The sequence below is a fragment of the Schistocerca cancellata genome, chromosome 7 (genome assembly GCF_023864275.1).
Source record: "Schistocerca cancellata isolate TAMUIC-IGC-003103 chromosome 7, iqSchCanc2.1, whole genome shotgun sequence".
Lineage (NCBI taxonomy): Eukaryota > Metazoa > Arthropoda > Insecta > Orthoptera > Acrididae > Schistocerca > Schistocerca cancellata.
The window spans coordinates 174,068,860-174,357,217 of NC_064632.1; the positions used below are offsets into that span (position 1 = coordinate 174,068,860).

The 288,358-nt window shown below is 40.9% G+C and overlaps 2 protein-coding genes and 2 pseudogenes across 4 annotated transcripts in view; 1 reads left to right on the forward strand and 3 right to left on the reverse strand.

Moving 5' to 3' along the window:
• The window catches only part of LOC126091907 (focal adhesion kinase 1), a 752,716-nt gene extending 713,560 nt beyond the window's left edge, over positions 1-39,156 (reverse strand). Inside the window, exons 1-2 of the mRNA XM_049907213.1 lie at positions 38,893-39,156; positions 37,524-37,571 (exon numbers count right to left, since the gene is read on the reverse strand). The gene's annotated coding sequence lies outside the window, so the exon portion shown is untranslated. The remainder of the gene's footprint in view (positions 1-37,523; positions 37,572-38,892) is intronic.
• Positions 12,333-12,451, reverse strand: LOC126093653 (5S ribosomal RNA; annotated as a pseudogene).
• Positions 39,157-87,744: 48,588 nt separating the features above from the next.
• LOC126092014 (DDB1- and CUL4-associated factor 8-like) lies at positions 87,745-226,077 on the forward strand. 3 transcript variants are annotated; one of them, XM_049907396.1, is made up of 12 exons: positions 87,770-87,855; positions 87,956-87,994; positions 88,078-88,273; positions 88,556-89,338; positions 119,525-119,783; positions 149,324-149,559; positions 152,943-153,120; positions 163,219-163,393; positions 184,317-184,447; positions 186,865-186,984; positions 212,524-212,640; positions 224,895-226,077. In XM_049907396.1, the coding sequence occupies exons 4-12, from the start codon at positions 88,602-88,604 to the stop codon at positions 225,015-225,017; spliced, it is 2,076 nt and encodes a 691-aa protein (XP_049763353.1). In that variant the 5' UTR covers positions 87,770-87,855; positions 87,956-87,994; positions 88,078-88,273; positions 88,556-88,601; the 3' UTR covers positions 225,018-226,077. The 3 variants fall into 3 exon arrangements, with proteins under 3 accessions (XP_049763351.1, XP_049763352.1, XP_049763353.1); XM_049907394.1 differs by lacking the exon at positions 87,956-87,994 and having other exon boundaries at positions 87,745-87,855; XM_049907395.1 differs by having other exon boundaries at positions 87,753-87,998.
• A 43,611-nt stretch (positions 226,078-269,688) lies between these two features.
• Positions 269,689-269,807, reverse strand: LOC126092992 (5S ribosomal RNA; annotated as a pseudogene).
• Positions 269,808-288,358: the final 18,551 nt, after the last annotated feature.

Genomic DNA, 288,358 nt, shown 5'->3' on the forward strand with positions numbered 1-288,358 from the left:
CAAACCTGTGACCCTGGCTCTGCCATTCTTTGCACAGAAGAGGAGGACGAGTAGTAGTAGTAGTAGTAGTAGTAGTAGTAGTAGTAGGAGGAGGAGGAGGAGGAGGAGGTGTTAAACATCCCGTCGACGAAGTCATTAGAGATGAAGCACAAGTTCGGATTGGGGAATTATAGAGAAGCAAATCGGCCGTGCCCGTTTGAAGCAACCATCTTGGCATTTGCCTTAAGCGATTTAGGGAAATCGAGGGAAAACTTAATCAGGATTGCCGGACGCGGGTTTGAACCGTCGTCCTCCCGAATGCGAGTCCATAATGTACGCTGCCTCTCTCGCTACCAGCGTCACGGAAACATGTGCTGCCTACATTTCATTAGGGTCCACCCTTGGTCCGCTGCCTTCCTGTTTATTAATGATATTTCATCTGTGTTGTATTCTTGTAATTATTATTTGGTGATGGCATTCAGCTGTATCCAAGAGTCAGCTCAAATAAAATTGCTTCTACATCATGGGGTGATAATAATAATGACCTTCAATCAGTGTAGCGATGGATACAAAGCTTTTTTTTCTTAAAACCTAACAAGACATGCGTGATACGCACAACGCACCGAAAGTTGGTCAGTGAATATTTTCGTCAAACTGTTTCTTGATGCTATCCAGTTACCCTACGAAAAATCTTGGGCAAATCTCTGCAGTGGCAAGAATAAATTGCCACTACATGCTCTCTCTCGCTGTTCTGCTACTTTGTCTGATAATGACTTTATTGTAAAACCGTCGCATTTATGTGATACAGAACTGTAGTAGCATGTACGTCAGCAACCGACACATTTTGGTTTTGATTTAATTGATTGGAAAAAGCGACTATCCCGGTTTCTAATTTATACGTTCATATTCAGACGGCTTTTATAAAAATAAATCGACGATTGTTTACAAGTGGGTTGTCCTATAAGATACAGAAATTCGTATCTTCAAAATTTGACTCTGATGACTGCATTGCAATCTCATGTTGGAATATTATAGTTTTTATCCAATGAACTGCACATACGTTACTCCTCGTGTTTTCGCACACACTGACCGTGGTCTACAGCATTATTCAAGTTCGCTGGGCAACGGCACAAATTATCTACATGTCCCATGTGTTTTCACTCATTATATCAGATTAAAACAAATACGGAGTATTCAGAATGAATTTTCACTGTTCCTACTGAAAAGCTCAGTTGGCAGCGCACTCGCCGCGAAAGGCAAAGGTCCTACGTCCGAAACCCGGTCCGGCACACAGTTTTAATCTACCGGGAAGTTTCACATAAGTTCACTCTGCTGGAGACTGAAAATCCATTTCTCTAGAATGTGACCAAGCCGTACCTCGTCAGTACCCTATCTCTCGCAAGTTCTAGTCCCGCACGGTACGCAGCGGAACTTGTGTGAAGTGTGGACGCTAGGAGTGAGGTGCTGCCGGACCTGAAGCTATGACGGGGTGGCCGTCACTCGTGCTTGAATGGCTCAAGTCCGCCGCTCGTGGTCTCGCGGTAGCGTTCTCGCTTCCCGAGCACGGGGTCCCGGCTTCGATTCCCGGCGGGGTCAGGGATTTTCACCTGCCTCGAGATGACTGGGTGTTTGTGTTGTCCTCATCATTTCATCATCATCCAGGAAAGTGGCAAAATTGGACTGAGCAAAGATTGGGTAATTGTACGGGCGCTGATAACCACGCAGTTGAGCGCCCCACAAACCAAACATCATCATCATCATTGAATGGCTCAAGCACTAGAGAATCTGCATCTGCCTGCAAAAGGCCAATATTCCGGGTTCGAATCCCGTTCTAGCATACAGTTTTAATCCCCCAGGGAGTTTGAAATACGAATCCGAAGGTAGAAGCCAAAGTTGCAATACAAGGATGCAGCGACAAGATATAGCACTCCAGCAAAAGAAAGCTATATTACACAAACTCCGTCCGAACAGGCATCGGAAGGCCTAGCGGTTCCGACGACAGCCGTATCATCCTCAGCCGATAGGCGTCACTGGATGCGGAGAGTGAGGGACATGTGGTCAGCACACCGCTCTTCCGGCCGCTGTCACCTGTCGTACTTCTCAATCAATTAGTTCCCCAATTGGCCTCACAAGGGCTAAGTGCACCCCGCTTGCCAACAGCTCACGGCAGACCAGGACGTCACCCATCCAAGCCTTAGCAAAGCGCGACAACGCTTAAATTCTATGAAGATGGTATCTGTTCTTTCGGCCATTCGTAGTGCCCCTGCCCATTAGTCCCGTAACAGTTCGGGCAAAGCGTGTGCATCCAGCACAGAAGAAGAAGGTCAATGTCCGCTTAGCTTTAACTATATGAAGATGTTATCTGTTCTTTCTGACATGTGCTGGATGCACACGCATTGCCCGAACTCTTACGGGACTCGGTAAGATTGTCTGCCGCGAGTAATGAGAGTAATGGGCAGGGTCACTACGAATGTAGTGTGTGGACATTAAGTTGGGAATGTGGGTCTCACGGGGAGCGTGCAAGGGATGAATCCCTGCAGTCGCACTATCCTCTGTGCCTTCGGTGGCTCTGATGAATAGAGCGTCTGCCATGAATGCAGGAGATCCCGGGTCGGGGCGCACATTTTCAACTGTCCCCGTTGATGTATATCAACGCCTGTCGACGGCTTAGGGTCTTGATTTAATTGTCATTTCACGCTTAAATTCTGTGACCGGACGAGAACTGGCGCCACCGCTGCGGCAAGAGTGGGGGCAGATTATATTACTGTTAACTTAAATTCTAACAAGTATTTTAAATTAAACACTAGGTACTGGTCGGAGAGAATAAAACAGCAACTAGGGGTTTCCAATATTACTAACTTATTTTACAAAATAGCGTAGAAATAAATGTAATTAACGAATAACGTAAAACCACATTTGTTATCTAGCAATGCCGTGTGAATTAGAAATTTATTATATATTTAGCACCAAACGCTTGCTGACTACCAAAAAGATAAACAATATCGCAATGTTAGTAACTTGTTTTGCAGACAAGTGAATAAACTTTGGTTGGTTGGTTGGTTGGTTGGTTGGTGGTTGGTTGATTGGTTGGTTGGTTTGGGTGAGGGGACCAAATACCGAGGTCACCGGCCCCATCGGATTCGGTAAGGAAACCGCCAATGCCCTTCCAAAGGAACCATTCCGGCATTTGCCTGAAGTGATTTAGGGAAACCACGGAAAACCTAAATAGGACGCCCGGACGCGGGCTTGAACCGACGTCCAACGTCCTCCCGAATGCGAGTCCAACGTGCTAACCACTGTGCTGTGGATAAACTTTATTTATAATTGAGCGTGCAAAGTATGTTCGATTTATTTTATTTTATTACTTTTTTTAAGGAAAAGAGTACTAACCAACTTTGTCTGCGCGCGAGAATATGGTGACGGAAAACTGTGGTTGTCGTTTTTACTCTCATAGATTTTTTCAATTATTGGAGGCTCATAGAGATCGTGGCGTATATCAGAGTCATGTTGTACATTATGCAATAAATTCCTATGAGTCTCACAGATCAGCAGAATGAAATCAATACAACTAAAACAGTTTCTTACAATAATAGTCATGATTGTGCAATAATTGAGGAACTCTGTTACAGAATGAAACAAAACAAAAAATCACAAATTCACAGCACAACAACCCTCACACCATTCACTTTTACACAGTTCAACCCCCACAGAAGTCAAACCTGCATACACTGTGATCCCATAACAGGCTTCCAATTACTCCTGCAGAGAATTTATTTAAGGACAAAAATATTAAAATCAAGCATTCACGATCCCCGTGTCGAAAAAAGTTGTGACTTCCCAAGTTTTGATACAAACAGATGCGACATTTTGTGGGACCACAGTCGGTTGTATTAGGGAGGCATGGTGAGATTTTTACTGACTTTCACGAGCATGGAACGACCATTAGCAAATAGTGATACTGATCTTCCTTGGACATGGTGCAAAGTATATCACAGACAAAGAGGGCAAAGTTACACGAAGGTGTTGTCACTTTTGAATTATGAGGTCGTCGCTATGAAGATGTAAAATATTAATTCTGTTCTTGTTTCTCTTCCCCTTCTTAAGTGTTGCTCTACCAATCATTTCTCTTCTTGGCTTCCGTGGTCAATTTTCTCAGGCCTGTCGCCTCTGTATCCCTGTTGATATCAACATTCGATTGTCCGTGGCCTCCCCCGCCCTCCTCTGCCTTCAACAGATCCTGATAATGCCACTCGTGGTAGTCTTTTCTTTTCGATCCTAATAAGGTGTCCAGCCCGCATCATCTTTTTTTCATCACCCTTCGCATAGTATCAGCTTTTCAATATAGGTTTGCTAGTTTCTGACTTTTTAATATCATCCATTCCTGTGATTGGGTGTCCCTTTTGGGATCAAATTCTGCTTAATATCTTTCTTTCCAAAACTAGTAGTTTCAGTTCATCCGTTTTGCTTAATGTTTGAGAGCCATATAGATCTACCAGGAGAATTACACCATGGCATGGTCGACTTTAAAACTTCTGGAAACTGCTCTACTGCACAGCACGTCATGTAATCCAAAATACGCTCCTTGTGCCGCTGCGATCCTTCCCTTAATCTCAGTTTCCATTCTACGCTGCTCGCTAAAAATGCTTCACAAATATTTAAATGTATCTATTCCTTCAAAAGCTACTTCATTAGCTGTCAACGGGGTACCATCACTGGGTGTTTTCTCACGTCTATTTACTCAATTTTCTGCTCATTAATTTGTAAACTTGCTTTCCTTGCAGTGTTGCTGTAGTAACTCGTCATGAGCTGCAAGTCCTTTTTGCCACCACTCATTCGAACATCATCATCCGTATACACAAGTCGATTTATTGTTTTGCTACCTAATTTTATTCCAGCTTGGTTTCATTTTTGGCGTCTACTTCTATCACTTAAAAATTAAATTAAAAAGTACTGGCGATAATGTGTCTCCTTGCCTAAGACTATCTCTTGACTTCAAAATGCTCTGATAATCCTGTAGCTATTTCTACTCTGCAATAACTTTCCTGTAAAAACATCAGTACAAGAGTTATTAACTTTTGCGGAAACAAACTCTTTCAAGACATTGGTGATTGTGCACCGGTGTAGGCTGTCACAAGCCTTTTTTTAAGTCAACAAAAGCCGTGTAAAGGTCAACGTTATGTTCCCAACTATTCTGTACCACATAATATTTTTTATTTCTTTGAAAATAAGGTTAACAAAATGGTTCAAATGGCTCTGAGCACTATGGGACTCAACTGCTGTGGTCATAAGTCCCCTAGAACTTAGAACTACTTAAACCTAACTAACCTAAGGACATCACACACATCCATGCCCGAGGCAGGATTCGAACCTGCGACCGTAGCGGTCGTGCGGTTCCAGACTGTAGCGCCTTTAACCGCTCGGCCACTCCGGCCGGCTAAGGTTAACATCTACTTTATTTGTGAGAAGGGGATGGCGATCGTCTGTGCCTGGGACCCCGGCCGAACTAAATCTGGCACTCCTTATTCTGACCCGGCGCCTTGAGACCAAGTGATGATATAGCCGCCTATCAATAGCAACTCCAGGCTGATAATTGAGGCTGAATGACAGCAAGGATCGACAAGGCCACCACATCGACCAACGCGATAGGTCATCTGGAGCACAAGTGGTCGAAAATACATCAGGGGTTCTTGTTGTTCTGCATACCTTTACAACAGAATTGAGGACGAGTTGCATAAGAAGTTTTTGAGGAGTCCTATTGCGGATCAAAGGCCTCCGACTTACACCACATTCAACAGCGCAGCCGTTTCATACTTCCTGTGAATCAGGTAAATTTTCAGTTGACGTAAGCAGAGTATTTCTAGACCCCGCCAGATGGTGCAAGAGTATCGAAATGCACGCTGCGCCCTCTTTACTCGGGCGTACAAAGGGGAGACTGGGTGTGGGGTAGAAAACATTGGCTCCCTCGGACAGTGCCGCCACTTCGGGCGAACGTTTGTCGTTGTTCCCAAATCAAGCCGTGAAGATCAGCAGACGATGCGTTCTGCGACCTTAGAGTGATGACGCAATCAACATCAACGAGATACGACCCTCGAGAAACGGCAGTAACCGCACGAAAAGATTACCAAAACAAAGACCGAATAAGTGACGGGACTTCCACGGAGGGTTTTGTGCAGAGATGGACTTGTTATTAAAACCTTCAAACGTGTCTCTAATTTGAAAACATCAAAGCGTTATGTAGATATATATGTTGGCACGAGGACGTACGGGGATTGGAAAAAAATTGGAAACACCGCGAGAAATGCATGCTTGACCATAAATTCAGGTGCTAGCCAAGCCTGCAGGTTGCGCTGTTGTGTTTGACCACGAATGGCACCTGCGCAGTGTCCTCAATACGTAGCAAGTATCAGCCGTGATCACAACAGAGTTCTGTGTAGCTGTGAGCGCATTATGTCGGAGCTAAGTACACTACTGGCCATTAAAATTGCTACGCCAAGAAGAAATGCAGATGATAAACGGATATTCAGCGGAAAAATATATTATACTAGAACTGAAATGTGATTACATTTTCAAGCAATTTGGGTGCATAGATCTTGAGAAATCAGTACCCAGAACAACCACCTCTGGCCGTAATAACGGCCTTGATACGCCTGGGCAATGAGTCAAACAGAGCTTGGATGGCGTGTACAGGTCCAGCTGCCCATGCAACTTCAACACGATACCACAGTTCATCAAGAGTAGTGACTGGCGTATTGTGACGAGCCAGTTGCTCGGCCACCATTGACCAGACGTTTCCAATTGGTGAGAGATCTGGAGAATGTGCTGGCCAGGGCAGCAGTCTAACATTTTCTGTACCCAGAAAGGCCCGTACAGGACCTACAACATGCGGTCGTGCGTTATCCGGCTGAAATGTAGGGTTTCGCAGGGATCGAATGAAGGGTAGAGCCACGGGTCGTAACACATCTGAAATGTAATGTCTACTGTTCAAAGTGCCGTCAATGCGAACAAGAGGTGACCGAGACATATAACCAACACCACCCCATACCATCACGCCGGGTGATACGCCAGTATGGCGATGACGAATACACGCTTCCAATGTGTGTTCACCGTGGTGTTGCCAAACACGGATGCGACCATCATGACGCTGTAAACAGAAACTGAAGTCATGCGAAAAAATGACGTTTTGCCATTCGTGCACCCAGGTTCGTCGTTGAGTACACCATCCCAGGCGCTCCTGTCTGTGATGCAGCGTCAAGGGTAACCGCAGCCATGGTCTCCGAGCTGGATCGAGACGTGGCTGCGCGATCCGTTACAGCCATGCGGATAAGATGCCTGTCATCTCGACTGCTACTGATACGAGGCCGCTGGGATCCAGCACGGCGTTCCGTATTACCCTCCTGAACCCACCGATTCCATATTCTGCCAACAGTCATTGCATCTCGACCAACGCGAGCAGCAATGTCGCCATACGTAAAACTGCCATCGCGATTGGCTACAATCCGACCTTTATCAAAGTCCGAAACGTGATGGTACGCATTTCTCTGCCTTACACGAGGCATCACAACAACGTTTCACCAGTCAACTCCGGTCAACTGCTGTTTGTGTATGAGAAGTCGGTTGGAAACTTTCCTCATGTCAGCACGTTGTAGGTGCCGCCACCGGCGCTAGCTAGCCTTGTATGAATGCTCTGAAAAGCTGATCATTTGCATATCACAGCATCTTCTTCCTGTCGGTTAAATTACACGTCTGTAGCACGTCATCTTCGTGGTGTAGTAGTTTTAATGGCCAGTAGTGTAAATTCCGCTTGTGCAAACAGTTAGTGCCTGTATGGTGGGTGCTTCCGTAGTCAAGGTAGCCGTGGTGTTTGGTGTTTCAAGAGGCACCGTAGCGAAGATTTATCTGATACAGGGGCAAAAGCGTGAGTTGGGGACCCGAATCTATGTGAAACAGTTACCGCAGAACAGGGAATCAGCGATCATAAAGCGGTTACAGCATCGATAATTTCAGCCGTAAATATAAATATTAAAAAAGGTAGGAAGATTTTTCTGGTTATCAAAAGTGACCAAAAGCAGATTTCAGAGTACTTGACGGCTCAACACAAAAGTTTTATCTCAAGTACAGGTAGTGTTGAGGATCAGTGGATAAAGTTCAAAATCATCGTACAATATGCATTAGATGAGTATGTGCCAAGAAAGATTGTAAGAGATGGGAAAGAGACACCGTGGTACAGCAACTGAGTTAGAAAACTGCTACGGAGACAAAGGGAACTTCACAGCAAACATAAACATAGCCAAAACCTTGCAGACAAACAAAAATTACACGAAGCGTAATGTAGTGTGAGGAGGGCTATGCGAGAGGCGTTCAACGAATTCGAATACAAAGTTCTATGTACTGACTTGGCAGAAAATCCTAAGAAATTTTGGTCTTATGTCAAAGCGGTAGGTGGATCAAAGCAAAATGTCCAGACACTCTGTGACCACAATGGTACTGAAACAGAGGATGACAGACTAAAGGCCGAAATACTAAATGTCTTTTTCCAAAGCTGTTCCACAGAGGAAGACTGCACTGTAGTTCCTTCTCTAGATTTTCGCACAAATGACAAAATGGTAGATATCGAAATAGATGACATAGGGATATAAAAACAATTAAAGTCGCTCAAAAGAGGAAAGGTCGCTGGACGTGATGGGATACCAGTTCGATTTTACACAGAGTACGCGAAGGAACTTTCTCCCCTTCTTGCAGGCGTGTACCGTAGGTCTCTGGAAGAGCATAGCGTTCCAAAAGATTGGAAAAGAGCACCGGTTATCCACGTTATCAAGAAAGGACGTCGAACAGACGTGCAGAACTATAGACCTATATCTCTAACGTCGATCAGTTGTAGAATTTTGGAACACGTATTATGTTCGAGTATAATGACTTTTCTGGAGACTAGAAATCTACTCTGTAGGAATCAGCATGGGCTTCGAAAAAGACGATCATGTGAAACCCAGCTCGCGCTATTCGTCCGAGAGGGCCATAGACACCGGTTCACAGGTAGATGCCGTGTTTCTTGACTTCCGCAAGGCGTTCGATACAGTTCCCCACAGTCGTTTAATGAACAAAGTAAGAGCATATGGACTATCAGACCAATTGTGCGATTGGATTGAAGAGTTCCTAGATAACAGTACGCAGCATGTTATTCTCAATGGAGGGATGTCTTCTGAAGTAAGAGTGATTTCAGGGGTGCCGCACGGGAGTGTCATATGACCGTCGCTATTCACAATATACATAAATGACCTTGTGGATAACATCGGAAGTTCACTGAGGCTTTTTGCGGATGATGCTGTAGTATATCGAGAGGTCGTAACAATAGAAAATTGTACTGAAATGCAGGAGGATCTGCAACGAATTGACGCATGGTGCAGGGAATGGCAACTGAATCTCAATGTAGACAAGTGTAATGTGCTTCAGATACATAGAAAGAAATATCCTTTATCATTTAGCTACAATATAGCAGGTCAGCAACTGGAAGCAGTTAATTCAAAAAATTATCTGGGAGTGGGCGTTAGGGGTGATTTAAAATGAAATGATCATGTAAAGTTGATCCTCGGTAAAGCAGATGCGAGACTGAGATTCATTGGAAGAATCCTAAGGAAATGCAATCCGAAAACAAAGGAAGTAGGTTACAGTACACTTTTTCGCCCACTGCCTGAATACTGCTTACCAGTGTGGGATCCGTACCAGATAGGGTTGATACAAAAGAGAGAGAAGATCCCACGGAGAGCAGCGCGCTTCGTTACAGGATCATTTAGTAAGCGTTACGGAGATGATAGATAAATGGTTCAAATGGCTCTGAGCACTATGCGACTTAACTTCTGAGGTCATCAGTCGCCTAGAACTTAGAACTAATTAAACCTAACTAACCTAAGGACATCACACACATCCATGCTGTAACGTTCCCTGGCAAACTCACGTTATTAAGGAACGTTAGTTTGTTTCTGCCGTATACGCCGCTCTGGGCAAGTTGTATATATCGTAATTATTGAACAAAAATATTACTGAATGTGGTGTAAAAGACATTTATTATTCTCCTTATATTTTTTGTTGTAATATTTCTCTGTATTTAGGATAGGAATTTTTCTGTATTTATTATGTGATTGTAAAATGTGTCAGAATTTGCGATAGCAGAGATATAAAATGTTGCCAGAAGAGAATAATATCGTCATTTGCAAAGAAATGTTAATAGTCAGCAATACTATTTAAGCACAATGCATTATGTATTCTTTGGTCTTCTCTGTTCAGAAGTCATTGCGGTAGGACACTGTGAAAGAGTTTTTTACGAATGTAGTAGACTTCTTTTGTCTCTGTCTGGACTTAGCCGCCATTAGACGATGCGTTACGAATTAATGTGAGTTGTACTACTGTTTGATCTAAATATATCAGAATTTATCAAATGTGTGAATTATTTATGTAAATTAGCTTGCCCACGTCATCTATAAAATTTCTTTAAGAATTTTTCAGCATTTTTTTAGCGGTGTTGCTGGGCTGTGCCGCGACCAACGGCGGCACATTTAAAAAAAATTATCAAACCCGTAAATCGGGAACAGATGCATAAAAATCAATAGTGAATTAAGAAATTGTTCTTCTTTTTCAGTGATCCTGTGGCTGATAAAATTTGAATTAATTATACGTTTGTGCATTCGTAGGCGGATAGATAATGTTTGTTAACATTGAAATTTAAACAGTTTGGTTCTTTAAAATTAACTCAAATGCATAGTGAAGTTGGTTTGATCAGTGATAAATGTCGGCTTGGCAATAATTAAAACATTTTCTGCTAATAGAGGTAATCTTGTGTTCTATGGCTAGTGCCGGGATAAAATTCAGTAAAAATATTTAAAAAAAAAAAAAAAACCACTGCATCTGGAAAGTGTATGCCAAGGCCGAAAGATTTAAAGGACTCAATTCTCAACCTAATATTCTTAACCAGTTCATATGAGTTCACGTAAATATTATTTTTTCTTTAAATGTACGTAATTAGTAAGAAAGTAAAAATTTTTATTACCACACGAAAATAAGAGAGTGGTTCTACAACAAAGTTCGCACGAAAGAAAATTAACTTAAAAGCAAAAAGATAAAATTTATTATTCTTCTTTAACGAAATTTCCAACCATTCATATTCAGATTTCGTTAAAATGCCCGAGGCAGGATTCGAACCTGCGACCGTAGGGGTCGCTCGGTTCCAGACTGTAGCGCCTAGAACCGCACGGCCACTCCGGTCGGCGATGATAGATAAACTCCAGTGGAAGACGCTGCAGGAGAGACGCTCAGAAGCTCGGTACGGGCTTTTGTTGACGTTTCGAGAACATACCTTCACCGAGGAGTCAAGCAGTATATTGCTCCCTCCTACGTATATCTCGCGAAGAGACAAAATAAAATCAGAGAGATTAGAGCTCACACAGAGGCATACCGACAATCTTGCTGTGGACCTGGTCACCCTAAATGGTCACGTAATCCGTGGCAGTAATACGAACGTGTAGAGTAACCATGAGATCCAAAGAATACCATGATATGCCTGCCCATATCATCACAGAACCCATTCATGTTTCACTCTTGGGAAACAGACTCGGCTAGAAGTTGGAAACTGTATGAAATAATACTCATCTGACCAAACGACTTTCTTCCATTGCTCCATAGTCCAAGCTTTATGGCTTCGAGAACACCTTTTCTTGTTACGGGCATTTAGATGAGTTGTCTTAGAAATCCAGCCCATCTTGCTATTTCCAGATTAAGGAGCCCCCTACGTGTTGTTTTGGCGCTGACAGGGTTCGCGAGTGCGATATTCATTTCTGCACCCGTCGTCCATTTATTGACTAATCGGACTAATAAACAACTGACGGTTAAAATGCAGTTTATAAAATACTTTACAGATGTTGAACCTCACCTTATGGATACATGCTGTGTCCCAAGGCGACAGGACCGCTGTTCATCCAACTCGCATCGCCGAGGACTGGATCTGTGAGCGCTCGCCTGGCCAGCAGCCACCACATATCACTGTTATTTAGTCTATGTGGTCTACTTTAGAGACAAGGGTGCGTGATTGCTACCTCCATCATCGTTACGTGAACCTGCCACTACTTTTCAGGAAGAATAGTATATACTCTCCTCCCGCACAGGCCGTGAAGGCCCAAAGGTACCGACAGGTCGCCGTGTCATCCTCAGCCCACAGGCGTCACTGGATGCGAATATTGGGGGGGGGGGGGGGGCACGTGGTCAGCACACCGCTCGCCAGGCCTTAGGTCAGTTTGCGAGACCGGAGCCGCTACTTCTCCTTCAAGTAGCTCCTTAGTTTGCCTCACAAGGGCTGAGTGCACCCCGCTTGCCAACAGCGCTCGGCAGACCGGATGGTCACCCATCCAAGTGCTTAGCCCAGCCCGTCAGCGCTTAACTTCGGTGATCTGAAGGGAACCGATGTTACCACTGCGGCAAGGCCGTTGGCAAGAATAGTATATGATTTACTTGAAAACCATACAAGTCGTGTATGTATCCATTCCGAAACGGTTGGAAGCTGTTTTCAATGCGAACAGTTTCCCTACAACGTATTGGGCGTAGTAACACGTTGTGTTTTTCGTGTTCCCCTATTTTTGTCCACACACTGTAAACGTAACTAACAGACCTCAAGTTACAGTATAGATTAGCTGTGACCACAATTTCAATAAGAAACATTTTAAAAAAATAAATAAAAAAGCGATGGTGACATCGCTGGTCGAAGCAGAAAGGCAGTATTGCGATCTTCAAAAGACCAGCCATCTCTACTAGATCTGTATAGGTCAAATATATACAACACAACCAAAACCATCGTCCCATCAATTGCTCGCCGTCTGCACTTGATCCATAAAGGAGGCGTAATCTGTACGATTCCAGTCCTTCCCCAAAAGAACTACACGACTTATTGTAAACAATACAAACATCTTTATTGAAACACAGATACACGGACGAAATGTCACACATAATGTCGTGATATACACTACTGGCCATTAAAATTGCTACACCACGCAGATGACGTGCTACAGACGCGAAATTTAACCGACAGGAAGAAGATGCTGTGATATGCAAATGATTAGCTTCTCAGAGCATTCACATAAGGTTGCCGCCGGTGGCGACACCTACAACGTGCTGACATGAGGAAAGTTTCCAACGGATTTCTCATACACAAACAGCAGTTGACTGGCGTCGTCTGGTGAAACGTTGTAGTGATGCCTCGTGTATGGAGGAGAAATGCGTACCATCACGTTTCAGACTTTGATAAAGGTCGGATTGTAGCCTATCGCGATTGCAGTTTTTCGTATGGCGACATTGCTGCTCGCGTTAGTCGAAATGCAATGACTGTTGGCAGAATATGGAATCGGTAGGGTCAGGAGGGTAATACGGAACGCCGTGCTGGATCCCAACGGCCTTGTATCAGTAGCAGTCGAGATGACAGGCATCTTATCCGCATGGCTGTAACGGATCGTGCATCCACGTCTCGATCCCTGAGTCAACAGATGGGGACATTTGCAAGACAACAACCATCTGCACGAACAGTTCGACGACGTTTGCAGCAGCATGGACTATCAGCTCGGAGACCATGGCTGCGGTTACCCTTGACGCTGCATCACAGACTGGAGCGCCTACGGTGGTGTACTCAACGACGAGCCTGGGTGCACGAATGGCAAAACGTCATTTTTTCGGATGAATTCAGGTTCTGTTTACAGCATCATGATGGTCGCATCCGTGTTTGGCGACATCGCCGGGAACGCACATTGGAAGCGTGTATTCGTCATCGCCATACTGGCGTATCACCCGGCGTTATGGTATGAGGTGCCATTGGTTACACGTCTCGGTCACCTCTTGTCGCATTGACGGCACTTTGAACAGTAGACATTACATTTCAGATGTGTTACGACCCGTGGTTCTACCCTTCATTAGATCCCTGCGAAACCCTACATTTCAGCAGGATAATGCACGACCGCATGTTGGAGGTCCTGTACGGGCCTTTTTGGATACAGAAAATGTTAGACTGCTGCCCTGGCCAGCACATTCTCCAGATCTCTCTCCAATTGAAAACGTCTGGTCAATGGTGGCGGAGAACCTGGCTCGTTACAATACGCCAGTCACTACTCTTGATGAACTGTGGTATCGTGTTGAAGCTGCATGGGCAGCTGGACCTGTACATGCCATCCAAGCTCTGTTTGACTCAATGCCCAGGCGTATCAAGGCCGTTATTACGGCCAGAGGTGGTTGTTCTGGGTACTGATTTCTCAGGATCTATGCACCCAAATTGCGTGAAAATGTAGTCACATGTCAGTTCTAGTATAATATATTTGTCCAATGAATACCCGTTTACCATATGCATTTCTTCTTGGTGTGGCAATTTTAATGGCCAGTAGTGTATGACGCCACACTTCTAAGAAGACACAGATGGCTTGTGTTGTTCACTAGACCCGAATTCTATTGTAACGCGCAAGACCGAAACATAGAATAGGTGTATGAAACACAGTATTCGCCAATGACATCTTCAAATGTCTGCCGATTTAGATCTGAGTTGCTGAGACGCGTACTACTGCAGTACTGCCACAGAAATAACAACATAGCTTTCTGACTTTTTGCAGTAAATGGACAGCGTCATCTCAGTTGGTATTATCTCTGAAACTGATTCTCCTACACACTCACAAGGCGACGATCAGACTTGTTAATCACAGATTTTGACGAGACTGTGGTATGTCGTAGACGGACCTGTCCTGAGTATCTGGCTAGCGGCTTTTCATGCGACCGTCCCTAGTTTCAGAGAAAATCTATGTTGGCATGTTATGTTTACCTCCTGCCCTTGTAACTTTAGCTCCGTTTCGACCACGGTGGCTTAACGCAGCGGTTAAATTTTACTCCCAGCGTGCTGTCGGTATAGGTTCAAATCCCGCCCGTGAACTTTTCGATTTCATCGTACACAATATCATAAAGTAGGATACATCATGCAAAATTATTCAAAAATATCCATTTTCGTCGTAGTAGTTTGATTAGTAAACCAATCATTATAGCAAACTTTCTTCGACTGTGTATGCCGTTTGTTACGGAATAGATCACTGAATTGTCCTACTCGCTATCGCCTGCTGTGCTAGAAGTCGCCGCAGCAACCGAAAAACGAATTCCTTAGAGCACGTCGCACATTTAGTGAAGGCTACTGCCTTGCGGGCACGCGGCCTTTCCAGCAGCGATACCGGAAAGCACAGTTCGTTTAAATTCAAAAATTCTTCGATCAAATTCGACGTGTACCACGCGTATCTCACCATTTCTCTGAAAGCAGGTGCACTGGACTGATGTGGAATTAGAGAATGTATTTATATGGAATCTTCCCTCGAAGCAATTTCCCTATTAGTCTTTAGCAAGCAGTGAAAATTTTAACCTGCGTGTACAAATAAACACCACAGGTTTCGCAAAGTGGGAGTGCATTTACGTGGGATAATTTTTACGAAGTATGTCCATGCTTGTCTTTCATCAACAAAGATTTGATTGTAAGTGAATAATATCAAGAATTTGTTCTTGTCCTGCGTACGGAAAAATGACAGGTTTTAAAAACTCTTCGTGCAGCACTTTTGTGAGCTTCCCAGATTTCGCGCAGGTCACAATTACATTTCATAATTTATAAGTCAATTTGACAACTCTTTTTCGAACATTCCAACCCAGTTTCCTGGGTGGTTCCCACACACACAAGAAAACGCAAGGGAATATTTTTTTTCTGGTGCAACTATGCACCCTATGCTGTGCAGGCGTGAATAGTCTTGTTCAAATGGATTTTCGTTCTTTGTTTCGAAAGGGATCTATTGTACATCCATTGATACTAGCAGCCAGTTTGATCGATATTATTTATATAATCAAGGTCAAACTTAGGGATGAGCAATTTTGTCTGTGTTCGGAATCCTTCCGCAGCTGCTAATGCTTCGTCCATCGTTGAGTACGCTTTGAAGCTGTGCAAATATTTGTAATTTTAATTACGAATCATAAGCGGAATACGCATTTAAAGAAAGTGTGCTGTAATGACTGATTTATTAATGAAATTACTACAGCGAAAATGACTACTTTTGAATAATTTTTTCATAACATATAGTATTTAATGATATTCTGTACGATGAAAAATGAAAAGTTGTCGGGCAGGGTTTAAAGCCGCACCTCCAGCGTGGTAGCGTCAATCCTAGCCCCTGCGCTCAACCCGAGCTACGCTCATTTGCTGGGAACATAATAAACGTTACAGATGTAGAAGGTACACACACAATTTCAACAACCGTTTTCCCGGAAACGGGACTGTCGCACGAAAAGCCGCTAACCAGGTACTCCGAAGAGGTCCCTCTACAACAGGGCCGGCCGAGATTTCCGCTCGGAGGCCATGCCCTCGCACGAGTGCCATAGCACTTAGGCTGGAGGGGGGAAGAGGAAACTGCGAACACGCCGTATTTACATGGCTCCTGCAGTCGTACTGCATACGACTTCGTTTTCTATTTCACATTTCTCGACAATAACGATCACGGCCAAAACAAATTTTCAGTATTGTATATTTTTGGCGCGCTGAAGACATGGTAAATTTTTATTTGGTACAAACTATCGGCGTACAGACAGAAGCAGACAATTTCACAGATTTTCGCACTCAAGTTGCCACGTAATCGTGACTTATTTACTGTCATCATTGAAATATGGCTTTCACATAAATATGTCGATCGAAACATTGTAGTTCTTTCGGAACCTCGTTACAGAGGCATGGAAACTCTACCTGAGGAAAACAATGTAGACGTCCTGGTCAGTTCTGAAGTAAAAAGATTTGTCATTAGAACTGGAATTACCTTGTACGTCAGTCAGCTACATCTGCACATGCACAGAGACTCTTTCAACCGAAACGGCAAGCGGTCGCGAAAACAACTGGAAAAAGAAAGATGTACGATTGACAGTGTTCTCAAACTTTTTAGGAACTATTCTTGCAATTCTTTCAAGGCCAGAACGAATTCTTCAAATTTCGGGTTTTCTTTAACGGCAGTAAGCTTGCGAACTGGACTGTGTTTCTCAGAATGTGTTCCTTCTATAAAGCAATCTTCTTTTTAAATGTGTCCCCATCAAATCAGAAATAAATTGTTCCTCACCTTGCAGTGTCTTACTGTGAGCGGTGTGCAGTCATGTTCACCTGCAACGCGAGGCCTGCAATTCATTTTGGATGTTCTAATTTTTGTTCGTGTGCTCATCTCTCCTTCATAAAATCAACAGTGGCGAGTTTTCAACCGAAAAATCGTTCCAGGCATGTTCCTTAACCAATATACTTTCCAGTAATATATAAAGTCTCCACACTCTTTGTTCAGTTCCATCGAAAACTATTGCAACTGGCAGTGGAATAATATGTGCGACTTCCGGAACTTTACTATTCGTACCACCAATTTCTTTACATGCTGCATGCCTGCAAATCTATCACAAAGTGTTTCTTGATGTACAGTACAATGAATCCCGTTTGTCGATCGTTGCAATTTTTTGCTCTTTCATTGTTAATCAAATCCTTTAAATTCTTTCTGCATGGTATTGCAATATCGTTTCATGGTAAATTTGTAGTTGGTTGGTTGGTTTGGGGGGGATTAAAGGGACCAGACTGCGACGGTCATCGGTCCCTTTTTCCAAAAAAAGTAAAACCACCCAAAGAGAATAAAAAAAACGAACAACAGGAAAGACGTCAGACGACACAGGACAAGAAATACTCCTACAGAGATCAGACGAAACAAATTAAAATCACACAGAGTGTGACAGTGGTTGGCCGACCATAGAGATAAAAAGGAAAAGCCAACCACCGAGAACACATTAAAAACTCAGCGTAGAATCGTAGGCCAATGGCCAGAATCAACACAAAAGAACAGAACAAACACTCAGAGTAAATAATAAAAACCCCCTGCCCGAATAAAACGGAAAACGAAGTCAGCCATACCAGGGTCATCACATAAGAGGGCAGGGAGCGTATCAGGCAGCGCAAATGTCTGCCTGACCACAGCTAAAAGGGGGCAGGCCAACAAAATGTGGGCCACTGTCAAAGCCGCCCCGCAGCGACATACAGGAGGGTCCTCCCGGCGCAGTAAATAACTGTGTGTCAGGTGGGAGTGGCCAATGCGGAGCCGACAAAGGACGACAGAGTCCCTGCGGTTGGCTCGCAGGGATGACCGCCACACAGTCGTCGTCTCCTTGATGGCACGGAGTTTATTGGGCATGATCCGATTGCGCCATTCAGCGTCCCAAAGCGCAAAAACTTTTCGGCGGAGGACTGCCCGCAAATCAGTCTCTGGGAGGCCAACGTCCAGAGACTGTTTACTCGTGGCCTCTTTCGCCAGGCGGTCAACATGTTCATTGCCCGGGATACCGACATGACCGGGGGTCCACACAAAGACCACAGAGCGGCCGCAACGCGCAAGAGTATGCAGGGACTCATGGATAGCCATCACCAGACGAGAACGAGGAAAACACTGGTCGAGAGCTCGTAAACCGCTCAGGGAATCGCTACAGATAACGAAGGACTCACCTGAGCAGGAGCGGATATACTCTAGGGCACGAAAGATGGCGACTAGCTCAGCAGTGTAAACGCTGCAGCCAGCCGCCAAGGACCGTTGTTCGGAATGGTCCCCTAGAGTTAGCGCATACCCGACACGACCAGCAACCATCGAACCGTCGGTGTAAACAATTCCAGAGCCCTGATACGTGGCCAGGATGGAATAAAAGCGGCGGCGGAAGGCCTCTGGAGGGACCGAGTCCTTCGAGCCCTGTGCCAAGTCGAGCCGAAGGCAAGGGCGAGGAACACACCACGGGGGTGTACGCAGAGGCGCGCGGAAAGGAGGTGGAACTGGGAAAAACCCAAGCCCGCAGAGAAGCTCCTTGATGCGTACGGCGATCGGACAACCCGACCGGGGCCGACGATCTGGCAGATGGACGACTGACTGCGGGAACAGGAGACGATAATTTGGATGCCCGGGCAAGCTAAAAACATGGGCAGCATAAGCGGCCAGCAAACGTTGGCGTCGGAACCGCAGTGGAGGTACACCTGCCTCCACTAGGACGCTGTCCACAGGGCTGGTGCGGAAAGCACCAGTGGCAAGGCGTATCCCGCTGTGGAGAATTGGGTCCAGCACCCGCAACGCAGATGGGGATGCTGAGCCATAAGCTAGGCACCCATAATCCAGGCGAGACTGGATTAACGCCTGGTAGAGCCGCAACAGGGTAGATCGGTCGGCGCCCCAGCGGGTGTGGCTCAAACAACGCAGGGCGTTGAGATGCCGCCAACACGCTTGTTTAAGCTGCCGGATATGAGGCAGCCAAGTCAACCGGGCATCAAAAAGGACACCCAAAAACCTGTGGGACTCCACCACAGCAAGAAGTTCGTCGCCAAGATAAAGCCGCGGCTCAGGATGGACCGTTCGGCGCCGGCAGAAATGCATAACGCGGGTCTTGGCAGCCGAAAACTGAAAACCACGCGCTACAGCCCAAGACTGCGCCTTGCGGATTGCGCCCTGTAGCTGACGTTCAGCTGCTGCAATGTTAATAGAACTATAGTAAAGACAGAAGTCGTCAGCATACAGGGAAGCGGAGACAGAATTTCCTACTGCCGCAGCGAGACCGTTTATTGCAATTAAAAACAGGCAGACACTGAGGACAGAGCCCTGGGGTACCCCGTTCTCCTGGACGAGGGAGGAACTATACGAGGCCGCGACTTGCTCGCGGAAGGTACGATACGACAGAAAATTTCTGATAAAGATCGGCAGAGGGCCCCGAAGACCCCATCCATGAAGCGTAGAAAGGATGTGATGACGCCATGTCGTATCGTACGCCTTCCGCATGTCGAAAAAGACAGCGACCAGGTGCTGACGGCGGGCAAAGGCAGTACGGATGGCCGACTCAAGGCTCACCAGATTGTCGGTGGCGGAGCGGCCTTTACGGAACCCACCCTAGGACGGAGCAAGAAGGCCCCGAGACTCCAGCACCCAATTTAAGCGCCGGCTCACCATCCGTTCAAGCAACTTGCAAAGAACGTTGGTGAGACTAATGGGACGGTAGCTGTCCACCTCCAGAGGGTTCTTTCCAGGTTTCAAAATGGGGATGACAATACTTTCCCGCCATTGCGACGGAAACTCACCCTCGACCCAGAGACGGTTGTAAAGGTCGAGGAGGCGTCGCTTGCAGTCCACTGAAAGGTGTTTCAGCATCTGACAGTGGATGCGATCTGGCCCGGGAGCGGTATCAGGGCAAGCGGCAAGGGCACTGTGAAATTCCCACTCACTGAATGGAGCGTTGTAGGGTTCAGAAGCGTTGGTGCGAAAAGAAAGGCTCCGACGTTCCATCCGCTCTTTAATGGAGCGGAAGGCCTGGGGGTAATTCGCAGAAGCGGAACTCATAGCAAAATGCTCTGCTAAGCGGTTTGCAATGACGTCGGAGTCAGTACAAACTGCTCCATTCAGTGAGAGCGCAGGGACGCTGGCAGGGGTCCGATAGCCGAAGACCCGTCGAATCTTGGCCCAGACCTGCGATGGAGTGACATGGAGTCCAATGGTGGACACATACCGCTCCCAGCACTCCTTCTTGCCTTGGCGGATAAGGAGGCGGGCCCGCGCACGCAGCCGTTTGAAGGCGATAAGGTGGTCCATGGAGGGATGTCGCTTGTGACGCTGGAGCGCCCGCCGGCGATCTTTAATCGCTTCAGCGATCTCAGGCGACCACCAAGGCACAGCCCTCCGCCGAGGGGACCCAGAAGAACGGGGAATGGCAGACTCGGCGGCAGTGACGATGCCGGCGGTGACCGATGTAACCACCGCATCAATGGCATCAGTTGAGAGAGGCTCAATAGCGGCAGTGGAGGAGAACAAGTCCCAGTCAGCCTTATTCATAGCCCATCTGCTAGGGCGCCCAGAAGAGTGACGCTGTGGTAGTGACAGAAAAATCGGAAAGTGGTCACTACCACACAGGTCGTCATGCACACTCCAGTGGACAGATGGTAAGAGGCTAGGGCTACAGATTGAAAGGTCAATGGCGGAGTAGGTGCCATGCGCCACACTGAAGTGTGTGGAGGCACCATCATTCAAAATCGAGAGATCGAGCTGCGACAATAAATGCTCAACGGTGGCGCCTCGACCTGTTGCCACTGACCCACCCCACAAAGGGTTATGGGCGTTAAAGTCGCCCAGTAATAAGAAAGGTGGCGGCAATTGGGCTATCAGCGCAGCCAGGACATGCTGCGCGACATCACCCTCCGGTGGAAGGTAAAGACTGCAGACGGTAAGAGCCTGCGGCGTCCACACCCTAACAGCGACAGCCTCTAAAGCTGTTTGTAGAGGGACAGACGCGCTGTGAAGAGAGTTAAGGACATAGATGCAGACGCCACCAGACGCCCTTTCATAAGCTGCTCGGTTCTTATAATAACCCCGATAGCCACGGAGGGCGGGGGTGCGCATTGCTGGAAACCAAGTTTCCTGCAGAGCAATGCAGAGGAAAGGGTGAAGGCTGATAAGTTGGCGGAGCTCAGCTAGATGGTGGAAGAAACCGCTGCAGTTCCACTGGAGGATGGTTTTGTCCATGGCTGAGAAAGGCGTGCCGGGACTGGGACGGCAGATTACACCGCTGGGTCACCTGCTGCCTCCGATTGAGCACCCGTGCTAGTGCTATTGCTATTCACGGCGTCTGAGGGACCGGCGAGATCGAGGTCCTCAGCGGACGCCAGAATCTCCACCTCGTCCCCAGACGCAGAGCTAGAAGGTTGCGATGGGGTGGCTACCACCGCGCGTTCCTTGGGCTTAGAGCTGCTCTTCTTTGATTTCTCACGCTGCTCCTTGGGTTTAACTGGCTGGGAGGGCTTCACCGATTCAGTCTCCGGGACTGAGCAGGATCGGGAAGCCCTTCGACCTGCAGATTGTGGGCACTTATGCCACTGTCGATCGTCAACCTTCCCGCTGGTGGAAACCTGGGAAGGGAGGGACCCAAGGGACCCCTTGCGAGCGTGAGAAGCCGAAGAAGTTGGACACTTCTCCGGCTTAGAAGCGGGGACCGACGTCCCCGATGGGGGGGATGGTGTTGCTCCTGAGGTAGGTGGCACAGGAGCAACCCGGTGGGTAGAGCCCCCCACTGGCAAGGGGGCAGGAGGAGTTGTACCACTCGTCGATCCGGCCGGAAGGCGCGAAACTGATGGGGCTAGCACAGGTGTTGTAGCAGCGGCGTAGGAAGTTGTCATTCGCACTGGATGTAATCGGTCGTATTTCCGTTTGGCCTCAGTATAAGTCAGTCGGTCCAGGGTCTTATATTCCATGATTTTGCGCTCTTTCTGGAATATTCTGCAGTCTGGCGAGCAAGGTGAATGGTGCTCCCCGCAGTTGACGCAGATGGGAGGCGGGGCACATGGAGTATCGGGATGAGATGGGCGTCCGCAATCTCGACATGTGAGGCTGGAAGTGCAGCGGGAAGACATATGGCCGAACTTCCAGCACTTGAAGCACCGCATCGGGGGAGGGATATAGGGCTTGACGTCACATCGGTAGACCATCACCTTGACCTTTTCCGGTAACGTATCACCCTCGAAGGCCAAGATGAAGGCACCGGTAGCAACCTGATTGTCCCTCGGACCCCGATGAACGCGCCGGACGAAATGAACACCTCTACGTTCTAAGTTGGCGCGCAGCTCGTCATCAGACTGCAAAAGGAGGTCCCTATGGAAAATAACACCCTGGACCATATTTAAACTCTTATGTGGAGTAATAGTAACGTTAACATCCCCCAACTTGTCACAAGCAAGTAACCTGCGTGACTGGGCGGAGGATGCCGTTTGTATCAGCACTGAGCCAGAGCGCATTTTAGACAAGCCCTCCACCTCCCCAAACTTGTCCTCTAAATGCTCGACGAAGAACTGAGGCTTTGTGGAGAGAAAAGACTCCCCATCAGCTCTCGTGCAAACTAAGAATCGGGGCGAATAACTGTTACCTCCATCCTGGGACTTACGCTCTTCCCACGGCGTGGCCAGGGAGGGGAACGTTTTCGGATCATACTTCTGAGCATTAAATTGAGCCCGAGAACGCTTAGAGACTGTTGGCGGCTGGCCGCCAGCGAGAGATGATGTACCACGCTTCATTGCGGGTCATCCGCCCTGATGCCACCTACTCCGACCAAGGGCCCTCCCCACGGGCGCCACCCAGCCGCAGCAATGGCCACCTGGCAGGATGGCCATTGACGGGAGTCCCGATGCCCCAGGAGACGGGCATCTACTCCTTGGCATACGTGGGGAGTTAACGGCGCAGCCATCAGTAGAGCGATCTCTGTGTTGTCAGGGGGCTACAACCAACAGGGTACATGTCGGTCCCGCCACAACGGACTGGCTACCGTGCTGGATGTTAGGTGAAATGTGGTCCATAGTCGTCGTCAGTGCAGAAAGTGGCACTGCATAGCGCAAGGTCGAAAGTGCACGCAGGAACGTATCCCTGCCCAAAAGATGGAGAACGGGGAGCACTGCAATGCAACGACAAATAAGCTGGCGAAAGGTTTGATCGCAAGTTGTACACAATGCACCAGGTAAGGCGCCCTTCCCCAGTAGGCTCGCTCTTCGGAAGAATTTTGAGATATGGAGGTCAAACCCAACAGGGGGCCGGCCGCGGTGGTCTAGTGGTTCTAGGCGCGCAGTCCGGAAATGCAGGACTGCTACGGTCGCAGGTTCGAATCCTGCCTCGAGCATGGATGCGTGTGATGTCCTTAGGTTAGTTAGGTTTAAGTAGTTTTAAGTTCTAGGGGACTGATGACCACAGAAGTTAAGTCCCATAGTGCTCAGAGCCATTTTTGAACCCAACAGGGGACCATCACATAAGGCCGAAACGTTTGAGACTCCTTCTGGTCGCCTCTTACGACAGGCAGGAATACCGCGGGCCTATTCTTACCCCCGAACCCGCAGAGGGGGACTACTCAGGAGGAAGTCGTTATCACGAGAAAGAACACGCGTTCTACGGATCGGAGCGTGGAATGTCAGATCCCTTAATCGGGCAGGTAGGTTGGAAAATTTAAAAAGGGAAATGGATAGGTTAAAGTTAGATATTGTGGGAGTTAGTGAAGTTCTGTGTCAGGAGGAACAAGACTTCTGGTCAGGTGAATACCGGGTTATAAACACAAAATCAAATAGGGGTAATGCAGGAGTGGGTTTAATAATGAATAGCAAAATAGGAATGCTGGTAAGCTACTACAAACAGCATAGTGAACGCATTATTGTGGCCAAGATAGACACGAAGCCCACGCCTACTACAGTAGTACAAGTTTATATGCCAACTAGCTCTGCAGATGAAGAAGAAATTGAAGAAATGTATGATGAAATCAAAGAAATTATTCAGATAGTGAAGGGAGACGAAAATTTAATAGTCATGGGTGACTGGCATTCGGTATTAGGAAAGGGGAGAGAAGGAAAAGTAGTAGGTGAATATCGATTGGGGCTAACAAATGAAAGAGGAAGTCGCCTGGTAGAATTTAGCACAGAACACAACTTAATCGTAGCTAACACTTGGTTCAAGAATCATGAAAGAAGGCTGAATACATGGAAGAAGCCTGGAGATACTGACAGGTTTCAGATAGATTATATAATGGTAAGAGAGAGATTTAGGAACCAGGTTCTAAATTGTAAGACATTTCCAGGGGCAGATGTGGACTCTGACCACAATCTATAGGTTATGAACTGTCGATTAAAACTGAAGAAACTGCAAAAAGGTGGGAATTTAAGGAGATGGGACCTGGATAAACTGACTAAACCAGAGGTTGTACAGAGTTTCAGGGAGAGCATAAGGGAACAATTGACAGGAATGGTTGAAAAAAATGCAGTAGAAGAAGAATGAGTAGCTTTGACGGATGAAGTAGTGAAGGCAGCAGAGGATCAAGTAGGTAAAAAGATGAGGGCTAGTAGAACCCCATGGGTAACAGAAGAAATATTGAAGTTAATTGATGAAAGGAGAAAATCTAAAAATGCAGTAAATGAAGCAGGCAAAAAGGAATACAAACGTCTCAAAAATGATATCGACAGAAAGTGCAAAATGGCTAAGCAGGGATGGCTAGAGGACAAATGTAAGGACGTGGAGGCTTATTTCACTAGGGATAAGATGGATACAGCCTACAGGAAAATTAAAGAGACCTTTGGAGAAAAGAGAACCACTTGTATGAATATCAAGAGCTCAGATGGAAACCCAGTTCTAAGCAAAGAAGGGATAGCAGAAAGGTGGAGTGAGTATATAGAGGATCTATACAAGGGCAATGTACTTGAGGACAATATTATGGAAATGGAAGAGGATGTAGATGAAGAAGGAATGGGAGATACGATAATGCGTGAAGAGTTTGACAGAGCACTGAAAGACCTGAGTCGAAACAAGGCCCCCGGAGTAGACAAGATTCCATTAGAACAACTGACAGCCTTGGGAGAGCCAGTCCTGACAAAACTCTACCATCTGGTGAGCAAGAGGTATGAGACAGGCGAAATACCCACAGACTTCAAGAAGAATATAATAATTCCAATCCCAAAGAAAGCAGGTGTTGACAGATGTTAAAATTACCGAACTATCAGTTTAATAAGTCACGACTGCAAAATACTAACGCGAATTCTTTACAGACGAATGGAAAAACTAGCAGAAGCTGACCTCATGGAAGATCAGTTTGGATTCCGTAGAAATACTGGAACACGTGAAGCAAATCTGACCTTACGACTTATCTTAGAAGCTAGATTAAGGTAAGGCAAACCTACGTTTGTAGCATTTGTAGGCTTAGAGAAAGCTTTTGACAATGTTGACTGGAATACTCTCTTTCAAATTCTGAAGGTGGCAGGGGTAAAATATAGGGAGCGATAGGCTAATTTCAATTTGTGCAGAAACCAGATGGCAGTTATAAGAGTCGAGGGGCAGGAAAGGGAAGCAGTGGTTGGGAAGGGAGCAAGACAGGGTTGTAGCCTCTCCCCGATGTTATTCAATCTGTATATTGAGCAAGCAGTAAAGGAAACAAAAGAAAAATTTGGAGTAGGCATTAAAATCCATGGAGAAGAAATAAAAATTTTGAGGTTCGCCGATGACATTGTAATTCTGTCAGAGACAGCAAAGGGCTTGGAAGAGCAGTTGAACGGAATGGACAGTGTCTTGAAAGAAGGATATAAGATGAACATCAGCAAAAGCAAAACGAGGATAATGGAATGTAGTCGAATTAAGTCTGGTGATGCTGAGGGAATTAGATTAGGAAATGAGACACTTAAAGTAGTAAAGGAGTTTTGCTATTTGGGGAGCGAAATAACTGATGATGGTCGAAGTAGAGAGGATATAAAATGTAGACTGGCAATGGCAAGGAAAGCGTTTCTGAAGAAGAGAAATTTGTTAACATCGAGTATAGATTTAAGTGTCAGGAAGACGTTTCTGAAAGTATTTGTATGGAGTGTAGCCATGTATGGAAGTGAAACATGGACGATAAATAGTTTGGACAAGAAGAGAATAGAAGCTTTCGAAATGTGGTGCTACAGAAGAATGCTGAAGATTAGATGGGTAGATCACATAACTAATGAGGAGGTATTGAATAGGATTGGGGAGAAGAGTTTGTGGCACAACTTGACTAGAAGAAGGGATCGGTTGGTAGGACATGTTCTGAGGCATCAAGGGATCACCAATTTAGTATTGGAGGGCAGCGTGGAGGGTAAAAATGGTAGAGGGAGACCAAGAGATGAATACACTAAGCAGATTCAAAAGGATGTAGGTTGCAGCAGGTATTGGGAGATGATGAAGCTTGCACAGGATAGAGTAGCATGGAGAGCTGCATCAAACCAGTTTCAGGACTGAAGACCACAACAAACAACATATATGACACACAGAATTTTTAATTCATAAAAATGTAAACAAATTTGACAGTAATGCACTTCGAAAAATTGTAACATAGGGAGTTGTGTTATAGCATACAGAAAGTCAATTGCTAATTTCACCTTTTTGTCTGCAATGCTTCAACAGAAAATGTTCCTTGTACACTGATAAACGAAAGTTGTGGAAACCTGGAAAAGGGATGTTATTAGTATTTATGCAGAAACAAGCACCTTAATACTGGTCAGAACCATACATTTGGTCATCATGTAGCTCTTTCCTTCTAATCTGATCCTTCCAGCGTGCCTTTCTAGCAATATCCTTCACTGATATTTCAAAACTAGTAATACGCACATCAGTCTTTCTCAACAGGTTTTCATTGAAGCAACCTGCATCAAATACTAGGCCTGAAGCGTCACGATTCTTATCGTGTTACCATCATCGAACACCAGACAGTGGGTGAGCAAAATGTAGTCTTTGGGCGTCTCTTCTAAATGAGGTTATTAAAGCTTTCGTTCGTGTTTTGTGCTCCACCATTTCTTTAATAAATCGTAAATGGGCTCACAGCCTTCCGACTTTACAGATATCTTCTCTGATGGCAGGAAGTAGTAAAATATCGCATAACAAGAACAGAGTCGCGTGGAAAAGAAAATATGGCACCGCGCAAGGGTACCAACAAGACGGCTTTTACATTATTTATAGCACGAATTAACTTCTGAAACCTGGCGATAACATTTCTAACATGCTACAGAACTATCTCGTAGAAAAAAGGACCAATTTTATATTTCCTCAAAGCCCTTCTCACCTTGAGTTAGGCAAGCTTTCTTTTGTTTTGAAACAGTTTATTTTTTCCGTTTATGATATATCCTACCTATAGTTTATACTTATTTCACATCAGTTTCTTCTTATTTAGCCTACCAATACTTTGTGCCTGGTGGAATTCCACATCCCTATATTTACCTCACAACTGATTGTAGCTACAAACGAAAACCTCAGGAGATGGATGTCTGTTGGCTATTTATTTCCATGGTAATTTATTTTCCTGAGCAGCTACTAAGTAAGATGTTGAAATAACTAACAAGGATCTTTGTTGTACTACCCTATGCATCCTCTGTTACGAAGATACATTATTATGCTAGATACAAGGGGCTGTTGAAGACGTGTGAGAACGGGTGGGAGCTAGATTTAATTAACTATAATAATTAATACTCACTGTCGACGCACTCCATTTCACTATCCAAACTCATGCCTATTCTATCATATTATTACGTGAAAATGGGTGGGAGGGGCGGGGGGAAGAGGATGTTGATAAACTTTAGGACTTGCACTTCACTTGCGGTTTCTGGTCTAGGATTTCTTGGTTCGGGGAGGATTCTTTTTTTAAAAAAAAGAAAGGTAAAAGGAATGAAATCTGGGAGTGTAGGTATTTAAATTTCGTGATATTAAATTGCACCTGTGTAGGCTTCCCCGGCGGATACGTTCCACGTACGGTTCTCGGGCATGCCACCGGATCACGTTTTGTTTATCCCACAATACTTCAGCGAGGCAGCTGCTTGCGTGGTGCTGTAGATTTTAGGAAACAGAATCGTCCTTAGCTTCCGCTTGAGCAACATCACGTGTGTAAGAAAAGTGTAGTATTGAATTATGTATTTGGTATATGGTGTGTGTACTACAATGGTTTTTTTTTTTATTCGTACGGGACAGATGCTGGCAAAGTGATCCAACGGTGTTCTACCGACGCAATAATCTGCAATGCGAATCGCTAAAAAAAACAACGGCGCCGGCGGTTCGAGGGAGTGCCATCATTGTTAAATCTTCTCTGCGCATTCTTATTAAATGAATGTCAGAAACTAGTTTATGTATGATGTATTTGTACACATGAGGTCTTGAACGTGAACGTGAATGACCACTCACTGTATATCGACGTGTTATAAAAAAAAGTGTGTTAATTCAAATATGTGTTGACTACGTATGCTGAATAGCATAGTGATTATTCTTCCAAGCCAGAAAGAGATTTTTTTCAGTTTTAATGATTTTTGAATAACAATGAAAAGCCTATGAGTGATACATCAATTTTGACTTTTTTCGAGACGCTCCTTTGAAAGTTATTAGTGAGAAGTCTATGTTGGAAAATATTAAGCACGTCAGAACATATACCGAAAATTTCATGTATCTTAGAAAAATTGTTTGAATTATAATTCTGGAAAATTTGAAAGAGGGAAAGCTTAATTTCTTTAGTGGCTAATCTTGAACAATCTCTTGAAATAGTTTCACTTAATTCCTTGAGTTGAAATTTGACTTTGGTGGTAGCTCAAGCGTTAATATCAGTTACGTGAAGAATAACGGAGCCTGCATTCCAACCGAAAGTATTAAATGATTTTTTTGTAGAAAAACATTTTGAAGTGATATGTATTATGTGGCTGCAAACTCAAAATGTGCGGCTGATCGAATTCTGCAGCACGACGTGTCATTTTTTTGTGGAACATCTAAAGAATTCTCTCTCACTACGGCAATGATTTACATCAAGTTTGAGAAGCAGTCCCCTCTTGGCTGGACAGACTAAGCGATCCTGCTGTATATAAGAAGAGAAAGAAAACTATTTTCAGTTAATAATAATATAAAGTACATACGAAGAAATATTTGTATGGGGTGTAATGCCGCCGATTAACACGGACACTTATCTCTACGAAATAAGCTAGCTGGATGATATTAACTGTTTTCTAACGCGTCCGAAGGGAGAATACAGCGCTTATTTACGGCCAAGGGAAACTGGCTCACCTCATCGGCACGTATGCAATGACGGGTACTCAACTGCGTGGGGGCAATGAAGACAAGATAGCATTTAAGTATCCACATTACGTCAAGTAAGAGAGCACGCATCCGATGGAGTGCATCAGCGCGATCAATGTCGGAACTGGACATCTCACTTGACGTCAGGTTTCGGCTGTTTGTTACCAACTGGTAGTTGCTACTAACCAGTAGTAATAAAAGCCGCCAACTGACAGCTGCCTCGATGAATTATTTTAGCGTGTGGATACATCACACAAAAATAATATTACAATTATCTCAAACTACAGACTAATGTACTGGCCACGAAGATAGTCTACTGATCCCTCCGTCATCACCAGTAAGTCGATGATGACGATTAGGGTTGAGGGGGCGCACGACATCATGGTCATTAGCGCCCTGACGAAAAGTCAAATCTCATGGGTGGGGGCGAAGGCTGTCCCCACATGTGGAGCAGTTTATAACGTATTAACGTCTGCCGCCCTTAACCACCAGTTTAGGGATGAGGTCTGACAGTTCACAAAATTTCACCACTCTGTTAACACTGGTATCGGTATCTACGAGGATGGTAGGCAGATCTCAAGCGAGACCGAGGGCTGCCCTAATATCAGTAGCCACAATACGCTGAACTGAAAGCGGCAAGCCACAAACTTCACAGAATGCTGGATCCTCCCGCCGAAGGAGGAAGCCATGTGTGAAAGGGCTATACCGGTAAGCAAAACCTCCTTCCAGCGACGAGGCTAACACGAAGTCCGCCAAGCCTTTGTGGTCGCGTTGAGCGACCGCAGTTTGTTGTCTGTCAGCTGCAAACATTCAGTCTCCCACTGACGCATGATGCACGTGTTACAAAATGAGATAATGGCGTGCAACGGGATGGGACATTGACGGACAGCACCATCCCAACATGCTTCCTTGGTAATTTTATCAGCCGCGTCGTTACCCTGTATCCCAATATGGCCAGGTAGCAAGAGGACATTCTTCAATTACAGGCGAACAGTCTGCTTTTCAGCGCCACAGTCAAAACTTTGTGACTGAAGATATTTTCTTCCATTTGTGCAAAGACTCGACAGACCTTCAATTTTGGTTCTTATTCGGTTAAGAAAGGACCAGATGTTGCACGTCAATTCAAAGCCAGTTGGCTTGGTCGGTATGCATAGCATCTTAAGTTATTCAGTCGTAACATTAATCTGCCATGTGTGTCTCGAGCATTAAAGCAGTTTCCAACTTTTTTGTGGTATCCAGGGGTAGGAGACGAGAATGAAACCTACCTGTGCTGATGCTCAGAATGTTTGCACGAACATTTGTATTAGGGCAGTTTCTCGCTGCAGAGATGGAGGTGGTGTGTGGCTAAGTACTGGTAGTCAGAAAGTAAGTATGGTTCTCACGCTGCAAGTTATCAGACTAATTGCCCGATAGTTGCAAAAACATTCGATAGAAAACATAACGTCAAAACACAGTTTAACAGTCCTAGTGCTGTAAAGTGTGAAAATGAAATTTCAAATGGCCGTTATCATACGGAGAATAGCTGTAACACAGGAACAAGAACGCAATATGTAGATCAACATCAACGAAATCTGTCACTGAAGACACCCTTGAAAAGAATAGGGGCGAAACGCGTTATGGCACAAAAACTGTTTTATTCATTTGTGATTAGACGATCACAAAGTAATAATTTTTAACATATCGTAACATTATACGTAACTGAGGACGACAGGAGTGCAACAGTTGAAGTTATTTCATCTACACTCCTGGAAATTGAAATAAGAACACCGTGAATTCATTGTCCCAGGAAGGGGAAACTTTATTGACACATTCCTGGGGTCAGATACATCACATGATCACACTGACAGAACCACAGGCACATAGACACAGGCAACAGAGCATGCACAATGTCGGCACTAGTACAGTGTATATCCACCTTTCGCAGCAATGCAGGCTGCTATTCTCCCATGGAGACGATCGTAGAGATGCTGGATGTAGTCCTGTGGAACGGCTTGCCATGCCATTTCCACCTGGCGCCTCAGTTGGACCAGCGTTCGTGCTGGACGTGCAGACCGCGTGAGACGACGCTTCATCCAGTCCCAAACATGCTCAATGGGGGACAGGAGATCTTGCTGGCCAGGGTAGTTGACTTACACCTTCTAGAGCACGTTGGGTGGCACGGGATACATGCGGACGTGCATTGTCCTGTTGGAACAGCAAGTTCCTTTGCCGGTCTAGGAATGGTAGAACGATGGGTTCGGTGACGGTTTGGATGTACCGTGCACTATTCAGTGTCCCCTCGACGATCACCAGTGGTGTACGGCCAGTGTAGGAGATCGCTCCCCACACCATGATGCCGGGTGTTGGCCCTGTGTGCCTCGGTCGTATGCAGTCCTGATTGTGGCGCTCACCTGCACGGCGCCAAACACGCATACGACCATCATTGGCACCAAGGCAGAAGCGACTCTCATCGCTGAAGACGACACGTCTCCATTCGTCCCTCCATTCACGCCTGTCGCGACACCACTGGAGGCGGGCTGCACGATGTTGGGGCGTGAGCGGAAGACGGCCTAACGGTGTGCGGGACCGTAGCCCAGCTTCATGGAGACGGTTGCGAATGGTCCTCGCCGATACCCCAGGAGCAACAGTGTCCCTAATTTGCTGGGAAGTGGCGGTGCGGTCCCCTACGGCACTGCGTAGGATCCTACGGTCTTGGCGTGCATCCGTGCGTCGCTGCGGTCCGGTCCCAGGTCGACGGGCACGTGCACCTTCCGCCGACCACTGGCGACAACATCGATATACTGTGGAGACCTCACGCCCCACGTGTTGAGCACTTCGGCGGTACGTCCACCCGGCCTCCCGCATGCCCACTATACGCCCTCGCTCAAAGTCCGTCAACTGCACATACGGTTCACGTCCACGCTGTCGCGGCATGCTACCAGTGTTAAAGACTGCGATGGAGCTCCGTATGCCACGGCAAACTGGCTGACACTGACGGCGGCGGTGCACAAATGCTGCGCAGCTAGCGCCATTCGACGGCCAACACCGCGGTTCCTGGTGTGTCCGCTGTGCCGTGCGTGTGATCATTGCTTGTACAGCCCTCTCGCAGTGTCCGGAGCAAGTATGGTGGGTCTGACACACCGGTGTCAATGTGTTCTTTTTTCCATTTCCATGAGTGTATTTACTTGTATTCCATTACAATCGTCGATGGGCAGGCTATACCTTAACGCCAATCCGTGCACCAAGCTTTCGTAATCTGCAAATCGTCCCGCAGTTCGAAATATTTTTCTAACGATTCTTCCTCCCATTATGAACAATCACCCCTTAAATTAAGACAATTCCTTGGGTATGCTTGACGCTACTTAAGTTTCAACATTAAAAACTATGTGCTCTTTGCTGGGAAGTATTTAATTCACGCAATACTCGCTATGGTCATATTTATTTCGCAGACATTATTGTAAGCTGTGTTGAAGATTTTCAGCAAGTTAAGAAACAAGCATCGACTGCGCTGTTTAATCCTTCGGGACCTCGCGAAGGTGCCTAATCTGAAATGACAAAATCCATGGGACAGCAATATGCACATATGCAGATGGCGGTAGCATCGTACGTACACGATATAAAAGGACAGTGCATTGGCGGAGCTGTCATCTGCACTCAGCTGATTCATGTGAAAAGGTTTCCGACGTGATTATGGCTGCACGACGGAAATTAAGAGACTTTTGAACGCGGAATGGTAGTTGGAGTTAGACATATGGTACATTCCATTTCGGTAATCGTCAGGGAAATCAATAAATCAATTTTCCGAGATCAAAAGTGTCCAAAGTGTGCCGAAAATACCAAATTTCAGACATTATCTCACACCACGGACAATGCAGTGGCCGATGGCCTTCACTTAACGACCGAGAACAGCAGCATTTGCGTAGAGAGGTCATTGCTACCAGACAAGCACCACCACCTGTAAGCACCGCAGAAATCGATGTGTGACGTACGACGAACGTATCCGTTAGCACAGTGCAGCGAAATCCGGCGTTCATCGGCGATGGGAGCAGACGACTGACGTAAGTACCTTTGCTAGCACCTGGGCTCGCGATCATATCAGATGAACCCTAGACGAATGGAAAACCGTGGCCTGGTCAGATGAGTCCCAATTTGAGTTGGTAAGAGCTGATGGTAGGGTTCGAGTGCGATGCAGACCCCACGAAGCCATGGACCCAAGTTGTCAACCAAGCTCCGTGCAAGCTGGCGGTAGCTCCATAATGATGTGGGCTGTGTTTACACGGAATGGACTGGTTCCTATGGTCCAACTGAACGGATCATTGACTGAAAATGGTTATGTTCCGCTACTTGGAGACCATTTGTAGCCACTCATGGACTTCATGTTCCAAAACAACAACGGAGTTTTTATGGACGACAATGCGCCGTGTCATCGGTTTGAAGAACATTCTGGAGAATTCGAGCTAATGATTTGGGCACCCAGATCTTCCGACATGAATCCCATCGAAAATTTATGGGACAGGTCATTTTGTGCACAAAATCCTAAACCGTCAACACTTTCACAATTATGGACATCTATAGAGGTATGTCGCTCAATATTTCTGCAGGAGACTTTCATTGACTTCTCGAGTTGTTGCCATCTCGAGTTGCTGCACTACGACGGGCAAAAGGAGGCCCGGCACGATATTACGAGATATCCCACGACTTTTGTCACAGCGTATTAGAGTTCCACTCTATCAAAACTACGGTTTGATAGTTTTAGATACAGTGCATAAATGCCGTAGTAAATGGCAGGATTAACAGTATTACTGGTAGCATTCGCAAGGAAAGAAACATAAATGTGTAAGAGAGAAACTGGGAACCTCTGTTTGCGTCTTTGTTTGCTTTACACATAATTAGAGCCCACACATCATATACTTTTAGCTTACAGTGTATTTATATCCTTACAGAATATACATTGCATTTGGTAAGTAACAAAAATTAGTTGATCGCATAACTTCTGCACTTTGGTATTTTGTACTCAACAGAACGTTCTTCATCATGATGAAGTGCAGGTGTTTCCTGTTACTACCGATAAATGGGAAAGTTGTTTATGGCTAACAGAAGCACGTTTTATGCAAGATCGTTGAAGTACTGAAGCGATGGCTCAAATGGCTCTGAGCACTATGGGACTCAACTGCTGTGGTCATAAGTCCCCTAGAACTTAGAACTACTTAAACCTAACTAACCTAAGGACAGCACACAACACCCAGCCATCACGAGGCAGAGAAAATCCCTGACCCCGCCGGGAATCCTGAAGCGATGTTAATATACTTTTTATTTCGCTTTTTTTTATTTATTTTTTTTTTTTTTTTGTAAAGCGCCATATGATAAATAGGTATTGTTTTCTTTATTTTTACTAGAATATCCCTCCGTTTCACGCTACAAATCAACGATTTTCAAATAAAACCCCAATTAAATATTGACAATTTCAGTGTTGTTATAAATACTGTTTATTTTTAAGTAGTAACCAGTAGAATAAGACGTAGAACAAAAATGTTCCGCAGGCTATCGGAAACTTTATGTAGCCCTCAATCAGTTTCCTATTTTTAGGGGAATCTAGTAAGACACTGAGTGCGATCGTTATGAGGTACGCCCAATAGGTATGCAACACTCCTAACGTACTGATAATGCGGGTACGATCTTAACTGACCAAAACTACTAGGAAAACTATCGTAATCTATGCTTATTTGTGGTGGTCTGTGGTAGCCAATGTTAGTTTTGCAACTCTAGTGCTTATGAAACTCGTGTAGAAGCTAAGTAGCTCAACATTCTGAAAACGAAACCATGTTAACAACTTTGCAACACACTGACGTCAGCTACTTGGGTCTGCAGGTCTGCTCATCTGTCCTGTAAGCATTCTATGAACTCTTCTAGAGGGGCAATTCTCCCATACAATCGACATTCGTTCTAATAGGCACTACGTAAGAGCTGCTGCCCTTCTCCCTATCAAACTGATAGAGTTACTTTTCGATTTCTCAATATTATTTCTCTAAATCCGTCATTTTTGTATGCATGGGAGGATCATACGTCATATTACTAAAAATGACTGTAACTATTGCAGGAGCCTTCTGAATCCTTAGAAACGAGAACTCAAAACTGTTCAGTATTACTTGTAGAGAAATTCTACATTTCAATAGCTACCTCACACAGGTCTTTTTATGTTTCAACATGACTAATACTTGTATTTAATACCCCTCTCATGTAAAAATCTAAGGATGCACGTAGCAGTCAATGTATAGTGTTACATGTTATTTTTTCTGATGCATCTTACATTCATATTGGAATTGAAATATGTGACAACAACAAACAGAAACATCGTCAATAATAATTTCATTTCTGCTGACACCTCTGATCGGTGTAACTTTATACTAAATTTCACACTTTTTCTCCCTGCTGCAATGAAACACATAGCAGTTACTACCATCATTCTGGTATGCAAAATAAAAAAAATTACAACGTATTCTTGTTTTGTGTTTTGTAACATTTCTACCATAGTCTGACTATTATTCAATATCCACAAATCCCTAGTATAATTTCAAAGTAACTCAACAACTTTGATTAGCATAATTTGTCATGTGACACTCATTGTTTTTCTAGTAATCCCTTACAAGGACATAACAAAATCATAAAAAAAGATAGAAAATTTTTTGCTAGCAATTTCTAACAGCAGTAATATATTGTTTGGAATGAATGGGATGTAACTGTATTAATGGTCTTTTATTATTACTGGCTTTGGTATTTTTTTCTGACATGTTCTACATCCTGGAGGATCTCCTCACTGTGGAGCTATTGGATTGAAAATTACATCTGGGCTAATTTAATCTACTATCATATCAGCATAAAAAGATCAATTACTGATCATATCAAATCATTTATCAATATGGAAATCAATGTAATATGAGTCCTATCTACACTGCGACACTTATACAGAAAACCAAACCAACAGCTGTCTTAGGACAAAATATGGCATTATCTATTAGAAGTCATGGTTAAAACTGCACTTGCAATAAGACATCAGATGGTTTTCTGTACATGTGCAACAGTGCAGATAAGAAATGTATCATATGGACTTCCATACTGATAATTGATATGGCATGAGATTAATAATCTTTTCATACAGATATGACGGCACACTACCGAAATGGGTAGTAAAATAAAGAGCCGTGCAGTCTAAGAGGCTGCAGTCATGGACTGTGCGGCTGGTCCCGGCGGAAGTTCGAGTTCTCCCTCGAGCATGGGTGTGTGTGTTTGTCCTTAGGATAACTTAGGTTAAGTAGTGTGTAAGCTTATGGATTGATGACCTTAGCAGTTAAGTCCCACAAGATTTCACACACATTTGAATATGAGTCCAAGTAAATTTGTGTATCATTCATAAAATAGCACTAGTTTCACCTAATTTCATATTCAGTAGTGTGTAGATCATGAGATAATTTGACTAATTTGAAATAAATTCCATTTACTGCGCTTTTATTTTGTACCGTCTGGTTAATTCAATTTCTCTAGTTCATTTCCTTTAAACCAAAGCACTTTAATGTAGCAGAAAGAGTACTTCAGTATTGCTAACTTGTTACAACATCCTAATAAATGGCTTCAACTATTAGTGGCGAAACAATACTTCAGCAGAATATTTCAGGTTAAATTATAACTTAATATTCTGAACATGATGACAAAAGAAAAAGTCAGCTGAAATGTGGTATACCTCGAGAAATATCACAACTAGAACCCCTCAAGTTGTTGTTGGTACACTTCATGGAAGGAACCAGCAATGGCTGTCACTGCCTGTTAATGTAAAACTTGACTCACTCAGCATCCTCGAAGGCCCTCCTTCAATATGGGACTGACAGAACATGATGTGTGAATGGGTTGATGTTACGTCATGATCTACACGACACTCACCTCACAATGTAGCAGCAGTGCCAAAGAGCTGGTTGAGCTTGAGTGAACCTGTAAATATTACATCGTCCATCAGACCATAACATGTTTTCAGTTTTTCATGTCACTCAATAACAGATCATATCCCGTATTTTTATTACATTGGAAATTGTTTATTTGGCAACAAGTTGCTGTAAAATTTCCCACAAACCTACTCAAGTATAAAAATAACCATAAATGATTACAGGATATTTTCAAGATAAGAGAAGACTTCGTAAAACATGTCATATAGACAATGGGCAGTAAAATGTATAAATTCTGATGCTGCATATGATTTTGAACACTGATACTTGAGAATTAAGTGTACTGGTATTGGAGATCAGATTATTAGGGCTGCTTTTCTCAATTAATATTGGATGAAAACGCTATAGCCTACATAGCCGAAAGGCAACAAAAATATTTTATGGGGAGTCATTCTTAACAGATATTGTAAAAGGTGGATTCTTTTTTGCAAATTTGGTATAATTCTTATAAGTCATTGTTGACTTGTAATACTGTAGGAGTTTATAGTTATTGGAGTTCTAGGCTATATTAAGTTCGTCAGTAGCTTAAAGTATTAAAAAGATAATTAGCAATGTTTCGGCAATAAACAGTTTCAGTTTACTTCAGCACCGACTAGTAGTTATGCTATCAGGTCTCTAAGGCAGAATCGCTTGCACTGTTAACAGGGGACAATGTGAAGATACAAAAGTGAAATTACATATACAAGCGTACAGACACCGAGAAAATGCATATCATTGTCTTCTGATCCAGAGTCGTTTATCTAGTAAAAATAAACAGAAACTGTGAGCTGTCACCAAATCGGCTATTCAAAAAGAATAGAAAAGCAGGCATTTGAACATAATGCAGAAGTAGGGACAGGGCTGTGAGCATACATGTATAGCTTTGTTTTAGATATTAGCTCTTTGACATCCAGTATACCGTGCTCACAAAAGGATTGTTGTATATTCGTGGATTTCTGCTACCTGACAATCAGGCTTGAATCTATAATATCAATTACAAGCTCACTGGAGAAAAACTATTAAGTTGTAATAACCCTTTTCTAACAGTCAACCTCATCAAAAAAATTCGATTCTTTTCACAGTGCACATGGTTTTGTTACAAAGCTCATTAAAACTCACTTTACCTAAGATGTCGGGAAGTATCAAATTCGTCCCTATAAATCAAAGTGTTTGTGAAAACAATCTGCCGGACTTCAAAATCTGCATGCAGCGGATTCTGATATTATAAAGTTTAATCAGCAATTACTTCGTGAAAGCTAAAGCGCCTGGGGTGAGGCGAAATTTTAATATTATGTCCGTGTTGGGTATCATGCATCAGGTAGGTAACGCACCTGCAGGCAACCTCGGCGAGCACTGGGGATTCCAACCTAAAACATTAATGTCATAAACAGATAGCCCGGGGGTACGCTCTTGAGCACCAAGCAGAAACACACACGTAATTAGTCTTGCACAGCAATGTTAGTACAGTAACCACGATCGGACGTGTAAACAAAACAAGAGCCGTCGATATCCGCAATGCAGCTATTGTAACAACCAACTAACAGTAACGAATAGCGGAACAATCACACAAAATGTCGAACGCAGGTGTAAACATTCACCGCCATTGACTTTTAATTCAAAACACAGAGCATATCGCCATCTACCGCTACTGGTGCGTACTAGAGCCAATCCTTAATGTCTCGATCCTTCCTCCATCTAGCGATTACATTTGAAAGCATTTGTGAGTACTATGATGTCGGATTATATGCGAAAACCACACACATACAATATTAAGACAACAATAATAATAGTAATGCATCGCCTGTGCGTATTTAGCTGCGAAAACAGCGGTTCCGTAGATATTAACATACACGTCTCTGCAAAGTCTCGTAGCCTCCCATTGTTATAACTGGGTCCTTTCGATTATGTAAATGCATTTCTCCTATTAACTAAATGCGTTTTGTAGCCCTAAAAACAGTAGTGTACTTTTGCAAGAGCATTGTCAGATGGGCCTACATCAGCTGTGTGAACCGCCGATGCGCTGTTGATCTGAAATAGGAATATACGCAAAAACACACTAGTAAATTGATTATAAATGGAAGATACTCTTGCAGTAGCTCAGAGAATCACAATACTGAATACTGCTGTGACAATATATTACATTTGCCCGTTATTATGACTTGCTCATAGTCCTTAGTTATGAAGTCATTTGTTAGTATGACATTTATTTATTTGTTCGTCCGTAGACCATTTAGTACAGTAGTATTGGACATCACAGATGATATACACGCATAAAACGCTAACATCGTACGCGTGGATAATGTGAGGATAGGGGCAGGAAATCGGCCATGGCCCGATCGAAGGAACCATCGCAGCATTCACGTTAGCAACAAGAAGAAACTCTTGGAAAAACCAAGTCAGGATGGCCAAACGGGGAATAGACCCCAGGTCTTCCAAATGCGACTCCAGTACGTTTATTAAGAATGGGTCAGCCCATTGTCTGCATTGTGTGTGCATCATGCACAATAGAGAGATTACTGAACAAGATATTTTGAAAATAAAACACTACAAAAAGTGAAAACACACGAACACATTACATAACACTGCAGAAAAGAAGCCTACAAGCAAATCAAAGATGTAGGTAAATCAAGAAATTTTCATATAAAATACTAATCAAAACACATGATCCCATTAGCAGAATAGCTCAATATGTAGCACTGCTAAAAAGTATGAAACATGAACACACGAAATCCTACTGGCACTGTAACCATTACAAATAGACCAGCATCAGATGTCTTCTCGGCTGTGGTGTATTATACTGTATCTGAAACAGAGGAAACGGAAAACCAACAGCACTAGACATGAGCACACTTTTCAAGCTATACAAAAGGACTAAAATATTACTGTTATAACGAAAACAGAAACTGAACTAATATAATTTCCTTGGGTTTTCCGTGTTTAATTTCTTTGAAACGTCTTGCCATTTCAGCAAATTCAGTCGGATGGAAAGCCAAAAGTATAGTTGTTCAATGCACTACAGACCAATTTCTATCATTCCTATTCTAGCTAAAGTTATGGTGTCTGTTATGAAATTCCAGTTACAGAATTATTTTGAAGTAAATAAGCTCTTCCAGGACACACAGCATGGTTTTCGCAAGTGAAAGTCAATGTTTACAGCAGCACTGGACTTAATCAAAAAAATAAGGCAAGGATTCGAAGACAGAGAAAGGGTGGCACTGACACTCTGTGATCTTAGCAAGTCATTTGACTGCATTTCCCACAAGATACTGCACAATAAATTGAAGTGTTGCAGTGTCCGAGGTGTTGTTCTGGCAACTTTTCAGTCTTATCTGGAAAACTGGAGACAAGTGGTATCAATTCATGGAACAACATCATAAGAACAAAAGCTGGAATATGGAGTACCCCAAGGGCCTCTCCTGTTCCTTATTTATGTCAATGATACGGGTTATAACAACAATATGTTACAGTTTGCTAATGACACCACCCTTTTTGCGAAAGAAAGAACTGCTACAGAATCACTCCAAGAAAAAGATGTACTCTTCCAAAACATTAAAGAATGGTTCATCAAAAATAAAATGAAAATGAATGAAGAAAAAACACAACATCTGACATGCACCCTTAACAACATCGGATGCCATGATAATATGGAGGCTGTCAAACTGCTGGGCTTCATGATAGACAGGAAACTAACAATGAATGATCACACAGTGTACGTGTGCTCCAAGCTCTCCCATGTAATATACCTTCTGAGGAGGTTAAAAGGTGTATTGAATGACCAATATCTCATAACAGTATATTATGCCCAATTCTGTAGCCATATCAATTATGGCCTACTGTTATGGGGACATTCTACAGGTTGTAAGGATGTGCTAATTCTACAGAAAAAAGCTCTCAGAATAATCACATCAAGCAAAAGACAGGAGCACTGCAGGCCTTTATTCAAGCAGTTAGGAATTATGACAGTCTTCAGCCAGTATGTGTTTTTATGTCTCATCAGCATGAAAGAAAACCTAGGAGTCTTCAGCATGAGACAAGATATACACAATCACAATACCCGTAACAAGAGGAGCATCAAAATACCCAGGTGTCGACTGACGGGAATGCAAGACAGCTTTCCAGTGGTTGCCCTAAAGATGTTCAATTCATTGCCTCAAGAAGTGCAATCCCTGCTGCTAGGAACATTCAGAATTAGAGTAGCACAGGACCTGAAAGAACACCCATTGTACTCCATTGGTGAATTCTTTAATAGTGACCAAAGTTAATGGACAAACAAATATTGTTTCTATTAAGTATAAATGTCTTAATTTTGTGAATATTTTTTTAAATGTATATATGTAATTAATCTTGACATAGTCTGTCCAGTCATGACTGGTAAATGACACAGATATAGTAATATAGAATAGGGAATGAAGGCATGGTTATTGGGGTAATTGATAAAGTCCGTGTGAACATTAGTAACTGTTACAGCAATAACAGCAACCACACTTAATTTTTTCATGAAAACAATAAACTAAAATGTCATTTTTAACCATGAAATGAAATAGCTGAGTAATATGCCCAAAGGCAATAAATAGATGACTTAATCAAAAATGCATAGGCGGATATTAGAAGTTACCCAAACTTGGAAGAACTAAGGAGAAGCCAGAGACTAGAGTGCTTACATAAATATGTTACACACCAAAATACCAGTGGGCAAAGTATCTTTTTATAAGTAAAGTGGCGAGGAAGTGACACAGATGACCAAAAGAGCTCTGAAACCTCTCACTTGTGGCACCACATTCTTTCACAGTGATACTAAAGCCTTATGTGTAGTGATAACTGGACAGAACTGTAATTAGATGTAACTGGTTAATCATACAGATAGTGTATGAAGTAAAATGTGTAGTAATAGACTAACAAAACTGTAGTAGTCGTAAGAAAATATTATAGAATATTTCCATACAAGCACAAATGCTTTGTAACAATTAAAAATAAACTACAGTAAAGCAGTGAAAAGCATCTCCCAAAATGTGCATAGATTCTACTGTATTATCAACAGCTTGGTAATAACTGTCATTCTGTCTGCAGCCTGAAGCTGGCAGGAGGAGATTTTTGAAGTATATTTAAAGAGTATACCACAAGGATATGCCAACGTGGCAATGAAGGTGGAGTCTCTGTCAGAGTAGACAAGAGCTCAACTGCACTATAACAGAAACTGAAGCTGTATGTGAGATTGTTCTGTCCCCTCATGAACCATGGACATTTCTGAGATTGGGTGGTTTTCATGCCTCAGTGTTACTGTTTGTCATATCATAGATGCAACCACACCAGAAGGGCATATGCGAAGGACCAGACAAATATATGGTTCCTGAAGAAGAGCAATAGTCTCTTCAGTAGTTTTAAAGGCAACAGTATGGTTGTTGACTGATCTGGCCTTCTAACATCAACCAACATGGCCAGGCTATGATGGTACTGTGAATGACTGAAAGCAAAGAGAAACTACAGCTGTAATTTTTCCCGAGGGCAAGCAGCTGCACTATGTGGCATCCTTGTGGGTAAAATATTTCAAAGATAGAACAGTCTCCCTTTTAGATTTCCAGGTGGGGATTACCCAGGAAAAACAAAACTGGCATTCTATAGGTAGGGGCATGGTATGTTAGATCCCTGAATTGGGTAGACAGGTTAGAGAACTTAAAAAAAGAAATGGATAGACTGAAGATAGATATAGAGGGAGTTATTGAAATTTTGTGGCAGGATGTACAAGACTTGTGGTTGGCTGAGTACAAGTTTATATCTAAATACAAAATCAAGTGGGGATGTTGGAGGGATATGACTAATGATGATTAAGAAATTGGATTGCAGGTAATCTACTGAACAGCATAGTGAACACATTATTCTGCCACAATAGTTACAAAGCCAACATTCACCACAGTAGTACAAATTTATATGCCAATTAGGTCTGCACAACCAAATGTACAAAGTGTAAACAGTACGACTGTAACTAGATATATGAACGAACTGAGCACTCAAAAAGGCACAAGTGAATCAAACGCAAGAAAAGAAAGTGTTAATAGTGCATCTATGGATAAAAATATGAACAAACTATCCACACAAAAATATACAAGTGGATTAAATGGAGAAAAACACAAGGTAAATATTCGTAAAGAAAAAAAAGTAAACAACCGCGTTATGCATAAGCAAGGACACAAGCAACAGACATATATTTTTGCAGATAGTCATGGGAGAGGAATTACGGAAATTATGAGAAGAAATCACCCAGACCTTAATCTAACAGGCATCATCAAACCAGGCGCGCCATTACGCGAAATTCTGAAAAACAGTGACAATATATTAACGACCGGTAACACCTGCATCATAATAGGAGGCGAAAATGATGTTTACTGTAATGAAACTTTGCGTGCAACGAGAATCCTAAAGGAAACAGTCAGAAGGATGCCTCGAGTGCATTTCTACATTGTTAGTATCCCCAGGAGACACGATCTGATGGAAAACTCATGCGTAAACATCAAGATTGTTACAGCAAACAGGCTATTTGAGAAAATATGTAGAGGTTTCCAGAATACGACTTTCGTAGAGATAAACAGTGTTCACAGAGAGCACTTCACAAGACATGGTCTCCCCATGAACGTAAAAGGGAAAAAGATTATTAGTGCCGAAATACTTAAATTTGTTAATGAGTCATCTGTAATGGAAGTGTCTCCAATCCCAATTCCGCCAAAACAAGAGTTGTCTGTAACAGTGGAACCACCATTATCTGCAGTAGAGCTACAAGAAACACCAGTAGCAGCAGCAAAGGCTCAGATATTCTCAGCAGCAATGTCAGATAAACCAATAGCAGCAGAATCACCACAATCATCAGCAGAGCTGTCGTCATCAGCAACAGCATCCAGAACAGCAGACTCCATAATACTACCTCAAGGCAATGAAAATGCATGTGAGAAAAACATACAACGTTCATTAGCCGCAGCAGCTAACAAAGAAGGGCAGTCACCAAGTCGGGGAGCGCAGGAGCCACCAGCAACAGCAAACACACAGAAGAGGTACCTGAGGCCTGGGAGATCAACAGCAGAAGCAGCTTCCAATCAAGACAGATGCCTGAGAACTAGGAGAACTGCTACACTAAGTGAGGATTTTTTATGGTACCGAGTAAGCAGAAAGAGAACATGGAAAAAGATGTAAGTAAAACTGTCCATCTTAAATACCAGTGTGACAATAGTGAGAGGGACATAAACACCGGACAAAGATACGATCCAGGTTTAATGACACAAACTGAAAAAAAACATTGCATAGTACCAGAAGCAAAGGGAGCAAGTGAAGTGCTTAGTATATTACAGGAAGAGGAACTATTACATTTAAAGCCAACTGTTAGAATACTTCACCAAAATGTTCAATACATAAACAATAAAACAGAGGAACTAGAGGTAATATTACAGGAGTATAGGCCAAACATTCTAGTAGTTACAGAACATGGGCTAAAAGAAAATCACATAGGAATGTACAACTTGAAGAATTATGTGAAAGTAGCCAATTTTTGCAGAACTTCTTATAAAGGTGGTGGGGTTGCCATTTTTTCTAACTATAAATCAACTAAAGCCATAAATATAACAAAATATGCTATAGAATTGAGCTTTGAAGCTACAGCACTGGAAACTAAAATTGCTGGGAATTTATGTTGTGTATTAGGTTTGTATCGATCACCAAATGGTATAATCAAAATCTTCTTTGAACAGCTGGAAGATATAATCCAACACCTCTCAAAAACATATGCTTATTTGATAATTATAGGAGATCTGAACATAGACACAAGTAAAAATGCAGACAATACTAAGACCCTATTGGACATATTGTGCATATACAACCTAAAAATAAAAATAGATAAACCAACCAGAGTAACAAAGCATAGTGAAACTATAATTGATCATGTAATAACAAATATTCCTACATGCTATTGTGACACACAGGTAATAAACTCCACATTAGCAGACCATTTTGCAATCATGATAGACATAAATATAAAGACTAGTGATTCAATGTAGAAGATATGGGAGATGAGAAGACAGAACTACCCACATAACATAAAGCTGCTAAAAAAGATGTTAGAGGCAGAAAACTGGGAAACAATATATGCAGCTAAAGATGCAAACACCAAATGGAACCAGTTTTTTTCTTTATTCAGTTATTATTATGATGTTACATGTGCTGTTAGTAAAAGGCTTGTCAGACAGCAACAAAAAAAGAAAAGCTGGGTGACTGGAGAAGTAATCCATGCCAGAAATAATCTGAGAGTGTATTATGACCTCTCCAAACAAAAAAATACTGAGGCCTACAACACACTGTATAAAATAAAAAAGAAAGAGTACTGTAGTTTTATCAGAAAAACTAAAGCATCATTCATCAGGATGTCTATAGATAAGGGAAAGAACCACTCAATAGGTTTATGGTCATTCATTAAGAGAGAGGAAAAGTAACAAATCGGGTGGAGGACATCTGCCCACTGATGAGTGGGAAAAGCAACGCAAACCCTCTAGAAGTAGCCAATACTTTTAACAGATATTATATTACTGTAGCAGACGAATTAATAAGTCAAAATAAAACAAATGCAGCAAGTAAATTGTTAAACCCCCCACATATAAATCATACTATGGTTTTCATACCTACAACAGATGCAGAAGTGTCAAACCTAATAAAACAACTTAAAATTAAACATTCATCTGGCTTGGATGGTGTCACATCACATCTCATAAAAGAATGCAGAGAATGTATATTAAAACCATTGACACACATGCTGAATGCTGCGATAGAAGAAGGTATATTCCCAGATTCACTGAAAGTAAGTAAAGTGAAGCCAATATTTAAGAAAGGGAACAGGGATGAATTAGGAAATTACAGGCCAATATCATTGATCTCAACATTTGCTAAAATCTATGAAATGATAATAAAGAATAGAATTGTAAGTTTTATAACAAAGTACAGTATACTGCATTCATCACAACATGGTTTCAGAGAAGGGAAGTCAACAAAAACAGCATCAACAGATATAATTGAGCACATTCTTAATTTACTTGACAGGCAACAAAAGACTTGTGGGATTTTTATGGACTTATCTAAGGCATTTGATTGTGTGAACCACTCAAAATTAATGATGGAATTATATCAGTATGGAATTAGAGGAAAATGCTATGACATACTTAAATCATACATTACAAATAGGAAACAATGTACAGAAATCAGACATACTAGTGGGGGAAATATAACAAACTACAGATCAGAATTACAAACAGTTAAACACGGTGTGCCGCAAGGGTCTGTGCTTGGGCCAATACTATTTATACTCTACGTAAATGACTTCCCTAGCTATATAAATCAGAAACTTATAATGTATGCTGATGACACAACAATCATTTGCACAGCTGACACAAAGGAGGAGCTTGAGAAGGAAGCACTCCTGACTATCGAAAATGCAAATAAATATTTAACACAAAACAACCTGTTTATGAATCAGTCTAAAACAATGAATGTAGTATTTCAGACCAAGCATAGTGAAAATTATAATATAAATGTTAATATAAATGGAAAGACTATTAAAGAAGTAACCAGCACAAATTTTCTAGGAACCATAATAGACAAACATTTGGCATGGGGGGAGCACATCGATGCACTGTGTAAAAAGATAAACAAACAGATCTTCATCATGCATAAAACAGCTAAGACTGTGGATGATAAAGTCCTCAGATCAATGTAGTATGGACTTGTCTTCCCACATTTGTCTTACTCAGTTCATATATGGGGAAGTACACAAGCTGGCTACCTAAAAAGAATATTCACAATTCAGAAAAGGGCAGTGAGATGCATTGCAAAAATACCACCAAGACAGACCTGTAGGCAAGCTTTTGTATACTATAATATTATGACAGTATATTCACTGTACATATACCAAAGCATAATGGCGGTAAGGTCAAGTGATAAACACCTCCTAAATAAAGATGTGCACAAACACGGTACAAGAGGAAATGAAAATTACTACATGATAAACAGAAATCTAAAACTGTCTATGACTGCCCCAGAAGAAGCAGGCAAAAGGTTTTTTTAATAAACTCCCCAAAATCATTAAAAAAGAAACAGACCTAAAATGTTTTAAAAATCATTTGAAACTATATCTCACAGAGAAATGTATATACAGTTTGAGTGAATACTAAGATGGTGTTTAATACGTTATATCATTACTGAAATGTATCTTTTAAAATTATCATGTATGTTGTTTGGATTTGTGTGTACATATAATGTGAAACATGTAATACCTTTGTATGATTATGGACTATTTCTGTTTAATCATTTGTTTCATTTATATACAATGAAATCAAGTTTGATGTTAATAGCCTATTGTATGACACACCCAATACTCTAAGCTGGATTTTCAGCTGGAGTCCATGGGCAAAGAATAAATAAATAAATAAATAAATAAATTTGCATATGAAGAGACTGAATGAATGTATGTTGAGATAGAAGAAATTATTGTGATAGTTAGAGAAATGAATATTTTACTGTTGTGGGATACTGGAATTCCATATTATGAAGAGAAGGAAATATAAAATAATAGAACAATGGGGAGGTAGCCATGTGGTAGAATTCTGCACAGAGCATATTTAATAATCACTAAAACTTGGTTTAAGAATTATGAAAGAAGGCTGCACACATGGAAAAGACCTGGAGATACTGGTATGTTTCAGATTAATGTATGGTAGTGAGAAAGAGATTCCAGAACCAAGTTTTAAACTGTAAGACATTTTTAGAGGCAGATGTGGATCCTGATCATAATTTATTGATCTATTGATTATGAACTGTAGATTAATATAAAAGAAATTGCAAAAAGGTAGAAAATTACAGAGATGAGACCTGGGTAAGTTGAATGAAGGTAACATGGTTGAGAGTTTCAAAGGGAACATTAGGCAATTATTATCTGAAACAGAGAAAGGGAATACATTAGAAGATGAATGGGTAACTTCGGGAGATGAAAGGCTTGGATATCACAGTAGGTGTTGAATTTAACTGATGGAAGGAGAAAATAAAAAAAGTGAAGCAAATGAAAGGCAAAAAGATGTCTAAGAAATGAGAGCGACAGAAAGTGTAAAATGAGTAAGCAGGAATGGCTAGATGAAAAATTTAAGGCTATATAAGCATGTATAACTATGGGAAAGACATATTGCATGCAGAAAAATTATAGAGACCCTCTGAGAAAAGATAAGTAGTCCTATGAATATTTAGAACTCAGATGGAAAACCAGTACTAAGCAAAGAAGGTAAAGCTGAAAGGTGGATTGAATATATAGAGGAGCTGTACAAGAGAAATAAACCTGAAGGCAATATTACAGAAAAGGAAGAGCAAATATATAAATAAGAGATGGGAGATACGATACAGTGAGAAGAATTTGACGGAATATTGAAATCTGAAACAAGGCCACTATAGTAGATGACATTCCCTCAGAACTGTTGACATCGTTCATTGAGCTGTGACAAAACTATTCCACCTGGTGTACAAGATGTGTGAAACAGGCAAAATATCATTAGATTTGAAGAATAATGTAATAATTGCAATTAAAAACAAAGAAGGTGATGTGAACTTTATTGAACTATCAATCTGATTAGCCATGGTTGCAAAATACTGACATGAATTATTTACATAAGAAGGGAAAAATTGTTAGACACCAACTTCAGGGAAGATTAGTTTGAATTCTGGAGAAATGCTGGAACATGTGAGGTAGTACCGAAAGTATGATTATAGATTTTGTAGACCTAGAGAAAGTTTTTGACAATGTTGTCTGGAGTTCACTCTTTAAATTTCTGAAGGTAGTAGGGATAAAATACAGGGGTGGAAAAGTTATTTACAGCTTGTACAGAAACCAATGAGATTTATAGGGCATGAAAGGAAAGTAGTGGTAGAGAAGGGGGAGAGACAGGTTGTAGCTTATTCCTGATGTTAAATCTGTGCACTGAGCAAACATTAAAGGAAGCAAAATAAAAATTTGAAGAAGGAATTAAAGTTTAGGGAGAAGAAATAACAATTTCGAGGTTTTCCAGTGATGTATTTCTGTCAGAGGCAGCAAAAGATTTGGAAGAACAGTTGAACAAATGTACAGTGTCTTAGTCTTCAGACTGTTCTTTTTTGTGACCCACCACAAATTTCTCTCTGATGCCAACCTTTAGAATGTAGCCAAATTAAATCAGGTGACGCAGAGGAAATCAGATTAGGAAATGAGACACTAAAAGTAGTGGATGACTTTGCTTCATGGGGAGCATGATGGCTGAAGCAAAGAGAATATAAAATGCACACTGGCTATAGGAAGAAAAGAATTTCTGAAAAAGAGGAATTTGTTAACATCTAATATAAATTTAAATATCACACACACACACACACACACACACACACACACACACACACACACACACACACACACACACAAAAGAGAAGAAAAAGTTACTAACTTCTGGAATAAATCCTTTTTTGAGTTAGAGAACAAATATATACACCTTTGGGTCCCTACATGGTGCTGGTTGGATGCACAATGCATGTATTGCAGTTCATCAGGTGGACTGATGGGTTGGCTGTTAGGTTTATTTATTTATTATTGGTCCTGTAGATCATACAATTTGTACAGGAAAACACATCATGATATAGGACAAGTCAGTTTAAAAATTATGTTAAGATGGTGTATGATGAGAGATGATGGTAGCGGTACATAACTCACATCGCAGAATACATATAGGATATATAGACAAAATATAAAAAAGTGGTGTGTGATGAGAGATGACAGTGTTGGTACATAATACACATAGCAGAATACATATATGAGATACAGACAGAATATAAATAAGGTACAATAATTAAATTATCTTACCAAGTAGAAATATCTACAAGTGAATAAACAGCTAATAACAAGTAATTAAAATTTTGTTTCAGGAAATTCATGTACAGAATAGAAATGGTGATTTAGTAGTAATTCCTTTAATTTAATTCTCATTATGTTTGGGGTTTTGCTTGCTTTTATGTCTATTGGGAGGTGGCTGTATATTTTAATGCCCAAACACTTAATCCCATTCGTATATCATTTTGTGTTGTGAACTATAATTTGTAATTGGGTTTTGTTTCTAGTGTCATGTGCATGGCAGTCTGCATTTCTATGGAGGGATTGCGAGTGCTGTATGGTAAAACAGGCTAGTTCCACTATATAGAGGCATGGCAGTGACAGGAGTTTTAACTGTTGAAACAGTGGTTTACAGTGTTCAGCTCTTTTCTACATTTCATTATTCTTACCACTCATTTTTGTAACTTGAAAACTGTGAGAGAATCAGAGCTATTTCCCCTGAAGATTAGGCCGTAGAGCAAGACAGACTCAAAGAGCTTCAAGGAATCTACACTGGTTGTGTCTTTTAATGATCTTAATAGATAACAGATTTTATTAAGCTTTTGTGACAGTGCCTCAATATGTGGTTTCCAATTTAGAGTGTTACTGATGGTGCCTGTCTATAATGTCATCTTTGCCTATAACTATAACTGCATTGAAGGGGGTAAGATTTTGACTAGTGTGGAAGTTCATACTTACAGTTTTTTGAGTGTTTATGAGTAGTCTATTTGCTTCAAACCAAGATTGTAACTGACAAGTAGTTTCATTGACTGCATTTTGCAGTGTGTCACCTCTACTGGTTACCAGGATGTTTGTGTCATTGGCATACAGAACGGAGCTGGCATTTGGTATGTGTTCTGGGAGATCATTTATGAACAATATGAAAAGTACAGGGCCAAGGACACATCCCTGAGGGACACCATTTGTTGTATGTAGTGTATCTGACCTGCAGTGCCTGGATGTCTTTGCTTTTCTTATTTCTACGTATTGCTTTCTTTCACTAAGGTAGCTACAGAACCAATTGTGGGCTACACCTCTAATCCCATACTTTTGGAGTTTCATAAGAAGCAGCTTGTGCTCGATCATGTCAAATGCCTTGGACTGATCAAAAAATATACCAACAGCAGGTTGTTTATGGTCAATGAAACTTGAGCACTTTTCTAGAAATGCATACAAAGCACGTGTGGTGGACCTATTTTTCCAAAATCCATATTGGGTAAATGCGATTATGTTGTTAGAATTTAAAAATGTTTCTAATCTAATTGACATACAGTATTCAAATATTTTTGAGAAGGCAGATAGTATAGCAATTGGCCTATAGTTTGCCATATCTGTTTTCTCTCCCTTCTTGTAGAGAGGTATAATTTTAGCAAGTTTTAGCTGGTCTGGAAATGTTCCCTCTGGAAATGAGGTATTTATGATATTGGACAGGGGTCTACTGATGTAATTTGAACGCTTATGAAGTAAGAACCAGGGTATCATGCCCTGCAGAATAAATCACTTTAGTTCTTTTTAAAATAATATATTCAATTTGATACAGTGTTATAGGAGATAGGAAAAAGGAGTTCAGAAGAGTCTTATTTTTGAGAAGAGAGTGTGCAGTGTTTGGAGAGTTAGTCAGAAGATTTGTAGGAAGAGAGTGTACAGTATTTGAAGAGTTGGTTAGGAGGTTTTTGGAAATTACTGAAAAATAGCTGTTGCATTTGTTGGAAATTTTATGTGCATTTTCAGTCTTTTGTCCTTCTATATTTAGTGTGATTTTATCCTCTATCCTTAACTTTCTACCAGTCTGTTCATTTACTATTCCTCGACTGTCTTACATTTGATGGAAGAGCACCTAATTGTTTTATCATTATGAGCTTTTTTAACCCATTTGATAATTCTCCTGTATGTGGTTTTGTAATTTTTATAGTATACCTTGAACTCTTTGGATTTGCCACTGTCCAATTTGCTAAGTCTGTGCAGCATTCTTATCTTTTCTGATGAAGTTTTAATACCTCTTGTGACCCAAGCATTCTGTTTTTTGTTCATGATAGTCTTTGTTTTCTCTCGGAAATGGCAATTAAAGTAATATTGAAATATCTTCAGAAAATTGTCATATACTTAATAACTGTTTTTCCTGTTGGGAGTACATTGAGTGGTGGATTAAAATGTATTGTTAGTGCACTGTGACCTGAAAAACCAACATATATAATTTTTACAGTGCAATCTGTGTTAGTAGTATCCTGATCAAGACAGCTATTTAATCTCGTTAGACATATAACTTTCATATTTAAGTTGAATGACACCATTAAATTTATTAATTGTGACGTTCGAGCAGATTCTTCAAGGAAATCAATGTTGAGATCACCACATATTATCATAGTTTTTGAGTTATTGTGACATGCTTTTTCTAGCAATTGTGCAAAGTTTCTGAGGAAGATCTAGGTGATCTCACACATTAAATACATATTTATGTTGGCAAGTACTACCCCAGCTATTTCAGTGTCTTTGTCTAAGGAATATACTTCACAGGGATGGAAAGGTTCACAGCTAATGCTATTTCTTATGTAGATACAAGTTCCACCACCTTTGCAATTTTTCCTAGAATAGTGGTGAACTAATCTGAAGTTTTGAATATACTGATAAGGTAATTCTGACTCTTTTAGCCAGTGTTCACCAATACACAGTAAGTGCATGCCTGACAAAATGTTAGTATCACTCGTAAGAATTTCAAGTTCACTTATGTTTTTTCTCAATCCTTGCACATTGTGACAGTATATGTTAAGGTTGTCACATTCTTCTATGTGAGGAAGATTTCTGTTGGGTAGAATGAGTAGAGGGAAGAGAGGCAGGAGGCTGGAAGAGGAGTTGGGGATGAGTATCTAGTGGCTCAGAGGTAGGCAGCCAGTTTGCTGGCTACAAATCCAGGAGGGAGGGGTAGTAGGTCCACAGACTAGACATGTCATGGCTGGGTGCTGGAGCTTATGAGGAACAGCACGTAATGAACATGACATGCAGGCAGGAATTGGGAGGGGGTGATAGGACAGAGAAAAGGGAGTCTGTTGGGTGGAGGGTGCAAGAACAGTAGGTTGATAGAGATTGAGGCCAGGAGGAATGTGAAAGTGAAGGATGTGTTGCAATGATAACTCTGATCTGCATATTTCAGTAAAGCTGGTGGTAGGGGGAAGGATCCAGATGGTCTGGGTTGTGAAACAGCTATTGAAATTGAGAATTTTTGCTCAGCTACATATTGTCACAGATGGTGGACAAATTTGATCATGTCCACAGTGTGAAAGTGAACATTCATTCTGGTGGACAGCTGGTTGGTTGACATACCAATATGAGAAGCTGTGCACTGATTGCAGCAGAATTGGTGTATGACATAGGTGCTTTCACACATGGTCCTCCTGCTGATGGGATAACATAAACCATTGACAGGACTGGAGTAGGAAGTGCTAGGTGGGTGGACTGGGCAGGTCTTGCATCTGGGTCTTTCACATGGATATGATGCCTGCAGCAAGAGAATGGGAGAGAGAGTGGTGTAGGGATGGATTAGGATGACAATGGAAGACCACTTTAGGAGGTGTGGAAGGAGCTTGAGTAGGATGTCCCTCATTTCAGGGCACGATGATAGATAATCAAAGCCCAGGCAAAGGGTGTGGTTCGGTTGTTCCAGTGCAGTGTGGTGCTGGGTGATGATGATGCTCATTTGTAACTCATTTTTAGTGCTTTTGGGATGATTAGGTTCTGTGAGAATATGGCACAAGAAATCTGTTGGTTGACTATGTTTGAGGCCTAGTGCCTGTCTGTGAAGGTCCTCATGAGATCTTCAGCAGACTGGACAAGGGAGTTTTCATCGCTACAGATGTGCATTCCACAGATGACCAGGCTGCATTGGAGCAAATTTTTGGTGTGGAGGGATGACTCCTAATGAATTCCAGGTATTGTTGGTGGTTAGTGGGTTTTAAATGGACAGTGCCATCAGAGAAGTGATGATAAATGTCCAGAAAGGTAGCACATTGATTCGAGCAAAACAGAGTGAAGTTGATTGGAGTGGAGATGTTGAGGCAGTGGAGGAACAAGGATAGGGTGTCTTGGCCCTGAGTCCAGCTCATGAAGATATCATCAATGGACTTGAATCAGATGAGAGGTTTGGCATTTTGGGTGGTTAGGAAGGTTTCCTCTAGATGGCCCACAAAAAGGTTGGCAAAGGGGTGTCCTTAGCTGTGTATTTAGGTTTCTTTGTATACCTTCTCCCCAAAGGAGAAGTAGTTAATTGTTGGTAAAGGGTATGCTGAATGAGGTTCTGGGTTTGGAGTCTGAAGGACATTGGGAGAGTTTGTGTTCAGCAGTAAAAAGGCGATGGGCATGAGGGATGTTGGTGTGTAGGTAGGTGGCATCAAGAGTGATGACTAGGCAGATGATGGAGAGTCTATGAAGGAAGTGGTTACCATCTTTGATGTGAGAGACAAAGTTTTGTCATTTGGTTGGAGATGTTAGTGAACAAGAGTGGAAATTCTTTCAATAGGAGCACAAGAACCAGCTACAATGGGGTGGACAGGATTGTTGGATTTATGAATTTTGGGGAGCATGTAGAATGTGACTGTGTGGGGCTTTGTTGGTATGAGAAGGATAATGCACTCTGGAGAGAGTTTGTGGGATGGGTCTTTGAATTCAGTAGGAACTGATGGTTATGTTGGACTTCTGGGATGGGATCCCCCACAGCAGAGCTTAGAGGTAGGTACATCAGACAGTTTGCACAGTGATGGAGCATTTATCTCCAGGGAAGACAATTGAGTCAGGATTTGTTTTGAGGCTGCCATGGAGAGGAAACTCTCTGGCTAATGACAGATGTGCATAACCACCTATAGTGTGGCTGACTGCTAATGCAGAGACACATGTGAACCATTTCTCATCATGATGGGCAGAGAGAGCATGTGTGATTGGCAGAAGCTAAACAGATGGTAATCCACAAAGTGAGGTGGTAGATGATGAGGTTGTCCAAAATAAGAGTGAAGTCTGGGGTTGGCTAGTTGTGGTGGTTGAAGTAAGAGAGGTAATGGTGTCAAAGCAGAGTCTGGGTCTTGCTCCAGTGGTGGAAGCTGGGGGGTGAGCTTGCTTTTCAGCAGCTTCAATCAAGGGAAATCCATCTGCTGAAAATGTGGTAGTGATTGACTCCAGACCAACATCCAACAACCGTCTATATTGATTGGAGAACACTTCTGGGGGTGTGTCATAGTGGATGCATTGCTCATCTTGTAGTCCTTCCATGAGGAGAAATTCAGCAATTAGTTTCATTTAGATCTTCCAGGTTGGAACTTTTGCAATTTCATTTGCAATATAATTTCATTGTCATCCGAGATATAATGAATCTGTACCAAACGGACCTCTGTTCAGTAATAGAGTATGATACATATTCTGATTGACAAAATTTCATATTCCATTCATTTTTCAACTACGTTTTTTCTAAAACTGCAAATCTAGCATTCCAAAAGGAAGCCTGTAGGATAGATATTTTGTTTGTAAAAATTTATTTGAAATTTCTTTCCCTTTCATATTAGCTGTAATATGACTTTTAAGAACATTAATTGTCCAATAAATTTCATTTCTTTCTTTTGATTGTAAATGGTTTGTATTCCACATTTTGAAATATTTGACTATGGAAATTCATCATAGCATTCACTATCCATAAAAATAAAACCTGCTTCAATTTTTCATAAATACCAGAAAAGATCATGATGTTAATATCATGAAAATGTATCTTTAATGCTTCGTGCCAACAAGTTTTGATATTTTTGTTCAGCTTTTCTTAGTACGTGTCACTGAATAATGGAGAGAGACAGTGGTGTAAATTCAACTGTTTGACTCACTTCCATATGACATGGAATGGAGTTTTACCTGTTTAACTGGTGACTGTGAACACAATGTTTAGTAAGAATGTTATTTTTTTTATAATTCTACAACTATGAAAAGCAATGCAATCTTATAATTTGTGGAATCATTATCTGTCTTTACCCAGTAACCAAAGGTTTAAATACAAGAAATTAATCATTGGAGAGGTAGACTTGGCAATAATCTACAATGCTTTTGCATCTGCAAATGAAGATTTTCACTGGAACTCTAAAAACCTGGGCCTCCTAAGAAATCATATCCCAAAATACATTTGAATAATGAGGTGAGCCACAAATTACTCCAAATGGATGAATACTGTATTATTATTGTTTTCTAGTTTATGCTACAAGCATCACCGGAACTGTTGTTCTACACTGCTATTTTCTGTCACATAGTGGTATAGCCTTGATGAAGAAAAGTTAATAATTAAATTACACCATTTCAATAATTTCTTGTTGTCAGAATTTCAAATTGTTTATTAGCTATTCAATAAACAATATGGCTAAGACAATTTGAAGTTTTGTGTGCAATATGGTTGCTATGTCTCAAACTGCATTTTTACAGATTGTTAGTACTATCTTGCTGATTGCACTGTGGGAATGGGACTGTTAGATTTGAGGTCTCATGCTAGCATCCTGTATTGTTGAGAAGACATTAATTTTGCTTATTAGTATTCCAGATAATGAAGAATAACTTATTCTGAAATATTGTTTAAAATAGGTATTCTGCAACAAAAAGATATAAAAATTTTGGACCTGGACATTATTAAATTTGTGGACCATGTTTGTTTCAAGAATAACCAAAACAATGAATGAAAGTTAAAAAGGACAACAGTGAACTTGAAAACAATGTACAGGAGCTGAAACTGAGATATGTGACTCTTTAGTTCAAAACTTATTATTTTTAGGCAAAATAGTTTTTCAATATGACAGTAAAAATGATGAAAATTGAAGAAAATGTATTTTTGAAGGAAGTTTTAGCTAGATTAGATGACTTGAGATACACATTAAAATCAGAATATGATTGCTTAATATCTGTTCTATACTAAAATCCAAATGTAATTATTTACAACTGGAAGTACAAGGTAAGTTAGAATTAACAATTAAACTAACAGTGACCTTCTGAAATTTGAACTTGTATCTAACATAAGTGTCCAATTAAAATGTTTTAAGGATGAATTTAATCAGAAAAAATTAAACAATTTACAGAAGCTAATATCTCGTTGGATAACACAATAAAAGAAATCAATTCTAAAATCAGTCCTGTTGTTGAAGAGAAACATTTAATTGGGACAGACAATAGTATTCTTGCTGTGCAGGAAACCTGTGATGACACAAATCTATCATCCATGACCTTATCTGTAGCTGATGGTACTGAAATTTCAAACTATATTTTCAGGGCAGATAGAAATGTTCTTGTTGTGCAGGAAACTTGTGTAGACACAACTTCACCATCTATAAACTTACCTGTAGTTGTATGTAATGACATTTTGAACCGTACTTACTATAGAATAGAATAAAATACAATCTTTATTGTCAATGACATGTTATATACAATCATTTGATTGAAACATTGGTGACTCATCAATGAATAATTCTATGCCTACCTTAGTATACCTAAAACAAGATACCTTAAAATAATGCCTGTGGATGCTCCTGGAAGCACATTACAACATAAAAAGATAATTACATGTTAGATTTCTTCCTTTTTCTTAAAATTTTCACAGTGGTTTGAAATCATTCTTTTGAAGTATTTTTGTTTCTGTAGTTTATAAATATAGACATACTTCAAAGACCACATACTTTAATAAAAGTAGTATATATGTTTAGATCCAGATATTTAGATACATAGTTCACATAATACATAGTTTATAAGTATGAACACATATAAAAACAACATATACCTCCATTAAAAGGAAACATAAGCATATGCATAAAACGTAATGTCAGAAAAAGAGGAAAACAAAACAAATGTAATATCTCCTACTTGTCTTCCTCATTTATAAAATAATCCACACTGTAGAAGCATTTCCTTTTTAAATATTTTTCAAAGTTTGCACAGGTGGCTTCTAGCTTGCAGTCCTTCAACTTTCAATGGATTTTATTGCTAAGCTTCAAAGCCATGTAATATGGAGTATTTTCAAGTAATGTTAGTCTGTGAAAAGGTAACATGTAATCTTGTTTGTGCCTCGTTTCCTAAGTATGTGTAAATGAATTTCCCTCAAAAAGATGTGGGTTTTTTAATTCAAAGAGAAGTGTTTCATATATAAACATGGAAGGAATTGCCAGTAAGTCAAGGCTTGCAAATAAAGGTTTGCATGATTGCCTATTATTTGTTCCAGTCATAGCTCTGATAACTTTTTTCTGTAGCTTGAACACTCTGAGGAGGCTTCTTTTTTCAACTCCACAAAAATTTATACCATATCTTACTACTGATATAAAATATGTATGATACACAATTTTCGTAACAGCTAAGTCAGTTACTTTATTCATAATCCTAATTGCGTAAACAAAACTATTTAACTGCAACAGTAATCAATCCACATGATCAGTTCATGACAAGTTTTTGTTTATGGTCACTCCGAGAAATTTGACAGAATATGCAGTTATCAGTTCTCTGCCTTCATAACTTAACTGTGTTACATATTCAACAGTTTTATTTATTTATTTATTTATCCATCTTTAAGCATTTACATGCATTCGATGTCGTCATGAGTGTACAATTTGTGTTTTGTTAAGTTTAGTTTCATAGAACTATTATCTATCCAATTTTCTAGTTCTTGAAGAGACTGTTTTGTTTTCTGTGCTAATACTTCAGTGTTTTTACAGCAGACTACTGCTGTTGAGACATCTGCATACAGAATCGTATCTGAAGTTACCGTACCTGGCATGTCATTTATATAATATAGAAATAGTAATGGGCCTAGTATGGACCCCTGGCATACACCTGCTTGTATTTCCTTCCAACTAGAGCAAGCTTTCTCGCCCTTATGTGTATAACTACCCTGTGCTTTCTATTTTTGAGATACGACTTGAACCAATTTAAACATTTTTCATGGAAGCCATAAGAAGCTAATTTGAGGAGCAGCTGCTTATGGTTTACCATATCAAAAGCCTTACTGAGGTCACAGAAGATACCGGATACACTCTCCTTGTTATCAGGGCATTTGCTTCTCTTAGTGATTAGTTCATTAACAGCATGCACAGTGCTTTGGCTCCTCCTAAATCCATACTGATTATTAAGAATAATGTTATGTTTTTTGTTATATTTTTCTAGTTGGTTACACACTACATGCTCAAATATTTTAGAAGTAATTGTTAGTAGTGATACTGCATGAAAATTTCCTATCCCCTCTTGTCTGCCCTTTTTGTGGATAGGTCGAACTTCTGCATACTTCAGCCTATCCGGAAATCAGCCCTCATCAAACGATTGATTTATTATGTGACAGAGTTGGGGTGCAATACTATCGCATCCTGCCTTTATTATTTTTGTTGGGACTCCATCTCAGCCCACCATTTGAGATTTTTTTAGGGATTTTATAATGTTAGCCACCTCATAGCAGGATACATGAGTGGATTTGAATTCTACTGATCTGCACTGCATTATATTGGAACTTACGTGTGGAGGAGGGAGTTTGTCAATTTTGTTAGAAATTATGAAATACCTGTTGAATTCTTCGCAAATATGTCTGGATTTTGTAATCATTCCCCATCTGTTTCTAATTTATGACTAAAACTTTTTGTTTTTTCTGCACCTCTTTCACTCCTGACAATTTGCCATACAGCTTTTGATTTATTTGTGGCATCTGATATGTATTTACTGTTTGCCATTTGTTTTGCTTGTTTAACTACTCTACCAAATATTCTTTTGTATTTGTTTACATATGTGGCAAACTCTACATCATGGTTGTTCTTTGCTTGCATGTGCAGTTTCATCTTTTTCATACTAGAGATCCTGATGCCTTCAGTTATCCATGAGTTCTTTTTACAGTTTTTGCCACATGATTCTATGAAGGGGAAGCATTCATTGAAAACACTCATGAATTCTGGTATGAAAGCATTGTAGTTTGTGTTTACGGAGTCCTGCTTGCTGAAAGACCAGTATGTTTTATTTATTCTCGAGACTTGTTTCACTGTTACAGTTTTATCTAAATTTGGCAATGAGATAAAAAGGGCTGAGTGGTCAGATATACATAATTCTAAGATGAACTTTTCTGTAGCATCATAGTCGATGCTGCTCACAATATTATCTATACATGTTGCAGAAGATGCTGTTATTCTAGTGTACTCACTAAAGTTTAATGTTAAGCCATTTGTAGGTAACATATCCTTCACAGAAACGGAAAACCTGTCATCATCTCTTACATTTATGTTGAAGTCAGCACAAATTATGACCTTTGTACATAACTTTTCTACCTGTAATCTATATAATGAGGTTTCACTTTTGTCTAAAAATGCACATGTAGCAGAATAGTCAGGGATATTATATATACTAATAATTAATATGCCATATTCAAAAAGTTCAATGCAGCAGCTTTCAAATAATAGTTCCTTGTTCAAGCAATTAAAAGTCCACCTGACTTCAAAGCTTGGTGATTCTTCTAGTAGAATGCACGATCCTCCAAAACCATTTTTTCTACAAAAACTCGCTGCTAAATTGTAACCTGAAAGTGAGTTTATCAAGTTTATATGTTCACTTTTAAGCCAGTGCTCATTTAAGCATATACATTTTACAGAACTTGTGCTCTCCACAAAAACTTCTAGCTCATACAATTTGTTTCATCATTTCTACTGATAGACTGCCAATGTTGAGATCTATTACGAAATTATTATGTTTTAAATCAAACAGAGAATCATTTAATTGGTCATCAAATGTGGCACCTGAGTGGGTCTTTAATTCTTTATTCCATTCTATTATTTTGTACTAATTTATCAAAAGGTGAGTAATTAGAAGTAAATGTAAATTACAGGCAGCACTGTATATGGAGAATGTTTAGAGGACAATTGATGACTGTACCTTTATGTTGTTGAACTAACTAACTAACTTAGTTGGGATGTGGGTAAATGTGTGTGTTACTAGTGCTGCTAGTAATGTGACTTGGTCAAAAAAAAAAAAAAAAAAAAAAAAAAAAAAAAAAAAAAAAAAAAAAAAAGGAAGAACACGTATTTCCTGTTATGTGTAACATGCTATAGAAGTACTGAACAGAGAAGTGATAAAACAAGGGCTTACTATTAAAACAGTGACAGTATTTGAAGCAAATAGGGATCAGGCTAGTGATAAGGAGACACTGCACTGGAGATACCATCAGAGGATCACAAGCTCTTATTGTGATGTGAGCTTAGCGAACCCAGGGGTTCAATGCTTGTGCAGTATTATTGCATGTTTTCCGCAACTCATCTGCTCATCTTTTCACAATTATCAACTACTGTCTGCTTCTATTTTGTGTAAAAACAATGGACATCTTTTCACAATACTATCTTCTACACCTTTCTTCTATTTTGTATATAAATTGAGGAGCACTTTTTCAAAAGCCTATAAATGCACTTTCTCAAAAGTCAGTAAATACTCAGTTGTTCAAAATTTAGATTTTTGTAGTTACAAATCTAGCTTTTTGCCAGGCATGACCTAGTGAAATGATATTGTCAAAAGTTACCTTCATTGTTGAAAACTAAGAGTTTTTGCGAAACTCCGTATTTTCTCGCAGGCAGTTAAAGTAAAAGTCAATAAATGCGAACTGTGCTTTACTTCTGAGCGAACTGAATGGAGGATAACAACATAGGATATCATTGTCAGTGATACTGTCAGGGATAATGCAAGAGAATTTTCTGTGGGGAGGGGGGACACTGTAGGCAAGCATCTGCTGCCAGAACCAACAATGGCAATAAACAATGTTAACTCCTGCTTATTGCTCAGCTTTGTCATGGAGAATGTCTATCAAGAAAGAAACCTGATGGAAGAATACTAATTCAATAAAGTACAGCATAAAGGAAAGAGATACCCAGACAGTACCTGTACATGTTACTACATTGCAAGAAACTTTCAAGTATGTCCAAAGACAAACCCTCAAAAGGGGCAAGATCTGGAAAAAAAGAATCAATTAATAACAAATCTACAGTTTGCGCAAACTTTATGCAAATAAGTTCTACACATTAATGGAGGAGGAAAATCCAGATGTCCTTAAAGTACGTTTTGATGTACAACAGAATCAGCCTGTACCAAATCTCTCCATAAGTGAAGCATTCTATTCAAGATGGGTTTGGCTATACAATTTGTGCATTATGATTCATTCCTGAAGACAGACAAAGGAAAGGACTGCTTTTTATATTACTCAGAAACCGGAGGACTGGAATGATGAAACCAAATAACCTCTGCTCTTTTGAATTTTCTCAGAAACCTTGAGGCCTCCCAGCCAGAAAATGGTTGAAACAAAATTCATTTACTTTCTAAATCCTCTATCACTCAAAATAAAAAAATACAGTAAATGATTGATTTTTATTTGGTCCCATTTGATTACATTTTGTATAAAGTGTGTACTTGTAACATAGGACAAGTCAACTTAAACCTATTTACTTACAGTATTTAATCTGTTTGTTACAATTTAATACATCAAAGTGGCAATACTTATAATAATGTTGCACACATTTTTCACCCATGTTTTGTTCCTGAAAATAATTTACATATTACATTATACTTATAATTACATTTTACTCTCAGTATTCATGTTCTCAAGTTATGGTATTTACATATCATAATATGTTCAATTACTTACAGCACATCTATAACAGTAATAGTAGCATTTTTCATTCATTGATACATATACTCTTCTACACTATAAAGTTCTTTTTCTATTAAATAATCCTTTAAAAGTTTTTGGAATGTCGTTTTGCTCAAGTTGTCCAGTAAATTCTTTGGAAGGCACTTTATGAGTTTGACACCTGTGTATCAAGGACCTTTTTCAGCAACTGTCAGTCAATGTTGTACACTTCTCAGATGGACATTATTTCTTGTTTCGCATGTATGAACATTTACATTTCTTTCTAGTAGTGCATTTCCTTTTATTAATGATATTACTGTTTCATAAATGTTTAGAAATGGAAATGTCAGTATTTTTAGGCTATGGAAAACAGTTCTGCATGAGTCTCTTTGTTTCTGGTTCAAGATGGTCCCAACAGCTTTCTTTTACAATGTAAATATTCTTTTTACATTTTTGCTGCTGAAATTTCCCCAAACAGTAATTCCATATTGTAGGTATGGCTCAAATAGAGCATGGTACACTCTCCTTGTTGGCACAATGTGCAAGCTGTTTCATAAAAAATATTTCAGTGCTTAATTGACAGCAAACATTATCCATATGTTGACTCCATTGGAGCTGATTGTCAACTGTAGCCCCAAAAATTTAATAGTGGTAACTTCTTCCAGTCTTGTTTCATGTATGAATATACCTATGTGCTCTTCCTTTTCTCTACTTGTAAACAACATGAACATTGCCTTTTTTAGATTTAAAATTAAGTCATTTTGTGTAAGCCACTGTACTGTGTTATTTATTGACATAAATTCATTTATTTCCAGTGTTTCCACATTTTTTTCTGCATTCATTAGTGTCATGTCATCTGCATATAGGGTGTCCGAAAAGTCTTTCCCTGATTACACAAATTGATAACTCAGGCTAGAAGTAAGATACAAATATGAAACTGGTGTCTAATTGTTTACAAACTATCAAAGTTTTTTTCACACATCAGTAATCTTCCACATGAGCACCCTTGGTAGCACGTAGCACATCTAGGCGCTATTCAACATCACTGGAGGGATCAATTCAATGACTGTGGTTATCCATTGCCGCAGGCTTTCAATATATGGTACACGTGTTCGGTAGACCTCGTCCTTGACATAACCCCATAAAAAGAAGTCTAATCAGGTTATGTCAGGAGAGTGTGGAGGCCAAACCATTGGCCCATCATGACCAATCCATTGCACAGGAAAGGTCATATCGAGATAGGCACGGACGTCCAAACCCCAATGAGGCGGTGCACTGTCTTGCTGAAACAAGACATCGGGGTGATACTGAAGCAGCTGAGGAATAGCATACAGTTGCAACATGTCCAGATACACTGCAGATGTGATGGTAGCCTCAGCAAAGAAGAATGGCCTGATAATTCGAACGTGCTATAGCTTGCACCAAACATTCACCTTTGGACTGCCTCTGGTGCACTCCATGACCTCGCCAGGGGGTTGTGAACCCCAAATGTGCACATTATGGCGATTCACTTCTCCACTTGCAAAAAAGGTCGCTTCGTCAGAAAAGGCAATTCGTCTGAGATAACCATCATCATGCTCAATACGTGATAGCATTTGGACCGCAAAGTCATATCGATGTGTACTGTCATTGGGCAACAAGGCCTGAACGATTTGCACTTTGTATGCACAAAATAATAAATGTTTGTGTAAAATGTCATGGAGAAAGCTTTTTGGCATCTGTAATTCACGTGAGGCCCTGCGCACCGATTTCTTCGGACTTCGCAGAAAAGACTGCCTTACAGCTTCTACCCTGTCTGCTGAGGTTCTTGGCCCGACCAGACCTCGGAAGGTCAGCAACCGATCCTGTGTTCTTGAACCTCTCATACCAGGCTTTAATGCTCTTGACATCAGGTGCATTCCTTCCAAATGTTGTCTGGAAGTGTCTCTGCACTGTGGTTGGTAATCATGTCTCATGGTACCACAGGACACACTGTGCCTTCTCCTGATTGGTTAACATGGCTTCTTGGGCACTGCACCTCATCCACTACTTAAGTACTGTGAACCTAAAACAGAAAAAAAACTTTGATAGTTGTAAACAGTTCAACAGAAGTTTCATATTTGTATCATTTGTATCTTACTTCTAGCCTGAGTTATCAATTTATATAATCAGGGAAAGACTTTTTGGACACCCTGTACTTTTTTATCTTACTCACTGACATCAATGTTGTTTACAAATGGGTTGAACGAAAGTGGGCCAAGTGCAGATCCTCGAGTCACTCTGTACTTAATATTTCTGATTTCATATCTGCATCCAGTTTCTGTTTCCACATACTACTTTCTGTTGCTGATGTATGATTTTATCCACTTGGTTGCATGTCCGCGAATACCATAGCTTTCAAGTTTTTCAATAAGTGTAGTATGGGTGGTTCTGCTAAACACTTTAGACAACTCCAGAAACATAGCAGACACAGAGTTTCTTTTGTCTAATGCATCTATAATGGATTCTGTGAGGCTTGAGATGGCAGTTTCTGTAGATTTCTTTTTTGGAAACCATGTTGCGCTCGAATCAGGATACTGCATTTCTCCAGGAATATGGTCAACCTACTGTGCATTAGCATCTCTAGAAACCAGAGATTAAAGACACTGGTCTGTAGTTATTTGGATCATTTTTGTCTCATTTCTGAAATATTGGTGCTACTTTGTTTACTTTTAATTTTTCTGTGAATACTCCTTCTCTAAATGAGCAGTTTGTAATATCCAAAAGAGACTTGATTATTTCTTCATTCATATATTTTATTAAACAATTTGATACTTCATCATCTCCTGCAAACTTTTTGGGTTTTAATTTTTGGATTATTTTTATGAGTTCTGTTCTTGTCACTGGTTTCAGGAACATTGAATAGGATGGTTGGCCCAGTGTTTTAGCATGTTTCAACCACTGATGATTTGTTTCCTCTATTAACATTTGTATGGCATCTATAAAGTTGTTGTTTAGTATATTAGCAATTTTTGTTCCACCTGTAACTATGTTGTCATCAATTCTCACGGACTCAGTAAAACTACAGTTTTTTACACTTTTTTGACTATGTCTTATGCTGTTGATTATATCCCAAGTTGTTTTACTTTTTTGATTTGAATTTGCTATGGCACTGTTTATTGCAATGGCTGTATTTCTTCTGATACTGTTTATATGTCTCCGTATTCCCTGCTTGTCTGAGTTCTTTCACTCTAGTTCTAAGTTCAAGTATTTCTTTCGTAATACATTTCTGATTGTGACCCTGCTTTTTTTGAAAGGCTTCTTTGGGGAAGACTACATGAAAGTAATGCCTTAGTGTATTAGGAAATACATCATACTTCTCATTTGTACCTTGTGATTGCATTGTTTTGACACATTTTTCTTTTTTCAGTGTTGTTTTGAAAATGTTCATGTTCTGTACATTGATAATCCTGACTTCTTTCTTGCCATCCATTTCTTCTGTTTCTGAGCTCCTTCTTACACTATGGAATCAAAAGTATCTGGACACCCCTAAAAACATGTGTTTTTCATATTAGGTGCACTGTACTGCCACCTAATGCCAGACACTCCATACAAGTGACCTCAGTAGTCATTACACATTGTGAGAGAGCAGAACGGGATGCTCTGTGGAACTGATGGACTTTGAATGTGATTGAGTCCCACCTGTGTCATACTGTACATTTGTACACGAGATCTCTGCACATCTAAACATCCCTAGGTCCACTGTTTCTGGTGTGATAGTGAAGTGGAAATGTGAAGGGACACGTACAGCACAAAAGCATACAGGCCGACCTCATCTCTTGACTGACAGAGACCGCCGACACTTGAAGAGGATCATAATGTGTAATAGGCAGACATCTATACAGACTATCACACAGAAATTCCAAACTACATCAGGATCCACTGCAAGTACTATGACAGTTAGGAGGGAGGTGAGAAAACTTGGATTTCGTGGTCAAGCAGCTGCTCATAAACCACACATCATGCCGGTAAATTTCAAATGACGCCTCATTTGGTGTAAAGTGTGTAAACATTGGATGAGTGAAAAAGTGGAAAAAGTTGTTTGGAGTGACAAATCATGGTACACAATGAGGCAATCTGATTGCAGGGTGTGGGTATGGCGAATGCCCAGTGAACATCATCTGCCAGCATGTGTAGTGCCAACAGTAAAATTCGGAGGTGGTGAATCTACAATATTCCGTACAGAGAGGGAGATCATTTATAAATATAATAAAAAGTAGGGGGGCCAGAACTGAGCCCTGTGGCACACCACATGTGATGGTACCCATTCTGAAGATAATGGGACACCATCTTGACTATCTACTGCAACTTTTTGTTTCCTGTTTGACGGATGTGAGTCAAGCCATTTCCCTGCTGCACCACCTGCAGGTTTTTAAGGCCAAGTACAATGAAGCCAAGAAAATCTTTAAGAAAGAGCTTTCAAATCTAAGAAAACAGATATACAGCAGTGAAATAGCTCAATCAGACAATATAGCCAAGACCTCATGGAGAATTGTAAATCAATTTCGCAAAGCCACACCGAAGCCAGAAACTGAAATTTTAATTATAAGACATGAAGGAAACACAATTAAAGATCCTAATAAAGTCTGCAATGTTTTCAATAAATACTTTATATCTGCAGCTGTTAGTCCAATTAATAACACAGTTGTGAGTAGTGAGGTAAAGCTCTGCCCCTTTGAAGAGCCACCTTTTGAATTCAAACAAGTAAGTGAAAAAGAAATAGGCAGGATAATAAATAACCTAAAGAATAAGTTCTCATCTGGATGGGATGGTTTGAGTAGTATCATGATTAAAAAATGTAATAAGAAATTAGTTAAAATAATCACCCACCAGGTAAACTGCAGTATCAGAGAACATACATTTCCAAATGTATTGAAATGGAGCACAGTTAAATCAGTGCATAAAAAAGGATCCAAGGAAGAGGTTTCAAATTTCAGGCCCATATCATTAATACCTGTCTTCAGCAAAGTATTTGAAGTTGTGCTGCTGACACACCTTAGTGACTATTTGTTGAAAAATAAGTTCCTAACAGAGACATAACACGAATTCCGAAAAGATCATAGTACTATCACAGCAATTACAGAATTTCTTCACAAAATGTATGGTGCCCTTGATCAAGGAATGCAAATAGCTGGCATATTTCTAGACCTTACTAAAGCCTTTGACTCGGTACACCATGAGTTACTTTTAAGTAAACTTGAGTCATACAATGTAAATGCTGCATCCATGAAATTGCTGGCTACATATTTATTTAACCGCATGCAGTGTACAAAGCTGACTTACAAAATCAATAATCAGATCATTAATTTCGAGTCCAAATATGAGACAGTCACACAAGGTGTACCCCAGGGCTCAATTTTGGGTCCTTTCCTTTTCCTAGTGTACATAAATGATATAGAGCAACCTTTCAACTCCCAATTGGTAACCTATGCAGACGATACCTCACTGTTATTTCTTGGTAAACAAAATGATGAGTTAACGTTGGTACTACAGCAAAACGTTGGGACTACGGCAAACAACTACTTATTTCCAAGATCAAGGTTTGAAAGTTAATATCAGTAAATCTCAGTTATTGCCATTTAAACTTACAAACTCACACCAAACCTCTATCAGTAACATAGGTGGAATTGAAGTAGTGGACACAGAAGGCTGCAGATTTCTAGGTATTCACCTAGATGAAAATCTAAGATGGGTAAACCATATCAAATTTTTATGCAATAAAATCAGCAGTTCATTACATCTAATCAGCCAGTTATCAAAAGTAATTCCACATCAGACATTAAAGACAATTTATTATGGAACCACAGATTAATTACGGGATAGAGATATGGGGTTGTGCTGCTGACATACATATGAACAGAATATTAACCCTACAGAAAAAAGCAATCAGAATTATCTATGGATTAGGGTATAGAGATTCATGCAGGGAAATCTTTGTTCATCATAAATACCTCACAGTCTACTCACTGTATCTTTACAAATTAATTATATTTTTTGTGACACATCAAAACAAAGAAACAAAGTGCTCTGATATGCATGCCTATAATACAAGAAATAAAGACTGCAACTACAGACAAAGAACAAAATTAAAAACAACAGACCATAGTCCATGCATTAGTGGTCAAATATGGTACAACAGATTACCGAGCTCTATAAGGTGCCACAAAGGGAACTTATTCAAAGTGAAACTGAAACATTTCTTGATTGACAAGTGTTTATACTCTCTAAGTGAATATTAATATTAAACTGAAATAAATTATTGTGTGTGTCTATATATATATATATATATATATTTATTTAAAAAGAAAGATGATGAGACTTACCAAACAAAAGCGCTGGCAGGTCGATAGACACACAAACAAACACAAACATACACACAAAAATCTAGCTTTCGCAACCAACGGTTGCCTCGTCAGGAAAGAGGGAAGGAGAAGGAAAGACAAAAGGATATGGGTTTTAAGGGAGAGGGTAAGGAGTCATTCCAATCCCGGGAGCGGAAAGACTTACCTTAGGGGGAAAAAAGGACAGGTATACACTCGCACACACACACATATCCATCCGCATATACACAGACACAAGCAGACATATGCTTGTGTCTGTGTGTATGCGGATGGATATATATATATACCTAAAAACAAAGATGATGTGACTTACCAAATGAAAGTGCTGGCAGGTCGACAGACACACAAACGAACACAAGCATACACACAAAATTCAAGCTTTCGCAACAAACTGTTGCCTCATCAGGAATATATATATATATATATATATATATATATATATATATATATATATATATATATATATATATATATATATATATATATATATATGGTTATAATAGAAGGAAACATTCCACGAAGGAAAAATATATCTAAAAACAAAGATGATGTGACTTACCAAATGAAAGTGCTGGCAGGTCGACAGACACACAAACTAACACAAACATACACACAAAATTCAAGCTTTCGCAACAAACTGTTGCCTCATCAGGAAAGAGGGAAGGAGAGGGAAAGACGAAAGGATGTGGGTTTTAAAGGAGAGGGTAAGGAGTCATTCCAGTCCCGGGAGCGGAAAGACTTACCTTAGGGGGAAAAAAGGATGGGTACACACTCGCACACACACACATATCCATCCACACATATACAGACACAAGCCAATTCGCAATTCACCAAAAGTTAACGTGTTTTGTGCAATCTCATGGTTTAAAGTTTACGGTCCCTTTTTCTTCTGCAAAAAAAACGTTACAGGACACGTGTATCTGGACGTGCTGGAAAATTGGCTCATGCCACAACTGGAGACCGACAGCGCCGACTTCATCTTTCAACAGGATGGTGCTCCACTGCACTTCCATCATGATGTTCGGCATTTCTTACACAGGAGATTGGAAAACCGATGGATCGGTCGTGGTGGAGATCATGATCAGCAATTCATGTCATGGCCTCCATGCTCTCCCGACTTAACCCCATGCGATTTCTTTCTGTGGAGTTATGTGAAAGATTCAGTGTTTAAACCTCCTCTACCAAGAAACGTGCCAGAACTGCGAGCTCGCATCAACGATGCTTTCGAACTCATTGACGGGGACATGCTGCGCCGAGTGTGGGAGGAACTTGATTATCGGCTTGATGTCTGCCGAATCACTAAAGGGGCACATATCGAACATTTGTGAATGCCTAAAAAAAACTTTTTGAGTTTTTGTATGTGTGTGCAAAGCATCGTGAAAATATCTCAAATAATAAAGTTATTGTAGAGCTGTGAAAATGCTTCAATCATTTGTAGTAACCCTGTACAAAGAAAAGAAAATGTCATTTGGAAAACATATAGGATTATAAACAGACACATCACTGAAACCTTCAATCAGCAATTACAGCTTGTGAACTGGTCTCCTGTATATGCTACAATTGATGTTGATTCAAAATTTAATATATTTATCAATGAAGTTACAAGCCTTTTGAAGAAGCATTTCCTAAAAAATCAGTGAGAGAAAACCTGTTCAAATCTGGAAACAAGCCTTGAATTACTAAAGGCATCAAAATCTCTTGTAAAACAAGAAGAAAACTATATGCTGCAGCCAGGAGTTCAAATGATAACAGTAGGATTACACACTATAAAATCTACAATAAAGTTCTGAATAAGACCATTCAGGCAGCAAAGTGCTTGAAGACAGAAATTGGCAACTCAAGCAATAAAGTAAAAACTATCTGGAAATTTGTAAAGAAGGAAACGGGGAAAAATGCAGTTTGTAGTGAAAATATCCAAATCAAAAGTGAGGGTAATCTTGTTAGCGATCCAAAAACAGTTGCAGACACATTCAACGACAATTTTTTAACAGTAACAGAAAAATAGGTTTACAAGGGTCCATGAAGCAAGCCATCAATCTTTTGAAAGCTAGAGTACCTGCAGTACAACACATGAGGGTAAACACAGTCCCTGTTCAAGAAATTGAAATAGTTATTAAATCCCCGAAAAGTAAAAACTCTGCTGGAATTGACAACATTTCTAACAAATTATTAAAATACTACTCCAGCCATATAAGTAAAGTCCTTTGCCTTAGAGAAACTAATGCATGCCAGGATAGTTAAGCATGTCAGTGAACACAATATCTTCAGCAAAAGTCAGTTTGGATTTCAGAAAGGTTTGTCAACAGAAGATGCAATATTTGCATTTACTGGCAAACTCTTGGAGTCTATCAACAAAAAACTGAAAGTGATTGGCATATTTTGTGACCCAACAAAAGCATTCGACTGTGTAAAAAAAAAAAAAAAAAAAAAAAAAAAAAAAATATATATATATATATATATATATATATATATATCTAAAAACAAAGATGATGTGACTTACCAAATGAAAGTGCTGGCAGGTCGACAGACACACAAACTAACACAAACATACACACAAAATTCAAGCTTTCGCAACAAACTGTTGCCTCATCAGGAAAGAGGGAAGGAGAGGGAAAGACGAAAGGATGTGGGTTTTAAAGGAGAGGGTAAGGAGTCATTCCAGTCCCGGGAGCGGAAAGACTTACCTTAGGGGGAAAAAAGGATGGGTACACACTCGCACACACACACATATCCATCCACACATATACAGACACAAGCCTGAGGTACGTTTAGCTCCCTGCTTGCTTTATTCGTCGACTTCCGCGGGCTACGCGTGAAACTTGCCCGCACACGCTCAACCGTTTCTTCGCTCACTGCAGGCCGACCTGTTGATTTCCCCTTACAGAGGTATCCAGAAGCTTTAAACTGCGCATACCATCGCCAAATGGAGTTAGCAGTTGGTGGATCATTGTTGAACTTCATACTGAAGTGTCGTTGCACTGTTATGACTGACTGATGTGAGTGCATTTCAAACACGACATACGCTTTCTCGGCTCCTGTCGCCATTTTGTCTCACTGCGCTCTCGAGCGCTCTGATGGCAGAAACCTGAAGTGCGGCTTCAGCCGAACAAAACTTTATGAGTTTTTCTACGTATCTGTAGTGTGTCATGACCATATGTCAATGAATGGAGCTACAGTGAATTTATGAAATCGCTTCAATCATTTGTAATAGCCCTGTATAAAATGGAGGTCAAAAACATGTCAAGAGACCAAATGTAGAGAATCACCTATGTCATGCCATGTACTGAATATATAGAACTCAAGAAAAAGTTCAGAATGAACAAGATCCAGCCATCTGTGAGAAAGTTGCCCTCTCTGAAGGACAACCTCAACAAAATCTAAATGTCAGTACGATAAGCTGTCAAAATGACAATATAAATACATCTTAATGTCATGCCAAAGTATAAAATGCTGAGTTGTAAACTTTTGAGGGGCATACTTATGTCATATATATAAAATGAATGTCCAAGACATGTCAGAGGACCAAATGTAGGGCACCACATACAATCATAATATATGAAGAACATATGAAAAAAAACCCACAATAAATTATTCATGATGAACAACATTCATGTCCGAAAGCATCCATATATCACTTACTGCCATGAAGCAATAACACATAAGGACACTATCTAACTAGCCTACGAAAATGCAGTGTACCATAAAAGATAACAGTATCTACTCATCAAGTATCAGAAAAGGTTTCTGACTAACAAAACGACCCAGAAAGTACTCATATGTATTATACACAAGTAAACACAAAAAATAAAAATTACATATACTTATGAATAAGTGTACAGTAATCAGCACACACCTTGGTCTTTTAAGCACATTTAAACCAAAGGCCATTACATCCATGCAATCAAAATTTAAAAAGCAATATACTAACCATAAATATCATCTAAAAGACAAATCACATTATTAACTGACCAATGAATAGGCCACACAGCATGCCAGCAATTTAATCATAAGTAATACCAATACATCTGTTTAATGTAAGACTATAAGCATGCTACAGTAATCTATGAATTGACAATACATACACTATTATGACAAAAACACTGGCAATGCCACAAGTCATGTCCAGTGGAACCCAAGTGAGGATAAATGCAAACCCCTGTAAAACTGAAGATGGGTGCATAACCACTAAATGTGTCACATTCAACTTCAGTAATTGACTGTTAACAAGAGAAGAAGACATTCAAAGACATTCAAATATATTTAGTTATTCAAAGATATTTAGTTATTCTAGAGCCAACACACACAGAGTTCTAGCACCAAGCACTTAACTAGAGGCCAATGACAGCAATGTACATGTCAGCATAGATCATTACACGAAAAATCCTCTAAAGTACACTGCAAACTATTTACATGTACGAAACCTCGGGTGTTGAGGGTGTGAAGGAATGAAGATAGGATGTCTTTGTCCTGAGTCCAGATCATGAAGGTATCACCAATGAAATGGAACCAAACTAGGGTTTGGTGTTTTGGAAGTCTATGAAGATCTCCTCTAGATGGCCCATAAAAAGGTTGACATAGGAGGGTGCCATGTTGGTGCCCATGGCTGTGATGCAGATTTGCAAATGAGAAGCAGTTATGGGTTAGGATAAAGTTAGTAAGGTGTATGAGGAATGAGGTAGTGTGTCTGGAGGACATTGGGAAATGTAGTGTTCAATAGCACTGAGACCATGGGCATGAGGGATGTTGGTGTATAGAGAGGTGGCATCAACAGTGATGAGTAGGGATCTAGGAGGTAAAGAGGTAGGGACGGTGGAAAGTCGGTGAAGGAAGTGGTTGGTATCTTTGGAATGGGAGGCTAAATTACGGACAATTGGTTGGAGGTTTTTGCCAATGAGAGCCGTCCAGCATTGTTGGGTTTGTGGATTTTGTAGAGCACGTAGAAGGTGGGTGGGTGGGATGTTGGGGTGAGGAGACAAATTGATTCAGGGGAGATGTTCTGGGAAGGGCTTAAGACTTTAAGCAAGGACTGGAGTTTGTGCTGAACTTCTGGACAGATCAGTCGGGCAGAGTGCAGAGGTGGAGGAGTCAGATAATTGGCGGAGGCCTTCTGCCAGGTAGTCACTGTGATTTATAACAACAGTGGTGGAAAATTTGTCTGTAGGTAGGGCAGTTAGGTCAGGATTTGTTTCAATGTTGTGTATGGCTGTTCTTTCTTCTTCTGAAAGGTAGGTGATCTGAGGAAGGGACCTGGGGATGGATGGTGAAGCTAAGTTGGAGGTAAAGAATTCACGTAAGGTGACCTGCAAGTGATTAGGTGGGAGGGGGTGGGGGGGATCACAGTTGGATAGTGGTATGAACTGGAAGAGGCAGGATTCAGTGTCAGAATTAGGGTGGTTTTGGTTGGAGAGACTGGTGGCAAAGAAGTGCTTTCATTGCAGGAATCAGGAGAAGGAGAGTAGGTCTTTGACAAGTCATGCATGGTTAAATTTGGGTGTAGGACTAAAGGTGAGGCCTTTGGATAGGATAGAAACTGCTGTGGAGCTGAGGGTTTTGGTGGAAAGGTTAACAACAGTGTTACAGGAATGTTTCAACTCTGGATTTGGTGGAGAGTTGCTAGAGAGTTTTTGGGAATGTGGCAAGTTGAAAAGATCAGCTAGGTAGGGTTTAGCTGCTATAAGGGGTGGATGAGGAATGGAGTGTTGTGACTGAGTGCTGACACCACACTGCTGAAATACCTGGAATGGTGGCAAAAAATCCCTCCCTTACACCCTGGCCACATAGGTGATGGCATATCAGCAGTGACAAAATCTCGCTTGCTCAACATGCTGAAGGTCCCACCAGGGCCTTCACAGACAGGTACTATCCCCCAGACCTAGTCAGCAAACAGGTCTTGTGTACCATTTCCCCTCACACCCCCAATTTCTCACCATCCCCAAGACCATTAGAGCCCTGTAGCAAGCCAGTGGCTGCAGGCGAGCATTTGGCTAAGTTCAATGGATGGTGCCAGATGGTCCTTTGGCACAGAGGTCATGTGGTGAGGATGTGCATGCATCACCAGCTTCATTGGCGGAAAATGCTCCACCACACTATGCTTCTGCTAATACATTGTGCTACCAATAGGAGTCCTGTATGCATACACTGCCAGCATATTTAGGACTGTGCTGGCAGCCCTGCTAGCAGCTCCATCGCAGTCAGCTTCCTGATGCCCACCGATCATACAGCTAATCACAGCCAGATGCTGACAATCACTCCACTCTGCCAGGGCATTGTTCTGCTGGAATTGCAGTTTGAGTTTGGCTGAATTGATCGGCAGACTTGTCTCAGGCTATCAAAGTGAACTTTATGTTTACAGAGACACTTTAAGTGCAGACTAAAGTTTTTGCCAGTGTAATTCAGTCTTTTCCTCTTACTCCACGGAAGACAATATTTCATTGAACAGACTTAATTTTTTCACAGGCTGTCTTTACTGATAGACTGCCCACCAGACAGTGACATGCATTCAAAGCAGTGAGCCAAGAATTAATTAACTGCAAAAATTGGAAGAGACTATTTGTTTAGTTTACAAATTACCAGAAGAGGAACTTTTGTCAACTCTGTTTTCAACTTTTTTGGTTTTGTGGCAGTGATAAAACTTTACAAACCAATTTGTGCCCCAAACATTCAGAACTGAAACTTATGAATAAAATATGTTTTGTTTCAGATATTCATGTGTTCCTGTTGGAGTGTGCCCACTGCAGGACACATCAAGGATAAATTGCCACATCTCTTCCTACCATCACAGTCACCAGATGTCAATATTATTGAGCTTTTGTGGTCTACTGTGGAGAGAAAGTTGTGTGATTGCTAGTCATCTCTATCATCTTACCTGAATTTGCAATCATTTTGCGGAAAAAATGGTATAAGATTACATTGAAAGCTATACATCACCTCCATTTATCCATTCTGAGATGCTGTTTCTGCGACCATTTTGCAGAAAAAATGGTATAAGATTGCATTGAAAACTATACAGCACCTGCATTTATCCATTCTGAAGTTGTTTTGAATGCCAACCATTTTTCTACAATGTATTAGGCAAGGCAATGTGTTGCGTTTTCAGCGTTTCTATTTTTTGTCAGCCCCCTGTATCACTGCCTGTACACTCAGGAAAACCTACGATGCACAAACTTTCCTTTAATACACATTATTATGAGACAGAATTGCTGGCCAATATTTATATTTAAGAGAAATGTCAGTTCAGTCAATAGACACACAGACAAGTATCTTACTTTTCTGAGCTAATAGTTCCATCCTTGGGAAGGAGAGAGGCATAGATTGGGAAAGGTTAAAAAGGAAGGGTAAGTCATCAGACTCCGGGACCCACATGTTGTGAGAAAGAGGGGAGGCCCCCTGTGGTGGCAAAGGCGTTGGGTATAGTGATTTCTGATTGCTTGCTGTGTCTATGTGGCACATACTATTCATGTTGTAGGGAAAAGAGGAGGCACAGCAAATACATCTGAATGATATGCAATTTCTGTATCTTTAAAAAAAAAAAAAGTTTTTAATCATATTTTATTTGTTCCTTTGTCAGCTTTACATTGTTGATACATTCTTTAATTTATGTGGTAGTTATAATACTGAAGGTTCATTCATAAAATGAAGTTACAATACACACAACTTAGGTGTGACGTCTGTTGACATAGAGTGAGTATACTGAACTCACACTGATAATGCATTTTGCACATTCTACCTTATTTTTACATATGCATTGTTTAGTTAATTTTCACACTATCGTACATTTTCTACATCTGCATCTACATCTACACTCTGCAAATCACCTTGAAGTGCAAGGCAGAGACCACATCCCACTGTACCAGTTGTTAGGATTTCTTCTCGTTCCATTTACATATGAAGTGTGGGAAGAATGATAGTTTGAATGTCGCTGTGCATGCAGTAATTATTCTGATCTTGTCCTTGGAGTCTTTGGCTAATGACTGCTGTATATAGCTAGTGTGACGATGTTTCGACTGCTTGAGCAACGTCTGCTCTAGACCTATTACTCCATCCAGCTACACCTAACACCACCACCATAACACTCCCTTATTAGGTTGGTGTACATATTCAACCTACAACTCTTATGATTTACCTTAGGGTTCAGCTATGCTGTGCCCTGTTCTTCCTCGGCATAAAATTTCTTTTTTCTGTACTTATTTCTATAAGTGAAATGGCTATAAAACAAAACATTGCTTCTCTACTTAAATAAAGCTTATACTGGTTCCAATGAACTCTGTCTATTGTCACAAACTTTCACAAACTGTTACATATTACATTGGAACCAACTAATATTACTGTTTCAAAGACGTCACATTAACATGTCTGTGAATAGTATATATTAATAATTGCTTATATACATCATATTTGTCTTCCTTTATGCTGGATATCTTCCATGGTATCAGAGCTGCTCCATTCCTCCTTGCTTCATTGTAATTACAAAAGCTCTCCAGCAGGAAGACTCCATAAATATTGAGTAATACTTTCCCAAAGCATGTGGCCTGATGTTTACCAACTAGTTAAGATCATGCACATCTTTACTCTGAGCTCTGAATTTGATGTGTATGATTGCTGCATCCTCACGACCCCTATGTGAGCAAAAGGTAGTGTGTTGTAGTACACTGAGATGACAAAAGTCATGGAATACCTCCTAATATTGTGTTGGACCTTCTTTTGCCCAGCCTAGTGCAGAAACTTGATGTGGAATTGACCCAGCAAGCCGTTGGAAGCCTCTGCAGAAATACTAACCCATGCTGCCTCTATAGCCGTCCATAAATGCGAAAGCGTTGCTGGTGCAGAATTTTGTACGTGAATTGATCTCTCGATTACATCCCATAAATGTTTGATGGGATTGATATTGGGCGATCTGGTTGGCCAAATCGTTTGCTCATATTGTCCAGAATGTTCTTTAAACCAATTGTGAACAATTGTGGTTCGATGACATGGTGCATTGTCATCAACAAAAATTCCATTGTTGTTTTGGACCATAAATGGCTTCGAATGGTCTCCATGTAGCCAAACTTAACCTTTTCCAGTCAATGACCCAGTCCATTCCATGCAAACACAGCTCACACCATAATGGATCCACTACCACCAGACTGCACAGTGCCTTGTTGACAATCTGGGTCCATAGCTTTATGAGGTGTGTGCCTCTCTCAAGCCCTACTATCAGCTCTTAGCAACTAAAACTGAGACTCATCTCATCAGGTGGTGGTTTTCCAGCTGTCTATGGTCCAACTAATATGATCATGAGCCCAGGAGAGGTGCTGCACGCAATGAAGTGCTGTTAGCAAAGGCATTTGCATCAGTCATCTGCTGTCATAGCCCACTGCAACAGATTTCACCACACTGTCCTCATGGGTACAGTCATCATACATCCCACATTGATTTCTGCTATTATTTCACACAGTATTGCTTGTCTGTTAGGACTCGCAACCCAGTGCAAACATGGCTGCGCTCGGTCGTTAAGTGAAGGCCATTGGCCACTTCTTTGTCCTAAAATTTGGTACTCTCAGCACACTCTTGACATTATGGATCTTGGAATGTTGAATTCCCTAGGAATTTTCAAAATGGAATGTCCCATGTGTCTAGCCCCAACTACAATTCCGTGTTCAATGACTGTTAATTCCTGTTGTGTGGTCATAATCACATCAGAAACCTCGTTACATAAATCACCTGAGTAAAAATGACATCTCTGCCAATGCACTGCCCTTTTATACCTTGTCTGTGCGATACTTCCACCATCTGTATTTGTGTGTATCACCATCCCATCAGTTTTGTCATCTTCGTGTATATCCCTAGAGTCACCACTTAAAGCCAGTTCTTGAAACTTTGTTAGTAGACTTTATCAGGATAGTTCATGTTTATCTTTGAGAGTCTGGCAGTTCAGTTTCTTCATCATCTCTGTGACACTCTCTCATGTGTCAAAAAAACATGTGACCATTCATGCTGCCCTTCTCTGTATACAGGCAATATCCTCTGTTAGTCCTATTTAGTGTGGGTCCCACACACTTGAGCAATTTTCTAGAATGGGTCGCACAAGTGATTTGTAGGCAACTATACTGATCGTGCTTCCCCAGTATTCTACTAATAAACTGAAGTATGCTTTTCCTACGACTGAGACTACATGATCAATACATTTTATATCCCTATAAACTGTCACATTTAGGTATCTGTATGTGAGTTGTGTTTCACACGATCAATATTTTTGGAATCCCTGCTGGTTGGCATGGAAGAGGTCATTCCGTTTGAGATAGCTCATTATGTTGGATTCTACAACAAATTGATGTTAAAGATGTTGGACAGTAGTTCTGTGGAAAACTTCTACTACCCATCTTGTAGATAGGTGTGACCTGTGTTTTCTTCCACCTACTGGGAACGTTTTTTTGTTCAAAGGATCTATGACAGATTATAGTTAGAAGAGGAGCTATCTCAGCTGCAAATTCAGTACAGAATCTGACAGGGATTCCATTAGACCCTAGAACTTTGTCCAGTCTTAATGATTTCAGCTAGTTCTCAATACCACTGACACTAATACTTATTTCACTCATCTTTTCAGTAGTACGGGGATTAAACTGGAGCAATTCTCCTGGGTTTTCCTTTGTAAAGGAACATTTGAAAACAGGCTTAAGTATTTCAGCTTTTGCTTTGCATCCTTTAGTTTCAGTTCCTGTCTCATTTGCTAGGGACTGGGCACTAACTTTCATGCCACTAACAGCTTTACACAATACCAGGTTTTCTTTCGATATTGTGAAAGATCATTTGACAACACTCTGCTGCGATAGTCATTGAAGGCTTCGTGCACTGCTCTCTTGATAGCCATATGTGTTTCATTCAGTACCTTTCTATCTCTAGTACTAAGCTTTGTTTTACACATTTTATGCAGTAGTCTGTTTCTTTAGAAGTTTCTTTACAGTGACTATATACCATGGAGGAACCCTCCCATTATGAACTGTTCTGCTTGGTACATATCTTTTCAGTGTTTTGTCAACTATAATTTTAAACTTGAGCCATAATTTCTCCTGCCCTATGCTGAAAGTTTCAAGTTCCTCATTGAGATCTGACACTACTAATTTACTGAACATACATATCTTCCTGGTTGTTTTAGTTGTTCTTTGTACCTTGGTAATCATTGTTGCCACAACTGCTTACTGGTTGCTGATACCAGTTACGATGTGGACATCCTCAAAGAGGACAGGCCTGTTTGTTGCCATTAGGTCCAATGAGTATGCTTCCAAATTATCTGTTCTAGAAAGTACTCAGAGAAGGCATTTAGCAACATTTAACAAAACTGTAATTTTCTCAATTAATTGCTTGATTATTAAAGTCTCTTGTGACAAATACACCATCTCCATTTCCCCATTAGCCTATCTTTTTGATATACACTTAAATTTTCCCCAAAAATCTCACTGCTGTCAATTTCCGTGTACTATGTGAGCTTCACTGCTTTTCAGGGGCACCTTGAACTCTGGGACTTTGTTTGCTGAGATTGCTTCAGCACTTATCTACTTGGAGTTTAGTACACCCTACTGTGGGAGGCATTTCTTTCCATCTTAACTGATATTTCTGGTTTTTCTACACCTATTGTTACCTGGACTGAATGGAGAGTCACCTAACCTATAAAACCCTTTTGTGCACCCTACACAAAGTCTACTATAAGAGTAGCAACCTCTGTTGTGTAGTGCACACCTGGTACATTTAGGGGGACCCTACAGTTCTCAACCTTATGGTGCAAGTCCTGAAAGTCCCAGCATAGCTTGTCACAGATCCTTCAAAGTCCTTCCACTTGACTCAGAACCAAGGGGCCATGATCAGTTCTGTGGACAATGCTGCAAATTGTGACCTTCACAACGTGCACAAAGTCGGTCTTCTCAACTCTGCCAGTCACTGGAATAATCCATGTATGACCTCAGAGCCTAGACAACAAGCATAATTTGTTCCAACATGGGCTGCAGTCTGCAGTTTGTTGCACCCTGTTCCCTCAATGGCTGCTCTGCTAGAATAGTCTCTCCACCATGTTGAATGAAACCACCAGCCATACACACTGAGAGCACCTGGTGTACTTTCCTGTCCTTTGCTGTATGAGGTCCATTCAAAGAATTCAGGAATTTTGTCCAAAATTTTTTTCTACACTTGTGTTTTACTTACTGTGCTTGGTCTCCTTCAAAATACTCTCCTCCACAGTTATACAGTGCTCCCAACACCATTTCCACTTCCAGGTGCAGTCTTGGTATGCCTCTTGCTGGATTGTGCGAAGCGCCATCTGTAAATTTTCTTTTTTCTCGGTTATTGATACAAATCTGTCTTTTCAACGGGCTTTTCAACTTTACAAATAAAATAGGTCCACAGAGGCCAGGTCAGGAGAGTACAGAGGATGAGGCAGGACTGTGATTTCGTTTTTTATACAATAGTTATGCACCAACAGGGATGAATTTGGGGGTGCCTTATTGTGATGCAAAAACCATGAATTGTCTTGTCACATTTCAGGCCATTTCCCTCTCAGTGTTTCATGACATGATCCAACTGAAATGTTACATTCTTCTGTAATCTCTCAGACAGTCAGTCTTCTATTGACATGCACAATTTCATTGATGTTCCTGACATGAGCGTTGTTGGTATACAATGAAGGGCATCCTGAATGAGGGCCACCTTTAATTTCCATCTGGTCATTTTTAAACCATGTGAAGTATTCATAACACCATGTATGGCTTAAACACTCATAACCACAGGCTTCCTGTGTCATTTGGTGTGTCTCTGTAAAGGTTTTCTAGAGTTTCATTTAAAATTTCATGCAGGCGTGTTGCTCCTCTAACTCGGCCATCTCAAAATTTGCAAACTGTGCAACACAACGTTCTGCTCAATACAGCACTGAATGTTCCTGAAATGAGGACATGAGCATAGTTGGTATACAATGAAGGACATCCTGAATGAGGGTCATCTTTAATTTCCCTCTGACCATTTTTAAACCGTGTGAAGCATTCGTAACACCGAGTATGGCTTATACACTCATCACTGCAAGCTTTCTGCATCATTTGGTGTGTATCTGTAATGGTTTTCTAGAGTTTCATTTAAAATTTCATGCAGACGCGTTGCTCCTCTTGCAAACTGTGCACCACAACGTTCTACTCAATACAGCACTGAACAATAACTAACAGACATACAGTACTGAAACTTCTGGCAGTTACACATTAAATACAGGTGTGTGCAGCGACGCCAGCCACATTTCACAACAAAACACCACTGGTGCAAAATTAGAAATGTTCCAGAATTTTTTGAACAGATCTCATATGTCTGAATTGCTGATGATTAATAGACCCCCTACCCTTCTGCATTTGCTTCTTTTTGATGATGGACACAAAAGATTTCCACAAAACAAGTGAAGCGAGTCTCACTGGCTCAATTTCAGTTCAGTGTAAGATAGTACCTCAGGATGTTGTACCAATTCCCCAACTAACAAGTTTGAGGCACTGTCTTGCATTGAAGGATGGATGGAGACCACTAAGGACTCATCCTAAGTGGTCCCCATCCATCCTGCACAGGGTGGTCCCCATCCATCCTGCACAGGGCAGTTAGATCTAACATTGAAACGCCACTCACAGTCAAGTGGACAAGTAATGACCGATCCCATACTACCTGCAGAAAAGACATGGTCCACAGGAGAGGGTAGTACTCGAGGTACTTTTGGTACTGGTACCACAGATACATGACTCTCAGGAGCTGCTCCAACATACTGATTCACAGCAGCTGCCAATCATTTGACAGCGCTCAGGGCGATTTCAGTTACTTACAAATGTAAACCAACTCATCCTGTGTTTGACAACAGCATTCACAGTGGGCCTGCATTTTGGCTTGTGTAATGTATTACAGGACAGTGAACAAATAACATTAAACTAAGCCTGCTGATTATCTTAATCTGCTGAGTTAAAAAATGCTAATTCCCTATATGAATTGGAGCAAATACACAGTGTGTGCTATTAACAATCATAAAACCTGTGATAAAAATTACAAGTTTCCTAAAACTTTTTGAGGCCGGTTCTAGTTTTTAGCAAACTTGAAAATAGAGTTAATTTATGATAAATGTAGGTAGTATGCATACCTCTTTAAGGGAAAGCTAGACATAAAACAATATGTTTGTTACAATATCTGTTACAGTGACTCAATCACTGGAGTAAAGATTTGACATTCTGCAGTGCGTTTTATGAAATATCTAATGTTTTCTGAATTTCAGTTATGAGTAACTCATAGAATTTCATTTAAATACATACGGGTGACATTACTGAACTTACACTAATAATGAAATGAATTTAGTGCATTCTCATAAGCTGACACATTTTTATTGTGAATAAATATAACCCAGCTGAGAATATTCATTTGTAGTGGTTTTCTGACCATTAGCAAAAATTGTGGTAACAGTCTTAAGAAAGTGAGCTGTGGGATTCACTGTGAAGCTTATGACAAATGGTTTCACTGGGGTGAATGTAGCGGGGACAACAACGAAAACTCACAGAAGCCCACTCTTGGAGCTCCATGATGTGTGGTAGGGATAAAGAAACACGAAGTAAGATAGTTGTAATGAGTATGAAGAATGGCAGTGGGGAGTGAGATGGTTGGGAACTGGCAGCTGGTAGGCTGGTAGGAGGAAGACATTGTCTCATAGTTTTATTGTAAGTACAAGAAACAGATTCCAGCTGCCAGAGGAGCTTTAAGCAGGAGCAGAAGTACAAAATTTTCAGCACACTTTGCTCATAATAAAGAAAATGAGAAACATCAATACTGTTAGTTAGAAGAAAGTACTGCTGAAGGACCATAATATCAGGTCAACAGCTTTCTCAAGCCACATGCAGAGCTCAGTTAAGTAACAGAGGACTTAAGGCTTATTCATAAGGATTTAACTGAAGGTGATCAGGTAGTAATAGTTGGGGGGGCTTGGGCAGAGTGAGGGCGTGTGTCATAGGTTGTGATATGAACAAGACAGCCTCCTTAACTGGCATCACAAATGTGCATCTTTTTACACTGTTTCGGAACCATGATCAACCCCATCTCGGAACACTGTATGACAAGTCAGTATAGTATTGGTAATGGTGTCCATGACTGCCCGTCAGATAAATATTGCACTGGTGCTGGCTGAGAGCATTGGGAGATTGGGCTCACTAGGTGTCTCCTGTACCTCAGTAGGGCTGGGAAGGGAAGGCTGGTAGAGTCAATTAGAACAGAGCAGATGGGGGATGGGGCTATGCATGGTCAAATCCCTGTTGTCGTGGGTGGGAGAGCTAGGATTTTTTAAAAAGGGTCACAACAACACATCTCTCACTGTAAAAACGATCTCAATCAGTTTCAAGATTTCTGCAACAGCTACACAGCAGACAGAATATACCACACTGGAAGTTGCACAAATATTACTTGAAGTTGGATTATAATCTTTGAACAGTGCAATGGTATGCCTTACAGAGCACAGACATAGAGAATTGAAATACAGAGTAAAGCATTATCATCATGTAAAGGGCAAGTTGCGAAGTAGAATTCCCTTAAAGGGTGAGGGATCATGCATTTATATCAGAAATGAGAAACATTTTAAGGATAGGCAAGATTTGATCATGATAAGTGTAGATTAACATTTCGGAATGTCAGCTATTGAATTGATAAAGCTTCATATCTGTATGATCTTATAAACCCTATTTTTCATGAAGGTAGGTCATTTACCCTTTAAAATGAAGAAAAATCTGCTTAGTGTTTGTGGGACATAGAAAAACTCAGAGAAATCCTATTCCTTCAGATTGTTACTTATCCTATTAGAAATTTATCCATAAAAAGCAAAATGTGCCATTTCCTTTTTGGTCTGTGTTGTTCCCTGGGTACAGCAGGGATCTCACTTGCTTCTTCAGTGTTTTTTAAATTGAAAATGCTACAGTAATGTTGGATTTAAGTTCATTGTTTGTAGCTATTTTTTTGATTGCATTAAATTCCCAGTTGTCTTCTTGAGAAGTGGGGATGGAAGGCAGACTGTGGGTCAATGGGTCAATGGTGCATGTTTGTAAGTTATTGGGTGTAGAGATGAAGCTAGGATGAATGTGGTGGTAAATGAATCTTTCTAATAAATTTAAAATGTATAGCTGCTATTTTGCGTATGTAAGTTGAAGATAGAATATTAATGGCAGAACTCCTTAACTTCATACTAGCCTTTATGGTAATATAACATAAATGGATAGATAAAAAAAACTACTAACTAAAATGGCAGCAGGAGAAAACACATACAAAAGTTAAGAAAATGTGCAAGCTTTCGAAGCCAGTGGCACATTCTTCTGGCAGAAGGGTCAAAGGGGAAGGAAGAGGGATGAAGGATAAGAACTGGTGAGATTTAGGAAATGGGCAGAGTTATGGAAAAAGACACCAGAACCCCAGATCAAGGGTAGTGTACAGGACGGGTTGAGAAGAAAAGACGGAACCATAAATTTAAAATTTTTTATAAAGATTCCTTTACCAAGATGTTCGTCCCAGCTTCCTCTCTGCACCCAATACCATATGAACATGCAGCGTTCCACCACATGATCCACCATCTCCTTTCCCTTCCCACACCTCAAGAAGATTTCATGTTAGTCTACCACTGACTTGTATTTCCTAATAGCTTCTGGGGTTGTGTAGCGGAAATTTCCTGCATACAAAGAATATTATCAACATGTCTGCATCAATACACTAAATGTTTTTCCAGTGGTTCTCTTCTAAGAATTCAGATTGTATGCCAAAATTGTCAGTCGTTTCATAGGATGGACTGGGCTGTCTGCTCAGAGAACACCACAGAAACTGGAGACTAAAGAAGCCAGATTCATCCTCTGCTGAACATATTGATTGGGTAAAAAAAGGGAGGAGGAGATTGTGTATCCCCATATTCACAACAACTATTCGTCCCTACTAGATTTGTTGTAACTTTGACAATGGGTTAAGCTGATAATGGTTTTGAACCTTGGGGCCCCATTCATAAAAAGGTAACCACACAAAACCCATTAGGCCTAATGTAACCAATGTCGTGGTTCCTATGTACGTATCTCTTCACCAGTTTGTGTTACACTAAATTTTGTTATGAGTTTGCACAATACAGATGTAACTGTTCCACAATTGAAATAATCAGCAGGGGCATCTTTTAGTTTAACTTGAGAAGCAATAGATTAAGGGAGCTGACACATTATTCTTTGCTTGTATACTGTATCTGGAATCAGTTGTGAGGCTTCCACAAAACAAATACACATCATATGATGTGAAATTAGACAGAAATGTGTTTTGATTACATTATTCATTATACAATGTTTCACCAGGAACCCATAGTTGTATCGGTTAAAATGTTTGTTTATTTTTACATGTCGCAGCAGTACTGCATGTGAGGAGGAGGAGGAGGAGGAGGTGGAAGATGGACTGTTTTCAAAATTCATTTTCCCACTAATATACATGTATAAAGTAATCTGGAAATCATTACCATAATTATCAGTATGAGTGGATTACAAATATGCAAATTTATTGTCAATATACTTTACAGAAGTAGCCAGCAGCGGTATATAACTTGACAAACACAATATAGGAGTTAATGAACTTATATTTGTGGTATGATCTTCCCCAAGATTAATATGACACCCTTGTGATTGTAAATTTTCTTATTAGTATCCATGTGGCTTTTTCGTAAGTCCTTCAAAAATCTACTGCTTTTAAATTTATTTTGAGCTATATCATAGAACCACGCACTCATTTCGGTTGGAAGTTTCGAGCATTCATAAGGGGAAATCATCCATACTAAAAATAACATAAAAATGTACATAATGTATCTCTTGGTTTTGCTAACCCATATCATTCTTGAAAATTTTTGATAACTGCTACAATACAAAATTATCTGTAAGGTAGATAATTGTATTTCGTTATAACTTAATGTTACTAAAATATAACTCAGCTCACAAGGGACTGTGGGATTTGTATTTAAGCGTTTCCTTACTTTGATACTGTGATTGAAGGCATAATTTCGTTAGCAGCACTTATTGCAATAATTAATATTTCTCTAAATGGAATTTTTGAAATACGGCAAGTAACTTTTCACGGTACTCTAGTCGTTAGCCCACATTCGACAACGTTTATAAGGTCGCCAAATTTTTATTAATTTATTTCCAGGAGGCACAGTGCACAAGTGCTGTATGTGTCTGATTCGAATATCGCACTGCAGGACTGCAACAATTGCGATTTCAACTATCGAACTTTATAACGAAGCGACAATCGATCATTAACATTTAGAAACAGAACAGTTGACACACGTAATGGGTCGACAAAACAACACAGCCGCCGAGTCTACCGTGTGAGGAATAGCAGTTTTATGAATATTTGTTGTTCTACTGGTGAAAGAAACGTTGAGGTGATTGAACTAGCTGTACCAAGATGTAATAAGTAACATTTGATACTTGATACGCAAATTCATAAACCCGTTGTACTTTTTTTATAATCAATTGCAACAGTGGAGCCACCAAATGTTACAAGCTGTATTTCCGAAAGCAGTCGGTACAAAATCAAATGATCAATTACATGGACAGTCAGGTGTCTTCATTTGTGTATATCGAATTTTCATTTTCTTTCCTAGGACAAGAACACATCTGAAAATCGATCTCGATTAAATTAAGTTTGAGGTGGTATACAGAGGTGGCGTTGATCAGCTGCTGCGAAACGGCTGAAAGTCGAATATGGGAGAGACAGGATGAAGTGTGGTTTGTTTTCTGTCGCCAGTTTGGTGAAAATGCCCTCCATTGCCTGTAATAAGCAATGAAGTAACTACAGAGGTGAGTGTTATTTTTACGAAAACCGTTGCTGTCGCTGTTGACGTACGGAGAGTTTCTATTTTCGGAATGAAGACATGTCTGACATAAGACGCAAAATAGATTATGTCATCCTAATTTTTTTATTTCATTGTTTTGTGCCGGTGCAGCTTTTCCATTTATATTTTCTTTAGTAAGTCTTGTAAAGCACGAATATCATCTCATTTCCGATGACAACCACTGCAAACCATTTGTTCCCATCTTTAAAAAATAGGTTTTAATTCGGCAATTTTCGTTTCATTTTAGGTAGTCAGGTAACTGGTTGGACTACCTTTAATTTCGATAACGACGAATGATGGACCCCCATACTTCACAGGAAGGTATGGAAGTCGATGATAAAGATGCTGAACGTGAAATCACTACAAATTCCCCAGGAGACAGTCCTGAAAGCCCTCCACCCGCAGGCTCTGAATCAAATGAAACTTCGGCTAAAGCGAGAAGACACATGGAAAAAGATGATAGCGGAATTTCAGTCGAAAAATCCGAAAACAGTTCCGATGACAATGCGTCTAATAAAGTGGAAGTGCAAAACAAAGAAGAAAATGAAGGTAATGGAGAAAAGAACGACAATGGTGACGAAGACGACGATTCATCTGGCTTCCGTGGCTTCCCAGATTTTGACTATCCAGAGTTTCCAAAATTGAAGCCGAAATCAAAAACTCGATGCTACCGAAAGAGAAGTTCTCCGTTGAGTTCTGATGAAGAAACTTCCAACAATGCAACAGAAGAGGCTGTGAATGAAACCCCTGCTCGACCTAACGATGAGGAACAAGAACGAGAACGACCATTACCAGATGAAATTGATATAATTGATTTGGGAGCAGATGATTCTGTCCATTCTGAGCCTCGAGAAGAACTGAGGCCACGCCGCCGCCGCTCAAGAAGCAGAAGTAATAGTGCAGGCTCTGTGCCAACTGATGGGCCTGATAGTGATTCTACTGAAGAGGAGGATGGTAAAGTGACACCGCCAGTACTCCACAAAACAAAACCAAAACACAGATGGTGTGTTACCAAGGAAGTTGTTGAAAGGTTAGTGTTTTAATTTGGAACTACTTTGTCCTAGCCTAAAGAGAGACATGTCTTAGTACAAATTTATTATATGAATTAAAAGATATGTGCTACACACATACATATTGTAAACATTGTCTGCATACAATTGCCATTAAACATTTGTGTAGGAAAAGACACTTACAACCTTAGTGAGATGTAAAGTAGCTTATCGATAGTATGAGAGATGCAGTGTGATTTTGGATATGTATTCCAGTAGCAAATGAGCTGGTACTCAGTGCTTCGAAATGAGCAAAGCCACTGTCACTGATGCTGTTAATTACAAGTATTCTCCTCTAAAGTTGTAGGCTTGTTTTATATAGTTTTGATAATTCGGTCTCCAAACTATGAACGCTAAAATCATAAATAGAAACATTTACCAAAAAAGTTAGAGAAAATGGGTGCTAGGTATACAAGGTGCCACAGGAGAAATTCAGTATTCAGCGACATGGCAGGACCGATCACTTGAAGCAAAAACGCCTAGTAAATATGGATCTCAAATGTGTACCTTAAGAGTTATGAGCATTTGTTCATCAAAAGAGAGAGATTTCTCAGCAATGAAGATGGTAAAGTGCTCATAGCTTTTTAAGGAGTGTGTGTGTGTGTGTGTGTGTGTGTGTGTGTGTGTGTGTGTGTGTATATGTGTGTGTGTGTGTGTATATGTGTGTGTGTGTGTGTGTGTGTATTGCTTTGAATGACTGTGTCTGTCATGTCCCTGAATATTGACCATTTCTCCTGGGACACCATGTACAATGACGAGTAAAACTGGAATGTTAAATCCTACCCCTGTGTTGGTAGGTATTGACACAGATTGCTTGGTCATAGGTTTCCAGAAATTTGTAGTGAAAACACTTGCAATTGTTTCTGAATGTTCTGTGCATGCAGAGAAAAGTGAAGCATTTCTGTTGACGCAAAGGCATGGGAGGAAATCCACATAATATGAGATTTTTAAAGAGAGAAACATATTTATTAGAGATTTAATTTTATTTGCATGCTGAACATATACAGGGGCCTCACCAGGATTTTGTTTGAGTTGTTGAAATTATTGCAGTATGTTGATAACTTGTAACAGAAGTGTAGTGTTCTCAACATGGAGCAAGCATTAGGAGATAAAGAGCAGCTACTTAACAAAATTTGGAAAGTAGCTTCTTCTAATTTAACAGGTTGTCTGTTATTGTATTCTGTTCATTTATGATTACTAAGGTGATTATTAATCAGGGTACAGTATGTAGTAGTTTCTGGCAGTTGGGACTCTGTTGCCTCACTACACATTTCTTACATTCTTGACCACATCATTGGTGAAGTACCTTAAATCAATAGTCCTAAAGTACTGATTAAATGTACATAATTTTAGGATTTCAATGTAATTTTGTAGAACCCTCACTATATTTGGGTTAGATTGTGGGTAGGCTAGATTATTTGCAGTTCTGCAAGACTTCATCACAAAACATTGGAGTAAGACTCAAAAAATAGTGCAATTTTGTCTGTGTTTGTTGTGGAAAATAATGGGAAATATCCAATAAGGTAGTAACAGGTCAATAACATATTTCATAGCAAAGAGTTGAAGCAATTGTATCAAGTGCTGATGCAAACAGTAGTTTTAAGTGCAAAAGTTCAAGTAACAAGACAAATTGTGTTTTGGTAAGTATAAAGCAGAAATTAGAATGCCAAGTTGTGAGACAGAGGGGTCATTGGAAGCATCTGATTCTACCTGTCTGCTTTGACCAGTGACTTAAATGTGGTGTTTTGTGTGGTGCATTGTTTTTGAGTTGGCTCATGTTTGTAGATGTCATGTTGATCCGTTGAGTTTAACGTATGGTATTGGGTTAATTTGAGTCTTGGTTATTACTATGATAGCATGGGTTCATTCGAGTCTGGGTAGTCTGTGCTGTAACATGGATTTCGAAGTGTTTACTTTGTTTTCAGTGAGTTACAATGGGTGTTTTCCTCCTCCTCCCTCCTCTTTTGTGTGTGTGTGTGTGGCAAACCTAGATGGTTTTGTCAGAAGCTTTTGTTGCTGAGTAATTCTTGTTTTGGATTTTTGGTAATTTGGTTCCAGTGAGTTATGTACATGTGAATTTTTTTTCCCTTCTTTTTTCCCAGTAAGCATCAGGAGCTGTGTTGGAGCTATATAGGTCAAAGGAAGTGTCGGGTTCCACTTTACAGAGTTTTAGGTGTTGGTTTTTTCATATTGTAGACTTTGGTTGAGGTATATATGTCAAAGGGAAATGTCCGATTCTGTTTTTCGGAATTGTGGATGTCGGTTTTTTGGTATTGTGGGCTTTGTTTGAGCTGTATAAGTCAAGGAAGTGTAAGATTCCTGTTGTGTTTGTGGCTACAATGTTATGTTGTAAGTTGAGATTTTTTAATAATATTTGTTTTGGGATGGTGTGGTGTTTTGTGTTGTTTATTTAGTTTGTACCCACCCGAAGCCCCCTAGTTTTCACTGTTCTAGTGCTAGTTTCATTTCATTGTTGGAGTGAAACATTCTTGTCATTTTTGTATGTTTTTGCATTTACTGGCATATGTATGTAGTGATGACATTGTTACCACTTTTTATACACTGGCGTTAGGTGTTTCCACCATATTGGTGACATGGGTCAAAGCAGACAGATTGAATCACACTTCCCTAATGCCAGATGAAGGTAATCTCTGATGACTGATACTTCTGAATCACTGCTTGAACAGTTCAGTGAATTTTCTCATGATTTTACGTTTGTTGGCCTTAAAACCTCAGTCTGCTAAAGATTTGTCTGTCACTATAGCCATTCCAAGAAAACGGCAAAACAAATATCAAAAGGGGGGGGGGGGGAGAGAGGAGAGTGTGAAGTAACGTTTCGTGACAAAATACAACCACTGATAACACTGGTCAACACTCATTTTCTTGCCAAGGATATTTGAGTGGCTTTAGGATGGGTTAGTGGTGCTGAGTACGAATATAGCAACCATTTATGCAGTTTGGCTCTAGTTTTTGAGATAATGCATGATTCATTCAAAAAATTAGAAAAAATTGCTAATACTGAACTCGGGCGGTACAAACTACAACGAAAAAAAAAATAATCTTTATAAATAGCTTCTATGAAAACCTGATAGGCATTTGTCCACGTATAAAACATAATTGAAAAGTTTCTCTATAAGTATATAATTTTCTGTCCATGACGAACCGCTTCCTGCACACTTTCCTTTTATAGGTCTCTTCAGAACAGTCACGTTGCAGATTCCAGCAATAATCTGCCATCATATGCCTGTCCCATCTTCTTTTATATCTTTCCTCTATTCCTTTCATATCTTGATGGAACCGCTCTCCTTGTTCCTCACTGAAATCACCTAGATTAAGAGGAAATCAATCCAAGTGGCTGTGAAGGAAGTGCAATTTTATGCTCATGTTAGCTCCTAAGTTTTGAAAGTTAGTGAGCATGTTTTTGACCAGTTCCTCGTAATTGGGAGCTTTATGATTGCCCAAAAAACATTTTACAACAGCGACAAAACTGTTCCAGGCCGATGCTTCAGTGACAGACATGACACTTGTAAAATTGGTATCGTTGATGAGCCTGCGAATTTGAGGACCATCAAATATTCCTGCCTTAAGTTTTTCACTACTGAGTCCAGGGAATGTATTGCAGATGTATGTGAAGCAATTACCATTTCTGTCTAAAGCTTTGGTGAATTGCTTCATTAGTCCTAACTTAATATGTAATGGTGGAAGAACAATCTTGTCCCTACTAACCAGAGGTTCATTAATGATGTTTGCTTCACCAACAGCCATATGTTCCCTTGGAGGCCATGTTTTCTGCTTCCAATGTTCGTGCTTTGCCCTACTATCCCACATGCAGATAAAACATGGGTGCTTTGTGTATCCACTTTGTTGTCCAAGCAAGAAGTTCACCATTTTCAAATCAACACAAATCAACCACTGGTGCTGCATATACTGAATTTTCTGCAGAACCATCTTGATGTTAGCATATGCTTCACAAAGTTTTGTTGAGTGGGCAATTGGAATAGATGCGTAACGATTGCCATTGTGTAGGAGAACATATTTTAAACTTCTAGTGGAACTGTCTGTGAAGAGACGCCAGTCCTCTGGTCTATATTCCGGCAGCCCCAATTCAAGTAAAAGTCCAGGTATATTGCTGCAATACACTATAACCTCTTCTTGGTTGAAGTATGGAAGAAGGTTTTCTTCTCTCGTCCGGTAAGCTGTTATTTTAACACTTGGATGAAGACAGTTCTTTTCCTTAAGCCTGGATGCTAAGAGTTCTGATGCTTGCTTTGAAAGATTGAGTTCTCGTATCAAGTCACTGAGCTCCTTCTGGTCGAACTGCTGGGGTTGTGTCTCACGTCCTTCGTATTCCGAACCACTACTTGTACATTCCTCGCCGTGCACCTCGTCATCTGATGATGTTAGTGTGGGTAATGTTGTGAAGGTTGGTACAGGAACATCGTTGCTGTGCACCACCGGTCTTCTTGCTGACTCCAAATCGGGATATTCCCACTTTCGTTTTATGAACCTATTAAAACCTTTCACATTAACAATGCAAAAATAGCAATCATCTGTATGGTTCTTCTGCTCTCGCCATACCATAGGCACTCCGAAGTTTAAGCTTTTCCTTTTTCGTTTTGTCCACTGCCGTAAGCACTCCACACAGCATTTACAAACTTTATGTGGTGCCCACACCTTGTCTTGATCTCCAAGTTTAATTCCGAAATATGCCAGATACGCTTCCTTCACAAAAGGAGTGATATTCTTCCTGTTCTTTTGAAGAACGTATTCACCACAAATGTAGCAGAACTCATCTGGATGGTTCACGCAAAGACGGCGTGAAGAACTCAGGTTTTCCTAAAACAAAATTGCACAAATACTACATATTATGCAGAACTTTCTTGTATTTGCATGTCAATCACATCCAACAAACATCATTAATTGTTTTGTGTGAAATGAATACTCACCTCTTATTTGCTACGTCACGATGAAAAGGTTCTATCTCCTTGAAGCTGCACTGCACATGTGTGTGACTTTCGACCATCGCCATTTTTCTTGTTTACACTGAACGCTACCTATCGGCTGTTGAGGGGATTACCTCGGCCAACAAATGAATGTCGAGTACCGCCGAATTCAAATCTGCACAACCCTCAATATCTTCAACACACGCACCGCACAACAGGACTGAACACATGCTGACAGTGTGATGTTTGCATGATGTAATCCTCAACCACACAGATGCACTCCCTGAGCACAATTGTTTAATAAAGATAGTACAATATCACTAATTAAACAACAGGTAGCAAATACATTACACCATATATGGACCCTGCAGTCGATATTATCCACATGAAACTCTCATTTCCACAAATAACCTATATCTCAAAAACCAGAGCCAATTTGGAAAAAGTACAAATATACTCGGAATGAGTATCATAACAATATCCCATTTTCGTTCAAACTTCCCTGGCAACGAAAAAAAAAATTATTTTGTAGAGCTGTGTAATCTCTGAATAATGTAAAGTGGTCAGTTTCTACACTCTTTTTTTTACTTCCATTGGCTATCTGAAGCAATGCTCGCAGTGTCTGTGTGAAACTGACGTGTTCATGTTATGAGGGCATTAGATGTGATGCAGATGAGTACAAAATATACACACATGAGAATTGCAACATCATTTATTCTGCATGTGACCAAAATCACTAATTAGATAATATTAGGCACATGACAAATCACAAGGATTAGGTAATTTACAGAGTTGAAAATGATCCCTGTCTGGAGAATGCAGAGTGGTATTTTGCCCATGTATGCTGCAATCAAAGGGTCTAAATGTTGTGGCGTGGAATCAAAGAACCTGGATGTTATATTGGGCAATCTGCGTACCTTTTTTTTGTACTCAAATCCACAGAGCATCAATAGTAGTTACTTGAAGGCTGCTTAAAACAAGTTGCACGTATGTTCAGTGGATGTGTTGGGTATACTTGCAGGCCTGGTAAGAAGCGGCACCTGTGGTTGTTCAAATGGAGCTTACATAAAACCAATTCAAGAACATTTTTCCACAAAAGTCACTTATAGTTTGGTATCCCCCTATTCCCTCATCCATTTTCACCTGTGTCAGTTTTTGCCACTAGTTGTGATATGTACTGCATACAGATCTTGAACTTGGGTGTTTCTCTCAGCATAGTGCCCCAAGTGGCCACTACTAGTTGTGATGCATCCTGTGTAGAAATCTTAGTTGTGGTGCTCCTCTCAGCTTGGTGCCACAAGAGCCCTGGGCATAATCATTTCTCACTATTGTATATGATCTTGTTTGTGTCATATGTAATGACCTGTTATCGTGTATTCAAGAATCAGAAATAGTTCTCTGTGCTGGTGATGCAAGAATTATAATCATACCTAGTGGAGAGACTTCAACACTTAAAAATGAGAGTAAAATTTTCTGTAAAATTAATAACTAGTTTTCGGCAAATGCAGTGTCACTGAACTTGGATAAAACAGTTACATGGAGTAGTTTAGTGCTGTGCAAGACTTGATCACACCATTAGAAATAATGTATGGAAAATTCTAAATTCTCAGGTGTTTATATTAATAAGAACCTGAACTACTCACATTTTACAAATAGTCTTAAATGTTTACACTGTCAAACTTTTTTTTAATTATAGATAACAATAGACTGTGGAGATGAAAATGTTAAAAAGTTGGCTTACTTTTGCCATTTTCATTCATTTATAGCTTATGTCATATTCTGGGCAACTCCTCATTGAGGAAGAAAGAGCTTGCTGGGCAGAAGCATGTAACAAGTATAATATGTGATATCCAATCCAGAACCTCTTGCAGTAGTTCTTTAAACTGTAGAAAAGACTGTGATACTCACATAGTATGTATACTCCCTTAAGAGGTTTGTTGTCAACAATTAGTCACAATTTGAAAACAACAGTAACATTTATAATTACGAGACTGGAAGGAGAAAGACACTATCCATCTCCTCTCTCTCATCCAAAATGTACTGGTTGCTTTTCACATTATGTTTAATACAAAGGATTCAAGGTTGTATCCTATATTAAATAGTGGACCTAACTTGGCTCTTTTAATTATGTTCTGTATAATCAGGCTGTCAAATCATAACAACTCCTAACAATAAGTGACTCTCAGTATGATAGGCTAAAACAAGACTCCTCTGAAAATGCTAAATTTTGCAGCTCAGCATATGAGTGAGTGTGTTGCATGGTATTGCAGTATGAGGCATTATATGTATATATATAGGCAGTATTAACCCACACAGTGGAATGCGTGCATGTCAAAAGTTAATGTGCACCAGTGGATTTCAAAACATAGGTGCACAGAAGTTGATTGCTATGCAGTGCTCCATCATCAAGTTAACACTATGGACATTGAAGTACTGTGTATTACACCCCTGCAGAGGAGGTGGCAGTCATTTTATGTTGTGGTCACATTTTGTGGTACAGCAACTCCCTGTCGTTGCATATTATATTTTGACCGAGTCAGTTTCATACTGATTGTGAGAACATTGATTCAGCAAGGTATACTAACACTGGCTTGTTTCAATTTTCATGACTCTTCATTGGCTGAATTTAATATAGCTAATTTTTCCAATTAAGAGCTGTAATGTTGTTCTCCAGTCTTAAAAACTACTTGCTGGAGCACTTCCATTACGTATTTTGAGAGTTTAGATTCATAATTTTACAGTTTTTTGTTGATATTACAATTGCCACAAACGTGTGTAATTTTGCAACACCATAGCTTGCTCACATACAGAATGAGGACATTTGAAGTCTGAAGAGAACTGCACCTGACATATGGCTCATATAATGGTTTCAACAAAGGGATGAAATGTCTACATTCTCCAATTGCTTATAAAGCTTGATTTTAATTTTGATTTAATTGAGTATCCGAAACAGTGCCAACAGATCAAAGTAGTGGCTCCCTTGACTCTGAAGCTACTTTCATAGATCATTTCTGTAGTCACATATTGAATGAAATCAAAAGATAAAAAAAAGATGAAATGCTCACTGTGTCTATCACACTTAATGGACCACACATGTCTTTTGGTTAATGCCTAATTGCAGTCACCTCATGGAACATATCCATTTGTGTATTGGTGCAGGTTTGGCAAATGTGGGTTCCTTGTCTGCATGCTAGCGAGTGCAGTCATCTTTAACCATAATCTGTGCACATTGTACAGCAATCATTGTGCAAGAGATGCTGGAATAAAGTGTATCACTGGAAATGGGGTTAACTGCCAGATTTTGCAGCATGTACTAATGTTAAAAAAAAAAATCCAACACGAGGTATGCCAAAGGCTGTTGGGATGGATCTTAGTTACTTTTCTTGCAACCTCTGGGGCATGTATCACAGCTCAATTCCATACCTGCATCTGAGACTTGCATAGAGTCCAATAGGTCTGCTAGTCTGCTAGAGTCATTTGCAAAGATATTAGTGGGTCACTGAGTAGTACTAACATCCAGTCTAACAATACGTCTTCAGTTCAACAAGAACACATGCCAAGAAAAATCAGACAGGATAAGATTAATAGGTTGCACATAAATTAAAAACATTTTTTAGTTAAAAGGAGAAGATACTCTAAAAAACTGTCAGTTCTCTCCCTGCAGAAAGCATTGTATGGGATACCAAAAATGTTTTTAGATGGCGAAACTCCTTTGACATGGGACTCAGTTATAGGAACAGTCGCATCACAGCAGGCTATTGCTGCAGAATGCATAATGACTGGGGACAAGAAGTACACAAAGACAGTGGCATTTGTGTTGACTTTCAGCAGTCATGTTCTTCTGAAATACATTGAATGTATTTAACTTTGAATTTTAATTTTTCCATTACAAATTGTTGGTGAAATATTTTGTTTCTGTATGTTTCTTGCTTTCATTGGATACTATGGACTGAAAATTTGGAATGATGTTTAATGTTTGTGATTTTCTGTGTAAATGGACCGCAAGAACAGAGCTACACACACACACACACACACACACACACACACACACACACACACACACACACACACACACCACGAATAAATGGCGTAACATGGGAAAAAAAGAAAAAAAAACCATGCTTGAAAATTGGAACAATTTCCTGAAACGTGGTGTGCAAAATGTAAATAAAAAGAAAAGTTACTGGTAGCAAAAAGTTATTTTATGAATAAACTCAAAGGTATTTTAAATGTTAGTGTTTTGGGCACACTAGGCTAACATGCAAGGGCCAAGCAACACTTTCATGATATGTACCCGTTAATCTGACAGACTACATACATCTGTGCCATTGTGTGTTAATTGTTACAACCATGCTATCCAGTCATAAATGTCCCATTTGCTTGGAGGAAAGGATGATCCTGGAGATTAAAGTGTCCAAGTGGATACTACATAGTGAAGAGAAAAAGACACACAAAGCGCATGAGCTACCACTATTTCAACATCATTTTAATCTACATTGAAGAAGAAGGGAAAAAAATGATAACACAGACAGATACAAGAAAAGAGTGGATTGAATATTAAAATTTTGTATCTTCATGTGTGTGGGTGACATCTGATTAATGCATGCTGAAAGGGTTATGCACACAATGAGTTATACCTGCCTTTGATAATAAAGACATTATCTGGTTTAGAGCTTATCATAGCTACTCAATACTGCTCTGCTATTGCTTGTATCCAACCTAGATCGACATTTCACTGCCGACATCTGCACTATGCTGCATAATTGATAATCTAATCTTGGTGGATTTGGGTATATAATAGACTTTCTGATAGAAACAGCATTTAATAGGAATATGCTTTGTTGTAGGAAACACTACTTGGAGTCACAGTGTACTAGTACCTTTACATCAGTGGGGTAATTTATTTGTATTTTGTCCTTCCTATCGTGGTGAATTGTAGGTGTTGGAGAAGTTCTTTCTGGTACATTTCAGGAGAGTGGTGTTCCTTAAGGAAGAATGGTGTCCCTCTTCACCATTGCCAGTAGCAGTATAACATCCACAGTAAGCAGTCCTTTGCAGTGCTCCATGTTTGCGAATAATTTTGCAATTTTCTGTTATTCTTCCTATTCTGTCATTAGCATTTCACCAGTTGCCAAGACCTCATTTCATTTGATTCAAAGTTTTCATGGTTACTTCATCTAAGGGACCTGAAGGTACAGGACATCTTGAAGTGCCATAGCCACAGGTCTTGAGGAAAGACAGGGTGTGAGTGCTTCAGTTTTCTAAAGATTTTGTGTGGTCCTAGCTAGGTTTTTGGTGTATTGTTTGTGGATCAGCAAGGCTTGTGTACCTAAAGACCAGCAACATTATGCACAATGAATGGACTAAGTTTTTTGCACATGTCCTCAGGACCCACCCCCATTTCCAGACTGTGTGCAGTGGCTGGAGAGCTGTCACTTGCCATTTGGCAACATCTCCTCACGGTGTTTGAGGCAAGTAGATGCTATGCTGTTCCAAAGCTGTTGGTAAACCAAATCATTGCAGTCCCTGTAATAGAACAGATTTTAATGAATTGCTCACATGCACCAAGTCTTCCTGGGATCTGTTGTAAACTCAACCAAGTGGCAACTGGTCTAGAGTAAATGCATCCCCAAACCTGAAGTTGAAGGCTACTTCTGGTCAGTTTGTAAAGTGCTCTTTGTGTAGGGATTTTGCAATCCTGGATATGTTTTTAAATCGGCGCTGTATAAAACTTTTAATGAGCACCACAACTGAATGGCAGTATTTGTATATGGGGAGGCAGAACGAAGAGGGGACCCTTGATGGTATTTGATGGGTGTGTCAAAGATCCTATAATGAGTTTGCTGTATATTACGCAGAGCTAAATGTGGCTTGAAAGCAGCTGAGCTGGATACAGATTTATGATGAGAAATGTTTCGTTTGCCTAGACTTCCTTGAGTGCTCGTAAATTAATAAACAACATGTAACTAGCGGTTAAAATAGCCTAAAACCTCCCAGACAATGTACTTAGCAAACAAAGGTTATGGAAGGTGTCGTTTTTGTTATTGCCAGAGTACACAAAAATATGGGAATGAATTGATAGATCTGACAGCCAGGAAGCATGTACCAAAAATCCCACAGCTGTGCGTGTTGTCATTCTACAGACCATCACTTCGCTGTTGAGGTATAGAGTTTTGTGTTGGTGGGATGGAGCGTGGCCAGGAGTGACGGGCAAGAAGCTGCAGCTGGTGAAGCAAACTGGTCGGCTGCATTGTTACTCCTCTTGGTGTGGTAGTGGTGGTGGTCATCTTCTGTCATCTATGGCAAGGATACTGTCAGAGGATGCTTGCTTTGACAAGAGGACCCTCCAGTGTGTGATGCTTGTGATGTTATAGATTTCACCACATTGTGTTTAATATTTAGAGAAGAAAACAGAAGCTTGTTTGCAGATCTGAATTGTTTTTCAGCAGATGATGTGATGATAAGAATGTGGTAAATCTTTTACGATATTTAGGTATGTCACACTTGTCTTCTAAACAGTAAGGATGACGGTTTTAATGTGTCAGGGTGGATGGCTGGTCTAGTCTTCTTGTAAGTAATCTACTTACTTCACATTTATTCTGTTATTCTATCCATGTTTTAAGCAGCTTTTATGACAGTGACAGTTTCACGGTTTGAGTGACAGTGTGGAAGTAAATGAGATTGAGGAGTGGGTAGAAATTTTTCAGTAGAGTTTGACTATTACAATCTTTTAAATTTTTGTATAACAAACTTCAATAACTTTTGTTTTAAATTGTTTTACAAAGGCCACTAATAATCTTGCAATTGAATGCCAAAAGTTCTCAAACATGCACAAAAGACGTGTACAATATTACAGTCACTTCACACGAATTGACATGTGAATGGATGGGAACAGGTTGACCAGTATAATCTTACACCTTTGTGCTCCAAACCCAAAAACCACAATGCCTTGATTTAGAAATACCAAAGACGACCTGCAACCACTAAAAATCATATCCAAAGCCATGTATGACAGGGATCTCTTCTGCAAGAAGATAGTACAAACGGGTTACACTGAGCAAACAACAAAAAGAAGGCATGGTGCTCCTTGGATGGAAGTGTGTAATAAAGCCCTCTCACGAAGAATGAAGGAAATCTTGACTTCAAAGAAGGCACAGTTCCTACCAAATGTAACTAGAATTAACATTCCCAGAATCAGATTTTCACTCTGCAGCAGAGCGCCATGTCTTCGCAATATCCTTTCTTTCAGGAGGGCTAGTTCTGCAAGGTTCGCAGGAGAGCTTCTGTAAAGTTTGGAAGGTAGGAGTCGTATTGGCAGAAGTAAAGCTGTGAGGATGGGGCACGAGTCGTGCCTGCGAAAGGCAAAGGTCTGGAGTTAGAGTCTCGGTCCAGCACATATTTTTAATCTGCCAGGAAATTAGAATTAACACTATTGTATAAGGAGACAATAGAATAAAAATTATAATTGTGGCAGTTGCAGTGTCCATGTGTCAGCTGTCATTATTTGGCAGTGTAATTTCTCTCTGCACCTGGAGTGTCCATTGATTTGAAACTTTCCGGCAGACTAAATCCGTGCACTGGACTGGAACCTGAACCTGGGACCTTTGCCTTTTGCAGGCAAGTGCTCCACCAACTGAGCTATCCAAGCATGACTTGTGACCTACGCCAACTAAGTATGCGTGAGAACTTATTTGAAGTTTGGAAGCCAGTAGAGGTGGTGCTGGTAGAAGTGATCCTGTGAGGGTGAGTTGTTCTTGGAGAGCTCAATTGATATAGAATTTGTCCGCAAAAGGCAGAGGTCCCAGTGTAGAGTCCTGGTCTGGCAATCAGTTTGAATCTACAGGAAATTTGTCATCATTCACATATTTGATGTTAATTCATAAAGTATTTGCATGTTCTATGGATCACATTTACATGAACACTTTGAGATATAATGTTGCAATAAAAGAAAATATACAAGCATCCATAGAAATAAATAATGGTAGTTGCAACTCTGAAATGACTTTTTCGTGAAGGTTACTGCATTCATGCGGTCTCTATGCTCAGTTGTTTCATTGCAATGAGATTCTTTTGGAAAGCCCATATTCAAAGCCATATCAGATTGGAAAGTGTGTATAGAGAAGATGCTTGCCAAATTAGAGCTTCACTCAAATTTAAATAGACAGAAAGATAATAATAAAGTTGTGATAGGATCAAACAGTGCCACAAACAAAGCTATGTTTTAGAGTCAGAGATTCAGTAAGAGGAAAATGTTGGAGGGATGATGTTTATTAAGTAGGAAAAATCACTCGTGATACGTGGTCACAGGGGAATTTGTGTCTGATGGGGTCCTGTTCTTATAAGCATCATGTTGAAATGAGGTAGACATACGTATTTCATAGTGATGCTGTGAAGCACCGCTGTTTTCCGTTCATGGAAACCTACAAGAAGTCTTAATTTAGGGATCTGTATAGATTACTACTGGAGCAGAATCTTGTTGAGATCTTTCACAAAACCCATATGAATACTGGTCATGCGTAAAGGCTGTCAGTGGCACAAATTTTAGTGTCCAGACGCCCATGGAGGACACAGAAACTGAAGTTGAGGGTACTAAAGCAAAAGCAGACAAGCTGAAATTGGTTTTAAAATACCTTTACCAAGGAAGGAACAGAAGTAATGCCCCACTTTACTTCTCTCACAACTGCAAAGGTGTGAGTGGTATTGAGAATCAGCTAAAAATCATGAAAATTGACAAGACTCCATGGCTGATGGAATCTCTTTGAGGTTCTGTTTAGCATTTGCAGCTGATTTAGTTCTGATTTTAACCATAACATATCACAGATTGTTTGAACAGAAAACTTTGCCCAGTGGTAGGATTAAAGTTCACAACTGTCTACAGGAAGGGCAGCAGAAGTGATTCACCAAGCCACTGTCCAGTGTCCATTGATCATTTTTTGTAGAATTCTAGAACATATTTTGAGATCAAACATAATGAAATATCTAACACACACACACACACACACACACACACACAGACAGACAGACAGACAGACAGACAGAGAGAGAGAGAGACAGAGAGAGAGACAGACAGACAGACTCTGGCAGATGTCAGGGGCTGTGGTCATATGTGTGTTTCAACAAATGTCCTGTGGCCGACAGCTCACTTTTGGACAGTCTTTTTATTGTGCCTCTCTGCGACTCAGCATCTCCGCTATTTGGTGAGTAGCAACTATCCTTTTCATAATAATGAAATATCTCAAACAGAAGGTATATCCTTCATGCTTACCAGCATAGTTTCTGAAAACATCGATCATATGAAACCCAATTTATTTTCTCTCGGGACGTTCTAAAAGCCATGGATCAAGCCAGGCACACAGAGGCAGTATTACCAGACTTCTCAAAAGCTTTTGACTCAGTACCACACCAATATTTATTTTAAAAAATTATCAATGTAAGGAGTATCGAATGAAATTTGTGACTGGATTGAGGATTTATTGGTAGAGAGAGCATAGCATGTTGTATGGAGACAGTTTGTTGGAGTGTGAAATGGAATAATCACGTAGGAAAAGCAACTGGCAGACATCGCTTTGTTGGCAGGATTCTGGGGAAACTGTCAGTCTACGATGAAGACTGCTCACAAAACTTGTGTGTGTTTTGCTCAAATGTGATGGGCCCATTACAAGACTAACAGGGAATGTTGAACGTAAGGAAAGAGGGATACCACTAATGGCTACAGGTTTACTCGACTCATAGGAAATTGTCATGGAAGTGTTGAAAGATGAGAATTGGCAGCCTTTTGAAGATAGATTGCAGTTATCCTCTGAAGTCCTACCTACAAATTTTCAAATACCATTACTAAGTGAAGAATCTAGAATATTATTTAGTCCACTATGTGTAAATGTCACATGGACTATGAAGACAAGATTTAAGCAGTCATTCTTCCTCCCTTCATGTTTCATTTGAATGAGAATAATACCTAATATGCGGTACTGTGCTAAATATCCTCTGCTGTGCATCTAACTGTGGTTTGCCAACTATCTATAAAGATATAGAGGGAGGTTGTTCTCAGATTTTGAATCCATTTGCTATGGCTCATAGCTGTCAACCAATTGTGAAAACATTTCCATGACAGCAGAGGTATATTCGTGTGATCAGTTTTTTGAGAAAACGTGAATGGAATAATTTGATTTTAGCCTGCTCTTCTTGTGAATGCCTTAAAATATAGCTGTGAACTTGCTTCAGAGTTATCAGTTTAAGATGGCAGCTGTGGCCAGTAAAACTCATGGCAGACAGGCAACTATTTGTATTCTGTGTTACATAGCATGCGGAGAAATGACGTCCATATCAGTGTGTTGTGTTCCTAAGCCGTCAATCTGTACCAAATTGACACTTTTGGTCAAGTTTTGTACCTCAGTGTCCCAGATTTCAGGTTTCTTATTAGTGTAGTTAACAAGTACTATAAATTCTAAGAGACTTTGACCATGCTAGTTCTTGATTTTGAGTTTCAAAATTTGAAAAACTGTCCAATTTTCAAAATGTTTTTGAGGAATGTGTTTGCTTATAACACTGAAACAATTGAAGCTGTGGAGTTGACTCATGTGATTTTATAGCTCTTGAACTATACTTTAATTTGATATACAACGCACTATTACTGAGGGATTAAATAAATAGTGCAAAATTCTAAAAAAAATGATTTTTTGAAATCTGAAAACTGCCCCTTTTATTTTTTACCTGAAAAGTTTGGGTCATACATATTGTATCAGAGGAAAACTCAACGAGAAAACTAAAAACGCATGATTGCAATTTCTGGCCAGTACTTGCCTTTAGGAGATAAAATATGTGGTACTGCTGGTTAGACACATGTAACTTTCTAGCTTCTAGAACTAATCATTCCTTCCTTGGGAAGGAAAAGGGATTTGTTGGGATGGGTATAAGGCAGGACAGCTCATTCTGTCTTCTTTAATTTTCCCCAACCTATCCCTATCTCATCTCCGAAGAAGGAAATGTTAGTACTGAAAATTAGGTAGTGTTTTGCCTTCGCTATTGTGTGTGCCTATTGGCAGTACTACGGAATGTAACTACTGCCTGGCTTTTCTGCTTTCTTGCAATCCATTTGGTTTGTGTACAGGAGACTGGTCAAAAAATTATAATGCACAGCTATAACTAAGTGCCATATGCAAACCATTTTCAAACAACATACTACTGCAGAAGATTCGAGTCTCACACAGTTGGATTAGTTAACTGCCGTAAAAAATAGTGCCAGTTCTCAGATTTGGTAGCATGCAGTTTAACTTTATCCTTACCTAAACCACTACATATTAAACATGCTAGCTGTATTATTATGAAAAGTATAGATTGCTAATCACCATATAGATGAGATGTTGAGTTGCAGACAGGCACAAAAAAGACTGCTATGCATTTAAGGTTTCAGCCAGAGGGCTTTCTTTTAAAGTATTTTAAAGTAGTAAACATAAACACGTCTCACTCACTCACACACACACACACACACACACACACACACACACACACACACAGAGTCACTGGTCACTGAGGCAAGACTGTGAGCACCTGCATCCTGTGCCTGATGGGTGAAGCAACCTGCGTGGATTGTGGTGATAAGGAGGAGGCTGGGATGGGGAGGGAGAGAAATACCAGGGTAGGGGATGGTAAGGAGGGTGTAGTGCTGCTTGTTGGAGTGTGCAGTGACAACTTGGGGACAGGGTAGGGCTGCTAAATGCAATTTTATTGGGGAGGGGTGGGGGTGGGCAAATGAGAGAGCAGTAGAGGAGGGGGGAAAAGATTAGTGGCTATGTGGGTGAAATATGAGGGTGTGTAGTCCAGGAGTGGAAGCAGGGAAGGGAATAAGTGGGTGATGGTCAGGGACTAGCAAAGGTTGAGGCCAGGAGAGTCATGGGAATGTAGGAAATATAGCAGGTAGAATTACCACCTGGACAGTTTAGAAAATCTGGTGTTGGATCCAGATGGCACAGGCTGTGGAACAATTACTGAAGTGAAGCACAGTGTGTTGGGCAGCATGTTCAGCTGCTAGGTAGTCAAGCTGTCTCTCAGCCACAGTTTATTGGTGGCCATTCTTGCAGATAGACAGCTTATTGTTATGCACATTTTAGAAAGCAGCACAGTGGTTGCAGCTTAGTTTGTATATCACATGACTGCTTTAACTGGTAGCCCTAACTTCGGTGGGATAGGTGATGCCTGTGACTGGACTGGGGTAGGTAGTGGTGGTAGGACGTTTGGAATAGGCTTTGCACCTAGGTCCAATGCAAGGATATGAGCCATGAGGCAGTGGTTTGGTAGCAGGTGTGGAGCAGGGATGGACAAAGATGTTGCACAGGTTAGGTGGGCAGCAGGATACCACTGCAGGAGGCAGTAGGTTACTGGAGAATCTATGCATGGGAGATCTGTTTCTGTACAAGGTTGAGAGGGTAATTTCAGTCTGTGAAGGCCACAGTGAGACCCTTCATATATTTGGACAGGGGCTGATCATCACTACAGATGTGACAGCAATGGGTGGCTAGGCTTTATGGAAGGGATTTGTTGGTATTGAGTGGGTGGCAGCTATCAAAGCTGAGATACTACTGATGGTTGGTATGGTTGATAGGGATGGAGGTTCTGATGTAGCCATATTTGAGATTGAGGTGAACAGTGAAGAAGGTGGCTTGTTGAGTTGAGGAGGACCAGGTGAAGCGAATGGAGCAGAAGGTGTTGAAGTTCTGGAGAAATGTGGACCGGGTGTTTCCTCACCCTCAGCCCATATCACTAAGTTGTCGTCAGTGAATCTGAACCAAGTGAGGGGTTAGGGATTTTGGGTGGTTAGGAAGGATTCTTCTAGAAGGTCCATGAATAGGTTGGTATAGGATGGTGTCATGCAAGTGCCCATTGCTATACAACTGTTTGTAGATGATGCCTTCAGGGGTGAAGTAATTGTGGGTGAGGATATATTTAGACATGGTGATCAGGAAGGAGATGGCAGGTTTGGATTCAGTTCAACATTAAGGTCATGAGCATTGGGGATGTTTGTGTAGAGGGACACAGTATCAGTAGTGAAGGGGGTGCTGTGTGATAAAGGAATAAGAACTGTGGAGAGTTGGTGGAGGAAATCGCAGGTGTCTTTTACTTCTATGTAGTAGGGTAGGTTATGGGCAACATTTACATGTACAGGGTGTTTCAAAAATGACCGGTATATTTGAAACGGCAATAAAAACTAAACGAGCAGCGATAGAAATACACCGTTTGTTGCAATATGCTTGGGACAAACTTTCGAAATTACAGTAGTTACAATTTTCAACAACAGATGGCGCTGCAAGTGATCTGAAAGATATAGAAGACGACGCAGTCTTTGGGTGCGCCATTCTGTACGTCATCTTTCTGCTGTAAGCATGTGCTGTTCACAACGTGCAAGTGTGCTGTAGACAACATGGTTTATTCATTAGAACAGAGGATTTTTCTGGTGTTGGAATTCCACCGCCTAGAACACAGTGTTGTTGCAACAAGACGAAGTTTTCAGCAGAGGTTTAATGTAACCAAAGGACCGAAAAGCGATACAATAAAGGATCTGTTTGAAAAATTTCAACAGACTGGGAACGTGACGGATGAACATGCTGGAAAGGTAGGGCGACCGCGTACGGCAACCACAGAGGGCAACGCGCAGCTAGTGCAGCAGGTGATCCAACAGCATCCTCGGGTTTCCGTTCGCCATGTTGCAGATGCGGTCCAAATGACGCCAACGTCCACGTATCGTCTCATGCGCCAGAGTTTACACCTCTATCCATACAAAATTCAAACGCGGCAACCCCTCAGCGCCGCTACCATTGCTGCACGAGAGACATTCGCTAACGATATAGTGCACAGGATTGATGACGGCGATATGCATGTGGGCAGCATTTGGTTTACTGATGAAGCCTATTTTTACCTGGACGGCTTTGTCAATAAACAGAACTGGCGCATATGGGGAACCGAAAAGCCCCATGTTGCAGTCCCATCGTCCCTGCATCCTCAAAAAGTACTGGTCTGGGCCGCCATTTCTTCCAAAGGAATCATTGGCCCATTTTTCAGATCCGAAACGATTACTGCATCACGCTATCTGGACATTCTTCGTCAATTTGTGGCGGTACAAACTGCCTTAGACGACACTGCGAACACCTCGTGGTTTATGCAAGATGGTGCCCGGCCACATCGCACGGCCGACGTCTTTAATTTCCTGAATGAATATTTCGATGATCGTGTGATTGCTTTGGGCTATCCGAAACATACAGGAGGCGGCGTGGATTGGCCTCCCTATTCGCCAGACATGAACCCCTGTGACTTCTTTCTGTGGGGACACTTGAAAGACCAGGTGTACCGCCAGAATCCAGAAACAATTGAACAGCTGAAGCAGTACATCTTATCTGCATGTGAAGCCATTCCGCCAGACACGTTGTCAAAGGTTTCGGGTAATTTCATTCAGAGACTACGCCATATTATTGCTACGCATGGTGGATATGTGGAAAATATCGTACTATAGAGTTTCCCAGACCGCAGCGCCATCTGTTGTTGAAAATTGTAACTACTGTAATTTCGAAAGTTTGTCTGCCTGAAAATGTACTGTTGTCCCAAGCATATTGCAACAAACGGTGTATTTCTATCGCTGCTCGTTTAGTTTTTATTGCCGTTTCAAATATACCGGTCATTTTTGAAACACCCTGTACATACATTCTCTGCAAGCCACAGTATTGTGCTGGCAGTGGGCACTGCATGGGCACACTAACATCCTATATGCAGTCTCCTCTATAGGTGAGCTACACTTTCCCAAAACTCTCCCAATAAAACAAAGTCAAGCATTCACCTTCCTGACTACCAACCTGATGTGCTCATTCCATTTCATATTTAATTGATGACTGTATCAAGCAGCAGGTTACTGATACTGTATCCAGACATTACTGATTTGTTTTTCCTACTTGCCTTTATTAGCTTACATTTTTCTGCATTTAGAGCCAGCTGCCATTCATCGCAACAGCTAGAAATACCCTTGTCCCTGATGAACATTCGCCATCAAGGGCAACATACTTGGTTCTATTGCTTAAAAAGTTTTTGAGCCACTCATGAATCTGCAAACCTATTTCACAACTTTGTGCCTTCATTAACAGTCTGCAGTGGGGCTCCGTGTCAAATGCATTTAGGAAATATAGAAATTTGGGATGTGTGTGTAGTTCTTCTTCCATAGATCACAGTATATTGTGAGAAAAAGGCAAGCTGAGTTTTGCAAGAGTGGATATAAGCTTCTCGGTATTGAGGAAATTTATTACATTCAAAGGCAGAATGTGTTCAAGAATGCTGCAGCAAACCTATGTTAAGGATATTGATTTGTAATTTAGCAGTCCATTCTTTTATCCTTCTTACATTCATGAGTAACCTGTGCCTTTTTCCATTTGTTTGGGGCTTTGCACTGGGTGAGAGATTCCTGATACATGCAAGCTAAGTAAGGAGCTAGCGCCAAGGTGTACTCTTTGTAAGACCGAAAGGGGATTTCATCCGGACCTGGTGGCTTATTTGTATTCATCTCAGTCAGTTATTTCTCTATGCCAGGGGTACTTACTACTATGTCGTCCATATAGGAGTCTGTTCAGTGGTTGAACGATGGTATGTTTGTACAATTATCCTGCGTAAGTGATTTCTTAAATGTGGAATTCAAAACTTCAGCTTCCTTTGTGTTATCTTCCACTGAGACACCAGACTGCTCAAGTAATGATTGGATGAAAGCCTTAGACCCAAATTCGATATAGAACGGAATTTTCTTGGGTTTTCAGACAGATCGCTTGCTAAGTATGACGGTGGTATGCTTTGCATATAGACACTTTCACAGGTGCACAAATCTATACTAATCTTTGTCAGTCATTTTTGCATTCCCTTTTGAGCCAAGAATGCAACAACCTTTGCTTGTTCAGTATTTTCCAAATTTTGTTATGACAGTGGTTCTTTTCCATCCTTAATCCACTTACTAGGCACATACTTTCCCTGACCATGATTTAAAATCTGTTTAAATTTTACACGCAATTCTGCAGTGCCCATCATAATAGTATTAAGTTATGTAAGTTTATTGTCTAAGTGAGATGCTAAGAACTGCTTATCTGCTCTTTAACAATCTCCTTGCCTTCTTGACTGATTCATTAACTTTTGTAACAAAGTCACTATGATATATTGATCAGTAATACCAGTCTCGATACTGACACCGTCAATAAGCTCCTGCAGGGTCCAGGATATCGCCATTGTGTGTGGACTGCCAAACTAGCTGCTGAAGACATGTTTTTGGGAAACATGATCAAAAGTACTTTGCAAGATTGTCTGTCTGTTCCACTGCAATGAATCCATAGACACCCCATTTATATTTAGTAGCTTAAAGTCGCCTCCAACTATTATTGCATGATCTGGTTATTTATGCTGTGCTGACCGTAGATTTTCTTCGAATGACTTGAGATTTCTTGCATCAAAATCAAGTGGCTGGTGAAAACATCCAAAATTAGCTTAGTTTCATCAACACTTCTTGTACGCGACAAGGTAACTTCACTGTCAAACTCAACTTCAACCTCAATACACACAGTGTTTCTGTCAACAATGTGAACACTCCCCCTTCCATGGCATCTAATCTGTCTTTCTGATATGACTTCCATGACTCGCTAAATATCAAAGTGCCTTCTACTTTGGGTTTTGGATAGCTCTCGGTACCAAGAATAATTTGGGTGCGAGAACTTTCCTGAAGGTGTCAGTGGACAAGAGCAGAGATTCTCTGTGGCGGCACAGAAAACCAGCCACAATGGGGTGTCCAGAGTGATGGGGCTTATGGGCTTCAGGAAGCATTTAGAAGGTGGGAGTAGGGGCACTGGTAGGGGGTGGGGGGAGAGTCTCGGGGATTGGTCGAAGGATTTATGGAGACTGGAGACCCTGTTGGATTTATGAAAAGTAGTCACTGTGGCAGGGTTTTCAGATGGATAAATATGATATCTGGCAGAATCCTTCTGGTAGAATCCTTCTGCCAGATAATCTCTGCAGTTCAAAACCACAGTGGCGAAGCCTTTGTCGGCAGGTAGGATTATGAGATTGGGATCAATTTTCAGGTGGTGGATTGCACTTCTTTCTGCGGGTGTAAGGTTAGCTTCTATGTTGAAGGATTTGGGGAATGATGGTGAGGCAACGTTTGAGGATAAAAAAATTCTGGAACATTAACGGGGTGATTTTGGGGCAGTGGGGGTGGATCATAGTTGGATGGAGGAATGAAATGAGTCATGAGATTTCAACATTGGCTTTGGGCTCAGTGTTATTGGTAGGGTTGGTGACAAAGAAGCTTTTCCCTTGTAGAAACAGGGAGAAGAAGAGAAGGTCTTTAACAAGGCCAGCATGATTGAATTTGGAAGTGGGGTTAAAGGTAAGGCATTTGGAAAGGACTATATTTCTGTTGCATTATGGCTTTTGGAGGAAAGGTTCACGACTGTGTTTCAGGTCTGTTTATGTTCTGGATTCTGTATATTGGTGGGAGGGAGTTCTGACAGTGTGTAAATGTAGTAGGTCAGCAAGGCTATGAGGGGATGTGTGGAAGATTTTGAAGCTGTTGTAGGTGCGATGGATGTTGGTAGTCCAAGGTGGGAGTAGGAAGTAAATAGTTTGGGGATATGATTGAGGAGGCAGGAACCAGAACTTCAGCTGATGGCAAGCTCCTGCCCGCACTCAAGACATTCATCTTGCGAATGGCTGGAAACATTGCCCAGAGATGGAGAATCTTCTATTGGCAGGGGCACATCAGGGACTGGAGTGTCCACAGCCCAGGATGCGAGGGAGGCAAAAGTGGCTGAGGCTGCAGGATCCTCCTGGCCACTGACACTGTGAGTGGAAAAACTCGTGGGAGAATCGTGCAGCCCACACAAAGCTGTGCCAAAGTGCAAAATAACTGTGTATGATACGACTGGATTATTATTTTCTTAATTTTGAATGTGACCAGTGTGTAGGTACTGCAACAGAATCTTGAGTTTTGGGTCTGCAGCCATTGCTTGAGCATTCTCTTGCTGGCCGATGGGAAAACTATCAAGTGTTTCATTGTCTTGGACATCAGTGTGAAAACAAGAATCATCAGAGGTGTCGATGCCGAATCCATGCCTACTTGGGAGGTGAGAAAGAATGTTTAGTTGTTGGCCAGTATACAGTTTCGTGCTGATAACTGGAGAGGAGCAGAGACCATTGCTGCAGCTTTTGCAGTGTGCATGGAGGAATTTTATGTAAAGGGCCGAACAAGGTGGTGTGAGGCTTGTGGTCCTTTACAAAGTAGAATTTTCTGCTGTACAAGTGTCAATGGAATTTGGTCACCCCACATACAATAGAAAGAGCTTCCTCAAGTCATGTGGCCTGTCCAATGATCCAACCCTGTGAGAGAGAACAGCTCCTATTCCATAAGAGAATGTGTCAACCGTCAGCACAACCGGCATAGTGGGATCAAAATGTACCGAACAGCAATCACTCGATGAAACGCCCTTTATTTTCTGAAGTGCAACGAGACACTACCCAGCCCACACAAACGGAATTTTCTTTCATCGAAGATGATGCACTGGAGCCACAATCTGTGCAGCATTTGGAATGAATGAAATGTAGTGAGTTTGTTTACCCATTACAGCTTGAAGTTCACTGACATTCCTAGGAGGGGAGGGGGTCCCCGGATGGTGGTTAAATGTGACTGCAAAAGGTGGATACCATAACTATTGGACCACATTTTTTGCTTTGTGATAGATGGCACTGTAATAGTCACAAACATATAAGTACATGGTATCGCGTAACATTCCACCAGTGCGGATGGTATTTGCTTCGTGATACATTACCCGTGTTAAAATGGACCATTTATCGTGCTGATGTGTGGCTATTGTGATCAAAATTTCCAATGGCCGTGTGCTATGTATTCTGCTTGGTATCCTGGACGACATCATCCAAGTGTCTGGACCATTCTCCGGGTAGTTATTTAAGGAAACAGGAAGTGTTCAGCCACATGTGAAACGTCAACCGCGACCTGCAACCAAATAGGTGTTTTAGCTGCAGTCGCAGATAATCTGTACATGAGTAGCAGACAAATTGTGTGAGAATTGGGAATCTCAAAAAGTCTGTGTTGAGAATGCTACATCAACATTGATCGCACCCGTACCATATTTCTATGCACCAGGAATTGTATGGCGACGACTTTGGATGTCATGTACAGTTCTGCCACTGGGCACAAGAGAAATTACGGGACGATGACAGATTTTTTTGCACACATTCTATTTAGCGATGAAGTGTCATTAACCAACAGCGGTAACGTAAACCGGCATAATATGCACTATTGGGCAACGGAAAATCCACGATGGCTGCAACCAGTGGAACATCAGCAATCTTGGTGGGTTAATGTATGATGTGGCATTATGGGAGGAAGGATAATTGGCCCTCATTTTATCGATGGCAATCTAAATGGTGCAATGTATGCTGATTTCCTACGTAATGTTTTACCTATGTTACTACAAGATGTTTCACTGCATGACAGAATGGCAATATACTTCCAACATGATGGATGTCCGGCACATAGATCGCATGCAGTTGAAGCGGTATTGAATAGCATGTTTCATGACAGGTGGGTTGGTAGTCGAAGCACCATACAATAGCCCGCACTTCACCGGATCTGACGTCCCCGGATTTCTTTCTGTGGGGAAAGTTGAAGGATATTTGCTATCATGATACACCGACAACGCCTGACAACATGCGTCAGCGCATTGTCAATGCGTGTGCGAACATTACGGAAGGCGAACTATTCGCTGTTGAGAGTGTCTTTACACGTATTGCCAAATGCATTGAGTTTGGCGGACATCATTTTGAGGTTGGCGGACATCATTTTGATCATTTGTGTGGTATTTACAGGTAATCAAGCTGTAACAGCATGCTTTCTCAGAAATGATAAGTTCACAAAGGTACATGTGTCACATTGGAGCAACTGAAATAAAATGTTCAAATGTACCTACGTTCTGTATTTTAATTTAAAAAACCTACCCCTTACCAGCTGTTTGTCTAAAATTGTGAGCCATATGTTTGTGACTATTATAGCACCATCTATCACAAAGCAAAAAAAGTGGTCCAACTAAAACATTCATATTTCTTTATGTACTACATGAATATGTAATAAAAAATGGGGGTTCCTATTTTTAAAAATGCAGTTGCTATCCGTTTGACCTATGGCAGCGCCATCTAGCGGGTCAACCATAGCGCCATCTGGTTTCCCCCTTCAAACTAGACAAGTTTCGTTCTTTGTAGTTTTTTTATTTTGACGCTTATTTAATGAGTTATTTTGGCCTGGTCATGATCAATGGACCACCCTGTATGCTTCTGTTCAGCAACGGAGTCACTGATGCACCAGTGTCTAATTGCATGCGTATTTTGTGTTTGGCAGTCTGCAGATTGACAATCAGTTTATTAGCCTGACATTGGTGTAGAGAATTATGTGACATTTTTGCTGTTGCATTTGACTTGTTCCGTGTAACACAAGAATCACTACTGGGCTTGGAAGAGATTGTGTAACATGCATTGACTTATAGCTTGGATAATGTGCAGAGTGCTTGTTGTATCTTAGTTTCCACAGATAGACCATCCTTGCCACAGTGACAAAATTTAGTGTCACAACTGGCACATCTGTGGCATTGTGCTGTGAAACATTGAGGGCAGTATTTAACACTGCTAGGCTGTTTCCTAGCACACTGGTTTTGTGTAAATCATGGCCCACAGCCCTGGCCGCGTTCTGCACGCCGCGGCGTGCGACCTATGGGCACAATGTGCATTACTCTCAACTGCACAAATAGGAGCAGAATCAAAGTTTGTGCTCCAGTAATGGTTAAACCTGTTGCAAGGTTAGGATCAGGATCAGGGTTGCCATGAGTTCAGGAAATAAGCGAATAACAGTGAATTCCAAATGTCAGGGAAATCATGGGAATATCAGAGAAATTTGAAGAAAAAAGAAAAACACTGGAAAAAATCTTTTTTTTTTTTTTGACTCAGTAGATGAAATGGCTTGTTTATTGAGATGTCGTGCATCGTCACTGGCTGGGCACAGTTGAGTGTGTGCGCCGCTTCCCTACTCCCTCATTCTTACTGCTTCTCCCATTTCTACCACTCCCCACTTCTTGTCACTAGTCTAGCAGCTGCCAGTGAGAGGCAGAGAGGTGTGAGAAGTGGTTTGTTTGCATCTGATTCTCAGAGACTGTTGACACAGTGGCTGGAGACAGTGGTCACGTGTGCTTGCACAAGGTGTGTGTGAGTGATTGTGTGAATGTGTGTGCGCTCTCGTTTTCTGACAAAGGCATGGCCAAAAATTTAGTTATGAGAGTGTGTTTGTCTTTTCTATGTGCCTGTCTGCTGCTCAGCAATCATCTTTATGGTGATTTTCTACCTATCATCATTAGTATTAATTCACAAGAGTATTTGTGCAAGTTATCTGTTTCGTGGTATTTGTGCAAGTTATCTGTTTCGTGGGTTGATCTCCGTGGTGTCATTTCAACAACATGGTGTCTGTGACAAGTGAATAGCTGGCTGCATGAGTGGACTTCCATGATGGGCCAAAACCGCAAGCCATTTCTGTGGGCATCTCTAATGGATCAGGCCTGCTGATCTGAAGTCCATCGTTTCTCCCTAATGTGAAGGCCTTGACCATCGGATCTAGTCTCACCAAACTGCCATAGGCCAGGTCTGTTTGTGTGTGCCATAATGCAGCAGATTTTTGTGGTTTATCCATGGACCCAGGACTGCAGTGCTCCTTAGCAGGCCAGAGGCCATGGGCAATGGGTTTCAGGAAGTGAAACTGTCTCGCCACAAGTACATAGTACAGTGTGGCGTTTTATAAACATTTTATTTATTCTAGTATATTTTGGGGCTTCAAAAGTAGTTTATATATTGGAAAGTATGGATGATAAGAAGAAGAAAATTGTGGCAGTCACTGGCAGTTTGTAGGCTATGTACTCGTGTATTCGTTGAAAGAAAAACCACACAATACCTGTAAAATAATAGACATAACACAGTGGGTAATAACAAACAATAATGAACATAGTAGAACTAACATTTTATAGCGGTCACCTATAGTGTTGTTTTACACAACTCTTTCTTGCCATACATACTTCTTTCAAAGGGCTACTTTTTTCTGAGGTTATTTCTGAAATCAGTGAAGGTATTTTAAATCTGCCTTCCGACTCTAATGAAATGTGTATTTTTCTCACTAAATGTTTTTTTTTTAATTGAAATGAAATAATATCAATGGTCTTAATGAAACCTAGAGGGTGTTTTCAGAAAGGACTTTACAACTTTAAAAATTCATATAAATTTATGGAAAGAAGATATAGAGCTGGCTTTAGTGTTATTTTGGAAGGCAGCACACAGAGGTTTTTTTTTGAAACCTTAAACTAAAGATGTTGTAAGTGGCTTTCGTAGGTTATGCTGAACACATCCCATCGGAAGTCATTTTCTTCCCAAACTTGCTGTAGCTTTGCAGGTGTCACTTGCTCAGTGGTGGCGTAAATTCTTGCTCTAAGTTCAGGTAGAGAAGCCAGCACACCCATAAAAAAAAAATTCAAGTGGTGTCAGGTCTGGGGAACGTGGGGGCCATGCAATTGGTGCATCACGGCCAATCCATTGACAACGAAATCAGTCACTGAGAAAATCCTGGACATCAGCTAGGTAGTAGGGTGGTGCACCATCTTGTATGATGTAAACATTTCATTTTTGGTCGTCCTCATCAATCTGTGGTATCAAAAATTGTTGTAACATATACAGGTACACTATCCCGTTGATGGTTCTCGCGCGGAAGAAAAGGTGCCATACACTTTGTTCTTGCTCAATGCACAAAAAACGTCCAGTTTAGGGCTATCACAAACATGTTGCAGTGTTTGATGTGGATTTTCATTGCTCCAAATCCTACAATTGTGTGTGTTAACCTTGCCACTTAAGTGAAAGGTCGACTGTCCAAGAAATGTTCATCCCCATGTAACCGATTTAACATATCCACACAGAAGTTCTTTTGAGCAATTTTATCAGTGTCTTTTATTGGTTGTATGATCATCGTCAATCTGTATGGTTTCAAATGCAAATGGTTTCTCAACACATGCCAAACAGCCATATTTTGGAATTGCAGTTCATGAGATGCACACTGGGTCGATTTTTGTAGGCTGTTGACAGAAACGTTGTCTCACTTGCTCAGTGATGTCGTCAGATGTGCTTGGACGACCTGATTATTTCCCATGTCTTTCTGAGCACCCTGCTTCTACAAAACATTTGTCACTCATAAATTGTAGGCCTACTAGGAGGTATTAGTGTCCTTGGTACAGGAATTATGCTGAACTGTTCTTGCCAACTTTGATTCTTCAAACCTAAACATGCAGCTAGCAGCCGTCTTTAACACAACTGCTGCTAGTGCTCTTTATGGTGTGATTTGGCTCTAGCAATCTACGCGAGACAAAACTTGATGTATTTCCTTACAAATTGACACTACAATCACCTCTGTAGGTACTACAAATTAATTTGTATGAATTTTCAAAGTTGTAAAATTCATTTGGAACACCCTGGCTTTCTTTCTCTATCTAAAAACAGTTCATTACAAGAGATATCGATTTAGATCTTCGCTCACACATTTAGAAATACAGAGGCCCTTAAACTTTTTTGTGAACTTATGTCTGTACTTACCCTTTAGATCCCAAATTTGTCAAGGAAAAATGCTAAAACTTGTCTGGAAAACAGGGAACTTTCAGGGAATTTTGCTTTGGGAAACTTCTGGCTACCTTGAGGATACTTAACACTTTGAAGACCAGCCACTTAGAAGGATTTCAGACATAAAGATCAGCCATTTATGCCATTATTTAAAACGTTACTGGCACATATTTAATTGATATATCTTAAAGAGTAATACCTTCTAAAAAAAGACCACACTTAAAATTTATTTTCCATATTTACTTCAGTTTTTCAATACATTACAAATTTTAAAATAATGACAGAAAACATAATTATCCATCCAAAAGTGCGAGGCGAGTTATCGAGCGCTTTTTTCCTCTTGGGCTCCCAAAACTACTTGCTCACTCAACAAACATCACATATTGGTAGCAGAATTGCAGCAAACTGCGAAATCTCCACCAGCTGCTGCATCTGCTGTGCCAGAAACTGAAGTACCTGAGTTAGTGACAGTTCTTGTGGGGGTCTAGCCATGATCAAACACACAAAAAGACACTTGAAAATAGAGTACAACTGCTAAAGAAAGTACAGATTAATATCGCTAGGAAGATCAGGCTCTGAAAAGAACAAGAAAACACAATCAGTTACAGGGCAAATGTTCTGAAAAACAGTCCTAAACATCGAAGCAAAGAAGCAGACAAGTGTGCCAAAGCACCATGTTCTGCAAGAAAGATTCACAGTTAATATCATTGCCAATTGTTTGTATGATAAGTAGAAAATGCAGTGGAACACATGTGAGAACTGCCTTGTGACCAGATGTTGGGCCGTTCAGATGTTGATACCAAGGAGTGGGTGGATTCTGTGATACAGAGCAAAATAACTTCCTGCACTTAACTTACAATAACAGCAAGTCCAGAGCATATTGCGGTGTGAGTTCTTGAGATAGGCTGGTTCGACATCCACAGTAACAAGAGACTAATGTACAAAGCTTAGATTACACAGGCAGATCTGAATGAATAGACTGACTGGAGTTCGGTACAGTCCTTTAAAGTCAGCTTCGTGGCAGAGCTGGCACCGTGTGCTGAGGAAGGTGTGTCAAAGCTGGCTGCAGATTGGCAGTGCAGTCACATGGGTTACTGCCAACTTCTAAGCATGGACTAGCATGGTGTGCTATTAATTGTGCACAGTACCACACTTGGGGTTAATAGTTTTAAAGTTATGGACTGTTTTGTTTCATGGTACTCAGAAAATGATCAGTGTTCACTTTATGAAATTTGAATGCATAGAAGGTGTGTGAAATTTTGTATTTTTTGTTTGCTCTATAGATACTGTAAGGTTTGATTTGATACAGACTGAGCTTTTTAATGAGAAGGACCCAGTGTTTGTCAGGTATTGAAATACAGCTTTAGAAAATGTTTATTGTAAAATACTTCTGTAAACATACAATAAATGTGACACATTTGAAGCAAATTACTTTGCATTTGAAGTACTTATTTCACAACCACACTCCTTATTTTGAAGGAAGGTATATGTTTTTGTTGCTTGTTCCAGGCAGCGTGGCTTCCCCGGCCGATGCCAAGGTCCTTCCCTCTTTCATCAACGTTGTTATGGCTCGCTGCATGCCGTCCAACGTCTTGAGTTGATGTACAAGTTGGATGCCCATCAAGGATGTGTGAATGCTCTCCACTTCAATGCAGCTGGAAATAAGCTTGCTAGTGGTTCAGATGACCTTGGTGTTGTGATATGGGACTGGGCTGTTGGAAAGACATTAGTTTCCTACGACAGTGGTCACAAGAGCAATGTCTTCCAGGTATGTGTCACATAATATGTTAGACCATGTGTGTTATATATATATATAGAAAGATGATGAGACTTACCAAACAAAAGCGCTGGCAGGTCGATAGACACACAAACAAACAAATTTTTCCCACGTGGAATGTTTCCCTCTATTTTTTATATATATATATATATATATATTTAAAAAGAAAGATGATGAGACTTACCAAACAAAAGCGCTGGCAGGTCGATAGACACACAGACAAACACAAACATACACACAAAATCTAGCTTTCGCAACCAATGGTTGCCTCGTCAGGAAAGTGGGAAGGAGAGGGAAAGACAAAAGGATGTGGGTTTTAAGGGAGAGGGTAAGGAGTCATTCCAATCCCGGGAGCGGAAAGACTCACCTTAGGGGGAAAAAAGGAGGGAAAAAAGGACAGGTATACACTCGCACACACACACATATCCATCCTCATATACACAGACACAAGCAGACATGTCTGCTTGTGTCTGTGTATATGAGGATGGATATGTGTGTGTGTGCGAGTGTATACCTGTCCTTTTTTCCCTCCTTTTTTCCCCCTAAGGTGAGTCTTTCCGCTCCCGGGATTGGAATGACTCCTTACCCTCTCCCTTAAAACCCACATCCTTTTGTCTTTCCCTCTCCTTCCCACTTTCCTGACGAGGCAACCATTGGTTGCGAAAGCTAGATTTTGTGTGTATGTTTGTGTTTGTCTGTGTGTCTATCGACCTGCCAGCGCTTTTGTTTGGTAAGTCTCATCATCTTTCTTTTTAAATATATTTTTCCCACGTGGAACGTTTCCCTCTATTATATTCATATATATATATATATATATATATATATATATATATATATATATATATATATATATACACAAAGATGATGTGACTTACCAAATGAAAGTGCTGGCAGGTCGACAGACACACAATCGAACACAAACATACACACAAAATTCAAGCTTTCTCACAACAAACTGTTGCCTCATCAGGAAAGAGGGAAGGAGAGGGAAAGACGAAAGGATGTGGGTTTTAAGGGAGAGGGTAAGGAGTCATTCCAGTCCCGGGAGCGGAAAGACTTACCTTAGGGGGAAAAAGGACGGGTATACACTCGCGCGCACACACACACATATCCATCCACACATATACAGACACAAGCAGACATATGGTAAATCACGTGGGTGCTTTCACACGTGGCTCTGCCTTTGATCGTGTACACCTTCCGGGTTACAGGACTGGAGTAGGTGGTGGTGGGAGGGTGCATGGGATAGTTTTTACACCGGGGGCGGTTGCAAGGATAGGAGCCAGAGGGTAGGGAAGGTGGTTTGGGGATTTCATAGGGATGAACTAAGAGGTTACGAAGGTTAGGTGGACGGCGGAAAGACACTCTAGGTGGAGTGGGGAGGATTTCATGAAGGATGGATCTCATTTCAGGGCAGGATTTGAGGAAGTCGTATCCCTGCTGGAGAGCCACATTCAGAATCTGATCCAGTCCCGGAAAGTATCCTGTCACAAGTGGGGCACTTTTGGGGTTCTTCTGTGGGAGGTCCCGGGTTTGAGGAGATGAGGAAGTGGCTCTGGTTATTTGCTTCTGTACCAGGTCGGGAGGGTAGTTACGGGATGCGAAAGCTGTTTTCAGGTTGTTGGTGTAATGGTTCAAGGATTCCGGACTGGAGCAGATTCGTTTGCCACGAAGATCTAGGCTGTAGGGAAGGGACCGTTCGATGTGGAATGGGTGGCAGCTGTCATAATGGAGGTACTGTTGCTTGTTGGTGTGTTTGATGTGGACGGCTGTAATTTTTCCCGAGGGCATGCAGCTTTACTGTATGATTAAATGATGATGGCGTCCTCTTGTGTAAAATATTCCAGAGGTAAAATAGTGCCCCATTCGGATCTCCGGGCGGGGACTACTCAAAGAGGATGTCGTTATCAGGAGAAAGAAAACTGGCGTTCTACGGATCGAGCGTGAAATGTCGGATCCCTTAATCGGGCAGGTAAGTTAGAAAATTTAAAAAGGGAAATGGACAGGTTAAAGTTAAATATAGCGGGAATTAGTGAAGTTCGGTGGCAGGAGGAACAAGACTTCTGGTCAGGTGACTACAGGGTTATAAACACAGCTATAAACACACAGTCAAATAGGGGTAATGCAGGAGTAGGTTTAATAATGAATAGGAAAATAGGAATGCGGGTAAGCTACTACAAACAGCATTGTGAATGCATTATTGTGGCCAAGATAGATACGAAGCCCACACCTACTACAGTAGTACAAGTTTATATGCCAGCTAGCTCTGCAGATGTGAAGAAATAGAAGAAATGTATGATGAAATAAAAGAAATTATTCAGATAGTGAAGGGAGACGAAAATTTAATAGTCATGGGTGACTGGAATTCGAGTGTAGGAAAAGGGAGAGAAGGAAACGTAATACGTGAATATGGATTGGGGCTAAGAAATGAAAGAGGAAGCCGTCTGATAGAATTTTGCACAGAGCACAACTTAATCATAGCTAACACTTGGTTTAAGAATCATGATAGAAGGTTGTATACATGGAAGAACCCTGGAGATACTAAAAGGTATCAGATAGATTATATAATGGTAAGACAGAGATTTAGGAACCAGGTTTTAAATTGTAACACATTTCCAGGGGCAGATGTGGACTCTGACCACAATCTATTGGTTATGACCTGCAGATTAAAACTGAAGAAACTGCAAAAAGGTGGGAATTTAAGGATATGGGACCTGGATAAACTGAAAGAACCAGAGGTTGTAGAGAGTTTCAGGGAGAGCATAAGGGAACAATTGACAGGAATGGGAGAAAGAAATACAGTAGAAGAAGAATGGGTAGTTTTGAGGGATGAAGTAGTGAAGGCAGCAGAGGATCAAGTAGGTAAAAAGACGAGGGCTAGTAGAAATCCTTGGGTTACAGAAGAAATATTGAATTTGATTGATGAAAGGAGAAAATATAAAAATGCAGTAAATGAAGCAGGCAAAAAGGAATACAAATGTCTCAAAAATGAGATCGACAGGAAGTGCAAAATGGCTAAGCAGGGATGGCTAGAGGACAAATGTAAGGATGTAGAGGCTTATCTCACTAGGGGTAAGATAGATACTGCCTACAGGAAAATTAAAGAGACCTTTGGAGAAAGAGAACCACTTGTATGAATATCAAGAGCTCAGATGGAAACCCATTTCTAAGCAAAGAAGGGAAAGCAGAAAGGTGGAAGGAGTATATAGAGGGTCTATACAAGGGCGATGTACTTGAGGACAATATTATGGAAATGGAAGAGGATGCAGATGAAGATGAAATGGGAGATACGATACTGCGTGAAGACTTTGACAGAGCACTGAAAGACCTGAGTCGAAACAAGGCCCCGGGAGTAGACAACATTCCATTAGAACTACTGACGGCCTTGGGAGAGCCAGTCCTGACAAAACTCTACCATCTGGTGAGCAAGATGTATGAAACAGGCGAAATACCCTCAGACTTCAAGAAGAATATAATAATTCCAATCCCAAAGAAAGCAGGTGTTAACAGATTTGAAAATTACCGAACTATCAGTTTAATAAGCCACAGCTGCAAAGTACTAACACGAATTCTTTACAGACGAATGGAAAAACTAGTAGAAGCCGACCTCGGGGAAGATCAGTTTGGATTCCGTAGAAATACTGGAACACGTGAGGCAATACTGACCTTACGACTTATCTTAGAAGAAAGATTAAGGAAAGGCAAACCTACATTTCTAGCATTTGTAGACTTAGAGAAAGCTTTTGACAATGTTGACTGGAATACTCTCTTTCAAATTCTAAAGGTGGCAGGGGTAAAATACAGGGAGCGAAAGGCTATTTACAATTTGTACAGAAACCAGATGGCAGTTATAAGAGTCGAGGGACATGAAAGGGAAGCAGTGGTTGGGAAGGGAGTAAGACAGGGTTGTAGCCTCTCCCCGATGTTATTCAATCTGTATATCGAGCAAGCAGTAAAGGAAACAAAAGAAAAATTCGGAGTAGGTATTAAAATCCATGGAGAAGAAATAAAAACCTTGAGGTTTTGCTGATGACATTGTAATTCTATCAGAGACAGCAAAGGACCTGGAAGTGCAGTTGAACGAAATGGACAGTGTCTTGAAAGGAGGATATAAGATGAACATCAACAAAAGCAAAACGAGGATAATGGAATGTAGTCGAATTAAGTCGGGTGATGCTGAGGGAATTAGATTAGGAAATGAGACACTTAAAGTAGTAAAGGAGTTTTGCTATTTGGGGAGCAAAATAACTGATGATGGTCGAAGTAGAGAGGATATAAAATGTAGACTGGCAATGGCAAGGAAAGCGTTTCTGAAGAAGAGAAATTTGTTAACATCGGGTATAGATTTAAGTGTCAGGAAGTCATTTCTGAAAGTATTTGTATGGAGTGTAGCCATGTATGGAAGTGAAACATGGACGGTAAATAGTTTGGAAAAGAAGAGAATAGAAGCTTTTGAAATGTGGTGCTACAGAAGAATGCTGAAGATTGGATGGGCAGATCACATAACTAATGAGGAAGTATTGAATAGGATTGGGGAGAAGAGAAGTTTGTGGCACAACTTGAACAGAAGAAGGGATCGGTTGGTAGGACTTGTTCTGAGGCATCAAGGGATCACCAATTTAGTATTGGAGGGCAGTGTGGAGGGTAAAAATCATAGGAGGAGACCAAGAGATGAATACACTAAGCAGATTCAGAAGGATGTAGGTTGCAGTAGGTACTGGGAGATGAAGAAGCTTGCACAGGATAGAGTAGCATGGAGAGCTGCATCAAACCAGTCTCAGGACTGAAGACCACAACAACAACAGGACTGTTATACCATCTGATGAGAGTACTGTGTTTAGATTTACACTAATGAATTTAAACATAGACAGACACTTGACTGCTCTAGGATTTGCTCCAATTGTATCTTCAAACTGAAATCCGATAGTATTACAAAGAGGTATATGCATCATTGTCGAGGGCATTAAAGCAGACGAGGCACATAAATATGAAATTCCTCATGTGCCCCGATTTTATGATATGTCTAAAAAAATCTTTTTAAACCTCTCAACTTTCTCATTGTGTTGATAAGGATAATATAACTTGGTTAATAAGCCTATATTGACTGACCAGGGTTCCTCATTTGGAGCTCTTCACCATTTGGAGTATATTTTGTGCAAACTTCTCAGTGTTGCCCCTAATTAAAATTATTACTATTGTTATCTTTCCCTCCGCAGACGTTATGTATGGTTAAAAATGGAAAGTGACGCGGACCTTGATTAAGCATGACTTCCTTTTAACTGTACGGTATATGTTACATTGCATTTAGGAACTTTTGGGTAATTGAACATGTATCAATAATTACAGATTTCTGTAGTTGTATGTATAAGTTTGGATGTAGCTGTATTGTGTTGATGTACTGGTGGATACTGTGTGGTGTGACTCCTGTAGTTGATAGTATAATTGGTATAATGTCACATGTCCTTGACTTCCTCAGCCAGTTGGATGTATTTTTCAATTTTTTCTCCTGTTTTCTTCTGTATATTTCTTGTATTGGGTATGGATATTTCAATTAGTTGTGTAAATTTCTTCTATTTGTTGGTGAGTATGATGCCAGGTTTGTTACGTGGTGTTGTTTTATCTGTTATAATGGTTCTGTTCCAGTATAATTTGTATTCATCATTCTCCAGTACATTTTGTGGTGCATACTTGTATGTGGGCCGTGTTGTTTTAGGGTCATTCCATATCAAATCACCCAATAAAAAATAAATTTTACACCCACCTCCTTAGATTTTCATGAAATTTGGCTCAAATGGTTCTAATACCATCCTGACAACACCTGCATTTTTTTTTTTTTTTTTTTGCTGTATCTCTTACAGTTTTTTTATAAATTTTTAAAGTTTTTATGTTTTGCGTTTTCTGAACCTTCGGAAATGGTCAGTTTAATTTGTATTCAAAACTTTAAATTTGCTTATCTTAAAAACTCTTTTCGATAACATCATGAATTTTTGCAGCAAGTTTATTTATTATACATATTTGAAGGTAAAAATGATGCTATTAAAATATATTAATATTTTCTATGAAAAAAAAATATATATATATGTATTTTTTTCTTTTTTTTAACGGATGTTTTGTTTTATAAGAATTGCAATCTCTCGAGTCTCAGACCTGATAGAATGCTCAAATTTGTTTTAATTTACTCTTAAACATATAGGCTACTTGATAAAACAAAAATAATGATGGCTTTTTAACATGTTTATTAATTATAGTAGATTACATTAGAATTATGTACAAAGATAGTTTACTTAAGACACTTATGTATAACCCAACTGATTGCTTGAAACATTGAATTTTTTGAGTAATTTTGTCTTTTTAATAAACATTAATGCTGATTCAAACTGTTTTTCCACTTCATCCAAGAGCTTTCAGTTCTTTTGATACAGTCTTTTTTGAAGTAATACATTCTCCCAGTGCCGCTTGATTGAGGTGCGTCTACTACACAGACTATGTGCTCCAAAGGCACTATGCAGGAGTCTTCTCTTTCAGGCCAATAAAATGATGCAGCGGGTCCTGAAGGATGTAGAAATAGAATTTCTGCATCTTCTTCATCATTGAATATTGTTTTTACCAGTCCAAAGTACCAGTTACCATCATAATTTGCAGCCACATAGCAATTTATGGATGGTTCAACACGAACCCAATCAGAAGAAGAATGGAAAGAAAAGACTAAGGAGGGTTTTACACTATCTGTAGTCCTTCTAATTTCAAGGTTGTTTGTTGGAAGTGGTTTGAAGTTATGAAAACTTCTAGTTCCAGGAATGGTTCGGGTTGCTGAAAAACGTTTTTCTAGTTTTAACCGTAGCAAATCAGCTTCTTTTTTGTCAATAAAGTGAAAATTAATTTTTTCAATATTTTTTTCACAAAACTTGTACACATCGATTGCTGTCATTATTTGTTCTTTGTCTGATAGCAGTAGGCTGGCTTTCCTTAAAATTCTTTTAATAGTTCCTCCTAGGCCATCACAAATTGACTTCCCATGACTTGTTGCAAAAAAAGTGTGTTGGGCCTTCAAATTAAAGTCTCTCAAGTGTTCAGTCAAATTTTTAAAACTGTTTCTGTTTTTGTACTGCCCAGCACAACCATCTGTAAAGTAGTGAACTGAGTCAATGTCAGTATGATGTAATGACAGCCACTTTGTAATTTCTTTTTGTACAAAGTTAACAAAACCAGTGTCATGTTCTTGGTCATCACTAATAAAACAGTGGTTGGAAACAAAAACATTGTTTTCCTCATTTCTCAGATAAACTCCAACTGGGTGTAGAGTACAACCACCTCTATTCCAGTGGTAACTTTGGATCTCATTTTGTATAACAAAGGAATAATTTTCACTGAAATCCATCACAATAATTGCTGTTTTTGGTGGTGGGTCTTCTTTCAATCTTTTAAAGGCTGCTGATTGGGATTTTGCTATAAACGAGTGTGGGGCGAGCTTTTCCAATGACCTAACCAATAAAGAAATGTAGTCTTCAACACTGATAGACTGTTTGATCATTTCTGCCCTGTCTGTGTTAACCCACTGACTGATTACAATTTCTTCTTCTAAATCATAATCTTCACTTAGTTTTTCAGTTAAGAACTCTGTTAGCGCAGTATTTGCAGGACAGCTGTTGCAATGATGTAGCATGCAGTTTTGGTTATCTGTGTTGCACACAAGCATCTTAATTAGGTCTTTATAAGATTCTTCAATTTTCACAGCATCCAGTAATAGTTTAACATTCTGGTGGATACTGCATACACATACAGTGTGTGTGCCTGCAGCACCAGCAAGGATACACCATTTAGGTCTCAAGAAACAAAATTTTGAAAATCCTACTTCTACCTCGGGATTCTCCCATTTGAAAGAATAATAGAGTTCTCTCAAGTTACACAAAATGAGTCTTTTTTGCATGTACACATTTTTTTGAACACTTCCTTTGTCTTTTGTTCCAGGTAGCACTCTGGAACTTTCATCCTTTTCATAAAAATCTGTTACAAGTCTTACTGTATTTTCAGAAAGAGTTTTGCCTTTTTTTGGACCAGGAGTTTCCAAAATACCCTTCTCCGATTTTAGCTTTCTAGCTTGTCGCACCATGTACTCACTTACATTAAATTCTTTCATCACTTTATTTTGAGTCCAAGAATCTGGAGCCAAGGTCAGAATATGGATTTTTCTAGACCTCCCAACAGATGAAATCTTCTTTCATAAGAGAAATCATTACATCAAAATCCTTTGCTTTCTCAACCACACTTTTATCTTCTTCGTCATCATCAGAACTTGGTGCATCATATTTTAATGCTTTTGAAACCGCCTTTTTTTGCAGTCTTTTCAATACTGCTAACCTTCCTTTTAAAATAAGACCCTTTACTTTGTTCTGACAAGCCATGAAGCTTTATCGGTGTTAAACCTAAATAATCAAGAGCAATGTTTGTTTGTACGAGGGATTCATTTCTGGATTCCAATGATTCCAATTCAACCATGACTTCATCATCTGTTTCACTTTCATTGACTTCAACTCTTAATTTTTCCTCACAAAAGTTACGGCATGTTGAGCAAAGCTTTTGTCCAGGTTTTATGCTAATATTTTTTGTCAGTAATTGTTTAGAAAGATCCAAGCCTACACTTCTCAATGATTTTTTAATGGGCTTTTTGTGTTTTTTTTGTTAGTGGGGCTACACATGTTGTTTGATACTTTTCAAAAACATTTAAAAAGTAGTAGCTGTGGTGTGAGCATATATTCTTAAATTCACACAGATTAATTCCAGATCGTAAGTGGATCAAATCTTTTTCTTCCTCACTCAATTCTGATACCGGTTGTAACTTTTTTGAAGGTGTGTAGGTTGTCTGGAAACAGTCAGATTTTTTAAATAACCCTACACTACAGGTTTGAATATCTGACATACTGATTTCACTTTTGGTCTGATTACTGTTCTGGTTACTTTTATAGGATATTGGAAAAGAATCTCTGTAAACTAAGCAACCGTACTTACTGAGAGTTCGAATAAACTTAATAAAATACTATCCAAGCACTATTTAACACTGTAATAATTTTTTACTTCAAAACACAGGAGTAACAATACAAAATCCAAGTGTACATTGTTACTCCAAGAAGACAAAAACTTATTTTCGGTGTCTAAGTCACTTGTCATTTTTTATTTTTAAAATATAATTAATATTATTTTAAAAATTAGATAACTATTAAACAGGTTAAAAAGCCAACATAATTTTTCTTTTATCTAATAGCCTATACAATTCAGAGTATTTTAAAACAAATTTGAGCTTTCTATCAGGTCTGAGACTCTAGATAATGCAGTTTTTGTAAAACTAAACATCCGTTAGCTAAAAAAATAAAATAAAAAACTTATAATTTTTTTTTTCATTTGGAAGAATTTAATATATCTTTATGGTAATTTTTTTTAACATTTAGATATAATATACAAACTTATTCCAAAATTTCATACTGATATCTTGAGTATTCTTTAATATATAAATTTTTTTAGTTGCGAGGACACGTTTAAGTTACAATTTCCGACTGCTGAAACAAAGCCAAATCTAAAAACTTTAAAAATTTATAAAAAAACTATAAGAGATAGAGTAAAAAATTTTTACAAGTGCTTTCAGGATGATAAAAGAAGTAATTGTACCAAGTTTCATCAAAATCTGACATGGTTGGTGTCAAGGCCTGGGTGACTTGACATGGAATGACCCTTTATTAGTTTATGTTGTATGGCAAGTTTTTGATGTATTATTTTTGCTACATTGTCATGTCTTCTGGGGTATTCTGTATTTGCTAGTATTGTACATCCGCTTGTGATGTGATCTACTGTTTCTATTTGTTGTTTACAAAGTCGGCATTTATCTGTTGTGGTATTGGGGTCTTTAATAATATGCTTGCTGTAATATCTGGTATTCATTGTTTGATCCTGTATTGCAATCATGAATCCTTCCGTCTCACTGTATATGTTGCCTTTTCTTAGCCATGTGTTGGATGCGTCTTGATCGATGTGTGGCTGTGTTAGATGATACGGGTACTTGCCATGTAGTGTTTTCTTTCTACACTTTATTTTCTTCATATCTGTTGATATTATGTGATCTAGAGGGTTGTAGAAGTGGTTATGAAATACCAATGGTGTAGCCGATGTATTTATATGAGTGATTGCTTTGTGTATTTTGCTAGTTTCTGCTCGTTGTATAAAGAAGTTTCTTAAATTGTCTACCTGTCCATAATGTAGGTTTTTTATATCGATAAATCCCCTTCCTCCTTCCTTTCTGCTTAATGTGAATCTTTCTGTTGCTGAATGTATGTGATGTATTCTATATTTGTGGCATTGTGATCGTGTAAGTGTATTGAGTGCTTCTAGGTCTGTGTCACTCCATTTCACTACTCCAAATGAGTAGGTCAATACTGGTATAGCATAAGTATTTATAGCTTTTGTCTTGTTTCTTGCTGTCAATTCTGTTTTCAGTATTTTTGTTAGTCTTTGTCTATATTTTTCTTTTAGTTCTTCTTTAATGTTTGTATGATCTATTCCTATTTTTTGTCTGTATCCTAGATATTTATAGGCATCTGTTTTTTCCATCGCTTCTATGCAGTCGCTGTGGTTATCCAATATGTAATCATTTTGTTTAGTGTGTTTTCCCTTGACTGTGCTACTTTTCTTACATTTGTCTGTTCCAAAAGCCATATTTATATCATTGCTGAATACTTCTGTTATCTTTAGTAATTGGTTGAGTTGTTGATTTGTTGCTGCCATTAGTTTTAGATCATCCATGTATAGCAAATGTGTGATTTTGTGTGGGTATGTTCCAGTAATACTGTATCCATAATTTGAATTATTTAGTATGTTGGATAGTGGGTTCAGATCAAGGCAGAACCAGAAAGGACTTAATGAGTCTCCTTGGTATATTCCACGCTTAATCTGTATTGGCTGTGATGTGATATTATTTGAATTTGTTTGGATATTAAGTGTGGTTTTCCAATTTTTCATTACTATGTTTAGGAACTGTATCAATTTAGGATCTACTTTGTATATTTCCAATATTTGTAGTAACCATGAGTAGGGTACACTATCAAAAGCTTTTTGGTAACCAATGTATGCGTAGTGTAGCGACCTTTGTTTAGTTTTAGCTTGATATGTCACCTCTGCATCTATTATCAGTTGCTCTTTACATCCTCGTGCTCCTTCGCAACAGCCTTTTTGTTCTTCATTTATAATTTTCTTCTGTGTTGTATGTGTCATTAATTTCTGTGTAATGACCGAAGTTAATATTTTGTATATTGTTGGTAGGCATGTAATGGGGCGATATTTAGCTGGGTTTGCTGTGTCTGCTTGATCTTTAGGTTTCAGATAAGTTATTCCATGTGTAAGTGTATCAGGGAATGTGTATGGGTCTGCAATGTAACAGTTAAATAATTTAGTTAGATGTGAATGTGTTGAGGTGAACTTCTTTAGCCAGAAATTTGGTATTTTATCTTTTCCAGAGGCTTTCCAATTGTGAGTAGAATTAATTGCTTGGGTGACTTCATGTTGCAAAATTATCACTTCAGGCATTTGTGGTATCATCTTGTATGTGTCTGTTTCTACTTGTATCCACCGTGCATGCCTGTTACGTTGTACAGGGTTTGACCATATGTTGCTCCAGAAGTGTTCCATGTCTGTTATGTTTGGTGGATTGTCTATTTTAATGTGTGTGTGTTATCTATTGTCTGGTAAAATTTCTTTTGGTTTGTGTTGAATGTTTGGTTTTGTTTCCTTCTATTTTCACTTTTTTGTGTATCTTCTAAGTCGTTTGGCCAATGCTGGTAATTTCTGCTTCTTTTCATCTAATTGCTCTATCGCTTCTTGTTGTGAGATTTTACCTAACCTTTTTCATTTTTTTCTGACATTTCATTTCTTATAAATTGTGTTAGCTGTCCGATGTCTTTTCTCAGTTTTTCTATTCTGATCTGTAGCCTGTGTTGCCATGCTGGTTTTGTGGGTTTCTTCTGCGTGTTGGTTGGTTCTGATCTCTGCCTAGTGTGTATATTTAGTGTAGTGAGTGCTCCTATATAAACCAGTAGTTGTAACTCTTCCATAGTTGTGTTTTCATTTATTTTGTTGTGTATGATTGTGTTGATAGTTTTTGTTGTTGTTTCGACTTGTGGGTTATTTGGCGGTCTATGCAAGAATGGTCTAATGTCTGTATTTGTGTCTTTGTATTCTATATATGTCAGCTGAAATTTTTCTTCTATATCTAATATGCGTGTCACTTCGTTTTCTATTTGTGCTTGTTCTGGTGGCTGTCTTAAGATTTCGTTTTCCTCTGACTGTTTAATTGATGCGTGTTGTTCTTTGTTTGTTTGCTCTGGAATGTTTGAGTCCATTACTGTATTTTCTTCTTCTTCTGATTGCACATTATTTTGTTCCAGTATTTGTTGTACTTGTTGTTTGATGTTTTCTAATTCTGACTGGGGTATCCTGTTATTTTTTATTATTACACGGATCTGATCAGCTAGTTGTTGGTCTGTTAAAAATTTTAATTCTGGGTATCTGGTAATAAGTGTTGTGTATACTTGTGATCTGTATCCAGTTGTGTTGGTTCCTAGGTTTGTTGCTTGGTAATAACAGAACATGAGGTGTCGATTAACTTCACCTGACCATCTCATCCTCTGTCTTTGTTTTCCTTCTAGGGTGGTTGCAGGAAGCATATCCTGCAAAACACCTCTATTTGGATTTAAATCATTTTCCAGTTGGCTAGCAGTGTCGTTAACATTGTTGGCGGGCATAGGGTTCAAGCGTCGTCCCCGACCATGACGGCGCTTGTCCGAGGCTTCTTTAGTTCTGTTCTGAACCAACTAATCACACTAAAAGGGGGGTTAGCCCTATTAGTGGTTTGTACTTTTAGTCGCCTTTTACGACTGGCAGAACATACCGGAGGCGTATTCTTTTCCCGGGCCCCCACTATTATTATTATTATTATTATTATTATTATTATTATTATTATTATTATTTCTCTTTCACTGTATTAAATTCATATAACAGTTTTAGTTTTGCTAGTGTGCTACAATAATGTTAAGCCCCAAAATCCCAGACAACAAAGTTAAATTGGGAATCTACTTCTGAGTATCCAGGCATTTTTATTCTGCTTGTCTAAGTACTAAGCAGATATGTGAAATACATATGTCAGTTGCTTGTGGTTTGAACTCAACCAAGCTTTTCAGTTTTCCCACGAAAATAATACTTCATGGAAATTATAGCTGTGCTCATACTTGGCAACATTTGTAAAAGGGAAATGAAATTCAAGTGACTAAATAATTGAAATCATTAAGTAATCTGTGGCTAACAAGTGTTTTTACAACATTAAATAAATTTAAGACAGCTTCTATATCAGTATTGTTAGAATCTTGTTACCATGTGGAGTGAGTGTTAGTCAGTTAAAGCTGTTCTCAGCCATCAAGGTAGGATATATATGCAAATGTTTCATATGATTTTACAAGTACTGTACACAGAAATATTTTCATCATTTGGAACTTTCCAAATTTGGCAACCAGTCCAAAGTACTTTCACTTGGTTTAGGGTCCTCAGAACACCATCAGATGCTGAAAGTGGGCACTCCTTAACAATATTGTCTACTGTTTGGTCCTGTGTTACCCAGTCAGCAGATGAATGGAAACCCCATTTCTTCAAGGTGTAACCACACCTTCCTTGACCTGCACTAATTTTGTTCTTCAGCTTTGCCCAGGTTTGGCAGAGTTGTGGAATCCCTCACTCAACCTTCTTTGTTGGATCTTGAACCAAATGAGCATTGTTGGATGGCTGTTCATTCCAGCACTGTTGCCACTTGGTCACGTTGAAACGACTCTTAGTTCCTTTACTGACCCAGGGTTGTTTGCAAGATTTCAGATGAGTTGTTGCTGGATCTTGTTGGGCATTATACAAGGGATAGTTGTTACGAGAAGTTATTTTGAGCAAGTTTACCTCATCTGCTTTGCTCTGTAGATCTTGTGGAGCGGTCTTAGCTACGACAGGTATGCAGTGAATCGGAGTAATGTAACAGTACCAGTGATAATTCTGAGGAACCCCTTTAAACTTTGCATCAATCTTTGTTGTGTAGGCACTATTTTTCCACACCGGAATGTAATATTCACTTGTAGAATACATAAGCAACTGGACCGATCCCTGGGAAATGGTTTAATACTGGCTAATTCTTCTTCAAGGCACTGCTATGCAGCAACTAGTATGCAGGAGAACTTATCTAACAATAGTCCTGTTCAAGAAGTTGGTTGAACACCCACGTGGCTTTGCTATAGCCCGCATCTTGTAGGACGGCACTTCTGCGCATAGAGGTCGAGCAATAGGCAACAATGGAGGGGATGAAGCCTGTGCACGCATGGCAGTAGAGTGCGGACAAACAAGACTGCCTTGCTGAACTGTGTTGCAGCAGTCAACAGTCAGGTTCATTTCTATATGGTACATCGTATTACATCTTCAAATCTATGAGGGGGATAATACCTTTTAAAACTGATTTCGATCAGCCGTCTATATGGGAGAAATCTTGCTTCACATCTTGACATTGTGTCCACTGCCACAGCATTAGTCTGCATGACATTGGAAGGGAAGAACAGGTGACACATCATTTTTCCCAAAATGACGATTGTCTAAAGACAAGATAATCGAAACTGGTTGCATCAATTTTCATTTATTGCAATTTGAATTGTATTATGAGTAAAAGTGTAATACATAAGAAAATTAAGTTCAAACTCAAATCGAAATCATTATACATACTTGACAACTGTTTCTACTGCATATATTTTTTAAAAATATATATATAATATATGTGTGTGTGTGTGTGTGTGTGTGTGTGTGAGAGAGAGAGATAGAGAGAGAGAGAGAGAGAGAGAGAGAGAGAGAGAGAGACTGTAGTCAAATGTAAATTACTATGAGTGAAAAAGAATTACTGGTAGCAAAGACTAGTGCAAGAGACTTTCATGAAACCTGCCAGTATGTTATATTTTTCACTGTCAGTGGGCATTATGAGTCTAAACTAACTCGTTTGACATTGCAATGAAAGACCACATTTATGATCCACTGAATAGGCAAATAATTAATCATCTTCTATGAATAACTCTAGGGAATGCTGATAGATAACGTCGAAAACCACCGATTTCTTTATAGATAACTCTTCCTGTCATTTTAAAACATTTTCCAGTTGTTACCTTGAAAATGACAGGGGTTTACTCATTGTAATATCAGAGTTTTCAACAAATTTATCCAGCTACATTCTTGCGAGTAGTTACAGCTTACAACGCACTTGGCAAATTTTAAATTCTCCTCGGGTAATATGCGAAACATTATAGCCTACATTCTTCATCAGATACAAATTCCTAGTCAATAAAGGCTAGGAAGTTCTCATGTACCAAGTATACAATTGACATGTTGACAAACATGATTTTTTAAACAATGAGTCCTCAAAACCAAGAAATATTATGATGATACTTTTTTCCAAAGTCTACTTTGATTAACTATCATCACTGCTGTCTGAGTCAGTCTGAACCACCTGATTGTAAATACAGGATGAGAGGTTCAAGGCTTATATCCATCATCATCTCCCTATTAAAGTCTTCTTTCTGAAGCTATTCAGCTTGCAGCACACAGCGTGCCCACGCTGAAGGGTAATGTTGTCTGTTGCTTCATGTGCAAACAATTCAGTGTGTGTTATGTTGAATTTTTATTTTTCCCTCCACACATCTCTTAATCTGTGCCAAAATTAATTCTATTGGACTATACTGATAGTGATATGCAGGTAAATGTAAAATTTTGTGACCACATTCATGTGCATGAATTCAAATTTGCACGTTCTGTCACATAACTTGAGTAAATTAACAAGCTACAGAAGTTTGACACGAGTGTGGCCTATACTTGTAATACGCAGAATATATTTATTTAAACCAGAACACTATATCCGCTTTCCAAAATGAGAGTATGATATCCCTGCAATAAAAAATGTAGTTTAAAAATATGTGGCATTTTTATATATGGATGAACAGTTTTTGATCCAACTGAAAATGAATAGCTTTCTAACTGAAATTCTGTAATGTCATTCTCATCGTTGTCGTCACTGTCATCGTCTTGAGCCGTAAGATTGAGCTGATGCGGGTCTCCATGGTAGTCTGTTGTGCACAAGCTCTGTTCATCTCCTAAAACATCTTTTTGAACTTAGTTACTGTTGTCAAGCCTTCATTTCCCCCTGCAATTGTCATCACTCACACTTGCCTCCAGTACACATTTAACGATTCTTTGATGCCTCAGGATATTTCCTATCAACCTATTCCTTCTTTTAATGAAGTTGTACCATAACACTATTTTCTCCCCAATATGAGGCGGTACCACAGTTACTTGATGGAGTCATTTAGTCTTTAGCATTCTTTTGTAGCACAAAGTTTCAAAAGCTTCTATTCCCTTCTTTCCGAAATGATTATTGTCCATGTTTCACTTCTATACAAAGTTTCACTCCAAACAAATACCCTCAAGAAAGGTTTCCCAACATTAAAATTTAGACTCAATATTATCAAATTCAGCTATTTCAGAAACTTTTTTCTTACTATTGCCAGTACACATTCATATCATTTCTACAAAGATGTTCTGAAAAGTGATATTTCTGAATTTTTTATTCTGTTTTCAGTATCAGTGGAGGTATTATGTGCCAAGCGTACTACTCACTCAACTTTCCTACTTCGATGGCACAAATTGCAACACTTTGTGACTAGGGGGCTCCAAATTATAGCATGTAATGTGGTAGGGTGTGTAACATAACTATGTTGGAACATGTTAAACAGTGACTGTAACCAAGCTTCTAATTGCACACATGTGGAGCACCCTTTCCTTTAGCATGACATTGCCATGTCACACGGGTGCACTGTGACATCTGCAACAATCGGATGCCTTGAGTTCACTGTCATTCATCATCCTACATACCATCCTAACTTGACCCCATCCAATTTTTGTCTACTTCAAAAATGTAAAGAACACCTTTGAGGATTTCACTTTGATAGTGATGAAGTAGTGCAGGCAGAGGTGACGTTATGGCTCTGTTAACAGAATAAAACATTCTACAGTGATGGTATCAACAAACTGGTCTCTCATTGGGAGAAATGTGTTTGTCGCCAGGGTTACTACGTTGAAATGTATAGATGTGAAGAATAAAGATGTAGAACATTAATAAAGTTTGTTTTATTTAAAAAAATTTAAGTGTTTCCACAAAAAATTAAAAAGATATTACTTTTGAGCACACCATTGTACTCTGGTCACTGTCAGTTATTTTCCTGCCAAAATAGCAAAACTTGTGGACTACAATTTACAATTTTTAAATTTACATTTATCTTTAATGGTGGTCCATCACATAGCTGATGAAATGGATCCTTTCTTGTTTGTTGCATATTTTATTTACAAGTTGTACAAAAGATGTTTTTATTTTAGCCTAATATATACTTGAGATTTTAGAGTTGAATAAAAACTTGAAAAATTAGATTAGATCAAGAAATTACAGAAATTTAACTTAAAATTATTTATTAGGAAGGGAAAAAAGAAGCTAGGATATAAATGTTACACTGAGCATTGTTAACACTTGGTTTAAGAATCATGAAAAAAGGGTGGATATGTGGTGGAGACCTTGGTACGCTGGAAAGTTTCAGATTGATTATGTAGTGGTAAGACTTAGATTCGAGAACCAGATTTTAAACTGAAAGACATTTCCATGGTCACACATGGACTCTGGCCATAATTTATTGCTCGTGACTAGGTTAAAAATGAAGAGAATGCAAAAGGATGGGAAATTAAGGAGATGGGACCAGGATAAGTTGAAAGAACCAGAGGTTGTTGAGAGATTAAGAAGGAGCATTGGGCAATGATTGCCTGAAACTGGGGAAGGGAATACAGTAGAAGTCGGTTGGATAGCTTTTGGAGATAAGTAATGAAGACAGCAGAGAATCAGATAGGTAAAAAGTCAGGCATGGTAGAAATCCATAGATATCACAAGGTATACTGGGTGCAGTTGACGAAAGGAGAAAATATAAAAATGTGGCAAATGAAACAGGTGAAAGGGAATAAAAAGTATAAAAAATGAGGTGACATAACCTGAAATAGCTAAGCAGGAGTGGCTAGAGAAGCGTTTATAACTAGGTGAAAGATAGATACTGCACGTAGGAAAATTAAAGAGGCCTTTGGAGAACAGAAGACTACCAAGAGCTCAGATGGAAAGCCAGTACCAAGTAAAGAAGAAAACATGAAAGGCTTTCACAACTTGATGACATTGGTACTGGTAAACCTTTCGGAGTATAAGGTCATTGTCCACTCAGTGGAAGTGCAATGCCTCTGAAGATGTCCAGAACAGTTCTGGATGATAAGTTATTAACAGAAGAGTTTTGTGGACCACGACCTAATACCCCGAAAGGTTTACCAGCAGCAAAGAAGAGAAATCTGAAAAGTTTTAGGAATATATAGAAGGGCTATAAAAGGGAAATGAACTTGAAGGCAATATTATTGGAAATTATTTGTAGACATTTAGAAAAGCTAGTAGAAGCCAACCTCAGGGAAGATCAGTTAGGGTTCTGGAGAAATGTGGGAACTTGAGAGGCAATACTGACCCTATGACTTATGTTAGAAGATAGGTTACGTTTATAGCATTTCTTGGCTTAGAGAAATCATTTGACAGTGTTGGCTGTAATACTCTCTTTGAAATTCTGAAGGTAGCAGGGGTAAAATACAGGGAGGAAAATGCAATTTACAACTTGTACAGAAACCAGACAGCAGTTACAAGAGCCAAGGTGCTTGAATGGGAATGAGTGGTTGAGAAGGGACTGAGACAGGGTTGTAGCCTATCCCCGATGTTATTCAATATGTACACTGAGCAAGCTGTAAAGGAAACTAAAGAAAAATCTGGAGTGAGGATTAAAGTTCAGGAAGAAGAATTAAAAAATTTGAGGTTACTTTGACGTTGTAATTCTGTCGGAGACAGCAAAGGATTTGGAGAAGTGGTTAAACAGAGCAGACAGTGTTTTGAAAGGAGGATATAAGAGGAACACTAACAAAAGCAAAACAAGGGTAATATATTGTTACTGCGTAAAGTGAAGTGCCGGCATGCCAGTCGGGAACAATAAAGAAGGGGTGGCTTTGAGAAGTAGTCAACCAATCACATGCTGACCTGACCTCCCTCCAGGACAATGCAAGACCAGCAGCCCCTATGTGAAGAGGACATAAGTGCTGTGACAGACTGGTGACAGCCCAGTTCAATTGCAGTTTCAAGACTAGTGACTTGGATGGCACCATCAGTGCTAGAGCACTTCGCTTGTACTCTGTGTAGCACAGACTTGTGATTGTCTATACTGAAGAAGATTGGTTATTTTGTATGTTGCCCTTTGCTTGCGACATCTGTGTAATTGCAAAAATTAATTATTGTAATTTTCTTTTTGTAATAAAACTCGTTAATACGATTTGTTTGAATTTTTGTCTGGCAAACCGAATATGCAGGCTTCCAGGACACTACATTTATAGTCGAATTAATTCAGATGATGCTGAGAGAATTAGATTAGGAAATAAGACACTAAAAGTATTATGAGTTTTGCTATTTGGGCAGTAAAATAAATAATGATGGCCAAAGTAGGAGAGGATATAAACTGTAGAATAACAATGGAGAGAAATTCCTTAAGGAAAGTTTGTTAAAACAGAATATAAATTTAAGTGTAGAAAGGATTTTCTGAAGGCATTTGTCTGTTCTGTAGCCATGTATGAACATGAGACATGCACAATAAGCACTTCAGACAAGAAGAGAATAGAAGCTTTTGAAATGTGATGTTACAAAAGAACGCTGAAGATTAGGTTGGTAGATTGCATAACTAGTGATAATGTACTGAATAGGATCAGGGAGAAACAGAATTTGAGGCATAACATGACTAAAAGAAGGGGTGGATTGATAGATTTGAGATATAAAAGAATTGTGAGTTTAGTATTCAAGGGAAGTGTAGAGGGTAAAAATTGCAGAGACACACAGTCAAGTACAATAAACAGGTTCAAATGGATGTAGATTGCAGCAGTTATTTGGAGATGAAGAGGTTTACACAGGATATAGTAGTGTGGAGATCTTCTTCAGTCCAAAGATTGATTTGATGATGAAGAAGAAGAAGAAGAAGAAGAAGAAGAAGAAATTATGAGATCCCACCACCAGTGCCATTCAAAATGTGAGGACCTCAGTAGTACACTTCGACCCAATCGCCCCTGTGTGGCATAATTTCTAATCTTAGTTATTGACTGACTGTAGAAAAGCATCTTTGAATGAAATTAGTCACTACCCTAAGTTTACCTTCTGTGCTATTCTATTCTGATTTAATCTAAGTCCTCGTATAGTTCTAACTGTGTGGTTAATGTATTTCATTTATCTATGATGCAGTGGTCCAGTGCTACTACTTGCACACTGTAGCTATTATAGGTTTAAAGTGTCTGTTTAAGAAGTACCTTGGCACAGTTATAGCTATTACTTATAGTCTAAAGATGTTACTTCTTGATTTGGGAGTTGTTAGCCACCTGTCTGTCATTATTTTGTGCTCCATTTTACTTCCGCTGCATCACCCTTTAATTATAAATTGGCATTGTCAGATCACTGGTTTTTATTCTTTTAAGTGTCAGGTACTTAACATGGGTCAGATTAATCTTAGGTAATTGCTTGTCTGGTTCAGCTGTATGGTGTTGTTTCTATGTATTCAGCATACAGTATACGCAATGTAGTGTCAATGGCTCTGTCCAGGTCTTTCTATTTGTCCCGAGTCTCTTACGGATTCATAGATTAAACTTGTTTGTTGAGTCCATGTGTGCAGTGTAGGCGTATATGCACAGGGGTTCCTAATGCCCCACAGGAACACTGTATTCGCTGGCAGAGATGCTTTCAGTAAGTGGCTGTGCCCTCTTTATAAAGTGCACCAAGCCTCAACTGGGCCTTGCTCGGGAAATTTTTGGCTGCTCTCAGATGTCAGGGAAAAAGGAAGAAACTCTACAGCCTTTAACATTGGTTCCCATCCATGGTGTCATGCATTCATTCATCAGATTTTAGTTTGTGTTTGCCCCTTAAAACTTCTTCTGTAGTCCTTTATGTTGTCTAGTCTGCCCCCTCTTAATTCAGTATGTCAGAGCTCATTGACTGATTGTTGGGTCAGTCACATATATTCAGAACACTACAGATTACTGAAAGCCCTCGATAGGCTCAGCAGAACACTTCTTTGACCTCCTTTGACAACGGCTCTGAGCATTTTGTGATAGTCTGTGTGCCCATGTGCTCATTGCAAAACATACTATGGTTTCAAACAAGGCACAACTATACAATTGTTAGCTTATAGTGGAAGTGTGTGAGTGACTGTGTTGATGCGAATACACAGAAAGATAGATCCTTTATCATTTAGCTACAAAATAGCAGGTCAGCAACTGGAAGCAGTTAATACCATAAATTATCTGGGAGTATGCATTAGGAGTGATTTAAAATGGAATGATCATATAATGTTGATCGTCGGTAAAGCAGATGCCAGACTGAGATTCATTGGAAGAATCCTAAGGAAATGCAATCCGAAAACAAAGGAAGTAGGGTACAGTACGCTTGTTCGCCCACTGCTTGAATACTGCTCAGCAGTGTGGGATCCGTACCAGATAGGGTTGATACAAGACATAAAGAAGATCCAACGGAGAGCAGCGTGCTTCGTTACAGGATCATTTAGTAATCGCGAAAGCGTTACGGAGATGATAGATAAACTCCAGTTGAAGACTCTGCAGGAGAGACGCTCAGTAGCTCGGTACGGGCTTTTGTCAAAGTTTCGAGAACATACCTTCACCGAAGAGTCAAGCAGTATATTGCTCCCTCCTACGTATATCTTGCGAAGCCACCATGAGGATAAAATCAGAGAGATTAGAGCACACACAGAGGCATACCGACAATCCTTCTTTCCACGAACAATAAGAGACTGGAATAGAAGGGAGAACCGATAGAGGTACTGAAGGTACCCTCCGCCACACACCGTCAGGTGGCTTGCGGAGTATGATATAGATGTAGATGTAGATGTAGATGCTTGTGAGATTGTGTACAAGGTTTTCTACTTTATCAGTTGTCTGTTTTATATGTGGCTAAATGTCAGTTGATTGCCAGTCTGCCCCCCCCCCCCCACTCCCCCCCAAATATCTGGTTAAGTGTTTTCTGTGAATATTTGTCTTGTGTAGTTTTATAGTCGGATCTCTCTGTAGCTTTTGTGTGCCCGCACCTGTGTGTGTGTGTGTGTGTGTGTGTGTGTGTGTGTGTGTGTGTGTGTGTGTATTAGCACTCATCTCTGTAGCTTTCCTTTCAGTAATATGCGGGTTGTTTCATCCTGATCTGCACTGAGCTTGTTTTTCAGGCACCTTTTGCCTGTCTTTTGTAGAATGCCACTGGCTTTGGTTTCCAGTTCCTTTCTTGATTTGACTGACACCACAACCAGCAAATCATCATTGTGTGGGACAGTCCCATGAGTGTGTGTATCCCTGTCCATTTCTGTTAGGAAGAGCTCACTGGACAGATCCCAAAATATGGAACCACAGATTGAACCATGCAGGCACGCCTTTGTGGTTCTCATAATAACTTTTACTCACCTGCCATTATTCTATTATCACAGTAGTCTAGTTGACCATTGTACAGTATCACTGACACCTACAGCTCTTGTAGTCTCACGAACGTCACTGGCCACCAGAGGTTATCAAATTTTGTGGTGATATCTAGGGTATGGCCATTATGTGCTTGCAATTGACACTGTGTGCCAATTCAAATGCTCAGTTAATTATATTGTCCACTGATTTATTCTCATGGAGCCTGTATTGGCATGGATTGAGCCCCATTTGTTGCCGCTGTAACTGGTTGCACAGGAGCTGCTCCTGGGCCTTAGCCAAGGTGTTGATAAAGTAGATTGCCCTATATGACTGGATTGGTTGGTCTAGATGATTACTGTGTTTGCTAATTTCCAGGTTGCAAGTACTCTTCCCAGTCTTAAAGCTTCACGTATTACTTCATGTAAAAGTGGGGTAATCTGCAGTGCTGTTTGCTTAAGGGTCTCAAAGTGGATGCCATGTGGGCCTAGTGCTTTTTTAACTTTTAATTCAGCAATGGGTAGCACTACCTCTTACTGGTCGAAGCAGCAGGTGATTATCTCTGTTGTGTATTCTGTTTGTATTATAGCTTTTAAATTGTTGTGCATCATCTGTGTTGTGGTTGTCATTGGGAAGGAGCTCATAAAGCACAAATTCCTCTGTACTTCTTGATCCCTGTGAGAAGGTTCTGTCATACTAAGTAAGTGTGGCTAGAACAAAACTGTTTTATCCCGTCTGTCATAAATTTGTATTGTGCTCCCCATAAGTTGTCACTTAATTGTGGTGGAACAAACTTGTCCCAGTGACATCTCTTTGGTGTAGCAGATGGTTGTACTTTTGCTTCGCCTCCCTAAAATGTTAGTCATATTTGTCCCTCTCTAGCAGTTACTGCCCTACGTTGGAATCTGTGTTTGATTCTTGAATCTCTTTTGAGTTTGGTAAGTTCATTTGACCAGAGTATTTTCCTTCTATTCTTATTGCTGTTGGGATTGCTTTATCTTTTGCCTCTTGCAAGATCTGCATCAGTCTGTATATCTTGTAATCAGTGTTGCCTTCAATCTGTGATAGTTCGTACATCGCTACAAAGTCCTGTAATGTCTGCCAGTCTGCTTTACTCAACATAAACCAGTTGTTGTGTGTTTCTTGTGTCATGTGTCTGGCAGTGTTGGTGACTGATATTATGAAATCTACGTCTAGCCCTGTTGCATATGTCTGATGATGTGATGAGCCTAATAGATTTTATAATTGCTGCTGTAATGTCAGTATTTGTATGTGTGTGGGATTAATCCTCCCTATTACTTATGTATAGGTTGTTCATTAGTATCAGTCAGTTGCAAAGTATTTGTCTGTGATGACTGCCATAGTAATATGATAATAGCTTTCGGTTCGCTGCCCCATGTGGTCACTGTTGCGTTGTTTGCAAGACCAGTCAGTCATCTGGTCCTTGTGTTTGGCTCTTGTAAGCACACCATGTTAGTACACACTTCGTCTGACATTTTGTAGCTTCACATTCACAAGACCTGCATAGCATTTAATTGGAACAGCATCATGGATGCTTGGTGAAAACAAGCATTTTATGTCTATCCTGCTTGAATCAAAGAATAAGTGACCATGTGCCATCACAAAGTCTCTATACACCTTCCAATCTCTGTGCTCATGCTTTCTCTAAGAGTTCAAGCAGTATGTGGGTATCATTCGGGATAGTTTCTACCTTTAAGATCATTTGGTTTAATTGTTCACTAGAGGAAAAGCATAATGTGCTTCCATTTGGGTGCATTTTGCATGTTATGAAACATTACGAATTTTGAAAGATATCTCATTGTTCCAGTTTGTTAATGTGCAAGCTCTGGGGTCCTGTAGTCATAGAAGTAGTTTTGTTGGATTTTGTGAGTGCTTGTTCTGTTTCCACATTTTTTTTTTTTTTTTTTTTTGTTTCTGATCAGTTTCTTCTTTGTTTGTATTTGCTGGATGTTTGGCTCGTGTGCCGTCATCTGTGGTCTGCTGTGTCTGGTTCAGTATGTCTGTGAACATGCTGTCAGTGTTGTCAAGAAGTCCTTAGCACAGTTTGTCAGTTACCATTTCTGTCGTTGCCGATGCAGTCAGTGTTCTGTAATGGAAATTTGTGTTCTGGATATAGTATTTGCTGTGAGCATCTGTGTAGCCCCCATGATAAAGAAGTGTACTGTCTTGACATATTGACTATTTTTTGTTGAGTCATATTCCTTTTATCCAATGTTTCTGTCATAGTTTTTGCATTCTGCCTGATCTCTCGAGTCACTCATTTTCTGCTGTGTGATGTTTACATGTTCATCTTCGTGCCTGGTCTTACTTTTTGTGTGAATGATTTGTGTGATGGGTGTGTCAGATAAATGGGGCTTTTCTACGTCAATCTGTTGATGCTCTTCTGGATCTGATACTGTGATGTAGGATATGTTTGATTGTGCACTTAGTGCTTTTCGTTTCCTTAAGATACACCCACACATTTCCTTTTCACTTATACATACCCCATTGTGACCTCATACTCCTAACTCAGTACCTAAAGCTAATCCTGTTTAAGTAAATGTACATTTGTATAGTTCATGCTTGAGTTGCCTAGAAATCTTGCCTTGCATTACTTTGTTGCTTTGTAGCCTATTGTTCTAATGTACCTGTTAAGCACTTCATTCAACAATGAGTTATGAAGCCTATTTGTCGTTGCTACCGCAACTGCATGAGACCAGACATGTGTTCTGGTTGATGGTGATTTGCACTTCTTCCACACTGAGTTGGAAATGGAGTTTACATGTAGCCAGTGCATATATTTCATCTTGCAGTATGTGTTTGCTCACTGTCACACTCGTGTGGCGTGTGAGTGAACATATATGTGGTCGTATTCCATGTGTGTGTGGTCTGTCTGTCGTATAACTGTCTGTATGCCACACACTCTGGTCCCCTGCCTTGTCGCAGTTCTTTCTTCGCCACGTACTTGATGTGCTCCCTATGCTTTTGATTCACTACAATGGTTTGCTACATTTGACGCTAGTTACTTCCCGTTTTGTACACTTCTTTGCTGTGTGATCTAGCTCCTTAGTCCTATTTTGCTTCATAACTTGACCTATCTCTTGACCTACTCTTTATATAGGTCGTCATTAGATTGGTGTTGTACAATTCATTGAGAAAGTCCTCATCAGTAAGTGTCTGCGATTGATAAGAATGCTAAGAATGGCCACCTCTTTTTTTGGCCCTTCGAACCTAATGTCCTTTATCAGTGCAGTTTTTTCCTGCAATCTTTTGCTGTCTGTCTGTGACACAGTGCCTTGTCGGGGATTGATTTTATTCGTCAAGGTTTCCTCAACAGTGTGCATATCTGGTTGTTGATTGTTGGTAGTTTTGAAAAAACAGAATATTTATTTACTTCGCCCACATATGTTGTAACCTAGCTTCTACCGTATTTTTTGGCCTGCTAGCAGTGCCAGCTACAATCTAGCCTTACTTTACTCATATGTTGTATTTTTTCTTGCTTTAGTTTCTCCCTTTCTGCTTAGTCTTTCAGTCTCGTCCTCACTTCCAGTCTACTTGCACCTGCCAAGTCACAGCATAGGTGTTTGTTTTCTACACGTAACTCTTCATTCTGTCACCAAGTTTTGCCTGTGTTAGTTCATATGCCCAAATTGTGTTTCTGATTTGAGCTGTAATTATTGTTGATGATCTTGTTTGTTTCAGTGCAGTTTGTAAATCACTAAGAATTTAATCAAGTGCCACAATTTTCTCTGCAGTAAGTGTGCTCGAAACTGCATCTTTACTAACAATGTCACTTGAATTAGTTGTCTTAGTAGCACCAGTCTTCCTACTCACCGGTGTCCCATTTCTTCTTGCCTTCGATGCCACAGTTATCGCATCATGTGACCTCCCTTGCTATTTAGTCTAAAGGCAGCTGTCACCAGCAAAAACCACATAGTTTGCTCCAGTGTCTGCACTTATGGCTCAGACCTGGAACCCTGTAGGACAAAAAGCTGAATGTTGGTGTTACAGACACATCACTGAAGTGAGATGGTGGGAGCCTCTGTCGACTACAAAAGCCACATGACAGCCAATCACTAATTTGACAGTAAAGTACTGAGATGTTAAGACACAAGTTGTGGGTTTAATCGGGACACCACACAATTCTCGCCCTTGAGAATACCTGCAAAACAGCTTTTCGTAAGCTATGCCACAGCATATTGCTGAAACCGGTTCCATAATAGTGCCTGCTGAGTTGCCAGCAGCTGTCATTGATGGCTGATGGCTGGGTGGCTGTCATGTGGGAACTCTTGATGCAGCACTGAAGTTGGCTTGCTGCTCTCTGAGCTTAGCTGATGATGTGCAACGTGCAGATGCAGCACGAGCACTGGCTCAAGCTAAGCACCATGGGAGGAGTGCTCATGCCAAGCACCACAGGAGGATGATGGTCCCTTCATGCTCGTGGTGACCAGTTGCACTTCAAAACTTTGAGCACTTGAACAGCCTTATTTGCACCATAACTCTCTTTCAAATATTGTGCCTCAAGACAAATGTCACTTTTGACACTGCTGAGTATAAACACCAGCTTATATGTACTACTTTTATCACACAAAAATGTCATCCCGGTGGCTGATACCAGTCACAGCCTTGCTAGTGACCATCTTGGACTATTTTGTGTCTAATTTTCAAACATAATTCAATCGGCATCACCATATTTAATTCTTCATCTGCAGCCACCATATGGTATATGGCAAAGGGTACCTAGTTTACTCTGCAGCCACTATATGGTGTACGGCAGAGGGTACCTAGTTGTTGTTGTTGTAGTAGTAGTAGTAGTAGTAGTAGTAGTAGTAGTAGTAGTACACTGGACTCTAGCTAAACCCGCCGCTCCTCACACATAGGGGTGCCGGATTAGCGAAAGTGCTGGATTGTTGAGAGATTCTAAAATATAGAATAAATACATAGGGATTGTACTTTATCAAATCAAAAGATACATTCATTTTTACAGAAAACTTAGTCCTTGAGTGTGTACACACATATTAGTATCACTCGACATTCACCATGAAACATGTCCCAAAGTTTTGGTTGTCACCACGATGATACGCGATGGTAGTATGCTTTATCACACAAGGGCTTTACAAGCATTTCATAGGTCCTGCCATGTTTCTGTTGGCCAGTGAGGACGAATGTGTTATGTGCCTCACAGGCAGACAGCTGACACCATGATGAACACTGCAGACTACGGGCAATATAGGCTAACCACACGTTTCAGCATTCCATTCTTCAATAATACTCCTTATAAAATCAGTATTACATTGTACGGTCACACTAGCTGCTGTTTATCGTAACCATAAAAGAAAGTTTAAAAAGTGATCCAACCTTTCTGTTATAAGTTTATTCTGTGCCGAGAAAAAATTATTTGAGAAAAATGCTAAAAAAGTTGTGTTTGGAAAATACTGTAACTTGAGACTTACTCTGCTTTATATAGGTGCCTACAACGTATTAAAATTACATTAATACTGGACAAATAAGTTTCGAGATACATAGTTTTAAAATCAGCAGTTCCAAGTGTAGCCATTCAAAACTCAGACTGTCTTCTTTTCTGCGTGGTGGCGAGTATTACTGAGAAAGTGTATGTATCTGCTGTACTATTTGCTTTTTGAAACACAAGTTCTGTAGACCAACTGGTGCCCTTTCAAACTATATATTTTTGCACCGTATACATTGTACATTAGGAAATCAAATTGCATTTGTTTGCCAGTGTGTGGCGTTTCTGTTCCCTGCGACAGTGAATTTTGCTGAGAAACTGTACATATTTTCTTGCATTGTTTGCCTTTGGAAACGTGTACATACATCCTGTAGAATCTTTCAGTTTGTGTGTGTTTATATCTTATATACTTTGTAGATTAAGAAAGCAAATTGCTGTTGTTGCACATGGTGTGTCATTTGCTGTTCCGTGTGGCAGTGAGTGTTACCTAGAAAATGCACTTGTTTTCTGCACGGTTTCACTTTTGCCACGTCTATATGTCAGTTCATTAGAATAATTCATGGCCTTCAGAATATATATGTTGTCGTCTTTTGTATTGAGTAGGTTACAAAATTAATTGTATCTAAGATCGACTTGTAAGCTGAAAGGAACAGGAAGCAGGTGAAAGCTTAAGTGCTTTCAGACAAGAGAAACAGATAATGATTGCTTTGTTAGGAATGCTGAAATGTGGGCAACAGTGAGCCACCATTCTATAGTGCACTTCCTCACCCTGACCCTTAGCCATCATGCCTTCCCACCTGCCAGGTGTAAATGAAAGCCTGTGGCTGTCTGGCCTTTCTAACTGCTGGGTGTACATGTACACCTGTAGCCATCTGGATCTCTGCCTGCAAGACTTTCATGTATGTCTGCTAGCCGCGAAAGGACTATTTTTCCTATAGTTGGTACCTATCTTCTTCCAAGTGCATATTTCTACAGTCTTGCATTTCTCGTCGTGTATTTCTTGTCTAGCCATTCCTGCTTTGCGATTTTGCTCTTCCTGTTAGTCTTATTTTTAAACACCTGTATTCCTTTTTTGCTTTTTTATTTGCTGCATTTTTACACTTCTTCTTTTGTTAATTAAATTCAATATATCTTGTGTTAACCACTCAGGTTCTTTAAATTTGTCCAGGTGCCACTGCCATAATTTTCTACTTTTCACAAATTTCTTCAATTTTAATCTGCAGGTCATAACCATTATGGTCTAGAGTCCACAACTGCCCCTGGAAATGTTGATGGAGCCACTGTAAAGTCTGATCTTTTTTCTGACCAAAAGTAAACCTTTAACTTCATTTAATAAGTGGCCTTTTCAACACACACATTGAATACCGATAAAAAATTTAACAAGTTTGTTACCATCAGCGTTAATAGTAGTTTTTTTTTACAGGTAAAATTCCTTCCCCTGCGGGGTGACACACACGTTGTATCTTGTGGACGAGATGGCCAGGTGCGTCTGGCGGAGCTTTCCTCCACAGGACAATGCCGTGCAACTCGACGCCTTGCACAGCACCGTGGACCAGCCCACAAGCTGTCCATACTGCCAGACAGCCCACACGTCTTCTTAAGCTCTGGTGAAGATGCGGTTGTAATGTCGGTGGATGTGCGTGCACCAAAGCCTGACAAGTAAGTAGGTTGTGTCTTCTGTTATGAAATGAGTATGTAATGGAGCAAATACTACAAATTTTAGCAAATTATACCGAAATATTCAGCTGTGACTTCTAAGTGGAATATCTACTAATACATTGTGTTGGAAAGAAAAAAAATAATAGTCAGAATAGTGTATCTAGGTAAATAAAGTTGCAATTGCATGTATCCAAATGCACCGTGGTGTCAAAATTTCAAAGCATGCAATGAAGAACTTTTGGAGTTTTAAAATTTTGTACAAATGAAGATGGAAAAAATATTTAGATTGTCAGTTCATTGGCTATATCTCCATTAAAGTGCACAGTGAAAGGTGCTTAGTGAATAAAAATGTAAGCGAGAATGAAACTTTCATTCTGCAGCAGAGTGTGTGTTGATATGAAACTTCCTGGCAGATCAAAACTGAGATTCAAACTTGGGACCTTCGCCTTTCATGCTCTACCGATTGAGTTACCCAAGCATGAATCATGAAACATCCTCACAGTTTTACATTTGCCATTATAGTCTTGGAGTGGCACACACCTTTAATGTGCCAAGAAGTTTAATATCAGTATACACTCCGCTGCAGAGTGAAAGTTTCATTCAGGAAACATCAGCCAGGCTGTGGCTAGTCATATCTCTGCAGTATCTTTTCTTCCAGGAATGTTAGCCCTGCAAGATTTGCTGGAGAGCAGCTATGAAATTTCGAGATATGAGATGTGATACTGGCGAAAGTAAAGATGTGAGGATGGTTCATGATTCATGCTTGGGTAACTCAGTCAGCAGAGCACTTGCCCGCAAAAGGCAAAGGTCCTGATTTTGAGTCACTGTTTTAATCTGCTCACCAATTGCTTTGAAATTTTGACACAGCATTGCATTTGAATAAGTGCGTATTTTATATACCTATTTTTAATATGTATAATATATAAATAAATGTGTAATATATAAACAGGAAATGGTATTACCAAAAATCTCGAGAAATTTCTTAACTGAGTTACTTTAAATTTTTGCACAGTACTCTTAATGAACATTCTGATGGACATAAGATATATAAATAACAGTGAAAACTTGTTAGCAGGCAGGAAAACTGTATTTATGGATTACCGGCTTGTGATTAGAATACTACTACAATGTGGCTCAAGGTCAGAGAGAGATGGATAGGGGTGGGAGGAAATGGATATAGAAAGTTCAAAGGAGGGGATGAGCAGAGATAGGGGGAGGAGATTAGGATGTATATCCAATTCCCATACATATTAGAAACATATGCTTTGTCTCTCCTTCCTTTTCAATTTAACCAGACTGAGCCACAGCAATGAATGGCTGAGCACATCTAGTAGTTAATAAAAATATTGGAAGGTGGATAAAATGTGTGTGTCAGATGAGGAGAGGTAAGGGAAACAGAGAGAAAGGGAGCACGCAGTTATGGATAATTAAATGAGGTGATGACAGTAAATTACACTAGAGTTACAAAAATTAAAGGATCAAACACATTTTTTAGAGTGTAGAATGCAGATGCTTTTTGGGGCCAGGTATGTTCTGTAGTATTTCTATACTGAAAGTGAAATATCAGTGTAGACGTAGTTAGACAAGTGGAACAGCATTGTGGACAGGGCCAGGTTGTTGTGCACCCCAGCCTGCTGTCATAATCCACCATAAAAATGTAGACCTCCTGAGTGAAGAAAAGTAAGTAGTGAAATGAGATTAAAGCTTGTTGAGAAATGAGTATACTAGTTTCACTGCTTGTGTGTATACAATTTCATTATCAATATTAATTAGCACCGTATTACTCCAGAGAGATATATTATTTACTTAGATAGGCCACACAAGGTACAGATTGCCGTATGTATGCTCATTGTAAAATTCAAAATCGTTTTCTCTATGAGAATATAGTTCACAAAATTGAACTAGGTAATTTAACTCCTATGTGTCACTCAGAAAATAGCAATTTCTCAACTGAGATAATATAACAAGCATGGGAATTATGTGGTACATGTCAGCAGCAGTAGCAGACAATTAGGCAGCTGGGAGACTGATATGGTGAAATGCTCAACAGTGTTACTTAGTTTTCTGTGAGAGTTTCTTCATTAGAATAAAAAATAACTTTTTTTTTCTTTCTGTGCCTACTATTTTGTACTTAATTCATATTGTAAAATTTAACAGTTATTCATTTCCAATGGTCTCGTAATAAAGCTTTAACAAGAAGTCATTGGAATTATGGCAGTGATGAACAAGAAATTTTTAATACCAGAAATGTGATGTTGGCATATAAAGTTAACTTACACACTGTATACCTTCTGTAAAATTCTGGTTAAGATTTGCTTTAATACTTTTATAGATAAAAATATTTAGATTGTCAGTTCATTGGCTATATCTCCATTAAAGTGTACAGTGAAAGGTACTGAGTGAAACTTTTTCGCCAGTGCTGTCGTATCTTTGTGTGAAGTGCTCTGTTTGTCTACCAAAATGAAGAAATAGAATTATTGTTGTGGACTAGGATCAATTGGAGAGTGTTCAGTTAAAGTTCAGAAAATAAACATCTTAGTGTAGCAGAAATGTTTCTGGAATTTTTGAAGATTCACTGTCTTTATTACAACTACAACAATATATTGCACCAGGCAGAACACACCAGTGATATTAACCAACCCATCTCTGGAAAGTAAATATTTAACTGATGACGACAGAGCAATTTTCTACTGTCTCCCCTTGTGATCCATATTTTTATCTACCTTTTCTTCATTAATTCAGCTGGGACTGCTGAGACATGCACCTTTTATCTCGAATTACTGTGATATATTTCCTTTCCCTGCCTGTGCTTTACACTCCTGTCACTCAAACTAAATTTGACCTAGCTGACAATTATTCAGTGGAGAATAATTAACTGAAACATATAAAACTTTGAAAACCTCAATCAGTTACTTGATTTCCATTTTATTATATTTGCACACTGAAAAAAAAAATGGGTAGTTGGATTTCTTCAAGTAATTATGCTTGTATTGATAGGTTGAACTGTGAGGCAGCTAGGAAAAACACCCGTATCTTGTACCCACACTTCAAATAAAAACACTTTCAAATCAGTGGGATTTTACTCTAAAACCAAACTTTATGGTTTATTGATGTGAAATGATAAATGTTGAAAGAGTGCCAGGGAGATAAAATAGAAAATAATATTGGTATTTTAACACTTGATGGAATATCAGGTGTGTGTGTGTGTGTGTGTGTGTGTGTGTGTGTGTGTTTGTTTGTTTTTGTTTGTTTGTGTTTTGAAGTATAACCTATTGCCCCACACATTTCTAAGCACTTCCTTTCTCTAATTGTAATGACTTGGGCTTGTTGCGATGTACAAAGTAAGATAGTAGTTACTCTGTAATTTATTTCCTTACATGTAGGCTGCTGGTGGCGAAGGAACGTGATAAGAAGATTGCTTTGTATAGCATCCATACCAATCCATTAGACAGCAACCTCTTCTGTGTCAGTGGCCGTAACTGTGCTGTACGAATCTACGATCGTCGCCATTGTTCTGAAAGTAGTGCGCAGCCTGTTACAAAGTTCTGTCCCAGCCATCTGGTGAGCTTAAAGCAAGTTTTTTTGATCAGTTTTTTTATAATTTTGCTGTGGTGGCATGGAAGGTGATATCTGAACAGTAAGCCTGGTGTAAGTATTTATATGTGAATTGAAGGTTTGATGATACTCGTAACACAGAAGTGATTCTATAAGTTGGCACAATAAAGAAGTGCCTTAGGAAATCCTCACTGGTTTTCCTCCATCGTAATAATGTGCTCATTTCTTATTTCGTTTGTGTTCTAGGTGGGCTTTTTGTATGTTTGGATTCCTGTGTTTGGCTAATCGTGCAAGCTGAAACTCTGCTTCTTTGTAGAAAATTTCATTACTGTAGTTTGCAGTTTCAAATTAATGGTAATAGAATTTTGCTGTTCATCTTCAAGAAAACAGAAATAGTTGTCTGGTCTCTCTCAATTTGAAAACACATACAGTGGTACACAGTGTCTCTTTCTTCTTTCTTTATTCAGTTGGTCTCAACTTGATACAGTTCTGTTTATTTTGTCCACTTCTCACACTTATTTCTTGGTGTCATTCCCAAATATGTAGGCCTACATCTCTTCTTGATAATATGTTAACCTATCAAAACATTTGTGCACTTGAGAAAAAAGTGTTAGAATGTTGAGGCACCAAGAAATAGTACTGTTGTGCAGTGTAGTTCTGTGTTGAATACAGACAAAATTTGGTCACTAGTGGAGATCAGCTGGTGATTTAATACAGTTTAGTAGATTTGATGTAAACCGAACACCTGGTTCAAAACAGTTTTATAGTGGGCTTTAAGTGGTACAATTGGATTGCTTGGAGAAAGTTTATCATTATAAGAAAAGCATTATTTATAGAGTTTGGATTCCATACTTAAGGCTTAGAATTTGGAATTATTGAATAAATAATGATTTTAAATTAAAAAGTATTACCTATGTGGTTTCTTTCCATGATTACAGATAGTTTTACCCTTGGACTAGGAGAGACAACTAGTATTTCGGCAGAGCTTGAACAGAGGGATCAGTTATTTCACAAAAACCCAAGGTTATCTATATTACTAAATCCCAGTCCTGGAACCTGGTACCACTTACAGGTTGCATATTCAACAGCTCCCCAGGGGCAAAAAATTTGATTTTTTTTATATTTTGTGTAATTATTGACAGAATTAAAAAATATATAAAGTGCAGTAACAATCTACTCATTAACAGGTATTGTCTTACATTAAAAGTTTAACACAATAAGACAAGCTGCTTGAAGGTCTCTCGGGCATGCAGCCAGGTTGACTGGTCATTGTAGAACGAATTTTCGACGGCGTAACATGCCATCATCATCTACGAACACACAATAAGAAAAGTATTACAGTTAGAAACTGTGTGTGTCTTGAGGCACGTAACTGACGGGGCACACATAACATTGACTAAATTAGTCCAAAATTTTAGAATACGAGAACAGTAAACTCCCATTATCTGAATAACGTTTATCCGTAATCCGTTTTATTTGAACAGATTTTTCAGATTTTTGCGGCTCGCATTGCTATTCTCTGACGAATTGCGCAGCTACGCTTTTGGCTAGCTAGACTGACATTTGACAAGTTTAAATGTCTGCATCTGGAGCCATGCATTTGCTGGTGTTTTTTGACAATCTACTGCTAATCAGTGCACTGGCGCATGTCAAAAGTCAGTGTCGTCAATTCGTGCATGTGTAGGTTGAAGTTTCAGCATGTTTATTGTTCGTATTATGTAGTTTCATGTCATTGCTATCTATTGAAACTCCTTGTTAGTACAGTATGTTCAGTATTGCTCTATGCAGCGTGACTTGGCCCTGTTGAAATCGAGAATAAGAGTGTGGCGCCGAACACTTTCCACCTGTTGTCGGTACATCAGAGAAAGCTGAGCACTTAACAATTTAACAGTGAACATACAACCCACTGTTGTGTTATGACATGGGTTTGTTTAGGACAGGGGAGAGGGGATAGATGTATGGAATGTTTTCATTCGATGGCTGCCACAGCCAGGTTTCAAAAGTCTAAAGCTTTGTCTAGTGCATCTCAAGTGTTGTCAAGTCGTGCATCTGTGTGTTTTCGATTTAACATTTTGTGCTTGCTCTACATGCTTTAAAATGTCCTGAGATAAAAGTGACCAAAAACAAAAAAAGAATTAGTAAAATGTCAGTAAACAAACGCTGAAAGTGACTATAGGCGCGTAACAAAAAAAGAATGTGATCTCGTTGGAACAAAAGCTTCGTGTTTTGCAGAGAATAGGTGCTGCTGAGCCACTCGCAAAAGTTGCTGTGGGTTTGAACATTGATAGGTGTACGGTTACTGATTGATTGGAAGACAAATCGATCAGAAAAAAAATTTTGTTTCATACAAGCATCAGGCAATGCAATGAAATCTCAGAAAACAATGAGAAAAGGTGTACATCTTCAGTTAGAAAGAGGTCTTACTTTTGTGGCAAGAACAACCAAGAGCCAAAGGTGTGCCAGTTTCAGGTTCTCTACTTCATGAAAAAGTGAAGACTTTATGAGCTGATTGAAGGAAAGGAGCAAGACTTCCTCCGGAGTCATGGCTAGCTGGATCGGTTCAAGAAGCTGCATGGCATTCATGAAATTGCCATCAGTGGTGAATCATTATCTGGGGATGAAGCCGCTATCACTGATTTTAAGAAGAAACAGCACACAATCATAGACAAAGGAGATTATACTGGCGATCAGCTTTACAACTGTGATGAAAGTGGGTTGAATTACAAAATGTTGCCAACAAAAAACAGCATCCGGGTGTAAAAAAAAGCCAAGAAAGAGTTACTGTCCTTGCATGCAGCAATGCCACTGGCAATCGTAAACTGCGCCATACTTTAATTCGCAAATCCAAAAAACCAATGCATTTAGACGGTGACCAGCTGATAAACCTTTGCCAGTGTGGTACACGAATCATTCTAAGGCATGGATAAATGGTGCCATCTTCAAACAGTGGTTCCAGCTGTAGAAAAATACGTAGAGGAAAATGGACTTCCTCGAAAAGTGCTACTTCTTGTTGACAACGCTCCTTCTCACCCAGATGATCTACAAGAAGGGGATATCAAAGTTGTGTTTCTCCCACGAAACGTCACGTCTCCATGTCAACTGATGGACCAAGGTGTTCTTGAGGAAATGAAAACACATCACAGACGCAAGCTGCTGGAATACTTAATCAGTGTGATTGATGCTGAAGATCATCTTTTGCAAGCTCTTAAAAAAATTAATGTTTTAAGTGTCATTCATTGGACTGCTGAAGCTTGGAATCTAATTTCTCCAATTTCTCTCGTTAGGTCTTGGAAAAAACACTTAGATCATAAGGCAGTTCATCAGTGGTTGGAAGGAGGCAGCACCGGAACTCAAGCTGACGTGCCAGAAACAGTTGAATATGACATAATTTTGATGAATTTACTGGAAAGCTGCCGGGTTGTGAAGACGCGAACTTCGAAGACATTGAAGAGTGGATGGAAAACTACTTTTTGATTTGACTGAGGAAGAAATCATCCAAATTGTGATCAATCAGAAAGCATTGGAAGAATATGTATGATGACAAAGCAGAGAAAAAAGATTCCTCAGACAGTTGATTATGAAGTGATCCAAACTGCCCTGGAGTACATCAGCCAACAGGAGGAGGCAACTTATCACGAAATTGTTTGTTTCCAACATTTAAGATATATAGGTGCAACAAAAGTTTCTCGAGCCAAAAAAAAGGAAAAAACCCTTAGACTTTTTTACCAAACAATAAATTCTAATGAAGTGTCCTAGAACGTCAACATCCATAAGTTAAAAGTGTTTTTTTACTTTAAAGTTTCTCCAGACAAACTTTTCATTCTTGGGAGTAATCTATAGATTTGTTTCATAATTTTGTCCAGTAGTTTATTTTCTATTCAAAAGAGTAGGTAATAAAATAAAGACTCCTGTTTTTTCCTGCTGCCAAATAAGGCTGAATTTTTTCCTGTAAGAATGCAAAATAAACAGGCTTTGTTATTCAGCATTTAAAAACTTGAAGTTTTCAATCATACTTTGGCACCTTTTTAACACAAGACAATTTTTTTCAGTCAAGAACATGCAGGCTTATTCACAACCATATCAATAATGTGCTACATACTGTACATAAGTTTTACTATCATATTATGCGATATTGACACAATTTGGGGTGTTTCATGCGTGAGAACAGGGGGCTTCAGTTAACCCAAAACTTCTATTATCCAAACCGTCCGCCACCCCAATCATTTTGGATAAACGGGAGTTTACTGTACTGTACTTTACACATAATTTCATACCTTTGCAAAACTTTCACCCACCACCACCACCACCGCCAACACCCAAAACACACACACACACACACACACACACACACACACACACACACACACACACACAGAGAGAGAGAGAGAGAGAGAGAGAGAGAGAGAGAGAGAGAGAGAGGGGGGGGGGGGGATGGTTGCTTACTGCATCTTCACTGTTCACACAGTCAAACTTCAGCAGTCGGCAAGATATTTCAATTTAGTGTTTATTAACTACTGACTCTATTCACAATACAATTTGCAGATAACACAGATTGAACCTGCAAAATTATATCATTGTATGACCCATATTTCAGGAGCTATGATGTCATAAACAGTTGAGATGCATGAAAAACTAGCTATCGCATAAAACGTGCTGCAAATTTCCCAGATTATATTCATCCAGTGCTTCATAATGGGAGCACTTTAGTGACTTTCAGTAAGCTTTATGCGTAATTTGAAAGCATTCCTAAACCTTTTCTTGCTTATATGCTTAAAGTCCACTATTTAACACATTAACTCATTTGTAAAGCAGACAGACATTTGAAACTCTTTAATATATGGGAGTTCAATTCTTTAAAGAATCAGGAATTTAGTGGTGGGCTTTGTTTGTGATATACTGGTAGCTGTTACGTTATATCCTCGTCTGATGAAAGAATGCTACGGACCTCATGTGCCTGCTTGGGTATAAATGTATTCATGGTTACACTGCACTGACAATAGTTTCTTTGTCCAGCTTGAAGCCAATCTCTTTGTGCTTTTGTGTGGATTTGACATAGAGTGTACTTGTATGAAAAAGTGCACAAATATTGCTTAATGAACAGTCCTTAACACCAGTTTTTTGGAGACACTGATTAACAGAAGCTCAGAGACAAGGAGCACCATCAACTTGAAATTCCTCTACATAAAGAAAAATAATTTTGAAATAAGGCTGAAGAAAATTTCTTCTTTTTGATTTGAAGTCCATTGCTTAGATTTCTTCATTTACACTAAGAGCTGCTCCATTATGCTATGGGCCCAGCCGGTTTACTGCAGTATGGACTGTTTCCTACTTTTCATGCAATTTTTGTAGCTGATTAGTGTTCTCTATAAAGTACCTAATTTTCCTTCAACTTGGTCTGAAAGCACAAAAGCAATCTCTTCTGTTACGTATGTATTGTTAATCACTGCTAGCTTAATAGATATCTGCATCTAAACTCTACACATGACCATACAGTATGTGGCGGAGGGAACTTGGGATGCTACTTGTCACTCCCCACTTTCCTGTCAAAGACTTTAGTGCCATTTAGGAAGTAAGATTGTTGGAGAGCCTCAATGGGAGCTCAAATCTCTCTAATTTTACTCTTGTGGCGCATTTGCAAGATACATGTAGGAGTAAGCAAAATGTTAGTTAACTCTTCACATAATTTTAACTTAAACCAGAACTTGATGCACATTGCTTTTCTTGTATCATTCAACCCTGGAGACGAACGGACTTATATGTGGTGCTTCCACACTTATTAAATGGAGCCGTGACAAAATGCACTACTGTTCAATGGACTTCAAAATATATTATTACAGCAGCCCGTCACATCTGAGATTGAGTGCCACAGAAAATGCACTTTTCTCTCTATTCTTCACTTCCAGTATTGCATTGAGAACATGGTTGGAATATTTATCTTTTTAGCAACTATGGTAAGATCATGAATTCCATCAGGATTCATTACATCTCTGATCAGTTAATTGATGCTGTGTGGTGTGCAGATCTTGCTCGCAGTATGCAACTACTTGCTACTAGCACATTTCACATGTTACTCATTATTATAGCAATTAACTTTTTACTACAGGCTGGATTCTGTTACATAATAGGGTTCCTGTTGCGGTTATTATGAAATTAATTGCATGTGGTCTGTAAGTTGCCAGCCATTCACAATCAACGCTATCGTGATCCAAAGCTGTGCTGCGATGATCCTGTACCTTTGTCAGGACAGCCTAATCTGTGCTGCAGCCCCCCCCCCCCCCCTCCTCCACCCCCATGCCTGTAAAACTAAATTTCTGAATTTTTCTATTTAGATTAAATTATTTTTATAATTGAAAAATATTATTTAATTGAACTGTATTTAGGTAACATATTGCATAAATAAATTGGTTTTATTATGATGTATAATATAGAAATAAATAAGAATCCTACTAGGCAGTGTCCTCTGCACAACATGGCAGAGATAAAGTTTACTAAAAAACCTTTAGCAGTTCCCAGCACATAAATTCACCAATAGGAAAGGGACCAGATTCATTGTGTTGTCAACAAAAGATTTTTAAAATCACATTGTCCTCCCTTAGGGAACATTTTTAAAAGCAAAAGACCTGTAGCTAACCCATAGGCTTGCTAGTGAGTGTCAAATCCATCATGTTGCTGTCACATGCCATTCTCAGAAAGAAGTTCATGATGTTCAAATCCACAGAGGTGCAAATGTCGACTCGGATCTCTATCTTGTTCACATCAAACTTCAATGTATCCTAAAAGAGCACAGTGCAGTGGTACACACCTTGAGAAAATTGGCTCAGAGATCCGAAAAAAAGGAATGGGAAAAAAGACAGTCATTTGGAATCAGTTCCACCCCGACATTATACTGAAAGCCAGAAAGGTGACCCACAAAGGAACATGGAACAAACTCGCTAGGGCTAAGCATGTGAAGACACCTTAGAACAACAAAAGAGAGCCTTCCAGAAATATAACCATTGGGACTAAACAACAATTTTTTGAGATCAGAAAGCAGGTGGCAGCATTAATCAGACAGACAAAGAGTAGACACATGAGAGATCAATTATTGAAAATAACTTCAGGAAACATGACACACATGACTTTTACACAGTGTGCATCACATCACAGAATCGGTTTCAGAAATCATGACAGTAAACTCACTCCCTACTACTGTAGGGAGCAACTTCGATACTCCTCTGAGCTTCATAATTGCCAGAACAACTTTCCAACACACACACACACACACACACACACACACACACACACACACACACACACACACAGAGAGAGAGAGAGAGAGAGAGAGAGAGAGAGAGAGAGAGAGAGAGAGAGAGAGAGAGTCTTCCAGCAGAGATGAAAGCTGAAAACATATCTTGAGAATCAAAAACAGCAGCACATCTATGGAAGAGGCATCATTGCAGAGTTATTAAAGCACCTAGAGATAAACACACAAACACAAATCACCACAGATACTTGGCACACACAAAAACTGCCAGAAGATTGGAAGTACACATTCATCAACTCTCTACACAGGACAGGACAGACCTAAATAACTACAGAGGGATCCCTGTTCAAGTCACATGAGATTCTCAGCATGTTTACTTAAAAGAAGACAAGCACAGTGTGAACGTAATATCAGTGAATACGAAGTTAGTTTTTTACTAGGCTGCTCATGTGTAGAACACATCGTTCACCTAAAAACAATACTGAAATAATCAGGTGACCTGTAACAAAATACAAATTGTTGGGTAGAATGAGGTTCCAAAAAAATGATTTACCAAATGACCTGAAGAAAGAAAAATAGCCTATGGAGAGAGAATGAGAACCATATTGGGGATAAGAAAAACTAGCCTGAATGTACTGCGTGATCCAAGAGGGTCCACACACACTATTATTATTAATAATAATAGACAGATTGTGTTTGTTCTTCATTAATTATCAGCAGTGAATACATTACTAATTAAAAGTGGAAGAAAAAGGGCCTAACTAAGAGCTGAGACAACATCCCTTTCAAGAATTATGTTTGCATTCTTCATTGAATTTCTTTGTTTTAAGCATAGAAAGCTCACTGCCATTGTGTGGTGTCCTATGGAGAAGGTGTTACTTTAATAGTTGATTTCACACCAGTTACTGTAGGTCCTGGCAAAATCTATTTCTCTCTGCTATATTTGCCATGAAAATCAGCTGCACATTTTTCAAGATAAGGCAGAGAGCTTTTCTGTAATGTGTTTGCTGATGGGAAATTAGTCAGATGAAATGTTTTGATATATGTAAGTGGTTTCCCATAGCATTTCTTATTCTGTTGAATACTTTAAAGCTCTCTAGCTGAAACAGTCTCGGTCAGTGCTCAATTGGCAAAAATTGTATGCCCTCAGTCAAGTAGCACATTGGCTTCAGCATCATCTTACCAACACAATGCTGCAGCGAATTATCACCAAGAACTTTCATTTTTGAATGTGAACATGCTGTGTAGACAGCAGCTGTGTGAACCAGTCACACTGTTGCCACGTAAGCGTAATTGCCGATAGACAGCTGTTCGGTAGTAGCTTCGTTCATCATTCCAGGACACATCAGGCTTCTGGATTGCAGCAAGTAAACCTATTATAAAAACATTAAAAATCGTGCCCATTCCAGTTAAACAGTTTAATATAGTGTTTTTTTATGTCTCTAGTCATTAGCTGCCAACTTTCTAAACCTCCATTTCGAGAATTTTAGATCAGAACTTCATATTGCTCATATTAGTTTTGATGGGTGGGAGGCAGTCCCCGCCCCCTGGGCTGTGTAAAGTGCCACAAGCACCTCTCTTTAATTGTATTAGGCTATCCCTTGGAGTCCAGTGACTCATCTTCATAGTCCGTTCAGCTTCAAATATCTAGTTTCATCCAAGATTTTTCTGGGATGCCACTGAGGTGGTTCCATGAGCAGTTGTTATGCTGTTCCCCTGTATTAAGAACAACCGTCCTCATTTGCTTATTGTTTCGTGGGTGCATTTTCCTTTCTTCTACTTAGTTACTGCATTACAAAAGACAATTTTAATGTTCACTCTGGATAACATCCGTTGTCCATTGCTTTCAACCCTGTGTCTGCAAGTACTGAAATAGACATGACAGCAGCAGTATTAAACAGGTAATAAAATGCACACGTGTTACTTTAGTACATTTGGCAGTATGATTTTTGCATGTCACATTTCATACAATTTCTAATGTAGTGTTTGATGTTTTTCTTAACAGAAGATTACTTCTCAACAGGTTGGCAAGTGTAGCTGCAAAAGATGTTCTTGCCAGTTTGATTACGTTTCTTGTATGAAATTAATTTTTGGAAATTAAACTGTGATCATATTTTATGTGCAGTATATTTTAAAGAAGGAATATGAATTTTTTCTGCAAGTCATTGTCATTTGGCATCTGTGACTAAATCAGTTGATGAGCAGAATATAAAACAAAGCCTGTGGGGATTATTTTGGTTGGACTTCATTTGAATTGGAGAAATGTTAAATGTGCAGATTTTTGAAGCCCGAGAGTATTTTCAGAAATATCTGTCTGATAATGAAGCAGCGAGATTAATTGGAATAATGTAGAACTGAAGTAAAAATTCAATCAGCTGGCTGTGAAGTGAATGTGAAGAATTTGTATGCTTCTCAGACAGTTTCAATTTATCATTTTCATCCAGTATTTTATTTATGTTGGGTGAAACATCGGCATCTGTTACTAATGATTTGAATAAATCACAGCTCCAATTGCAGAAATACATTTATGCAGAGTTTACAGTTTTAATTTTGTATTGTCTTCTCCATGCACTTGCAGATACTCACTCCACTATGATTTTTTTTTTTTTTTTTTTTTTTTTAATATAAATTGTGTCATGCAAGAACAGCAGTTACATAAATATACAATTTTTATTTGGTGTTTACATGTCATTCACTATCATTGCAAGCGAGTTGAGAGGCTTCCTTGCTCTAAAGAACTCTTTTCGTGACTATTGCTGCTGACATTGGTTAGATTGGAGGGTTGGTTCCAGGTAATTTAAGTTATATATATTAAAATCATACATAATAATCTTGTTTGTTTTTGTTGTGTATAATCACAGGCAGAACGTAGTACAACAGGTTCCGGTATGCATGTTACGTGTGCCACTTTCAATCATGATGGTACTGAGCTGTTGGCTTCGTACAATGATGAAGATATCTATCTTTTTGACACTCGTTCTACGACAGGAACAGAATTTATCCATAAGTATGAAGGTCACAGGAACAATGCTACTGGTGAGTACTCCAAACATAATAAAAAAAGGTAAAGTAGTTAAAATGAAGCTTTGGCTACTGAGACTTTGTACAGATTTATTTTGAAGAATTCCCTAGGGTAGGGCTTAGCAAACAGCGATTTTGTTCAAATAGGCTAGAGATTTCCTGATAAGCATGCAGTGCTTGATACGGTATTGGCTTTGCTCGAACAGTCACGTGATATTTGACTGGCGGTGCTAGTGTAAGGGCGAGTCACCCTGAACTAGCCACTACAACTATTTAATACTCGGATTTAAAATTGAAAGTTTTATAAAACACAGGAAGAAATAGCATTAAATTCTATCAACTTACAAACTTAAGTTGTATTCAAACAGATTTGCAATGAAAGTTGTCATGGTATCCAGTACCACATATGTAGTCCTACATTTGTACTGTTTTGTAAGTAAGGGTGACATTCAAAGGCGAAAATCTTGTCCTTCAAAAACCATTACTTGATTCTGAACCCAAGTCAAAATTTTATTTGGTTATGAGAAATTAATGATTTTCCAAGTGGGTTGCAAATGAGAAATTCGGTCACTTTTTGTGTATTAGAATACTGGGGAAAATGTCACCAGCTTTTAATCACCTTTAGAACAAGATGGTGACTTTCAGATGAAACAAGAAAGAAAATTAATCCAGAATTAAATACCTAAAAAATGAAATAAACCACTTTAAGCTGACTGCAATTGTTATTGCAAGAATAAATTAAAATGGAAAACCTGTTGTGGGGAGAGTACCACCAGATGTCAAGAGATCACAGGAGGAGTGAAAGTTTGAGAATTGGACTGAATCATGTTTGTCATCTTTAAATTATGTGTTAGTAGCTGTTGGTGCATATGACCTGCATCGTAGAAGGTATTACAGTCTGTGTTCTCTATTGCTCAAGTGCAGCAGTACAGAAGGGTCGGAGGGGGCAACAGTTGCACTGCCTTGGCTGAGAACTACACTCAGTGCTTGAAGGGGAGTGCTGAGCAGGCAGCAAATTTCATCCTGCTACCAGCCGCAGGAACTTACAATGTGTTCTATGGCTTTTTATGGACCGTGTTCAAACTGCAGTACGCCCAATTCTATTTGTACTTGGAATCAAACTGACTTTAAAATTCGACAAATACTCAACAATTGCATGCATTTCTGTGGGAGATGCTTAAGCCTAGATTGGGGCCAGTGATGTACTTAATTACTTCATACAGCAATGTTGTCTATGCTCACCATGAGGTATGACGAGAATGATAGGGGGTGTGTCAAGTGATTGTTCTACACAGCCAATGAGAGTGTGGCAGGTAGACAATATGTTTGGAAGCAAGATATTTCACAACACTCTCAAGTCAGTGTAGAAGCAAAATCTGTCGTGTGTTCAGAAAAAAAGCTGTGTTCTCAGGTCCCACCTTAGCCACAACCTCAGAAATCATGACATATTTGGAAGAAATACTAAATATTTGTGACAATATAGATATATGTTTCACAGATGTCCTTTAGGATGATAAGTGATGATTAAAAATAGTGATACTACATACGACAGTAAACAAAAAGCCAGTGATGATAAAAATTAATGTAGACCATTTCTTTTTGCCTGTTTTATTTCCCCTTGTATTATCAAAATGTAGACAGTGAATAAATGGCCTAGGTTTAGAATAGATGCATTGTTAACTTTGTAGGCAGATACTTTACATTAACAAAAGTTTGTAATTTTAATAAGTCAGAATATACTAAAAAATTAACAAAAGGGAGCCTTTCTATATTTGGGCATGTCTTATATTCGGGTAAATACAGTACTTTCTCTGTAGTGTGTTTAAAAAGTAAGGGCTGCTCATTCATTAAAAATTATATATTTTAGAAAAAGCTTTTATTTCCTATAAACCTACCTCAGTTTTCAAGATAATCACTGTTCACTTCTCAGTGCTATCCTTTGTCTTGCCTACCTGGAACTTCTCTGCCCGAGAACTGAACCAGTTGACAGTGGTGGTCTAGAGTTCTTAGTTGTCTCCCAAAAGTTCTCCACTCAGTTGTCGTTTCAAGTGCAGGAAGACTTAATAGTTGCTCGCTGCAAACTCAGGACTATAGGGCAGGTGCTTAAAAAGTTCTCCGTGGAAATGCAGGATCCTTTGATGGGCAACAGTGTATAGATATACATTGTAACAGCGGAGGATTATCTTGGAAGTTTGTTTCCAGTATCGTCAGTTTTCAATGACACACCTCAGTTTGGCGAGAGTTATTCCACTACACTTCAGCTGTAGTCATTGGGCCATATTCTTTGAAATCAACTGAAATAATACCCTTTCATCCCTAAAAATGGAAGGCATTAATTTTTACTCTAGTGAGGAGACGGCTTGAATTTTATTTTGGTATTTGTGAAGCTGAAATGTGCTACAGTTGAACTGACTGTTATGATTCTGCATTGGTGTACATAATATCTGTGGCTTGAGGCTCTCAACAATATGGGAAACAAATCATCTCTCCAGCTTGTCAGTAGCGATCCAAAAGTGCTTGTCTGAATAAAATTCTTTGCTGTTTGAGTGGTCAGTATGTATTTTCAGTATACACTTCGCACACATTTTGCAATAACTGAGCTTTCCTGTGACAGTGTTGAAAGCAATGGTGTGTCAAAGATAACGAAATTCATTGACTAATCTTCGGTTATTGGTAAGATCGTGGGTTCTGGTTTGTGTAGGATTCGAAAGTCTGGATACAGGGCCTCACATTCTATTCTTCATCATGCACATTTGTACAAGCATTTTAGAATCTAGATACCTGTCCTTCACTCATTACTGTACCCCCACAAGATAGCTCCTGACGAGTTTGTAGCTGTAGATCTCTCGCGTACAAAAGTCAAACAACAGCAAGCAGTTATCAACCAGGAGGAACAATGATTCTCAAAGCCATTGTTGTTTGTTTAGTTTCTGACAGTGATTCGGATTTCCCCTCCCAGTCCACATATCAATATGGGAGACATGTCAGAGATACTTGGGCTTCATATTCCAGCCACAGCTTGCTCTCACGATGAGTACTGCTGCAGCCATGACATCGCTTGGAGCTGTCTGCTGATGATGTGAGATTGCCTGTAAATAAAGCAGCCCATACTTACCGGCCTGTCTTGCACTAGTCATTGAAGCCCTTAGCATGAGCCATTGACTAATAAAGTTTTGAGCTTGCCCATGCTAAGTTTTTGAGTGCTCCCTGGACTGTTTATATATGCTTAAGACCACTTTGCCGTGCTCTGGTCTTGGTTTTAGTTAGCTACCTTGCTTCGTGGACACGGCCATCATTGACCTTGGGAAGTGCCCGTTTGTTCTATCGGTATCTGCTTTACTGCCAGTGGGAGTGATCATATTATCAACACAAAATCAGCAGCAGTTGGCAGTTGCAGCTGCCTTGCCTCATTTTCCACCATTAGCTTGCTTTGATGAGGCAAATACTAGTTGGGAGGTCTATTTACATTCTTTTGTTCTTCATTGCCAGACTAGTCAAATAACTGACACAGAGTGTTAGAGTATGCTCTTAGTGTCTTCTAGTAATAAATTGTACAAAGTGGTGCAGAAACTACGCCCATTCTTGAACCTCCAGTAGTTTGAATTTTCCTGATGATTGTGATTTGCTGACTGACTACACAGTCACCATACCCATGCAGCTGCAACTAGGCACAGGTTTAATCAATGTGTTAAGCTAAATAAGCACATCTACACAGCATCGGCTGTCAAGTTGCAAGGACTAGCGTGCAAGTGTATTTTTTTCTGTAAATAGTGTGACACTTCATATGTTAACTCATTAATTCATTTCTCCTTGTAGAGTAGTTGATGCTAAGCCTTTAGATTCACCAGATTCAAGCCTGAGTGATGTGCTTAAATTGCCAAAGCACAGCGAAGTAATTGCATCAGTGCAAGCCATGTTTCACAATACTTACGGTGTTGATATTGTTAGTATAATAGTAGTTGCTATTGTGCTCTACAATAAATTGATGACTTCAGATCAGTGCTGTCATTACATTTACTGAGCGTCTATTCATCCGGTACTCCAGCAACAGAGGATGTGGTCGTTAGTTCACTAGTTAAAAATCCTGTGCCCTCATCATTGGTAGACATTCGAAACAGAAGCACTTTGTTTGCAGTCAGTGTGTCTGTGAGAGAACCGAGGCTGATGCAACAATTTTCTTTTCTTCATTGTTGAATTGTCTCAAAAACGTTCATGCCATCAAATTGTGGCCTACAGAATCAGTGAGCTTGCTGCCCTTTCAATGACTATCTGCTTTACCTGCCACAAACAGGGGCATCTCACAAGTGTATGCCTTGACTCTCGTGCGATGATGGTGACAGTGAATGTCAGCGCACTGCACGCATTCTTGCCAGTGCTTGTAACAGCAGCAGATGGGGTGCAGCTGCTCATGTTGCAGCTGGACATAGCGGGAACAGTGGCAGATTGCATGTTGTACACTGGTGTGGATGTGTGTCTGATTTACGTGGACATGTACCGGCGTATTGTGTGTGTGCAGATGTATCACCCTAAGCACTAATGGTGTTGTACAGTGGCCAGTTGATCTCATTGCAGTGTCAGATCATAGTCCAACCCATGTATAAAAATGTAGACCATTCCTGGATGACAGGTAACATTTTTTGGCTTACAGTTTTTAGTTTCCAAATTCAGGACCAAGTTAATCACATTTCAACTGTAATATCATTAACAGAACTTAATATTCCATGCATGCAGTGTAAGCAATTGTTTGAACATACTTTAGGTGTGCACCATGTTTCCATTCCCACATATCGTTAAAGCAATCGGCAGTGCCTAAAGCCATCAGCACATCGACTGTGTAATCAAGTGTGTGAGTAAGAGCATGGAAAAAGCACATTGGGGAGTCTTTCCGAATGTGTAGAGCAATATCAAGCATGGCAAATATTCTGGACATCTACTTCAATGTAGAACAGTGAGATGGAAGAATGCAACCAGCATCACATGCACATCATCCGTTTTCATACAGTGTCTGGAGATGCCATATTGGCTTTCAGTTGATGTCCTTATTTTGTGAGTTTTGTTATAACTTACGTCCTGTGAATACATGCTGTTTCAGAGCACTAGCAAATTTATCTCTTTAAAACTTGTCATTTATTGGTATAATTTGCTGTGATAAAATGTCGGGGAACTTCATATTGGTGGTTAACATATCAACAAAAATAATAAATTTATGGAAACACATTATAATTAAATAGACAAATCCACTCACCATGCGGTGGCAGGAAAACACACATAAAAAGGCAGTACGTTTGCAAGCTTTTATAGCCAGTGGCTTCTTTTCTGGCAGAAGGGTTGAAGGGGAAGGAAGAGGGGTGAAGGAAAAGGGCGGGTGAGGTTTAGAAAAGGGGATGGAACTCAGAAAAGTCGCCCAGAACCCTGGGTCAGGGGAGACTTACTGGATGGGATGAGAAGGAAAGACTGATTGTTAGAGACTGCAACAGGGATACGGAAACCTGAGAGCTTACTGCTAAAACATTGTGCACGAGTTAATAAGAGAAAGAAGCTAAGTGCATTGTATGCAATAAAGGTTGGAGTGGGATGGCGAAAAATACACAGTCAGAAAATGAAAGATGTAGAGAACTAAAATGGGTGAAGAAAGGAATAGTTACTGTGAAGAAATGCTGAGGCAAAATAAATTAATGTAAATTAAGACCAGGTAGATGGCAAAGATATCATCAATGTGCCATATGGACTGGTGGTGAGACCAACCTTTTAAAATTCCTTGGATTGCTAAATCCATTCTCATAATTAAATTTCACAGGGTTCTATTCCAAATTCCATGCCACTTACCTTGATGTTAATCTCATCCTCACTGAAGGCCAGCTACACATTTCTTTCCACATTAAACCTACTAACAAACAAACAACAGTGCCTAAATTTTGACAGTTTCCATCTTTTCCATGTCATATGTTCCCTCCCATACAACCTTGGTATTTGAGGCAAACTTATTTGTTCAGATCCAGACTCCTTACAGCACTACACCACCATTTTCACCTCAGTCTTCACTGGACATAATTACCTCTCCCGCCTACCGTATTTACTCGAATCTAAGCCGCACTTTTTTTCCGGTTTTTGTAATCCAAAAAACCGCCTGCGGCTTAGAATCGAGTGCAAAGCAAGCGGAAGTTCTGAAAAATGTTGATAGGTGCCGCCACAACTAACTTCTGCCGTCGAATATATGTAGCGCTACACAGGCATCCTTTGTACTTGTAGGCACAAAGATAAATACTGGCACCAAAACCTCTGCGTCAGTAAATAAAATTAAAAAAAAAAAATTCGAAGACAAGCTTTTTTTCTCCGCCCGAGTTTCGACCACTGCTTTTTCATACATAATCCAACGAAGTAAATACAAATTCCGTATTGTTCATCTTCGAATTTCAGTGTACTACGAAAATCCGACCGGTAATACTGGGATTTTTGTCAATATGGCCAACTCTACGTTCTGAATTTTTTCCTACCTGTGAGAAGAGATGGTTGCTAATAGGAACCTGATGAAATGTGAATCACGTGCAGTATTCTCTTCACCATAAGAATAATACGAATATAAACATTTTGCCATGTATTCTTTCGTGTTTGCTTCTATCTCATTTATATCCTGTCTGCCAAATAAACTACGAAACTAGAGTGAGACAACAGCAAACGCGGAAGAATATACGTATCGTGTCATGTTTATATTCGTATTACTCTTAGGCCTAATAGTGATACTGTCAGAAATGAAGCACGGCAACTGACTAGATTTTTAAATCTAAGATGACTAATTTCTGTGCAGAATTTGATGTACTAAAGAAGCGGCCGCAATGATTTTCAAACGGAGAAAAATTTTCGCCAAACTCTCGTTCAGAACATGTTCTATCATACGCAGTCTATTATTTGGTTCTTGTTGATCATTATCAAAGAAAGCAGCAGTCTAAGTAACAACAAATAGCAGTCTCTTGCCATTGTTTCGCTAATGAGACGATTCCTCTCCTTTTTAAATTGTAGGCGAGAGTAGTGCGCACAAAAGCAAGCCATGCCGCGAGCAGCGACAAGCCGTAAACACGCACTATCAGAATGCGACAAACGATGCATGACACAGTATAGTAATGCATTTTCAGCTTCGAGTGACTGACGTAAACACCTATAACATAGAAAACGGCACTTATCAGATCAAAGCGAAATAAGCAATCGATTCAAACCAGACGAAGCACGTGAAAAAGGAAGGGTATCCGTATAAATACGGACGGAGCGCCTGACTCATAGCAACGGCTACCTGGTAAAGCTTAACTGCTAAGCTTTCGACTCGAACCAAATTACTGTAGCTGTCTCGTCATTCATTCGACCTAAATTGTGTCTCATATTACAATGGGCCAACTTTGTTTCAATTTGGAGGTGCGGCCTAAAACTTTTCTCTCCCCTTGAATTTCGAGTCTCAAATTTCAGGTGCGGCTTAGATTTGGGAATTTTTTTTTCCTTTATTTAGAGTCTCATTTTTCAGGTGCGGCTTAGATTCGAGTGCGGCTTAGATTCGAGTAAATACGGTAGTTCAAAAGCAGATTTCCTGGACCACCTCCCCCTTGTGGGTCCAAAGGTTAGAATAGGCCTGAGGTATCCTTGCCTGTTGTAAGAGGCAACTAAATGGAGTCTCTCACTTTTTGGCCCTGTAAGTTCAGGCCCCATTTTATGGTTTGTCCTGCCACATTCCAAATTCTACGGAAGTGCAGGCCATATGGGGAAGGACACCTTACATGGTGCGTTGGTTATCCATAGTGCCCCTAGATTCGAACTCCTGAACCTCGTGTCATGGCTTTGCATCTCCACCTGCAATTCAACTATTGAGGCGAGGACACTTTCCGGGGTAAGTCATCTTCTTCCGTCGTCTCCTGCCCTCTTTCACCCCCATGACAATATTGGATTTCTCAGTATGGTAGCCAGTCCGTTGTGGTGGATTCGCCATGTACCCATTTAGTGGTAGCCCCCCTGACAACACAGGGATCGTACTGCTGATGCCTGATCTGTAAACTCCCCACATATGCCAAGGAGTAGATGCCTGTCTTCCTGGGGCATCATGACTCCCAGCATCGGCCATCATGCCAGGTGGCCTTTGCTGTGGCTGGGTGGCACCTGTCGGGGTGCTTTAAGTGCTGGAAGTTTAGGCACATGTCTTCCCGTGCACTTCCAGCGCCACATGTCGAAACTGCGGACGTCCACTGCATCCATATACTCCATGTGTGCCTCCTCCCATTTGTATCAACTGCAGAGAGCAGCACTCCCCCTGCTTACTAGACTGCACAGTACTCCAAAATGGGTAGAAAATCATGGAGTAAAAGACCCTGGACCGGTTGACTTACCAAGAGGCTAAATGTAAATTTGACCGATTACACCTGTTCAGTTGACGTACACATACACAGCAGCTATGTTACCATCGCCATCACAATTACCAGTCGTACCACACACTATGCCACAAATAGTAGGCCCTCCGGGCCTCCAGGATACATCCACCGCCATGGTGGTAGGAGGAAAAAATCTCCTTCTGTTGCTCCCAAGGTACCTACTTTGGGAGCAAGCCCCCCCGCACCCACCCACCCACCCAGAGCAGGGACATCGGTCCCATTCCCCAGCTGGAGAAGAAACTGCCTCCTCCAGATCCTCTCATGCGGAAGGGATCCCTTGGGACCCTCTCTCCCAAGGTCTCTACTAATGCCACAGTGGAGCCAAAAGCTGCTGGATGAAGAGCTTCACGGTCTTATCCCGTGCCTGAAGCTACTTCAGAGAAGTCCTCCCAGTAAGCCCCTAAAGAGAAGTGAGAGGGCAAGCAAACAAAGTAGTCCGCTAAGAAAAAGGATCCTCCGGTGGCCCCAACACCACCACTCCCTATCAATTCTGCACCTGCGGATGAGGTGGAGATCTCAGTGTCAGCTGAGGACCTGGATCTCACTGATGCCTCATTCACTATAGGAATGGATACTGGGAAGCTTTCACCTCTGCTATCATAGTTGAAACTTCCCCACATGATACCATTGATGTGGTTGTTGAGTAGGTCACTAGAATTCTCATTTCTGCAGCGGGAAACACGATCCCTTGTTCATTAGGGTGCTCCCGGCGAAAGTAAGTACCTTGGTGGTCTCTGGAAATCGCTTAGGCCATTAAAGAGTGTTGGCTCTGTGCTGTTTTCACGAGCTTATTAAAAGACGGAAACAGGAATGTTGGGAGAGGTACGTCTCAACCATTGGCTGCCGTACGTCACTTTCCCAAGTCTGGATGAAGATCAGACGTGTTTGTTGGTACCAGACTCCGACGGGTGTTACTGGCATTAACATCAGTGGCATGTTATCTACCGACGCAAATGCAATTGCCAAGCACTTTGCTGAGCACTATGCTTGAGCCTCTGTGTCGAAGAATTATCCCCCAGCATTTCGCACCCTCAAATGGCGGATGGAAAGGAAAGCCCTGTCGTTCACTGAAGTCACATTGAGCCCTATAATGCTCGATTTACAGAGTGGAAGCTTCTCTGTATCCTTGCACATTGCCCCAGTACAGCTCCTGGGGCAGATTGGATCCACAGTCTGATGATCAAACATATCTTGTCCAACTACAAGCGACATCTCCTCGTCATCTTCAACCAGATCTGGTGCGATGGCGTCTTTCCATCGCAGTGGCAGGAGAGCACCATCATTCCAGTGCTCAAACCCAGTAAAAACCCACTTGATGTGGATAGCTGTTAGCCCATCAACGTCAACAATGTTGTTTGTAAGCTGTTAGAACGTATGGTAAGTCGGCAGTTGGGTAGGCTCCTGAGTCATGTGGCTTACTGGCTCCATGCCAGGGTGGTATCCGCCCGAGTCACTCTACCACTGATAATCTAGGTTCCTTAGAGTCTGCCATCTGAAGACTTCTCCAGACTTCAACACCTGGTTGCCGTCTTTTGATTTACAAAAAGCTTGCGACACGACCTGGCGACATCATGTCCTTGTCGCATTATATGAGTGGGGTCTCCGGGGCCCACTCTCGATTTTTATCCAGAATTTCCTGTCACTTTGTTCTTTCCATGTCCAAGTTGGTGCCTCCCATAGCTCCCCCCCCCCCCCCCTCCCCCCATATCCAGAAGAATGGGATCCCACAGGGCTGTGTGTTGAGTGTGTCTCTATTTTTAGTGGCCATTAACAGCCTAGCAGCAGCTGTTGGGCCATCCGTCTCACCTTCTCTGTATGCAGACGACTTCTGCATTTTGTACTGCTCCACCTGTACTGGTGTTGCTGAACGGCACCTACAGGGAGCCATCCACAAGGCAGTCATGGGCTCTAGCCCACGGCTTCCAGTTTGCATCCGCGAAGTCATGTGTCGTGCACTTCTGTCGGCATCGTACCATTCGTCCAGAACCAGAACTTTACCTTAATGACGATTGACTCACTGTAGTCGAGACATATCAATTCTTAGGACTGGTTTTTGATGCCCGATTGACTTGGCTTCCTCATCTTCGTCAGCTGAAGTGGAAGTGCTGGCAGCACCTCAGTGCCCTCCGCTGCCTGAGCAATATCAACTAGGGTGCAGATTGCTCTACGCTGCTGCAGCTCTGCAGAGCCCTTGTTCAATCCCACCTTGGCTATGGGAGTCTGGTTTATGGTTTGGCGGCACCCTCAGTGTTGCATTTACTTGACCCAGTGCACCACTATGGCGATCAACTGGTAACGAGAGCTTTTAGGAGAAGTCTGGTGACCAGTATCCTGGTGGAGTTCAGAGTTCCTCCATTGAAGGTTAGGTGTGCACAACTGCGTTATGATGCACACATTTGTAGTTCTCCTGTGCATCCGAATTACCGTCTCCTTTTCCCATCCATGGTGGTTGATCTCCCGCATGGGAGGTCCAGGTTAGGTCTTACACTTACGATCCCTTCTGTCTAAAGTGGAGTCCTTGCCTTTACCACCTCTCCTCGAGATCCATTCACATACACCTCCATGGTGTACACCTAGGCCGAAGCTTCGCCTGGACCTTTTATATGGCCCTAAGGACTCAGTTAACCCCAGGGCTCTCCGCCGTCACTTCCTCTTGATTCTTGACGTGTACTGGGACCATGAAGTGGCTTACACCAACAGCTCGATGGCTGATGGTCACATTGGCTTCGCGTGTGTTCATGGAGGACATATTGAACAGCACTCCTTGCCAGATGGCTGCAGTGTTTTCACTGCAGAGCTGGCGGCCATTGCTCATGCTTTTGAGCACATCCCCTCATGCCCTGGCGAGTCGTTTCTTCTGTGTACTGACTCCTCGAGCAGCCAACAAGCTATTAACCAGTGCTACCCCAGCCGTCCTTTGGTATAGACCATCCAGGAGTCCCTGGAACGGTCCAGCGGTCCAGTCATTCCGTGGTGTTTGTGTGGACTCCAGGCCATGTCAGAATCCCAAAAAATGTACTTGCCAACAGGCTACACGGAAACTGCTACTGGAGATCAGCATCCCTGTAACTGACCTGTAGTCATTATTATATGGCATAATCTCAGTAACCCCCCCCCCCCTATGAACCATGGACCTTGCCGTTGGTGGGGAGGCTTGCGTGCCTCAGCGATACAGATAGCCGTACCATAGGTACAACCACAACGGATGGGTATCTGCTGAGAGGCCAGACAAACGTGTGGTTCCTGAAGAGGGGCAGCAGCCTTTTCAGTAGTTGCAAGGGCAACAGTCTGGTTGATTGACTGATCTGGCCTTGTAACAATAACCAAAACGGCCTTGCTGTGCTGGTACTGCGAACGGCTGAAAGCAAGGGGAAACTACGGCCGTAATTTTTCCCGAGGGCATGCAGCTTTACTGTATGATTAAATGATGATGGCGTCCTCTTGGGTAAAATATTCCGGAGGTAAAATAGTCCCCCATACGGATCTCCGGGCGGGGACTACTCAAGAGGACGTCGTTATCAGGAGAAAGAAAACTGGCGTTCTACGGATCGGAGCGTGGAATGTCAGATCCCTTAATCGGGCAGGTAGGTTAGAAAATTTAAAAAGGGAAATGGATAGGTTAAAGTTAGATATAGTGGGAATTAGTGAAGTTCGGTGGCAGGAAGAACAAGACTTCTGGTCAGGTGACTACAGGGTTATAAACACAGTCAAATAGGGGTAATGCAGGAGTAGGTTTAATAATGAATAGGAAAATAGGAATGCGGGTAAGCTACTACAAACAGCATAGTGAACGCATTATTGTGGCCAAGATAGATACAAAGCCCACACCTACTACAGTAGTACAAGTTTATATGCCAACTAGCTCTGCAGATGATGAAGAAATTGATGAAATGTATTATGAGTTAAAAGAAATTATTCAGGTAGTGAAGGGAGGCGAAAATTTAATAGTCATGGGTGACTGGAATTTGAGAGTAGGAAAAGGGAGAGAAGGAAACATAGTAGATGAATACGGATTGGGGGTAAGAAATGAAAGAGGAAGCCGTCTGGTAGAATTTTGCACAGAGCATAACTTAATCATAGCTAACACTTGGTTCAAGAATCATAAAAGAAGGTTGTATACATGGAAGAACCCTGGAGATACTAGAAGGTATCAGATAAATTATATATATAATGGTAAGACAGAGATTTAGGAACTGGGTTTTAAATTGTAAGGCATTTCCAGGGGCAGATGTGGACTCTGACCACAATCTATAGGTTATGAACTGTAGATTAAAACTGAAGAAACTGCAAAAAGGTAGGAATTTAAGGAGATGGGACCTGGATAAACTGACTAAACCAGAGGTTGTACAGAGTTTCAGGGAGAGCATAAGGGAACAATTGACAGGAATAGGGGAAAGAAGTACAGTAGAAGAAGAATGGGTAGCTCTGAGGGATGAAGTAGTGCAGGCAGCAGAGGATCAAGTAGGTAAAAAGACGAGGGCTAGTAGAAATCCTTGGGTAACAGAAGAAATATTGAATTTAATTGATGAAAGGAGAAAATATAAAAATGCAGTAAATGAAGCAGGCAAAAAGGAATACAAACGTCTCAAAAATGAGATCGACAGGAAGTGCAAAATGGCTAAGCAGGGATGGCTAGAGGACAAATGTAAGGATGTAGAGGCTTATCTCACTAGGGGGAAGATACATACTGCCTACAGGAAAATTAAAGAGACTTTTGGAGATAAGAGAACCACTTGTATAAACATCAAGAGCTCAGATGGAAACCCAGTTCTAAGCAAAGAAGGGAAAGCAGAAAGGTGGAAGGAGTATATAGAGGGTCTATACAAGGGCGATGTACTTGAGGACAATATTATGGAAATGGAAGAGGAGGTAGATGAAGATGAAATGGGAGATACAATACTGCGTGAAGAGTTTGACAGAGCACTGAAAGACCTAAGTCGAAACAAGGCCCCCGGAGTAGACAACATTCCATTGGAACTACTGACGGCCTTGGGAGAGCCAGTCCTGACAAAACTCTACCATCTGGTGAGCAAGATGTGTGAAACAGGCGAAATACCCTCAGACTTCAAGAAGAATATAATAATTCCAATCCCAAAGAAAGCAGGTGTTGACAGATGTGAAAATTACCGAACTATCAGTTTAATAAGTCACAGCTGCAAAATACTAATGCGAATTCTTTACAGAAGAATGGAAACATTGGTAGAAGCCGACCTCGGGGAAGATCAGTTTGGATTCCGTAGAAATGTTGGAACACGTGAGCCAATACTGACCTTACGACTTATCTTAGAAGAAAGATCAAGGAAAGGCAAACCTACGTTTCTAGCATTTGTAGACTTAAAGAAAGTTTTTGACAATGTTGACCGGAATACTCTCTTTCAAATTCTAAAGGTGGCAGGGGTAAAATACAGGGAGCGAAAGGCTATTTACAATTTGTACAGAAACCAGATGGCAGATGGCAGTTATAAGAGTCGAGGGGCACGAAAGGGAAGCAGTGGTTGGGAAGGGAGTGAGACAGGGTTGTAGCCTCTCCCCGATGTTATTCAATCTGTATATTGAGCAAGCAGTAAATGAAATAAAAGAAAAATTTGGTGTAGGTATTAAAATCCATGGAGAAGAAATAAAAACGTTTGAGTTTTGCTGATGACGTTGTAATTCTGTCAGAGACAGCAAAGGACTTGGAAGAGCAGTTGAACGGAATGGACAGTGTCTTGAAAGGAGGATGTAAGATGAACATCAACAACAGCAAAACGAGGATAATGGAATGTAGTCGAATTAAATCAGGTGATGCTGAGGGAATTAGATTAGGAAATGAGACACTTAAAGTAGTAAATGAGTTTTGCTATTTTGGGAGCAAAATAACTGATGATGGTCGAAGTACAGAGGATATAAAATGTAGACTGGCAATGGCAAGGAAAGCGTTTCTGAAGAAGAGAAATTTGTTAACATCAAATATAGATTTAAATGTCAGGAAGTCATTTCTGAAAGTATTTGTATGGAGTGTAGCCATGTATGGAAGTGAAACGTGGATGGTAAATAGTTTGGACAAGAAGAGTATAGAAGCTTTCGAAATGTGTTGCTACAGAAGAATGCTGAAGATTAGATGGGTAGATCGCATAACTAATGAGGAGGTATTGAATAGAATTGGGGAGAACAGGAGTTTGTGGTACAACTTGACAAGAAGAAGAGACCGGTTGATAGGACATGTGCTGAGGCATCAGGGGATCACAAATTTATTATTGCAGGGCAGTGTGGAGGGTAAAAATCGTAGAGGCAGACCAAGAGATGAATACACTAAGCAGATTCAGAAGGATGTAGGTTGCAGTAAGTACTGGGAGATGAAGAAGCTTGCACAGGATAGAGTAGCATGGAGAGCTGCATCAAACCAGTCTCAGGACTGAAGACCACAACAACAACAACAACAGCTGATGTTGGGGAGAAACATGATCCAGATTTATTACAGTTTCTGTAGAGTGCATGTGTTTATATAAAGTGAGGAAATATCATTTGAATGTTATATCGTATTTAAAAATGTGTAACATTTTGGTACTGATGTGTTAAATATAAGTAAAACCGTCTATAACTCTCAGTGATTCACTGTGCATCATCTTATTGGATATGGTACAATCCTTGCCTTCCTCAGATCCCTTGAAATGATGTATTGGACAAGTTACTGGGTGACCTACAATTTAATGTGAACTCTGAGCTGCTGAAAGCATGATTAACTAGAAATAGATATCCTCGGTACTCAAGTCACGTCATGTACAACTACGAGGATACTCTGCAAATCACATTTAAGTACCTGGCAGAGGTTCATCGAACCACCTTCACAGTAATTCTGTTATTCCAATCTTGTATAGTTCGGGGAAAATTGAACACCTATATCTTTCTGTTTGAGGTCTGATTGCCCTTATTTTATTATGATGATCATTTCTCCCTATGTAGACAGGCATCAACCAAATATTTTCGCATTCAGAGGAGAAAATTGGTGATAGAAATTTCATGGGAGGTTTCTGCCACAGCAAGAAATGCCTTTGTTTCCTTCCAATAAAATGCAGTCTTTGGTTAGCCTTCCACACATTTTCTGTGTGTTCTTTCCAATTTAAGTTGCTCGCAATTGTAATTCCTAGGTATATAGTTGCATTTACGTCCTTTAAATTTGACTGATTTATCGTGTAACCTAATTTTAACGGATTCCTTTTAGCACTTACATAGATGACCTCACATTTTACATTATTTAGGATCAATTGCCAATTTTCACACCATTCAAATTTCTTTTATAAATCATTTTGCAATTTGTTTTGATCTTCTGATGACTTTACTAGTTGATAAACAACAGCATAATCTGCAAACAACCTAAGGCGGCTGCTCAGATTGTCTCCTAAATCATTTGTACAGATATGGAACAGCAAAGGGTTTATAACACTTCCTTGGGGAATGCCAGAAATCACATCTGTTTTCTCAATGACTTTGTCAGTTACTACGATCTGTGACCCCTCTCACAGGAAATCACAAATCCAGTCACGTAACTGAGACAGTATTCCATAAGCACACAGTTTCACTACAAGCTGCTTGTGTCGTACAGTGTCAGAAGACTTCCGTAAAACCAGAAATGTGGAATCAATTTGAAATCCCTTGTCAATAGGGCTCAGCACTTCGTGCAAATAAAGATCTATTTATGTTTCACAAGAATGATGGTTTCTAAATTCATGTGACTGTGTCAATAGACTGTTCTCTTCAAGGTAATTCATAATATTCCAGATTCCTGCTGCATATCAACATTAATGGCATGAGCCTGTTATTTGGTGGTTAACTCCTACCTTTTTTGAATATTGGTGTGTCCTGTGCAACTTTCAACTCTCTGGGTGTGGATCTTTTGTTGAGTGAGCGGTTGTATATGCTTGTGAAGTTTGGAGCTATTGTATCAGCATACTCTGATGAGAGGAACCTAGCTGGTATATACAATTTGGATTGGAAGACTTGCTTTTGTTAAGTGATTGAAGTTGCTTCACTACTCTGAGGATATCTACCTCCGCATTACTCATGTTTGGAAGGAGTGGAGATTGTCTCTCAGGAAGGTATCAAATGAATTGTTATCTGCTTTTTTGAATAGGTATATTTTTTATTTATTTTTGGAGGATTTGGGGGTTACAGTATTCAGTCTCGTTAAGACAACCCTGTGGTCATTAAACCCTGATCCGCTTTGTTGCTAAGAGGTCAAGTGTGTTTTCACAACTGTTTACTGTTTGTGTGGGCTCATGAACTAACTGCTTGAAATAATTTTCAGAAAACACATTTAGCATAATTTCGGATGATGTTTTATGCGTACCTCCAGGTTTTAACATGTATTTTTGCCAACATATGGAGGGTAAAATAATGTTACCACTAACGATAATTGAATGAGTTGGGTATGTGTTTGAAATTAAACTCAAGTTTTGTTTTTTAACCTTTCAGCAACTGTGTCATCTGAATTGGGAAGTCTGTAAAAGGAGCCAGTTATTATTTTATTCCGGTTGCCAAGAGTGACCTCTGCCTATACTGACTCACAGGAACTATCTACTTCAATTTTGCGACAAAATAATCTACTTTTAACAGCAACAAACACACCACCGCCTGCTGTGTTTAGCCTAAAAAATAACAACTGGCTCCTTTTACAGACTTCCCAATTCAGATGACACAGTTGCTGAAAGGTTTAAAAAAAAAAATACACTTGAGTTTAATTTCTAACACATACCCAACTCATTCAATTATCGTCAGTGGTAACATTATTTTACCCTCCATATGTTGGCGAAAATACATGTTAAAACCTGGAGGTACGCATAAAACATCATCCGAAATTATGCTAAATGTGTTTTCTGAAAATTATTTCAAGCAGTTAGTTCATGAGCCCACACGAACAGTAAACAGTTGTGAAAACACACTTGACCTCTTAGCAACAAAGCGGATCAGGGTTTAATGACCACAGGGTTGTCTTAACGAGACTGAATACTGTAACCCCCAAATCCTCCAAAAATAAATGAAAAATATACCTATTCAAAAAAGGAGATAACAATTCATTTGATACCTTCCTGAGAGACAATCTCCACTCCTTCCAAACAAGAGTAATGCAGATGTAGATATCCTCAGAGTAGTGAAGCAACTTCAGTCACTTAACAAAAGCGCAACACTGTTAGATTTTTTGTAAAAATTTTGGCTGAACTTATCTCCGGCTTTAGCCAGATTTCAGTGTCTATAACGATTTGAGCATCGCTACTTTCTATTAGCCCTTGGAGCTCTGGTACTTTCCCAACACAGCTATGACAGTTTAAAACTGTTATACTGATAGTTCCTGTATCTGTTCTTTCTGTATTTGGCATGCACTCCGTGAGACTGAAGCCCTTTGTGTTTTCCTGAGATCCCCTAACATAAAAGACTGCCCAGTCCACGCCACACAGCCCCTGCTACCCGTGTAGCTACTTCTGAGTGTAGTGGACTCCTGTCCTCTTCAGTGGAACTCGAAACCCAACCACACCAAGAGAAAGTTTTTTGGTCCAGATAATATATCAATTAGGCTCCTTTCAGTGTATGGTGATATGATAGCTCCATACTTAGTAGTCATAAGCAACTGCTTGCTCAATGAAACATCATACCTAAAGACTGGAAAGTTGGAGAGGTCACACAAATGCTCAAGAAAGGGAATTGGATTAATCCACCAAATTAGAGACCCCTAGTATTGACATCAATTTGCAGCAGGATTTTGGAATATGTATTGCGTTCAGGCATTATGAATTACCTCAAGAAAAACAATCTATTGACTATATATGATGGTAGTATCTGTTCATGAAAGAACAATTACCGTGGATGACCATGCAGCTTTGCTAGAAACGAAATGATAATTAAATGGACACCCTAGCTGCAAACAGGCGTTGATGTACTTCATTGGGGAAATGTTGAAAATGTGTGCCCCGACCGGGACTCGAACCCGGGATCTCCTGCTTACATGGCAGACGCTCTATCTAGCAAAGCTGCATGGTCGTCCACGGTAATTGTTCTTTCGTGAACAGATACTACCGTCATATATAGTTAAAATATGGCTTCCCGGCCATTGACCTTCTTGTGCGAACGCACACGCTATGCCTGAACTCGTACGGGACTTGGTAGATTAATCTGCCATGAGTAATGAGTATGATGGGCAAACATCTATTAGTCACACTACGAATGTAGTGGTGTGGACATGTTAGGAATGTGGATCTCACGGGGAGCGTGCAAGGGATAAGTCCCTGCAGACGCACTATCCTCTGTGCCCGCGGCGGCTCAGATGGATAGAGCGTCTCCCATGTAAGCAAGAGATCCCGGGTTCGAGTCCCGGTCGGGGCACACATTTTCAACATGTCCCCAATGAAGTACATCAACGCCTGTTTGCAGCTACCGTGTCCATTTAATTATTTCGTTACAATCTATTGACACACAGTTGGCACAGATTCAGAAAATATTGTTGTTTTGCAACAGAACTAGCTCTTTATTTTCTTGAAGTAATGATTGCTATGGACAGGGGTTCTCAAATTGATTCCTTAAATGTACAAGGCTTTTAATACTATTCCTCACTACTGACTTTTAATCAAATTATATGCCTATGGAGTATTGTTTCGGTGTGCAGGTGGCTTCATGACTTAAAAGCCAGAAAGGTGATGTTTCACAGTAATTGACAGGAAGTCAGAGTAAAACAGAAGTAATATCTGACATTCCCTGAGGAAGAGTTATAGGCCCTCTGCTGTTCCTAATCCACATTAACAATTTAGGAGATAATATGAGCAGTTCTCCTAGATTGTTTGCAGATGATGCTGTCATTTACCATATAGTAAAGTCATCAGAAGATCAAAACCAATTGCTAACTGATTTAGACAAAATATCTGCATAGTGCCAAAAGTGACAATTGACTCTAAATAATCAAAAGTGTGAATTTAGCCATCTACAAGAGTGGTAAGAAGAATTGGTTAAATTTTGGTTATGTGGTAAGTCACACCAATCTAAAGGCTGTCAAATTGAGTCAAAACACCTAAGAATTACAATTATGAACAACTTGCATGGGAACTGTCATGTAGAAAAAGTTGTGGGCAAAGCTAACCAAAGACAGTGTTTCATTGGCAGAATATTCAGAAGATGCAACAGCTCTACTACATAGACTGCCTATGCTACCCTTGGCCATCCTCTTGTGGAGTATTGTTATGCAGTATGAGATCCTTAGCAGACAGGCTTGGCAAAGGGCATCGAAATAGTTCAAAGGAGGACAGCTCCTTTTGTATTATCTTGAAATAGGGGAGAGTTGGAGTGGCAATCATTAAAACAAAGGTCTTTTTCATTGCAGATTGATCTTTTCACAAAATTTTGGTTACCAGCTTTCTCCTCCAAATCCAAAAATATTATGTTGACATCTGCCTATGTAGAGAGTAATGTTCATCATAAGAGAAACCAGAGCTTTCATGGATAGATTTAAGTGTTTGCTATTCCCGCATGATGTTAGTGTGGAATGGTAGAGAAATAGTGTGCTAGTGGTTCAATGAACCCTCTGCTGGGCACTGAAGTGTGAATTAGGGAGTAGTCATGTACATGTAGATGATGTAAGGTGAATATTTTTCATAAGTAAATCCCATATTTTCAGAAGGGCAGCAGGCTTTAATTTAGAGATCATGAGTTTGCTGTTGCTTTGGATACTACGTTTGTAACTGCACATATTGACACTAAAGGAGTATCAGTCTATCAGTTAGTGTACGTTCTGTACGATTCAGAAAAACAGTGTTATTTTTATTGAAGCATCAGTCAATGACTCAAGTCCTCTTCAAAGTAAAGAGCCATCAGTTGTGAACCAAGCCCCTTTGAAAATAAAGCTTAAATAGTAGCACTTTCACTTACTACACATCATTTAAAATTTTATGCTCAGACCTTTAGACATCATTACATGTAATTTTCACAAAAAAATGGTCCAATTGTTTTGACTGTTGTACATTGTTGTCTTTGTCATCAGCACAGTTTATATGCATTGTATTATATGTTGGCAGTAGTGTTTACTGATTATTTGTACTTCTAAGAGAGTGCCACAAGAATTCACTGAGACTTATATTTTCTCAGGCAACTGCTCAGTTCAGAATAAGAATCATGCTTTCAGCAGATTTCTGTTGTACCTAACTGATTCTGTGAAATTCAACAAATTCAAACAGTAATTTTCAATAAGAGTCCACAGTTTTTTATACTCCAATTCCCAGCATTATAAAAAGGAAGCTAAGGAAATAGGGCAGATTTTTACTGTGCATGATGTTGGAAGTGATTCTTTTTGTTTCAAAGCAGGTAAATTTCTCATTAGTGGGTTGCTACTAAAACAGTTAATATATTGGAAGCAGTAAGGTACTTGAGAGTTAACACCTTTGTTGTGTTGCATGAGTAGGGCAAATAAGATTAAGTTGACATGAATGTAATGTTGTGGATTTTGATTGTATATGTGCCCAAACTAAAACTGGGGATTAGAAACATGCTTCTCTAGACAATAATGATGTTTGTTCCAGTGAAAGGTGTTGGTTTCTTCGGACCTCGAAGCGAATTTGTGGTCTCTGGATCGGACTGTGGAAATATTTATTTCTGGGAGAAGCATACAGAGGCAATTGTACAATGGATGCGTGGAGATGAAAATGGTGTGGTGAGTGCTGCCTCTTTACAATAACCATGAAGAAATGTAATAAAAGTTTGCTTTTAATTAATGTTGTGCCTGAATAGTTTCTAAAAGTGAAATAGAAATGTAGAAAATATTTACAATCCAATTGACAAATTGATATTTGGTTCACAGATAATCATATAAATGACACCAGTAATTCATCATTATTATTTCTGGAAAATTGGGTGGGCACTACTTCCCTTTTGCACCATACAGCAACAGTCAGTCAACCTGCCTCTGTGTCATAGTTCAGTAAACTGTTAGTGATATGATCACTTTAGTTGCACATAAGTACATTCAAATCACCCTCAGAAAAAAAGTCTGCTGGAATTTGGCTGGCAAAAAAGTTAATGGCAATTCTTAGGTATTAAGCAGATTGAGAGTCTGATCCACGGATTTAAATGGTGAAAGTACACCTGCATTTAAACTAATTAACTGAGATAAAATTGCTACCTAGTGCTTACCATCAAGAAGCAAAATGAGACTTTCACTCTGGAGCGGAGTGTGCGCTGATATGAAATTTCCTGGCAGAGTAAAACTGTGTGCCGGACCGAGACTCGAACTCGGGACCTTTGCCTTTCGCGGGCAAGTGCTCTACCACTTGCCCGCGAAAGGCAAAGGTCCCGAGTTCAAGTCTCGGTCCGGCACACAGTTTTAATCTGACAGGAAGTTTCAAGAAGTAAAATGTTTGGTATTACTGATAAGCACACATAGAAGTACACTTGACAATGCAATCATAGTTTCTGTAACTATTAGGTCATTGTCTACAGGGGAGGAGAGAGGGAGAGATTGGGGAAAGTTAAAAAGGAATGGCAGCTCAGTCAGGCACCAGCAGCAGGAGGAGGGGGGGGGGGTGAGATGCACAAGTAGACCATCTTGTGGGACTGTTAATGCACTGTAGCATGCCAGTATTAGTAGTAGCACTCCTCGTGCTTTTGGTTCCATTGACAAATAGTGTGTAAGATGGAAGATTGCTTCATAAGTCTGTGTGAACTCAACAGAAATTGAGACTTTTGCTTATCAAGTGATGCATATGTGACAAGGAGTAATATCTTCCTTGAGTCCCACTGGAAGATGGTTTCTTAGAATTTTAAGAACAGTCATTTTGCTCTCACTCTGAAAATAAATCTGTATCCAGTTGCAAAGATTTATTATTATTATTATTATTATTATTATTATTATTATTTTGTGTTGGTGAACTTTTTCTGTACCATCAGTCAATCCTGAACAGCAAAGCTCCCACACAGAGGAACAGTAGCTGCACAATATCTGTCAGATAAAGGTTTCAGAAGTATGAGTTTCTTTGGTGGAATTATTAGAAGTGTCTGCTTTCCACGAAAAACATGTATGTGGTCATTTTTTCAGATTATTTTAGGTAAGTTAAAATTAGACCTGTGGCACACTGGACTATTTTTAAACAATATTACTTTATTGTATGAAATTTTTTGTATGATATATACACCTTAGAATTGGGCAAAAGTATTGTTGTTGCTGAAGCCAATGTGTTCTGCATTTGGAGGCATAGTGCCTTGGCACCTTTTTTTTTTACTGCTTTTTGGGAAGAGTAACTTATGCATTGTGACATATTTGATGTGCACTTTTTAAATTCTCCATTTCATGTACCTCCTTTTATCTTCTAACACTTCAGGCACAAATTTGTTTCGCCAGATATCTCTCATAGAGGTAAGGGCAAACCACTACTATTAATTGAGCATTCATTTCACCAAAGTTAGATGCCTAAATTTTTACCTAGCATGTAGAGTAGAGGCTGTTGATCAGCTGTGGGTTGCAAAATCTCTTGCATTGTAAACAGCATTCAAATCTTATGATGTGAAGATAAAATGTCAGGTTAGGTCCTGTCTGACAACCTGGAACCATATTCATTTATGACAACTACTTGTAATCTGAGTGCAAGATTTATTGAAATATATGTGTTTACTACCAATTTTACACTGTAGTTGTATTTTTTAAGTAATCTTTCTGTCTCCTTCGTCTGTTTTATATATTTACTGTTTCCTTCAATCCCAGAAGTCTTATGTATCTGCCAAGGTTCTAGATTTCTAATCGTTGTCGTGATCTAAGTGAATGTGCTCTGCATTTACAAGCTTGTCTTTGTTGTGTTCACCTTTGCTCATGGATCACAATACAAAAATTTAGTGTATTGCAACAGCAACCAGTACTTTGTTGAAGTGGATTTAGATAAAATTAGTTGTAGCATCTGCTATCCCTTTGTTATATGCAAAATATTATTTTCTGTAATACTCCAACATTCTGTAAAATTGGCTGGATCATGACATTTGACATAATGAAGGTCCTAGATGTGTGTAAATGTAGTTGAGCTAGTTTAAATGTATTTCATCAAACAAATTTTGAATTATTAATACTTTTATTTCTTCACATAGGTGAATTGTCTTGAGCCACATCCTCAGATTCCAGTTATTGCTACAAGTGGGTTAGATGATGATGTGAAGATTTGGGTTCCATCTTGTGAGCAAGAGCCTGCCATGACAGGTCTTAAGTCTGTAAGTATGAACTGCAGCAGTTGTTTGAGTGAAAAGGTGAAAGGACAAAAATGCTCTTTATAGTAAATTATATCTCCAGTAAAAGTTTGCTCTTTAACCACAGTGTTTTCAGTGAACCAGCCTTGCAGTTTGCACAAACCTTGACATTCATACTTTCATAAAATTTCTCGTATGCAGAACACTCATTTTGTATGTCACTTATTAAACTGTCTTAACATAGTCACGTCTTTGAAAAATTTGCACTTACTGTTTGTGTAACAGGTTTTATATTTTTATACTAGCATTTGATACCTTGCAGCACATTTTTCATTAAATATGCTACAATTTTTTGTTGATTTTGTGATTGAAGAAAGGATATTCGAATCATCTGGGAATGGGTACATCCTGTCGCCTCTATTACTTCATCTGGTTCTAGAAAATGTCATAAGAGGACGATGCACAGAGCTGTTCAAGAAATTGATAGTTTGGCATTCCCTGATGATAGTCATTTTATTTGATTTGCCCAGGAAAACAAAAACCAGTTGTATTAAGCCCACTATTGCTGTTACCAAAACGTACTTTATAGTGTGGTATCAGTCCCTGTGATTCTAATAAAGCTAACTGGTACCTGTAAAGAGTAATAGGAAATCTTTCACTGGTTTATTAGACCCAATTTCTTCAGGACTGAATATTCTATGCCTTTTGCCCTCTTAATGCTTTACATTGGACAATTACGTGTTCCATCCTCCTCACCATAAAGTCTGCACTTACAGGCTTCTTCCACTATACCCATTGTGTGTAGCTGTTTCTTAAAGTTCCCATGGCCAGTCATAAGTCTACTATGATTATAATGTGTTTGCTGCTCTAGCTGAGGATCACATAAGTTGTCTTGAAACATGGCTTTGGCATCATTAACTTCCCATGTTTTTGTTTTTGAATCATAACCCAGTATTCTCCATGCTGCCTCCTGATTCAATTATGCGGTTTTGATTTTACCGTATTCTTAGCGATGGTTAGGACAATCTCCAGTCCAATACCCCCCCTCCCTGTGGGTCCAGGGGTTAGAATAGGCTCGAGGTATTCCTACCTGTCATAAGAGGCGACTAAAAGTAGTCTCAAACCTTTCAGCCTTTGTGATGCTCCCCTGTAGGGTTCGACCACCATTTTTCAAAATTTTCCTGAAGAGGGAGCCAATTGGGGAATGGCGTGTTACATGATGCATAGTATCCATCGTGTGCTGAGACCTCTTGCATCCTTTATCGACTTGGATCTGCACTTCTGCTCATTCTCGAGTTGTTGAGTGAAGTCACCCTTCTGGGTGCATTTTCCTCCATCCTCTGTGCAGTATTGCTTTCTGCGCTGTTGACGGTAATGGACTTCTTAGCTCGTTTATGGCTGATATCCAGCACGGTAGCAAGTCTGTTGTGGTGGGGCCGCCATGTACCCTGTTGGTTGTAGCCCCCTGACCACACAGGGATTGCTCTGCAGTTGCCTGCACCGTTAACTCCCCATGCATGCCAAGGAGTAGATGCCCGTGTCACCATGGGGCAACGGGGACGCCCGACAATGGCCATCCTGCCAGGTTGCTTTTGCTGCAGCTGGGTGGCGCCTGTGGGGAGGTCCCCTGGTTGGACTGTGTGGCATCAAGGCGGATGACACACCATGAAGTGTAGTACATCTCTTGCTGGTGGTCAAACACCAGCAGTCTCTAAGCAATCAAGGTCTAACGTCAATGCTATAAGAAATACGGCTATAAATCCCCCCCCCCCCCCCCCCTCTCCCCGGCAACACCATGGGTGGATCGCTAGGCTAAGGATGGCAGTGAAGCTTATTTGAAGCTTATTCACCCCGGTACCTAATGTGTACGAAAGTTGAGGGGGAATCTTTGTTGTCAATGAAACGTCAGTATTTTGTGGAGCATTTAGAGGACAAGTTTGGGGAGGTGGAGGGCTTGTCCAAAATGCGGTCAGGGTCGGTCTTGATCAAAACAGCATCCTCTGCCTAGTCACGGGCACTACTCGCCTGTGATAAGCTGGGTGATGTTTCTGTTTCCATTACACCCCCCACCCCCACCCCCTCCCAGAGGGCCCACAGTCCCTTTTGTGGGTACGTGTGGCGTGCACGGGGCCCCGAGCTATTGCAATCTCCTTCCTTTTTACAGACTGCATTACTGTCCCTGTTCCTCTCCTTCCCTGTCCTTGCTCCTTTCTCTCTGCCCCCTCCCTTCCCTCTTCTTGGACTTCTTTATATCGACCTGAATATCCTCTCAGCTTTGTTTTTGGTGTATGCTATTGTTTAGTTTGCTGTTTCCATCTCCTTTGTGGTGTTTTTGGTCCCCTTGGGGTTTTACCTCCATTTCCATTTTTCTGTTCAGTGTGAGCCATTTGGGGATAAACTCCCAACCTAGTTTCCATGGTGCAGGCTCCTCTCCCTCTCCCCTCCCTTTTCCCCTTGCACCCTGGTCCCCTTCCTGCTAGGTCAGCAGCACGGTAGCCAGCCCGTGTGGTGGGGCTGTTAAGTACCCACTTGGCTGAGGCCTCTGACAACACAGGGATCACACTGCTAGTACCTGAGCTGTTAACGCCTTGTGTATTCCAAGGAGTCGGTACTCATCACTTTGGGGCATCAGAACTCCCAGCAATGGCCGCTGTGCCAGATGGACCTTGCTGTGGCTGGGTGGCACCCATGGGGCTGAAATATGGCATCCCGGCTACAGTCCACAATTGAAATATGGTATCCCGGCTAAGACACAAGTTGAAAATATGCTCACTATTTTTTATTTACTTAAATTTGCCATATTTCGTGACAGTACCTTTTCCGTTAGACATTTGTTAGGCGATATTAGTCTTGGCTTCAGTTGTCTAAGTATGATTCCACAATGCATCTTTGTCGGTTGCAGAATTGACGTGATTCAACGTGTTTCTCTCATTTTGGTGTTTCAAATACAGTTTCTTCAAATGTAGTTTCTTCTTTTTAGTTAATACAAAAATAATAGTAACATATTTCAAAATTATTTATGACGGCGACCTTCACATTGTTCTTCCGTCAACACACACCAAGAGTTAGCTGCCGACTGACTATAGTCAAAGACGACTCCAACGTCAAAGATATTTTACACAATTCACAAGTTTCCACTTGTAATCAGTCTCTTTGCTATTCTTCGATACATTTTCTAATAGTAATCAATATGCTTTTACTCTCAAAAACAGAAGTAAATTAACATATAATAAGACAAATTATAATAAATCCTGACAAAAATATAAGAAAACATTTACAATTCGGTATCGACAAATACGGTAAAAAAAATAACATCTCCCAGATCCATTACAGGGCGAGCCCCTGGTCAGAGTGGGTGGGACTAGGGCGGACTCCTTACACATGAAGTGACAAAGTGTCAACATCCTGGCCATTCTGTGGCTGTCTCTAAGAGTGATAGAAGACATGACACTCCTTCTGATCCTTTGGCCTACCCCTCCCTTGGCCACCTCCTGGGATGATGGTCAAGTTCGCTGGCTTGGGTTGAAACCTTTCCCTCGGTACCTGGTTTGTACCAGGACAGAGGGCGAAAGTTTTGCCTCGGCCTAGCCTTTTTTTTTTCTTTTCTTTTTTTCTTTTGTGGAGACGATTGAAGTCGAATCCTTAAGTAAAATGCAGTCTGGTTCTTTGCCTATAAAGACATCTTCTGCTGCCCAATCTGAAGCCCTGCAGGCTTGTGAGCATCTTGGTGACATCCCAGTCTCCGTCGCACCCCACCAATCTTTGAACTTGGTACAGGGCATCATTTTCCACTGGGATCTTCTTCTCCAAACTGACGAGGAGCTCTGTGCAAACCTCGAGTAGCGAGGAGTTTGTTTTATCCACCGTGTACAACAAGGCCCTAGAAACAATCACACCGATACAGGCACCTTTATGCTGGCCTTCGTGGGGAATATCCTCCCAGAGAAGGTCAAGGTGGGATGTAAAACCTTACATTCCACCACTGACGATTTGCTTTAAATGCTTACGGTTTGGACACACGTCTTCTTGCTGCTCCCCCTCCCCTGCCAGAGATGCACTCCCTTTCTTCAGCAGTTGCCAGTGCTGGAGCTCCCTTCTGGGACTCCTCTTCCTGGCACCCCCCAGAAAGGCGATCAGCAGCTCCACATTGGCCATGTGATCCGCGGCCAGTGGGTGCCGAGATTGCCAGGTGTAATTCCATACTCGACCTCACTGCAGTCTCCTCTTCTCTTGCTTCACAAGAGAAGAAGCAGAAACACAAGAACTGGAGCAAGGCCATCCGGTACCCTCTTAGGTGCCGCCTTCTTCTCCACCAATGAACCAACAGAGTCTGACTTCACCTGTATGGACATTACCCCATCATTATCGGTGACAGATGGTGACTTGGCGGCATGACTGGCTCTGGTCCATTTACTTCCCATTTGGTCTCCAGCTTGAGAATCCTCCAATGGAATTGTAATGGATATTTGCGTCACCTCCCGGAGTTGCAACCCCTTCTTTCCTCCTACTCTGCTGCTTGCATTGCTCTCTAGGAGACCCATTTTGTCAATTCTTACTCACCCACCCTTAGTGTGTTCCACGGTTTCTGTCGGAACCGAATTTGCCCGTTGCGGGCTTCTGGTGGTGTTTGCACCTTGGTCTGCAAGGACATTGTTAGTAAATGGGTTCCCCTCCATACCACTCTGGAAGCAATTGCTGTCAGGGTCCATCTGGCCACTCCAATCACAATCTGTAATCTCTACCTCCCGCCTGACAGTCTGCCCACATCCCTTGCCCTTCCTGCTTCTAGTGCCTAAAAGGTAGTCACACGACTACTGCTCTGGGCAGGACAGTTGAAGCTGTTCTGGCAGGGCTTGACCCCTGTCTACTAAACACTGGCGCTCCCACACACTTTAGTGTGGCACATGGAACTTTCTCTGCCATTGACCTCTCCATCTGCAGTCCCAGCCTTCTTCCCCCCATTCAGTGAGGTGTCCATGATGACTTATGTGACAGCGACCATTATCTGATTGTTTTGACCTTCTTGCAGTGTCTTTCGCTCCGTCACCCTCCCAGGTGGGCCATATCTAAAGCTGATTGGGATGCCTTCTTCTATGCTCCCATCCCCCCTGTATTGCCTCACGACAGTGTTGATGAATCTACTCAGACTTTGACTGCTACCATCCTTTCAGCAGCTCTTTCAGCAATCCCTTCTTCCTCAGGTTCCCCACGCCGGAAGATGGTCCCTTGGTAGACTCCGGAAATGGCTGTGGCCATAAAAGATCGCCACTGTGCTCTTCAACATTTCAAGCGGCACCCTTCTTCTGCTCTCCTTCTGGTCTTTAAAGGACTCCGCGCCTGGGCCTGTTACCTAATCAAATTTCAGAATCGTATCTGCTGGGAACGATATGTGGCTGCCGTAGGACTACGCACCCCCTCTTCAAAATTCTGGGTGAAACTCAGGTGAATTTTTGGCCATCGTCCTCCCACCGGCGTTGCAGGAATTTCTGTGTGTGGTATTGTCCTTACCCATCCGGACTTCGTAGCAGAAAATTTCGCTCAACACTTTGCCCAAGCCTCTGCATCGACTCAGTATCCGCCCCCATTCCTCCTCCTGAAAGAGCGCTCGGAACAACTGCCTTTGTCTTTCATTTCTCACTGCTTGGAGCCTTATAATGCCCCATTTAGCGAGTGGGAATTCACCAGTGCCCTCGCCCTTTGTCCCAACACAGCTCCTGAACCAGATGGGATACATAACCAAATGCTCCAACACTTATCGGTAGCTGGCCACTGTCATATAATGACCCTTTACAACCATCTGTGGAGTGAGGGGGTATTTGCTACCCAGTGGCAGGAAAGCAGTGTTATTCTGGTGTTGAAGCTTGGGAAGCCGCCTCTTCAATTGGATAGCTACTGTCCAATTAGCCTTACCAACACCCTCTGCAAGCTCCTTGAACACCTGGTGAGTTGGCAGCTGTTTTGGATCCTTGAATCCCACGACCTTTTGTCATCGACTCAAGGTGGTTTTTGCTGTGGCCACTCTACAGTGGATAAGTTGGCCCACCTGGAGTCTGCTATCCGGTCAGCTTTTACCCATCGGCAGCCCTCATTGCAGTCTTCTTTGACCTGCATAAAGCCTTCGCCACCACCTGGCGCCACCACTTCCTCACCACCCTTCACGAATGGGGCCTTCTTGGTGCTCTGCCTGTTTTTATCTGTAACTTTCTTTTTTATCGCTCTTTCCGGGTCCACGTTGGTTCCTCCTACAGCATTTCCCATCGGCAAGAAAATGGAGTTCCACAGGGTTCCGTGCTGAGCGTCCCTCTCTTTCTCTTAGCCATTAATGGACTTGTGGCGGCTGCTGGGCCGACAGTGTCCCCCTCTTTGTATGTTGACAATTTTTTTATCTATGTCGCTTCCTCCATCATGGGCGCTGCAGAATGCCGTCTACAGGGGGGAAATCTATCAAGCACAATCTTGGGCTCTCTCCCATGGTTTTCAGTTTTCTGTGGCCAAGTCATGCATCGTGCATTTCTGCTGTTGACATACAGTCCATCCCCATCTGGACTTGTTCCTCGATGGCCAGTCTCTCGACGTGGTGGACATCCATCACTTCTTGGGTCTGGTCTTCGATGCCCAGTTGACATGGCTCCCTCATCTTCGCCAGCTGAAGAGGACGTGCTGGTTACATTTCAGTGTTCTTACGATGTTTGTGCAATACCACCTGGGGTGCAAACTGCTCTATTTTACTGCGATTGTACGTGATTGTACAAAGCGCTGGTCCAGTCTCGTTTAGACTATGGGAGTTCTGTTCATGGTTCTGCGTCACTTTCGATATTGCAGATACTAGACCCCATCCACCATTCTAGGGTACGAGTTGCGACTGGGGCGTTCCAGACAAGCCCCGTGATTAGCCTTCTCACAGAGGCGGGGTTCCACTTCTGAGAGTTTTGCACCAACAGCAGCTGATATCTTACGTGCTCTGCATTCGCTGCACCCCACAGCACCCTAATTATGGTCTCCTTTATCCAGCTATGGAGATAAACCTCTCGCGGTGGCAGCCACGATGTGGACTGCCCGCATTCAGTCGCTCTTTTTGAGCTCTAGCACTTCCCTTTACCACCTCTTTTCTCCACTCACGCAAATACCCCTCCGTGATGCGTCTCGGCCAGAGCTCTGTCTTGATCTCTCCATCAATTCAAGGATTCTGTTGCTCCGGAGGCCCTTCACCACCAATTCTACTGTCTCCTCCTCAGTTCATTCCAGGGTTCAGAAGTGATTTATACTGATGGCCCCATGGTTGCTGGTCACACTGGTTATGCTTACACCTATGCGAGACACACGTAACTTTGTTCCTTGCCAGATGGCTGTAGTGTTTTAATGCAGAATTGGTAGCCATCTTGCGCATACTGGACCATGTCCGCTTCTGCTCAGGACTGTCCTTGACTATCTGTAGTGACTCCTTGAGAAATTTGCAAGCTGTCGGCCAGTGCTTCCCTCACCACACGTCGCTCGTAGCTATTCAGGACTCCCTTTTTCTCCTTGATCAACGTGGATTCTCAGTGGTTTTCATTTGGACTGCAGGCTGTGTTGGGATCTCTGGCAATGAACTTGCCGAGCAACTGGCTAAATTGGCTACTAACAGGCCATCTCTGGCTATTGGCATTCCGGAAATAGACCTTCGCTTGACATTACATCATCAGGTTTTGGGACTCGGGAATGCAGAATGGGACACTCTTTCTTCGCCGAACAAGCACAGGGTGATAAAGGATTCTACAACTATGTGGCGGTCCTCCTTATGGGCCTCACATAAGGCATCAGTCGTCCTTTGCCGGCTCCGTATTGCCCATACTTGGCTGACTCACAGTTACCTCCTCCGTCGTGAGGACCCCCCTCTCCATCGTTGTGGATCGATGTTGACTGTGGTTCACTTCTTACTGGACTGTCCCAACTTAACCGCCCTGCGACGAACTCTTAGCTTTCCTGACTCACTACCCCTGGTGTTAGCCTCAGCAGCTGATCTCGTTTTATGGTTTCTTTGTGATGGGAGTTTTTATCGCTTTATTTAAGGGTGGGACCGTCAACCTTATCAGTGTGGGTAGAGGGGATGGCTGGCCATCTTGCTCCCCCACTTCGCCTCGATTGGACTGGCTTCAATTGGGCTTGGTGGTTCACCCCGCCATTTGCTTCCCACTCCTTTCCTTACGGGGTCTGTTTTATCGTGTCTGTCTTGTTTGCCTGTGCTTCTTCCTTCATGCTCCTGTCATTCATCGCTTTCTTTCCCTCCTCTCTTCTTCTGCCTTCTTCCTTCCTTTTCTGTCAATCATTTATAATTTTATGGCCATTGTAGTTCGCTCTTATAGTGTGAGGTTTTATCGGTTTTAGTTATTCCAAGGTCAGAGGGACTGATGACCTCTTAGTTTGGTCCCTTCTCCAATCCAACCAACCATCCATCACACCCCATAAGAGCTTAAATATGGTCCAGGGTATCATATTTCACAGGGACCTTCTTTCGCAGTCTGACGATGAGCTGCACGCCACTTTAGAACATCAAGGTGTCCATTTCATCCTGGGCGTCCACCAGGGTCAGAGGGATAATCAGGTTGCCAATGGTGCCTTCATCTTGGCCTTCGAGGGTGACACATTACCCGAGAAGGTCAAGATGATGGTCTACTGCTGTGATGTAAAGCCATACATCCTTCCTCTCCCCCCTCCCAATGTGGTGCTTTAAGTGCTGGAAGTTCGGCCATATGTCCTCTTGCTGTACTTCCAGCGTCATCTTTCGCAATTGTGGATGTCCTTCACATCCTAATGCCCTGCCTCCCATCTATATCAACTGCGGAGGGCACCATTCACCTTGCTTGCCAGACTGCAGGATACTCCAGGAAGAAAGAAAAATAATGTAATACAAGACCTTGGACCGACTGACCTACACTGAGGCTAAGAGGAAACACGAGAGGCTACATCCTGTGCATATGACGTCAGCTTATGCCACCGCTACAACAACAGTTCTACCATTTTCCGTTCTGCTGTGTACAGTTGGCTCTCAGAGCTGTCAAACTCCACCTGCCCCTGTGATTTTTTTTTGGGGGGGGGGGGGGGCGGCACTTCCCTCCCTGTTGCTCCTGCACAACCTACTTCAGGAGCAACACTCCCCAACCACTTCTCACCTGGAAAAGCATAAGTCTTCTTTGGCTCCTCTCACCAGGAAGGGATCTCTTGGGTCACTCCGTTTTCAGGTTCCTACCTGTGGCAAAGCTGACATGTGCCAGTGGCTGAAGCAACCACAGGTTGTAGGGCTTCTTGGTCCTCCTCAGTCCCTAAGACTGAATCAGTGGAGCCCTCCCAGCCAGGCAAACCTAAATAGCAGTGAGAGAAACCTAAAAAGAAAAAGACCCCCACAAACTGAGGCACTGTGGTGGCACCCACACCACCACTGCCTATAAGCTCTGTGCTTGAGGATGAGGTGGAGATTCTGGCATCCGCTGAGGACTTAGATCTTGCTGGGCTCTCAGACACAATGGATATCGATCGCACAGGTACTCATCTGGTGGCAGCAGGTGATCCTGAGGCATAGACTGCCTCATTGAGTGTTTCATGCCTTCCCCGTCTCATGACCACATAATCCTCCAGTGGAATTGTGGCAGTTTTTTCCACCACCTGACTTAGCTGCGGCAACTCTTAAGCTTTACACCTGCTTTCTGCAATGCCCTCCAGGAAACCTGGTTCCTGGTAATGCGGACCCTGCCCTCCGTGGCTATAGGGGATATTACAAGAACCATAGCGACTGTGTCAGGTGGAGTTTGCGTCTATGTCCTGAACTCAGTATGTAGTGAACTTGTGCCCCTTCAAACCCCTCTTGAAGCTGAGGCTGTCAGGATAAGGACAATGCAGGAAATAACTGTCTGCAATGTACATCTTCCTCCAGATGATGCAGTAGCCCTGAACCTGTTGGCTGCACTGGTTGATTAACTCCCTAAATCTTTCCTACTTTTGGGAGATTTTAACGTGGATAACCCCCCTGTGGGATGGCGCCATGCTTACTAGCTGATGTAGGAGGTCAAAAATTTACAGTCACAACTCGACCTCTGCCTCTTAAATACAGGTGCCCCCACACATTTCAGTGTGGCACATGGCACATATTCAGCCATTGATCTCTCGGTTTTCAGTCCTGGCCTTCTCGCATCTATCCACTGGAGAGCACATGACAACCTGTGTGGTAGTGACCACTTCCCCATCTTTGTGTCACTCACCTGGCATCATGGCCACTGATGCCTACCCATATGGGCTTTAAACAAGGCAGACTTGGAAGCCTTTGCCTCTGCTGTCACTGCTGAATCTCCCCCATGTGGTGCCATCGATGTTGTCATTGAGCAGGTCACTACAACGATCGTTTCTGCGGCGGAAAACGCAATCCCTGTTTCTTTAGGGTGCTCCTTGCAAAAGACAGTTCCTTGGTGGCCGCCGGAAGTCGCTGAGGCAATTAACGAGCATCGGTGAGCTCCACAGAGACATAAACAGCACACTTCCCTAGAGCACCTAATAGCCTGTAAGTGGCTCCGTGCATGCGTTCACCAGCTTATAAAATGATGAAAACGGGAGTGTTGGGAGATATATGTGTTGACCATTGGGTGCCATACATCAGCTTCCCAAGTCTGGACAAAAATAAGATGTCTTTTTCGGTACCAGATCCCAACAGGTGTCCCTGGCATTAACATCAATGGTGTGTTATCTACCGACACAAATGTGATTGCCGAGCATTTTACTGAGTTCTGTGTTCGAGCCTCTGTGTCGGAGAACTACCTCCCACCCTTTCGCACCCTCAAACAGTGGATGGAAAGGAAAGTCCCCCATTCACTAAATGCCACAGTGAACCCTATAACATCTCATTTATACATTGTGAGCTCATCAGCAGCTTTGCATGTTTCCCCAACACAGCTCCTGGGCCAGATCAGATCCACACTCAGATGATTAAGCATCTCTTGTCTGACTAACAAGCAACATCCCCTTGTCATCTTCAACCGGATCTGGTGCTATGGCATCTCGTTCCATCGCAATGCCAGGAGGGCACCAGCATTCTGGTGATCAAACCCAGTCAAAACCCGCTTGATGTGGATAGCTACCGGCCCATCAGTCTCACCAACATCCTTTGTAAGCTGCTGGAATGTATGGTGTGTCGCTGCTTGGGTTGGGCCCTGGAATCACTTGGCCTAATGGATCCATGGCAGGGCGGCTTCCGCCAGGATCGCTCTACCATTGATAATCTTGTGACCCTCGAGTCTGTCATCCGAACAGCCTTTTCCAGACGCCAATATCTTGTTGCTGTCTTTTTTTGACTTGCGTAATGCATACGACACGACGTGACGACGTCATATCCTTGCCACATTGTGAGTGTGGTCTCCGGGGCCCACTCCTGATTTTTATCCAAAACGTCCTGTCGCTCTGTACTTTCTGTGTCCAAAATGGTGCCTTCCAGAGTGCCCCCCCCCCCCCCCCCCCCCCCCAATATTCAGGAGAATGGCGTTCTGCAGGGTTCCGTATTGAGTGCATCTATTTTACGTGGCTATTAATGGTCTAGAAACAGCTGTGGAGCCATCAGTCTCTCCTCCTTCGTATGCGGATGACTTCTGCATTTCATACTGCTCCTCCAGTACTGGTGCTGCTGAGCAGCACCTACAGGGAGCCATTCACAAGGCACAGTCATGGGCTCTAGCCCACGGCTTCCAGTTTTCAGCAGCAAAGTCGTGTGTCTTGCATTTCTGTCAGCGTCGCACCATTTCTCCAGAACCAGAACTTTACCTTAATGACAATCGACTCACTGTAGTGGAGACATATCGATTCTTAGAACTGGTTATTGTCGCCTGATTGACTTGGCTACCTCACCTTCATCAGCTTAAGCAGAAGTGCTGGCAGCACATCAATGCCTTCCGCTGCCTGAGAAACACCAACTGTGGTGCAGATCTCTCTGTGCTACAGCAGCTCTATAGAGCCCTTGTTCAATCCTGCTTTGACTATCTGAGTCTGGTTTACGGTTAGGTGGCACCCTAAGCATTGCGTTTACTTGACCCAGTGCACCACTGTGGCGTCCGCCTAGCGACAGGAACTTTCAGAACGAGTCCAGTGATCAGTGTCCTAGTGGAGGCTGGAGTCCCTCCATTGAAGGTGAGGCGTGCACAACAGCTTGTCAGTCAGGTTGCACACGTTCGTAGTTCTCCTGCACATCCAAATTACCGCCTCCTTTTCCCAACCACTGCGGTTCGCGTGCGATCCCTTCTCTCTGAACTGCAGTCCTACCTGTTACCACCTCTCCTAGAGTTCCATTCACATACAGCTCCATGGTGTAAACCTAGGTCGCAGTTTCTTCTGGGCCTTTCTCATGGCCCTTCTCGATTCTCAACGTGTACCGGGGCCGTGAACTGGTTTACGATCATGGAGGACATACTGAACAACAGTCATGCCAGGTGGCTGCAGTGTTTTCACTGCAGAACTGGCGGCAACATCTCACGCTCTTGAGCACGTCTGCTCATACTGTGGTGAGTCATTTTTCCTATGTACTGACTCCTTGAGCAGCCTACAAGTTATGGACCAGTGCTGCCCTCACCATCCTTTGGTAGCATCCGTTCAGGAATCCATCTATGACGTGGAACGGTCCCGTGTACAGTGCTGTTTGTGTGGACCCCAGGACATGGAATACCACGCAACGAACTTGCCAACAGGCTGGCCAAACAGGCTACGCAGAAACAGCTTCTGGAGATGGGCATCTCCGAAACTGACCTACGTTGTCTTACGCTGCAGGTTTTTTTCGGCTTTGGGAGATGGAATCGCAGAACAGTACGTACGACAAACTGCGTGTCATTAAGGAGACTATGAATATGTGGAAGTCTTCAATGTGGTCCTCTCACAGGGAATCAGTTGTCCTCTGCCGGCTCCACACTGGCCATATGTGGCTAATGCAGGGTTACCTCCTCCGTCATGAGGACGCACCTTGGTGTTGCTGTGGCTCACAAATGATGGTCGTCCAGCTCTTGCTGGACTGCCCGCTTTTAGCCGCTCTGCGGCGGATTTTTAACTTTCCCAGCACCCTACCTTTGGTGTTGGGTGACAATGTGTAACAGCAGCTTTAGTTTTACGTTTTATTCGTGAGGGTGTGTTTTATCATTTTATCTAAGTTTTAGTGCATGTCCTTTGTCCCTCTGTGTCCTCCACCCTAGGGCTTTTAGGGTGGAGGTTTTAATGTTTTGCAGAGTGGCTGGCTTCTCCTTTTTATTCTCATGGTCAGCCAGCCATGGTAATCTGATCTCTTGTTTTGATCTCTTCTACATGTTTCTTGCGTGTCTCTGTGGTTTTCTTGTCCGATTTTGTCCATTTTAGTGTTTGTTGCCCTTCTGTCATTCTTATGGTTTTCTCCTTTCTTCCAGCTGTGTTTTGTATATCTCGATTATTTTACTCCTGCCCTTTGTAGAATTATTTTAATCAGAACATCAGACCGATGGCCTAAGAGATTGGTGTGTCCCCCCCCACCCCCCCCCACCCCCCGTTTTAAATCAAGCAATCCAGTCCAATAAATAGTCTTTGCACCTGTCCAGCCTAAAAGCTTCTTCACTGCCGCTAATTCCTGAGTGACCAGAGACCCACAACAGATTCGCCCTGCTGCATTCCCGTAATCTCACAAGTGTTTCATGGCATTCAGCAATGATCTGTGACCACATTGCAGGGCTGACAGATTTCGGAGCCACACGACTGCCAGAATAACTGTAATACTACAATCCTTGTATCATCTATGCAAATTCTCCTGCATTCTGTGATAGAGGATATTTCTGCTTGGAATTCTGTGACTAGCTTCCCTATAAAGATTGCTCTCTCTAGTGTAGAATATACCTTCTATGAACTGGCCTTACCCCATCCATTTCTACGTTTACCACATTCACTGTATTTGTGTGAGACTGGATATCCTAAGGTATCCAGTTATTTCCTGTTCTTAACCTGTATGCTGCTACTGCTGTCTCCATTGTAACTTAAATGTCTAAGAGGGTATGGCCAGCGTGGTCTCCATCCCAGCAGTGGGTTTGTTGCGTTTTCCACCTGTTACAGCCAAGCAGGACAGTCTCTGCACCTTGCAGAGTTCTGTAGCAGGTGCCTTCTGTTCTACTTTATTCTATCATACTGTAGCTCTGTAAATTATTATCGGTCTTAACACTGTGGTTTATATCCAGTACACACTCCTGGTGTTTAGAGCCTGCTTTTACCACAGGCCCTTCTAGTACTCATACGAATATCTTTTACCTTGGAACGTAAATTCTTTTTGAGGGGTCCACTCTAGTTTTATATCCAGGATGACTTCTACATACTTCACTGCCTCATCTACATCTACATTGATACTCCGCAAGCCACCGTAAGCTGTGTGGTGGAGGGTACCCTGTACCAGTAGTTGTCAGTTCCCCTCCTGTTCCACTCCCAAATAGAGCAAGGGAAAAACGACTGCCTGTACACCTCCATATGAGTCCTAATTTCTCGTATCTTATCTTCATGGTCCTTACACATGATGTATGTTGGCGGCATGAGAATCATTTGGCAGTCATCTTCAAATGCCAGTCCTCTAAATTTTCTTAATAGTGTTTCCTGAAAAGGACATTGCCTTCCCTCAAGGGATTCCCATTTGAGTTCCCAAAACATCTCTGTAACACCAAGTTTTATTCGAACCTACCAGTAACAAATCTAGCAGCCCTCCTCTGAATTGCTTCAATGTCTTCCTTCAATCCGACCTGGTACAGATCCCAAACACTCGAGCACCAGCATCCTTTATGCGGTCTCCTTTACAGGTGAATCACTCTTTTCTAAAATTCTCCCAATAAACCGAAATTGTCCATTTGCCTTCCCTACCACAGTTTTCACATGCTTGTTCCACCTCAAACCCCTTTGCAACATTATGTCCAGATATTTTAATGACTTGACTGTGTCAGCCTGAATACTAGTAACACCGTAGTCGAACATTACAGGTTCGTTCTTCCTACTCATCCGCGTTAACTTGCCCTTTTCCACATTTAGGGCTAACTCCCATACATTGTGCCAATGGGAAATCTTGTCTAAATTGTCTCTTATCTTTCTACAGTCACTCAACTTTGACACCTTACCAGACACCACAGCATCATCAGCAAACAACTGCTGACTGCTGCCCACCCTGTCTGCCAAATCATTTATGTATATAGAGAAACACAGTGATCCTATCACATTTCCCTGGGGGCACTCTTGATGATGCCCTTGTCTCTGATGAACACTACCCGTTAAGAATAATGTCCTGGGTTGTATTTTTTTAAGAAGACTTTGAGCCACTCACATATCTGTGAACTTATTTCATATGTTTGTACCTTTGTTAACAGCATGTCAAATGCTTTCCGGAAATCTAGAAATATGGAATCTGCCTATTGCTCTTCATCCATAGTTCTCAGTACGAGGTGCTATCCAAAATTTTTGGGACTGGTGCTGCCATCTGTTGAAAAACTTACCTGTGGGCTTATGGTCACCATCACCCTCGAAGTAGTTCCCATCCGAGTCCTCTCTAGAGTGTTAAACCGACGGCCTTTCAACTGTGGTTTCAGTTTTGGATATAGCGCGAAGTCGCAAGGTGCCAAATCTGGCAAGTATGGTGGGTGGTGTACAACCGCCATGTTGTTTTTTGCCAAAAAGGTCCTGGTGAGCAAGGACATGTGACAGGGCACGTTATCGTGATGCAGCAGCCAGTTCAGTTCCCTTGATGCCAAAGTTCGGGCCGTTGTCGCTGCACGTTTTCATGGAGCCGTCGCAGAACGTCACAGTAGTATGCGGAATTCACTGTTTGGTGGGGTGGGATGAATTCTTTGTACACAGTTTCCTTGATATAACTTTGCTTTTCACCTGTCTAGCTTTTTTGGGTCTTGGGGAGCCCGGGCTCTTCCACAGGGACAATTGTTGCTTTGTCTCTGGGTCATAACTGTAAATCCAGCTCTCGTCACCAGTGGTAACCCGTGACAAGAAGGTTGGATCATTGGTGCTGTCTGACGAAGGTCCATGCACACTTCAACATGCTGTGCCTTCTGATCGGCAGTCAAGATCTTTGGCACAAATTTTGCGGTGACGCAATGCATGCCCCAATTCATCAGTCAACATTCGTTGACATGTCCCATAACCAATACCCGCTTCATCCGCAAGGTCTAGAATGGTTCGATGTCGGTCTGCATGAACCAGTTGTTGACGTTTGGCATCAATGTCAGTGTTGTGCGGCTAACAGGTCTTCCAGTGTGAGCATCATCTTCGAGGTCTGTACGGCCGGCCCTGAACCGAGCATGCCACTCAAACACACGCGTATGGCTCATGCTCTGTCCCCCAAACACTTGTTGAATCTTTGCAAGGGTCTCCGTAGCACTTTTCTCAAGATTCGCACAGAACTTGATATGCATGTGCTGTTTTGTTCACGGATCCGTCGTAGCATCGCCACACATCAAACACAGAGTATTACGAAAATCTCTGTGGACATGCAACATGTCTTCCCAGCTGAATGACACTCCGCACACCGACCTAGCGGTGCAAAGATACACTACTCCTACTTTTCAGATGGCAGCACCAGTCCCGAAAATTTTGGATTCCACCTTGTATATCATCTGAGAAAAGAAGAAGCTGAGTTTCACATGAGCAATGCTTTCTAAAATGATGCTGATTCATGGACGTAAGCTTCTTAGCCTCAAGAAAGTTTATTATGCTTGAACTGAGAATGTGTGTTCAAGGATTCTGCAACAAACAGAAGTCAGGGATATTGGTCTGTAATTTTGCGTGTGCATTCTTTTGCCATTCTTACATACTGAAGTCACCTGCACTTTTTTTCCAGTCGCATGGTACTTTGTGCTGGCGAGAGGATAAATGCAAGCTAAGTAAGGGGCCATTGCCATAGAGTACTCTTTGTAAATTTGAACTGGGATTCCATCTGGACCTCATGATTTATTTGTTTCCAAATCTTTATGTTGCTTCTCTAGGCTATGTATGCTTATTTCTGTTGTCCATACAGGAGTCTGTCCGACAGTTAAATGATGGTATATTTGTACCGTTCTCCTGTGTGAACAGTTTCTTGAATGTGCAATTTAAAACTTTGGCTTTCGTTTTGCTATCTTCAACTGCCTCACCAGAGCAGTCAACAAGGGACTGAATGGAAGCCTTAGACCCACTTAGCGATTTTACATATGGCCAGAATTTTCTCACATTTTCTGCCAAATGTTTTCCTAAGCTGCGGTGGTGGTAGTTATCATGTGCTTCATACACAGGTCTTTTCACATACAGTCTCTACTAATCTTTGCTTGTCGCCGTTTTGCGTCCCTTTTTGAACCTAGAGTGCAATAGCCTCAGCTTCCTCAGCATCTTACAGATTTTGTTATTAAGCCATGGTAGGTCTTTTCATCCTTTATTCACTTACCAGGCATGTAACTCTCCACACCACGATTTAAAATCTGCTTAAACTTTGCCTATAATTCCTCTACATCTATCTTAATGGTACTAAGTGATGTCAGTTCACTATCTAAGTAAGATGTTAAAAACTACTTATCTGGCCTATCTAGCAGAAACCCTCACCTAGCCTTCTTGACTGATTTATTAACTTTTATAATCATAGTTGCTATAATATCACGATCACAAATTCCCATTTTTATACTGACGTTGTCGATAATGTCCGGCCTATTTGTAGCTACAAGGTTTAAGACATTTCCGTTGCATGTGGGCTGCCGAGCTAGCTGCTCAAGACAATTTTCAGAAAACGTGTTCAAAAGTATTTTGGATGACTGTCCTCCCACAATGAATCCATAGACATCCAATTTATACTCGGCAGGTTAAATTGCCTCCAACTAGTATTGCATCTGAGTATTTATGTGCTGTTGACCTTACACTGGTTAAGTTTCATTAAGGAGCTTGAGATTCCAGAACTAGTGGTATATTACACTGATGGCAACCTGTGAGAACCCTAAGTACAATTCGCCTCATGGACAAAGATTAGAGCACCCTTGGCCAGATAGACTGTCCTAAATTTGGGGTCTGGACTTCAATCCTCCTCCTCCCCCCTCCCCCTTCTGAAATCTTCTCAAAGAGAGCTATCTAAACAAACTCCACCTCTTGATCAGTGAATATCCCTGTTGGATAATTGCCATCCTAAATACTAAGACTGCAGTAGTGTTTCTTGTGTCTGCCTTTTCTGGATCTTTTTATCCAGAGAAGGGGAGTATCAGACTCCTCCCTTGTTTTCCTGTTCCCTATCTTAAGAGATACAAGGGGTCTGATTACCCTCTTAACTGTGAGACAGTCTTCTTTGGAGGTCTTAGGTTCAAGACCTTTTAGGTCCCTTCATTTATAGTTAGAAAGCCATTATTTACCTTCCTTTCCTTTTTGTTCTTTGCGAAGTTTCCTCCTTTGAACCCCCAGGCGAGGATTTGATCTTGACCTGGTCCAACATCTCAGTGACAATTTACACTTCTTAGACTGATCTATATCCAATGCAATTGTGGAAATATCTTCAATCAGTTCCACCCCTTTTGTTTGGATGTTTGAGGTCTCATAAGTCCCTCCGTTTTTGTTTTGTTTTGTTAGTATTCTCCAACTTGGTCCCAGGAGAATTAGAGATTTATTCAGTCGACACCACGGAACTGCACATTGTGCCAGGTTAATTACTCATTGTGGTCACGCAATGTTCCTGGGGCTCAGTTAAAAGTATATCTTAACACAGTTGGTTTTCTGGGAGATTTGGGAAGGGCTATGGGAGAGATGGGGTGTTGTGGAACATTGTTCATCTGCTAAGACACGGCTGGCATGGGAGACCCTCCGAGCAGCTGCACTGCAGCTGGCATACCTACAGGTTCATGCGAACTTGCAAGCCTCTCCACTTGCATGGTCAGTATTTCGACAAGGTGGTGTCCCATGGAGAGAATGACTCCGCCACTCTCTCCACGGACTTTGACACAGCACGCACCCAGATCAAAACCTTGAAGAAATGTGTAGTAAAGACCAGATTGCAGGTTTTCTTCAAAAAGACAGAATGCATGATCGACACAAATACTATTACCGCCACAGTTTGACTGCATCAAATGGGTTCCAAAATTTATGTAGTTTGTAAAATCATTTTAGAGAACATGACAGAAGAGAAACAACTAAGGTTCGCACTGTTAAATTGGAAACAAACGTATAGGACTATCTCTGAACTGTATAATAAGAGAAATGTTAGTGTCACTACACTACAGTTATTAGGCCACTGGTTCTTTATGCTGCAGGTGCAGTCTCACTAGATCAGAAAGACATGGAGCTCAGATAGCCGTTTTATCAGAAAGATATTAGAACCTAGAAAGAGCCAAGATTAGATGAGTGAAGATCAGGAGCAATGTGGAAGTGTAACGATGGCTGAAATTCTGTGGTCATATAAAACACCCACAGTCAAGTAGATTGACAAAGAAGGTGCTGATGTACTGTGAGAAACTGCATCCCAGCCATGAATATACCTGATACATTGACAAAATCAGAGAAGACCTAATGCAGTCTGGCAATACTCAGGATACTTACATGAGACAGGACCACATAAAGAAATAACAACTCAGAAATGTGTAATAGACAGAGAGAACAGAAGAAGAAATTATCTGAAGAACAGACAGCATATAAGTCGATGCTTGAAAAATGTATGACAAGACTGCAGAGATGGAAAGAGGATCCAGAATAGGTAGAGTATGATTAAGAAGAGTGAGGACACACACACTCTCTCTCTCTCTCTCTCTCTCTCTCTCTCTCTCTCTCTCTCTCTATGTATTCAAATTTTAGAGTATTTAGAGTAGATACAAAGAAACACTTTATGTGACAGAAGTGTCGCAGGGCACTAGGAGTCCATCAAGGTTTTGTTTGGCAGATGCTGGAGCCATTATTTGTGAAACACAGTGTTTAGAGTGTGTTAGACAGTCACCAGTTTTCTGTGATTCTCCACATTACGTTACATGTGTACCTTAACATGTTTGTTGAGAAGTGCTATTCAGTTCACATCTGCTCTATTGATCTGTATTTACAATCATTTTTATGTTCTTCCCTGCGTTGAATTTCCTGTAAACTTGATTGGTTTTGCATATTTCCTGTATAGTGCTAGAAAATAAACTGTGATGGTGTAGAGTTGAAATAATAGAGAGCTCTGAATACAAGTGCCTCACCAAGTTTCAGTTCTGTTTTTGTACAGCATACCTTCCATAGTTCTAGAAATTCCCATACACTATTTATTTTGTTGTTAATCTTTAATTTTTTCCTCTTCTTGCCCTATATTATCCACTTTTTTTTCTATTCATTCCATAGAATTTGTTCACTCCTCTGCCTCTTTCATTTTGTTAGTGTATCTATGAGGAAAAATGCAGAACAGGAAGGAAACAATGGCTAATAAACTTGAAGACAAGGAGTGCCTAGGCTTAACAGTACTGTAAAATTATGGTGAGGAGGAGGAGGAGAACTATTTTAGATATAAGGACTGTGAGCTTACACCTTTCGTAAAAATGTTGTGTGTGGCCTCTTTATTTTATGTCTCTGGCCACAGTATCTATCTGCAAGTTTATGTAACAGTGATACAGTAATATTTAAATGAAGCATTGGAATGTGTTATATACAATTCAGTCAGTAGTTCATTTCCCGAAACGTTAACATGCGGTTTCACAAATTGTAAACTTCTCACCACCTGTATACCATAGTAAAGATTGTATCGCAATGTTTTGCTGTATCCCACCTTAATGTTAATAATAAAAGCTCCAGAATGCTAAATCAAGACATTAAGTTAAACTACAAGTTGTGTCATTCGAAGCAACAATGAGAAACTGCACTCTCAACTGTGCGCATTAGCTGATGACTGCTCAGTCTCTTTAGGTTTTGCTACACAGAAAATATTGTAACCTTAGCAGTGTGGTGCACCACCATCCAGAATTGGAGTTCAGATTGTGGAACAAAGGAGCTTTTTAGTAATGCCCACAATTTAAATTACATTTGACACACAGTTAACATAAATATTTATTAGTTTATCCATATTAAGGGAGATCATTCATAAATATGGTAATATCCATACAAAACTATTAAGGCTTTCATGGCCACTTATTGACAAAGAGCCTGTTGGCTTCTGTCTGTCATACAAAACTATTAAGGCTTTCATGGCCACTTATTGACAAAGAGCCTGTTGGCTTCTGTCTCGGGTTCTTTAGCTGATGTTGGTTTCACTATTTTTTTCTGACTTTTCTCTAACATGAGTGGCTGGCTTTGTTGAAGCCACCAGCTATGGAGAGTGCAGCTTTGACAGTGCCAGTCACTCATACTGACAGAAAATAAGAAAAATCATCAAACAAATGTCAGACAAAGAACCCAAGACAGAAGCCAAAGGAGGTTTGTCAATACTAATACATTTGAATAATAACATTGATCTGAATTGCACAACAGAAACACACACTTAAATTATGCTTCCAATGTAAGTAGGATATGAACTAGCATCATATTATGTACAAACAAGCTAACTAGTGGTACCATTCATTTGCTTGTCTCTTGCACCCTTTTGTATCAGTTGTTAATTATGTGCATGTGTAATAAAATAGCAATTTTACACAACTAAACTATACAATGTGTACTGGTTGCCAAGTGTGTGTTAGTGTTCATTTTGTGTCACTGGTGTATTGCCACTATTCTTCATACTACTCCGGTTTTCATGGATAAACTGTGGTAGCTCTCAATGAGATCTTAAATTTAAGGTATTGCGTAGTCTGTGGTTCGAAGCGTTTAGCGGTTTGTTGGCCTTAATGACGTATTGGCCTGTCTGTCTGCTTTCATATGCTGTAAATTCTGTATTTTTTTAAATTTTCTGGCCTATTAAAACTGTATGCCAGGCCTTGACTTGAACATGAGACCTTTCTCACAGTTGCTCATACAATTCAGTGGGTGATATAACTGTACTTGTCTCAGAGATGCATCTTTTGATATATATAGATTGAATGTAATGTAAATAGTTGACGAGATTGTATTTTTAGTATATGACTACTGACTGCTTGCTTTGTGTGACTGAGGTACTAGACACTCATGCTAGCCATTGTCTACCTTATTGTGAAACCCATCAATAACACAGTTCCTCACTACCTTCTGACATTTCATGACATTTTGCTCCATCGACTAATTATGGTGAACTCCCCCCTGATGCCACTCGCCCACTCAGGCGAATGCAGCCTTTCGTGTGTAGCCTTACAATCCTTGCGTTTCATACCAACATTTATGAGCATGACGCTTGTGCTAATTTTTGTGTAGTTACAGAATGTGTGTGAGCTAAGAAAGAAGCAGTGGGTAATTTGAGCAATACCAAGATAGAAAAGTCACTCTAGACATGATGAGTTTGGACCTATCTTTTTATGTATTTGTTACCTCATAGCAGTATAAAAACCTGGTAGCAAAAGAGTGCTGTTGTTCTCACATTATATTATATTTGTGAAAATGAAGGAGACAGCTCTGATGTGCTTTATTATGGAGGCAAGACATCGAGAAAATCAAGACAGCTTTATTGGATGTCTCTACCTAAGAAAAGCATTTTACATTGTAAAATGGTGCAAGATCTGTGAAATTCTTGGACAAAACAGGAATAAACTCTAAGGAAAGATGGGCAGTTTGAAATATTTGCAAGAACTAAGAGAGAAAACTGACACTGGAAGACCAATAGAATATAAAACTTCTCTGATTAAAAGGGTGTAAGGTAGAGATGCAGTTTTTCTCTGCTACTGTTCAGTTTGTACATCAAAGAAGCAATGACAGAAATAAAAGAAAGGTTCAGTTGTGGGATTAAAATTAAAGGTGAAAGCATATCAGTTATAAAATTTGCTGATGACATTGATATCCTCAGTGATAGTGAAGAATTATCCCAGGATATTCGACCTAATGAACACAGAATATGGGTTGACAGCAAACGAAGAAAGACAACAGTTATATCTTGTAGATCTGCATTAAAACATACAATGAGTGTAAGTTAAAATTGGAGATCGTCTTTTGCACAATCAAAAAATTCCTGTACGACATAGAAAGCCTCATTTTTAAGCCAGTTTTGTAGAACATTTCTGATGGATTTTAATGAGATTGTTTAGTGCACTGCCACCAAAAACATAAACTGTTTCACTCAAAGGTATGTATAGCTATTGCGAGTCTTGCTTAGTCTTTTAAAGGATTGGTCACTCTTTTCTTTGTGACGTATATTGTGGCATTGAAATGATTGCCTTAATTTGTAGCTATCTAATTTTCCCTTTTGTGTACACGAGGCAATTAAGTATAAATATTGATGGGACTACCATGACACCCAGTTTCTTGAAGAGTGGCTACAGTGTTTCTGCAGACACCTGCTACACATCTGTTAACCTTTTTCTGCCACATAAAAACACTATTTGCCTCATTGGAGCTGCCCCAAAGCAGTATGCTATGTGGCTATTAAAAAATGCAAAATTGGAAATGAGCATTATGTTTTCACTCAAACATCCTCGAAGTTTATAGTTATATTACTCTTGATAATTTAGTGCATATAGAATCTTTGTAGAGGTTCTATGTTAATTTGGAATTGAAGTGTACACCCAGGAGTTTAACAGACATACAATCCTTATTGGTATTGCATAAACTAAAAATCACATTTTTCAGTTTCATTTTGGTGTACAGTTAATTCACTGTCTTTATACCGGATAATATAAATTCTTAGGTTGCCTTTGCTTTGTTCCATTAGGTCCTGTATCTCATTTCCAGTTGCAGTGAAAGTGCTAGCCTCAGCAGGTAGAACAGATTTACACGGCATAATACTAGGTAGGTAGGTCATTAATATAGATGCAAACAATAAGGATCACAGTATGGAGCCTTGAGGCCTGCCTCTTGAATCATCTAGGAATCCAGAGATCATACTGTTGTGTCGGCAGATTAGCCAACACAACGCACACTTAATTTAGAGGAGGCCGAAAAGCACGCGTCAACTCACGCAGGCTGGCGTTAGGTCTGAAACAGGATACGTAATGAATGCTATAAAGAAAAGTACGTAGCTGCTGGAATACTTAACTTTAATCCATCATTTGTATACAGCGTTCTTGATGATACAAGTGAGACTTTCTCTAGAAATGGTTAATGGCGCCTTGCTAGGTCGTAGTCATGGACTTAGCTGAAGGCTATTCTAACTATCTCTCGGCAAATGAGAGAGAGGCTTCGTCAGTGTAGTCGCTAGCAAAGTCGTCCGTACAACTGGGGCAAGTGCTAGTAAGTCTCTCAAGACCTGCCGTGTGGTGGTGCTCGGTCTGCGATCACTGACAGTGGCGACACGTGGATCCGACATGTACTAATGGACCGCGGCCGATTTAAAGCTACCACCTAGCAAGTGTGGTGTCTGGCGGTGACACCACACATACCATGAAAATGTACCTTCTGCTTCTTGTTATCAAAATATCATCCCATAAGAATGAGTTTATATCTTCAATGCCACAGCACCTCAGTTTATTAGAATCTGATTGACCCACAGAGTCAAGTGCCTTCCTCAATTTCATCAATAGGGCATCAACAGATGATTCTGCTTCAAAGACACCAAGTAGTGCTGAAACATTATTTTCAACTGCTTTCGGTGAAGATGAATTTTCACTGAAGCCAAACTGAGTGTTTGTCAGTGTTCCATTGCAGGTGAAGTGTTCGCAGATTTGTTGGCGCATGCAATGTTCTACTATTTCTGAAAGTATTGGTACAAGAGAAATAGAACATTAGTTGTAAGCACTTGACTTGTCTCCCTATTTATGTAGAGAGACAACTTCAGTTATCTTCAAGCAGGTTGGAAAAGAACAACACACAAAAATTCAATTTATTAACATACATTGTGATTATGATGGAAGGAATTCTGCCACCTTTTAAGCAAAATTAGGCATATCGGATGAAACAAGGAAGATATAGGAGGTAGATTAGTATAACCAAAGACGGATTCCTTGCTAAAAGAATTCTACTTTTATCAAACAGGCCTTAATTTGAAGAAGAAAATTCTGAGAATGTACATTTGGAACACAGCATTGTATGTAAGTGGATCATGATCTGTGGGGGAAACCAGAACAGATGAAATAAAAACATTTGAAATGTTGTGTTACAGCAGGGTATTCAAAATTAAGTGGACATATTAGAAGTTAGAAGCTCTTCTGCAGAGTCAACAAGTATAGAAATATGTGTACAACACTAACAATAAGAATGAAAATAATCGGTTTTTTTAAATATTATGTGATTGTATGGATAAGAAATCTATTTGCCAAGTGGCAGCAGGATAAGACACATATAAAGGTAGTAAAGTTTGCAAGATTTCAGAGCCATTGGATCCTCCTCATAGCAGGAGTGTGGAAGGGAGAGGAAAAAGGGGTGGAGTTCGGAAAAGTAGTCGGAGTCCCAGGCACACACCCCTGCACAATGAGTATGATTGTCTTTATTAGTACAAGTGCTTGCACTCAGCCCAAAATTTTGATGATTTTACAAATGGTTGTTATTGTAAATGATGATAATTTTTATAAAATGTATTATGTGTACTGGAGATTAATTTTTTCTCTGTGGCAGGTTCTGCAACGCAACCGCCGAGCAAGAGAAGAAGAAAGTGGTCGCGATCCAGACAGTTTTGACGGCCAGATGTTGTGGATTCTGTGGCGACACATTCGTCGAACTGAGAGGCGTAGAGTAAGTAGATTTCGCCACCTTGTATTTTTCTGTAGGTAAATGTTTCCTTACATTGGATGTTAATTGCATTTTGACTGTTATTGTAAAAGACAGTGGCAATAAAGATGAGTAGGACAGTCACACTTTGTATCATCATACTGGAAGGAGAGAGGGTTGAGTGTGTAAAAAAAATTTCAGTTATCTGGGGTAGTGTTATATCAAATGATAGAAGTGCCAAACTGGAAGTTTTAAACAGTAACCAAAGGATCCAGCTTCTTCTAGCAAGTGTGAAACCTAATGTGGGATGAGGGAATCCCTCTAAGAGCTAAATAAATCATGTATAAAACCTGTCTCCTGCTAATCAAGATGTATAGTTGGAGACCTGTGTCATAAATGAAACATTGGAAGCTCCAGATTGGAATATCAACAATATATAAGAAAGTGTCATAAATAAGAGAGAAGAGAGTGAAATACAAGCATGTGAAATGAAGTTCCTTAGGTTAGCTCTACAGAAAAACTGGGGGGGGGGGGGGTGAGGAAGGGGGGGGAGAGAGAGTTACAAACAAATATCTGAGGAGGCACCTGCAGGTGACCTTGACCATGGAGGAAAGAATGAGCAGTATGAGACTGAAGTGGGTTGTCATGTGAAGTGAATGCACCCAACTGGAACTCCATGTCAGTATTTGGAGATGGAGGTACCAGGAAGAATACCTGTTGGGCAGCCTTGGAAGAGATGAGCAGACCAGGCTAATGAAGGCCTCAAGAGGGGAGGGGTAGCATGGAAGCAGTGGAGACAGAAGAGCTGTAAAGGACAGAAACTAGTGGAGGCATATCGTTCACAAAATTCCTACACGAGTTGCTGGAAGGAAAACATGATGATGATGGTTAAAATTTTAGTTTGTCTTTTAAAATTATGTTATCCTGAGTAAATGTGAAAAATACTTTTCAAGAAAAAAGCACTTGGAATGTGACAGTAAGCATGACTGTAAGCAGGATTTAGAATTCTGAAAATCTTGAGCGTCATATGTTGTTATCAGCAGAGACATCACTGGTGTTCTACGAATCATAGTGTGGAATGTCAGATCTCTTAATTGGACAGGTAGGTAAGAAAATTTAAAGAGGGAAATGGATAGGTTACAAGTAGATGTAGTGTGAGGTTAAGTGGCAGGAGAAACAGGACTTTTGGTCAGGTGTATACAGGGTTATAAATATAAAATCAAATAAGGGTAATGCAGGAGTAGGTTTAATAATGAATAAAAAAATATAAATGCGGATAAGCTACTACGAACATCATAGTGAACACACGACCTGAGACGGTAAACATCTTAACTTTGCAGTCAGCACGTCTACTATTGTCACAAGCAGTATTGTTTTGCTCAAATTTAACGCATTACTTCTTTCTAGTTAAACGTGGTGCAGTGATCAAGGAAAGACAATGAAACTGATTTGTGGAGTGTAACTGAAATCTTCATTTGGCACTTAAATACAATGAATTTCACAAGATGATTCAAAATGAAAAATCTGTGTTCTCCACATTCCTCATTGTCCAGCCAGTAAAAGTTTTTAATTTTTGAGTTCTTGTAGTTAACAATGCTAAACTTTATATTTATCTTATAAATAAACTGAAAAAAACAGAACTCGTGTGCCTGTAAAGACATTTCAATAATATTGCTAAACTCAACAGTTGGAGTGCTGAGTCCCACTGAAGAATGACACAAATTCCTTGTTACGTATTTTTTATGGAGAATAAATAATTCCCTCTTCTCTTGAAGCTCACTGCTACAAGTAAATGTCTCCTTACATTTCAAACAACCATACCTTTCGAAACGTGTGTGCTAAGTAGCCAGAAAAATATACTACTGAACACTGTTCAGAGGAAAGGTCTTGCTGTGAGTCAGAAAAATACTTGTCAGCCTCAATGGTTCTCCCTTCTTCATCCATAGGGGAACCAGGGGTGTTTGGGATTTTGACGTTTCTAGAGCTCTCCAACAGCTGAGGTTCGTCATCTTCCGTTTGCAACACATAGTTGTTCAGTAACAGCATGTTGTCTGTCATTCCCACAATTTGAAGCATCATAAGGCTTCATTAGTGAGTTAATAGTACTTGTTTGAAACAAGTGCCTTAGTGTTATAACTGTTGGATTATGGTTGTTGCCTATTTCTGAGGGTACACAGAAAATAAATTCTCAAGAGCATCTTGATTCAATGTACTGGTCATTAAAAATTTAATGCTGACAGTTTGTTCCTCAAGAAAAAACTGAGCAGTAGCATTAACAGTCTGGATTAAACCCTTAATGCACGGTGGTGTCGTTATTTTAGCTGTCTTTTTGTCGGTTTTATTTATAGTACTTAAGACATCCTTTCCATTCTGTAGCATTTCCATTACTACTGGGTGTTGTTTTGATAGTGCACACCTGTATGGATTAGAGGAAAATGCTGTCCTGCTATTCAAAAATAAAACAAATTGTTCATAAATTCTATAAAAGTAGCTGTGTTCTCTGCTGTATCACTCTGCATTTTTTAGTCGCTACACAAGTTCTGATAACTGCAGCAACAGAGTGGCTGAAGACCTGGACTGCCATTTTCACATCCATTTTCTGGAATGAATCAGGTTGCAAATGACTGTCAATGAGTTTTATCATCATCCAGATTTTTTTTTTCCTCCTTTTTTTTCTTATCATTGTGATACATTTTCCTGGTGTCTTCGAATGAAACAACAGCATTGTTGGAAATGAAGTCACCACTAAGGAGGTTGTTTTGTATGCTTTTGAATAAATGTGGGACATCATAAATATAAAACAGTCTATGTCCATTCACAATGAAGTATAGCCCTTCAGGCGTAACCTGTAAATGGTTCACAACACTTAAGAGAACTAGCTCCCTGATGACAAACGACTAATTTTGGTTCTAGGTTTGTATTTTGCAATAAAATAATTAGTTCCTGTGAGAGTCCCAATAAATTTGCATGTTTTACTCCTGAATTAGACAAAAAATATGAAACAAGCAGTTTCGTTTCTAGTTACTGTAGATGCCTATAATCAAATGCATAATTTGCACTTTCCCTGTCACCCAAATCATGTAGACCTTCTACTAAATCGAGATCTTTTGCATATTCCAGATAATGCATTGTCGACATCTCATCAAAAGATACGAGGGTTGAATGAAAAGTAATGCCTCCAACTTCGTTAATCGGGTTTGGATGGGAATATTTTAATAAATCAAATACAGAAATAATCCTTAGAATGTGATCTTTAATTAACAATATTCACTTTTCCACATAATCACCAGCCAATTGGATACATTTCTGAAGCCGTCTTGGAAGAAGTAGACACTCTGTTCCCACAACCACAGTCTCACAGTTCTCTCAGTGTCTTCATCAGAAGCATAATGATGGCCCCGCAGATCGTCTTTCATTATTGGGAACAGATGGAAGTCAGACCATGCTAAATCTGGACTGTATGGAGGATGCCGACGGTGGTGAGATTTTCTCTGAAGTTCTGCTTTGGTGGCTTGTGAAGTGTGTGGTTTGGCATTGTCATGCTGCAGGAAAACATTTCCCTTTTCCTTTCCGACCCTTGTTACCTGTCGATTGTGCTTGAAATTTCTCTCTGAGTGATGCAATGATCGTCCTGAATCAGTCTGTCAACATTTTGCTTAAGAAACTCGGTGGTTGCTGTCACAGGATATATAACTCTTTGGCATGCAGGTCAGTTGTTCCTGCCTCAACATCTTTAAACTTACTTGTCCAGCGACGCACAGTACTCGCATCAACACAATCACCATAAACTGCTTTCATTCTCTGATGAGTCTTGTTTGGGGTGACACCTTTGGCTGTTAAGAATTTAATGACTGCATGTTGCATAAACCGCATTCATTGACTGACCATCTGCGCAGGGTTCCATACTTTACACTGTAACAATACAACTTTTCAGTGCTAAGGCTTCCCGCCAACTGAATCTGTAGAAAAGAGGCAACAGAACAAGCCAGTACCTGCCGCATACCAATGCTGCCAACTGTTAAAGAGTTATAAAGGTGGAGGCATTCAGTCAACCCTTGTACTACACATGCCTTTTCTAAACAGGTTTGGACACCTGTGACACCGATCCATTGTCTAATTGTGGACAGTCCAGGTAATAAGATACCCAATTTTCACAAAAATTTATATGCTGCAGGAGATTTGTAAAACAATATTAGGGAGAGATTTTTCTCAATAGAAGACCACGGACATTTTTTGCTCTTGCACTGCATTGCAGCCACTGCCCTGGAGTAATCAGATGGGAAGCAGAAACTGCTAAATACATAGGCAATATTATTTGAGCTCCTACAATGCAACAATCTACCCTTAACTTTTGACAAGTAGGAAGTTTTGTTTTTCAATGATCTGTTCATATTATGCATTTTCTGTTTCACTTTTTGCTTTCTAGGGGCATCATCATCATCATCATCATTATCATCATGTAGCATACCTAGTTTCCTTTTAATTTGTCTCACAGGCATTTCTGAGTTCTTTCAGATCTGGTAATGGTTCACACTTTTGTGGTGTTGCATTTGTTTCTGCCAGAAGGTGAGTAGCTGCACTGTATGTTCTCCTTGAAATGTTCACATTCAGTTCAGATGTAAATTTTACAGGAACTGCTGTGTGAATAAGTCATTGTTTCGTGCTGTTCATGAATTACTTTTAATCAAAATTGGCATCACACAGCAGTCTTGTGCAATTTTCCTGGGTCCATATCCAGCAGTTTGAAATTGCGTGTAACAATAACTATCTATCAGAAAAAATACAATATGTGTATATACCATTAACACATTTAGTAGCTCATTTTACATTAACTTGATAGAAAGGAATCTTTCATTAAGTATTTGCTAAGAGAGCTCTTTGTTTGCAGCCTTTTTTGAACTTCAAGCACTATGATTAATTCTAGGAATGTGGTCCTACAGCAAGGATGTTTTAAGCCTGGTCAACACTGAGCGAGCTAAATCAGGAAAAACTGCATTCTCATATGTATAGACAAATTTGAGCAGACGACATTGTCGTGTTTTGTTAGTAAACTTCACTCGCTTTCCACCGTGCGTCTGAAGTTTCTGCAAAAATTAAGAAACATGATTTGTAAATTCAATGTTAAGTGCACTGGCACTACTATGCATTTCACATCTAAGTACAAATTATTTTCCTACACAACTTTGCTTTCTTTGTCAAAACCAGCGGGCAAAATGATCCTATCTCAATATAAACGATTTACATCGTAGCTGTAATTAGAGGTCTGCACGGACAAGAAAAAACGTTACCCATCCGCTAGATCATTATCCACATCTGCCAAGTTGCATATCTGCATTCTCAGATATTAATGTTTTGTAAAGCAGTTTAACCTGCCACTGCTCTGTCAAAAGACTTGTGCCTGGCCTGAATTTTTGTCTGCTGATGTCCGCACTTGGTTATGGTGCGAATTAAGGCTGGTCATATTTCAGTGACAGTCATTTCAAATTTAAATTCTTTCACTTTGCATGTAACTTACTGTAAATGATACAAGAGTGGCAAAAACATATTTGTTCCTTATTTTTAAGTAGAAAGGCAGTTGATGAGAAGACATTTTGTACGTGATGAATTTTTAATTGTTGTTGGAAGGGGGCTACAAACACGGTAACATACAAGTGAAAGCATGGTTTGTGAGCATATTTTGGCGATGTCAACTTTGAAGAGTCACAGACGGCAAACCATAAGTATTTTAAAAATTTACTTTGTACAATTTAAAGATAACCCACTGATATCCGCAATAGAGGAAAGTTTTTTTTTTTCTTCAACACAATTATTACTGGGGATATCCGCATCCGCACAGACTTTTGCTGTAAGTAGTGTTGTTTTCAAGTAAAAGCTGTATGAGGATTATTACTGCATGGATAAAAAAAAAATTAAAATAGGCAGTGTCTATAGTTTGCATGCTATGCTCGTTCTCTTCTATTCTCCTCCCTTCATTCCAGTGTAAATGCTTGTTCACAGGTATAAACGAATGGCAGTGAATTATAGCGAATTACCTATGAATACTTGTTTGCAGAAGTGTAAACAAGATTTTACACTCGTTCACTTCGTTCGCTTTAGTGTACACCAGGATTTAGATGATGGGTATTATTCATTTATTTCACTGCGGTGATTTCAGCTCTAGAGCCATTTTCAAGTACCAAGACAAAGGTTTTGTAAAGTAATGCTTCTTAAATTGTGTTTACCAAATGTTATCACACTACGCTTTGCATTTTGTTATACATACCTTATATTGGTTTCAGTTTTCACATTGCACAGAAAAAAGCCTCTACAGCCAAAATTATGATAGTGAAGTAAGTAAACAGTTACAAAAAAGGTCAAATTGCAGCAATGATTTAATTTAAAAACAGGATCGAATGCTTAGGGCTCCTTATTAATTCATACTCGCAACTAACTTATTAATTTATGTGAATTTAAAATCCACTTCTGTAACCTTTCTTTATCTTTGACGGGAAATCTGAACATTTTTAATTCAGGATTTATCCGTCTACTCCTTCCACAGTTGATGTACTCGCAGGCACTTGGCATGACGACTCGATCCTCAAGCAACGGTATGTCAGAAACAGTTGTATTTCAGATGCCAGATGGTGGAAAGAGACTAGTGGCTGCATGCATTCAGACGAGGTTGCCACATATTTCACAGAACAGAGTGCCATCTGATGGTTGGTGCCACAAGTAAGGGTGTGACACTGTCGCCGCCTGGTGGCCATTCCCTGATAAGGGTTGCCAACTAGACCAAGCAATCGGGCAATCTGTTTCTTACATGATCTTGGGAATGCAAACGTGCAATATGGCTAAACAGAGATGGCTAGAGGACAGATGCAAGGATGTAGAAGCATGTATCACTAGGGGTAAGATAGATACTGCTTACAGGAAAATTAGAGAGACTTTTGTAGAAAAAAGAACCACTTGTATGAATATAAAGACTTCAGGTGGAAAACCAGTCTTAAGCAAAGAAGGGAAAGCAGAAAGGTGGAAGGAGTATATAGAGGGTCTATACAATTCTATGGAAATGGAAGAGGATGTAGATGGAGATGAAATGGGAGATATGGTACTATGTGAAGAATTTGACAGAGCACTGAAAGACCTAAATTGGAACAAGGCCCCAGGTGTGATAAAATTCCATTATAGTTACTGATAGCGTTGGGAGAGCCAGCAATGACAAAACTCTTCAGTCTGGTGAGCATAATGTATGAGGAATACCCTCAGACTTCAAGAAGAATATAATAATCCCAATTCCAAAGAAAGCAAATGCTGTCAGGTGTGAAAGTTACCGAACTGTCAGTTTAATAAGTCATGGCTGCAAGATACTAACATGAATCCCTTACAGAAGAATGGAAGAGCTGGTAGAAATTGACCTTGGGGGAGACCAGTTTGGATTCTGGAGAAATGTAGGAATGCGTGAAGCAATACTGATCCTATGATTTATCTTAGAAGATAGGTTAAGGAAAGGCAAACCTACATTTCTAGCATTTGTAGACTTAGAGAAAGCTTTTGACAATGTTGACAGAATACTCTCTTTCAAATTCTAAAGGTGGCAGGGGTAAAATACAGGGAGCGAAAGGCTGTTTACAATTTGCAAAGAAATCAGATACCAGTTATAAGAGTCGAGGGGCATGAAAGGAAGCAGTGGTTGAGAAGCGAATGAGACAAGGCTGTAGCCTATTTCGGATGTTATTCAATCTGTATATTAAGCAAGCAGTAAAGGAAACAAAAGAAAAATTTGGAGTAGGAATTAAAATCGACAAAGAAAAAATAAAAACTTCGAGGTTTGTCAACGACATTGTAATTCTGTCAGACACACTGAAGGACGCGGAACAGCAGCTGAACAGAATGGACAGTGCCTTGAGGATGTAAGATGAACATCAACAAAAGCAAAACAAGGATAATGGAATGTAGATGAATTAAATCAGGTGATACTGAGGGGATTAGTTTAGAAAATGAGACAGTTTTAGTAGTAAATGAGTTTTGCACTTTGGGAAGCAAAGCAACTGATGACTGTCAAAGTAGGGAAGATATAAAATGTAGATTGGCTATGACAAGGAAAGTGTTTCTGAAGAAGAGAAATTTGTTAACATTGAGTATACATATAAGTTACAGGAAGTCTTTTCTGAAACCATTTGTGTGGAGTGTAGCCATGTATGGAAGTGAAACATGGATGATAACTAGTTTAAACAAGAAGATAATAGAAGCTTTGAAAATGTGGTGCTACAGAAGATTGGTGAAGATTAGATGGGTAGATCACATAACTAATAAGGTGGAATGCAGACAGTATCAAACAGTGGAAGGTCGTGGATATGATAACAGTAATATGGAAAGGATAGATTGCTTCTCACCACATAGAGGAGGCCCTGAGTGGCAGAATGCCACAATGAAAAAGACTGCTTAAGCATTAAAGTTTCGTACAAATTTCTCCTTCCAACACACAAAATACAAACACCTTCACAAAAGCACAATGCTCACAGTGGTCACTGTCTCAAGTCACTGGAGATGATGCGAGCAGCAATCTGCTGTGGTGGGTAGTGAAGGTAAGGATGCAGTATGCAATAGGGAGGGATAGCAGTGGTGGGAAGGATGTTGTGTTGCTAGCTGGAGCGTGTGGGATGTGTTGGAGACAGGATAGACTGTTAGGTGCAGTGGTGTGGACTGTACTGGAGGGGGGGTGGGGGGTTCCAGGGAAAAGACTATTAGCAGTGTTGTTGGGACAGAAGGAGTATGTAGTGCTGAGCTGGGAGTAGGGAAGACAATAGGCAGGTGGAGGACAAGGACTAGTGAAGGCTGAGGCCAGGGGGTTACAGGTATGAAGGATATGTTGTAAGGAGAGTTCCCATCAGCACATTTCAAAAAAGCTGGTGTTGGTAGGAGTAATCTAGATGGTACAGGCTGTGGAGCTGTCATTAAAGTGAATACATCCTGTTGGGTAGCATGTTCACCATCTGGACGGTCCAACTGTTTCTTGGCCACAGTATGGAGATGGCCATTCATGTGGATAGACAGCTTGTTTGTTGTAATGCCCATGTAGAGTAGCTCTGTCGGTGACGTGGTAGGAGATGCCTGTGACCAGACCGGAGTGGTGGTGGTGGTGGTGGTGGTGGTGAAAAGTATCAGTGTGAAAGGAGAAAACGAAGGTCAAAGAAGAGATTTTCTTGGGCCAGCATTTTTGATGTTTTCATTTGTGTTTGCAGTTTGGAACATCCTTCACATGAGTAGTCTTAAGGAGAAAATTAGGCCAGATTTTAATTTTAGTGTTCTTGTTTTCAACTGGTGATAGGAGATGGCTGTCAGTAAAGAATGATTTCATGTGATACAGTTTTCTGTGAAGAAAAAGAAAAGCCATGTAGAGAACACTGTTCTGCTGATAGTTTGGGCAACCTGTAGCAGCACAAGAAAAGAAAAAAAATTCAATGATATTGATGCAATCTTTGATTCACAGAGATAAAAATTTGTGTGCTATTTTGCAGCATAACTCAAGTTGTATCATTTTGGGGGAATAGACACTAAATCCTGGACAAAATAGATGTTTCGCACTCTTCACACAACTGGAATTTTGTTTTACTTTTGTCACACTTTCATGAAAGTTTTAATTTACACAACTTGGATAAATACAGTTCTTGACTATCACACTGACCCAGATTCTTTTAATAAATTAGAAACAAACAGTTATTGGGTGTGAGGTTTTAGTGCCGTAGTGTTTAACATCAGCATTAACTTGGTCCACACCAGGCTATCAATTCACATTTTCTAGCTCCAAGGGCTATCACCTGGGCCTCCAAGGGATTTCACCTGGCAGTGGTATTGGTCTGCAGACTGAACCAAGTGAGGGAGACCAGCTGCCTTGCAGGTTTGGTGGGGGACCGTAAGCTACAGGAATAAACTCGGATAGAAAATCTCCAGCTATGTTAGGCCTAATGAGCCAATAGTGGGATGCAATTAAATTACTTTTGATGTAGAAACAAGTATTGTAATGTTTTAAGACAACTATATTTCTCAGAGTTCTTCCCCAGTATTTGTGCTTGTTTTCCTCAGTTACCTTATTCTTTACAAAGGCTCAAAGAAGTACAACATTGTCAAGTTTGCAATATGCCACAGGCAACCACAGAAGTTCAATTTCTTGTTCAGTGAGTGTAGTACACTTTCCAAAAGGTATTCTTGTGACCTGAAATGTCGTCACACATGTCGTAGTAGGCCTGTTGCAGTAATTTCCTCGTATGACTTGGCATAGGTGTAAGCTCTGTGTTGTTGCTTTCCATCCGTTCAGTAATAGAACCCCTCCTCCATTTCCCAGTGATATTGCATTTATCATCATGTGATACGGAGCTTGACCTATAAAAATTGAAGACTGTTTGGTAATTTTTTGAGAACTCCTCAAAGCCACTCTTCGTAGTGTCTAGCACTTGTCTCAGAATGAAAATCTGCACCTTCTTTTTGTCCAGCAAAATATGACAAAATTTTGCAAGAACCCATCTTCTTTCTCAGTGTGGCAAATTAGAACCCATTTTCAAGAATTGAGTGGTGCTAGAACTTCTCTTTTCCAGCCATTCCACTTTTAAATACTTACTTCGTGACAACTGTATATGATACCTGCTGAACAAGGCATTTTTTGTTCCAAATGATTTGCACAACACTGACTGTAATAAGTGTGCATCTCGTGTGTTGAAAGTGTCTCATTTCCTGTTAGAACTCATCTCTTTTTTTTCCTGCTAATCACTTATTTTTCATTAGCACAGGTTTTTTGTTTTACTTTTTGTATCTGGAGTCATAAGGTTGTTTCACTCATATCAGGAAAATATTCTGCTTCAATCTTTAACATTTCAAATACGGCTGCTACTGTTAGAAACTGATTTTCCATATGGAAGTTGTTGATTTTCCATATGGAAGTTGTTGATTTTCCATATGGAAGTTGTTGATTTTCCGTATGGAAGTTGTTGATTTTTCCGTGTGGAAGTTGTTGATTTTTCCGTGTGGAAGTTGTTGATTTTTCCATGTGGAAGTTGTTGATTTTTCCATGTGGAAGTTGTTGATTTTTCCATGTGGAAGTTGTTGATTTTTCCATGTGGAAGTTGTTGATTTTTCCATGTGGAAGTTGTTGATTTTGTTCCCTCCTCCCCCAACTGGCCTCGAAGTAAGTGAATGCATTGATCACAATGGACTTCTTCACAGCTCTGTAAACAATATTTGGTGTCAAACAAGTAGAAGGCAGCTGATTATATGTGAGGATTGTCTCTCTCACACATGCAATGAGTAGCTGTAAGATTGTTTTCTGTTTGATTGGGAACCCTGATGTAAACACTGCATTAATGAAATACTTTTCAGAAGTCTGGCGACATAAGCATCCGACGGGTAAGGATGCAAAAACAAATGAATTAAACAAGAGATATTTGTGCTTTACGTAGATTTCTGTGTATAAAAACATGACAGCTGTGAAAGGCAACAACAGACTTTTTATCTTGTTCACGCATATCGCCACTAAGGAATTGCAGCAGCCTACATCTACCATTATTACGACAAAACTCTAATCAGAAAACAATGAAAATCCACCTGTGACTAGAGAATGGTTAAATCTTCACACTGCACAAAGGAAATTATTAATATAATTGTGGTCTTGCTTCTGTGACTCTTTGGAGTTGACACTCCCCAAAAATTCTCAAAAAAGGACTCTTTTTCTCTTAAATGTTACCACAAATTTGGCCCCCATTTAAACTAAAGTGAGCTATTTATATGTCAAATAAAACTAAATTTTTCCACAATTAACTGTTATGAAATGGTATTAGACAAAGTCCTAATGGAGATGGTATGTCCTTGGGTTCCTCCCACCTTTGAACAGGCTTACCCAGCCTGCCCAGCCTACACATTAACATGGGCACTGAACCACATTCCAACTCAGCATTTTTCACATTAAGAAACACTGGCAAAGGTGAAATAAGTGAGAAGTGATAAATACAGATCCCAGGACTCACTAGATATCAAACCTGACACTTCCTGATTTGTAGATTGGCACTTGATCAGTCACTGTAATGCCGTAATTTAAGTCCACTAGATATTAGAAATTCAGAGACATAATTATTTTTATGTAATAATTTGCACTGTAGCCCAAGGAATAAAATTTATCTGGACAGTTTATTTTGTTTGTATGAAAATGTAGATATCATTTTGCCTCTTTGTCATGAGATAATTAAAAGAAACTAGAATTACATTTCCTGCGGTGGCACAGATGCCATGCTAAATAGTGCTTCTGCCTGCAGGGCCGTGCCCGAGGCACACGAGAGCAGCAGCAGGACGAGATGGGAGATAGCTACTCTTCAGATGACTCGAGCAACAGCTCAGATGGCGACCGTGATCGCCGCTTGCAGTGTTCTCCTTCATAGTTGGCACCAGCAGCGGTTGACTGCCCCCCATCCCTATGTTGTGCCATCTGAACCCAGCAAAATTAATTTCCTCTTCCTTATAAGTGGACATGGAGTGCCTGGCTTCTCAACTCCCACCTTGTTAGCTCTGTAATCCTTCAATAGGATTCCTGTAATATACATTCATTCTTTGTGGCATGTTTGAGAGGAGTTTGTGTACCATCAATTCACTTACATGTCAGCTCAATGGATCATATCCATTGCCTGTCCATTAATACCAAATAATATTAATAGAACATATTCTTCTCTTAAAATATTTGTTAGAATTATTTGTGCTAATTATTTGTTCATTTGATGTTTGTGTAAAATGTTACTAAAAACCAAAAATTTGGAGAACAGATTTTTTTTTCTTCTGTATACATGCCACAACTCTTCATGAAATTAAATTTTATTATTTGGGTGGTTTAATATGTTGGCATTCTGATCCTTGTAAGTGCCACTCTCTTCTACAAAGGTATGTTTGGGATCAGAAAATGTGCTTTTCAGCTCCAGCAGAAACAAAGACTGAAATAAGATTTGAGGTTTGGCATCACATGCATGAATAAATAACATATAAGTGAATGTGATATTTGTCAGTCCTCACCATTAAGATTGACTGTTTTATAATACGGATTGTTAATTCTTTGCTTCTCTCTCTCTCTCTCTCTCTCTCTCTCTCTCTCTCTCTCTCTCTCTCTCTCTCTCTCTGCCCCCCCCCCCCCCTCCTGCCCCTCTTTTCCCCTCCTCCTCCTCCTCTTACTCTGTCTCGTCCTCCTCTCTTCTTACATTTTCAGTTATTTTCTTAAAAATTTCAATGGTTTATTGTTGCTCTGTATAGATGTTAGCTCTGGCATTGTAAGTTATATTTTGATGTTTCACATACACTGTTTGAAATGAGATATATTTTTGTTGTATGTGAGCGTCTTGAACCACTGTTACAGAAACTTTCAGAATGTAAAATGTTGTAAATTTGTCTAGTTATGATGTAAAAGAGAAAGTGTAAACAATAATGTAAATTTTCAATAAATCACACACACATAAATTCCACACAGTTATTTACACACATGGTAACGCGCGCACACGCAAACAGACTTCCATTGTAAATAATGACTGGGGTGCTAATTCCTGTGAGTTACATAAAGCTTTTTTTTTTTGTCATGCCTTGTGTCCTGTTTAGCATGTTATATAGGCTACAGTAGTTTCTTGTCACTCGAAAATTTAAATTTTATTATAATTTCTGGTGAGGAGACATGTAACCATATCCAAGGCATGAGAGAAACTGTCACACAAAATTTAAATAGTTCGTTTTCAAATGATTCTAACTATTTTAAACCCTTGCCAATACCTTTATGCATTTCAAGTGTTCTACTTGTGTGATTATCACACACTCCCTATTCCACCAGCAGTGGGGTTTGTGGCTTTGTAATATTCAGAATATAGGTCATTGAATGGGCTGGCTTTGTGTGTGGAGACAATTTACACTAGACTGGTACTTGTACCCTTACACTGTTGATATGTGCAGCTGCTGAATTATCAACACCCCCACAAATCTGTCAGTTTTTGTGACACAATCACTTAGCAGATAAGGAGCCTCATCAACAGATGCTGTAAATTTACAAAAGGCTGTAATCTGTATGCATTTAGTCTCCTCCCCTTGCCTAACCTATTCCTCCTCCTCCCCCCCCCCCCCCCCCCCCCTCCATGCTTTATCAGCCTCTTATTTTCTAGTGATTTCCTTGCACTTCTTGCTATTTCTGTACAGTCCTTTCCACTGAGACATTGCACTGTGTATTTTGTTTAATGGAATATTTGTTGTTGTACAACTCCTTTAATGTGCCACACAATGCAGTACATTGCAAGGACAAGGCGAGAAAGTCACAGCCTGTCAGAGATTATACTGCTATCTGTCAAAGTTTTTCCACCGTTGATGGTCTATTGCCAATAGAAATTGTACATGGTTGTTATAACAAGTTGTGGAAATCAGCGAATATAAGAGAACTTCAAATGTATGTGGAAAATATCTGGGAAATTTGAAAAAAAAGGCCTGGAAAAATGTCATTTTTGTCTCAGTAGGTGTAATGGTTTGTTTATTGAGATGTCTTACATCATCTCTGGCTGAGTGCAGCTTAGTATGTGCGCCACTTCCCTACTCCCCCATTCTTACTGCTTCTCCTGTTTCTACCATTCCCCTCAGCTTGCAGTCAGTGCTGCCACCACTTCTTGCCACTAGCCTAGCAGCTGCTGACGAGAGGTAGGGAGGCGTGAGGAGTGGTTTGTTTGGATCTGATCCTCAGAGACTGTTGACACAGCATCTGGAGGCGGCGACCATGTATGCGTGAGTTGTATTTGAGTGATTGCGTGAATTTGTTATGCTGTCATTTTCTGACAGAGGCTATGGCCAAAAATTTAGTTGTGAGAGTGTGATTGTCTTTTCTATGTGCCTGTCTGTGGCTCAGTGATCATCTTCACGGTGAGTAGCTACATATTATCATTTGTACCGATTCTCAGAGTATTGGTGCTACTTACCTGTTGCATGGATTGATCACCAAGGTCTCATTTCAACAACATCGTGTCTGTGACATGCGAAGAGATGGCCACACGAATGGACTTCCATGACAGGCCAAAATCACAGGCCATTTCTGCAGTTATCTCTAATGGATCGGGCCTTCTGATATGAAGCCATTCGGTTCCCACCAATGTGCAGGCCTGACAATGGATCTTGTCTCACCAATCTGCCTGCAGTCCGGGTCTGACTGTGTGTGGTGTAATGCAGTGGATTTACATGGTTTATCTATGGACCAAGGCCTGTGGTGCTCCTGGGCAGGCCAGAAGCCATCGGCGATGGATTCCAGAAATTACGACTGTCTCCCTACAAGTACATTGTACATTGTGGGGTTTTATAGACATTTTACTCATTCAAGTACATTCTGGCACTCCGAAAGTAGTTTATATATTAGAAAGTACGGACGATAAGAAGAAGAAAAGTGTGCCAGTCGCTGGGAGTTTGTGTGCTATGTACTCAATTATTTCTTGAAAGAAAAACCGCACAATACCTGTAAAATAACATTGGGTAATAACTGATAATAACTAACATAGTAGAACCGACATTTTATTGGCAGTCGCTAAAAGTGTTGGTTTAAACAACTCTTCCCTGGCTTATACTCTACTTCCAAAAGGTCTACTTTTTTTCTGAGGTTATTTCTAAAATCAGTGAAGGTATCTTAAATCTGTCGTGCAACTCCAAAGAAATGCGTATTTTTGTCACCAAACGTGTTTCATTTTATTGAAGTAAAATAACGTCAGTGGTCTTAATAAAACATATACACCATTTCACTTGCTTTCTCCATCTAAAAACAGTTCATTACAAAAGTTGTTGATTTTAGTACTTAAGATTTTTGCTCACACATTTAGAAATAAAGGTATTCCTTATATTTTTGTCAACTTACATCTTCAGTTACCCTTGAGATCTCAAAATTTGTCAGGGAAAAATGCTAAAACTCATCTGGAAATCAGGGAATTTCACTTGGGAAACCTGTGACAACCCTATATAAGAAATCTGCTCCTTCATTGTCTGTGGATGAATCCAAGCACAACAATAAGATAGTACATGAGTGATATATTCCATAGCAGAAACATCAAGAAAGTGAGCAATGTGTAATGAGCAACTGACAAAGATGTATGAAGCAGCTGACAAAGTGGGCACATCTGAAAGAAGGGTAAGATATAGTTTACATGAGGAGTTAATTACAAGAATGCTTAATGGGGGCAAAAGTAAATGTGAAAACAAATGTCAGGATCATTTTAAAAAGAATCATGCAAATTTTGTGTGAAAATTTCTTTTGATAGACAATATTTGTATCTGTAGTTTCATCTGAGAAATGAAATGGCTAACAAAGCAGTGGGCATAACCCATTGGTATTACACCAAAAATTCATCAAATGGAGAAGCTATTGGCAGCATTTTCTGGAATGCAAAAGGGAATAGCCATCTCAGTTACTGCCACTTAGTTAACTTTAATTGGCAAATGTGCTGGAAGTCTTCTGGATCGATTGGGTGCAGAACTTTCTACAAGTCCTAGACTGGCCAGAGATGCTTTGGTACAAATTGTTGGAATGTCTGTTCCATTTGCCATATTTAGCCTCCTTTGACTTTCATAACTTCCCACATACAAAGAAGTTTGTGACTTTAAAGTTTATAGTCCAATGGAGCGGCTATGAAGAATTGCTTTAGATTGTGTTCTCTATAGGAAATGAAGTTCAGTCTTGTATAAATTTTTGTGTGTGCAAATTCTTTGAGCTCAAAGAAAATAAAATCTAGTATCTTAGACATTAAATATTTAAAGCTGTTGTTTATAAGAAAGAGTAGGTACATGGAATAGTGCTGCAGAATAAAAATAGTATGTTCTGATTTCATGATAAACAGTTTGGTTTTCACAAATTCAGCACAGCAGCTTGAATTTCACGTCTTGTAGGTTGCAGCAAGATAGTGGAGTTACGAAGAATAATTGCTGAGCTCTTGTAACATAGCTGTGTTAAAAATCATATCCAAAAGCTTCTCAAGAAAGTGGATGGTGATTTTGACTTTCAGGGAAAGTATATCAGCCCTCTTCTACATCTACATCTACATCCATACTCCACAAGCCACCTGACGGTGTGTGGCGGAGAGTACCTCTATCGGTTCTCCCTTGTATTCCAGTCCCGTATTGTTCGTGGAAAGGAGGATTGTCGGTATGCCTCTGTGTGGGCTCTAATCTCTCTGATTTTATCCTCATGGTCTCTTCGCGAGATATACGTAGGAGGGAGCCATACCTTCGGTGAAGGTATGTTCTCAAAACTTTGACAAAAGCCCGTACCGAGCTACTGAGCGTCTCTCCTGTAGAGTCTTCCACTGGAGTTTATCTATCATCTCCGTAACGCTTTCGCGATTACTAAATGATCCTGTAACGAAGCGCGCTGCTCTCCGTTGGATCTTCTCTATATCTTCTATCAACCCTATCTGGTACGGATCCCACACTGCTGAGCGGTATTCAAGCAGTGGGCGAACAAGCGTACTGTAACCTACTTCTTTTGTTTTCGGATTGCATTTCCTTAGGATTCTTCCAATGAATCTCAGTCTGGCATCTGCTTTACCGACGATCAACATTATATGATCATTCCATTTTAAATCACTCCTAATGCGTACTCCCAGATAATTTATGGTATTAACTGCTTCCAGTTGCTGACCTGCTATTTTGTAGCTAAATGATAAAGGATCTATCTTTCTGTGTATTCGCAGCACATTACACTTGTCTACATTGAAATTCAATTGCCATTCCCTGCACCATGCGTTAATTCGCTGCAGATCCTCCTGCATTTCAGTACAATTTTCCATTGTTACAACCTCTCGATACACCACAGCATCATCTGCAAAAAGCCTCAGTGAACTTCCGATGTCATCCACCAGGTCATTTATGTATATTGTGAATAGCAACGGTCCTATGACACTCCCCTGCGGCACACCTGAAATCACTCTTACTTCGGAAGACTTCTCTCCATTGAGAATGACATGCTGCGTCCTGTTACCTAGGAACTCCTCAATCCAATCACACAATTGGTCTGATAGTCCATATGCTCTTACTTTGTTCATTAAACGACTGTGGGGAACTTCCAGAAATAGGCATGTTGAAAGTTACAGAGCTAAATATGTTGTCCGGTAATTCTGTCAGTAGAAATAAAAAACCTAATATATAATAATAGAGTTCATTACACACAAAGGCCGCATGGGGTAGCCATGCAGTCTGAGGTGCCTCGTCACGGTCTGCGCGGCTCTCCCCCTTGGAGGTTCGAGTCCTCCCTTGGGCATGGGTGTGTGTGTTGTCCATTGTCCATAGTGTAAGTTGAAGTAGTTTGGTCCCATAAGACCTTACCACAAATTTCCAAATTTTACACACACATCTGCTCACATTATGGTGAAAACGCAGGCATCATGCCAGCTTATGTTACGAGTAATGGAGACAAGAAAACACCAGTAATATACTACAGATGGTGTGGAATGTACACTGGATTGGCCAGTCTGTTCAAAAGTCAGTAATACAGTAGTGTGTGTTTACAATCTGAACTATACAGTGGATAAACCTAAATGAAACGGTACTATTTTGGTTACAGAACTAAGAGTGTGATTTTTTGTGTATAGAGAAGCAAGTGGTAATGGTATAGAAGCTGTATCAGGCCAAATACCTATGTTTGAAAACATCTGTCACAGGAGTTGGACGAGCACATCTTGTGGCACATGGTCTTTAGTATTTTAATTTATCGTTTGATGATATGCCCCCTCTGTTTTCTGTTGTTGAGAAATGACTCCATGTGTGTGTTAGGGGTAGACCTTTAATGCCATATCATTTTAGTTTCACCTAGCAGAATTTTATGGTCATTCCACATGATCAAAGACCTCAGCAAAAATCACAAAACGTGCTTATAGGGTATTTTGTATTTAGTTTAGTAGAACTGAGTTTGAGGTCGTATATTGCCTTCTCAATAGAAGATCCTAGAGGGAATCTAAACTGGGGTGTTGTTGAGAGGTTATTCTTGGAAAGGCGGTTCGGTTTTTTGTTGTGAGCTACCTTGTTGAGAAATTTTGAGTATGTAGTAAGGAAAGAAATCTGTCTATAATTAGTCAGTTGCTCATCTCAACTTTTATATATTGGTGTTACTACTGCATACTTAAGACTTTCAGGGAAGACACTGTGAATCATTGAGAGGGAAATCATCAGAGCCAGAAAAGGTAATGAATTACTTGGAGATGCAATTTTGAACTGCTGTTGTGAATGCTGCACCTTGGACATGTTGTACAAATAAATATTATTGTATGAAAAAGTGTCTCCTTTTATTTTTGTCATTGTCACCATACCAAAGGTACATGTGAATTTTTCTCGTTTTCACTTAAGTATTTGATTCATTCATTTCAGGACAGTTAGCCCAATGAATGAAGGCAAAAAAAGGTCGATTAAGGGAAAAAAAACTGTGCAGTCACAAAGTTTTGCACAACATAGGAGGGAGTGTCATGAGTAACATACTAAAAAGCATGAGTGATGGCTATGAGCTTTGGGGTAGGGTATTTAAAGGTCAGTTTTGTATGTTTTTGTCAAGTAACTCGAATGCAGCAGTTCCTAGCGAAAATATTTCACCATACAAATTTAAATTACATTAAATTTCCTATAAAAGAGGTTACATCCATATTTCTGTGTTGCAGGAGATGGAAAAATTACAGATTAGTAAAAATATTGTTCTAAATGAAGAAATTACTGTTTATCTTTAAATGAAATTTGTTAATAACAAATATTAAAAGTGTGTTGTATGCCTAAGTGCAGTAAGAGAGAGACTGTGTTCTAGTGGTGTAGCAGGTTGCAAGGGGGAGGGGGGGGGGGGGGATGCACGAGGTACAAGTGCAAGGGAAGCTAGGTCACTGGGTTGCTCTCATGCACTTCCCTTCTTCATAGATCTGCTAACTGAAAGATAAGCAGGCGATTCCCCGCTCTATCTGCCCCATTATGTCATAAGAAGCAATGACAGAGTGATTCACAAAGTAAAACGGTCCCTCCACAGCCCACCTTCTGAATCACTGGTGACAGAGTGCGCAAGCATGCCCGGGAAGGCTTATTTTGCACAAAATGCTTTAATGCTACATGGAATGCTGACCATCATCATATTGAACAGTTACCATACTGGGGCTGTTTGGAACATAAGCTTTGCCATCTAGTCCAGTTTTCCCACCATCTTTATGTTCATTCAGGTTTCTTTTCTCTTTCTCTTCTTCTTCTTCTTCTTTTTTTTTTTTTAAATACAAAAAACATGCACCTTCGAATCTTTCAGCCATTTAGCTCTTGGCCACTTCCTTCACATCTCCATTTCGTGTATCTTCTTGGGAATCCTGTTTTTTTTCCATTCTCTTTATTTATCTATACCATTTAGCCTCAATGTTTCTATTCTTCTTTGCAAGGATTACTCTCTCAGTGTTTCCATTATCTTTTCATTCCTTCTCTCTCCTTGTTACTCCTGACCTACTTCTGAGAAACTTCACTTCGTAAGCTTGTAATCTGCTTATATCTCTTTTTCTTCATTATTCATGTTTCAGATGCATAGGTCAGTATTGGGATGTAGAAGCTTACACCTTACATATATTACTACTATGCTTTTTTGTGGGCTGTCTTTGTTCTGAAACAAGCTCCTAAGGATTCGTGGGAATGCTTCTGCCTGTCTACCAGGTTCACTGATCTTTCTCAATACTTTCATTTTCCTCCTTCACATTTCCCAAGTACTTAACACTTTTCACCTACTTCAATTGTTCACCTCTATTTCCGCTAGTTGATCTGTCTTCCTTTCTAATTGTAACCAGGATATCACATTTGTTGACATAAATTTCATTCAGTACTGTTCCTCAATTTCTGTCAAAGCATCCAGCTGTTCATGAATCTCCTCCTCCCTATTTTTCCAGATCATGAAGTCATCCATGAACCCCATTGCTTTCATTTTGTCTTCTCCAGTTTTTCTGTCATCTTAATCATTATCTTGCGGTTCGCCGATGACATTGTACTTCTGTCAGAGACAGCAAAGGACTTGGAAGAGCAGTTGAACGGAATGGATGGTGTCTTGAAGGTAGGATATAAGATGAACATCAACAAAAGCAAAACGAGGATAATGGAATGTAGTCGAATTAAGTCGGGTGATGTTGAGGGTATTAGATTAGGAAATGAGTCACTTAAAGTAGTAAAGGAGTTTTGCTATTTGGGGAGCAAAATAACTGATGATGGTCGAAGTAGAGAGGATATAAAATGTAGACTGGCAATGGCAAGGAAAGCGTTTCTGAAGAAGAGAGATTTGTTAACATCGAGTATAGATTTAAGTGTCAGGAAGTCATTTCTGAAAGTATTTGTATGAAGTGTAGCCATGTATGGAAGTGAAACATGGACGGTAAATAGTTTGGACAAGAAGAGAATAGAAGCTTTCGAAATGTGGTGCTATAGAAGAATGCTGAAGATGAGATGGGTAGATCACATAACTAATGAGGAAGTATTGAATAGGATTGGGGAGAAGAGAAGTTTGTGGCACAACTTGACCAGAAGAAGGGATCGGTTGGTAGGACGTGTGTTGAGGCATCAAGGGATCACCAATTTAGTATTGGAGGGTAAAATTCGTAGGGGGAGACCAAGAGATGAATACACTAAGCAGATTCAGAAGGATGTAGGTTGCAGTACTGGGAGATGAAGAAGCTTGCACAGGGTAGAGTAGCATGGAGAGCTGCATCAAACCAGTCTCAGGACTGAAGACCACAACAACAACAACAACAACAATCATTATATCATCTAAGACCACAATAGAGAAGAGAGGCGATAATGCACATCCCTGTTTCACATCACTTGTTTGCTATAACCAATCTATCCTTTCATTTCTCACTTTCACACAACCCAGACTTCCACAGTACATCTATTCCATTGTGCTTGTTGTCTCTTTTTCCATTCCCTTCTTTTCTAGTACTTCCCAGACCTTCCTAATAACATGAATGCAAGTAATTCATATGGATTTCTATGTAAATTTTTGCAGATTGTTGTACGCTACTAGAGGGGAAATTGATTATTGGTCATTCTGTATGTATTGTTTTTATGGGAAAGGCAACTTTCCCCACCATGAGTGCTGCTCAGTTTTTGGTTTACAGACAAATTATACCTTCCCAGCATTTTAATTGTGTTCTCTTATGTGAACAGACAAAACAACTTCATTCAGAATGTTTTTTATTTTACAGTGAGTGACTTTTCCACAAGAAATAAAATTAAGAAAATAAGATGCAAGACTTATACTTTACTCATACAACACTCTTTTCATTCCTGTACAGAATGGCTGGAAGCTGGTAATTTTTCATATTTCATAACAATTCGTTGTTAAATTTATTCCTAGAATATTCCATTGTAGTGCCATATTTTCACAGTCTGTAATACTTTATTAAAATGTGTTTAGGTACGTATAAACCAAGCATAATGTAAATAAGTGATTGTTCCCATTTTTTAACCACTAATTCAACTGAAGCTGCTTGAATTCTGCTAAAACAAATCATGGTTCCATATTCTGTCTCAGTATGGATTAATATATTTCACAAAACTGATTTATGAAATTATATTTCATGACCACCAAAGTAGCAATTTTCTGCCAAATCGCCCATCATTTCTTCATTATATTGATGTGTCCCATATAAATATTTACAAACTTTGCAGAGCCTGGTCTAAGCAACAAACAAAGATGAAATGATGCTAATCACATAGAGAAAGTTGTAGAATGGAACAATCCTCCAACAAAATGAGATTAAGAAATGTGAACAATTCAATGTTTCACATGTCTACTTTTGTCGTGACAAGAAGGCACATTTCCATCATTGATGGGCTCACGTATAAAGCTAACAAACATTGTTTACATCTTTCATAATCAACTATTGGTGAACTGGAGTGAATAATAAATAGCATTTCTTATATCAATCACTAATACAAAAAGGGTTCATTTCAGGCCAACATGTTTTGGTTGTCTGCTGTCATTGTTCAGTGTGCCTTTAACTGTAACATTTTCGTAAGGTTCTCACACAGATAAATGTGAAAAAAATTAATAAAATCTGACTTTGACACTCGTGGAGACAGGTTCTTTCTACATTATGAGAATGAGTTAGGAGAGAGCCAACATAGAGTTAAAATTGTTTGTTCATTGAACAGTGAGGTTCCAACCCTTTTTAAAATTACAGCCTCTAAAACCAATTACAGATTTGGTAAGTAGTAATTTTGGTATTGGAATCAAGGTATTTAAAGCATTATTATGAAAGAAAACAGTTTCACAAATTAATACGTAATTATTCAATAAGCAGACCACAGATCATAACCTACATCTTGCTTCCTCAACCACAACCGAGGAATCAGTCTCGAAAAGACAAGCGAAGAAAGGAACGTTTTCTTGTTACAAAAAGTGATAAATCACGTATGCAGCTTCTCATGCTGTTTATCCATATCTTTGATTGCTCTACTTCTTAAATCTGTCATACAATATTTTATTACATTTATATTAGCTTTTATTTAAAAAGTAATGTTATGAGTGATATGATTAGTACTGTGATATTTCATGGATATTGAGTTGTTTATAACTCATGACTAACTCCTTGAGCTATCTAAATATTTAGGCTTTGGCTTAAAGCATATCATTAAGCTTGATAAAGCTGGTGATGGAAGCTAGTATATGGTGGACCAAGAGGATGATGAATGAGGTACAGTTTCAGTTTTAAAAAAAGTAGGTTTATATCCAGATTGGAGAATTAGATCAGGTGCATTAAAAAATCTAGAAATACAAAGGAATGGACAGTGAAGTGTGTAAATAAATGGCCAACTCATGTGTTTTCCATGCAGTGTGGTAACAATAAATATGTGAGAAAATGGAAAATGTACAAGGGAGTTCCTTGCATATTATTCGATAGCTACAATAATGTTTAAAGAAACAGAAGAAATAACTGCTGAGAAATACAGACTTCACTCTGCCTGAAGGGGAAATATAGAGTACAAATTGGATAGATTAAAAATTCTAGTAAACAGCATAACTTAAACTAATAGGCAACAGATAATCAGAGCTGGAGAAAACAGAGTTAACGAAATGGATTCCATAATTAATGGAATTAGCGAAGAAATAAACCTCTCAAGAGCTTTTAAAAGAATTATATAAATCATAATACATGCTCTAACTAGTAACTTATACTGTGTTGGCATACAGGAAAAATTACTTAAAAATATTTTCAGCGAATTACACAACGGAGAAACAATATACGGACGATTTTAAAAACATAATTGCATTTCGACCGGCGTCTCTATATGAATGCCACGTTTTATAAATACGAAGTTAAATATTGTTTGATGGGACCTGTCGGGTAAGGGGGTTTCAAATCAATACTGAAAGTCAGAGTGTCCTGGGATTTATAAACATATTTGGCAGGGGGAAAGGTAGGGTTGTATAGCAAAAGATTTATGGCCAAGTTGACTGCGCCTAGACATAAGGACTCGCGCGACATAGATTCAAACATTAAAGCACTTTACGAGAGGGAGAGGTATCACCTGTAATAAACGTAACACGGCCTCGAGACGAGGTTCTTCAAGATGCTAGTAGGTAGCAGCACGGTCGTATGGTAGAGTAGGAACGACGTGCCTGCCGCGGAGATCGACGTATCAGTTCCGATGTTCTCCAACAGAAGTCGTCTTGGTCAACGCGATCCACTGTTGTTTCTGCGCACGCGTAGGCGGTGCAGGAGGTTCGGCGAAAATCGGTACTGCTGACCGAAACGGTACAAAATTGTGCGAATCGTTGTGGATACACCTACCAAGTGCGAGGAAGAAGAGGAAGCTGTACTTTATGAAGCGGCAGGAGGAAGAATTACATTCGGGCAGCGAACCGTTCGAAAACCGGCCTTAGGTAAGTGAAGAAAGCGCAGGTGAAAGAAGTGACGCGGCGGCATCATCTGTGCACTGGCTCCGGAGTCCTCTTACCGCAGCAGACGACGCGCGTATCCACATGCTGTTTGTCTCGAGCCTAGCCAGTGTCATCAATCGGGTGTCCTGTTGTTGAGCGGAACGAGTAATTGCTGCTTAAGTCTGTGCGTTATTAGTGAAGTTCAACAGTGCTCACTGTTGCAGGCACAACAGAGGCGTTCCTGAAAGCAGTCTAGGTCACACTCTGTCAAACGCGTTTTTTCTGCTGTTCAGGCTGAAACTATTTGTCCATTGGGTAATTGGCTGATGTATGTTTATTTTTTAGAAGAAGCCACAAGTACGTCTGAGCTACGATAAACAGTTCTTAGCTGACTGCACGAGTGGTTAATTCTACCAACCGCTGAGATGTGTGTATTTTATCCTCGCACGTCTGTCTCCTAAGTTTAGTAGCGATTTACGTCTCTGTTAGTTTCTTGCGATTTGTCTGACAGCTACGGATCGCCCTAGTAGATGTTTCGTGACAATTGGTCTCTTTGCTGTCGCTTCAGCCTGACGGCGCGTTCTAGGTCCGTATCTGGCCCGTCAGCTGTTAATACCTTCAGTCTCAGATAAGAGAAATGCTGAAGACTGCCGATGCAGTTTCGTTAGGTTCCGGCTTCCCGGCATGACTGTTTGCTACTAGAACGGTCTTCGTAATACACGAGCCGACACCATGCACTTTTGAAACAGTTGCTTTATTTTCTTCTGCGCGTAAGTATAGTTTCATCCTAAGAACTTGTTATCACAAACTGCTGTTTTTATAAAACACTATTAATTTTATGAAAATTTTTACCGACTAAAACTGTCGGGTTTTATCATTATTCACCGTAAAAAGTTTTTATCAGAAGGAATCGTTAGGACGAAATTAGTACTACCATTATTAAATGAGTATCAGAATTCTAGGAAGTTTCTGTCAATAACGAAAAACACCGACAATGGTCCTAGGAAACAATAGTGCAATGTAATTAGTTATTGTGCAGAGCCTTTGGTTTTTGTTTCAATGTCTTGTAACGATTTCGGCTCTAGTATTGTATCATCCCAATGCGGGAAATACATAGCAGAAAACCCACCCCCACACAAACAAGTGTTTACGGTTACACAGGTAATCTATACATTATCGGAAGCGTGTTTTTAATTTTGGGAAAATAAATAAAGGTCTTAATTGCTACTGTTTCCGTCATTCCATCACCTGGAGTTCCCGAACTTTTCAACTAGTATTCTGGGCAGATAGTTGACGTCAAAAAGAAACGATGTTGGTTGAAAGCAAACGAAAGGCAATTCCTCGCTGTTGTGTAAATATGTCTGTTCTTTCATTGGCATTGATGAGACCTGGGAACGTAATTTTCTGATAACTTTACTGTGATCAATATTATTATATAATAATATTCTTTTGAAACATATGATTCAACATCATAAAAATTCTTTTGTTTGGCTCTGATGGCCATGTTCAAAAATGAACATCTTATCTTCGGATAATAGTGTGATTTATTGTCGCGTTTTTTTCTTAATAAACTGAATAATTTATTTTAAGCCTTCTGTGATGTTTTAACAAATTTTGTACTGATGATTGACACAACCAAGTGAGAAGTCCACGGACAACGTTCTCTTAACTTAATTTTACAAGAATTCGATGTCTAATTTCTGGAAAGTCACGGAAGATATGCACACAAAGAACATTTCAAAATTAAGGGATTTAAAAACACGAACTTTGAAATATCTCCATAGTGCAACATAATCTATTTGGGACGCATTGGACGCCTTTTATATAGGTTCAGCAGTTTTGTGTCCTCTCCGAAATCTTGTGCATGAGTTTCACTAGAGTAATAGTGCTCATTGCTACATGAGTTAGACATCAGATGAAAGTATGTGACATCACATATGCTAAAATCCACCATCAGAACGTGATTATAGCCTTATTAACTCTTGTTAACAAACTACAGAGAAATAAACATTAAAACATTGTAAACTGCTGATACCTAAGTTTATTCTCTAATACGATTTCAGCACTTTTCGTGTTTTAATATATCAACTTCTCAACTTGCCTGTTTCTTCTTGATCACTCTACTGCAAAGCTTTATATAATTTTCTGTCTTTGGTTGCTTTTAGTTCCTTCGATGCTTCCCTTGTTATTGCAGTCTTTACTTTGTATGTTTTGAGACTATAGTTTTATTCAACTTCTGCTCATTCGTCAGTATTCCTTGTGCATTCGACACTGCTCTGGTTAGTTTATGAAACATCTGCAAGAAACGTCAAAAGTAAAGTTATGAGATTTTATAAAGTAATGTTAGTATCCACCTTGTTCTACGGACCAGAAAGTCGGGCTCCAAGAAAGAAAGCTCTTAGTCGATACGAAAGACAAGAAATGATTTTCGTCAGATCAGTAAAATATTGTAGCAGAGAAGGTAAGACCAGGTACTTCTGCATAAGGTAGAATTAGGGTGTGAGATCTATGATAGAGAAAACTCCGCAGAATGGAAAGGAATGGAAGGACATCTTTTGCTTATGTTGGATACGGGATCCCAAAGTTAGCTTAACATAATAAACCTCTGGGGAGAAGACCAGATCAGTGGGCTGACACAGGACAAGATGGGGAAGCCAGAACAGGCTTACCCCAGCCTAAAACTGGAAAGCCAGCAGAACAACAAAATGAAAACTAATGTATACTATTATTATTGTTGTTATTATTACCACCTTTAAATTACCTTATCAAACCGTTGCAGCGATTGTAATCTTAATTTAGGGCTCGAGACACCCAAACAAACAAACAGATTTTTATAGTTTGCAAACACACCGAAACTTGAAAGAAAATTATTACTGGGAAACAGGTGCAAAATCACTGACAGTGACAGTTACAGGCAAAGATGTTACTGAGGAATCAGAGGTACCAGTAATAGTAGCAAAAAAAGCATTTCTAGCAGTTAAAGAAGACATGAAGTACTACCAGGAAGTGTTGTACAGCTTCATTGTAGAATTTTATTTATTTACTATCCATCTCTAATCATATAAGAACCAAAGATGTCATCAATTTGAGTACATACACAGATACATGTACCAATGCATATACACATTGTGAAAAAAATATTTTGAGATATAACTGGCTGTTGCTATTACTGATCAAAATACAAATTTGACCGCCTAACAATACATGGCCTGCCGGTATCCATTATAAATACACATAAATGTACAACTTAAATGAGACTACACCTATGGAAGTGAAATAATTGCAAGATCGTGTCAATGCAAGTTACCTAACTCGTTGCCCTTGGTAGTTCTAAATCGGGAATAGATGGTCTGTATAACGAACAAAGAGTTATACAACCTGACATCTATTTTATTTCTTTTGCCCTTGTTGACAGTTGCTGTGTTCCAGCTCGTAAACAACTCAATAATGGCTTATAGCTGAACTTGCAACTGTGCGATTTACAATAAATGTCGTCTTTTTAGAAAAAATCAGTGAGACTAAGAAACTCAAACAGAATTACATACAGCTACGTAGGATCATCCCCGAATGTGTCTTATGAATAAAATGCCTTTTCTCTAAGCCATTTTCGTGTGGGGCTTCTGAACGCTGCAAGTAAAGAATCTAGGACTGTACTACAGTAGGGACCGCGAAGGTAAGATTATACAGTGTACACAGAGGCATACGCAGTCATTCTTCCCACGTCCCGTATGAGAATAGAATGAGAAGAAACTTTAACATGTGACACAACGCTAATTACCCTATGCCATGCACTTCGCAGTGGTTCACAGGGCGTGTTTGTAGATGTAGGTGTGACATACCAGATGCCTGAGCCGGCGACATGTTAAGGAACTGTGAGCAACTCTGTGTGTAACTATTTCTTTTTTCATGTCTGGCAGCCGGGACGTCGATATGGTGTTTTTTGCGTGTGTGCGTTAAGCAGTTTATTTTTTTTAAGTACAGCTTTCAGGACTAGTTACTTTTGACTTTACAGATACATCTAAATTTCTCCATAACAGAAGTCCATATGTTGTGAGAAAAGGCATAGTACTCACTGAGCAACAGTTTATCACTAGCACAACCTAAGCTTACTGTACTTTAGTTTTTTGCATGTTCCGTCGATCATATTCGAGACCATTCGCAATGATGTTGGACGGGTATTTACAAGTAAGATATATTTTCTCCGTGAAAACATGGCAATATGCTGACCATTTACACTACTGGCCATTAAAATTGCTACACCAAGAAGAAATGCAGATGATAAACGGGTATTCATTTGACAAATATATTATACTAGAACTGACATATGATTACATTTTCACGCAATTTGGGTGCATAGATCCTGAGAAATCAGTACCCAGAACAACCACCTCTGGCCGTAATAACAGCCTTGACACGCTTGGGCATTGAGTCAAACAGAGCTTGGATGGCATGTACAGGTACAGCTGTCCATGCAGCTTCAACACAATACCTCAGTTTATCCAGAGTTGTGACTGGCGTATTGTGACGAGCCAGTTGCTCGGCCGCCATTGACCAGACGTTTTGAATTGGTGAGAGATCTGGAGAATGTGTTGGCCAGGGCAGTAGTCGAACATTTTCTGTATCCAGAAAGGCCCGTACAGGACCTGCAACATGCGGTCGTGCATTATCCTGCTGAAATGTAGGGTTTCGCAGGGATCGAATGAAGGGTAGAGCCACGGGTCGTAACACATCTGAAATGTAATGTCTACTGTTCAAAGTGCCGTCAATGCGAACAAGAGGTGACCGAGACGTATAACCAATGGCACCCCATACCATCACGCCGGGTGATACGCCAGTATGACGATGATGAATACGCGTTTCCAATGTGCGTTCACCGCGATATCGGCAAACACGGATGCGACCATCATGATGCTGTAAACAGAACCTGGATTCATCCGAAAAAATGACGATTTGCCATTCGTGCACCCAGGTCCGTCGTTGAGTACACCATCGCAGGCGCTCCTGTCTGTGATGCAGCGTCAAGGGTAACCGCAGCCATGATCTCCGAGCTGATAGTCCATGCTGCTGCAAATGTCGTCGAACTGTCGGTGCAGATGGTTTTTGTCTTGCAAACGTCCTCATCTGTTGACTCAGGGATCGAGACGTGGCTGCACAATCCTTTACAGCCATGCGGATAAGGTGCGTGTCATCTCGACTGCTAGTGATACGTGGCAGTTGGGATCCAGCACGGCGTTCCGTATTACCCTCCTGAACCCACCGATTCCATATTCTGCTAACAGTCATTGGATCTCGAACAAAGCGAGTAGCAATGTCGCGATACGATAAACCACAATCGCGATAGGCTACAATCGGACCTTTATCAAAGTCGGAAACGTGATGGTACGCATTTCTCCTCCTTACACGAGGCATCACAACAACGTTTCACCAGGCAACGCCGGTCAACTGCTGTTTGTGTATGAGAAATCGGTTGGAAACTTTCCTCATGTCAGCACGTTGTAGGTGTCGCCACCGGCGCCAAGCTTGTGTGAATGCTCTGAAAAGCTAATCATTTGTATATCACAGCATATTCTTCCTGTCGGGTAAATTTCGCGTCTGTAGCACGTCATCTTTGTGGTGGAGCAATTTTAAAGGCCAGTAGTGTACATAAATGGAAATTAAAAATCTCAGTCTCCGATAGGTGTAACCTAATGACATGCATACATTGAGGCGACAAAAGTCAGGGGGTAGCGGTATGTACACATACAGGTGGCGATAGTATCGCTTACATGAAGTATAAAAGAGCAGTGCATTGACGGAGCTGCCATTTGTCTTCGGGCGATTCATGTGAAAAGGTTTCCGACGTGAGTATGGCTGCACGACGGCCTTCACTTAACCATCGAGTGCAATGGCGTTTGCGCAGAGTTGTCAGTGCCAAGGTACAAGCAACACTGCGTTAAATGACCGCAGGAATCAACGTGAGATGTGCGACGAACGCATCCGTTAAGACAGTGCGGCAAAATTTGGCGTTAATGGGCGATGGCAGCAGAAGACCGGCACGAGGGCCTTTGCTAACAGCACGACATCGGCTGCATCGCCTCTCCTGGGATCGTGACCGTATCAGTTGGATCCTAGACGACTGGAAAACCGTGGCCTGGTCAGATGAGTCCCCATTTCAGTTGGTGAGAGCTGATGTGTGGCGCATATACCACGAAAACATGGACCCAAGTTGTCAACAAGGCACTGTGCAAGCTCCATAATGGTGTGGGCTGTGTTTACACGGAATGGCCTGGGGTCCTCTGGTCCAACTGAACCGATCATTGACTGGAAATGGTTTTGTTCAGCTGCTTGAAGACCATTTACAGCCATTCTTGGACTTAGCGTTCCCAGGCAACGGTGGAATTATTACGGACGACAATGTGCCATGTTAGAACATTTACGGTACACGTTCGTTCACGAAATCCTGCACCTTGTAGAAGGCATGGCTCAGTATTTGTGCGGGGGACTTCTAACGGCTTGTTGAGTAGTCCCATGATGCCACGTGGAGCTACTGCACTACACCGGGCATGAGGAGGTCCGATACGATACTGGGAGGTATCACACGGCTTTTGTCACCTCAGTGTGTGTCGTCACGCTTAGCAACGTTTGTAACCTGAAACGTAAACATGGTACCCAAGTAACAAATGTTACCCTCTCACATGGAAATCACAATGTTTTTCAATCAATGGTTTGTCGTTATTTCTCTTATGCGTTTCCTTACAGATATTTCCGCAATGTTTCACTATCCTGAGACCGCTCACTTTTCATGGGGGACCTGTCAAGCAACGGAAGTTTAATTTTAACCATCATGTGTATTTGTGGCTGCTTATTTTGCTCCTTGTCCATGAGTAAGTTAAGTGTGGATAGTACATTAAAGGATATTTTTGTTTCTAGTTTTATGTTTATACATGCTACTGTTATTTTCAAATAGTGCCTGATTCTTCGCTACTAACTGAATAAGAGAGTAACTGTATTGTGAAGCCATTGTTAATATGCCTAATTTTTTAAACAGTTGGCCCGAAAAAAAGCATGTTCTTTGAGAATTTTTTTCTTGGGATGTATTATAGGTATCAATGTCAAATTTGGTCAAAATGTTTATTGATATTTCCTCTACAAACTCGAATTTTTTCGACCGGCAATGTCGAAGAGCAAAGGCGGAAGTGCCGTCGGAACGAAACAAAATTTCGATGTAGACCTCCACAAGCGGTATGTCACAGGTTAGCCTGCTCGTCTGAAATCAAAATTGAGTTGACGTTAGCGAAGTATTAAGATTCTTTAGGGGTGTTACCTCGCTTAAGTTATTTGGACCATAGGAAACAAAATGGCAGCCAGTTGAAAAAATAGGGTTTTTTTCATCGATTTTTCGACTTCGTCGGCTAAGTAAAATGTTTATAGTTAATGGATCGGAATAAAAGTGGTACAACTCATAGACAATTTAGTTAGCTTGGTCGGAAACAAAGAATCATGCCAATCGGTTCAGTAGATTTGAAGTTACCATACCGTGCCGTAAAAAAAGTCATTTCGAGAATAACTCGTTTGAAGTTTTGACTATATATAAATGAAATATTATGCAACTTACGTTCAGTCTTCTGTTACGGGTCCATAAACTAGTCCTTCCTCTTCCTCATAGAGGGCGTTCTGCTCGATCTGGGCCATCCTGCGCTGCTCCAGAGCCGCTCGTACGGCCGGTGGCAAGCGGTTTTCGGCTGCTTGAATCCGGTGGTCGTCCGAATGCTTGGCGAACTGCGTCGAATAGAGTCCCAGGGTGACGTCCATCGTTGTCATGGTCTTCAGAATTGCTGAATAACCTTCGTTGACGCTGCTCACTGCCAGGAAAGTCGCAATCTCCACAATCTTTGCACCAGAATGCAAATGCTTGGGGGCTAGCTTCCAAACACACGCGCTCAAACTTTCATTAGAGTTTTGTGTGTTTCCTCCCAAGCACCGGTACAATAACTTGTCCTCCGAAAGGGCCTCGTAGATCGGATGAATCACATTTTGAACTTCTGTGGAGAGCGGCTGGTCGTGTTGATATTCGTCCAGATGTTCGGTAGCCTCTGCAATGTGCCACTTGCACCGACTAATTTCCTCAGCCGGACAATTTTGATGTTGTGGGAGGTCGTCGGTCGAACACTTGCGGTAAAACGTTGCCCAAATTGCCTTCTTCATCTGTTCCATCGAATTGGAATGCCGTCGGATTGCCAAGCCGTAGTACGTCGTAAGCTCATCTATCACTTTATCAGTAAGCTTCCCTTGTCCTTTTCCTCCGTTGCCTTTGTTTTGTTTCTTCGCATTTCTAAGCCGCGTGCCCATTCCTTTCTCTACGTGTCCTACGCATCCTTCCTTTCGATGATCACACCTGGGTACGGGTTCAAATCAACGAGGCCTTTGAAAGTTATTGTATCGCCGCCCCAATATATTACTTGTACTTCATGCCGAATATCTCTTCCGATCGACAAAACATCTCCTTCACGGCGTCGACCTCCATTTTGCCCGCGCTTCCGAAATGTTTCGCGCTGTCCCGGGTTTTCGCGGCATTTTCGTCGCACTTGTCACACGTGTGCTTGTTTACACGCCGGGCACACAGACTAAACTCATCCAAGAAGCGAATCTTACGTAGGAATCCATATCGCAATATTTACCGACGGTCGGTAAATGAAGTAGACACGCAGCGCCATATAGCGATTGTTCGAGTCAGTTTTAGTCATGGGCAAGCACATAGAATAATTTTTCGTGGCTACAAAGTCGAAATTCCCGAAAAAAACTGGTGCGTGAAAAAGACCTATTTCAGGCAGGTACATTTTTTTGTTCAACCGCGAATAATAAACATTTCCGTTCCGTATTCGGAAAAACCGTTTCAGGGATGGATTCTAAACACTTCCATGGATCCAAAAACGCAATTTAAAAAAGATCGATTTTTTGAACCAAAAAATAGTAAACCACCCCTTAAGTGTGGATAGTACACTAAAGCATAGTTTTGTTTCTAGTTTTATGTTTATCAGTGCTACTATTATTTTCAAATAGTGCCTGATTCTTCGCTATTAACTAAATAAGAGAGTAACTGTATTGTGAAACTATTGTTAGTATGCCTAATTTTTTATACAGTTGCCTACATGAAAGTCGAGGACTGACACCAGATAGCCTTTCTGCGCAATGAATAATTTGTGTAACAGTGCTCTTCGACATCACTTTCCCATGCTAATTTTGAATCGAGCTAAATTCCAAGAAGTTTAGCAGAAGCACAGTTGTGGCCATCATCTTTAATACTTAAACTGAGGAAAATATTTACAGATTTTTCGTGACTGACACGCAGTTCATTAATTCCAAACGAAATACTCGTTCGTCATCTGTATATAGTGCGGACTCACACAAAATAGTACTAGATAAAACATTTCCGTAGATAATGAACAGAAAGATACAAACAGAGAATCTTGTGGTACACTTTGCATGATCTTCGATGGTTGAGGTATACTATTGATATTCTGTCGCTCAGATATGATCTGATCAAGGGGAATTCTAAGCCTGCAGATTCATAGCAGTCGAGTGTTTTCACCAGCCTCATGTGTTGCTGAGATCCACAAGCATAGTATTTGAAACCGTACTGTGTTGCACTCAGATTATTATTTGCAGACTGACGTCTACGGATTTGAAAGGATGCGTACAAGGAGATTGGGTGGTAATTATTAGGATATGACGTGCCGCCATTATTATGTAACAACAATCGTTTTTAAGGATGAAGAGAACTGACCACTACCGAGTGTCTAATTTTGTTAATATTTGCAGCGATTCTTCCTCATATGCCACTTGAGTTGTATTTAGCATGTAGACAGGAGCAAATCAGTCTCTTAAAATTGATTTTTTTAACCAAACATCCTTCACCTGTTCATATTAGGCATCATAAGTGGTCTAGAACATAAAGAATAGTTTTCAACTTTACACATTTTGTTAGGAGAGCTGAAATGTTTCATGGCAGTACATGTAATTTATCTAGGGTTGAGAAACGCATCAAAAAACAGAAATACCGAAGTAAGTGATAAATCTCAAACCTGTAGTTATAAATAATAAGATAATTCAGATTCACCGCCATGAAACAATACAAATTTTCTAATAAAATACGTAACTTAAATTACTTTCTTCCACTTATATTACATGCTACAATGATAGCTTGTACAAATAGGGGGAAATATTTGATTAAAATCAAAAATAATATAGTCATTTGCAAAAGACGGGTTTGTTCTCATCTACATGTTAAAAACAAATATCCAATTAATCAGTGAACACAGTGGATGTGCTGTCGTATCTACAATTATTTAACACAAATTGGAGAGACCATAAGTGGCCTCTGATTGTGAGTGACTTACTTTGATACTGCTATGGTAATTTCGCTCTCTCTATTTAAAGGCAGGAACTACGTCTTGAAAATATTTCAGGAAGTTGATAGCACAATTTAAATTCTGGTTGTTGTCACATTTACAGCTTCAGCAGTTTCCACCAGTGTTATTTGAATGATATGACAAACCTACGTTTCTAGCATTTGTAGACTTAGAGAAAGCTTTTGACAATGTTGACTGGAATACTCTCTTTCAAATTCTAAAGGTGGCAGGGGTAAAATACAGGGAGCGAAAGGCTATTTACAATTTGTACAGAAACCAGATGGCAGTTATAAGAGTCGAGGGACATGAAAGGGAAGCAGTGGTTGGGAAGGGAGTAAGACAGGGTTGTAGCCTCTCCCCGATGTTATTCAATCTGTATATTGAGCAAGCAGTAAAGGAAACAAAAGAAAAATTCGGAGTACGTATTAAAATCCATGGAGAAGAAATAAAAACTTTGAGGTTCACCGATGACATTGTAATTCTGTCAGAGACAGCAAAGGACTTGGAAGAACAGTTGAATGGAATAGACAGTGTCTTGAAGGGAGGATATAAGATGAACATCAACAAAAGCAAAACGAGGATAATGGAATGTGGTCGAATTAAATGGGGTGATGCTGAGGGTATTAGATTAGGAAATGAGACACTTAAATTAGTAAAGGAGTTTTGCTATTTGGGGAGCAAAATAACTGATGATGGTCGAAGTAGAGAGGATATAAAATGTAGACTGGCAATGGCAAGGAAAGCGTTTCTGAAGAAGAGAAATTTGTTAACATCGAGTATAGATTTAAGTGTCAGGAAGTCATTTCTGAAAGTATTTGTATGGAGTGTAGCCATATATGGAAGTGAAACATGGACGGTAAATAATTTGTACAAGAAGAGAATAGAAGCTTTTGAAATGTGGTGCTACAGAAGAATGCTGAAGATTAGATGGGTAGATCACATAACTAATGAGGAAGTATTGAATAGGATTGGGGAGAAGAGAAGTTTGTGGCACAATTTGACCAGAAGAAGGGATCGGTTGGTAGGACATTTTCTGAGGCATCAAGGGATCACCAATTTAGTATTGGAGGGCAGCGTGGAGGGTAAAAATCGTAGGGGGAGACCAAGAGATGAATACACTAAGCAGATTCAGAAGGATGTAGGTTGCAGTAGGTACTGGGAGATGAAGAAGCTTGCACAGGATAGAGTAGCATGGAGAGCTGCATCAAACCAGTCTCAGGACTGAAGACCACAACAACAACAACATGCGTTAGTGAAGAAAGTATTGAAAACATCTTGCGTGATACCGACATCGGACATATATTACTGCTCTCGTTACTTCTACCTAGTTGATAACTTCCCATTCAGCTTTACATTTGTTTTGGGAGCTACTGATGTAATCATCATTCGCCTTGCGTCTGGCTATTCTGATTTTTCCCATGTACACCGAGATTCCGAGATGTTGTTACGAAGATTCAAGAATGATGGAGAAGGGTATATGTGAAACTTCTTGGCAGATTAAAACTGTGTGCCGGGCCCAGACTCGAACTCGGGACCTTTGCGTTTCGCGGGCAAGTGCTCTACCAATTGAGCTACCCAAGCACGACTCACGCCCCGTCCTCACAGCTGTACTTCTGCCAGCTGTGAGGAAGGGGCGTGAGTCGTGCTTGGGTAGCTCAGTTGGTAGAGCACTTGCCCGCGAAACGCAAAGGTCCCGAGTTCGATTCTCGGCCCGGCACACAGTTTTAATCTGCCAGGAAGTTTCATATCAGCGCACACTCCGCTGCAGAGTGAGAATCTCATTCTGGGAAGGTTAAATGTATCAATTTGAGGTTAGGGATACTGCCCAGGAATGACCAATATCGAAAGGTATAAGCGAAAATGTACTCAAGTTCCGCCTTAGCCCCATGCAGCTTTCAAACTAGGGGCCCCAGCTTCCAAACACTGATCGCTGCATATAGAATTCCTGCTGAAAACTCCCCAATACTCTCAGGTAATTTCCCCTGTTGACGGACTAGCAAAGACACACGTAACTTGATGTCAGACAGACCGAAGAACGTTAAGTCTACGCTTCAGTAACAATGAAAGCCATGTACGTGCGCAAGTTTCACGAGCTTTTGCATTTACAACTACTGTTCAAAATGGCGTCCCCCGGCGTCAAAACGTACAAAATTTTGTCGTGTCTGTTCTGATATCCTAGGTGTCGTCTGAATAGTCGCTGGCAGCGAGAATTCTTGACAGGAGATCCTCTTCATTATCGACAGGTGTCTTCTACACAAGATCTTCCACATGGCCCCACAAGAAGAAATCAAGTGGGAAGAGATCAGGTGAACGTGCTGGCCACGAAACAAGACTTCCTTTGCCTGTCCACTTTTCAGGGACGTACGATCCAGGTGTTCACGAAATAACCGTCCAAAGCGAGGAAGGTGCTCCATCATGGTGGAACCACATCCGTTAACGAATAACAAATGGGATATGTTCCGGGTAGTAACAACGGTACCGCTACGTGCAATCTATTGTCTGAGATATCAGAACGATTTTCTCTAATAACTTTCCACTCGGACACCTACGAACCGTGGTCGCTGACCTCAACTTAGTACATTTACCCTTCTGCTTCACTCTTGAAAGTTCGCATTATCATTACGGAAACACCCTGTATTTGTTTCTTAACATTTCGTAGCTTGCTTTATGTGGAGCCAAGTTTTTTATTTGTCACCACCAGATTTCCAATCATTTGTAAATCAGGTGTGGTAACTGTTTTTTTTTTTCTTTTTCTTTGTTTCACTGCTTTAGGGCTGAATCTGCCTGCTGCTACCGACACTACCAACCGATCCCCGGATTGAACGCTAAAGCAAGCAAGGAAGGAAGAATACTTCTTGTAAGAGTCTGTTTACTTCAATAGCTATCTCGATGGGGGAGGCAGTTTCCTGTTTTTTGATCGCAACTACAATGATATACGGCCTATCGTGTTTGAGTCATTGTTGCGTTAAAACTGTGTGGTAGGTCCATGCCTTCTGAGACTCACCACGAAGGAGTTATGCAAATTGGTCATAAATTACTATACATACGGGAATCGAAGAAAAATGCAAAATTATAAACTTGGGTGGTCGATGGTTGAATGTGTGACACTGCAGCGCGATTTCACGCGCGCAAGAATGCTAAACAGAGGACGTGTCGATACCAGGGCATAAACTCTTTGCAAATATAATTCCGTGTACTCAGTTTGACAGTAACTACACTACGCCTCGCAGACAGGCGCGTGAACAATATACGCAGATGTCAGCATTCGAGAGAGGACGAATAGATGGGCTTGGAAGGTGGTTGGAGTAATGGGCGAATCGACCGATATTCGAATAGGCGCGAAGCCACTGTTGACGATGTTGGCAGGAGTGGGTGAACCATGGCCGAACACAGCATCAGAAGGGAAGCAGTCACCCAGAGAAACGATAGAACGAGAGGACCGTGCAATCGGCAGAGAGGCACTCAGAGCCACGGATTCGTTCATTGTCATCGATCCGACGTGCAACCGGTGCTTCAGTGACCACAAGAAACATTAATAGGCGGCTCATAGACAGGGGGCTGAGCTCACGACTCCCCTTCTACAGACTACCATTGACCTCTGTACGTCAGCAAGCCCGTTTGCAGTGGTGTCTGGCATATTCGGCCTGCAGTCTCATTGACTGGAGTAGAATTGTCTACAGTGACGAATCCCGCTTCGAACTGAGCCCTGAGCCCCGATGACCAGCGAAGACGTGGCTGGAGACTCCCCGGACAGAGGAGGGGGGGGGGAGGGAGAATACCATCGTGGAATTACATTTCAGCAAGATAATGCCCTCCCGAAAACAACGAGAGTTCCTACTGCTTGTCTTTACATTTGCCAATCCCTACCTTGGCCAGCAAGGTCGTCGGATCTCTCCGCAGTTGAGAACGTTTGAAGCATAATGGACAGTGCTCTCCAACCAGCTTGGGATGATGCGCTAATTGGACAGAATTTGGCACGATATCCCTCATGAGGACATCCAACAACTCTATCGATCAATGCCAAGCCGAATAACTGCTTGATAAGGGCCAGAGGTGGACCAACGCGTTATTAATTTCCTGAATTTGTGAAGTTTTTTCTCTTGAATAAGCCATTCATTTTTTCTGAGATTGTAATCATCTGTTTGTCTTTACATGTACGTCTCATCTACCCATTTCCATCACATTCATGATACTTCCTTGTGGTGCGTTGTTATTTTCGTCATAGAGTGTATTTAGAAATACGTGTTTTCTTTTATTTCGTCTGGAAGTAGTGAAACAACTTAATGGACCGAGTGCTTCCGGTGTGTCGGAAATGGAACGTTTACAGTCAATTATGGCAATGCAACATGATCTTTTAATGCGACAGAAATTCAGAAAGTACGGGCTGCTCAGCGTAGAGGTGAGAGATACATATTGCAAAATACTAGGAGGGTTCAGGGTAGCAAACAATTGGGTCAGGGAAGAGACGTTACTGTGAGGCGTAATTAGGTCTGTAATGTCAATAACGGAAATGAAATGTGGGTGTCCGGGCAAATGGATGGCAGATGAACAAAGGAGATCCTTATTGGATTCCAGTAGGTAAGGGAAGACCGAGGGATGGTGGCTAAGCGAGATTAGGGAATGCACAACAGAAATGCGGATGTGAATGGCTAAATATCGGAGAAGTAGACGAAGCCTTTATCTAGCTGCGGACGTCATACGAATAATGATGATGACGATGTTTTTTCTAGGCTATGGTATGCTTCGTATGGTATTCCAGCTTTCTATTTGTTTTTCTTGCACAGTAGTTCCACAGACTTCTAATGTAGATCGTTTATTGTTGAGGGTTCAAAAAATGGTTCAAATGGCTCTCTCAACTTCTGAGGTCATCAGTCCCCTAGAACTTAGAACTACTTAAACCTACCTAACCTAAGGACATCACACACATCCATGCCCGAGGCAGGATTCGAACCTGCGACCGTAGCGGTCTCGCGGTTCCAGACTGTAGCGCCTAGAACCGCACGGCCACTCCGGCCGGCTGTTGTTGAGTGTGTCCGAAGGGAATGTTCTTGGGCAAGTCAGTTACAGACAGAAGTGATATGAAGTAGTATGATCAATTTCCTCCGTTGCAAAACCGCATCTTTTGCAATGCTCACTTTTTAGTTTGAGACCTGGATAATTCTTCTTCTACTACTGCATTTTACTGGAAAAAACGTTTCCTCCCTAATCGCCTGGCTGAATTGGTTTAGGTGTCCTTTCCATAGTATCTGTATGATAATTTCAACTCCAAGTACCGGTGATGAAGAAGAGTGCAATGATTTTGGAGCCCATCAATTCCTCAGTCGCAGCTGATTCGGTTTGACAAATTTCAGAACGAGTTTAGTGTATTCTCTTGTCTTCATTGGAAACCATTGCAGTAATGCCATAGCTGGGTCTTAATACTAAAATTCTCCTGAATGGAATAATTCTGCTTCGAATACCATCACTTCATGTCAGCCAGTCCTCTGGTAATTTTTCCCTTGGAAGAACCATTCTTTCCATGATGTAGTGACTGTTTTGTCATAATGGTTCCTTCGTGGCGTTGCATTCTACCAGCGAATAATTTCGATTACAGTCCTCTGGTTTCAAGCCGAGTGGAAGGCTCAGGCGATATTGTGACGATCTTGTATGTGGATTTCTCGAACTCCGCTATAGGGTGGAGAATAGAGACCAGAAACGGAGTGAGTATGCGTCCAATGTTGAGGTTTGCGTGCATTACAAATCAGGCTTATTTAATATTACTGACGGCTGCCTCAAGCAGAAGGAGTGCTTTGTTGGTATTCCACAATTTTCAAAATTTTGATTGTGATAAATTGCAGTGTTCATCTTTGGCAACTGAGTGTAGAAGGTATCATAAATTCAGTTAAGTGGAAATTCCATGCAATTCGCATGTTTATTTACATGTATATGTCGAATTCCCATTTTTTCTTTGCATGAGACGACGTGTGCCACATTATTGTGCCGATTTGCTATTCTAGATTCGCATATTTTGTTGATAGAGTTGCTTCTGCATAATCTTTAATTGTTTGCTTCAATATTTGTGTGCATTGTGATATATTGTGAAGTTTCGAACAGTACCGAGTGCCACGAAAAACTCATACTGTTTCGTCAGTTGTAGGCCTAAACTTAAACTGTGTTTTTTAGAAACTTTAAACAACAGTACCCTCGTTCAAGAATAATCGTCCCCTGATATCGTTGTATTGAAAAATAACATATTTTTGAGAATTTTCGGACGCTCACACATGTATGTTTTTGAGAATATTCGTTAGATATCAGTGTAGCGGATATCTTATTTCGTAGGAAATCGGCGTTTGTATTTTACAGTTACCATCAAAGAATAGTTCACCTCAAATTTCGGTGTGTATCAACGTGAATAAACGTACATTTTTGACAATTTTCGGTAGTTACGATTGGTGTGTGCATAAGCTACGAGATGTGATAAGAAAGTACACTGAATGAATTTTTTAGCAGCAACTGTTAACGCTAAAACATTTAATGTAACTTTTCCGATAGCCTAATTCGTTGAGAGAGGCAACGTCAAGTTGTCGCATCACAGATTTCGAACAACGCGTGAACATTGGAAGTTCTGCCTTGAGGTGCAAAAAAGTGCCAAAGAAACTCATGAAATGTTGAAATTGGTGTATGGTGATAGTGCTGTAACTCCGAAGGCGGGTCACAAGTGGTATGAGTGATTTAAACGCGGAAATGAGTCGGTAGAAGACGAGCAACGTTCGGGGCGTTCATTAACGTAAAAAACAGAAGAAAACGTGCAAAATGTGGCAAAAATTGTTCGTACAAAGAGGCGAATAACTATACGAGAGCTTACCGAAGAACGTAGCATCTCTTAAGGGTCAGTGCAAAGCATTTTACTGACAATTTGCAAATGAGAGAAGTGAGTGCAAAATTTGTTCCCAGACTTTTGAATGGTGAACAAAAGGAAAATTGTGAGTCAGTGAGTTGTGAGTCGAAGGATCGTCTTCATTCAGATCCGGACTTCGTATCCAAAACTGTAACTGGAGATGAAACTTAGGTCTATGGGTACGACCCTGAGACGAAAATTCAGTTTTCCGATGGAAAACGAATGAATCTCCTCACCCTAAAAAGTTACATCAGTCAAAATCGAATATCAAAGTCATGCTCATTGTTTTTATCGGCATTGAGGGCATATTGTGATCAGTGTTCGTTCCAAGGGGAACAACCGTAAACGCCGAAATTTACAAGGACGCACTGCAACGTTTGCGAAACGATGTAAGAAGAAAGAGACCAGAAAAATGAGCCATTGTCCTTCTTCTTCATCACAGCAATGCTCCGTCACTCCTCGCTTTTGATTCGCCAGTTTTTGGCGAGAGACAGTGTTCCTGTCTGTCCACATTCGCCTTACTCACCAGATTCAACACCATACTGGTTCTGGCTCTTCCCAAAAATTAAAACGCCGTTCCAAAAGAAGCCTTCCGGAAATGCTTCCAGTCGGGGATTCAACGTTGGGTTAAGTGCACTGGCAGTCAAGGACAGTACTGCGAAGGAGTTTAAATCAAATTCCATGCAAGATTATGACTTTGTTTCTAGTTAAATTATTCGCCATATTTTTTGATCACACCTCGTATTTCGCAGTAAATTGGCGTTTGTGATTTAGTTACCGGTACTGTAACACCTAGTATAAATAACAAATCATGTTACGTGTAGTTTTCTCTTGCAGCAGGAGTGCACGTTATCTGCATTTATCGTAAATTAACGCTAGTTTCGAACTGTTAACGACTATAACCTCAAAAAGTTTCAGGAAGCAAGTAACTTTTACCCTAGGTTTTTCTGTTGCCTTAATAGGAATCTCATTTTGTGTGCTAAATGCTTCTTTTCTTAAAGTGTATTAGTAATATTTATAACTTAACAGAATGAAAGGGAATCAGCAGACTTATTTTAAAATTATTTGTTTACAGTCCTGTAAAACAATGGACCAGCCGCAATGTAGTCCCACTGTCAATGCTGTTCTCCAACACGGAATGAGTTAGTTGACGTTTGTAAGCAGTTGGAAATCGTCCTGAGTACTGGCAAACGATTGGAAACTCTTGCGAACAGGCGTGTTGGGAGAGCTCCAGAGACTCGTGTACCAGATATACCAAGGGTACTGCAAGTACTTTCCTCTCTGTGGATGCTGTCTCGTCTACAGGAAGCACGGGATTCTGTCACTTCTCGTCCTCTCTAATGTGAGTGGCGTGTCAGTGGTAGGATTAGATACCCTGTACAGGATTATTACAAATGATTGAAACGATTTCATAAATTCACTGTAGCTCCATTCATTGACATATGGTCACGACATACTACAGATACGTAGAAAAACTCATAAAGTTTTGTTCGGCTGAAGCCGCACTTCAGGTTTCTGCCGTCAGAGTGCTCGAGAGCGCAGAGAGACAAAATGGCGACAGGAGCCGAGAAAGCATATGTCGTGCTTGAAATGCACTCACATCAGTCAGTCATAACAGTACAACGACACTTCAGGACGAAGTTCAACAAAGATCCACCAACTGCTAACTCCATTCGGCGATGGTATGCGCAGTTTAAAGCTTCTGGATGCCTCTGTAAGGGGAAATCAACGGGTCGGCCTGCAGTGAGCGAAGAAACGGTTGAACGCGTGCGGGCAAGTTTCACGCGTAGCCCGCGGAAAATTGGCTCATGACACAACTGGAGACCGACAGCGCCGACTTCATCTTTCAACAGGATGGTGCTCCACCACACTTCCATCATGATATTCGGCATTTCTTAAACAGGAGATTGGAAAACCGATGGATCGGTCGTGGTGGAGATCATGATCAGCAATTCATGTCATGGCCTCCACGCTCTCCCGACTTAACCCCATGCGATTTCTTTCTGTGGGGTTATGTGAAAGATTGAGTGTTTAAACCTCCTCTACCAAGAAACGTGCCAGAACTGCGAGCTCGCATCAACGATGCTTTCGAACTCATTGATGGGGACATGCTGCGCCGAGTGTGGGAGGAACTTGATTATCGGCTTGATGTCTGCCGAATCACTAAAGGGGCACATATCGAACATTTGTGAGTGCCTAAAAAAACTTTTTGAGTTTTTGTATGTGTGTGCAAAGCATTTTGAAAATATCTCAAATAATAAAGTTATTGTAGAGCTGTGAAATCGCTTCAATCATTTGTAATAACCCTGTACGTGGGAGACAGGGACCAGGAAGAACTCAGGGTTTTGAACCTATCCCTGTAACCAGCAACTCCGAATCCTATCTTTCACTAAAATTTAACCTGTGTTTGTGAGATTCACTTCACCTGTTGGGAAATATGCTGCATCCTATGTCAAAAGGGGGTATAGATGCAAAAGCGTGGAGGTCTATTAATCGTCGGTAATTCAAATGTACGGCGAATGATGGCACCCTTTAGGGAAATGGCAGAAAGAGACAGTAATAAACACCTGGTACCCACAGTGCGTGCGCCTTGGCGCTTCATTCAGCAAGTTGAAAAGGCTACTGCAGTACATATTGAGGAGACTGGTTGCAGACAACTGCAGATTGTGGTGCATGTTGAAAGAAATTAGCCCTGTCGTTTGGGCTCTGAGGTCATGCTGGCATAGAGGATCGAATAGATTAGCCTCGTGGAGTTTCAACGAATCTTACAGTTTGCAACATTGTCCCCAGTACTGATCGTGGCCCTCTGTTTCTGAGCTGAGTGGAAAGATCGAAACAAGGAGTTCGAAGGTTCTGTGACAAACTAGACTGCAATTTCCTGGACTTGCGCCATAGGATTGAGAACTGTGGACCCCGCAAATGGGTCAGTTGTGCACTGCACATCAGAGGCTGCCACCTAGGTTCGTGTGCAATTTTTTTTTTGATCAGCCGAATCCACGTCATTTGCAGGGGACCTTGAAGTTTCGGTCTAGGATCCAAAGAAATGCCTCCTACAGGCGAGAGTATCAAAATTCTATTGATTAACGGCCGAATCATTCGCAACGAAGTGACAGATTTTTAAGTGCTCCTAAAAAGTTGCGGAGCTCATATTATTCTAGGCATAGAAAGTTGGTTCAAACCCGAAATTGGTAGCAGTGAAATATCTGGGAAAAATTTAAGTGCATGTCGAAAGGACAGGCTAATGGGAAAATGAGGTGGTGGATTTTTTGCAGTAGACAGGAAATTTAAATCCACTAAAATAGAAACTGCAACTGTATGCGAGATTGTCTGTGTAAGAATCGGTATGAAGGGTGGGCATAAACGTATAATCAGACCCTTTTATCGATCACCAGACTCACCTCCAAATGTAATAAAAACTTCAGAAAAAGCTAAGTTCACTAGTGCTGCGGCAGCGTAAGATTCTACAGCGTATTTTTAGATTCGCAGAAGCAGCAACCGGATTGGCCAGGCCGCATCTGTTACGTCATTTCACCGAATGATTTGTACGCGTTGCTGCAGTTTATGGAAAGTGTTCGGAGTAAGTGGCTCGTAGTTACACGCTATTCTGTCTGGTGCCGTATTCCGTGCTGATATCTTCTGCTGTGCGGTTGCTGCTTCATCAACGGAGACGTGTTCGATGTCCAGCGAAAGGTAAGCCTTCCTACAGCCTAACGAATTCCTACCGCACAGCGCAGTTCGAATAGGATACCTTAAAAGTGTAGTTCGAATAGGGCGTCCTGTAACGGAACTGGTCATTCTCTCATTGTTATTAATCTGTATCTAGAGCTCTCGAATTATTAAGTCGAGTGACGACGTATGAATAGCTCTTTGCCCGAACGTGTTTCGAATATTATGAGAAAGTTGTTGGCTCGTTGTCAGTTAGTAGTCTTATCGGACCCCAACGCATATCGCACTACCACTGAAGGCTTGTTGTATCTTACAAAAGCATCCTACAGTCGGAAAATTTAAACTCGAGAAAAGAAAATCACCCTGTCTACAGACGGTAATAATTCTTGCTTGGGACTGTATGGAACTGTCCTACATGTGTGACTTTGCAATTCTCCTTGCATATGTAGTGGAGGTCACATAAAATGGTGATTTGTCCCGGTAATTAAGTGAGCTAGCGATAGTATTAAGTCCGGTTAAATTAATAATATGGTATTAATATCCAAAATGTGCTCTCAATAACGCCAGTTAACTTGAATAACAGTATAGTCAAGCAGAAAAATTCCATTTGTACTACACTCAAGTTCTTGAAAGAGAATATAGCCGAAAAGTACCAAGCAGGAAAAAATATCTGTTGCGCATTATCTGTATGACCTTGGAGAAGATTATTTATGTCGCTGGTATTTTAGAGAACGGTTACTAAATTACGCAGTGTAGGAACCTTCTGGATTGTCAGTTAGACTATGGTAAAAGTGTTACTTCTTTTCATGGTCACTTCTAGAAGTTTTAATCCATAGAATTAGGTCTTATTCGCATTTTACGAGTAAATTTATGCACTTGGCCATAAAATTTTTGGCCAGTAATCTCACCGCTCTTTTAATGCTTTAGAAGTCATGATTTGTAATTGGTTGTTAAAAAAACTGATTTGTATATCGAGCTCGACAACTGTCTCGCAGATATAACGACTGCTCGTAGCAGCGCGGTATTTAGTGGAATATTATTTATTTATAATTTGTTATTTTTACCTTGTAATTCACGCAAGAGGTGAACCTCACTATAGCGTTTGAGACCTGCTGTCTATGCATTGGTACAAACGGCGATTATTTTGCCTGTATGTTTCAATTAGCTACGTTATAATTTGTAATATTTCTAAAACTCTATCCCGTTACCAGTTGCAACATAGGTCAAGATAACTTCGATCTCAATATTTCGGCTAATTATTGACCGAATTTAAAATGCAGTCATAATCTACTCTATATGAGCTACAATCTTTTGTTTACATGGGTAACACAATAATACAAGTACAGTATTACAATCAGAAACTTTGTGTTTGTCTTTAGGCGGCGTTAACTGAAGGAGCGCAAAGACTCGGATTTCTTGCATTCAGTATTTGAGAATGAGACGACTTAGCGACTTGCAGCAAACTTTACACCTAATTTCAAACCTGTTCGAAACTTTTCTCTCTGACACCATCCTCCCCTGCACACACACACAAAATGAAGAAGGGAAAAGAGTTTATCGCTATTACATTTTCGCTTTTCATGCAGTCGAATTTCAACATCAGGGACTATGTTTTAATTTATTACTTCTGTACTACTGTCTCTATTCTCAACACAGGTTTCAGACAGTACCCACAATACCACTGAATGTGCCCGCAAAATTATATCACTGTACGATCCACAGTTCAGGAGATTTGACGGCATAAACAGTGAAATGCTCGAAAAACTACTGTTTAGCTTAAGATGGAGTGCAAATTCTCAGACGATAATCGTCTAGTGTTTCACAGTGAGGGAACTTAACGACTCCTAACAAACTTTAAGAATATTTTCAAACCATTTCTAAGCTTTTCCTCGCTTACATGCTTGAAAGCAGATATTTAATACAGTAATTAATTTGTAAAGTAATCAATTGGTTGAATCTGTTTTATATATGGGCTTATTGGTTCAAATGGCTCTGAGCATTATGGGACTTAACTTCTCAGGTCATCAGTGCCCTAGAACTTAGAACTGTTTAAACCTAACTAACCTAAGGACATCACACACATCCATGCCCGAGGCAGGATTCGAACCTGCGACCGTAGCGGTCGCGCGGTTCCAGACTGTAGCACCTAGAACCGCTCGCCCACTCCGGCCGGCTATGGGTTTATTGGTTTCGGTCTGAATCGCAGTCCTATAGACAGTCTAGTGTAATTGTAACTTCCTAACCTGCAAGAGTTTTGCTGCGTCTGCACGCGTCTTTCGAATGGGCCAGTCAGCATGTCGAATAGATGCTGCGGAGGCGAGGAGGCTGACGTCACGTGCGCAAAGAGAATTCCTCACGGTCAGCCCAGCCATGTAGGTGAAAAAAAGAAGGAAGATGGCGCTATAGACTTGTACGTTGTTTTGAAGCCAGAGTTGGCGGGGCCTGGCGTCATTGTAAACACCTCAAAACATTAGCAGACTACGATTTACGACTGCTTCTTCTCTTATTATTTCTGTCGTGTGCACGCAACAACCGTCATAAATGCTGAAAATTACGGTGCTTACGTGAATAACATAGCGTCAGGATGCTACGTTTTTCTGTTCTTGAATGCGTAGACACATGTTGCCTCGTTAAATGCAACTTGTTTTTCGTTGATATATTTCGAATAACGAAGAAGAGAAGAATGTGAAGTGATTAAAAGGATATCGATAGCAAATGAAACTGAACTCTGAAACCAATGATAGTTTGTTTCCTGGTATTGCTTCTTGTTCGTCACATTTTCAGCTTTCAACTTGTATGCACAACATTTTTAATGTTCACGTTTGTAAAAAAAACTTACGTACGCGTTCTTTATTAGTTTATAAACATGTTCAATGAGGAAAGAAGCAAGACATGCTATCGTATCTTGTGCTTGTCAACATTCCAACAAAGTGTACGATTATTGAAATGTCAGCGGAACAGAACTGCATAGGGGTTGATGGTAAATCTAATGTCAAGTGCCAGAAATGAAACCACTACAATAAAAGTGAACGGTTCCACTTGCGAATGAAATGTGATTACTTTAAACTTTACGATCGGATCGATTAGTAAACGCGTAAACGACGCAAGCTGGCATTTTTGATGAAACACTTACGTCTCCACGTAATCAAAGAAACATTTGCTATTTGGGATACGATCACGAAAGTCAGTAGATATCCCCAGGCACGGACACAAGCACGTCAGAATGATGTCACGGGAATGTATCGCCACGGTGAACCATGGAGCTATAAATGCGATGAATCCAGTGTTTTTGACTACCCAAGATGGCGGATGTGGACTTCAAGTTCGTGACGTAATGGAAACTCCCTTCTTTTCTTGCCTCCATGAGCCCAGCTCATATTGCAGCATAGCGCGACTTGTGGCTATTGGGTCCACCGAGATACAAGTTTGACGTTGGCGGTTGCATACATTAGAAATCAAGGCGCCGCTTTTAGAACAGTGCTTATATAGGAGTCCTTCCTTCGCGCTACATTTAGGTGAGTATGAGTGCGGTGGCGCAGGGGTCGCTTCCAACTCGTCTACTCGTTCTCTTATTCAAACGTGATGGAGTGTAAGGCTAGTCGTGCTTTATAACGGAAGTCAATTGCACAATATTGTTGCTGTAAAGTAGTGCTGACAGGTTTGAAAATGACCGAAAGTCGCGATCAGATGGCCTCTAACGACGCTGTCTTTTGTGAGACTGTGGAGAGCATTGAGTGATGCTGTGTATTGAATTGTAGTTACGCTCCGTTACTAGGACGAGTGATGGCTGAAAGTTTGATGCCATGGTTCGCGCTTCAGACGGAAAACATACAAAGCTCCACTGCAGACAGAATGATTATATTCTTGTTTATCCCACCGCCACTAAGAGAGCACATAGATGTCTAACAAACTAAAGCAGGGAACATAGGAACGTCACTGTTACGTCTCAGCAAACAAAAAGCTGGCCATTTACCTGTTCTTTTGGTCATAGCAACTTAAGCGTTTTTGGGCTAATAGCGAGTAGCTTAGCTTGTCACTAATTTCGTTAACTTTTTCGAACACTGCTGTAAGTTTATTTTAATAATCAGTCGCCATTTAGAGACCATACTTCATCCTTATTTCCTGTTTTTCCGTATTGTCATCACTGATTCGGTAACGTGTCCAAAGTAATTGTTAGACTTTCCACGAATAGATATTAAATATTAAAATAAGTTTGCGGCAGACATCGAAAGAATTGTATACAAAGGAATATTAAAAATGACGCACCCAAAGGGAAGGAAGGTAAAAACGCGAAACCTTCCAAATAATTAAAGTGAGACCCGATATGGAAAGGATCCAGTTTGATGTGAATGCGCATGTCCACAGACGTACAATGGCGCTGCAGTCGGGCAACGGACCCTATTTAAACGAGTCATACAAGTGACGATCACATCTCGACTCGAGGAGGACATTAGTGGGCGCAGAATGCCAGGTACCTGTACACCTACATCTACACGGATACTCTGCAAATCACATTTAAGTGCCTGCTCGTATAGTGCGTGGAAAGAATTAACACCTATATCTTCCCGTACGAGCTCTGATTTCTCTTATTTTATCTTGGTGATCGTTCCGCCCTATGTAAGTCGGTGTCAACAAAATATTTTCGCATTCGGAGGAGAAAGTTGGTGATTGGAATTTCTTGAGCAGATTCCGTCGCAACGAAAAATGTCTTTCTTTTAATGATGTCCATCCCAAATCCTGTATCGTTTCTGTGACAGTCTCTCCTATATTTCGCGATAATACAAAACGTGCTGTCTTTCTTTGAACTTTTTCGATGTACTCCGTCAGTCCTATCTGGTAAGGATCCCACACCGCCCAGCAGTATTCTAAAAGAGGACTGACAAGCGTAGCGTAGGCAGTCTCCTTAGTAGGTCTGTTACATTTTCTGAGTGTCCTGCCAATAAAACGCAGTCTTTGGTTAGCCTTCCCCACAACATTTTCTTTGTGTTCCGTCCAATTTAAGTTGTTCGTAATTGTAATACCTAGGTATTTAGTTGAATTTACGGCTTTTAGATTAGACTGATTTATCGTGTAACCGAAGTTTAACGAGTTCATTTTAGCACTCATGTGGATGACCTCACACTTTTCGTTATTTAAGGTAAACTGCCACTTTTCGCTCCATTCCTATATTTCTTCTAAATCATTTTGCAGTTTGTTTTGATCTTCTGATGACTTTATTAGTCGATAAACGACGGCGTCATCTGCAAACAACCGAAGACGGCTGCTCAGATTGTCTCCCAAATCGTTTATATAGATAAGGAACAGCAAAGGGCCTATAACACTACCTTGGGGAACGCCTGAAATCACTTCTGTTTTACTCGATGACTTTCCGTCAATTACTACTAACTGTGGCCTCTCTGACAGGAAATCACAGATCCAGCCACATAACTGAGACGATATTCCATAAACACGCAATTTCACTACGAGCCGCTTGTGTGGTACAGTGTCAAAAGCCTTCCGAAAATCTAGAAATACGGAATCGATCTGAAATCCCTTGTCAATAGCACTCAGGACTTCATGTGAATAAAGAGCTAATTGTGTTTCACAAGAACGATGTTTTCTGAACCCATGTTGACTGTGTGTCAATAGACCGTTTTCTTCGAGGTAATTCATTATGTTCGAACACAATACATGTTCTAAAATCCTGCTGCTGCATCGTTCTTGTGAAAGGTAGACGCGTTAGACGACTTTTCTCACAGTTAAGCCAATTTCAGAGGGGCTCGATCATCCGCATGAAAACCGTAGGCTGGTCGACGTGCCGTGTACCTCGCCGGGTCGATTAGTCGGAGTGTTCCGCCAGACGGTCTCGGCAGCAGTGGACACGAGATGGCACGCACCTGTGGCGTGCCGGCTCTGGAGCGACCAGGAAGAGGGCGAGGCGAGAGGAGCGAAGCAGCGTGCGGCAAGCGATCAGGGGTCCTACAGTCACTCGCTCCACTATACGAGCAGAAGTACGGGTGCCAATTGTTCCACAAGCCATTTCCAGGCGCCTTGCGGATGCGAATTCGCAATCCAGGGGCCTGCCATTGACACCGAGAGGTTGGCGACTCCGTCTACAGTGATGCCGAGCCAGAACGACGTGGTGTACCACAGACTGGCAAAAAGTGGTGTTCAGTCGATGAATCCTGATTCATTTTGGGACGGTTGATGGAAATGATCGTGTGGCATTGTTTGCCGGGAGGTCCCATTCGGGGGAGCTCGGGCGCTGTATTGCAAGTCCTTTTTAGATGACGCCACTTCGGTGACTTGCGAGTCAATGATGATGATGAAAATGATGATGAAGGACACACAACACCCAGACCCCTGCCGGGAATCGCACCCGGGCCCCCTGCGTGGTAGACGCTGCGGAGACGGACGGGGACGGTTGATAACAGTATGCTAGTATGGAGGTAGCCTGGTGACAGTACAGTCCCACCCATGCTGTCGTGCGCCACACTCCCTCATCACCGGCCTAACGGTCTTCGGAGAAAGGGGGGGGGGTGGATAGCCGGTTCCCTCTAGTTACAGACTGTGGTAGGTGGAACGTTTCGTGCATGGTCTACTAGGGGGACTTTTCCAGCATACAGCTCGAGTCGATCAAGACTTCCTACGTCACGTTCCGAATCTTCCATGGTCGACCTGCTCCCCGGACTAGTCACCTACAGAGCATGTGTGGGGCTAGCTGAAGCGCCAGGTGCCACCGTGTCTCTCTGCACATGATCTGCAGGTGGTTGTTCAAGATTTGTGGGCCGATCTTCGTCAGGGCAATATCACACGTGTAATCAACTCGATACCGGACTGTGTTGCAGAATGTACTACAGCCGAAGGTCGTCCAACGCGTTTTGATGCTGCATTGTATTTGTCTACTTGTACTCACTGCACTTGTTCAGTTGTCTTGATTTTGGGATCAAGCGAATCCCTCATCTGAATCATTACGTCTAATAAATTTCATTTCGATCTTATAGTCAACTCTTGGTGCGCTATTTACAATGTTCCGGACTGTATATGTCGAGAGTGCAATTCAAGGAATCTGCAGCCTACACGGTTACAGAACCGTGTGAGCATCTGATTCAGACCCTCCTCTCAGTTCTGTACCAAAAGCCCGCAATCGGTCCAGTCGACCATGCTACAGATGGTAAGCTTTGCCTTCATCTCCCAAGCAAGACTGGCAGTCTTGACCATTTCAGGCAGCCACCAGAAGCCAGATAGAATCTCTTCCAACCAAAAGTGGCACACGTCATACATATACTGTTGAACCAAAATATTGTGACGAGTTTCCATGGTTCAAATGGCTCTGAGCACTATGGGACTTAACATCTGTGGTCATCAGTCCCCTAGAACTTAGAACTACCTAACTAACCTAAGGACATCACACACATCCATGCCCGAGGCAGGATTCGAACCTGCGACCGTAGCAGTCGCGCGGTTCCGGACTGAGCGCCTAGAACCGCTAGTCGAGTTTCCATCATGAGATTGAATGCCTCCTGGTAGCTCTGCGAGGATGTTATGGTCACAGGTTTGTTTGATGCGCAGGAGGATGTCACAGAGATGTTGAAAGAACTTAACTGGTAGACTCTTCGAGAGAGACAGGAACTAGCCCGAGAAATTCTACTAACAAAGTTTCAAGAACTGTCATTAAATGATCACTAGAAATATACTGTAACCCCCTAATATCGCTTCCATAGGGATCGTGAGGATAAGGTTAGAATAATTATAACACACACAGAAGCATTTAAACAATAATTCTTTCCTCACTCGCTACGAGAATGGAACGAGAAGAAGCCGTAATAGCTGGTACAATGGGCCGCACCCTCTTCCATACACTTCACAGTGGGTCGCAGAGTATAGATGTAGAATAGTTCGCACATGCGACCACACTCAGATCCGCCTCACAGGCTATGTAACGATCGGTCAGAGCCATAACCAAATCAATCGTGCAACTCGACCCTCGCCACCCAGTTTCTTAGTAAACAATATCTCTCATCCATTACCGAGAGCCTTAATTGACGCGACCTCACACGATGACCTCCGCCAGTAGACTGCCACTACCAGCAATGATGTCGAAGTTTCTGCCGATACGAGAGAGCTTTAGTCTCAAGTGTTTTAGTCAAACACAGCAAAGGAAATTTCGTGCTGCCTTATACGGTGGAGCTTTGCTTAGCCAGAAGCTGTTACCAGGTGAGTGATGACGCCGTGATACGTCAGCAAAACGCCACGCTGGAAACTCTATTCTGCTCTCTTGTAGCAGATTGCACCATATTACGAATATTCGAGATCCGTTTTAACGCAGGTTAAGTGCTAAGACTGACCTAACGACTCTGACAAATTTAATATTCTGTATTTTAAGGATGTGAGGTAGCGGTTGTTCCAGCGTATTTTAACAGTAATAATTGGTAGCATTTAACCGGTTTATGTCTAGTTGTGACTCTCAACTCATAATAGTACGAGGGTTCTTTGATAGGTCTGGTAAATATCCATGAAAGAATGGAACATTTTTGTTTCGCCTTCGTGATTGGTAAGCTTAATTATTCCGAGGATCGTATAAAGAATTTCAACAATGTACATCGTGCAATTCATTGTTGACAGCCGTCTGAATTGATCAGTGCTATTGAAAATGGAGGAAACTATTTCGTGCTGTTGTTCAACATTTTGATTTGAAGTGTTGGACCGCCGTACAAATCTAACCAGAACTGGATGAAGTCCACACGGACTCTGGACCATCATTGAAGACCATTTACTTTTGGATCAATTAATTTAAACGTGGTCGGACAAACATCGAAGACGAAGCACGCTCTAGCCGTCCAACTGAGGTCACCACAAAGAAAACCATTGACACAATCCATGATATGGTAATGCAAGATCACTGAATAAAAATTTTTGAGATTTCTGGGACAGTAGGCATCTTAACTGAGCGGGTGCATAATCTCCTGTATGGAGAATTGGCTACGAAGAAGATGTGTGCGAGGTGCGTGCAGCGATTGCTCACAGTCGATCAAAAGTGCTTCCGGCACAGTTCAGCAGAATGTTTAATCACAATCCACACGACTTTTTGCGCCAGCTTGTGACTATTGACACAACCTGGATCCATTATTACACACCAGAGCAAAACGGCAGTCAAAACAATGGACAAAGGCTTGTGAAAGTGCACTGAAGGAGGCAAAGGACATTTTGTTGGGTGGAAAGGTGATGGCCACTATTTTTTGGAATTGTCCGGGAATACTCCACATAGATTAATCGGAAAAAGGCAGAATCTTAACTAAACCCTGGCTGAAAAAGACCAATGTTAGCACGGAAAAAAAATGCTGTTTACCAGGATAATGCACAATCCCATACATCAGCTATAACAATGGCGAGTGTGCGCGAATTGTGCTTTGAATTGGTTCCTCATCAACTCTATTTACCATACGTAGCGCAACGTGACTTCTTCTTGTTCCCTACCTTGAAACTTTGGCTTGCTGGGAAAAGTTTTCATCAAGTGAGGAAGTGATAGTTGTAGTCAACCAGCATTTTGCAGAGTTTGACAGAACCTATTTTCCTTATTCGATCTCTGGAGCAAGTGTATATGCCTCAAAGCTTACTATAGGAGAAGTAAGCCGAGTTTTTACAAAAAAAAAATTCTTGCCTTTTTTTATCCGCCTTACCAAGCCTCTCTCGCAAAACATTAAACAGTGAACAGCACATTTGCGGCGTTAATAAAATGAAATAGATTAAAAAAACATGTTGGGCTGTCGGTCCTCGTCTTACAGTGAAATTGGCTTCGTGTGTCGGTAGTCGTCCCAGCTCAGACTGTACCGCGCCGCAGGCCGCGTTTTCCGCGTCAGCGTCAGTGTCAAGTTGGTGGTTGTCCAGGTGTGTGGGAATTGTGAGCTGACATGTCCTAGGTATTGCAGTGTAAGGGCAGCTATTAGCTCAACCATACTTGCTACTCTACTGGACATCTGCTTTTTCGCATTTTAAATATACTACTTGAGTGTTGTCTGTGATAGTCAGACTCTAGCTATTTCGTCAAAGATGTGCTGCAGATATATAATTATGCATCAGCTCCAAAATAATTCTACAAAATCTTTAAGAAATCTCATTCTGCTGTCTTTCACTTGCGCGTTAAGAATATTGTTATATTTGTTTCATGAGTGGCTATCTCCAGTTCGTCTTGAAAGTTTTCGTCCCTTCTTGTCTATACGCAGAATTTATAAGTAATGTTCTTATCCCTTATAAAGATGGTTTGTTTTGCACACATGATTCGCAACAGCTGCTTTTTCGTAGTTTCTTAATATGAAAGTATAATTTTGTTACTTACTGTATATCGGATCGAAAATGTTCTTCTCGTCTGTCCAATGTACTTTGCATCACAGGACGGGCAGTGTATTTTGTAAATATCTCAGTGGGTAAGAGCTTTGCCACAAAAATCTAAGGTCGTGAGTTTGAGTCCGAGTCCAGCACACAGTCTGAATCTAGCAGATATAACTGATGGAGGAAACTACCGATCCCGCTGGGAGTCGTCGCTTTCCGAGTACTGTGCTGCTGCATGTCGAAACCTGAGAACTGCAGGCTTCCTATTATGCGTCACGGTGTTTTTCAGGTCTTAGTCGTACTGAGTCACGGACTATGCGCTGCCGACAACGTGCTGTGTTAAAATTTGACTGCCTGCTGGCAGGATGTTTACTTCTGATCGGAAATTCATATTTTTACATTCAGATGTTAAGCTATTTTCTCAAGGAAACTATTTTGTGCAGCCTTGAAAGCGGTATTAACAAATGAGGAAGGAATACTCATGGATGGGTACTACCTGAAGCACGTTTTCTTTGCCAGCGACATAATTTCGATTGTTTTGAATTCAGATAAACTTCAGAAAGGATGAAAGAGGTGAACATATCAAGAATGGCAATAAGCCCCAAGATTAATTACAGCAAGACCATAATAATGTCCAGTTATTAGCTTCTCGTAGTCGAGATTCACGGACAGGTAAAATTTCCTGAAGTCAAGAGCGAATATGATGCTCTTTAAAAAAAAGTAAATCTGTCTGTAGCAAGATAAACTAAACTACGTCGGAACGGGCCTCGTCAGACTCAACGGTGTCGACCGACCGCCATGTCATCCTCTGCCTATCAATGTCACTGGATGCGGATATGGAGGCGGATGTAGTCAGCACACCACTCACCCGGCCATTGTCAGTTTTCGTGACCAGAGTCGCTACTTCTCACTCAAGTAGCACCTCAGTTGGCCTCACAAGGGCTGAGTGCACGCCCGCTTGCCAACAGCGCTCGGTAGACCCGAACGGTCACCCATCCAAGTTCTAGCCAAGCCCTACAGCGCTTAACTCCGGTGATCTTACGGGAACCGGTGTTACCACTGCGGCAAGGCCGGTGGCAAAATAGTAAAGAGGAATAATGAAGTTTTAGAAACAATTGACGAATTTATACACTTAGGACAACTGAAATGGACGAGCGGATGGACACTTAAAGAAATAAACGGGAGGATAAAAACATTTCAGGGTGCATTTGGAAAAGTGGATACTGCATACAAAAGTAGATCCCCAGTGTGATTGAACAAGGAAGTTTGTAAGAAGCCGTGTACTGCCAGTACCAGCTCACGGAAGTAAAACATGGACGTTAAACGCGCAGTTAGAAAATTGGCGGTTGCGGAACGAGTAATGCAAAGGTGGTTGTCTTACGTAACAAGAATGGACAGAAAAACAAAGAAATGGATAAGAGGAAACACATGAGCTGAGGAAGCTATAGCGACTGATAAGACACTGAAATGCAGCTAGCGCAGGCGTGTAGCGCGATGAAACTGGTTGTGGTGGACTGGGGACGGCCAGCGGCGAAGGAAGACGTGGAATACGACCTACACGAGGTATTGTCCAACAGTTTTCGAAATCTGAATCCTCGCGAAAATGATTACGAGTGCTCTGAAATAGTGACAGGCGTCTCCTAGGGAAGGCGGATACTGCTGAAACAATCGGCTTTCCGTTATACCAGTTTCTTTTCGTTTCCAGTTTAACATGCTTGTTAAACTCGCTTATAATTACCCGTTCCTGAAATTACTGATTTTCGGTTCTTTATTGCTGTTTCCAGCAATAAACATAGAAGTCGAAGGAAGACTGAAAAATTCTGAGACTCCCTCACACTTTCACGTTATACGTTTCAAGACACTTGGAATCAAAATATCAAATAAAAGAAAACTTAGTGCATCCACGTTCGCTGCTTTTCTCGAAAAGTGATGAGGGGTTGAATACTACAAAAAATTCACTAGTGTTCTCCTCCTGAATCTATCTTTTTAAATATCTGCTCAAAAATCATTTTGTAATAGAGGATCACATCACAATCTGGGCAGTGTGAATAGCCAGAGCTAAAGGGTGGAAACAAAAGCTGGACATCTCTGTTTTCCTATTAAGTTGTCCGTTACCAAGGAGTAGAAGCAGGTAAAGCATATTACGTATACAACGACAGCAAATCAACTACTTTCTATTTGTATTGTGAACTATGAATTAATTGTTGAGTTCTTAATTTATTAACGTTACCATAACTCCATTTCTATTTTATTACTTCATAGAAATGACAGACAAATAATAACTTTTTGTGTAAAATTTGTAGCGTTCTTTTTATTTAAGTATCTCGAATGAAAACCCCGTTTATAGTCAAATATATATCTTTATTTTTTAACGGGAATTTGAATACAATTCATTTTATGCTGACAAAAACAAAAATGCTCTTTCAAAAAATTCGAATACACAAATCAGGTAGTAGGCAAAATATAGCATTTAGCAGGAACAATTACATGACAATAGCTAAATTTCAATACGAAATAATCCATTCGCCAACATTTGCTGTCCGGTCTGTTCATAAATACTCTTTATAATGTGTTGATCTGTAAGCTGACTCCTTGGATCAGAAACAATATCGTTCAAAGTCGATACCGATCTTCCAGAAGTCACGGAACTTTCTACAAAATAAAAATACCTGTTATAACCGAGACCAAATAGATACCGAAAAATACCGGTTATTCAGAACTGAAATACCGGCATCGGTTACAACCGGTCATTTTTTCCATCCCTAGCGTCTTCCCACACATCCAGCAACTGGCTGCGAGCTTACTGACTGGTCCGGTTAGCTGTTGGCGAGCGTATCTCCAATGTCGTGTTTCCGTTTGTTTGCGGTTTCGCGATAGCTGCTCTGAGAGCCGCTACAGAGACGGATATTTCCAACGTTTGGAGACAACAGACACAGACTCACGATTGGTACGAGCGTTTCCAAAAGGGGCGAACATCGATTGGCGGTGACGACCGTTGCGGTCGGCCATCGGTTGGCATCACGCCATAAAATTCTTAGAAAGCTGCGGATCTGATTGTGCAAGATCGTACACAGGCATGCAAGTTCTCCGACACACTTTTTGGTACGTGTGAGCGCATTCTGACAAAATAATTCAGATCTAAAAGAAATCCTTTGAATTTCGATTACACGATAAACCGTACAAATCTAAAGGCTGTAATGTCTGTTCAGATAAATACTTCGGATAACAATTATGAGCATCTTAAATTTGAACGATCACATAGATAATGTTGTGTCGGAGGCGAATCAAAGATTGCGCTTTATTGGTGGAACACTTAGAAGATGCAACAGGGCAGCTAAAGAGATTGCCGACATTATCCTTGTCCGTCCGCCAGTGTTGATGTGCGGTATGTGATCCTTGCCAGACAGGATTGCCAGAGGACGTCGAAGAAGTCCAAAGAAGAACAACTCGTTTTGTATTATCGTGAAATAGGGGAGCGAGTGTCACGGATTTAATATGCGAGATGGGGTGGCAATCATTGAAAACAAAGGCGTTTTCCTTGCGGGAGATCTTCTCGCGAAATTTCGATCACCAACTTTCTCCTCCAAATGCAAAAATATTTTGCTGGTGCCCATCTATATAGGGAGAAACAATCATACTATCAAAATAAGAGAAATCAGAGCTGATACGGAAAGATTTAAGTGTTAGTTTATCCCATGCGAGGGAATGGAACGGCAGGAAAGTAGTCTGAGGGTTGTTCATTCAGTCCTCCGGCTGGCACTTGAGTACGAATTGCAGAGTAGTCATGTAGATAAAGGTGTAAGAAGATTTGCGGCGAAGTTTGAACAACGATTGCTTCAAGACTATGAACAGCAACATGAGTTCCGCGTGCAAATTTGCAGTGTTCTTAAAAATGCTTGGAAATTATTCAGATTTTCTTTAAATGGTTACCATACTTGAGATTTGTGTTATAGCATTTGCCGCAGTGACAGAGCTGTTCTTCACCTCGATGGAAAAAAGCTCCGCGCGTGAAGTGTAACATTATCTTCTTGTTGGTGAAACGGGATCATTCGTAAAGAGTTCGTCCCTATCGATCATACGGTCAATAAGGATGTCTATTGCGATGTTATGACAAGTCTGAGAGAGGACACGAGAAGAAAATGTCTACATAAGTGGCGTACGAGCGACTGGGTACACCACCATAACGATGGAAGGCCGTAGATGACATACATTATTAAGGAATTTCCGGCTAAAAACAAAGTGACAGTTGTTCCGTACTTTCCGTACTCACCAGGTAATTAGGTCAGTATAACTTCTTTCTCTTCTGCAAAATGAAAATCAATTGAAGAGGTGAGGATCTAATACAGTGGAGGAGATTCAAGCGGAGTCGCATTAGCCGGCCGCGGTGGTCTAGCGGTTCTAGGCGCGCAGTCCGGAACCGCGCGACTGCTACGGTCGCAGGTTCGAATCCTGCCTCGGGCATGGATGTGTGTGATGTCCTTAGGTTAGTTAGGTTTAAGTAGTTCTAAGTTCTAGGGGACTGATGACCACAGTAGTTCAGTCCCATAGTAATAAAAAAAAAAGCGGAGTCGCAAGGGGTACTGAAATCCATAACAAAGGGAGACACCAAGGATATATGTCAAAAGTGGCAGAGACGCACGGGTCGGTGTATTCGTTCTTAAGAGGAATACTGTCAAGGCGATTGTGCAGCACGAGATCTAAGTAAGACGTTCTTGTTGTTGTTGTTGTTGTTGTCGTTGTCTTTAGTCCGAAGATTGGTCTGATGCAGCTCTCCATGCTACTCTATCCTGTGCGAACCTCTTCATCTCCGAATAACTACTGCAACGCACATCCATATATACCTGCTTAGCCATGGTCTCCCTCTACGACTTTTGTCCCCAGACTTCATTCCAGTACGAAATTTACTGTTCCCTGATGTCTCACAATGTATCATATCGATCGATCCTAAAAAGTGATCTTATGCTGTACATTTCTTTTTCCTCCATTTCATTTCAGTATCTGCTCATTTGTTATTCGATGTGCCCATTTAATCTTCTGCATTCTTCTACAGCACCACATTTCAAAAGTTTCTATTCTCTTGTCTGAAATCCTGATCGTCCACGTGTAACTTCCGCAGAAGGCTAAATTCCAGACAAATACCTTAAAAAAAAAAAGACTTCGTGACAATTTTATATTCAGTGTTAAGAAATTCCTGATTTTGAGAAATACTTTTCTTGGTAGCGTCAATCTGCATTTTATATCCTCTCCAGTTCGGCTATCATCAGTTATTTTGCTGCTTAAATAACAAAACTCATCTAGTACTTCTAGGTTCTCATTTCATTATCTACACTACTGGTCATTAAAATTGCTACACCAAGAAGAAATGCATATGATAAATGGGTATTCATTGGACAAATATATTATACTAGAACTGATATGTGATTACATTTTCACGCAATTTGGGTGCATAGATCCTGAGAAATCAGTACCCAGAACAACCACCTCTGGCCGTAATAACGGTCTTGATACGCCTGGGCACTGAGTCAGAGCTTGGATGGCGTGTACAGGTACAGCTGCCCATGCAGCTTCAACACGATACCACAGTTCATCAAGAGTTGTGACTGGCGTATTGTGACGAGCCAGTTGCTCGGCCACCATTGACCAGACGTTTTCAATTGGTGAGAGATCTGGAGAATGTGCCGGCCAGGGCAGCAGTCGAACACAATCTGTATCCAGAAAGGCCCGTACAGGACCTGCAACGTTCGCTCGTACGTTCTCCTGCTGAAATGTAGGGTTTTGCAGGGATCGAATGAAGGGTAGAGCCACGGGTCGTAAAACATCTGAAATGTAACGTCCACTGTTCAAAGTGCCGTCAATGCGAACAAGAGGTGACCGAGACGTGTAACCAATGGCTCCCCATACCATCACGCCGGGTGATACGCCAGTATGCCGATGACGAATACACGCTTCCAATGTGCGTTCACCGCGATGCCGCCAAACACGGATGCGACCATCATGATGCTGTAAACAGAAACTGGATTCATCCGAAAAAATGACGATTTGCCATTCGTGCACCCAGGTTCGTCGTTGAGTACACCATCGCAGTCGCTCCTGGCTGTGATGCAGCGTCAAGGGTAACCGCAGCCATGGTCTCCGAGCTGATAGTCCATGCTGCTGCGAACGTCGTCGAACAATTCGTGCAGATGGTTGTTGTCTTGCAAACGTCCCCGTCTGTTGACTCAGGGATCAAGACGTGGCTGCACGATCCGTTACAGCCATGCGGATAAGATGCCGGTCATCTCGACTGCTAGTGGTACGAGGCCGTTGGGATCCAGCACGGCGTTCCGTATTACCCTCCTGAACCCAACGATTCCATACTCTGCTAACAGTCATTGAATCTCGACCAACGCGAGCAGCAATGTCGCGATACGATAAACCGCAATCGCGATAGGCTACAATCCGACCTTTATCAAAGTCGGAAACGTGATAGTACGCATTTCTCCTCCTTACACGAGGCATCACAACAACGTTTCACCAGGCAACGCCGTTCAACTGCTGTTTGTGTATGAGAAATCAGCTGGAAACTTTCCTCATGTCAGCAAGTTGTAGGTGTCGCCACCGGCGCCAGCCTTGTGTGAATGCTCTGTAAAGCTAATCATTTGCATATCACAGCATATTCTTCCTGTAGGTTAAATTTCGCGCCTGTAGCTCGTCATCTTCGTGGTGCAGCAATTTTAATGGCCAGTAGTGTAATTACCGGAGCATCGCCTGATTTAATTCGATTGCACTTCGTTTGGGTTTTTCTAATTTTGTTAATGATCACGTTATAACCTCTTTCGAATACACTATCCATTCTGTTCAACTGCTCTTCCATGTCTTTTGCCTTCTTTGACGGAGTTACGAAGTTATCTGCAAACCGCAGAGCTTTTATTTATTTATTTTTGCTAAACTTTAATCGCCTTTACAAATGTGTCCTTGGTTTCCTTGCCAGCTCGCTAATTGTTCAGACTGAATAACTCGGGGATAGCCTACAACCCTGTGTTATTCCCTTCCTAACTACGGCTTCCCTTTCAAGTCGTCCGACTCTTATAACTGCAGTTTGTTTCTGGACAGGTCGTATGTAATCTTCCGATCCCTGATTATTATTTCTGTTATCTCCAGATTTTAAAAATTTAATGAGCATTGTGAAAAGCTTAATTAAAATAATTGTTTCGGGGACTTCTAGATAGAAACGAGGAGGAGGAAATTGGGCGCGCAAGGGTGAAGGTGGTAACGTATGGGGAAGCGTGTGAGAGGCCTTTGTGCTGTGCAGCAGTGGACGAGGAGACGCCCGGACTGCGACGCTGCAGCGTGGCCCGGCTCTGGCCGTGGCTGGCTGGCCCGTATTTGGAAACCCGTCAGGACAGGCGCGGCGCCCACGGCCGGATCTGCGGCACAGCAGGGCGGAGTGGAGAACAGCCGGCGGCTGCCCGTCTGTCTGCCTGTCTGCCGAGGCCTCTGGCAACTCGGGGCAGTCGCTTCCGAGCCAGCGGCGCCACTTAGGAGGGGCAGTGCCAGCCTCCACCTTGTGAAACGCTGGAGGGACACACCCCATAGTGGCGACTCGTTTCTCTCCGTAGACAGTTTTTACGTCAGTCTCAAAGTCGCACTGCTTTCTTTACCTGTATTATGACCTGACGAAGCTACAATCGTCCGGACATAACTGTGACTTGCTCTGGGAGGCGGCACGCACGAGGGGCGTTCGATAAGTTTTGCACATAGTTTTTTCTCAGCCAGTTTCGGTTGTCGGACGTCGTGGAATAGTCTCGCTTCAGCCCCTATAGTTTCTTGATGTTCTGATAGGTGACAGCGCTATACGTAGTCTTCAAAATGACGTCTGTAACGGAGGTGTGTCCCAAGAAGCGAGCTGTCATTGAGCTGTCAGTGGCTCTCAGATATTCGTAGGTGCTTGCAGAATGTCTACGGAGACCTGGCAGTGAACAAAAGCACGGTGAGTCGCTGGACGAGGCGTCTGTCCTCATGGCAGTAAGGTCGCGCAATGCTGTCCCAGCCGGCCGGGTTCTAGGCGCTACAGTCTGGAACCGAGCGACCGCTACGGTCGCAGTTCGAATCCTGCCTCGGGCATAGATGTGTGTGATGTCCTTAGGTTAGTTAGGTTTAAGTAGTTCTAAGTTCTAGGGGACTGATGACCTCAGAAGTTAAGTCCCATAGTGCTCAGAGCCATGTGAACCGGCCGGCCACACACTGTTGTGATGCCTGCAAAGTTGGAACGTGTGGACACTCTCATTTGATGTGATCGACGGATGACAGTAAACCACCTCGCTGCACAACTGTTGGTAGTGCTGACACGCTTGTCCACAAGTTGGAGTACTGAAAGGTGTGTGCACCCTGGATTTCTCGCCGCCTGACACAAGACCATGAAGAGCAACGAAGGATCATCTGTACCAAATTGCTTGCCCGTTACGAGGCTAATCGTGACAGGTTTTTGGGTTTTTGTCGAACAATGACACAGGCGATGAAACGTGGATTCATCACTTCGAACCGGAAATAAAACGACAATCCATGGAGTGACGCCACACCATCTCTCCTCTGAAGAAAAAGTTTAAATTTGCACCCTCAATCGGTAAAATCATGGCGACGGCCTTCTGTGACTCAGAAGGGTTCTTCCATTTGATGTCCTCCCTCATGATGCAACGAACAATTCCGAAGGGTATTATGCTGCTCTTAGGAAATTGAAAAAACGACTCCAGCGTGTTCGTCGCCACAAAAAACAAACGAACTTCCCCTTCTCCGAGACAACGCAAGGCCTTACGCAAGTCCGCTCACCCGAGCGAAGCTCACAATACTTCATTTGACTTTTCTTCCTCATCCATCCTGCAGCCCAAATCTCGCACCTTCGGACTTCCATCTGTTCGGCCCAATGATGGACGCACGCAGGAAGAAGTTCATGGATTATGAGGAAGTTATTGGTAGGTAAGACGCTGCACACATGACCTCCCAGTAAGGTACCGTAAGGCTGTCGCATTGAACGGAGATTATGTTGAAAAATTAGGTTTTGTAGCCAAAAGAGTGGGAAGTAATATGGTGTTTTGGAATCCTGGATAAAACCAACGTGCTTTGAGAAAAATGTATGTTTCGTTACTTACTGAACGCCCTTTGTACGAAACATTAGTTCACTTTATTAAGACAATGATGAAAAGATTTACCTAACTTTACACAGTCCATTGCCACAGGAATGACCGAATATTTGCAACTTTCTTTGAACAGTAGGCCTATAGCATCACGTGATGCACACAATTACAATCTTTTGTCTTGAAGTACAATTTCGACATTTACAAAAGTACAGTTCCATCTGAGAGCTGAATGGCACTCGTGTCCTGTCTAGAAGATGTTCCCTGCTTCGTCGGAAGTCACGAACTGGGCAGAGCGAGTCCGTGCTCGCCTCTGTATCGACGCGACAGCTGTATTGTGCTGAGAAAGAGGAGCACTTCCCATTCATTCTTCCGGGTTGCAGCGAGGCATCGCTAATATGGTATCGATGCGCGTTGCCGACTTTGGTGTGCACCGCGATCTTTGGACGATACCACGGCCGGGTTGTTAATATTCTCAGAATTAAAGGACTTGCTTCAAAAAGCAGTAGATCAATCCTGGCCGGGTTCTGCATCGCGTAATCCCGACTGCGCGCAGACCCAGAGTTTTACCTTCTCTTCGGAGTGGTCAACTGCGTGTTGTGATCCGTTTTTGAGTCACTGCAGAATTTTCCTTTCATTTTCAGAGACCTAGGACTCTCTGTGATTCCTGAGCTAGACCACTCATTGGTACGGTTAAAAATGCTCGATAAAACACTCGTGCCTATACTTTCTGCTGAAAGGCACACGATATGAGTATGGTGGATGAGATGGATATTTTCTTTTTTTACACTTTAAATAGACATTTCCTAAGAAACGATTCGAGCTTTATTTAATGTTTTCGGTAATGGCGGCAAAATAGACCTTCTGGTCCGATAAATAACTTCTTTAATGTTAGTAATATCTTCGCTAATATTGGAGGCAACTTCTTTACGAATTAACTTTAAAGGACTTTCCCATAATAGAGTAACAGCCTTCCGTTTTACACTGTTGGAAGTCATTTGTCTGTTTAAGTTATCAATGGCTTCTTGGTTGTGACTAACTTCATTAGTGGTTCAAATGGTTCAAATGGCTCTGAGCACTATGCAACTTAACTTCTGAGGTCATCAGTCGCCTAGAACTTAGAACAAATTTAACCTAACTAACCTAAGGACATCACACACATCCATGCCCGAGGCAGGATTCGAACCTGCGACCGTAGCGGTCACGCGGTTCCAGACTGAAGCGCCTTTAACCGCACGGCCACACCGGCCGGCGACTTCATTAGTAAAAAGAATTAAATAAAAGGAACTTCTCGAAACGAAACAGAAGCGAGCACATACAGTGCGCTACAACGCGGCATTAGATATAAAGATGCCCATTACTGCAGGCAGTAAGCTTTGTAGTTTTCATTCTGACGCTTACACATTATGTACTCTCTTTCAGATCGGCTATATCACTGTTTATTAACAAGAATGATCATACAGTACATTTACACCTACTGCGCTCGAAATTGACCTGTAAGGGAGAAATTGGCCTATCGTGCGATGTACAATCCACTGAAGCGGCAAAGAAACACGTGTAGGCAAGCGTATTGAAACACAGAGATATGCAGATAGGCAGAATACCACGCTGCGGTCGGCAACGCCTGTGTACCGGTGAGAAAACAAGTGTGTGGCGCAGGTGTTAGATCTGTTACTGCTGCTACATTGGCAGGTTATCAAGATTTAAGTAAGTTTAAATGTGGTATTATAGTTGGCGCACGAACGATGGGACACAGCATTTCCGAGGTAGCGTTGAAGTGGGGATCTTCACGTATGATCATTTCACCAGTGTACCGTGAATATCAGGAATCCTGTAAAACATCAAATCTCCGACATCGCTGCGGCCTGAAAAAGATCCTGCAAGAACAGGACCAATAACGACTGAAGAGAATCATTCAACGTGACAGAAGTGCAACCCTTCCGCAAATTGCTGCAGATTTCAGTGCTGAGCCATCAACAACGTCAGCGTACGAATCATTCAACGAAACATCGTCGATGTGGGCTTTAGGAACCGAAGACCCTCTCGACTACCCTTGACGACTGAACGACACAAAGCTTTTCACCTTGTCTGGGCCCGCCAACACTGACATTGGACTGTTGATGACAGGAAACATATTACCGGGTCGGACGAGTCTCGTTTCAAATTTTATCGAGCGGATGGACCTGTACGGTTATGGAGACAACCTCATGAATCCATGGACCGTGCATGTCAGTAGGGGACTGTTGAAGCTGGAGGAGGCTCTGTAATGATGTGGAGTGATGTGAGTCCCCTGATACGTCTAGATAAGAGTGTGACAGGTGACACGTACTTAAGCATCCTATCTGATCACATGCAGCGGTTCTGTCCATTGTGTAATATGACGGACGTGGGCAATTCCAGCAGGACAATGCGACAGCCCACACCTCCAGAATTGCTACAGAGTGGCTCCAGGAACACTCTTCTGCGTTTAAACACTTCCACTGGCTACCAAACTCCCCAGACATGTACATTAGTGAGCATATCTGGGACACCCTGCAACGTGCTGTTCAAAAGAGATCTCCAAATCATCGTACTCTTACGGATTTATGGACAGCCCTGCAGGTTTCATGGTGTCTGTTCCCTACAGCACTACTTGAGACATTAGTCGAGTCCATGCCACGTCGTTTTGCGGCACTTCTGCATGCTCGCGGAGGCTTTACACGATATTAGGCAGGTGTACCAGTTTCTTTCGCTCTTCAGTGTATATTGAATAATTTACTTGCAAAAAACAGCCGAGGCAGAAAAATTCAAAATGTCCTATAAAAAATTACCGCTGTGGTGCTCCACAAGAAGAAAATAATCGTTTAAGAAAATACGTCACTTACACGTTTTTAATGTGCATCTCCAAGCTATTGCACTTTGTGTTTCTTCGTCTTTCAGAAATTTATTTCTTCCAAGAACGATCAATTTATGGCCCCTTTCACTTGTCGTATGCGCCACAAGAACGTTACAATCCATTTCTAGCTTACTAGTCACAAACGAAGAGTAGGAAGTGGCACGCAGAGCACGACACTCGGAGAACGTAATGATGACAATGCTACCAACAGTTGAGTGCAAACATTACCAAGTAGCAAATAAAACGCACGCGCGCACTGTTCATAACATACCTGATCGCGCAGTCGTCCCGCTTACTGAGATGATGCTGAACCTGTTACGTCTACATCTACATGGTATTCTTCAAGCCACCTAATGGTGTGCGGCGGAGGGCACTTTTGTACCCCTAACTGAGCTGTCCAGCCCCGTTCAAATGGCTCTGAGCACTATGGGACTCAACTGCTGTGGTCATCAGTCCCCTAGAACTTAGAACTACTTAAGCCTAACTAACCTAAGGACATCACACACACCCATGCCCGAGGCGGGATTCGAACCTGCGACCGTAGCAACAGCGCGGCTCCAGACTGGAGCGCCTAGAAGCGCACGGCCACCGAGGCCGGCTCCAGCCCCGTTCCATTCGCGAATAGCGCGTGGGAAGAATGATTGTCGGTCAGCCTCTGTATCGGCTCTAACTTCTCGAATTTTCACCTCGTGGTCATTACGCGAGACGTGTGTGGGTGGAGGTGATATGTTGACCAACTCTTTCCGGAAAGAGCTCTATCAAAGCTTCAGTAGTGAATCTCTCCGTGATGCACAACGCCTCTCTTGTAACGTCTGCCAATGGAGTTTTTGTTGAGCACTTGTGTAACACACTCATGCCGGCTGAAAAATTCCGGGAAACGCGCCGCTCTTCGTTGGATCTTCTCTATCTCCTCTCTCGGTCCTATCTGGTAGGGATCCCGTATAGATGAACATTACTCAAGAATCGGTCGAACAAGCACCTTATAAGCCACTTTCTTCGTGGATGAGTTACATTTCCTCAAGATTCATCCTATAAATCTGGGTCTTGCCTCTGCTTTTCCCATATTTGATTTACGTGGTCATTCCACTTAATGTCGCTCTGGACAGTTGCTCATTGATATTTCATGGCAGATACTGTTTCCGGCAGTTTATCGTCAATAGTGTAGCTGTACGGTAGTGGATTTCTTTTCGTGTGTATCCGCAATACGCTACATTCGTTTACGTTCAGAGTCAACTGCCAAAGCTTGCACCATTCATCAATTTTCTAGAAATCCTTACTATCTTCTGGCGTTGCTACTTTGTTGTAGACAACCGCATCATCTGCCTTAACTAGCATCCGACGCTTTCTACTAGATCATTTATACATATTGTAAACAGTAACGCACAGTTGGACAAACAGTAAGCCTTTTCGCGCACAATCGGTATCGACCTTTCAGAACTGCAATGACCCAGAGGTAGTCACAAAGCTTAATCACCTCTGAAAAAAAGAAGTTGCGTCTATGAAACGTGGTGTTGGTGTCAGCCCTTCTCTCCGTATTCACTGTTCGACGAGACACGTTTTTCCCAATAATGCATGACTTGGCGCAGACATTGGTTCTAGAAGTGTGCATTTTGGCTGTTCAGGGAACGTTGCACCTCGAAAATCAGCTCGTCGTCTTTCTGGAAGTGCCTGCCGCTCAGTGCTTTCTTCATCCGACGGAAGACCAAGACGCCAGTGGGTGGCATGTCATTAGAACACGGGACTGAGGCAGAATCTGACAGCCCAAATAAGCAGCACGCCCAGAGTGGGCTGGGGCGTCGTCGTGAAAAAATGTCGTGTGACTAGGGCCTCCCGTCGGGTTGACCGTTCGCCGGGTGCAAGTCTTTCGATTTGACGCCACTTCGGCGACTTGCGCGTCGATGGGTATGAAATGATGATGATTAGGACAACACAACACCCAGTCCCTCAGCGGAGAAAATCTCCGACCAAGCCGGGAATCGAACCTTTTTTTAAACCATATATATTTATTTAAATATATTAACAACGATACATTAAAAAAAGACATTTTATTCTATTAATCTATTATATTCCTAGTGTTGGTTAATATTACTGTCATTTTATATGTTTTCGTTTTTATATTTTCCTTTTTCGTTTTTCTCTTATTATTGTTCCTTAAACCCTTTTACATGGCCATTTGTCGTCTTTTTTTTTTTGAGGAGGTAGACATTGCAGGACAGGCATAACAGTTTATATTTGGCATCGATGCATTGATTTTGAGTTTATGTTTCTGTATGTGATGCACTTGTGATGCCACAGGCACGTTGTGTATTCTGGTTTGATCTCTTACTCTAGTTACACTGTTAAGTGGGACAGAATGAGGGAAACGTCACCATGATAGGTGGAGCAGAAGTGGAAGAAACTTTTTTTTTACATATACTACAGAATATACCTAAATTGAAGAAGAGAGAAAGTTTTGTCATATTACATAAGAGAAGCAGGAAGGATAGTGTGAGTAATCAATAGAATTTTATAGGCACAAAGTAAAGGAAATCATTTAAAAAAAACCTAATAATAATAATGAGTAGTTGGCACTTTCCACTAAGTAATGCTTGTTTCCTATTCAATATAGTACAAATAATGGAAGAAAAGTTAATTAAAAAAAAACTGTGCATACTTTTGACACTGTTTTGGCTGCGAGCATGACAGATGTTTGGTGACAAGCACTTTGTATCACTGATTTCACTAAGAAGAAACACTTTATACTACTATATTTCACTGTTTGATGCGAGAAGAGAAAGCACTTTATCTTTTGTGTTGCACTTGTTCGCTATCACTGCACACGTTATTCTTGTGGTGAGGTGGCTGGTGGCGGTGCTGAGGATCACAGGTTAGGAAGGACTCTGGCGATTGCTGTCTGCAGTGGAATCTGCAGGAAGTTTTTGAAGTTCTCGTGGTATCGCCTGTGCTGCTGGGCCGTCTTGTTCTCCTCCCAGAGGTCCACCAGGAAGGCCAGCTGGTCGGTCTGCTTCCGCGCTACGATGGCGTGTGCCGTCATGGCGAGGATCCAGAGAGTCGCCAGTCGCTTGGGCCGTGGAAATGGGTTGCAGTCTGGGGCGGTGATTGCTTCCACTGTGATGCTTCCCGGCGCCGTTCTGTTGATGTGGGCCACCATCTGCTGGCACGCTTCCCAGATGTTGATGGCATTCCCGCACGTGAATCGGTGCTCGAGGGTGTCGGTCATGCCACATACGTCACACTTGTCACTTGCGACGAGTTTTATCTCCGCCAGTCTTTGGTTGGTTGGTACCATTCTGTTAATTATTTTGTACCATGTCTTCTTCGCATGTTTAGGCAACACGTTTTCCGAGACGTTCCCCCATATTTGTTTCCAATTGTATTGCGGGAGTTTGTGTTCAATTTTGTTTTTTGCCGGCTTCTCCCTGAGGGCCCAGTATATTCTCTTGGCTGTTCTGTGGCTGGGGTTCGCCACGGTGTCCAGAACGTAACTTTTGTTGGCGTTAGTGCAGCCTGACGTGTCGCATTCTGAAGGGAATGTGCCTCGTGTCGACCGGCGCTTCTGTGAACCCGGGTCCTTCGGATTGACATTCTGTCGCACTGACCACACAACTACCGGGGTCGTGAAGTACTAGCGTTCCCTCGGACAGTTTCCTGCGACGCCTCGTCTTGACAGCGCTCGCAACCTCGTCTGGAGGTTTCGGTACTTTCCTGCTGTGACGCGTTGCCCCCTATGAGTATAGTCTGCTATAACAACGCCGTGGCAGTCCCAAAAACCACTTGGCATTATCTTCGGCTTTTTCGGCAGCGGAGAAACCACGTGAAACGACAGGTCGCGCTGCTCCCTTGTCTGTGTATCACAGTGATATACACACCACCTGTCCACTGTGATGATGCATCTACAGAAGTCATTTGGATTGGCCTATCACAGACAGCTGCAATATTTCCCCTGCTGTCTCGTGTCTGCGGTTTTTTTAAATGACCGTGAGTAGATGAGGAATCTAGCGGGCAGCGACCTATGTCGTGTTCCAAATGTCGCGCAAGATGTGAAAACTGATCGATGACTGATGTTCACATTTTCGCCTCGACCATGATACCCTTCATGGAGCGGCAGGGCCTCCACTATCTCCCCGATTCCCAGTTACTCACAGCTGCTCTGTCATCTCGTTCTTCGGCATTACTCTTATTCGCCACACGTTCGACGTTATTTTTTTGGAATGTGGTTTGCGGTGAGAGACTGATCTGTAGCGTAGCCCGAGGCCGAGGTTAAGTTGGGAGGTGGCAGTTCGGACGTAAGTTATCGAAGCGAACGAATGTGGTGCGACGAGAATAACTATAATACTTGCTACTGCTTATATTTTACGTGGACTGATTTCCAAACAATATTTTATTTTCGCCATTTAGATGACATCAAGGCAGACGGATGGTATCAGTAGGTTCAGTATATCCAGATCGCTAAAATCAAGGCGTACATGCCCTCCATTCCACCAAACCATCTCCGTGCGTTACTGTGTCTAGCACCTTTTTCTCGCCATAATTGGAATTTGGCTTTGTTCATACAAAAAAATCATCACTCAGTGCACATTATTTACACTGTTTCGCAAACCTCTGAGGAATGTAGTACTGTAGACGCGCTTGTGTTTTACATTCTGTCTGGCTGGCTTGGAATTGTAGCCTGCACGCTTGCGTTCCCCCGTGACTCCCGACTCGTGCTAATCTTCCAGTCTCAAGCAGTTTCGCGGCGCTTGTTAACAAGGTTTGCCACTTATCTCCGCCCCCTAGGGCTCAGCCACGGCGGCCATGCGCGTCAGTCCGTCTTTGTCCAGGAGGCAACTTTTGACTTCTCTGTGGATTCGCGATGTTCCCTTCTGTTGCGTAGCTCTTTTCCACAACTTTGTTAATCTCCGAAAGAAGTTTTCCCCTTTATTTTCTCCTTTTGTCGTCGCCGCCATTTTTCGTGACGCATCTGCCCATCCACGCGCAGTTCCGTAAACTTACGGATGCCCGGTCCTGAGCGTCTAGCAGATGACCAAAGCTGATTAAACGGCATTATTTTTCTGGTTTGCGTATAATATACAGGGCTATTACAAATGATTGAAGCGATTTCATAAATTCACTGTAGCTCCATTCATTGACATATGGTCACGAAACACTACAGATACGTAAAAAAACTCATAAAGTTTTGTTCGGCTGAAGCCGCACTTCAGGTTTCTGCTGCCAGAGCGCTCGAGAGCGTAGTGAGACAATGGCGACAGGAGCCGAGAAAGCGTATGTCGTGCTTGAAATGCACTCACATCAGTCAGTCATAACAGTGCAACGACACTTCAGGACGAAGTTCAACAAAGATCCACCAACTGCTAACTCCATTCGACGATGATATGCACAGTTTAAAGCATCAACGATGCTTTCGAACTCACTGATGGGGACATGCTGCGCCGAGTGTGGGAGGAACTTAATTATTGGCTTGATGTCTGCCGAATCACTAAAGGGGTACATATCGACCATTTGTGAATGCCTAAAAAAACTTTTTGAGTTTTTTTATGTGTGTGCAAAGCATTGTGAAAATATCTCAAATAATAAAGTTATTGTAGAGCTGTGAAATCGCTTCAATCATTTGTAATAACCCTGTATTAATACATTCGTTCGAGGTAAGGTAATGCTTACAGATGCACAAAGACACGCAAGGTTTCCACTTTTTTGTCTGGAAGAAAGCATGTCATCCCACAATGAAAACAGAAATTGCAAATCCTCGTTATGACCAAGGTTTTCGGCAAAATTCCCTTTGATGCAGGACAGGAAAAGGAATCGGGAATCTTCTCGCCAATATTTTCAGCTGCAGATCTTTTACCCCACTTTCTGTTTTCTGGTACGTGGCTGAAAGGAAATAGGTTCTGGTACAGGACAATCTGCTCTCATGAGCAGGGACTCAAATATGAAAAAAGGAAAGAAAGTTTTAACAGAGGTGCACTTGTAAGCATACAGAACGAATTTCATCACTAACAGGTTGACATACGCACACTACGAGTTCATATTGCTATTAATAATCGTGGATGTCGCTGAGCTCGTGAGGATGTGACTACGGCCACTCTAATATGCTCGCATCGTCGGGTGTACAAGTTGAAGCAGTTAATTCTTGAACCGCCTTGCAGGCAGGTTTACCAATTATGCTAGTTCATTTTCACTGGAGCACTTTTTTCTGTATCCTCGTGGACGGGAAGAGAACAGGTCTTTCCGTACGCTGGACCACGGTCAGGTGAGGCTGATTTGCCCCCAGATGTGGAGTCTTGATGCTGCTCGCCACTGGACAGCGCAGGAGAAAGAACAGCAGTGTCGGGTACTGTTCTCAAACAGTAGAGTGTGCCGGCTGTTGAGCCGTACAGAAGAGCGGTATTCAGCTGGTGCGTCTGTTAACACTTTTTTGTGGCGTACTCGCATCCACTCCCCATGAAGTCGCAGCAAGCAAGTAGTCTCCTGACTTGTCGAAGCTAACACTAACTTGAGGCCAGTGCAGACGGCGTGAAACGAGGTGGAAAAGACGGGAAACTGCGGTTTTACTATTTGTTCTTAACTGACAGTGAGTCTGGAAGCTGCACAAAAACAATTCTCTTCGTCGAATTATCTCGTGCTCTAAATTAATTTTTTAAAAGGTTGTTCCAGGTTCGCTTTTTCAGTTCGGGAGAGAAACAAATCTGGTAGGAGTAGCGCAGAGATGAAAACAGTAATTACCTTCTTCCACATATGCTGCTGTGAATGGACTTTAATATTTGCGTCTGATTGGCACAGACTGTACATATGTAAAAGTGTTGCGAGAATTCTCAATAGTATAATGTTGATTTCACGTAGTGATGTGAGTAACTTCTTCCCCTAAATCAATTTTCTTTTCCTGTCAAAATATGCTATGCTGCATGTTATAAATTTAAAGCGGGCAAAACTAACTAAATCGCTCGTCGAAATTATTCTGCATAATATTTAACTATACAGAAATAAACACTTACCGTCTCTAATGCTTCGGACGACGAGTTAAGTGTGAAGTAGATATACCAACTTCCACTCCTTTTACGAGATGACTCACTCGTTATCCGCAGCCGATCTTCTTCGATAGCTCCTGGAATCTCTTTAAACTTCTTCTCCGAAGAGTAATGCTAGGTACAGGAATACTGAAAAATCTCCCTCTACTTGTGAAATAAGTAGATATTCGAAGATTACTTTTCATCAACTAACGCTGTATTAAAACTTCATACAGAACATAATTCTCACTTCTCACTAAACATCTGACTTCTTGTAGGTCAATCGTATCGTCTCACGTCAGAACCAAAGTTAATTACATTTGCAAATGAGTTGCCTTAATAACCATGACTCTATCACAGGATTCATAAAATACGTCTTGCCTCTACCAAGGCTGGAATAAGAGTGTTTTTAAGAGTTCTTTCTCCACTGTTCTTTTTTCACTAACAACAGCCACTGACACTATTATCACAGATTTACATAAACACTACATGGTCCTCTCGTACGCACTTTCACTATAACTTCCATGTATCGTCCGACACTTACTTGTCGGTGCCGTTCGAACGCCGCGTCTACATTCTTCTCGCGGCACACACAAACATGTGACGCGTAGTAGGTAGGATTCTATCATCCCACACTCACATC

Bases quoted from the DNA above. Each gene is read 5' to 3' on its own strand.
- LOC126092014 (XM_049907394.1), top strand. From the start codon at position 88,602: ATGATGGACCCCCATACTTCACAGGAAGGTATGGAAGTCGATGATAAA. The intron at 119,784-149,323 runs GTATGTGTCACA...TTTTTTTTACAG, and splicing joins ACAAGAGCAATGTCTTCCAG to GTAAAATTCCTTCCCCTGCG. The intron at 149,560-152,942 runs GTAAGTAGGTTG...CCTTACATGTAG, and splicing joins CGTGCACCAAAGCCTGACAA to GCTGCTGGTGGCGAAGGAAC.